The sequence below is a fragment of the Drosophila ficusphila genome, unplaced genomic scaffold, assembly GCF_018152265.1.
Source record: "Drosophila ficusphila isolate 14025-0441.05 unplaced genomic scaffold, ASM1815226v1 contig_286, whole genome shotgun sequence".
NCBI lineage: Eukaryota > Metazoa > Arthropoda > Insecta > Diptera > Drosophilidae > Drosophila > Drosophila ficusphila.
The window spans coordinates 2574952-2808664 of NW_025064189.1; the positions used below are offsets into that span (position 1 = coordinate 2574952).

A 233713-nucleotide genomic window follows, 5' to 3' on the forward strand; every position below is an offset into this window, starting at 1 on the left:
CGATTCGAATCGAGTAGCCGGATGAACGCACTGTGCCACTTTCTGTCGACTCACGAAGACATGAGCATATTTTGTTTGTAATTTATTAGACAAAGCCGTAGCTTTGCCTACCAAATTAATATCGAACACGGCCGAACTGCTGCTGGCCATTCCGAAATACTTGAAGCCCAAATACCCAAAAGCCAAGGCACTCGAACAAACAAACAGTCGGGCTTTATTCGTAAGAAACAATTTGCATATATATGTCTTGTCCTCCAACAATGGATTGGCAAGGTGTGAATTAATTTGCTCTGCACGCCAGAAGTCAACCGTTGAGTAAAAGGAGCCACACACAAGGGACGGATTCCATTGGCAATACAATCCTTCCGTCCGGTTTTCTTTTTCTTTTTTTTTTTTTTTTGGGGGGGCCCTGACTTTTGCGGGTTTGGGGACACTGGGACCCCGTTTCTGCGAAAAGACCGCATTTGGCATCCCTTTTGCCACTCTCTGGCCGACTTATCAATGACAAATCTCCAAAATCGTTTACTCTGCCTTTGCCTGTCAATTTGGCTGGCTGACACTTCCCCGGCTTTAACACTAGAGCGTCTTCTGTCTTCGTCCTCGATCCCCAGATTCCCCAGCTTGGCCCTGACTTCTCAGTTCCCAGTTGGCGGTGTTAACAACCAGACAGGTTTTGTGTACCGCCGCCGCCACACATACCGCACTCTCTTTCTGTGTGATTTCTTGTCTCGACTCCTTATTTTCCCGGTGGGATTTGGGGGCTTCATGAATGAAACGCAAAGGCAAAGCCCTGAGCCCCCCAAAAAAACCAAATAAAACCAAAAAACCCGCCAACGGACAAGCGGAAGTTGCCGAGCGTCTTAGCCTCGATTGAGACAATAATCAAACACTCTCGTCGCAGTTCCCCTGGTGAAAGTGATGATGGCTTTTGGCCAAATGGTGGAGAGTGTCCGTTTTGGACCTCACACAGCCATTAGGTTTCAAATCGCCTTCATTTATTGAGCGGACTTTCGTTGATTGAAGGGGCTTGCCAGCACCCGAATTCAATTCCTCAGGGAGATGACTCTCGACTTGCCTTTGCACTGGGGAAAAACCTAATAATACGTGTCATAGACATGAAAAATTATTTCCTTGTCAAAATTGAACAAAATATTCTTTATAAATAAATCATATGATCTTTATGCCACATTAATGTATAATAGATTGCTTAGTAAGATTATTAAATATATTTTAATTAACAAATAATTTTAAAACTAAACATGATAACAAATATTTTTAAATTTGATTCTTGATATGCACAATGATAATGAAAAGGTTTGGAAAATCCTCCTAAGCTAAAAATAATAAAATTAATTTAATAAATTGTAGAGAATTAAAACCTTATCAATTTTAAATTACGTGAAATTATATCACTAAATTAAAATAAATCGCTTCAAAATATTATATATAAATATTTAAAATAAACATTTTTCTTAGGTTTTTATTTTTAATTTTTAATTAAAAATCCTCTAGCAAAAAGTTTTACCTAAAATTGAACATTCATAACGTTCATAACGATTTTTTGCTATTTCTGTGAGAATTCAAAAGATTTTGGTATTTATTTGGCTTGTGAAAATTCTTTACATAATATATTATTTGAATATAAAATTTTAATAATTTTTTTCTCTGTTTGACCGCAGATCTGAAGCATGAATTTGTCGCCTGCACGCCGCATTTATTGCGGCCCCTCGGTGCCAGCGGTGATTAGATCTACGAGCTCCATTGAGCAAAAGCCAAAAGCCGGGCCAACAGAGCTGGATCTCCAGCTTCAGCTACAGCTACAGTTACGGCCAGAGCTTAGGCCGGAGCAGAAGGATAAATATCGACTGGAGGTGAGCGTTGTCAGTTGGGCCGTCCTACCAATCGAGACACATTTATTTAAGCCCCACGTTGCTCGCATTGCAAACGGTGATTGCCACTTCTGCTGCTGCTGCTGCTTAAATATTTCGCGTTTCGCCACAGACACAAAAGCCAAGTTGAATGGGCAGGGGCAAAAAATAAACAGCGACACAGACACGCTGACAATCGAAATTCGAAATTCTGAATGAAGGCGCAAAGTAAAACAATATCTGATTTGAAGCATCCGGTCGCGATTGTCATTGCCAGCTATGCCATGCCACCGACTTGGCGACACGCGTGGTGGTTGGAGGAGGTGTTCAGGAAGGCAGGAAGGTGGTTCAAGGAGGTGGTGGTGGTGCTGGTGGTGGTGCAGAAGGTGGCTCAGACAGAGACCGAAATGAGGGCCCCAAACTCACTTCCTGCGACTGTCCGTCCGTCCGTTTGTCTGTCCGTTTGTCCGTCCGTTTGTCCGTCCGTTGAACTGTCCTTCCATTCTGGCCATTCTGTTGCCATCCTTTTGGCTCTTAGCTGCTGCTGCTGCTGTTGCTGATGTTTTGCTGTCGCCATTGTCACTGCTGTTGTTGATGGTGATGCTCCAGCTGCCTCGCTTCTTCCGCTCCCGCCCAGAGAGATACAGATACATTTGGCCATAGCACCAGCACCAGGACCAGGACCAGGCCCAGATACAGATACACAGACCAACTGCGGCCCGAGTGTGAGATCAATCGTATTTGATTGCAGAATGCGCGGTAGGTAAGCGTTAACGACGTTTTTGAAGTCTCGCTGGCTCTGCTCTTTGCCTTTTTTTCTCTTCTTTTTTTTTATTTTTTGTCGAACGATTCGATTTTGTTTTGTTTTTGGAGGCAACCAGCCAGCAGGCAGCAGCAACAGCAGCAAGGAGCAGCAGCAACAAAAAATTGCGACACGTTATTTCAATTTAAAATGTTTATAATTCAGTGTGTTGGGGTTTTTTTGTGCTACCTCCTCGCATTCACGAGTGCTGGCGAGCTGTCGCCACTTTTGTCATGCTCGACGGGAAACAAAAGCGCTGGGAAACCGAAAGGCGAACGAATCCAAAACCAACCAAACCAATTCAATCCAATCCAGATTCGGATTCGGATTCAGAACCCCGGCACAATGCCATGCCATTAGCGTATTGTATTTAAAGTTCTCGCAACCTCAACAACTCCAGAGCTTCCCTCCCATCATCATCAACATTCGATGGCTACATTGTTAGCGTTTGCTTATTAAGTGTACGGATGCAGGCCTTTATATAGATTACCACATCATTTTGTTCCTGCGGCGTCTTGCATTTGCAACTGCGAGAGTTGCGGATATCCAGAGATCCAGAGATTCAGAGATGCCAAGATGTGGATGCTCGAGTTTCCGGGGGCAGACGTGCTAATATCCAATAAATGCAAATTAAATGCACTCACGGCGCCTCCGCCTGCGGCGGCACTCCACATACATCAGGATGTCTTCACGGGTTTATCACTTTATAGTTGGCAGTCAACAAAAGGTTCTCGGCTTCCCGGCAACATTGTTTTCCTGGGTGGCCATCGTCACACGCAAAAAAACAATTTAGTTAAGGATTGGATGCACTCACAAAAATAGATGAAAGAATAATTGGAATTATGAACTGCATTTTAAAGTAATAAAAATAAATATTAGTTTGTATTTGCTTAAGCATTCACCATTGTATTAACTGACTTTATTGGAACTTGCGACCTTATGATTTTGTTATAGTAATGATATATCCTTCTTCTAAATAATAAGATTCATTGAACGTTTTTAGTGCAAAAGGACACTTATTATTTAAAGGCAAAGAAAGGGTTTGTATGATTTCATATTAAATAAAATTACTTGAGCAGTTTCCTGAAATATCTTGGATAATTTTAGAAACAGAGTTCCAGATTTTTGTCGCCGTGCCTGGAGCCACACACACAGTGCGGAGTTTGGTCCATTAAACGGCAAATACATTTATGACCGTAATTACACCATAAAATTCAAATTATATCAACAGACCAAAAACCGCACATTGTGTCCAGGCCGTGACTCAATCTGAACCCCGGCAAGCAGCAGCCTTCGCCTTCGCCTTCCTCATTCGGGGGTCTTGGCCTTGCGGTTCGCCGGGGACACGGACTTGGACATGATACTGGCCATAAACAGTCAGCCAGTGAGCCAGTGAGCCAGTGAGCCAACCAGCCCAGCCAGGCATTCAGTGAACCAACCAAACGGCAGCTGTGTGTGTTGACGGCTTTGGAGCCAAGGCCTATTTAGCATAGCATCGGCATGGCCACTCTTACTCACTTGTTTTTTGCAACTTGTAAGGACAATAGTCGGAGGAAGGCTTTGTCGGTACGCCCACTTACCCCCTGCCACGCCCCCCTGCTGGAGAAAGTTGACTCTTGGTCTGACTTCACTTGGCCCGCTCAGGATTATCCAGCAATGCTAAAAACTTTTTAGAAGTCATTAAAACCTTGTAGTGGTAAAATTAATTACTTGTAGTTGCAAACAATGTAGCCACGCCGCAAGCAACATTTCCATTCCGCCTTATTCTTCTTCTTCCTCTGCTTCTTCTTCTTCTACTGCTGGTTTTGTTTGGCCCATTCCCTAGGTTTTTTGGCCTTGTGTTTGCCTGTTAGCCAGTTGAAAAAGAAGGTCCGACCGAAGTCGCCAGACGCCCAAAACATTCCCCGGCCAGACTAAATGCATGATGGTGAAAACATATTCACTTTGAAATTTATTAACTTTGCGTGTTTTGTTGAATTAAGAATCCCGAACGTAAAAGTTTCGAAAAGCGTTAGCTAAAAGCCGCAGAGTGGAGTGGAGTACCACAGTTGTAGACCCACTCAGCAGGCCTCATGCATATTTATGTCGCATTTCCTCTAGAAATGCCTTGCCACGGAAAAGCATTCGTTTTTCTCTGAGCGTTAAGCGACTTAAAGCGCTTCCATTAAAGAGTACACACTTTCATTGAGTGATGATCGCTGAATTACGACCGAACAAGTACTAAATCCATGCCCAAACAAGGAAGCGATATGAAATTCCAATTTCGGACGTTTTATTCAATTGGGTTTGTTACTTTTGGCTTAATGACGTGTTTTCGCTTGTTTTATATAATTACTTTCAAAAATAGATGTTCAGGAAACAGCACTAACTGGCAACTATATAAACTTAATATAAACCTAATAATAAAATTAATGAGTAGTGCTGTTTTTATGTCTTCTGCATGCTTTAATAAATGGATAATTACATATAGTTCTTGTCAAATTCTTACAGAAAATGATAAATTTAATAAACTTGTAGGCATTGGTATTATAAGGTTATTAGCTCACATTTAAAGCGATTTATATCAAAGCAGTTTTCTTAAAAATAATAATTATTATGTGATTAAATTTGGTACAACCAACTAAATCTCTTATCGAAAATCAAAATCCCTTGCAAATTTATGACTGTTAAAATAAAATTCGGTGGCATTTTTCGCAGCGAACTTTTAGCATTGATTCCGCTGACAAGTTACATGTGCCCAACTACTTATTTTTAAATGAATCGTTATAGGTGGGCCCCTCGTCGTTGCCAAGTGCCACTTCCGCGTTCCGTCGGCCCCATTACCGATAAATGTTCATTACTTTCAATTAACGCTTCTTAATTGAACATGACGTATTTATGAGTTGGACATCGACGACCAATCGCAGTAGCGCCGTTCGAATGGCCGGGCGACAATTGCATTGCTCTTAATTGGCGGCCAAACCCGTGGCCATATATAGCCACATATGTATTCGTAACTCATAAGAAGTGGCTCCATGGGGGCGAAATACAACCGCGAGAATTGGGCGATATCGGGGCAGAGATAACTCACTGCTGCATCGTTAATTGTTTATAGGCGACAAACCGAAAAAAGTGCAGACGAAAGTGCAAAACGCCATGAATCATATTTTGCCAATTAAGCATGATCCGATGTAACCCCACCAAGGGCCATATAGTAAGCATAAGCAAAAGCCGATTCCGATATAGAATGAGAATGAGAATCAGAATCAGAAGCGAAGGCAAAACCAAAATCAAAAGAAAAACCAAAAGCCATTGAAGGCATTCTTACACCACGCCGGAAATCCAATGTAGACAGCATTGGCGACTGGGGCGTCGACAACGCCGTGGAAGCAGCGTTTTGTCCATCCGTATCGCTGTCCGTCCGCTTGTCCGTCCGTTTGTCCGCCAGTCCCTCTGTCCGTACGTCCATCTGTCCGACCGGATGGGCTATTGGGACCACCAACAGAACAACAAAATGTGCACACTTTCCGACTGCAGAACGCGAAAATGCGAACGCTGCACTTACATTCGCGTTTGTAAATGCGATCGCCGATCATATTTCAGTGCGCTCGCCCGCAACTTGCGGCCCCTTGTTTTTTTTTTTGTTTTTTGCATTTCATGTGGGGTCCGACCCCCCAGAGTTTGTGTGTGCAAATCACAAAACTTTCGTTTAATTACAATTTGCATTCGATTTGCATATAACAAAGCGCTGTAATAGAACCAAGAAAATTAGCTCGCGCCTTTGAAGGTCGTGATCGTGGAACGACGAGGGCGAAAACAAAGCGACATGTGCTCGTAAAATAGTTTGTGAAACAACAGAACTTCCTTAATTAGTGATTTTGAATTGCAGACATACTTTTACACTGGGGGAAATCAAGTAATTGGCTGACTTAACCTAGCTTAACCATTTTTGTAGTTATTCCCACAAACCAACTCAACTCAATTGGAAAGAGGAACATTCATTAACATAAAAAGCAAACCGTTTATATTATATTTTCTCAAGTATTACATATCATATTTATTAATTTTTCATTATTTGAGCATGTTAAATTCATTAAAAATATTTTTTGCTTTTTTTTATAAGAACCCATTAGTTAAGGAACGATTTTTGAGAAGCCCTTTAATAAAATCATATCAGAAGACGAATTTGGAATATGAAAAAGGATATGATGTTAATAACGAAATTAAAAAAAGAATCCTATATTTCAGGGTGATCCGATTTCCGCCTATTAATAATATTTAAAATAATTTAGGAAAATCTGCTACCCCTATAGGAAAGTGCTCACAGAACAGCTGAAATATTTCCATTATTTTGGCACATCCACATGCCAACCCCCATTTCATCTGCGTCATCGGAATTAATTCACAGCAGCACACAGTACATACATATTTAATAACCGAGAACTGCACTTCTTTCTGAATGAAACCTCAGCGCTGAACTTTCCGCAGTGTCGATGTCAGCAAAGTTAATTGATCAAGCCCCCACGAAAGAACACACATGCAAATGTACATAAACGGCGTAACCCAAAAACGCTGAGAACGGGCTTTAACAGTAAGGCCAATAAAAAATTAAAAAAAAATATTAAAAGACTCCAACTGAATGAGAAACGGAAATTGGCAGCGAGTTATGCGACTTATTAAAAGGTATAAATATAACTGGTAATTAAATTAACTCAATTAAATCATGAACTTATCGGACTTGGCCACCTTTTGATTAAATATATATTAACCGGTTTAAGAGCACATTTTATTAGGCATACATCATCGAAATATTTAACCAAGACCCGTTGATAATTACTTGAATCGCTTCCGACAATTGGATACGCGACCGCGTTTTCTGCACTTTTCAATTAATTAACCCGATAGAATCGCGGCGATGGGGGGAAATTAAATTTATCTGCTTATGCATTCATATTTCCTGCGATATTATTTTATTAAATTTTGGGTAACAGGGCGCCACGGCTTATCGCTGTCAAAGAAAGCCGCTGTTCAACGCCAGACGGCGTTCAAAGTGCAGAAAGTTTCGTTCGGAATTCGGGGATTTGTGGTTCTAACTCAGTTTCAGTTTCAAGTAGACAGCAACTCCAGAAAAGCGCCAGCTGGAAATTAATTGCCGAGCGTATGGACATGACACGGTGGAAGATCACGAGACCGAATAAAATCGAACTATTAATCGGCGATAGCACAGGAGGAGTGACAAACATCTATTAGGCGTTTAATTAAAAGTTTCGCATGAACGCAGGCGGTTGGCTTTGTGGCCATCGATAGCGATTGTATGGATTGTGGGTTTTTGGGGGTTCTGGGTTGGAGCTGGAGCCTGTTGTCCATTGTCCGATGGCCGATGTCCGATACTCGGACAGTGTGTCAAATTCGAGCATTTCAAGTTACCGCTTCAGATAGCGGCGAAGAGCAAACACAAATATTTGCCTACAATTACTTACTGGCCGGATAGATAGATAGTTAGATAGATAGTTAGGCCGTGGTCAGTTGGCCGGATGAGACAATGGTCTCGGTCTCAATCGAAGTTCTGGCTCTCTGTTTCTGTTTCTGTTTCGCCTGTCCATGTGTATGTACTTAATTGGGCTATCAGCCCAATGGCCGTCGGCGGAGGCGCTCCGAATAAATACGGCAATTAAAATGCGATGGACAGATACGACAGCCGATCTAGAATGAAGTGGCTATGGCGACGGCCTGGCGATCGAATCGCCCAACCACCCACCGGTGTAACCCCCTGTCATTGTCTTCCTGGTTGCTACACTAAGAACAAACTTGGCTTTTTAAAGAACTAATATTTTTGTAATTTTTGGAAGCATGTTGAGAGCTAAAAGAAAATGGCAACTTTAATCAAAATGCAGTATTGATTAAATGCCTTTAATATCTAAAATGGTTTGTTTAATAAGTTGGGATCTTCATGGACATTAATATGTATATTTATATAAAATGTTTGACCAACTAACTTTCCATATTTCAAAAAGTTATATTATATTGTTAACTATTAAAAGTTCTCAAGACGAATTCCCTTAAATCGAACTTAACTAGCTCTAAGCTAACTTTATTCTATTAATTCGTATGATTGTTATTCCAAACAAAACTAGATAAGTAAATAAAGAATTTTGCGAATAGATTTTTAATTAAAGTGAACGATGCTAATTCGAAAAAAAACAACCGGTGGACTCAAAAACCTATTAATAATAAATCTTCAATGCAAATCAGAGTTAAGTGCTAATGGATTGATGCAGGCTTCGCCACTCTTCCTTCCTCATAATGTGGACGGAGTCCAGGCTCTCGGGCAGTGAATCAACGCTAATTAGTGTTGAAGGATAGACGGGCGGCTCCTTCGCCCCGCCCCAAAGTTCATCTCCGAAATTGCAACACCTGTCTGCTGGTCGAGCGGTCACCTGGCGGCGATGCGGAAAGTCAGTGACTATGTAATACACTGTGTTTTGGTCAGCCTAACCGCACGGACTACACTCATCCGATTAAACTTTTAAATAGATGTCAAACAAACTACATTCTGCTAACTACAAGGACTTTCGGTGTCATCGTCCGGGTTCGTCGCTTCACGTCGATGTCTTAGGCCTGCCAGCCATCCAGATACGTGTAGGTAAGTATATATATCTATATATATCCTCCTGGCTTGCCAGCGGGTGTGTCCATCGAAAGTCCTTGTGTGTTATCCTGGGCGAGTGTTGGCCATTCCACCACCGGTTTTTGACACTCGGGGTCGTGACGGACAAATGTCCGAAATTTGAAACTTTAAATAGCAGTCTTTCAAGCATGTTCCAAAGGGGGGAAAATCGTTGGGAAAAGCGGTGGAGAGAGTGGTGTTGTGGGTCAGAGGTGTCCACTCCTTTGCTTGTCTTTTCGGGGCAGAAATCCACCAGTTACCTCAGCGGTTGGGCGGAGATCTGATGAGCCGGTGCCCGAAATTAGTTCTGATTTACCACTGTTCCAACAGATTGTCATTCGGTGTGACAAGGATTGGCTCTTCGGGCACAATATGTCGCTGGTTGTGTGCGTATCGTGTAAACATTGCAAAGGACCACACCTGCCGGAACACGTGTACATAATTATACGTGCAGCAAAGTTCATGCAGCCTATTAACTAAGTTTCCAAAGTCGGATTTATAATGTACAAAGGGCGATTATGGCGGAGGAGTGGTTGAAAGTGTATGTAACGCCCAGGCTCTTTAATATTATGGTTAAGTGTAATAAATCAGGTTTATATTAAAACGCTCTCGCCTTTGAAAATTATTTATTGTGTAAATTATGACTTCATCTTGCAGCAAAAACTTATAGAAAAGTGAAATCGTTGTATTTATTTAAAAAGCTACGCGATTTGCACAAATCTTTTTTTCTTTTTTTCATTTAAATAAAAATATCTACTCTAGAATCGACTCAGTAAAATATTCAATGATAAATATTTATGCCTATTTTTATTTTCAAGCTTTAAGAGTCTCTTATTGACTACAAAATAAATACATTTTATATTAATACACTTTGTATACATTTCTGTTTTTTTCTTTGATTTTCAATTGACACAGCCCATTTTTCTAAAAGTCAAAAGCCCGCTGAGCAAGCTGTCGTCCACAATATTCACAACAAATTCATCTTCCCCTGCTGGAATATAAATACATGCGGATAAGTCTGCCCTCTTTAAGTGACAGCTCTTCTTAATAAAAATGAATTATCCAACATCCAATGGCGCGACACAAACAATTTGTTTCGTATTGAAATGAAACAATTAGGTTCTAATTTTAGAGTACGCTCCGAACAAGTCAATTTGGTATTCCAAAATAATTTGGAGCGAGACACATAAGATGTGTGTGCTGGGGAAAAAAATAAATTGATAACTTTAAAGCATGAATTCATCCCTTATGTATAAGAAGCTGCTACGGCACTCGTGAAACTTAAAGCACTACATTTTGTTCCGAGTCATTGAATGGTGTGATTGAACTGTAGAGCCAAATATTGATCAAAACTAAATCAATCAAATATTTGTAGGAATTTATTTAACTAAAACCTCCTTTTTAATCTGGCTTTAATCGCGAAACAAGTAAATTAAAAGTGATATATTAGGCGTTTTTTTCTTTTTCTGTTGATGTACTATAAAACCTCGCCAACTAATAGTGAACCTTGAAAAGTCTTAAATTTTTAAACTTTGTTAGGCATCTGCAAAGTCTTATTTATTTGGTCTTTCTCTATACAATTGTATTAAAGTGTCTGATTTAAACTCTTAAGCTTTAAATTAACTTTTACTACTTTTCTTTCATTTTAAATGTATAAGATTAAAATACAAGTCTAATTTTGAAACTACGTCTTACAAAACCTTCCTGAAATAAATATCGACTGTTACGGATTAGTGTTAGAACGTATTAATAATATTTAAAACAAAAAGTATTTGGCAATATCTATGTGTGTTACTAACTGACTAAATGGTTATTTATGTTAGTTCATTTCGAAATCAATTAAAAACACTCCATGAACAGTGGGGTAAAGCACACATTTAATTTGACGGATTTGCTTCGCTTAACCATACCGAAAATCGGCACTATGGGGCCCATAAATCTGCGACGTAGAGTGACACATATCGCAGATCAATATTAGCGTTGGGCTTTGGACACTTAACCCCCGGTTACGTGCGCACACATTTACATGTGTTTCGAGCGATTTCGAGTGTATACAAATGTCTCTTTCTGTTGCGATTCGGGTCTAATACACTCCCAGGATCCATTAGAAGTGCAAAACACCAATTAAAGTTTTGCACGGATTACGAGCGGAGTGGGAAAAAAAAACAAAAAAAAGTAAACCAGTATCGCATCCGTGGTATTTCTACTCTATTGTGTTTGTATTCGTTGAGGGGAACGGAAAAGCGGGTGCGAGCGAGACAACTGCCGTTCAGCAGCCATCTCGCTCGCACTTGCGCTGCGCAGGCCGCAGATAAATGCGCAGCCATTTTTTAACAGGCGGAGCCTAAATAACGGAAGCACTGGGACTTTATGGTTGGGGGAAATAGTGGGAAATTTCGTTTGGTCTGGGAATTTTGTGCTGATTAGCCAGCTGTGTCAAAGCCAGTGAGTTTTCCTCGGAAAGTCGAAGAGACTGCGCGCTTTTCGAGGCAATTTTCCCGACCCTATGCAGTTGGAAAAGTCGAACTATCGGGTCCGTGTGCAGTGCTTGGATAAAAGCTTCCCAAGTCCCCGAAAAAGCTCGGGAGGGAAAGCTCGAACCGCTTTCGCCGATGCAACTTGCCAAGCTGCACCTACTCGTCCAAAATGGCGGTGCTGTCGGCGGAATGCCGATAAATCAAAGTTCCCCATTTGAGAAATGCCAAGTGCCCACCGCGGCATAACACAGCAAAGGTCAAAATAATAGTAAAGGTATTTATTTTAAAATTAAAATGTTTATTTAATGATAATTTATATATTTTTTACAGCTACATTCAAAATTTAATAGTTACTTGTGTGAAAATAGGGTGTGGCCTAAGTAGATTGAAAATCTCAAGAAATTAATAAATGAAAATCAGTAGCGGAATCCTATATATTGGTACTTCAGCTTTTTAGCTTACATGTCGTATACGTAATATATGTGCAATCAAATGTTACACTGTATTTAAACCATTATGTGTTTGATGCCAATAGTAGAAAAGCGGTCATTAGTTGTTAATGTAATATTAAGTTTTTTTTAAATGTACTTCTACAACTAAAACATTAAAAAATTCGGTTTAATATAATCTAAATATAGGAACAAATCTCTGCTACTATATTAATTATAACAAAGTGTGAATTAGTACAGCTTTATCCAACCAAAATCATTGGAAATAATTTACAATTGACAATAAATAGGTGCTGATGTATAACTATTAAAGTTCTGGCCGCAACTGTACGGGAAGGCGCAGCATCAAGTGGCTGGCGACTGGGGAGCGGCATTTCATCAGAGGGAATTAATCAGAGCAGATGAAGCGACAACCGAAAAATAACGACGCGGCATCTCTGAAAGAGCCCGCCGCGCCTTATCTCCTCAATCTGAATCGCCGCAGCCGGCTTTTTAGTGCGTGTCCACCGATTCTTCGTTCCTCGCATCCAGATGCATCCCATTTGCAGGGAGTATCTGTATATTTGTATCTGTAGCCGAAGGTGTGTGTTTCGAGGGGCTGGCGCTTGGAGGCGACAGCAGCGGAATGTCACCGCGGCAAGTATCCGGGGGTATCCAACCTCAGCGGACCCTCTTCTCACATATTTTATTTTTTTCCTTTTTTTCATTGACCGTTGAATGTCCCAAGGCATCCATCAAATGCGCGCCCGTTCATGTCAAATTATAAAATTCGGAAAAAATTTAAATCTAATTTTGCCGCAGCGTCGCCGGGTGAATATTCAAATAGCTAATGGATTTTACTTTGTCCTGACAAGTACAAGCCCATTTAATCAATAATTAACGTAATCCATCAAGTACAAAGTGTCAAATGCACTCGCGAACGGCGAACGGCGAATGGTGAACGACAAACGAACCCATCAGGCCTAAAAGGATTTCCCTGATTTCGAAAAGCGCATCGCATCGCGTTGACAAAAAATCAAGTTGTCGCAAAGATACACGAAACAAATCCGCGCCCGTCACATCTGCATGTCGGAAAACCAGCAGCAGAGCCATCCGAACCCGAAAAGCAACCCCTAACTTTAACCCCTGCTCGCCGTCTGTCACTGTCGAGATATCAGGGGGGAAAACACTGAAAACACGGCATAAAGCAGGAGTAACAGCGACAGTGGCAGCAGCTTATCTAAGCCGAAAAGTCGACCCTGATCAACCACTTGCCCAGAAACAAAAACGCTGCTCGCCCGCTCGCGTTGTCCTCTACTCCAAATGGGTATCAAACTACAAATGTCCATTTTTCAATTTACCTGGCCCTTACGCACTCGCCCGTCCACTTTACTCCACTCCATTCCACTCCCCCGCCGTAAATTGAATCTGAAGCGGGATAATATATGAACAGGGGCAACGGGAAGTGGACAAACAAACGGGCATACGGACAAAACGGACAGACATACGGACAAACACCCACCGAATCGCCCTATAAATTAGCCCCTGGCAAAGCGACCGTTGACCAGTTGGTTAGCCTGGCGGCCAAAAGACCGTGAAATTTTCCCAATATGCTGCGTTTTATTTGCGTTTCCCTCCACCACAGCGGTCCACTCATCCTCATTTCTCTCGTTTGACATTGCACTGGCTATAGCCATATAAAATGGGACTGAGACCGGCAATGCTCGCATTTAAATGGACAGCCTGTTTGACGTATGAATAAATTATGCCCTGCCCTTCCCCTTCCTTCCTTCCCTTGAAACCCGCACGATCGATTCTTCGGCTAGTTAACATAATTCTAAAGACAAAGGCTACGCTCCACATATTATCCACGGACGAGGGACAGTTGACATCTCTTCGCCTCGAAGGGGAAAATTTATACCCCGCAATTTGTCAATTGTTGCAATTTCTCTTTGTGTGCATGCATCTATTTATTTCGTTTATATTTCGTTTATACTGCGAGGAATAGCCCCTCATAAATAATTGAAATGCTTGTTTTTGTTTGTGAGTGAGCTTGCTGCATTAAGGTGCTGACCATCAGGTAAGAAATGTGGTAATATGAATGGGATTATACCTTCAAATTATATCATCCATGAAGTAACTTGTTGAAGGAACCGTGATCATACCCTGAGAAATTATAAATAATAACCTATACTGTAATAACTTAACTAAATTGATCATTTGTAATATAGGTTACACTTTTAAAAGAATTTATTTCGCATGAGTAAATGGAAATATAAATTAATATACAAGTTTAAGCATATACGAAAAAAAGCCTAATAAATCTTTTGTTATATTTTCACTTTCATAAAAATGTCAAATAAATCTTTTATTATATTTTTACTTCCATAAACCAAACTAATCTTATTAATGTCTTTCCTTTACAGTAATCGGACGCTAATGTTGCCCCTCGAACACCAAAAAATCGCGTCGAAAGGCTGTTAATGGGTTATATACCGACTCCAAATTAGGAACTCCTTAATAACCCACTGACTTCTCCGCTCATGTATGCATTTCCCTGAACCAGTCCGCAGTCCTCAGTAAAAAGGAGTCTAACCGAACCACTCAACCCTCGAGGAAGAGTTATTGTAACCCGATCCCGTGTCGCTGGATGTACATAAGTAAATGAGCTTTAAAATAATTTAGCTATCTCTTAAGCACATGTGTTTGTTTTCCCTTTCCCAGATACCAGTTTTATACGAGTGTGGACTACTTGGATGGAAGGAGGAGGGAGATGTCCGGTGCTGACGTTTATGAAAAGCCATCGCAGCATCAAAGCCAATTAAGATACCGGGGCACATACAAGCGCTAAAGGAATACGCGGCTAATTTCTGCGACAAAGCCGACAAACGATCGAGTCGAATCGAGTCGAGTTGTCTTCTGGGGGCAAGAAGCAAGAAGCGGCACTTTTGTCGCAAACACAGGCCATAAAATTAAGAACTCTGATTGGTAACAAATGTTTTTGTTCATTCGAGTGATAAAAACGCAGCGAACCGAAAAGATATAAAGTTCTCTTTAGTGTCTGGCCAGCGCGGCGATGATAAAATATTTAAATGAGCGCCGAAATGGTAAGGTTCTCTCCTCCTTCCTTCGATCGGATCGTCTTGGATCGAATTGGACATTTAGGAAGGAGATGGGGTTCCGAAAAAACCTTAATGGCCGCGCACGAAACAGTGGGCTTAAACAAGAATCCAAGGCAAAAGTGTGAAACAGGGAACGGCATAACGCCAATAGCATTCGTCGATAACCACTGTGTGTTTTTCGAGTAAGTCGGTCGGCTGTCATGATTAAACAAAAGTCCCAATGCCAGCTAGGATATTAAATTACAACCAAAACGACACACAGAGGTAAGAGGTAGGCAAGGAAGGACCCATTCCGAATCAGGTTCCCTTTGGTTTCTGGCCGACAACCAACAACCAACGACGACAACGATGGCCAAGCCCAAAAAGCAACGAAACGGCCACGACAAAATCATAAAAGGCATAAACAGTTGTAAAGACCCAAAACCACAAAAGGGCGTAGAATCAAAATTGAGCACTAAAACGTTATCGAGGTCGGCTGAGATTAACTAGCCCTTTTGCTGTTGAAAAAAAGGGACATCGAACATCGAACATTCAGATGGGCAGGTAGTTCATACTGAAGTATCGAATGCATCTTAAAGATACTTGTGCGACATTACGATCATTACTCGGTGTAACAGATACGCGGCTGCAGACAGGTCGACCTGTCGTGTAATCCCGTCCCGCCCGGCAATTATAACCATATATAGCCCCCGCTGGCGACGACGACCCACAGCCGAGCTATTGTCCCAAAAAATTGTCATTCACAACTGTCTCGCCGATAAGAAACAATTATCGAAGGAGGCAAAAGGACGAAAGGACTGCGAGGAGAAATCCCATTGAATGGCGCCAGTTTCACAATGAATCTTGACCGAAGGGACAGGTCTCACGTTAAGATTTCGTCATGCCCTTTTTAAAATGTAGGTTACATAAAAATTTTTATGGGTTATGGATAGTGACAACGGCTACTTTTCAGATCGAACAACGTGGGAATGAGATTATAGCAGGGGTATATAATTTTACATGACTAGTTTAAGATCATTCTGGTTTTTAAAAGTCATCTAGGATTAATTTCATTGAGTACTTAGTTTAGGAAAGCGTTCGTGTTTGTATTCTTTCATCTTATTTACCAATATTTAAACTAAAGATTTCTGCTTTTTCTAAGGTTCTCATAATCATAGATCACTTTCTAAGTACCCTTTATATATACACAAAATGCAATAAAACTAGTCAGCTCTGATATTTTGTATCAACATCACATTTTTCCACCCCGATTCTATTTTATGGTGCATCAACACTGTTTTTGGGGAGTGTCCAAGGAGCACTCCTCATAATGGCAGCCCTTCAAGGAACATAATTTACTCCACGTGTCGGGGATTACATATTAACTACGCTACTGTGCTCATTTGGGGGGCGTGTCTCTTCAAACGTCTGCTGCTAATCCCCATCTTCCTGGATCGACATTTATATAGCCATTTAGGGAAGTGTCGACTCACGTTTGTATATATTTCAATCTTTATTGTTGTTGTTTTCGGGGAAGGCAAAAAGTATCGAATGCTAGTCAGAAAAATGACTTTTAAATTATTGATTAACGTAAATCGATGCCAAACATTTTAGGAGAGGAGCTACTATTACAGTTTATTTATCTAGAATGTCTTCCTTATCTTAGAAATTTTATTTCTATTTAACTTTTATATTGTACAAAGCTGATCTTCTAAAAAAATTATGTTATAATTACTATCTTAGATAAAAATAATTCTAATGATATAATATTTAAAGGTAATATGGTAGGGTACATTTTTGTTTAGGGGTTTTTACAAGAGTTGATTTCCAACACAATGTCAAACAAAGCTAAATCACAAAATCTTTGATCTCAGAAAATAAACAGCATATTTGCAAGTATGTATTTTTTTCCTTTCTGATTACAAAGTGTTCAAATGCGAGCCATGTTGCAAGTTCTTTCATATCTGTATTCTGTTTGTACCCGAATTGGACAATACAAATTTGCAAGCCCTTGAGTCGGACTCCCATTTCATATTCAAATTGAAATCGGCGCCGGCGCCACCTGCCAACCCGTCGCTGTAGTTTTGCACGACCGCTGCCATCGTGTAGTTGTTACCCCTCATCCTGCCCCTGAATCCCCCGATTTCCGCCAGAATCCCCTTCAATCTCCCCCACAATCCGCGAATAAAGGCGATCGCCAGCGAAGAAGTTGCGGTGTGGCCGAGAGACTGGAATTGCAAGAACATTGTTCTCGTTAAACAGAATCATGTTGAGGGCCCTTGGAGGTCGATCGTGGGCAGAAAAGAAAAGTACGATCCGATTGCGCATGCGGGCCACACAGGAATCCCCCGACCAGATAATAATAAAGACAAGCTGCAGCGAAAACCAAGAAAGAAACTATTTCATTGAGGATCGGTGCCCGGTTTCTAATGACATCTTTGCAGTCTAGTCAGCCGGCTATCTGGTTATCTCATCCTGCAGATTTTTCGGGGCGACAGTCTTTGGAAACCGCAATGACCCCGATCGCCGCAGGAAAACTGTGTGCCATCGTCTAGCATTCAAAAAGGACAACTTGGAGGAGTCTGAGGCATAAGAGGGCCAAAAGGTACGGAGAAGTGGCTAATGCGAAGGATATCCCGCTGTGAGGTGAGCACACAGCCGCCTTTAATTGAGTTATACATTCGACTGGCCAACTGACCCCTCGGGTTTATGTTTCCCTTACCCTCTTTTCCCTTCCCCCTCCCCTTTCCTTTTTCTTGCCAAAAAGGTTCGCAGCGGCTAAGCGGACAATGTTTTGACATAAATAAATGCTTGAATGACTTTAAGTGATGGCAGTTTACTTTGACTTTCTATACCCAAACTGAAGTTTGGCATGATTTATGGGGCACGATCCAACGACTGCTCAAGACATTACTCTCGCATACGACTATATATATAAACATATATATATACGGGTTGGGGATGGTCCCGATGCTAATTCGTATTCAGGTAGTTGGCAGAAAACAATAAATATATTCGCAGCCGTCCTTTATCGATCGAGCTTGGCTTGGGATATTATGACTCTTAACAATGCACAATAACTGGATCAAATTTATTGTGGGTATTAAGGTAATTGAGCATTGTTCTCTTACAAATTACCTGTCATTTAAATATGCTAACTTTAAGATACATATCACATGAAAGCACAACAAAGTCTTCAAAGTAACTTGAGAACATATTACGAGTTAATAGCTAATAAAGTTAAGTTTGATTAATTTATGTTAAGCCAGTGGTTTCTTTTCCGATTAGCTAGATAATCTTAGTCGCAGGACCCATCTTTATAATTCATTAAAATTATAAATGAAAAAACAATTTGTTTTACACATAAATAAGTTTTAGATGTTGATCTGCTAACATAGAATCTTCTTCAGAAAACACTTAAAGTGAACAGAATTCGGATACTAAGCTACATTTAATTTGATATTAAATTGTTTTTAATTGTTAAATTTTTTTTTTTACAAAGAACATAAACTGGTAACATACATACAAACAAGCTGTTTAGATGATATTATGTTTCAAGCAATAATTAAACACATAAGTATGCTATAAAGAATTTAATACACAAAATGTAGCATACGTTAGGGCTGAGTCTAAATTTCATTGGTCAGTGGTTGCGTATGAGTGATCGTCTGCTACTTAATTTCACAAAATAAATAAATGGAAAAACTATTGAGTATTTAATTGTATCGTAGTAAGCTTAAACTTCTTTTGACTTCTGTGCGCGGATGGCTTTCAAATTAAAACGATCGTGTATAAATAGAAATGATTGCATCTCCCTGTGCAATACATTTTTTGAACCTTTGACTGTTCCTATCCTAAACACAATAGTTAAGGTTTATTTACAGAATGTAAGCAAATTATAAATGCATATTGTTGTGGTATCTTTTCGAATCTTTTTTAGTCAATAAACAAAATGATCATTTGGAACATTTTTATTTTTTTTATTTAAAACAATTCCTTAAATTTCTCCCAAGAAAAAATATTTTTGATTACGGTTTTTAGGGTTTGTCAAGTTGTGTTCATTAAGTCCACATTTTAAAAACATTTTATAATTGCCATCATTCTTGTATAATTTTTCATCAATACCCTTCTTTAAAGCAGCCCAATCGGCCTATAGGTAGTCTTAAAAGTATTTTTCTATGTTTCATATTCTGTTTTAACAAGCTTTACATAAATAAAATCTTTTTCTGAAGGTCTTAGCTAATAGTAATTTTTTTAACTTTCAATTTAACAGTGCTGATCGTTTTTAACAATAAGGGTAAGTTGGTTTTTAATATCGATTAAATAGTATTTGGTTTAACCAAAAATTGCCACCTTGTTTTTAATAAAATAAAACGTTTTTTTTTTGTTGAAATGTAACCTTACAGTGTTTCTTTTAATTTTTTTTTCTTGGGTATCAAATTTTTGGAGCTTGAAAAATGTTTAAATATTTTTATTTTTGTTTTGTCTATTTTTGAAAGTATAATCATATTACAACTGTATTTATGTACATTATGTTAACAATATTATTCAGATTTTTATTAACAAAATTTTTTTTTAAATTATCCAGTCCTTCAAAATCAGCCATTAAATGTTTTCGGTTGTCTGCAAAATAAAAGTGTTAGTAAGAGTTTGGAAACATTTAATACTAAAATGATACACAAACCAAGTCGATATCCCATGTTAGTAAGCACAGCACAGGTCCATACAAACTAAATACATATTGCAATCCTTACAATTCCATATTAAGGTGTATACAAAGAATTAATATAATTCGCGAAGTTATTTGTATGTCCATAGTCAACACATATCCATGTAATATTCTCCTGTTAGCATTTGTAAGTGTTTTGCATCATTCACTGTCCTGAAATAAAAAGAAAACCATTAATAATAAAACTACTCAAAATTATGTACACTTACGAATCTTAAAAGCAAACGAAGAGGAGGAAAGGCAATCCTCGTCGAATTGGAGACGGTTTGTCTGGTTTGACTACCTGTTGGATGTCCACACAGTTGGAAGTTGGAAGAGATGAGGCTGGAGAGACTCATCCATCGGATAAGAATCTTACTCAATGGATTGAAAGTGAATGAATCAATTTCATACCAAAATCAAGTTTATTTTTGTCTTAATGTCACGAATCAAGAATGCATCGGCATTTGGGCTTTCCACATCTGAAATATCAAGAAGATTAACCGTAAGATAAAGAGTTTCCGGTCAAACAAAATAAATGACACAACGAGTTGACTACAGTAAATACTTAAAATAAAGGTCCTGATATTTTTCATATGATTTGGTTGTATAAAGAATTTCTAAACTGTTTGGTTAAAATTGTAAATGACTTTAATGGTTTTTATTACAATAACCCAAAAAATAAATTCTTAAAAAAATATAAACGTGTAAAATTTATTTTTACAGAATAAGAGTATGATTGCAAATAACTATTCTATAAAATAATTTATATTTATCTTCTATAAAATTATAGCAATGATCTAATGGAGTTGTAACTGATTTTCTTAATACAGCAATCCAATTAAACAAAAGATAAATAATTGATAACAAGACCCAACTATTTATAAATTTATTATTTTTTTCCCATATCCGTAGCTTCACTGTACTGAGCGGCAAAGTTTTGAAAACAAAAGAACTCCTAAATGAAGCCCCAATACATTTGGGCTGTTGAACGGGCACACAAACCAAATAAACACGTCGGTTTCCATTCGCTCCCCACACTTCACGGCCGGCTAATTAATGACGTTGGTCAGTCGGCCCGGTTCCCTCGATACCACCGATACCCTCGATACCCCCCGATACCCCCGATACCGCCGATACCTCGATCCCAACCGATCGGAGCGGGGCAATATAGAGTGCAGGCCCTATAGAGTGATGCCATTTTGGTTTTCTTATTCGTTTTGGTTTCGACTTGGGGTTTTGTTTTTGGTTTTTTGGTTTTGGAACCGGGCTGTCTCCTTTATTCTATACTTTGGTGACGGTGTCGTAAGTGAAGTGCCAATAAACACGTGATTTACTTAAGCTGTGATCGAGCGGCAGGGACGTGGGCCCTCTGCTTCTCTGGATCTCTGGGACAGTCAAAATCATGGGGCTTATCGCTGCCATCGGCCATCAAGATGCCGCTCATTAATTTTAAAATTAGGCGGGTTTTCAAGAAGAAGTGCCGGGTCTGCCCTGGGTCTCCTCCAGAAATGATGTCCACCTTTTGGGCTGAAGACCGACTAAACTGGCCATCCTCGGCCATCCCGTTCCCATTTTCCCCTTCCAATCCCCAATCCCCCAGAATCCCCGAGAAAACCCCGATGCATTGCGACCGACCATGAGTGCATAAATTAATTAAGTCGGTCGGAATGGGAACGTGTCGACCTTTTGTCTGGCATTGTGGCGAAGATGGCGGCCGTGGACCCAGTTCCACACACACACAGACACATATAGCACACACATATATATGAAGATACAGAAACCCATAGGATACGTAGGACGTTGTAAATTAAAAGCCGCGGCAGCGGGTCCTTTATATGCAGCTCCGCCGCAGACTGAGTCATTTGCATTTTGCCTGCCGGCCAGCCTGATTATGAAAGATGCTGCGTGGGTGATAAATGGTCGTTGTCAGTCGAGAATCCCTTTCCTCTTCTTCTCCAGCGATTGTTGCACTTTCGAATGCTGGCCAAAAGCAGAAGCCATCCTTTCAACCCCATCGTTAACGCCCAAAAAGCTAACCCCTTGCTGGGAGATTAGCCGCCGTCCTGCCAAAAATTTATTTGCCTGTTCATCCCTCTCAACTGCTGGGTTAACTGACAAGGGCCGTGGCCAAAAGCCAATGCCAAAGGCTACACAAATCTAATAGATCCCGATTGAGATTTAATTATTTCACTTAATTTTCTGCCTGACTTGCTGCCTGCCAGTCTGACTTCTCTCTGAACAAGTTAATGAAGCGAATAAATTTCTTGGCAATTATTTTGCGGATTGTTTTAATTGACCACAAGATGCTCGTTGGCCCTTCGGCGGTTGCCTGCATAGATAAATGAGTGACTAGCCGAAGGAATCAAGAGGATAAGACGTCGAAAGGCCGCAGCAGGAGTTCGCTAATTAACTAATTGGCAAGTCGTTAACTTGTGAGCTGAGGGGATTTCTCCCTTTTGACAGATAGCCTTCACCTGCAATCTATTACCACCTTATAGTCGTGTTTTTTTTTTAAAGGGAACTTTCTCACATAAAAGCCGACTTTGTTTATGATGAGTGATTGTTATGAGTTGTCAGAAAGGCATGCCACACACAGCCGCATGTGTGAAGGTCCTTTGCGAGGGGTTGTTGTTGTGATGGCCATGGCCGTTAAGCAGGAAATCCACCAGGATCTGTTGGAGTACGCCGTCAACATATGCAAATAGACTTGTCTGAAGGTGGCCAAAAGGACTGACAACGTTTTCCACCCTCAAAGGGGATATACTATATTATATAGATACAGATACACCGCTGTCGACACCGCCCCCCGATAACAATCAACCCTGAACCACCGGCGGCTTCGGCGGGAATTTACTTTAATGTTTTGACAGTAAAATAAACATATCCAAGTGCGGCTCTCATCAGACGAGTGTGGGTGGAACCCTGGGTGGTTTTTTGCTGCGCATGCACGGCCACTCGTTCCCACACCTAAACCACCTCAGCCACCCAACCACCGAACCACCGAACCACTCACCATTCACCAGTATCAATGTGCCGGGCTACACACATGTTAATACTCGCAAAGAGGGGGCCAAGCACATAGATGTCAAATATAATTCATCATCCTGGCGAAACATCAAAGCCAGCCCCTGCAAAAACCAAGGCAGCCAGGACCAAGGACCAAGGGCTACTGACTTTGCAACAGGACATCGCAGGGATACCGGCATAAGCAAACACAAAGTCGCCAACAGCATCATTATCAGTTGGCCGATGCCTTTTGCCCGGTCAAGTGAGCCGAGCCAAAATCCTGAGGACCTGAGGTCTGGCAAGGGTGTCCAAATGAATGGAGTACACTGGGATCATTGGACCATAAATATGATTATAAATTATTTGTGATTTAATACAAATTTATTAGGACCATTTTAGGAACCACAAACTTCGAGGTTTTTGAGCAACTAGTATGAAGAATAACATAATATAAAAAAATATTTTACCACAACAAATTAAATCTCCTTTCTCAGTTAAACTATGGCGGTTTTAACTATATCTTCATATTACCTCCAAAAATTATTTAAAATAATTATAATTGGTTTTTGCTACATTTTAAATATCCACAATTAACAAACCTTCTTGATTTATAGTTGATACTAAGATTAAAAATAAAATGATATTAGATATCCTTTTTCAACAATTATTTTCCCATAATTTTAAGCGATTCTAATTATTCTTTTGCTTGCCTTTTTGCCAATAATCCTTTTAGTTTTCTAACTTATTATATGCATTGTTGTTTTGCAAACTTATTTTTGTATGTTCACAGATGATTTCAATTCCCTTTGCACTTGCAAGTTTTTGTAGGTAGTAATCCAGACTTTTTCCAATTGCTCAACTAATTCAAAGCTGGTTTTTAGAATTCGGAGTGCTCAGAGCTTCACCGCAGGGCAAAAAGCGGCACTTAGGTCGAAGGATTCGCACGACGTCCTTTTAAATAATTAATGTCAATTAAGGCCAAATCTAACTTTGGCCATCAGTCCGTCTGAAGAAATGAAGGACTGAAAAGGTATGAACTCGACTCGCCTACCTGTTCTGCCAGAGGAACTGGCTGTCTGTCATAAATATTTTATAACATCAATTACCAAGCACTTAACTTTCATGAATTTAATACGAAAGCCTCAGCTGCTTTTGCTACTGCTACTGATACTTTTGCCAAGGGTAGACACTCATTTATCTTGCGACTCTGTGGAAATGACGAACAATCAACACTTAGCACTCGATGTCACTTTTTCCCTGTCGAAGGGACAAGTTTAAGCCGGTATAAAAAAACACACACACATCTGCACACATATGCTTATAGTATCGATATTGAATCAGGATCGACCACCCCAGCTGCGAAAAAAAAAATACCAGGAGTGCCGTGATTTACTTCCCCTTCGATGCGGAGAAATCCCAAAATAAAATAAAATTAAATACGCATCAGGAGCACAAGTGCTTAAGGCGCGCGGCCAGCTCTTCGGTCTTCGGTCCCTCGTCTGGCTGATAAAAACAATATCAATGGCCCACCGAAAACAACCACCCCAAACCCCCCCCAAAAAAAAAAAAACGAAACCCATCGAAGGACGACCGTCTGGGCCAAGATTGTTGGAATTGGAAGCTTGGCTAAGCCACAGTCACTGTTTTCTGTATCGGATGAAGGCGGCGCGTGCCGGTGACGCACAATTCCCCCATTGATATTCATGGTCGATTTTCGGCCCGATATACTATACTCCCCGATTCCCGTTTCCCGTTTCCCTTTTTCCCAGACTCGAGAAGCGGAAAACAAAACGGTGCACACATAAATAAATAAAATTTATGGCAGCTAGCATCGGTGAGCCGTCCCAATTGGATTTCGGGGCACTTGTAGTGGGGCTTTGCTTTGCCCGATTATTTCTGTTTGATTGTTTGATTAGATCGGAGGGCTGCAATCACGTGAAATGTGGCCGAAAAAACAAGTCCGCTTAGTGGCATATGTGACTAAGTTAGTCCTTTGGTAGTTAGAGGCCTTGCAGTGATTAATTTGATTGGTGCTGATAAAAATATGCTATTGAAAACAGAAGGTTTGTTATAGTCAGGGAGTTAAGGTATTTGACACTTAAAATAAATATTTTCATATTTGTAATCTGTAAATGTTAAAGTATTAAGTATTTTTGTCCATAATGAACTAATGATGCGGCTTGATAGATATTTTAATAACAAATTCAGCAAGGTATGCAACTCATAAATCGGATAAAAATTAAATAAGTTTTAGGCTAAGAAATGCTGGCATCTGGTTAAATTTGCAAAGGTCGGGGGTCAAAATCTGATTAAAACTAAAAAAGTTTTGGGCCTAGAATTGTTGAACTTGGACTGGACTACTATTACATATATTCTGTTCGCCTCATAAAAGTGAGGTTTTTATGTTGGTCTTGGCCGAAGGACTTCAACGAGGAAATTTGTGATAATTAGATTAAAAATCACTGGCCAACAGAATGCATTAGTTGGCGGTTTTTGGCAGTGTAAATTTTCCATAAAAATTGTGTGGCATATTTTTGGGAACTATGTATTAGAAAATCCTAAAAAAATTAGTAATCACCTACTAACACATTCTATTCGCCTGGTAATTTTTATTAAGGTACTCAATTGATCATTCTTGGTGTTACCTCTACTTTACATTTCAAGGGCAAATAAATCGTAAATCATAGATATTTCCCCTAATTGTGCCGCCCGTTTTCTCCCCCATTGCATCCGCTATTAATTTCAATTAAACGAGCAAAGCAAACTCCTGGCTTCTGGCCCTCCCCCCGAAGGACTATTTAACTAATCTGGCAACGAGGACGCACCCCGCGAGGAAGGATTGATTTCAGCAGCCCAGCCTCTGCACCACGAACTCCCACTGCCACCCACATTTATTCGAAAAGGGGGCTCTAAAGTCTCGGTTTATCTAAATGCTGCATTGTACGGCTAAAGTGTCCCCTGAGATTTTCCGAGGCGTTGAAGCGTGCCACCCCGGTTTTGGGCCAACAAAATGCAGTGGTTTCCGGTTCGCCAGCGACCCCAGGCTCACGGGCTTTCCAGTGGGAGTTAATTCGCCAAAGTCAGTAACCTCATCAAAGAACGGCTAACCGTCTGTCTGAGGAGTCGGTCGTAGTACGGCGGGGGTACACTCCATACCCTTCATACACTCCATACTTTTCTGGTTTTCTAAGGGGTGTCGTCTACTCCTCCGCCGTCGCCGCCACATTAAATTCACGCCAAACGAACGACGTGAGGCGCATATGTTTATGAGTCTCGTCGAGATTGAAAGCCAGCAGTGGAGTGGATTCAAAAGGAGAGGTGGTAAGGGGGGTGGTGTAGAATGAAGTGGCATGCCCATGGTTAACCGAAAGCGAAAAACAGGACGCTCCGTGCATAAAAGCCTCATGGTCACCGTTTGCCGATGCTTTCCTGCTACTGCTACTGATGCTGCTGCCTTTTCGCTTAGCCTTGGCTTTTTCTCCTCGCCGCACGCTGCCTGCTAATGGATTTTGTGGCACTGCCAATTGAAGGGTTAGGGAAACGGAAAACGGCAAAGGCGGCAAAGGCGGGAAAGCGGGAAAGTGGGAAAGCGGGGGAAGTCCTCTTTTGGCCGCGCAGCATGCTTTCAATTTACTTCCACTTCCTCCACCGAACGCCTGTGTTATTGTTGTTGCTGTGACTTACGCACCGTGAATGAATGCCGAAGGCGTCGGGAACGGGAAAGAGGGAGGGAAAGGGGAAGGGGCAGGGGCAGGGGGTGGTGCCCGGGGATGCCGTGCGATGCCCAAGGACGATACACAGAACGATATTAATATTTCTTAAGTCAAAACGTTAAAAACACTATTTCCTTTAAGTAATAAAAAAATTTAAAGTATTTTAATAACAGTTAGAAAAATTTAGAATACTTTACGCTTTCCACATTTAATAGTATCTAAAAATATATGTGGGATACCCTAATATTTTAAAATGCCATCTTATGATGGTGTAAAAATATTCGAATGCCATCGAATTAAACTCATACGGCCAGAAATATAAAGAAATATTTATTTTTGTATCTGCTAGTACCTATAATAATATTTTTAACTTGACTCATCAAGTGTTAATTTTACAATAATAATACATTTAAAATGTATTTCTTTCTCACTTCCGAAATTAAATATTTTTCTTTCAGTGCACAGTGCACGCGACTTTCACACTAACGTAATAAAGAGCTCAACGACACTCAAATTGAATACGTCTCATGGTGCGAATGCCGTAATGATTTTCTATGTGGAACTCGATGCAGATAATGGGGCGACCTGGCAGCCCACCCAGCCACCACCCATCCCATCCCAACCCGAATCTGTCCCCCAACCACCCATCCACTCCCCCTTTTGCGAAGGGCAACCCCACGTTGCGTCTGCGGGCTGGGCGTTTTTGTTTTTGTTTGCCTGGTGATAGAAATTAACCCCTCAATTGAGGTTGAATTTAATTTGGCGCAAAATGGCAAGGGGTGTGTTCCATCCGGCGAAAGTGTGTGTGTTTACGAGAGTGTGTGTGTGCGTGTGTGTGTGCTTTCCGGCGGCTGCTCACTTCGCCGCTGAAAGTAATATCGCTGTTAACGCTAAAGGGCCATTGTCAAATTGTCTCTTATTAATTATGATGATGCGTGTGCCGCTTTTTCGAAAGGGGGTGTTGTTTTCGGGGTTTTCGGTGGAATGCAAATTTCTGGATTTGGGTTTGGGAATGGGTGTAGTTTTCTGGGTCTGGCGTCTTTAACGTAATTTATTGCTTACGGCTTATGGGGCACGGTGAAAAGTTAAGGCCAACTGGCAGGGTGTTGCAAGGTCTATATCTCCTGCAACTTTCGAAATCCTTTTGCTTTTTCTGTCGGGGGAATGAGCGAGTGGAGTCCGGAGATAAGGTAGGCTGAGATCCGGAGCTCCAAACTCCGGGTGAATTGATTTGGGACGAAACTATGCACGGCACCCATGCAAAGTTTGCTTAATTTAGCCCAGACAATGGGGCTCCAGTGAACAATGGCGCACAATGCCATCACCGGGGCCACATACACACTCTTGTGGTGACCGAGACCCCGCAATCGGTTTTCGGGCTCCCTTCGAATGCAATTCGACAGCTCAAACTCCCCGGGGGAAGTTCGAGTTAAGCCGGCTAAATATTTCTTATGCACAATTTTAATCAAACTGAGGGAATTCCTTGACTACGAAACTTTAATCGAAGGGTTCTTTAAGATTAAATTAAAATATCCCATTAAGTTAAGAGGTGTTTAATTGTTTTTGAAAAGTAAGCGTCTAACTTGTTATTTAATATAAATATAATTTGTGATTATAACCAATTCAAATCTTTTGTAAAAAATGGGGAAGTTATAATTACTTTTCCATAACAATAACTTCTCTGACTCGATGTCACTATAAGTTGAAGTATTTTGTATAAATAATAACTCTAAGTTGAGTTACACAAAATCTAATATATATTTTTAATAGTGGTATATTTTAAGCTCAACATAATTCTTTTAAAAAGTTCCTAATTGGTCACTCACATTCACGTCTTGTATTTCAAAAGCCCACTTATTATCTTTGATTAAAGTAAACCAGCGGACACCTCAGGTGTGGCGGGATGCCACATCTCCCAGTTGCCGTTCGGCTGACCCCCAAAGTGCCACAATTTATGGAGTCGCAGCAAGTCGCCTAGCGCCCGCTGATCGCGTCTCGCGAATCGCGTTCCATTCACCGGCGATATTTCACTGCTTTATTAAGTTAATTTCATATATCACAACTGCAGGCGCCAGTCGCTTGTAGGGCATTTGAGTGGATACTTCCACTCCATACCGCACAGAGCTCTCCTTTTGACCAGGACAAGCTGTGGCGCGCAGCTTGAGCTCGTTACTTTGATGCATTTGGGGCGCGCGTTTATTTGTGGACGCCACTTCCACAACAGCGGGGCACTCCACTTGCGAAAAAAATAACAAATATTTTTTTACAACAAACTAAAAGTTAAGGAACTTAATATTGATTTAACAAGAGGCAACTTCCCCAAAAAAAATCTATACAATTGTAAGATAAAAGTATTAAAATCACAAGCTCAACTTTGAATTAACATTGTCTTTTAAAATCGGTTTTCATGTATGAAGATTGTTATTTTTAAATAGTAATAGGAAAATAAAAGAACCTAACTATTTTCTTATAAATAAATTAGTCTGAATTTGTTCTTCAAAATTAGCCTAAATATAATTAAAACCTTTTCTTATTGTGCACTTTTTTTCAGGCTTATTCTGGCGCCTGCGACTGCACTAAAACCAGCAACTGCGGCTCGATTAAGATAGCTCACCAAATCTGCGGCATGAGCAATGCCCAAATTGGCAACATCACTCAGTTGATTTGCGACGACCCCTCCCCTTCCTCCCCTCCCCTCCCTTCTCCTCCATCCAGCTCTCTAAAAAGTCGAAATGTTTTTTATGCCGACGACCGCCCATTAGCCACATGCGCGCCTGCGTGACACAAGGGCATCAATCAAAGTTTCACCCGTTCCCATGACATGTGTGTGTGTGTGTGTGTTGCAGTGTGTGGGTGGTGGTTTTTCATGGAGGGGGCGGGGGGCGTTTTTCGCGGTTCCCGGGGTTCGACTCTAGCGCATAGGCGTGTTGTATTGGATTTGTTTGCCTGTGCCGGCTGCGCGCGTAAAAAGACATTTTGACAAATTCAAGTAGCGCCATCTACACTCGACTTTAATAGCTTTTATACTGCTTGTCACGATATTTCATCAGTCAAAGGGGCCGTGGCCCAAGCCACGGCCAACACAAGAATAAATGGATTGACACACATGCCATTCCTCGTGGCAGAAGGGGCAACCCGAAAAAAAAAAAAATACAAACAAAAATGGGAGGAAAACCGTAGAGGAAGCGCGAATTTTATTCGATGTTATTTCCATTTGAAAATGAGTTATTGACACATGTAGCCAACCCCGAAAAAAGGGACAACCCGCAACCGCAGGATCCCCCGATTTTCCCCCGCCCCCTGGAAAACTCACTTCCAACATTGCGTGGGAGCGGCATGGCAAAGAGCGCGCATAAATTTGGTCTGCCAAAAAAAAAAAAAAGAAACGAGGAAAAAGAATAAAGAATCAGGGGGACTCCCCTTTGTTTTCCCCCCGCCATTACACACTTGCGTTCAGATTGCGATTTGCCTGCTTTCTTTTCTCCGATTTGATTTATTTTATTTGCTTTGTGCGGCGCCGCAAGTGCTTCGCCCAATGGTTTATTAATATCGTAGGCGTTGCTAGTAACGTGCCGCTTTCGTCGGGCGGCCAAGTGATTCGCCAGCCAGCCGGATGCGTTATTATATTATGTGTATTATGTTCCCACAACGGAGCCGGTGGAGAGCGGTTAATCAAATATCCCTCATTATGGTCGTTATGGCCCATAACACGGCCCGCTACACAAGTTGCTTTTGCGGGGATAGCTTAGCTAATTTGGGGATTTAGTAGGGGGTAAACTTCTTATCGATGTATTATCGTGGTTTAATAGAGAGACCGCAAAAACGTTGGAGTCTTGGTTTTGTAGAAACTATTGTAGTTATTGAAGACCTAAAAACACGTTGTTGAATTTATAAATGAAGATTTGCTTATTCAAACTTATAGTTGAAATCATCATGTGACCGGAATAAAATTAATATTTAACTTGTAATATTATTTTAGAATTTAATTTTGGTTTAAGCAATAAAATTCTAATAAAAGTTTCTTTTTTGCAAATAAACACATTGTTTTGTGTGAAATTGAATAAGTCCAAGAAACCTAAAATTATTTATGGTTTTCAGAAACTATTTGTTATATTCAACTTATTGCTTTGCAAATTGGTTTTTATAAAAATGAATTTATACAAGATGCTTAAAGTCATTTATGGTTTTCAGAAAAGTCGGGTTTTAAGGACCTACCATACAAATTTTTCTTCCATTATTTAAAATTCAAAGCAGGCAACACACAACCACTTATTATTAAGCTGTTTAAGTTTTACTTAAACTGCTTAGCTTAAAGTACTTAAATGGCCCTGAAAATCTTTAAGTTCACTCAAAGTCTGCTCCTTAAAGAGCGATGTTGCATTGCCTTGCAGACTAAAGTCGGATGGCAGAAATAGTTAGATGACTGATTGATGAAGTTGATGAACGAACGAACGAACAAGTGATGAAGCGGATTGCGTACGTGTGTGCGTGTGTGTGTGTGTGCCACATTAGATATTCATACGCACCGTTGTCGGGACATGCCAGGAGGATATGTAGATGGGAAAGGGAAGGGAGGGGGAGGGGTTGAAGGGAGGTAGGCAGGTTGATGAGACGAATGTCCTGGGGCCGCCCAGGCGCTGTTGCTGTCTGATAAATCACATATTTTCGCTGATCAAATCAATCTAATTGACATCACTCAAAATGATGGCGGAAAAGTTTCCACATTCATTTTCGCATTCGCAAAAAAAAAGAAGGCAAACGGAAAAAAAAACGAATGAAATGCGAATAAATGAGTTCCACCCTCGGGCTCTGTTTTGGTTTAATGGTGGCTCTGTTTTGCTCCTGCGGTGCGTTCCCATCCCCCCGCCCCGCATTTCCCGCTTTCCATTTCCCCATCTCCATTTCCCAGTTGCCTATGCGGTAAAGCAGCGTGATTTATTTTCATTCCGATGGCAACGCCACCCAAATTCGACGCTCCGTCATCCTGACATTCGAATTGAAATGCAAATTCTGACGAATGTGCGCTGGTTTTGCGCACATGCCCCGGACCAAGTGGAGCAGGACATGGTTGTGGGTGGGGAAGGGGGTGGTGTAGAAGGGGGACTACGACGGATTGACTGACGAATGACTCCCGGCAGCCAGCGGCGACAGTAGGCGGTAAATGAGCGAGCTATCCGTGTGTGTTACTTTCAGGGATCGGGAATACCGCACTCCTATATAACATATATACTATACACCATGCATCAATGTACTCCGCGCACACATGTTCCAAACCCATCCACATCCACCTCGACATCCACATAGATATGGATTCGGATTTGACTTGGGAATGGCATATGAGTATACCTTCGCATGTGCGTATCGTTTCACATGCATCCCACGCCATTTGAATTGAATAGCATCTCATTTACTCTCGCATCATTATTTTTTATTCGAGTACCTAAGACGTTCGATAAAGGATTCCGGCTGCCAGGCCGTGTCCAATCGATTACCGGAGGCGGGTTTTACTCAATCGGATGAGTTATCATTCCAAGTGGATTGAAATGCACACTCTTAAGCTGGGAACTCTGCATAATAACTTAAAAGGATTGCCTAAAGCTCCTTAAGTCTTATTAACGATAGAAGAAAAATGCATTTAAATTAAATATACAGAAAATAATGATTATTCTTCATTCCTGACTAAATCTGCGATATAGTTTTGGAGCCATAGCGGAGATTTAATCAGATACCGATAAAAATAATTGTCTTGGTAGGTTTAAGAGTAAAGTATAAACACTATATAAAACAATCTTGAACTAATATTAAAATTAATTTTTTGTTTAAATTCCAAATATTTGTAAAGTTTTTCTTTTGTAAGCAAAATTTAAAATTTCAGTGGAATTAAAGTTATCTCTTTAACAGCAAACTATTTCTTTCCTCATTACTTTAGGACCTAACTTTGCTTACTCCTCTTCTGTTGGCCCCACTTGTTAATGAAACCCAGACTATGTACCAAGGACTACTAGTATGTTACATGCATGGCAAACACTCACCCCGAACCTCCTCCTTCAGTGGATCCGTCCTACGCCTCTAATGAAAGCAGCCGGCTTCGTCGGTTAATTCAACATCTGCAAAATGCAAGGATGTACATATTTTTAAAACAATCTCTGTTACCAGGCGGGCCTACTTAAAGCCGGGCATCATCCGCAGGGGCAGAAAAAGGAGGAGCAGGAACAGAAGGAGCAGGAACAGAAGGAGCAGGAGAAGCATTGGCCAACGTCCATCAGCCAGGACGACGTATGTAGTACGTGGTGTTGGCCAGCATGTAAATGCTGCTTACAGGCCCAGACAATATTAACAATTCCCCGCAACTTGGCCGACACTGTACTCCAAGTTTTCCCTCTTCCTGTGTGTTAGTGTGTGCGGGTGTAATGGTGTGTGTGCTGGTGTGCGGTGTTTGGGTGCGAGCGGACATTATATGCACATAAAGTGCTCTGCTCCTTCAACTGCAAGAGCGTCCTGCGGCCCTCGTCGTCCTTCGTCCTTCGTCCATCGTCCTTCACGACACTCGTGGCAACCATGTTTGTGTTTTTGTCCCCGCCACAGTCGCTGCTCCTTGGCCACGTTAACAACTGTATCCCTTGTGGGCGCTCTCGTTTGATGTAGGCGAGGATGTCCTTCGTGCACTGCACTGCAGGAAATGCCGACAGGCCATGTCCTTCCATCGCCCTAAAAGTATGCTGCAATATTTGTCGGTTTTTTAGCGAGATTCGTGGATAATTATAAGGGTAGAAAACTTATAACCTTGGGGATATAAATGTGTAGCACTTAATATTATTATTAGTATATATTTAACAAAGTATTTAGAATCCTATTTTATTGATTAAACAAAAAACTTGTAATATATATATAACAAATATTAAAATAATCATGAAAGGATAATAAACGAAGTAATGTCTAGTTCTGCTTAAATACTTAAATGTATTTTATATATTTTCATTTTTATTACTACACATTAAAATCTTGAAATAAAACCTTTTCATTTGTTCTTTAGTTTGAAAAGTTTTCTAAAGTAGAATTTTATGCAGATTAGATAAAGAATAAAATCTAAATTCTTTTCTGTTTAAATTTCATGCCCGTAAATTCACAAAAAATCCGCACTGCCTCTCTATATAGTCCATCCACATATGAACAATCGTGTGTACCTAACACTCATGTGGATGTGCCCCCGTGTGTGAGTGTGTATGTTGTTCTTGGACTTCCACTGGCGCTGTCAGTGACGTCGTCGTTTGCCGTTGCCGTTGCCGTTGTCGTTGTCGTTGGCGTTTCGTTGTTGTTGTCAGAGAGTGTCGGTCTCGGCGGTCCAGTCGCTGGCGGAGGCAAAGTTGTTCAAGTGGCAGCTTAATTCGCATAAAATGAAAACACGCTGTCTACATTGTTCCTACAACTTTTGGAGTTTTTTATGGCACTTAAAATGGCTGCTAGACAAAGGCTTAACAAACGGCTACCGCAGGATCTACGGTTCCAGCTCTCTCTCTTTATTACGTCTGTGCCGGCGTATGTGCTCCTTTTCATTTTGGCCAACTTCAAGACAATAATGGCGTATCTAACAGGCTTATTAAAGGTGGTCTAGCCACACAAAAAAACGAAAAGGAAAAAGAAAATGCAATCTCCACTGGTGAGAAAAAAAAACCGGTTGGCAGCCAGAGGGCTGATTCGCTACGCGGATATGGATATGACCTCTTTTAAAAGTGTCGCCTCCACAACAACACAACACAACACTCCTGACCGAAAATCAATAAATGCAAATTCATTTTTATTGTTAACATTTAAATAAAAGGTTGGACTTCATGGGCAGCGTATACAATGTAAAAAGCCGGGGAATGCCACCTCCGATAAACCAACATCAATGAAAGCACTCACATTTTTTTATAAATTCACTGTTCTTCATTCACAGGCGCCAGACTTTTGCGGGCGCAACTCCCCAATTGCCCCTTGCCACCTGCCACACGGACATCAGACATCAGAGTGTTAAACGGGAAGTCCGAAAATAATCGACAACGGAGAATCCAGTTTTTAAAGCAGGAAATTTAAGGAATTTAAGGGCTCATTTTCCGGTTATTCAATCAATGAGAAATTTTACAATCAATAAAAGCTAATATTTAAGGAATAATTTTGAATATAACGAATTTTTATTATACAAATCATTCTCACTTATTTTGTTTGTCAATATAAATTGTAGTTGATTTTACAAATCAAACATAATACTTATAGCTTCATATTTGTTTATTTGAAGCAAGATACGAGTATTTAAAAAAAAAAACATCTTTCATCTTTTGAAAGGTCAAAACTTCACCCCTTTGAGAAACTAGGGATAATAATAAAGACATTATATAAGAATTTTTGTGGAAAACATTTCGTTTACTTCCTGCAATTGGAGGCTGGTATGTTTTAATAGCTCTGGTAGCCGAGGGGCTGCCACAAAAAGCGTGCCAAGCGAATGAACAGCTTAATCGCCAGCACGAACGCTAAACACTCACAGTTGCGGTGGCTCCCGTTAAGAGCGACCCCTAAAAGCCATAAACTAAACCTGTTCCCCCAGCTGATAGATGGTATTTTCATAGCTGGACGGTTTTACTAAGAGCCTCAGCTGGTGACCCAACAATTTCCAAAGTTCAAGTTTTCTGAATGGCAAAGATTCCCTCCTAATAATAGTATGAAAAATGTTTAAAATAAAAATAGAGAAAATTGGTTTTAATTTTTTAATATGAAGTAGAGCTGAAACCAGCGACCTTTGCTAAAGTTTAAAAATTCCGTTTAAAACCTGTAAATAATTAAAGTAATCAAAGTACTTCCACCATGCTCCTCCATATTCAAATTAATAATTGAAAATATTAATCAAAGACATAATGATAGCAATAACCACAAACTGTGCTTTTGCATTGCCCCATTCAAAACAAATTCCACATTTAATGGTGAGAATGGGTTGAAAGCATTAATGAAAAATTAGCAATCTTTCGCAATAATTTACACACTTAACAAGGTTTCCCGGTGGAAAATATGCGTGCAGTGGCGCTCTTCATTAAAATAAAAATTCATTTCGCTAAAAAAGTATTCATATCGCGAGTGGGAGGACGGCAGGCAGACTCTGGGCTCAGTCTACCCCATCAAATAAAACAAATTCTACTTTAGTCGAACGCGAGAAATAGTTAGTTGCATGCTAACAAAGTAGACTCGCTTCTAGACTGGAATATGAATATTCAGGCCTGGCCTTATTTCGGCTTAGAAATGTAGAAACTGACCCAAAACCGAATGAGAAGACTTTGTATACAAACTGCGGAGCGTGTCAAGTTGGCATTTGGGGAAATATATAGGCTCCAATATGTATTTCCCATTTGTGAACAATCAATCGGGGAGGCAACGTATAACGTATCGCAATTCCCACAGCCGAAAGCAAATGCAGGCAACGACCCTTCGTGTAGGTCCAACTTTTTTGCTCCACTGCACCCAAGTGCAATCCGGTTGCATGTGGCCAACTGGCCGTCGCCGATCTGCGGTGTTGCAGTTGCAGTTGCAGTTTAGCGGTTATATTCTGCATAAATGAATATGTAATTTATTTTATTATGGTGCAAATTGCGAATTGAATTGTTTTTAATTATTCCATACAGCCAACCGACTATTTTTTTTCCATAACCCAAACCGCACACCAAAGTCTAGCCAGTCGGTTAGTTACGAGCGTATGAGCACGAACAATTCCTACTTATTCGCGATCGGAAACAAAATACTTTTGGACAAAGACTAAACAAAACTGTTAATTAGCCGGGCTTTTGTTGCAAGTGGTGAGCAGGAAAGAGTCGGGGAATTTGAATAAAATTGTTGCATGCCAACGTTTTTTGTCTTAATTATATTGTTTATGGCGAAAGTAATGCCACGGAGATTCATAATAAACACTTTGATCTATTTTGTCCAATTAAAATTAATGAGCCAAGTTTTGGAGTTTTTAGAATAAGGAATTGGTGGCGGAAATAATAACGTATATTTTATTCACCTCTGCAATTATACTTAGAAAGGTAAACAAGAAATATTCAGAACATAAGCAGAAAATAATTGTAATTATAATGTTGTTTTCTTAATAATTATATTAATATCTTCACTTTGAATGGTAGTTACATGAGTTTACTGTTAATTATTGTGTTGTAAATTCATGGCTTGGAAAATCTACAAAAATAATTAATCATACCAAAAGTGAAAGAAAAAAGAATAATAAATATTGCTTGTTGTTTTCTAATGACCAGTAGACTTTCCCAATTTGAACCAATTAAATTCAAAGCCTTACGAAATTCCCTAGAAAAGATAAATCATAACACTAGGGAATTCGACCTGTGACATGTGCACTTAACACATACTTTAGTTTAATACATTTTACGACCGTCCTCGGAAATTCAAAGTGGCGCAGCAGCAGTATGCAAATTTGGGTTGCGTTTCGTGTGCGCTTCAGAGGATATTACTTCGTTCTCGACTGGTTCCATATACCTTTTGGCCATAACGAGAGCGACCGCTGGCCAAACAGCCGGCTGTGGCCGACTGTGGCTGGCTGTGGCTTTCTTGAACTAATTAAAAATTCCAGCGCCGCAATTGCGAAATTGGCCCCTTATCGGTTGTATCATCGACGCCACGAACGCTTTAACATGATGCGCTGATGAATAGCTGCCTAGGCTAAGGGTGTACCACATTTATTTTATACTATACTCTTCAGACCGGGGGGATGGACTGTTGGGTTGATGGGGAAAATGAAAAGCATATTTATGAATACGATTACTTGGCCCATGATAATTTTTTTTTTTTGTTTCTCTCGCTGTGCAGGTTTATTTTGCAATGTCGATGGTGCTGCCCCGGCAAAAGCGACGGAGGCGTTTTGCGAAACAATTTCTGTTTATGGCCCCAGACACGCGACGAACATACCTAGTTGCGTGGCTTTTCATCATACGAATAAAAAATATAAATAACAAGCGCAGGAGAAAACTCTTAGGCGCTGCGCCAGGTATTTCTTAAACCCATTGCATATCGCATGGCATTTCTTCTGCGCTCGCCAACGGAAAAATAATGAAAACATATGCTAAAGTCCGATGGTCCGGCACCTTTGATACGTTGCCTGAATTTGGATCAAGTTTTAATTACAGTTTGGTGTTTAGTTAGCTTGAGAGCTCTTACTAGAACACTTTTCTATTAAAATTTAAAATCTGAACCATATTTTTTTCTGGGTCAGTATTGCATAGGTTATTTTAAATTTGTCCAATATGTCAAATGTTCAACGTAATCAGGACAACTTTCGTGTTGATTAATTACATTAATTTTATTATTTATTTACCTATTAATATGTCAATTATTAAACTTATGTGATAGCAATTTAAATGTCTCGCCAATAAATTGATAAGCTTAATTATTCTAATGACAGCACTTGAAATACGATAATAAATGGGTTTGTTTGTTTATATAAACAGCTTTAGCGGAACGTAGACATATTTATAGTCACGACTAGTTGGATATAGTTGTATCTTACTGTTTCTATTTATAAGAAATTTGAGGGGATACGTTTTAATCTAATATCTTGAAAACCTTTTATCTTAAGAAGCCTTATTTGTACTGTTACCTTAACAGGGAACTATGAATGTATTTTGGTGCCAAAAATGTGAATACCTTTTTATATGAATTGTAATATAAATTAGTAATTAAATATAACCTACTTCCCATTTTATGTTGTACTAAATCAAAACACAGTTTCTGTTCACTTAGTAAACTATTATTTAATTTAGCATTACACAATTGATGACCGAACAGTACTTACATGAAAGCGCTGTGGGACGTTAGTTCGGTAGTTTCAGTCGCCGTTTCAGTTGGCCAAGTGCAAAGTCCACGCAACCGGAGGTCACTTGTAAAGCTTCAGCGTGCCGGGGTCACGGCGTTATAAAAGACGCCAAGACGTTCTTGTTGACAAGCACGTGACGGTAAACTTTGGCACTCGTGTGTTTGTGTTTGTATTTGTGTTTGTTTACGCCGTGTAGGATTGTTGATCTGTTCGCAGCCTAACTTGGCCCAATCAGCGGGCACGCACTTTTGGTTTATTCACAACTTAGCGTTATTTGCGGCACTACCACCACCCACCGCCACAGCCACCCACTTTCTGCTTTCTGGCGGGGCAACCTGTTTCGACCTTGCGCGCCCACTCTCGCCCATGATGTTCGCATTACCGAGTTCGAGCGCATACTAGTTGTGTTGCATGTTCGCTTTTGGCCAAAAGCACTCGTTGCAAAAGAGAGTGCCAGACAGAGAAGGCACGAGGGAGAGAGCGAGCGCATGCAGAGAGACAGAAAGAGAGAGCGGGGGTTGCGCCGTCAACGAAAGTTGCGCATGTGCAGTGGAAAACGGGTTTTTCTCCTCCGGTGCGAAAGAGATGGGTAGCATTTCGCGGACGGCGGACTGCTCTTTCCAGGTGGGCGGCGGGCGGTGGGCGGTGGTTGCAACTGGAACGTGGAAAACGCTCCGCCTCCTTGAATGCCGCGAAATATGGCCAAAATGCTCGGGCAGCCTTGGTATTTTTAGGTTACGAATTTGCCAGGTTTTAATTAGTACACATGGCCCGGAAAACCAGGCGCTGTCCAAATGGCCAGTGGGTGGTGGTGGGTGGCGACTGTTTATGCCCCTTCATCATACCTTTGATCCAATTTAGAAATACCATGGAGCCAGCCAAATAGCCAATTAACTCACTTCTGATCAAAGGCAGAGCACTTCTCTTTCAAGGACCCCAATAAAGCCGCAAGCGATCCGAAAACTAGACAGCTATCCGTGGATTTTAGTGCACTCAAAAAAATTGGTTACCCATTAGACAATAATATAAATATGTTTGATATAATTTGTAAAACTTTGTTGTGCTTAAATGTGGCATTAAATAAATACAATGATTCAATTAACTACGTTTTATAAATTTACAAAATTTGAAATAAAAGTAAGTAAAAACGTTATTTATTTTAATTAACTAAAAAAATACAATTTTGAAAAATATTTGTCTAAATGAAATAAGAAATGCAACTGAATTGTATAAAGTTTACATATGTATTTAAAAAAAAATGTATATCAAATAAAATACTACCATATAAACTTGGAAAGTACAATCAGACATGGAAATACTAACAGTCTACTTGCAATTAAAAAATCCTCTTGAAATCTTAAAAGCTCTACTTCTCTTACTAATTATATTAGTTGATAAAAGCAGAGTATTGTTTTAATAAATTCTGCCTTCCCGCTGTATTAACTTCCGCATCTTAAGCTATGAATATATTACTTTTTGGTACAAACTGGCTCTTTTTGATTTCCACCGTGTACTCGTACGGCCGTAGATATTCTAGTTGGGCGGAATGGGATTTCGGGCCTGGGATATGGCTGCGCAGAACACGAGATAATCAGGGGAGCCCAGAAAGGGGCCTAGCTGGCTCTTTGTCGAAAATTGCATCCATGTCATGCATGCGCATCCATTCATTACCTAGTGGCTGAGTGGTTGGAAGACAGCGTTTGGCGTTTTGTATCCCAGCAAATATGCCGTGTTCGCATGTTATCCCAAATGTCCCTGGGAGCCCAACAGCCCCCGCAGCCGCCCCCTTTGGCTGCCCTAACCCCCGCTTTTACCCCCTTTTTTCGAGCCCCTGGCCACCCTCGACCGACCAGACAGTGTGTACTTTATTTTGCCGAACGAACAAACATCTTGTCGGACGAGCAAGCAAATGACTTTTCCCGTCCCAACTTTCAGCCGTTGTCCTTTCTGCGTGCCGTGCCTTTTTTGTTACCTCTACTATATCGGTACTAGTTTAGTCTCGGCAGTTTGTGAGGGTAACGCCACAGTACAGAAAGCCTTTCAGGTGATACGATAATGCCAAAATATTGCCACCAGCTTGGATGGCATTACAGGATTCAACAAGGTGAAATGGCCATGGCCCCCATATTAGGAAGTTGAGAATTACATTTTTAATTAAAAACGTTAGAAAAGAATGTGAAGGTGTGTGAGAATAAATTTGAGAGCTACATTCGGAGTTATCGATATGAAAGTGTGGGCTTTATTCTCTACCTTATTTTCATTTAAAATGTATAGTATAGAATTCGTAAAAATATTTATATTTATTATAAATAGTTACAAAACTATTATTTACATTTTCAATACTCTTATCATATCAATTAAATGAAAAAACAAGAAGTCTTATATTTTCCGAAGGAACTTAAAATAATTAATTTTCTTACTCTACAAATAAAAACTTGCAAAATCACAAACTTAGAAAGTTTTATTAAAAAGTTGTTTAAATGTAACTATAAATGCAAATTGCAAATGCAAATATATAATCTGTTATCAATATTTTGATCTAATTAAATTTATATACATTGTTGGATATCCATTTTAAAAGAGCGCTTGAGGATCAAATGTCTTGGGATTTGCGTGGGTCTCTATCATAAAAGCTTAAGTACTATCAATTGAGGAATTTACAAGTATCGCACCAAGTTGTTCTTAGAAAATGCTAACGCATACAATTTTCAGTTTGTAAACAGAAATGATTTATTTATTGTACAAACCAATTTTTACGACTGCTCATCAGTTAAGGCAGTTCAAATACGGTGGCAACAAGTATGTGGCTATTAGCAACCGATTCAGCAAAGTGCATTCCGATTAGAATAATTATTTAAACCGGCATCGAGCAGCTTTTAAGCGAATAGGTTATATTTATTAAAACCTCTTCACAACCGGCAGTATTTGTTAGTCACTTTACGAGGCGCTCGGCCGCAATGGCGAAAATAAATTGTATCCATATGGGAGCCGGGGAGCATCTGTTCGGATGCAAATGCTATCTGCAAGCCGAATGGGCATATTTATGGACATGGTACAAGCCGAACCTATGACTCGCCTATCATCCAATGGCTCCATGATCTCAACGATGGCGAATTTCCGCAACCGCTCATGTCAGCGTCCGAGTTTAAATGCGATCTGTGGCGCAGGTATCCGCCAGATACGTATTCTACATACGAGCAGCACATACTATAAAGCCAACTTGGAGAGTTGGGGGGGGACAGCCATCTTCCATCGCTGGGGGAAACATGAGCCAAATAAAAAGCCCATTTGCACACAAATTTACTTCCAAAATGCCCAAGATGCGCATCATTCAAACCGAGAATCGAGAACCGAGTGTCCGAGTGTCCGTGGAATGGGATGGCCCCGGTGGTAACTGGACACCGGATGCAGATAAATCTTTGGTCTGCCGCCGGCTCTCCGCAGAGCCGCAGGTCTTCTGATTCTGATTCTGGATTTTCTGAAAGCAAGTTGCGTACCCGGTGAGCCCAGAGCCAGCTCCAGGTCTTGGGGTCTCCAGGTGAAGTTAGCCCGGCTCGAAGCTCGATCGGAATCACGAGATAAGCTTGCAACAATCCCTGCTCGCAGCGAGCGGCGACAAACTTAATTGCGCCTATTCCTGCATTAATTGCACACACACGCGCGATTCTGGCGTCTCCCTGCCGCCGGAATGTGTTAATTAAATATTTAAATTATTCGTATTCGTATTCGCATTCGTATTCGGAATTTAATTCGTATTCTTATTCGTACATCGCTGCCCAGTGGATCTTTCATTACTCGAATATCGGTCGCTAGTGAAATTTAAAGACGCAGCACGCACGGCTGTGACTCTTCCCCCGCAATCCTTTCTCGCAGGACATTGAACACTTTTTGGTCTAGACGGTTTGCGGTCATCGGCAAAATAACAACAACCGCAGCAGCATCTGCAACTGCAACTGCATCTGCATAGAGGAGCCATCTGCATCTGATGCCTAGAAACCCGACAATCGCGTTCGATCAGCGTGCATTTTTGTGCAGCCATTCAACATTGCTGTTGCACAGCAAAAAAGCCAGCCTTTGACTTAATATTACTGCTACTGCAATAAGATAAATAATTCTATACTAAAATTGATTAACAAACTCCTTAAGTCGGTATGTGTGTATTTTTATGTTGTCAAAAATATAAATACCCAAAATAAATAATAATAATAAATATTTAAGTTCTTTGAAATCTTAAAAGACTCTATAGCAACTTCATTGATAAAAACATCTCTAATACACTTAAGAGATATAATATTAAAAATGCTAGAAAAAATCTTTTGATTAAACTTGATTTATTCAATATTTGACAAGGGCCCAAGGATAACGAAAAATCTAAGTTAGATTGTTCTGATTGAATTAGTTACATCTCATCTTAATTAAGGATATAAAAGAACATCCAATGAAAAACCCATTTCATCTGCTCTATATTTTTCCATGTGTGGTATTACAAAAAAAAAAAGAAGGAAAATATGACTCCACGCATCCTCTGGGCGAAAGCCACAAAACATTTTCATTTTATTTTTACACAAGCCAAATAGGACCAATCGGGGCATTCGGTGTCCTTGCGGTGGTGCAGCGCAATTGGAATATATATTAATTAAATGTAGTGCCCCACGGCAGCGGGGCTCATTGCCAATTGTCCAGTTTTGCTCGCCAATTTTGTGGATGTTTTGTTGTGTTTTCAATCTTTTTTTTTTGTTTTGGCCAGCAATGGTAAATGCAAAACGACGACAGGCGGCCAATAAACATGCAGGCCATCAATGAACGTTTCGGCGGAGATAAATTTGAAAATAGCAGCGCCGGCGGTGGGAGTTTTCGATGGAGCTACAAATTAGAGCTGCTGGCCCAAAGCGCTATATGGCTATATGGCTCTATATATATTTTATATGGTACTTCCATCAGCGGGCGCATTCAGCCGTTTAAAAAGCCAACCGCATGCAGTGTGTGTGTCAGAGTGTGTGTGTGTTGCATACTGTGGGTTGTGCAACCGCGGAAGTTTCGCCGGAGGACAGAGGCGTACCGTACCGTCCCGTGTAACCGGCGGCGGGGGCAATGGCAATGGCAACTACTACCAACTTGCAACTACCAACTGCAACCGTCGCCGTGGCCGCCCTGCAGCGCCAGCGCTCTAGAATGAGTTATTGGCCTTGTTGGCGATTTTATTGCCACGGCGCAGCCATAAAATATGGTAAATTATAGCGGTTTGTTGTTTTGGCCATTTTGTAGCCGAATAATGTTCTACGTGTGCGTCCTCAAGCCCCAATAGACCTGTTCATGTTTCAGAGAACCCCGGATTCGCTGCCGCTGCACACGCCCACAACACAAATGTGGTCTTGTCAAATGGAAACGCGACAAGTTTCTTTGTTCAACAAAAAGGTCCAAACACGCGCCGCTATAATATATTATATCGATGGCCCGAATGCAGGCCATATTTTATTATTTTAATTTTAAATTAATTGCACTGGCAGCGGGAAAAATGTTTGTTCAAAGAAATTATCCCAACAAAAAAATCGGAGAACGATGAATTAATTTATTGCGTTAGGCAAAACATTTTATTTTGTTTTCCAGTTAAATTGTAAATGGGTAATTCTTTATAAAAACCGATTGCGGTTTCTCAAAATACGATTTCAAAAAACTTAAAATGCAATAAAAATAAAATAAAAATTATATACCTCGAAATTAATGAATTAAAACTAATTAACAACATTTTTATGACCAAGCCATAATTAATATCTACAAGCGTTGCACAATTAAAAGATGCAATTCCGATTATATGAGTATACACCTCCCTCCTCTTCATGGGCTTTTCCACATTCTATTGTTTCTGACTTTTAAATTACATCCACCCCGAAAGCGAAGTGGGCATCAGATGCTGCAATCCTTTTTGCAGCCGTAGTGAAATCCTTTTTGCCACTTTGCACCGAAGAGGCAATTGTGCGGAAAACCCCTAAACATGTTTTGGGTTAATTTAAAATGTGGCCCAGCCCGAATCGCAGAGAACAAAGCGCTAAATTAATGTTGTTATTTTCCACTCGGCGGATAAAATGGCCAAAGCCAGCCTCCGACAAAAGCCAACTGGGCTCATTATGATCTGGACTTTGTTGCTGGCGGCAGTTGGCAGTTTTCAGTTGGCAATTGGCAGTTGCATCCCAGACTGCGTCCACATGCATTTGCGAAAAAGTGCAATTGACTGCAGATGCTGCCATGATTCAAGCGGCTAATTTGAAAATTCTAAAATTTATCTAATTGTCCTTACAGCAACTGGACCCCACGGGAGCTTTAATGGGTTTGAAGGCCTTCAACGAGAATGTGAATTGCATTTGACCAAGCTGCAGTTTTTAAAGATGGCATTTGAGGTAGATGAACTTTAAATTAAAAATATTTTAAAAGGAATTATATACAGCTAACTCTTAATAAGGTATTAAGAAGCTGATTTTGATGATGATTTTTATAATCAATATAAATCAATTACATCCACTAATATTATTTTCGAAATATTACTTTGCAATCTCAATTTACAAACGCTACAATTTTGTATACCGGTCATGTTTTATTTATTTAATATTTTCTTCATTTAGAAAAATAAAATTCAAGCTTAACCAAAAATTTTTCTGCTTTTTGTGACTACGTGTCCCAATTTAGCCCCTAAATATCCGTCCAAAAATGTGTGTACGATTGTTTAAACTCCATGAAATGCGTTAGGCGAGTTCCTCTAATTAGAAACGTGACGCTCGTGGAGTGTATCGATCTGATAAAATAAAGTTGTTGCTCCCCAGTTGGTTACGCACAGGTAGCTGCTTACCCGAATTTTTTCAGAATATTGCGATCATTATGTTGTGTCGCACTTACAAAGGGATCAACTGTCAATCCGAATTACAGTATTTCGAATTGTCCGAGTCCGTGGAATTTCATTGCTGAGCTGTTATGGGTAGGTCGATAATTATAATGCGACACCGACGATTTATTATTCTCATTTATAGATGTGACACACGACACACACTTGAGGCCCGTGATTGAATGCTTATATATCTACATATTTCTTCGAAAAATGCGACCGCTCCCTTGTTCGCCGCGATTAATTAAGTTCATTGGGTCGCGCCGCACTCATTTATTTATGTGAGAGTATTTCTTATTTAGAAGGGATTGTAGTACTTAATCATAAGAAAACAAGAGCAATAATAATATCAAGGCTTTTTTGGTTGGGAGGCTGAAGTATAAAATAAGCAAGCTTAATTATATAAACACCTCGAAAGAGCATGTTTTTATTTGTTGGAATTAGAGCTGTTTACTAAAACCCATTGGTTACATCAATAGATTATTACTAACCTCAATGACAAAAATAGTTTGCCATCATATGAGACTTTGTAAACTTGTCCTTATTTTATATGCCCCCTTTGCAATAAATTTTAGTATATAAAAAAAAATAAACCAGTAGTTCAAACTTGTAATAAATCATCAAGTTCCCTGATTAAGTAGCTTTAATGACCAGAAGTGTAAGTTCCCAAGATAACATTTTTACCCGCTATAAGATAAACAAATAAAAGAATAATGAATGATTTTATTCAACTTTATTTATCGTTAAATTTGCAAATTTACATAAATACTATTTACAATTACAAAATGTATGCCATTAGAAATGTCTTGAACCAGTTGCTGAACGTAAGTGCTTTTTGTGTCCGAAGAAGTATGTGTGAATTAACTAAATTACCGCAGCTAATTGCTCGTACAGTACGTATAGTGTGTGTTTATATGCATATATCACAGATACTTAAATTCCTCTACAAATAAATCAAACGAATAGGGTAACTAATTACATGTTTTACGATTAAGTAACTATTTATGTTTGCACGGATTAATTATTTGGCCGAGTAAGTGTGTCTAATGCATAAGTCGAAGAAGGGTTAGGCAAAGTCTTAGAGTAACTAACTATCTTACGAATGGGATTTTGGGAAGCTAATGCTCCGTTCCATCCAAATTCAGGATATTAGCACTAATACAACGTGAAGTTCCTTAAGGTCTAGTGTGCGGTATCTAAAATTATTAAGTTGTGTGTGTGTGGATTAAGCACTTAAGGTAGGAAATGTTAGTGTTGTTGTGTACGAGCTAAGACAAAAAGTTCGCTTGATTTATAACACGGCTGCTGGCATTATTATATTGGTATGCCACTCTCGGTATGAGACTCTCCGCTCGCAAAGATGAATGAGTTCGTGTGGTGCGGTGTGCTCTGCTGTGGTGCGGAGTGATGTGGTTTGGTGTGCGTTTATTTCGAGTCATTAAACCCGGAGCCCGAGTGACTCAACCCCGGGCAAAAAACATGACAGACACGGCTCCGTTTCTCCGCTCTGCTCTCTGTTCTCCCCAAAGCACCCAACACACACCCACACACACACCCACACACACACACACTGAAAACCCCACCACCATCTGCACCACCACCACCACCAGCGTTAAGTGTGTACCGCCCCACCGAAACGTGTGCGTCTCGAAAATTTCAGCGGTCGAGTGTAAATATGCTAATTAAAGTTATAAAGCGAAATAATTTATGATATGGTAGGAAATAAAGTTTTATTGCCGTACTTAGGCTACATTTATTGCAAAATAATTAGTGTAGTTATCGCTATCTCTATTGTAATCGTAATCGTTATCGTAATCGTAATCGCGGATTTACCGCCAACTTGCACTTGTCCCCTTTTTGCCAATCGAAGTGGTTTTCGCTTGCTATTTGGTATCTGAGTAACTAACTAACTTACTAGTTAACTGGCTAACTAGCTAACTAGTTAACTTGCTAACTGGTTCAAGGTCGACTTACGACCCGGAACGACTATCCGTTAGATAGGTCAAGTTGCTGCCACCCAAGTGACCGTGGTGGTGCCCCTGGTGGTGTCCGTATCCCGATGAGGACTCGTTACTGTACAAAATGTTGACCATGGAAGCCACCGTCACCGGAGCGGAATGCATCAAAGAACTGTGGCTGCTCCCGCTCCCGCTGCTGCTGCTGCTGCCGCTGCTGTTGAGCTTCATAGTGGGCGGTGTTTGGGGCGGCGTATCGGGCTGGATCTCGGGAAACCCCACCCGTTGCGGCGCCGGATGGATGTGTATGGGCGTATGGGGTATCTTGCCGGAGGAGGAGGAACCGCTGGGCAGGTGCATGCCCATGGCCTCGGTGTACGCCGTAGGTATCCGCGAATATGGCGATCCGCCGGCGTAGCTGCTCATCATACTCAGCGGCGAACCGAGCTCCATCGAGTGGAGCACCTGCTGCTGCTGCTGCTGCTGTTGCGACTGCTGCTGCGGATGATTGGGATGCACCTGATGGGGATGCACCGCTGATGGGTGGTGCGACTGGTGGTGGTGCAGAGGCTGATGATCCGCCGTTGGTGGATAGAAGTTCTGGCCGAGGTACGCCGCGGTGGGCGGGGGGCGTCTTGCAGGCGGCTGTGTCGGCCACGCTCCAGATCTTCGGCTTGCTCGCCGGCACTGGGATGCCACAGTCTCTGCTCAGCGGGTTTTTTTGGGCCGCAAAATTATTGTTGTCCGCCTCCTCTTGGCCATAACCCCCACCAGGATGATAGTACGGCTGCTCCAGCTGCTGGTGATGCTGCAACTGCTGCTGCTGTTGCGACTGCTGCTGCTGCTGCTGCGTCTGCTGATGATGCAACTGCGGATGGGGATGCGGGTGCGTATGCGTGTTATGGGATTGCGCATACGAACTGTAGGCCGCGTGCATGGGATGTGGTGCACCGGGAGGCGTGGCATACGGTCCCGCCAGACCACGCATGGCCACCAGATTGTGTTCCCGCTCCCGTTCGAGATCCAACTTCTGGTCACTGTCCACCTCCTTTTCCGATTTGCCCAGCTCGGATTTGATAAGTTGATTGCCGGGATCTGGAGATCAAGATGATGATGATGATGGGGTGGAGGAGAAGTGGCGAGGAAGACCATGTGGAGACACAAAATAAATTTAATTAATTTCAAGTCGGCAGGCAGGAAGCAGACAAGTTCTTAGTAAGGAGAGGACTTGGGAAAACTTGGCACTTCCAGGAGGTGGAACTTGGCAGCTGGCAGCTGACTGTGGCAAAAACCCTTGAAATTGTTGGTGGGCGTTGATGCGTGCAACCCTCGCAGCCAGCGGAGAAAGCTTTCAGCAGCAAAATACTCGAGTTTCCGCCGACCACCGCCCAAGTTTCCCCACCCCACCCCCTTTCCCTCCTTCCAGAGCGCCGTTTCTATGTGTCGCCAACTCGAACAAGGCCACTTTGGAGTCGGAATACACCGAGAAATACGGGGCAGTTAAATCGATGGTCTATGACATATAACAAACTAGCTTCTGAACTTAATTTTAAATATTTTTAAAAATTTTGATTAATCTTAAAATGCTTATTATTTTTCAATCTATTTAAAAGTTAATTTCCAAAGAAAAATTATTTAATTTTTTAGCCAGGAAAAAGAACGATTCACTACATATAGCATTTCTATATATACTTTTTTGATATTTTGAACAGAGTTTTTATTTCAAAATGCTTGGTATTTTTTTGTTATTTCTTACTTTATAAAAACTTTGAAAATTGTCAAAGAATTTTCGACTGATTTTTAATGCTTGCATTCGCTTTATTTTAAATTTTAATTAAGTACTTTAATAATAATGTTTAAATTTCATTGATTGTTATATAAATACCTACATAATTTACCATCAAAACCTAAGACATTTTACACACTTTTTCCCTCAGTGTCTTGGAGAATCGGAGTGCGGGCGCAAGGCCACTTTGCCAACAATGTGCTGTCAACTTCCGGGGAGGATGTCGCCTAAGCAGTCAGACAAATAAACGGACGCCGGACTTTGGACGGCGGGCAGACGAATGTTGCATAACATTCGCTTCGCCACATAAATTGTACTTAAAAGCCCAGTGCCACAAATCTGCCGAGGAGGCGGGTCACTCGCCAAACCGAAAGGCGTACGAATCAATTGGGGCGAAGGCGTTTGGAAAGCAATTGGAAAGCCGGGTCTTAAGAAATTACAAACAGATCGCTGAGGACCACTAATTGGGGTTGGCTACTAGGCAGGGGTTATATTCTTAAGACTCACCAAAAGCTTCCGTGGAGAGTTTGCCACCATCGCCAGAGTCCTTCTCCTTCTCGTCATCCGACATCATACCATCGTCATCGTCCTCGGTTTTATTCTTGGGCTCCCACGTCATCTTGTTCTCCTTTTTCAGCCGGCGACGAGCATTGGCGAACCAGGTGGACACCTGGGTGAGGGTCATCTTGGTGATGATGGCCAGCATGATCTTCTCGCCCTTTGTGGGATACGGATTCTTCTTGTGCTCACTCAGCCAGGCCTTCAATGTGGCTGTGGATTCCCGCGTGGCGTTCTTCCGCCTGGCGGCGAGATCATAGTTGGGTCCGTACCTGTAAATCAATAACCAATAAGACACCAAGAATCAATAAGGTGCCAGTCACTATCATGGCCACTAATGAGTTTGCTTAGGGCAACAACGATTTTCCGGCCTGCTATCAGCTTTTGTTCAAATAAAGCCCACACCACACACCTTAAAGACAATAATCAGTTATTGGTGGCTGATAAGGATCGCTCCCTTCGAACCGGAATGCATTTGCAACTTCCTCTCGTCTCGTCTAGGTCAACAGCAAATGGCGAAAAGAGTGTTCTATTTCAGCCAGAACCGCGCCTCGGGGCTAAAAACTCTAAGCCAGACATACCCTTTTAAGCGATAAATAAAAAGAAACCCGGCAGACGCGACACGACGAGAAAGTTTTTGTCCCATGGCAACATTTTAAGCCCACTTAAGTTTCCCATTTGTGTATTGGTACAGTGGGACTTCCTGAACTATAACTTTTTGCTATATTACTTGAATAGCTGCTTCCAAGGAGCAAGTTTAAATAATTGTTGCGGAATTAATTGTAATTCTAACATTCTTCTTGAAGTTTATATTTACTAATAATTTGATAAGCTGGTATAATATAAATTTTTTTAAGTATTGATTCATATTATATAAAAAAAATTAAAATAAAATGTGTCTGAAATTCTTTTCCAAAAATAAATAATGGGAATAAAAATATGGAAAATGTTTAAAGGTGTTAAAAAATATCACAATTTCCTACTACATAATTTGAACTTTTTCTGTTGGTTTATTTCAGGTATGTAAATTCGTTTAGACAATGTTAATCTATTTCTATTTTAATAAGTTATCTTAAATACTTTCATTATAAGCATTAATATACATATGTTATAAGTTATTCATTTAATTTCATAACTCATCCTACTAAAGTTCTTTAAATCTTGAACTTGGGAAGTTCTACCGTATTTCCCCCACCCTTCAGTCTGCACCTAAGCCAAAGGTCTTAATTCTAGATGCTCACCCGTAGGCCGCCAGCGTGGGGTCGTAGGAGTAGTAACCGGTGGTTGACTGCAGACTCGCCGAGGTCCAGGCACTCATCTCTGTACTCGGGCTGGAGTCCTTGATGCCGTAGGGATTGCTCTGCAATTGGAATTCGAAATTAGGTTCGAAAATCACCGATTAGTTAGGCACTGAGCCACTTGTAAGCCGGAATGGAATGGAATGGAGTGGTAGCCTGTGAATTTGTCAGCCCCCAGGTAATCGGGTAATCGCGGCAGTTACAAGTTACCGCGCCTAACGAGCTGACGGCCAACATGGCGATATCTGCTCAACCTGTCGCCTCGCATTTGCGCGGACTTCCGCTGGCTGAACAAAGCCAATTAGCCAGGCTACCCCAAGGTTCCCCTTGGTATTCCAATCCTTACCAGAGGTGCGTAGAAGGCGGAGTTATCCACTCCAATGCTGGGATACGGGTTCTGGTCATTCGAGGGATACGGTCCGCCGTAGACGCCAACTCCGCCGGAGGGCAGAGCCATCCGGGAATAGCCACCAATGGCCAGTCTGGCCGGATCGTATTGGCAGGAGCAGACTGTTTGGCCGGAAACGGGATCCGTGATGATGGGTCGTCCGTTCTCGCAGCAGGATCCCCGAGTGGGCAAATCCTGGGCGGCAGATGAAAGGGGTCCTCCGGGGACATCTGCACCACCCACCACATCCTCCGCCGGCGAGGTGGAGAGACCCTTGTGACCCGCGTGGTGCGACGACTGGGAAACTGCACCTGGACTCAAAGGACCCGCGGTCAGACCCGTGGCCGTTGAACCGCCCGAGGGACTCAGCGAGGCCTCGTTCGTCCCCGAGAGCGGCGATCCTCCGCCATGGCCACTCTGGCTGTCGGTATTGGCGGTAGTCAGCTGCAAAGATGCCGAGGTGGGTAAAAAAAAGAAGAGAACATTTTAGCAATGCCGAAAAAAAAGGAGAAGGAGAACTCAAACATTTCTGCGGTGAGGGAATCTCACACTGAGACAAATTAGGTGTAGAACTTATCAATATAAATGTATATAATTTCTTACTTATTATTAAACATTTAAATACCAAAAGAAGCTTATAAAAATAGGCAACTTTCTCACGATGAAATATACTCTTTCTGATTAATAAAGTAATGAAAGTTAGTATGAAAGTAACAACTATTGTAGTAATAAAGAAATAATGATATAAAATTTTGAATATTAATAATAATAATAATAATAATATTTGATTATTCTAGTTCGGAATAAAAAATATTATTAAAATAATAAAAATAAATTACCTTTATTTCGTCTTTACATTAATTTGAAGTTAAGATTGAAAATATAAAATTGAAATGTGTTTTTATGCAAGGTTCGTAGGTTACACACTTTTAAAGCTCATAAAAAGGAGGGCAACGGCAAACAACCATTCTCATATGATTTCTCTAAGTGCACGAACAGGTGAAGTTGGCAGGACCCGAATGAGCGGAGTGAAGAGTAGCGAAGAGAGGGATAGAGAGGGTCAGAGGAGGGAAGGAGAGGTAAGCGCAAAGGCATGTCCCTGCCGACCAGGTCGAAATCAACAAAGCAGATTAAGATGATAACTCCAAATGTCAAAATATTTTATTGGCCTGGCGCATTTTGCGATCCGTTCCATCTATTTTCACTTCATTAATTTTCAATTTATCACAGTCAGATTTTAGATACCGCTTCGTCCGAAGCCGAGCGGCCTGCACATCGACGATTGAGGATCGAGGATTGAGGATCGAGGGGTTGAGGATTCAGGGATCTTTGAAGAGGGTTCTGTTCTGCTCGGTTCTGTTTGGTTTTCGAACCCATGGTAGTGGAGTATCAGTGGACCGATCGATCGAGTGGGAATGGGCACGGCCCGGCCAAAAGGGCAATCAAATGATGAGGGACGCAGGTAGGCTCACTCCTCACTCCCCTCCGCACGCGATAAACCCCGACTATATAACCCATATCCTCGCTGGCACGATAACCGCAGCGAATCGGAGACATCTGAGCCGGCGGTTAGAAACCCTCGATTCGATCGGATCGAAAATCCCAAAAAAAAAAAACGAAGAGTGTAAATAGAAGGTCGACCCAGATTCCCGATGCGATGACTTGGCTGTCAAGTTCACTTCACGCGCCTCAAAATCTGGCTTACATCTCGCCACTGACACCGAATCCAATAACAATCCCTTTGCTTATTATTATTTCGAATTGCTACCGTTCCTCGCATTCAGTTGATTTCTCCGCCTATCACGGCTTCTGCACAATCGGGGCCCATATGATTTAAATAATAATGGTAATTCAAGGCTAAACGAGCTGATTCGCCAACACCTCCTGCCTGGCTATCTAATCGACGGGGCAATTTCGCACCGACGCCGAAAAGCACCGGGAAATTATTGCATAATGAAGGTGTTTCATGAATGAAATCTAATGAATTCTGAATGAATGGAGGCAGGAGTAGTCGACGTCGACTGAGGAGGAGCTGTCTCCGCTAATGTACAAAACGCTGGGCGCGCTCGTTTCTTATTATTCTTTATTTTTTATGCGATTCGAACATCAATTTCAGTTTTTGTGGCCGCCCATAAAAAACACATATCGGCGACGTTGACGACAGCAAACTGGGGACTTGGACCTGGTGCTTTCTGGACTTTAGTCCAGACTGGCTGGTCAACTTTTTGGTTGGTAGGAGTTGTGGCTTGGAACAGCGCTTATTATCGGCACGCAAGTCAGTTTATTTTTAATGGTTCCCACTCACCCACTCGGCTGCAGAAATCGCAGGAAGTGCAGCGAAGAGCGCCCAGCCGCGGAGTTTATCGCAAGGTGACTCCAGATAGGATAAGCCACACTCCAAGGAACCAACTCGGGGTTCTGAGTTTGAGTTTGGGTTTGGGTTTGGCCCTCTTGGCTTGGGTTTCTATTCTGCGGAAATGCTGAAACTTGTTGGCAGCTCCTAAATGCCGTCTTAAAGTTCGGAGCTCTTTTATGACTTTTTCGGACAGTTTTGCTGTCGGTGTCAAATTGCGGCAAGTTTAATAAGGATTATTCGCGGAGTTGCCACAAGGAATATTTTATATTCACACTTGTGGCCATCTCCTATCTGTCTTAATCATAAAGAGGAGTTTTTCATGGAAACTTTTGACGGTTTTATCAACGAATATTTGCAAGACGTAAACTAAAGTTCTTAAAGCTTTTACTTCCGTGTGGTTTGAATATAACCATTCAACATTAAAATATAAATAAGCCAGATAATTCAACTACTGTAAGTTGGTTAAGAAATAAAAATAAAGGAGATTTATTGGTAAATAATGATAGCTTTCATAAACTAAATAAGTTTATGTAAATTAGTTACTGGTGTGATTCCTTTTCACTTTAAGACCAAGCTACAAGTTAAATCACGCCTGAAAATGGTGTTCTCTAATTGTAATTAACTATCCGAAGGGCAGGCAACTCAGCCGAGGACTACGAGTCAGATTTTAATGCCCCATGACGAAAGTTCAAAGTGGCAATTCAACCTTGCATCTTTAACTGCAAAGCAAACATGAAATCTGCAAAACAGCTGGACAAGCGAAAGTCTAAACAAGAAATGAAAAAAATGCGAATTCGGGTGAACCGGCATGGACATTGTGTAAATCTCTATCTGCGCCTTTGAAGTGCCCATATCCATAACCATATCTACATCCACATCCATATGCAGATGCAGATGGAGATGCCGATGCAGATATATTTACAGATACGCTGGCAAGCGGAGGGGCTACAGATGGCCACCCGCACCCATTCTGGCCAAGATGTTGGGAGAACTGCTGCCGTCACTTTACGGTTATTAATTTTATGATTTATGCTTAAGCTCACGAGTCCGCCTCCCAAATGCCCATGCTCATTTCACGAACGCACGATACCATACTATATAGTACGGTATAGGTATAGGATAGTATGGTTTGGTATGGTATAGCAGTACCGATATGCCAGGCGAAGACAAAGGAGATCGGCATTGTTGTTGCGATTATTGGTGGTGCTGCCGTTTCGCTGTTTGTTGCTGCTACCGCTGGGATGCGTTTATGGATTTTGTTTTTGCACTCCTAACAACGACTGCGAAACAAAAGCTATCTGGGGGATGGAGTATAGGAGTATGGAGTATAGGAGTATGGAGTATGGGAGTTGTGGCTTCTACGGTTGGGGGGCCTTGACGCCAGCCTCGAACAATAAGCGAAAATATGAGAGGATCCCAGGCAGAAAGGAAGCTGGCAGGCGAACGAGTCCCTACAAAACAAACACATGTTCGCATCAACAGACGCATTCGCATTCGCATTCGGAATCGGAATCGGAGTAGGAATCGCATTCGCAGTCTACTTCTCCGGCGACTGACTCTTGGATTTGGCATATTCTCACATTCATTCAGCAGGATTGCGCTGCCAAACGAGTACGCCATATTCATACAGATACCCACTCCTCCGATGTACACATCGAGAAAAATAGAGCTACACTTTCTAATAGCAACAAAAATAATATGTCAGCTTACGATCCCTCGTTAAGATCAACATCGCAGTTTTTAATAAACATATTTTAAGACTGATTAAACCAACTAAATTTAAGTTCAAATCCAAAGCAGTTGACTTTAACCATGTGATTTTATTTATATTATATTTCATTGAATACAATAGTCTTGCTCCACTTTCCCCCTCAATGAAATATACTGAATTAATTTTACAAATATCCACAGTCTTAAACAACGAGAAGCAAACTATCTCATGCTTAAAAGATAACAAGGTGTATACCTTTCTGAATTAAAGAATGGAAAATATTATGTGGAAAGGCAAAATTACTAAAAAAATCAAAATTATGTCTGCTATTCAATGTAAAAATTACAAAAATCAGATAATTTTCATTTGAATTTTTAGGATGTTTGAAAGAAATTTAAATTTAAAATCGGACTATTTAAGTGGTTGAGGATAGGTCAAATTAAAATGCTTTATATGGACTTCAAGTTTTTAAGGCGATAAACAATAAACAAACGAAATAGAGGGACTCCAATTGATGGCCAATTTACCATATATTTTCTTTCTGTGCATCAGAAACCAAAAGAGAGTAGAAGGACCATCCCGAAGTGCGTTTTTGCTAATGCGAATAATGCGAATAAGTTGCTTTGTTTTTTGTGCAGCGCATCGCTCCGCATCGCGCTTATTGAATTAAGTTCGGGCGCAGCATTTGCGGTAGTGGAACAACTCTTTCCCAACTGCGGTCTCAATGTTTGCATTAAAAATTCATAAATCAATTATGGAATGCACACTGCGAAATATTAGTTTTTTCTCGCATCATTTACGGGCCTGTCCTTTTGCGTCCCAAAGGAGCGCGCGGATGGGGATTGTGGATGGGGAATAGGGATTGGGGAATGGGGATGGGAGGATGGCCAATGGGTACAGGACTCGACAACGTCGCGCCGCTTTTTGTGGCCATAGAATTCGAGTTATTTAGCCATGAAATGCGTGAACAGCTCGCATGGGAAGCTAAGAATTCGCGATGTGCCGCTCGTCTGCTACTGCCAACTGTCAGCCGTTGATTAAATTCATATATTGCATGCGTTGACGTTTTTGCCTCATTTTTGGAATGCCGTCTTGGCGTTGAAATTAAAATTAAATTAATGAATTCGCCCCGGGCGAGGCTGTGTGTGCACTGCATAAATTGTAAGGTTTATAAATTTGGCACCCAAGTCGACAGATATTGTGTATGCACCTATGTATCAGTTTTCTGAGATAGTATCTCACTCGACCAGTCTTTAATTGGGCTTAGTAGCCGGACTAAATGGCTTTTCAAGCTTCAAAGGGGGCAAAAACGTAATGCAAATGAGGTAAAACGATGACAAAATCCTGGTGGCTTTTAATCGATCGGCAAAAGGCTTTGCACATCTGCAGCCATAATTATAGTCGATAATCTGAGCGTTCATTATTTTAATTATTGTAATTTACCAAGTTTGCATATTATAATAAATGGTCCACCGCTCCGGCGGCTTCATTAGCATAAATTTATGCCCGCAGGCATGGCCCAGCAATATATGTATTTGTATATGTAGATACTATATGGTATATATATATATTGGCAACAGGACACGGACCCTGGATAAACGCATAAGTCTAGCATTGACGCATTAGACCACATAGCAGTCGTTGAACAAGGAATTACACAGCCATTGAAAGGGCTTTTGTAGTTGCAAGTGTTTCGGCCCGATTTCCTCATACCCCAAATTAACCCCCTTCGGCCCACAAGCGGCGGCCAACTAATTTGAATTACTGAGCTCGGAATACCGGGTAATTATGACCAGACCTCGGACGATGCACCGCCACTCCCCAAAATCCCCCTGGAATTCCTCGATTGCATCCAAGGCGGCTTTCAATGGCGGTGACGGCTGTCCTAAATTGTGAAACATTTCTTGGCGGCGGCGGGGCGGCCATTATGGGTATGGTATGGATATGGATCCAGGAGCTCCAACCGGTGCCAAAGTGCTTGAATATTCATGCGACGCCCCGGCCTGCCTTTCCCGCCGGCTTAAAATGTAAATTTAAAGTTATTTTCACCCAAACCACATTCACTGCTGCGTCCATTATTAAAGACTTTCCTCGCACATGCCAAAAAATCTGTGGCTGAATTTCTCGACTGACTCACTAAATTTCTGGTTTCCGAAAAATCACTTTCGTGTCCCTGGGTGTGCCAAATATTATTTTAAACTGAGACTAATTCCACAGGCCCTAATAAATTGTGTTCTCGAGTGTATATTGAAATCACTAAGATATGGTGGCATATTGAAATGACAGAGATGTAAATCAAAATATTTTAAATATTTTTGGGTAATAAATAAAATAAAATATAGTATTTATTTTTTTGACGAAAGGTAATAATTTAAATGGTTTCTTTAGTGCCTTAACAAAATACGTATTAGATGTACTGCTTAGAGGAGGCTAAAATAAACTTATCTTCAAAGATTAAACTATTTTAACTTGTCTTTGTTATCACGAAATTTAATGTGCGTTTTGATGAGGTTTTATTTGCCTTAGAATCATTTCCTTAAACATTATGTTAAACTTTGCCAATATTTTGAACAAGCTTCAACTCTTTTGGTTTTATGAAAACATAAAACTTATCAAACTTTTTAGGAAATGTTATATTTAAATAAATGGAGCCCTCTCTAAAAAAGGCATGGTTGCTATTATGGCCATATAGTAGGAATTTAAATTTCTTATTCTGGCTTTGCTTGAATAAAACTGCTTAACTAACAAGCTTACTAACAAATTTCCTAACACCATTAAATTGAGTCAGCAAAAGAATAACATTAAAATGTTATCAAAATTACTATAGATATTTTTACATTATTTTAATGTCCTTAACTTTTTCAACATATTAAATTATGCTCCACTTAAAGTTATCGAAATGTTTAGTCAGGCCAATAAACACCAATCCTCTAGCAAAGCAACTTAAGATAATCAGTTAGGCTAATAAATATCCCGCGAGTGCGACTTAAGCGGATAAGGAACCCACCTGATTTGCCGTCGGGTAGCCAGCGTATCCAAACTGCGCATATGCAGCCATTGTCTCGCTGTCTGAATTGGCTTAAAAAAGCGGCGACACGCGAGTTCACTGTGCCTGGCTTCACTGTGGGGCGTCCGTTGTGTTTTTTGTTATTTTTATTTATTTTTTTTTACTATGTAGGATGCGGATGTGGATGCGAGAGAATAAACGGATGCGGATGCTGGCGGAGCCCTTGCAAAAGGGGTTGGGTGTTCAAGGATGTGGGGTGGTGGTTGAGTGGGTGGCTAAGGGAGGTTCGCGTGGGTGGCTGGGCGGTTGGGTGGCTTTGGCGTGCGTGCTCGACGGCTAAGCACTTTGGGCGCTTTTGTTGTTTGCTGGCTTGTTGGGTGTTGCGCTATTGTTGTTGCTGTTGGCCTTGTTGAAAATTGATAAAACAAATTGTCGATGTCGAGCAGTTCTGTTAATGTCGCCGGAGCCGGAAAATGTTTTGTTTGTTTTGTGTGTGACTTTGCTTATTTTTTTCATCCGTTTTTACTTCATTTTTATTGACTCTGTATGACTCTTTGGCGGCCGGTTTAAAAAATGTTATTGGAACAAAAACAAACAGCCAGCAAACCGAATTGGCTTCAAGTGTTTGCCGCAAACAGATTTACGGTTGAAGTACAAATGTACGCGGCTCTTCAGTCTTTAGTTAAAGAATGTCCAGCACAGGTCTTAAATGTTTGGTTTTGGGGATTAACTGAACATATTTTGTTATGGCTAATAATTACTGAAAGTTTAGTTTTTCGAAGGTTTTTTTTGTTTATAGGTAGTGCACTTTAAATCGAGCTTTTGTTATAGTCAGCTATTGAAATTTTTAGATATGTCAGCTAAATGGTCCATTTTTATATCGAGCGAGTTTTTGATATCATTTTTGTCTTTAATTTTATTGTGTATTTTTGAATTTTGTTTTAACAGCTAAAACTGTTTTTATGAGTTTAAAGGATTTGTTAGGCCACCATTTGATGATTGTTTCTTTTGAAGTGATGGTCCGTTTTATTGTTGTTGTTATTTTTGAGATATTGCACGCACTTTATTATTTTTACAGCGGTTGCATCTGCCGATCCGATCCGCTCCAGTAAAACGGGTTCCGCAACCTGTCAGCGGGATCTCAACGGTGACGGCTGGCAGTGACTGCTACTGCGACTTTCAAAGTGACTGCGACTGTAACTCGTTTTCGGGTTTTCTATTTTCGTTTCGGCCTTTTTTCGAGTTTTTGGGCGACGCGGCGGAGATGCCAAGATGCGAAGATGCGCACCTATTCGCGTTTCGAAACAAACTGTTTTTCGGCCGCTCAGCGAGCAGCGCGTTTGTGTGTGAAAGAGAGCGCAGCAGCGGACAGAGCGGGATGGCTGCAAGCCACGAGAGAGCACGTCAGCAGGCGTTCTGTGGTTGGCCAGGGTTCCAATCAGATGGGGAGCACGGCTCTGCTGCTTACTCTCTTACTCTTGTGTACGTGGTCTGACTGCGAGAGAGATGGAACATCTCTCTGGGGCTGTTATTGCTTTCCTCAGAGAACGCCCACCTCCAAGCACTGGAAAGTGAATCGGCGCTCTCTTTCTGCCTTCCCCTCTCTGTCGTCGTTGGAAGCGATTTCATGGCGGACCACGATCGAAAGGCTTCCCAATTGGATATTGTAGCCGCAGTTGGCTAAGAATTTTCCGATGTTGATAAAAACTACAAAATAAAAATAATTGGGTATATAACTATGGAGTTGGTAAAGATTTGGAATCATAAGAACCTGCAGAAGCGGAAAGATTTGTGATTAATTAAGTAGTTTTGAATTACAACATTTATATAATAACACGCAAATAATAAAAAATCATGCATAAACCTTATATGTTATCTAATGTTGAAACGCTGAAGGAAAAGTATTTGACCCATTTTTAAAAAAATATCCAATTTAAACTTATTTAAAAACAAATTTAAAAAATACTGAATGGTAGAAAAACATATGAAATACTAATATAAAAGTTGTTTTTTATAGATGCTTAAAATCAAGATCAAAGATATAGTAGATATAAATAGGATTCCCCTGATGTATACACTAAATATAACTTGGATATTTGTTAATTTCAGAAGCATTAAAAAAATATTTTTTTAATCATGCCTAATAAAATCATTTAATAGACGGCAAATTGTCTTCTTTTTTCCCACAAATATAAACGTCTTAAGGCCTCTACACGGAAAAATTGTAGCTAATTGGCACTAGCTAATCGTAACAAGACACCGAAATGGGAAAAACAAACAAACATCTCGATCCTATTTGATCCGAGGGTGAGGGCGTGGCCCGGTCCACTCGAGAGTCCTCGACTCGAGTGCGTTCTAATTAATGGCAAGCGAAGCAGCCGGAGAAGGGAATATTTTTGGGGAATTTCTGTAAAATGAGTATTTTGATGTTTTGGGGTGTTAACGCGCTGCCATTTATTATAAATGCGAGCGCATCTCAAAGTCAAAAGAGACGCACATGTGTCCCTTTTTTCAGTACTTTCCAATGTACTCGTATGTAAATGTGTGCGCCAGTGTGTCATTTGCATAGGAAAATGCATCAAGTATTTTTGGGAAAAGTGCCAGGCTGTCCAACTCGTGATCGTTACACTTATTGTAGACTCGATTGCTGGACGCTCTTGGCGGCGCCAGGAAATTCTACACCCACTTCATGAATCCCGGGTGTATCCACCAGATTTGGAAGGATGCACATGAAAGAAGTCAACTGAAAAGTAAGGAATTTATCCTCAAAAATAGAAGGCTTAGGCAGTTTTGGTTTTTCGTCAGATTTATTTACAAAGCGTGCTACCAAGAAAGCATCTATTTGAAAATTAACAAATTTTTAAGAAAATATAGACTACACAACTTTAAAAGTTACCATTTATGTACATTATTTTTACCAGAAACAATATAACTTATTTTTAAACGAATGCAAAAGATAATGTACCTCAAATAACACTTGAACAAAACATGGTTTTAAACAAAAAAATAGTTTCACTTAAAAGTATGAATTTCAAGGTATTCAAATCCAATTCAAGGATGTGCATACTCATACAATTTGTAAGCCAACAACTTTGTTCTGGCCTTCTTTCCATCGATTTATGTGAGTGATTTGTGAAATAATTTTGGATATGTGAACTGTGGCACATGTCGCAGCTCCTTGGTGGCATCCAACATGCCTGTCCCCATAAATGTCCTGATCCCAGGATGCCCATTGTCTGAGCTCTGTTTTCATTTAGTGCAACACAAGCTCGAAACATTCTTCACTCGGTGGACAGGACATGCAGATTATATTGAAAACAATTTAAATGTAGATTTTGGCGTTAAGAGATATTATTCTTCGACGCCAGGTGCGTTGGTTCAGGCACACTCGCACACTCCAATAAATACGAGTGTGTGTACAAATTTAACTGCTAATGTGTGTTTGAAGCTGTGTGTGTGCGTGTGTGTGTGAGTGGGTGGGAGGTGGGTGGTGGGAATACAGCAGAGAGTTGCAGGCACTCCGCCCACCGCCTCCTTCCACTGAAAGGCTTCTTACTTAAGTGTTGTTTCATGTCACCTGGAAAGCATTTGGACATGAAATTGTCGCTTTTCAGTATGTGGCACACACTCACACAGATACCAGGACACACACACATACAGACTTCTACCTCTCGGCGAAAAATCATCTTCCTTGCACACACACACACACACACTGACAAAGAAAGCCAGGATAGTGTGCTTCTGGTGAATATAATAAAATCCTTTTCGCAAAACGATAAACGATAAAGTCACCGGAACAAGCACAAAAGGACTCTCCATGCAAATTGCTTTAAATGAATTTGTTTTCGTTTGTGTTTGTGGGTCTGAGTTCTGAGTTCTCGAGTTTTAGCCCACGACTCCAAGGGGAGCCATGTCCCATGTTTCAACACTAAAGATTCTGTTACAAATTGCCATAATCCTCCCAATCATATTCACCATTTTTAACCAGAATTTTGAACTGAAAATTCTATGAGATAGCAGGTGAATGGGTGGAGCGGCCAACTCCACTCACCAATCAGTGTTTGGCGTTATCAGCCATTCCAGATAGCGAGTGGTGCTATCGCCACCTGGAAATCTTATCGAGCGAGCACTCGAAAATGAAATTGCTGATCAAACAGAACAAAAGCGCACACAACATTCACCAAACATTCATAAATGGAAACATACTTATTTACTCACTTCTCAAAACAAATCAACAAATCGGTGCTCTTTGTGGTTCAAGTGCCGATCGCCCCGAAGTCAAAAGCATCCGATGTGTTAGACCCCGATTTGGAATGGGAATGGGAATGGGTATTGGGTATATACCCTTTCCTCCGAATTCTTTGCGCGTGCGTTCCCTTTTGTCGGCATTTTGACATCGACATCCCATCCGCAGTCACGATTGATTGTCGCAACAATTGACGTGATTTCTAGTCTCCAATTGGTTTTCGAGTCTCTTAGACTCTCGACCGCTCCAGAATTATCGGTGCCAAGCCCGTGAGCACGTGATAAGTCGGAAACCTGGAAGTGCCACTCTATATGCTATATGCTTTGTGGGGCCCACGGCAATTATAAGTAGATGCTTTGTATGGACAGCTGTCCGTCGGTCGGTGGCATGCGTCACGACCGACATTGCCACATGCCGCGTCTTCGGAATAGGGATCTACATGGGTGTTTGGCATGATTAGCACGTCGGAAGTGACTCGGAGTGTCAACGCTCTATTCTAATTGCGATTTAATGAGGTACCGAAGCAGTTAAGCAAAGAAAGTGAATGTCAAATGACCCAAAAAGTAGAGAAAGGTAAGAAAATGTTTAACGAAATAATGAAGGATCGTTTTATACTCGTTTAAAAATCACTTAAGGGTTGGTCTATTAAAATAGATATAAATAATGATATTTTAGTAACTCAATAAATGATTTAACTGAGTTTAACTTGATTAAAAACTTTAACATTTCGGTAAAAATTTATTATAAATAAATAAGACAACAATATATTCTGTTAAAGGCAGTATAAATAAGAAAAAAAGCATATTTAAGCTCATTCTATACAGTATTATTAAAATTAAAAAGATTTTATAAGCGCTTTACATACAAATAAGTTTTTTTTATGGCAATTAGTTGCTTTAAAGAGAATGCAAGGTTTGCCACCAAATTATTATTATGCACACAAGTATTGCAATAAAAAATATTTTTTCTCTGCAGCTAATAACTAACACAAATATAAGGACAACATAAAAATAAATCTATATTACCCAACTTCTGCTCACAGTCTGCTTAATTGACTGCAATCTCGTCTGAGCCCTTGCGCTTCCGCTCGAACATGAAAACTTTTCGGCTTGATGTTGCCAAGTTGATTCCCCAAAGAGGGAGTGGCATACACGGTTTTAAGTACATACCTGTACTTCAGAGAACCGAAATGAGTTCAAGGATATATAAAGTTACCGAAATTGCCGAAAAGTTCAGTGCAACAAAAAAGTATGCTATAAAAGCAGATAATTACAAACTTTGGCAGACAAGTTTATTTTGCAATAGCTTGTCAAGTGCTAATTGCTTACTCTTTTGTTTACTAATTGGAAGGTATTCACAAATATTCTCTAAATAAATGCAAGCTATCACTTTTATACCAATAAAAATCTCTTACGTGGTTTAAGAAATAAAGACAGGAAAATTCCAAGAAGTAAGCATTGTTCCAAGTTAATTTATTTGACAGCTTCTTTGCAGCATTTAACACTTCTATTTGCGCAAATAAACAACTGGATATTCAGTCTTATAAATAGAAACTCCATATAAGTAGATCGGGATGCATGACGGATTGACTATGATAGCACAATTATAAATAATGTCTACTTATCCCTCTCTGAGGAAATGGAAATGGAAACGGAGCCAAGGGAACCGATTTCAGGCCGCCGTCGCCCTGCGCGAAAAAATAAAGTGCGAGATTCATGTTTGCCACCCAAAGTGAACAACATTTGCGAATTTCGAAATTAAATTCCGTGTCATTCCGTGTAAATCATTTGCAAAATTGCCGCGATGTCGCTGCATCTCTAGTGGAGCGGTGCGGCCGTGGCAATTTATCAAAAATAAATCATTTTGACGAGTCGCCGGGCCAAGTTAAGGCCAATTGCAAGTGCGCGACTGCGGATCGCGAATTACGCCCTGGCATTACGTATCCGATGGATGCAAATTTATCTGTGGCTGTGGATGTGGATGGCGGATGGCGGATGGGAGGCAACTTCATGGGTAAGTACACGAGTCGAGTAGATACCTGTCGCCAGAGCTGGCAGGGTCGTAATAAATTGCAGATTAGTTTGCAAATCGCACAGTGCGTCATTGAAATATGCGTACGCGCCATCGTGTGTGTTTGTATTTTTGTCCGTTGACGCACCTTGACAGGCACTTTACGGGCGGCAATTCCCCGGGTTTTTCCCCCCACTCCAATCCCATTTCCCCACACTTTTCCCCATTTAGCAGCGCAGCTCAGTAATTAGTGCATCATCCCGTGTTGCGCATTTGGAAACATCGCCACCGAGGGATGTCAGTTCCATGTTGCGCACTAGAGAGCTCTGTTTCTGTTCACTCCGCAAAGTTTTCATTTCCCCCGGCTAACGAGAATACTTTACCTTATTTCCAACATGTTTATTTTATCCGGCGGGGAGGTCAATGGAATGCAAGTAATCAAAAACTTATCAAATATTCATACATTCAAATATATTTTATTGTGAAGTAAGCGAAAACGATTTTTAAGGGTATATCAAGTTTAAAAACATAGATCGGTATTATATTTAATAAAATATAGTATGTAAACATAAACTAATGTTTTAAAAATAAAAATAAAATACGAAATTTTAATAGTAAAAAAAAAATTCATGCTAATATGAGTTGAACTATTGAATATAATCTAACTAATCAAAAATTCTATATTGTATACTATACCAATTAGATATATCTTTTAATTAAGAACCTTGGAAATGGTTATATCAAAAACATATTCGATGTAGGATCTGCTTTATAAGCCCAGGATTTACATTATAGCTTGTTATTAAATGATTATTTTATGCCGCAAACGACAAGCCAAAATTAATTAAATACATATACTAACCACTCATTTCTGAATCGATTTGTCAATTATGTAGAAAATGTTCCATTTTGCAGCACAAAGGCGATTATGACATTACTTGAAGGTATGTAGGTGCATGTTAGTGTCAGCAATTCATGTAGCCAAACGCCCGTGCCGTCAGTCCGTGGAAAAGTCATTCAAAAGTAAAACAAGATTTGAAAATTAACGCGAATCGATTAAAACAAATTGAAACAATGCCGAACCGGCTGGCAGCATTAGCATCGTAAACTAATTGCAGGCAAGTGTAAATGCTCCCCGGCTGTAAAAAATGGTTTTCCTCTGGTGACAACAGTCGCATGTCGGCGCATTTTAAAAGCAATCATCAATTATGCAGGCCTGAGTTTCAGTTCACTTCAGTTCGGGCCACGAGAAAAGTCTCGGCAGTAATGATGATTAGTCGCCGGCCAGAAGCCATCGACCCACTTAGGCATCCACAGTGTTTTCAACTACGAATATCGAAGATTTTGTAGTTTTTCCCTGTCAATTTTATGAAAAATTATCCTTAAAGAAACTTGTTTTTGAGAGTGAGGCAATTGTCAGCTCGGAGTATTCAGTAATATGATTATAATTATTATTTTTCCTAGCTTTAAGAATATTACTTTGTACTTATCAATATATTAATAAGGTAAATCATTAAGGATAACGATAACTAAAAAAGCGTACTTGTAAGTATAATATTTTTACTCATCCAATTTAATTATCTGACTTATTACTTTACTAATTAATTTAAAAATTTATGTACTTTATATTCGAATTCATTTAAGTGTCAGATCAGCTAAAATAATGCGACCAATCCACCAATCCAATGTCTGCCGCGAAAAGCACTTCGTTCGCTGAATAAAATTATACGGTCGTCCGTAAACTCAATAAATAATTATGTGTTACGTTTACCAGGACTCCGAGCAGGATGCCCGGGATAATCGGTGATTGGGGGAGGGGGAGGGGAAGGGGAAGGGGAAGGGCAGTATTGGGAGTATTTGGGCCTGCAGTTAATGTACCCATTTGGCGGCCAGCCGCAGGGCAGCAGGCAAAAGGCATCCGGCCGGCGGCCACGAGGCGTATGCGCATTTATTAAATGCGCATCGCCTGTGTGTCTCCTTTCTTGGCCAACGGACATCGCAGTTCCAATTTGCAGCACAATGCAAATTGCATTGTAGTCGAGTTATTGTATAATTGGTGCAATGTTGCCGGGAAAACGATGGTGGGGCAGCTAAAGAGACTCCCCCGGACTACGGACTCTCTGGCATTCCGGACTACGGACCATGGACTACGGACTACGGACTACGGACTCAATTCTGTGGACTCCGGCCATGGAATGTCCGTATCCATTGCCGTGCAATGGCGCTTGTGTTCGTGTCAATAAATTAAAATGAGAATTGATTCGCTTACGCCCGATTTAAGCAACAACAGGCTATATTATGGGCCAGATATCCGCAGATACAGATGCAGATGCATTTGCAGATACAGATACAGATACAGATACAGATACAGGATAGCGATTCCGAATCCAATTCGAAGCCTCAGCCGGGACTTTATTTTCATGGCGAAAAAGGGTGCAGCCGGCACACGCATTTCGAAACTATTAACAAACAAATTAAATGTTGGACCCGCACTTTAAAAACCAATTTCAGAACGCATTACAAGAAAATTCCATTAAACAATGCTACGATACGTGTGGAATTGCCCTTCGTTTTTATTTTCCCGAACTGGTCGAACCGACCAGACATTCTGTCTCCAACACACCGGCCGCATTAAGATAAGAGAAATCGTCTAACAAAACGCATAATCTGGACGCTGCTTTAAAAATCGGTAACACAACTTAAATTTATTTCAAACAGCTTGTATATATACAAATCATGGATGAACATAACACACTCGAACAAGATAAGTGAAAAGAATCGAAGCTCTCTCTTCGCGGAGGTTTGTTTTTCTTTTTGCCCTTTTTTCTTATTTTTTTTTTTTTGGATCCAACTTGTCTGCGGGTCGAGGTGGATATCTTTTGGAGAACGGCGACAAACCTGTAGATAGTAAATGTCAGCCGCATAATAAAATTAGCTGTTTTAACGACAGCGAAGTGCCTGAGTCGTGGTTCCTCTAGGTTCTAAAGGTTTCCCCGTTCCAGGTGCCAGATCCCAGATTCGAGGGTTCCATGGGCAACCGGAGACTGTTGAAATATTGGCGGCAAGGAAATCGATTGGTATACCAATCAAACGGCATCGTAAATACTATCGTGGCCATCTGCAACCTTGCATCTTCGCTCAGTTCGGTTCGATTCGGTTTCATAGTGCTTGCCATAAATTTCCACACGTGACATTTCTTTGTCATGTTAATTAGACCGCCGAGTTGATGCTGAAACCCGATAGGGCATCTTAAATACCTGCTCTAGGAATCAGAGAGACACCCATTAAGTGCATACCCCAAAAGGTTATTCCCAAGAAACGCGGACCTCTGATGCATGCGTGGAAAACGCAGACGATGTGGCGACATTTTCCGAGTTCTTTGCCTCGGCAACCATCTCATTAAGATGTGAAAAATTCTGTTTCATTAATAAAATATTTGTTTTCCTGTCCCGCATAATTAACTCGATGCCATGTCGATCTGCCCAGCTTATTTCTTTTAAAATATGTTGGCGGAAAAGCAAGGAAAAACCAATACTCGTCTACAAAATGGTTATGGTCAGCATTAAGATATAAAGGTTCCTTAAACAAATATTTTTAAAGAGGTCTTGAGAATTCAATTATTTAAATTATAATAAATTTAATTAAATTTGCATAAGTGTCAATATAACTTCACTATTTCTTTGAACTTATACGAGTAAATGAAATATATATTAATAATTCAATTAATTTATTAAAACTTTTATTTGCCATATATAGAAGTATTACTTTAAAAATCTGTTGCTATTAAAAGGTTATCTGTTTATTTTTAATTTCAAGGATAAAATAAATATTTCAGAGTTCATTAAAACATGTAATATTGTGAAAAACTCTGTTCACATTGTAGCTGAATGAAACACCTTCAACGAACACTATTTCTCAAATCTCAAGTGTTTATCCCACAAGGTGGCCGCGATCGCGGAGGCATCGAAACACCAGGGCCTAATGTGCCCTAATGGTCATAATTATTTTGGCTTGTCTTATCAATGGCAGTTGTCTAAATATACATTTGTATACTCGAGTGTACCGCACTGATGTCAAGAATAATCGGCTGCCTTGACAAAGGTGTCCATTGGTCCCACATATTGTGGGCGCTTTTAGTTTGTTATTTCTCTCTTTTCGGATTTCTTCGCTTGTAGTTTAATTCTCCGTTTCTTTCTTTAAGTTTCTGGGACACCAGACCGACCCACCGAGGTATAGTCATGATTGATTGCCCACCATACATGTCCATTAAATATGACTCTAAGCCGAGGCGTGCGGATCGTAATAGATGATGATGAAATGTCTTTTGGTTGCTTGTAATCAATTACTCACAAGATCCATTGACAAATCGCATGCATTGTCTCCTAGGAAAGCTTCTAGTGCTCTTAAATGAACTATTAATCGGAAGTTTTTTACAAAAGTCATGTGATAATAAACTATAAGCTATATAAAGTTTTGTAGAATAAATATATTGAATGATCTTGTCTCTGAATTTCAAAATAGGAATTTCTTACGATATAAGGATAATATTTTTATTTTTTGAATGCTTAATAATAATCTTTTATTAATCTCAAAAACTCCTAATATATTTTTCTTACCACCATTAACTTTGTTTTTCAAACAATTACGAAACTGTTGAACATCTTGTTCGAGTTATCTTAATAAGACTTAATAAAATCTACTTAATTAAATCATTTTCTTAGGACTTCATTGAGCCAGCCTTAAATGATATTCCCGTCCAAGACAAGTGGCCATAAAGCAGGGGTGGCTCATTGAGTCGAGTCTATAACTCACACACAATCGCACGGAATCCCGAGGAGGGCATTAGGGAAATTAGCATACGCCATCAAGTATACGCCCTCGTGTGCGCTGTTCCTTTGGCAGCAGCAGCCGGAATAGACAGACTACACACTCATGTCACGATGCAATTTCAGGATATTAATTGTTATAGTTGCGAGATGTGTCTGCTTGAATTGTTCCTGAGGCTTTTGTGCGTTGCAACGAAATTCTAATCCTGTTGAAAACAAACGCATCGCCCTGCCAGCCTCTGTCAAATTCAGAAATTCAGGCACCCGAAGGCCGGAGCCAGCAGAAGCCAGAAGATCCTGAGAGATACTGAGTCTGAGTCCTGGCATCTCGGCTGCACACTGACACAAGGATTTCCGTACATGACAAGCGGCAGCTATAATTTATAGAAGCTGCGTAAGTAAGCTGCGTGGCCGAGGATGCAGTGGGTTTTCCCCCTTTGGAAAGGGTTGGTCCTTCGGCATCCTTGCTCCTTGTGTCTGCTGCTGCTGCTGCTTCTGCTTCTGCTGGATGCTGTGTATTTGTTCTCGTCTTGTTTCACTTAAATGACACTTTGCATTCTTGTAGCATCTTCGAGTGCCAGCCAACCCCCCAAAAAGACCCCTTTCCTTCCAAAAAGATGGGGATATCTATACCAGTAGAATGTCGGGATCTTGAGGAATTTTCCCTTCATTATTCCGGGGGCAAAATTGTGTTCTTTGGTATTTTATAATTGAGTGTGAATATTTGCGATTAATATGAAAATTTGTGAAAATTTAATAAAATATCCTACACGATTTCCGGATCAATAACGTTTGCTGCCGAACGCAACTAATTGCTTAAGCTGACTCAAGTATTTAGGCGGACTTTAGATAAGAGAAAGCGGCTTAAGCTTAGCCATTCGGAAGAGGTTTCTATTGCTTATGCTTAAGACGCACGAACATTGTGTTTGTTTGGCTTAAATATTTGCGAATTAAAGCCAACCGAAAGGGGTTAGCATTGCAAATGCATACAACATATTTGCTCACAGCTACGCTACGGTGATTTATCAAATAAAAGTATTTCATGAGTGCACACTATTTGTTTTTTGGCACAAAGTAATTGCCACATATTTTATTTTATTACTTCTTGCATTGTGCAAATTAGAACAAGCTTGGTTTTTATGTTTATGGCTTGGTTAAACCAAGACAGATATTACAGAGCTTTGTGTTTTTTTACCCTTGGTATACCTTGGGTATTGTAAATCCAGTAAAAAATCCAAAAAATAGCTTTTTCGGAAAATGGTCTGAAGCCAGTACCAGAAAGCCCATTAGTTTTGTTAATGATGTCCGATTTAGGATTGGTATACCTCAAAATGCTTGCGACGTAGTCCCCTAAGAAACTCCATCATTACTTTGGTTTCGATTTTTGGTAGATTTTTATTAATTTTTATAATGTGACCCCAAAGTTAAGGAACTTAAGTTTATATTGATTCTAAAATTCTTGATCTTTTATCTTCCCAAATTTTTAAATCAATATTTATGCTATAAAAATTAAGATTAAATTGAATAATAACAATAATAATAATTCTAAATAGAAATAATAATTTTCTTATATTTTTTTAATTCAGTTCGGCCATGATTTAAGCGCATCTACATACTTATTTCTGAGAACATAATGACTGATAGTTAAACCTTGAACACTCCCATTATATTCGATTGAGCCTAATCAGAGGAAGGAGTTGTCTTAAATCAACTTAACCGTTTACCGTTTTCGACACTTTGAACAATGAAAAAATTAATGTTCCATTCACTTTAGTCATATGAAATGTTACCACGACATTAAAGAAAAAAAAAGCCCCTTGATTCCACTTGACCATGAAGATGACTACCCAAAATGCCAGCAAAGTCAAGATTTCTCATCCAAGACTTAGGCATAAAGAAGGTAACTAATCACAAATACGACTTTTACCTACTACCGCGGCTGTCAATAATAAATTACCATGATTTTCACATGGTGTTGAAGGATTGCCCACACACGATATATATAAAAAAGTATACTTGGAAACGGGTTGGCTAACTGGCTGTCTGTCTGGGGATCTGGAAGGCAAATGCGACAAGTTTCCAAATGGGTAACAATTTTCAAAGTGATTAATTCGCCTGCTGGCTGGCTGCCATCGAGCATTCGGCCATTGGATTGATTTATGGCCGCAAGACGTTAAGTGGATGCAAGATAAGTTAACTGTCGTATATCCTCGCCGCTGGTGACCGATCCAATCCGATCCGATCCAATCCGAACTAAGCCATACCATACACTATACCTTACCGATCCGATCTGAACAATAAGGGGGAATGTCGAGTGGTTGCGACAGGCAGCAACCGGCGCGATCCCATGGTTTATGACCCATAAACGAGATCGCTTCACAAGCGCGGCGCAGCGAAGGATCTCTCGAATATAGTATCTCTTGGATGCGATTAATTTACCCGGCTTACTGATTGGCCCCATGTGTAATGGGTATTTTTTTTTTTTATGCCCCAGCGCGGTCATTTAGCATTGTAAAACAGACCATAAAGATCGAGTGGGGCTAAGTTGACTCTTGGGAACGGAACTAATGTCCCGCTGATGGCACCATAGAATTACTAAAAACCGTTTAAGAAATTTGTTTACCCGTTCGCTCGGCATGTGGCAACCGAAGATCCAGTTGGTAAATACATATATATATATAGTGGAATACCTGTCGGTTGTCCACTTACACGTGTAAACTGTGTCAAACGAAACCAAATTAATCACTTGCACTTTACAAATACGAGCATCGCGGCTAATTCGGCCGCCTCATCGCAACTTGCAACTTGCGGCTGCCTTCGTCGGCTGTCAATTTCAATTGAATTGGCAATTTGTTGCATAATCGAGCCACTGCTAAATGTTAATTTATCAAACGGCGATAGTCGTTACAAATTGTTTTCCCCATAAAAGCCATCCACATCCACATCCACATCCATGGACACAAATGCCGAGGGGTTCAGGTAGAAGTCCGTCCACGAACACAGACGCAAAGATGCCGGCTTTTGGTTTTGGTTTTGTCTCGCATGCGGACAACATTGTCCATGTCTCGGCCATTTGACAATTTCTGCGTCAATTTGGCCAAAACCTACACACCGAAAAATATCAGATTCAGCTGCATCTACACTGCAAGATTTTATATTGTATTTTATTTAAGAACTATATAAATAATAGAAGTTTTAATAAAACTCTCAAAATTTTTTCTTTTTGTATGTCATAAAAGGAATAATAATATTTATTGAAAATGTCCAAGCGATTACTACAAAACCATAAATTGAGGGGAATTTATGCTAATATGTCTAATAGGAAAAAGAGGTAATTAGCAGTATTTCGAATAAAAATCTCTACATGAAAATAATAATAGGTACAAAATATGTATGTATATGTACACAAAAAAAAATAGTTTTCTGTCAGCAAACATAGGTATGTGTATGTCATGCAAAAAGTTAAAGTGACATTGCATTTGTAAATTGCATTGGTAACTGATAAATTCAATCTCTACAAGTATTTGATTTTCTGATGAATTGCAACGAATAAAAATGGAAGCCTACATTTTTATACGATGTCGATGAAAAACCACAAAATAATACTTACTTTTCAAGACCTGAAACTACAAATATTTCCATCCATTCCCAACCCCTTCAATTTAAGAACACATTTACCTTTCATGATTATAAAGAATTTTATTAAACGAGTTAAAATTATTTAGATTATGTGTTCATATAGACGAAGTGTTTAGTGTGAAGTCTGTTAGACAATGAAAAACGTATCACAGTTTACAATCTTATTGCGCTAGTTTAGTATTTAGTATTTAGCCTAAGCTTACATTGCAGTTTGAAGAGAAACATTTGATCTGGTACTCTAGATACGATGCATAACTTGAATGAAACTTGAAGTTACTTAACGCGCTACACGGCTACAGTTAATATTACACAATCCGTCTGGTTCTTGCACGATCCCAAAGATATACTTTTCTATATATAATATATATATATATATATTTCCAGTCCGATTTAGTTGGTGAACTTCTTGAAGAGCGGCTTGAACATGGCCTCATTTCGCTGGAGTTGCGGCGACGAGGAGCTGCTGCTGCTGCTGTTCCCGCTGCTGTAGTCATCCCGCGGGGAGTACTCCCCAATCCTGGCCGAGAAGTTCATGGGGTAGTTCGAGGAGAAGCCAAAGGCATTACTGCTGCGACAGGTAGCGGTCATAGGGGCTTGAGAAGCGGTAGGCAGGAGACTCAAAGCTCCGCTCAGCACCTTCATATTCGGCGGAGTTTGGGGTGGAGTATCTGGTTGGGCTTCGAGAAACCCCATCGCCCGCTGATTCGCTGTGGACTGAGATTGTTGCAGCTGCTGCTGCTGCAGTTGCTGCTGCTGCGGATGTTGCCGCTGCAGTTGGAACTGCAGTGGTCCGCTCGAACTTGCCGTAGTATGGATGGTACCGCCCACTTGCAACTGCTGCTGCTGCTGCTGCTGCTGCGGCTGCTGCTGCTGCGGGTGCATATTGCTGTAGGGGATACTGCTGCTCGTAGTATGCAGCTGCTGGGTCGTAGCCCCTAGAAAACCCCCGTATGCCGTGGTGTGGGGCCTCAGGTAGGGAGCTGCGGCCCCATTGAACAGCTGTTGCTCTCGTCCTGCATCCTGCGGCGGATATTGCTGTTGCGTCTGTTGCTGCTGTTGCTGTTGCTGTTGCTGCTGTTGCAGCGGCATCGATTGGTGACCCATGTAGGCCGGGGGCGGGGTCTTGCAGCCAACTGTGTCGGCCAGACTCCAGATCTTCGGCTTGGTAGCTGGAATCGGCACGCCACAATCCCGGCCTAGCTGGTTTTTTGAATCCCCAAGTTCGCCCTGCAGTTTGGAGCTCTCCCCATGGAAAGGCAACATTCCCTGCTGACCAGCTTGATAGTAAGCGGGATGCTGATGGTGATAAGGATGGTAGCCACCGGGGTGGCCACTCGAGGAGCCACCTCCACCGGGATAACCACCAGCTCCACTAGAGGGATAACCAAAGCCAGCTCGCAGAATGTTCGCCTGACCCAAGCACTTTTGGTCCTCGTCTATGGCATCCTCCTCCTCTTTGGTCTCATCTGGTTGGAAGAAACAGCAGCTGTAAGTTGGGAACCCCAGGATATACCTTTAAAATGATGTACCTTTGGCCAAACTGCCACTCTGGCTGCCCTTGCTCGGCTCCAAGTCCTCTTTATCCTTTTCATCATCGGACACCATGGCATCATCGTCGTCATCCGTTCGGTTCTTCGGCTCCCAGGTCATCTTGTTCTCCTTCTTCAGCCGACGACGGGCATTGGCGAACCAGGTGGACACCTGGGTGAGGGTCATCTTGGTGATGATGGCCAGCATTATCTTCTCGCCCTTGGTGGGATAAGGGTTCTTCTTGTGCTCATTTAGCCAGGCCTTCAGCGTGGCCGTCGATTCCCGCGTGGCGTTCTTGCGTCGGGCCGCCAGATCGTAACTAGCGCCATAACTGGAATTAAATTATAGAATATTTAGAGATAATATTTAACCACACACAATTACAATTAATTAAATAATTAGTTTTAATGATCATGTAAATACCATTAATTATAATTCCAAAGCAAATCATGTTTGTGTTATGCAAATATTTTTCAAACATGTAGTTTTATGTAAGCTGATTTATTTATTATTTAAGTAAAGCTATGTGAAAAATGTAAACAGTTCTTAAAATTAAATTCCTTAGGGTAATGTTGTTAGAAATAAATTCAACTTCTAAAGATTCTAATTAAACCTGAGCAGCAAAAAAATTTTTTACAAAAATAAAATTTGAGAAGAAGTACAGATTCCTTAATTTAGTGCTCCGCTTTGAAGAAATATTCTCTGTCTAATTGCAATCGCGGCAGTAGCGAAACATGGAAATTCATTAAAAATGCGGAAAACTCAAATTGATGTTTTCCTACCACCTGCCCCCCGCTGGCTTCCTCCTGCCTCCTCCTGCTCCATTGAGCTGGGGGTCCACGTCCTGCCAGTGTAATACAACGTCAAAATATTGTAAAACATAGTTGTGAAACAGGGCACGGCCACAAAAAGCAACAACAACAACAACAACAAGATGAGGAGCAAACCCGAACAGCGTCTCCGGCAATAACGAGGACGACAAGTGGGTGCAACCGGGTGATCCAGTTGTATTCCACTCCACTCCACTCCGCCAGTTCTCTCCAGCAGTGCACTTATCGCATTTTTTAACCCACCAGAGGCTGTGGTATAGCCCCTCCCCCTCCCCCCAACGTCCCACCCACTCATCCGTCCTTCGCAATAATGGTCTATGGTGGTCCTCCGATCCATCCACCATTCACTTGCCAGCTAAATTAAGCCCCAAACCAGGCGAACTCCGCTGCACATCCGGCTCATCCGCTTTTCACTTTCGGGTCTTCCCCGAAATCCCTTTTCGTCCTTCGTCCTTCGTCCTTCTTCATTTTTCCGATTGGTTTGGTTCCTTTTTTCCATGGGATTTTTATGGAGCCACAATCAACAGTTTGTGTGCGGTGAATTTTACAACAAGATAAAGAACGAAGCGAAACTCGGGACCGCTGCCCGTCGAATGTAAATTCGACGTCCTTTCTCCTTGTTCCTTCTGCTTTTTTACCCCACTTTTTCGTCCTCTTTTTATTTTGGTTGTAACAGTAGGCGACCCTGATTGCGTGCAGTGTGGAGGATGTTGCCAGTGATTAGCACAAGAGTTTGGAGGAGGACTCGCGATGGTTTTTTTATTCAACCCACTAAATATAGTGCAGGATTTAACCAAAATGTAAACGTTTTTCGGGATGTGTAAGCTTATTTTTGATTGTGATAGTACTAAAAATAAGGTTCTTTTTTATTCAAGGATTATTATTTTTAGAAATAAACTATTTAAATGTTATCCAAATAGGGAAAGCTTCTGGGTGCGTAATTGAAATAAAATTATGATAAAGTTAAAAATAGGTAAAAGCAAAGTTGAAATTATTCTTTAATTTATGATTTATAAATTCAGTAAAAATTATATTTATTTAAATTGAAACCGAACTAAAAATTTACAGTTAAATGATTTACGTTTATTTTTTAATAAGTTCAAGTTTTGTAGTTTTGTCATTTAATGAGGAAACTTTTTAATAGAATTTCAAAGTGAAACTGTTGGAAATATAAACTTAAAAGAACCGTCTGCCTTCCAGATCTCCCACTGTAACTTTTGAATAAGTAATCCAGATTTGTCCAATACCCGTGAGCGGAGTTTGTGGAGTCCATAATTTCAGGCACGTAACCCACAACATCGGACGAATGTCAGTATTTAAAACGGAGCGGCTATATGATTATCGCGTAGTTCGGTAGTTTGGTAGTCGGATCCGACGGATCCGATCCGAGTGATACGCTTTGTGGGCTTTTTGTGCTGTTATGTTTTACAACCTAACAAACATCAATTTGTCCGTAATTGGCACGCATCCTATTTTTGTATTCGCCATATAATTGCAGTACAGCGAATGCATGTAAAACTCGATGTATGTATTTATCTATGTATGTATGTGTGTATGTGTGTATAAATGTACATGTGTCTGCGTTCTTTTGGCATAACTCGTAAACAAAAAAAAAAAAAGTGATTTGGCTGTAAATGCTGCTACTGGCGGGCCATAATCTTGTTAACAAATCACATTCTTGTTCACACAAACACACGGACACGGCTATATGGTCACATACTATAGCCGCATAGCGGTCGACTGAATGGGCCGCTTATTAGTTTTAGACCGGCTTACACACATTTACATTTCGCATTTTAGCTTTTCATACCCAGCAGGCGCACATGCAATTTGGTCGCGGAGCCACCAATTACGGCGGCCATTATCTGCGAGTTGCGATTTGCGCGATTTACAGCGGCGAGCACATTTCGAACAAATAACGCTGGCTGGTTGAGTTCAGCTGAGTTGGCTGTGGCACAAATGACATTGGCTCCCGTGAGCAGACACGTTCATGCCTGTCACTGGGTAATTACGCTGGCTGTCACTCCACCATCCCCACCCAAAGTTTTCCCTCCCAACCACCTCATTTACCTTCTACCTCCCCCTCCCGGAAAAGCCCCCTGCAATTGCCATCTGCCAGACAGACAGACAGATGGCCTAACTGACTGACTGTCAGTCAGTCAGTCTGATTTTCCACCTTTCCGAGTTTTCCCACTCCGTTGCCAATTTGTGACGATGAACAAAACAAAGCGCAACCGTTCCTCTCTTAAATGTTTGTCAACCCGTAAATATGTACACGCCTACACACCGTGAAAAAAAAATATATATTAATTGAATAACAAGTGTTCTTTCTAGAACATTTTGTAAATTTGGCAGAAAGACTTGTTTTTGAATTAAGATCAATTTGCTTTTAAACTAAACATTTGAAAACAGTTCTATGAATAAGAAAACTAAGACATAAATAACAGATTTTAAAATAGCAAAATAACAATAAAAAATTTTAATGGATGTCTACTTATTAGAAATATATTAGAAACCAATACTTCAAGGTCATACAATTTGTTAAAATTTTATGGGTAGGAAAATTTCAAAAGCTAAATATCCCAAATAATTTCTATAAAGTTGAAGATGATATATTTTTTTTTTATGCGTTAAGTTATGAATTCGAAGCAAATAAAGTTTTATAGTGACTATAAAGTAGGCTTTTTCCCAAAGTGTAGCCACATACTGGTCCAAGTACATACGAACACCGGTGGATTGGTAAGTACGTGCGTATGTACCGCCGCTCAATATGGCGGCCAACATGGCGTTCATTTGCGGCTCACACCTCACCGCCCCCCTCCCCGCCCCGCCCCTCCCCCAACCGCCCCATTCAACATGCATCGCTTACAACTCACTCACTCATTCATTCACTTAGCTGCAGCTCGATTTCATGGGCTTTCCGCACGCAAACTTGGCCCAAACGAAAGCGAACCGATCCAATCCAACCCAACCGTCCAACCATCCAAACCATCCAAACCGTCCAACGGGAAGCCGCAGCCGTTGCATGCCACTCAGCCTTTCAGCCCTTTCAGCTCTTCAACTCTTCCCCCGATTCGGATTCGGAATTACATATATTCGGACTGCGGGACTGGGGAGACTCCTCCTGCCTACTCCTGTCTCCTGTCTCCTTTCCCCCTGCTCCCCTCCTCACTTTTCACTCCTGTGTGTGCGTACGCACTTGTGTGTGCACCCACGTGTGTACATACTTAAGGCTTAATGCATGTGCATGCACAACAACAAATTCTGCTGTCTTTTATATGCTCAAAATATTTATTTAATAGGTGCTAATTATACTGCACATTCCATAAAATCACGCACCTACACAGAGAATAAAACTGAAGGAATGTGTTCCCTACCCTTGTTAATTATTAAAAAAAGGTATGCAGCATGTACAAACCTATTTAAAGTCTTTATACTTAAATTAAAAAGTGGGAGGACATTTATGGGTAAAAGCTAGAACTTCGGCGCAAACAAATTTTGAACATAAGTTTCTTGTTTAAAAATATATCATTAATAGAAATATTATTGTTGATCAATAAAGGAATAATAAGTCTTTCAAAGCCATGAATACATACATAAGGTATTTAAACCTCATTTATTATTATTAAAAACTTTGATCCATTACAAATTCTATAAAGATAATAATTGCAATTATTTAAACATTTTTTTTAAGGAGAAGACAGTTAATATATATATATATATATATATATATATATATATATTTTAATTCCTTCTTTTCAGTGCAATAGCACACATGTATTTATATATAAAACCATGTGGATGGTATGCGTTGGGCGCACTGGCGTGCAATTAACTGCCATTATTTTTGCAGCAATCATAAATAAATAATTTCGCGCTCTCATACAGTTTCGAACAATTCAAATTTTATTATCGCCAGTCCCTAGAGCATTTTGACCTCCGTCTGTGGGGGAAAATCGGTGGAAAGCAGGGGAAAACGCAGGAAAATGGAGGAAGAGGGCAGCGCAGCCGCCGCAAGCAATTAAATTCAAATCAATTTCAAGTACTCGCAAATATTTTGTAATTAATTATGGGCGCGCGATTGCATTCGATTCGGCGAGCCATGTATTTAAATTGGGCTAAAAGGCTTTCTATTTATTTTCTATTAGACGCAATTAATTATTGTTTTGGCGGCGGTGTCTTAATTTGTGGCCTAGAGCCACGCGATTGCCATTCAATTCTGTTATTCTTTTTCTACCGGGCCTAATTAAATTAAAATACAAATGCCAGTGGCAGTGAGGATTTTTTTTTGCTTACCCGTAGGCCGACATGGGATCGTAGGAATAATAGCCCGTGGTGGGCTGCAAACCGGCCGAGGTCCAAGCTCCCATTTCCGGACCCGCTCCCGTGTCCTTCAGTCCGTACGGATTGCTCTGAAACGATTAAGAATTCAGCATTGAATTGAGTGATTATAAGAGGAGTATGGCATTTGCCAAACAAAGCGGCGAACAAAGCATTTTCCCACAGTTTTCGAAGTTGACAATTTTGTTAACATGGAATTTATAATTTGGCAACATATTTCGCAGCTGAACAAGCAAATGCCGAATGCCTAGCCATATTTTAAAGACAGATAACACCGATCGATACAGAAAAATACATAATTTAAGGGGCGGCAAAACTTTTCGAGTTCCGAAAAAATCGGTATTATCTAAGTTGGAGCGCCGATTATTGTTATTATATGAAAGCAGCCCGCAAAAGGCTGACACTTTTGAATTTTAATTTGGACCGCGGAGTCCAATGAGTCTGTTTGTGGCGTGCTGCGATTTATGCCCTCGGAAAATGACAGCCGGATTTATGAGCGACAACTATTGGCCAGATCGCCGCTGGTCGAGCGCCCAATCTGGTTGGCCCTGTCGAGCCGGGCTTTTGTGAGCTCTTGATTTATGAAACGGTATTAACATTTTTAATTGCTTAACATCATGTATGCCGTTGTTTATTAATTTTTCACCCCACCCCTTAACGAGAAAACCGCCGCGGCCGAGTGACAAATATATTTATCAAAATGTCGTTCGAACAGGTATTGGATCGCCAATCGAAAAAAAAGCCCTCTTCCCGATTTATTTACCAATCCAAAATGACTTGGAGTGAGATTTTGCTAGATCTCCCTTGAGAACCGAAGTATTAACACCTCGCCGCCGAAAAATGAGCGACGACATCTTATCGAGAGACCTCCGAGATATTTTCTTAATTAAAAGTATGCGCTTCGTGACAACCGATAAAAAAGACACTCGGTCAGGTGCTCGCCTCAAAAAAAAAAAAAAAAAAAAAGGGAAAAAAAAGGGAACGAATGAATTTCCTGTTGTTGTAAATAACAATTTAACATGACACTTTGGTGGCTGCCGCTGCCGTCTCCGCCCCATTTGCTTTTCCTCTGCTCTCCTCTCCTTTCCCGAGGGGTTTTCCTCTTGCCTCACCAGATAGTAGATTTTCTTTGAAGTACTCGCCGAGAGCCGCCCAAGTTGATTAGACGGTGTCTTCGTTCATATTAATTAGATCGTTCAAACTAATGTGCTTATTACAGCCCTCGTAAACATTGGGGGAATATTGTTGACAAAGTCGGACAAGTGTTTTAAGATTTCTCTAAATTAGGAGCAATTTATGAAACTTGTTTGTTAATTTAATCAGAAATTTACATGCCCTAGGAGGAAACATTTTTAAGGCAGTAAGACTATATTTTTTTCACTTTATTGGGGCAGTTTAGTATTTTCAAAAAGTTTATAAATATCTCTGTGGAAATTAATGCACGCCCCTATAAATGTTTTTATCTATTGCAAGCTGACAAAATTATTATATTTTCAAGAGTGTTGACAGATTACAAGACATTCAAGCAACTAGTAATAAAAACGTTTTAAAAGTTGATAACAAAATTAGCGGTTGTAGGCAAAGCAAACTCCATATTAAATAATCATGAAAAAAATATAGATTTGTATTAAAATTGATGATGAGATTTAATGGGATTATGGGAAAAATTCTAATGCAAAATTAGCTTTACAAATTAAGAAGTTCTGGTAAAAAATTGCCAACATATTTTTCGACAGATTGTTGAACAAAAATTGTGTACACAAACCACGTCGATGAAAATATTTATCTGGTGTGCGATGCGGCAACATGATGTCCTTATAAAACACTTGCTCGGTTATTTGGGCACTTCCAGCCAAGCTAAGCTGTTTGGCCTATCCATCTCGGGCAGTTAGTTATTTGCCAAGGCTAAATACTGTCCACATTGTTGTTATACATATTGTTGCCAATTTTATGTGTTTGTTCGAGCTTGTGTTTGTGTTTGTGTTTGCCTTTCATTCAGGCCAGCAGCAAAAGCAAAAGCAGCAGCAGCAGCAGCAGCGTGTGTTTTGCTTTCAGTCATGCTGTGCTCGTGTACATTTCAGCGGTCACTTAGAGACCATATGAGCACAGTGGCGGTCAAAATAATAGTAGCCTTCAAGGAGGCCAACATAAATTGCCAATTAATGGGGTAATGTAAGAGTAGATTGAAAAAATTCCCGAAATAAATGGCTTAGGAAGTTGCTTGGCCAAGAAATGAAAGAAAGCTTTAGGCCATCAAAATGAAATCAAAAAAATTAACAAACTTAGACAGCAATATTAAAAAAAATGTAAAAAAAATAATACCGTTATAATAGATTAAATTAAAATATTTTGAAAATATTTAATTATTTAAATTAAATTTATTTATGCTAAACGGCATATGTTTTTCATAAAATTTTTTTAATATTTTGTGTTTAGAATAATAAAATACTTTTTAGGCACTTTTACTACTACTATTTCTTTGACCTCCAACTGTGTGTATGTGGGGTGCTCACACACACACATCAACATGGGCTTGATTAGCCCACACATACACGAAGAGAGTGGAGTGTAATTGAGGCCATGGGGCAATATGTTTTGTTTCCAATGATTTTGCCTTTCTTTATGCAAAGTATCGAATATCGCAATGGAAGTCTGTTCGCCTGTTGGGCTGTTGGCAGTAGGGAACCCGGCGGAGTAAACGGGCTTATAAATTAGGTAGATGGATAGACGGACGGGGATAGAAAAAGAGCGGCGGGGTGGAGTTCGGTGGGGAGTGGGGATCTGGCAGAAACTAAACCCCCGATACGGAGCCAAATGAGGTTTGACTGAGCTTCAGTCAGCCATAATGATAATTCGATTTAGTCGACTGCATTGACAAGCCATCGTTGTTGTCGTTGTCGTTGTTTCCCCCGGTCTCGTTGTCTTATGTTGTCGTTGTTTTTGTCTCCCTCCTAAGCTGCGGACAAAAGCCACTGACTACACAATTAAAGTCATACGTTGAGATAATCCATTTAGCCCTCTGGCCCATGGCTCTTGGCCCTCCTCCGGTTCTTGGCCAAAACACTTGGAAAAATATATTATAACCTTCTTTGAAATTTCAAATTATAAAAAGGGTGTTAAATATAAGTTCAAACAAAGATAACAATCCATGTTTTTCATGCTTTATAATTGAATTGATCAAAACTCAACAAAAATGTTATATCCTTATTTTGTATTTAATTTGCAATTGATAGTGACATATTTATTTACTATTTAAATTTTTAAGTTTTTATTCAAAATTATTAAGTATTCGACCAAAGCCTAAGAAGTGGTGATTACTTTTTGTTTGCCTAAATTAAAACTATTTTAAAATCTAATTTTTTGTTAACAATATAATTTTCAATTTTAAGGCATTTTAATGATCATGGAGATAAATAAAAACTCATAATAATAAAAATTCTTTAGTTTCCCCCAACTTAAGATTGTTTCAAGTGCACTTACCAGCGGCGAATAGAAGGCGGAGCTGTCCACTCCGATGCTCTGGTAGGGATTTTGGTCCGTCGAGGGGTAGGGCGTACCGTAGACGCCGACGCTGGCCGCCGGCAGGCGGGAGTAGCTGGAGAGGGCGAGGCGGGCGGAGTCGTACTGGCAGGAGCAGACCGTCTGACCCGACACCGGGTCGGTCATTATGGGCCGCCCGTTCTCGCAGCAGGATCCACCACCACCACCACCACCAGCACCGCCGGCCGTGGGCGTCGTGCCCACACCATTGCCGTCCAGGGAGCCACCGGTGGCCAGATCCGCTCCACCTCCCCCTCCTCCACCCGCTGAGGATCCTGCTCCAACCACCGTTGCTGCATTGGAGTTCTGCGAAAGCGCATTGGGACTGAGCGCCCCCGAGGAGGCATCTCCGCCAGCTCCTCCAGGCGGCTGGCTGCCCTGACAATCCGGACCGCCCGCGGGGCTCATCGCCGGGGCGTTTGTCATCACCAGCGCCTCGTTCACATTCACATTCACGTTCACATTCGCGGAAGCGTCCTCCGGCGGCTGGGCACTTGGCGGCAGGAGCTGCAAGAGATTGGATGTGGAGGGGTTCTTTGAGTCGGGCTCTATCGCAAATTGAAACACAAGTTCGGCTTTTTAGCCGCTTATCTTATGAGTATATTAAACTGACTGCACAGGGAAAATTGTAAAAGTTTTGTTTGAGAAAAGTAAAAAAAAGTGGTAAGAATAGATATTTTCTTTATTTTCCTTACCCCAAAAAAGTTATATAAAATTTAGAAATTGAAAAATACGGTTTATGGTATAATTAAAATATAGGAACAAATCTTGGAATGTCAAAGGAATTTTTAAAATAAAAACAGAAATCCTGTGGTTTAAATGATTTGAAGAGCTTTTCTTTGGGATAGGTTAATTAATTTACTGCATAGATATTAAAGAAATTGATAAGCCACAGTGTTGTATAAAGTTTTTAAATCGTAAAAAATTTCATCATTATTATCATTTAACTTGTTGAATGTGCCTACAAATGTTTCTGCCTTCCCAACCCATTATATTATGTTTTAAGATTCAACTAATATGCGACTTAATAAGTGAAATTTAAAATTAATTTGACTCTTAAACTGATATCATATGTTTCCCCCTGTGCAGATACTTCAAAACCCCAAAAGCCACTTCGCTGATAGCCTTAAGTGATATATAAACACACATCGCCACCGGTTTACATAACTAATGCATGTTAATCAAGAGCCCATTTTAATTTTTATTTCAAACACCAAAGGCTGTTGATGATCGAGAAATATTTTCCCTGGGCTGCAGAAGGGTCATTTCGAACACCTTAAAGAGATTTGGGGAGCTGATAAGAGTCCACACTTACTGTGCAGAGGTGGGGCTTCCAAGAAACCTCCAATCACAATGATATTGAAGGAAAATATTTCATTTTGAACCCAAAAAGCTGTCTCTAAACTGACAGTTTTTATCTCCAAACATTTCGCCGGTGAATTAGTTTCTTGGGCTGCTCAGGTGATAAGAAATTTTCGTTGAATGATCAAAAGAGCATATGAGGTAATAAAATTTTTTATTATTTGATATTTGATTTTAGTAGCTATAAAGCTTCCTGAAGTAAAGTATTTTTTCCTGTTAAATAATTAAAGTTAACTAATATCATTTGAACTTAATAACTTTCGATAATAAACAAGAATTATTAAAGGCCACTTTATAGGTTTTATTTTATAGACTATTATAATTCCAATTATAAATGATTTTACTTTTACTGATTAGAATATTTTGGTAGTCTTTATTTTGAATTAGGTATTAAAAAAATGTTTAACAGCAATCAAGACGGTTGCTACTTGAAGCGATCTATTAATCTGACAAGATGTTATTACAAATTGATAACTGATCTTATAATTACAGAAAACTGCCTCCGGCAACAAGCCGCACTACATAGATGTCAACTCGCTGGCGGAGATGCGAGGTGAAAACCTGCCTGGGAATGGATGCCTCCATCTCTTCCATCTCTGGACAGGAAACGCACGTACATGCATAATGGCTAATTTTCTGCAGCATAAACCCGAGTAAGTCATGCTAACTGCCGTACTGGAAACTTCATAAATATTGATGTCCGGCAATGTTGTTTACCCATCCCCAGATATCGTATATACAATCCACCTCCTGGCAAAGCGGGGGCTTCCACTTGGAATCGCTTGGAATCGCCATGGAATCACTGGGTAATTGCGAATTTAATTCGAAAAATCGACAGAAGGCCCATATTACAAGATGCATCGATAACGTGTAAGCGAATATGGTGTTAACACACAATCAATGCCGCCGGCCAGGAAAGCGCAGAAGCTGTACGGGATTCGTAATCCCGCGGCGATTAGGTTCCCTTAATCAATGGTCTTCCGTTGGATTCCAGCTCCTCTTTTTTTTGTTGTTTTTTTTGGCTGCTCACTCTCCTTGGATTTCTCTGCAATGGCGGCCAGATCAATTACCCGGCAAATCGATTTCAAGTGCCGAGAGGGAGCTCCGATGATGGGTGATGTCCTCCATCTTTTCGGTGGAGCTTCGGCTTTTTGCGCCTATGGCATGCGCCAGTCACTTGGCAATTAATATGCAAAATGCGCCAAGCCCGCAGACTGGTTGGGCATTTAAAGATGCCAGAAATCAATGAGGGTGTGGCAGCCGACGCCTATAGGTCCGCCGAGGTCCGAGGACCGATGGAACGGGCTCCAAGCCCGAGATCGATGTGGATATGAAGATGGAGATGGAGTCGATGCAACATGCTGGCGAAGGCTTCTGAAAATTACCGCGGGCAATCTGCGAAACGAGCGGACTGCTGATGCCTCCTCAATTTCTGAAGTCTGAGGAAGAAGAAGTCTGCCTGGCGAAAAATATATATCGTCGAACCCATAATTAAGTTGAGTGCTCCGCCCGATGGACAGCTACAAATTGATCGAATGCCAGCGAAAAGGTCATAATACCTGGGCAACAATTTCAGCCGGCTTACACGGCTTCCGTGGCAGCAGAATTCTCCGGCAAAAATTAAATGCTGTCCCGAAAACGCATAATTATTCCGCGCCATTAACATAATCTGACAATAGAACCGACCCAAAAACTTTGCCCCAAAATCGCTAACCGTGCATATTATTTTTTGTTATAATTATCGGATGCGATCGATGCGAGATCGATTCTCTGGGGATTCTACAGGTGAGTGATCCACTAGAAGGTCGTCTCATAATTAATATAGAGGAAAATTTCTGAGTCATGCTGGAGCGCACAAATAATAGAATTTCGAGGCCAAGACAAGCTGACTATATATAGGGACATCATTGAAAAAAACACACAAAAAAATATAAAAAAAAAAACGAAAAAAAATCATACAACCATTTATCAAAATTTTACAAATGAATGATTCAGGTGTTTTTTGTGCCGCGTGATTTTAATTAGTAAAAAGCAAATACATTTTCGGTTTCGTATGGGAATGCTCGACGATCGAAATGAAGGAGGAGGAGGCTTCGTTCTCGGTTCTCGGTTCTCGATTCTCAGTTCTCCGTTCGCGGTTCTCCGTTCCCAGAGAAACTCTCGCACAATATGAGAATTATGACAACTGATCTGATAGGCGACACCATATAGGGAGCTCTATGCGCCTGCCAGATTCCTCAGCTCCTTGAGCGAATGCATTATTCATGAGGCAAAGAGTAAGGCAGAGGGACTCCTCCATTCCTGCTGCTGCCTTTCCGCTGGAGGAGGAAGCGCCAGTCCAGTGGGCCATGTGAATTGGCCACGTCTTCTGTCTTCTGGAGCTCTGGAGTCGAACTGTTGGCAGTTGGAGGCTGGAAGTTGCAGACGACTGGCAGGCGACAGTGCGCAGATAAGATCTGCTTTTGGCCATGTGTGTTTGCTGCTGCCCAGTGAGCCAGTTCAGTGAGCAGCAGTATTGCAGTATTGCTGTATTGGTACTGCACATCCCAGTCCAGTTTCCAGTTGCTTTGGTAGAAATTTCTGTGAATCGCAAACGCAGCGATCTAATCGCAACTTGTATCTTTGGGTCCGCTGCCAGGCTCCCGGTTCCCGATTCCCGATTCCTGATGCCCGATTCCGATTCCGATACCTCCCCCGACAATCCTTCTCCTTCTGCTCCACCTTCACTCCGATGACCAAGTTGATAGCAGAAGGCTATAAGCGCCACTTGGAGTCGAGAGAAGCAACGCAACTTCACCTTCGCTTCAACCTCCTCCGCTCCTCCATCGCAATGTAAAGTAGATCAGAGAGGAGGGACCAAAGTCATTGGTCCATCGATCGGCTGGTGGGATCGTGGACTATCTGGCATCTTGGCCAGCATCAATGGAGTGTACAGAATGCTCCTCACGTAGCTACCAACGCATTCCCAGGGCCTGCCCTCAGCTGTCACTTTACGGTTATGAATTTTATGATTTACGATCGCCGCAATTGAATTTTATTGACTTTTCAACAGTTTCACCTGAGCGTGCCTCAATCGGCACCTCCCATCGTCTTGGCCTTCTGATTGCCTACGAACGAGCCTGGGCTTTTCGCTTTTTTTTCTGGCTTTTTGTGCTCCCCTCCCCGGTTTTCGTTTTCGACTCCACTTAATTGGACTCGTGTGGTCCGAAATGGGAAAGACTCCCAGAGTTCCGTGGAGGAATCCCCACGCAGTCTTCTTTCAACCGGGGAAGATACTAAGCAATTATTGCCTGGGAAATTAAACTTAAGCCGAGGCAAACTATTGACAGCTTTAATTTACTCTACCAATAATTTCTAGCAGTTCAGTGATCCATCAAAATGTTTACAACATATTAAAGTTACACCTGCAACTTCTTTTGTTGAAAGTCTTTAAGAGTGCCGAAAGGTTTTTGTGCTTTTTTGCAGTTGACAAAAAGTCTTAAATCCTTGGAGTGCTTTTTTCTCAGGCCATTTATCAGCAATCTGATTTATTGTGGTTTTTTGTTTGGCCTTTTACCAATTTACTGTCATAAACATGGAAAAAGTTTGCTTTAAGCAGCTGGTTTTTGCTGCTTAGTGAAAAGTTTAAAAGCGGAAAAATCAAAGACTAAAGCGGTTTTGCCCTATAGTGGGTCTTCAAGATCAAAAGATCAGATAGCTTTGTCTGTGGTCGGTAAAAATACTCTTAATAAACTTGATGGTAAGGATCTCTACTTTTTACTTTTATGATAAAATTATTCATAATGAAATTGTGTGTAAAAAAGAGGTTCTAAGTTTAAATTTTGTTTTACGCTTTAAGTAGAATTTATATTGATTTCTTTAGGTATGAGATATTTTTAAGTAAAGTAAAAATATTGATGGTATTTATGGCGAAAGTGTTACCAAATTTTTTGTACAACTTTTAAGCTTAATCCTCCATCTAAAAAAAATATAAGCTTAATCATCATTACAGAATTACATCAAGGGGATAATTATATAAACTTTTTAAAGACGTATAAAAATTAAAAAATATTTAAGATAGTTGTGAATTCGGCTTCTTTTATCCAAAGTTAATATTAGATAATTATGAAAATTTTTATTTTGATTAAGCCTATCATAATCGCAATCAGCTTAAGGAGCCACTTTAATGAATAATAACACTATACAATTTATCTTCTGGTTTTTAGAACCCATTTCCCCGTTATCAGAAATCACCTGGGACTTAATGACTATAAATATGTATGGGGCTTATTAATTAGAGACCCACCTGCGAGGCCGACGGAAAGCCTCCGTATCCGAATTGTGTGTAGGCAGCCATATCGCTAAGTGACTATTCGACTATATCGCTATAAGACCTAGTCTTAAAGTAACTCTCTCTCTCTCTCTCTCTCTCGCTCTCTCTCGTGGAACAGTCTTCTAAAGGATATATACCAGCTACATCAAATGTGAAGTCAAGTGATGTGCTTATACAGTTAACAGCTCAGTTTTGATTAGGTCTGTTCACAGTCACCGGAAACAACGACAACAGCAACGACATTAGGCCAACCGAAGGTACAATATATCCAAAAGTATCTCAGGGATTGCAGCTGTATTCTGTCACTCTTTATGCTTTTCTTTTATTTATTTTTTTTTTTTTATTTTTTTTTTTTTTGCAACACTCGCAACGAAAAACGCGGCGGCAAGACTCGCAAACGCAAACGAAAAATTCGACGAAATATCGACGGCAAAACGCGCGTTTTTTAGCACACGCTCCTCCAGATGTGCACCTTATAACGTTCGAACACGAACTGGTTGCGAATGCCGTTGCTGTTGCTGCTGTCGCCGTGTTGCTGTTGCTTCTGCTCCCGTTGTTATTGTTGTTGTTGTTGCTGTTATTCCTGCTGTTGTCGGCGCATTCCGCTGCAGTTGCTTGCCAGAGCGAGACAACGATAGAGCGCCCCAAAGAAAGAATGCCGCTCGCCTTGGGGAGCAGCAAAAGCCGGCAGACTGGAAGTCAATGAAATTGGTTAACGCCCACCACCAACAAACTGTTGTTTCGGTGGTGGTGGTCGCATTTTCCTCTCAGTGAGAATTCCATTCCCCGCCAGCAACTCTCGTATTCGCGGCTCACTGGAAGTCTGGCCCGTACCAACCACCAATCGCATGGCTTCATCGCCTTCGGCTGGTCTGGTTTTAATGGACAGGTGCGAGGTCGCCAAACAAAAGAAAGCAAAAATGAAATGGAACTACGAGAGATACGGAGACGCACATCCAGAATTTTCACAACTCTCGCAGCTCTTGTTGTTGTTGTTTTTCCCCCGATTCTCGAATGTGGGCAACGCCCATTTGTTTTGTTTGGCTAGTCATTTGTTTGTTTACCTTTCGAAACTCTGAACCACTGACTTCTCCGTTCTGGAATTGCCCTCGATCGCAGTGATCCAGCCAGCTGGAAATGCCAGCAAAGTGAGGCAAGGTAAGGTGGCTAAGTGGTGACACAAAAGCGTTAATAAGATCACCGAATTCCTTTGCACTCGCAGCGTATTTATCGCCCGTCATTACGTTTATCGCTGAATTGCGCGAAAGTTAACTCCCATTATCGATCCTAACTAATTAATCTCGCCCGATCTGGTTTATAAAAAACATTGCCAGCATTCGCTGCTTAAATATCACGCTACTTCGTTACCAGTTACTCGAAAGATCATCGAGTTTTTAATTTATTTATGGGAGGAATTAATGTCCTTGCTAAAGTAATAGTCATTTATTTAAATTTTGTGTGATTTAAAAATCTTTAAAAAATACGAACTTAGTTGAGAATATCTTCTGAAATACCATAAGTCTATTTTTGACTATAATTTAAGCATGGTTGTACCTAAAATAGCTTATTAAAAATTGTATATTTGTTAAACCATTGCAACATGTTGTTTACCAGAACATTGAAACAAATTATTAAAATTACGTGTTTGATTTCAAAGCAATAGTTTCATATGTTTTACCAATTAATCGAAGTACAGATGCCCCACAACCTTGGAACACCAAATATAATATTTAAGCCAATTTGTTTTCTTTGCCGTAATGACATTTCTAGTTTACATGCCATTTTAATTGCAATTAAAAAGCACTTCACAAGTATGTCAAAATACATGAATAGGTTGACCCTTTTTTTTTTTTTTTTTTTTTAAATAACAAATAAGTTTTATTTACGTCGATCAGCCAACCTAATGGCTATAATACGTAGAGCATAACAAAGAACAGATAACATGAAAACAATAACAGGAGATGTACAGTAACAATTACTGTTTCAGGACTCGGGAAACCATGCGTCCTCTTGTCCAGAGGTCGCCGGGGTGTCTCCGTTTCAGTCTTCTTCGGATAGCTTGATTACGTAGAGACGTTGCTAGGTGGTTTGGGTGCGCTATGAGGCGATCGCTGTAACGACTCGAGTGTCGGTTGATCTGCTCTCTAATGGAGGGAATGTGGAGATCATTTGCTAGGGCGTCGTTTCGAACGTACCAAGGCGCGTTTGCCATCATGCGTAGCGCTCGGTTTTGGGTTCTCTGCACTTTCATGACGTTAGTGTCAGAAGCCATGCCCCATATCTGAATGCAATATGTAATCGAGGGCATCACGATCGATTTATACAGCAACACTTTGTTGCCAAGGCTGAGCTTGCTCGTTGGCTTAAGCAACCAGTTCAACTTCCTGAGTTTACTCCGACATGTAGCTGTTATTTTCTTGGTGTGTTCTTTCCAGGTGAGCCGCTTATCTAGGATCAGTCCCAGATACTGCGCCTGGGGTGACTGTGGGATGGTGACGTCGTGAAGTTCGACTCTGGGTAGGACCTTTTCTCTCAAAGTAAAGTTGCAATGTTGCGACTTCCTGCCATTTATGGCAATATTCCACCTGTTAGCCCACTTGCCATACGAGTCCAGAAATTCCTGGGTGATCCTTGATGCCTCGATTCGGCAGGAAGAGTTCACAAGAAAGGCAGTATCGTCAGCATATGTGGCCAAAAGTGTGCCCGGTTCAACAGAACTTGGCAGGAATAGGTTGACCCAGATTTATTTTTTTACGAACTGCATCTGTCGAAAATAATATGTGCTTCGTTAAAATCTATTTGGCAACGAATCATTAATTTATAAAATATTTTCTTACCTATATAAAGCAAAAGTACTTTTGCTTCAACTTTTTACTATTCTTTAACTATGCTATAAATCTAGTGGGTGAAAAAGCCTGACTGATTACCCAAGCGAATATGAAAGTGCCGCCATCGCCGTTGGTTGCGTAAAGTTTGGAAAAAAGTTTCGCTATTAATACGCACTAACATATTTGGACTTCCGCTTTATGATCCGTTGTTTTTTTACGATTCTCCGGCAGGAGGAAGGACTCGCGGGGAGCCGAACTAATGCGCACAGGGTGCCCAGGACACCAGGACACGCATTCCGGAAATGGTCGCCGGGCGAGGGTCCACTGTGGATGCTGCCGTGAGGTAAACCTCAAATGTTTTTGCGGGTGTCGCGGATGCTCTCGTGTGTGTTGCCAAGCTTGTTTGCTGTGTCTTTTTTTTTGTTTATTTTTATGATAATGTAATAAAAGCAAATTAACCTATAAAACCGAAAAAGTGCGACTTACACGATGGAATTGCGCCATAAGGTCTGGGCGTGTCCTCCTCACCTCGCTCCCCAAAAGATATATATCCATATATAGATATATGTGTTTCGGTGGGCAGGGAAAAAAATGAAAAGAGAAACGATCCACGTGGTGCTGACGGGAGTGTGGGTGTGGTGTGGCTCGAGTGGGTGGTGGGTGAAGTGGGCTGGCAGGGGATGGGTGGTGGCACCACCCACCGCGACCGAGCATCGGCGCAAAATGAGAGCAACGTGTAAGCTCAAAGCAACAAATGACCAAAGCTCTTGCCCCTGCCAAACGTAAATGTGAATTAATTCCAAGGGAAGCCAAGTCATGCCGAGGCCAAAGGCAAAACCCAGCGGCCACTGCACTTGGCCAAAAATGAGCTACAATTAAAATACAGTTGCAAATATCAAAAGAATAATATGATCATTAAACTATAAGGAAACTCAATTTGAGTTAAATAAAATAAAAATTCTTGCTATATTTTGTTAAATAATATTATAATTTGGATATTCCAAAACCTTTTTTTAATTACCATGATATTCATCTTATATACGAGTATTTCAAAATATCAATATTTACTTTTAATAATATCCAATTTAATGTTATTAAGATAAATTCTTGTTCTTGCAATTTTGGCATACCACTTTTCACAACATTTTATTCTATAAGGATTTATTATTTTTAGACATGGTTACTGTTAAAATGTCTTTCTTTTCTAACTCATAAATATATTTATACAACATAGAAATAAACCAGCGATGCATAGGGCACGAGGCACTAAATATTTAAAATATATTCGATTAAAGAGGGATTATAAATAAATACGGATATTATTAATACGCATGCTTAAAGTTCTTATTTTCTATAAAAGGACATATTTTTTTAGAGTGCAGGGGCAGCAGCGTGAAGAACGGAGAGTCCGGTGGAAGTGCCCCTCCGGGTGTTAAGTACAATATTTGCTGTGTTGCGCGTTTTACGAGTGGCGCTTTTGCAATCGCCGTTCTTCAAGGGCCAAAAGCGGGGAGTTCGCCGAGGGTGCGGGGCAGGAGGGTTGCTGAGGGGGGCGGCGGGGGGCGTGGCAGCGCCAGGGCAAATGCAATCAATCAATGGGTCAGCATGATGGTACACACCAGACGAGTGGCACAACCACATGGGGCGTTTCCATTTGCGGCAGCCACACAGTGACCACCCTCTGAGTTCTGAGTCGAGAGTCGAGAATCCTGAGTCTCAAAACTCGGGATCGGGATGCGGATTGCGGATTGAAATCGCAATTGGCAAGTGCCAGTGGCAATGGCAATGGCAAGAAGTGCACTTCGCTTACAAATCAGTCGACGGCACTTAAAACCTATTTTGACAATTGAGCTGTCCGCCTGTCAAGTCGACAGCGCGCACTTTTCACGCCACTCGCTATAGAGTTTATATATACATATACGAATATATGTATATATATCAGGAATATAGCAGATATGGTGGTGGCATTTCCTCCACCGTTTTATGCCCTTTTAATTGCAACATCTGTCACTGCGGTTTATGCATATATCAATTTCAAAATAGCCGGCAAATGGCAATGGCAACGGCAATGATTCGACGAGAACCCAAACCCAAACCCCGTGGAAAATGAAATATATTTTTATTTTTATTATTCGCCGGCGAAAACTGTCACAACACTCCACGGTGACGCCTGTCGAGTTCGGTTCCGTTCGGTTCGGATCATCGAATGATGGGCAGAGGGGTTGCAGGGAATCCAGGGGAATCCTGGGATTCGGGGATCCGGGTCCTGAAAAGAAGGGTCAGGTCAGGATACGGTACGCACACCACACACACACACACACACACACTCTGCGAACCTTTCCCTTTTCGCCGCCGCCGCCGTTTATTGTTGTCATTTTCAGCGGGCCCGACTTTAATGGTTGTCACAAAACATTAAAAATTGTCACATGAATATATCGCTTCGGTACATACGCGTAATTGAGTTCTACTCATTATGCAATATTTGCCTTATAGGAATATAAGTACATACACATGTACCATTCACTTTTAGAGAGCGTCGATTTTCGATTTTGACTTTAACAGCATAAAATTTGGACGGGTGTGATGGTTTAATTAAATAAACAATTTATTTCACTGTGGAGGGAGGTGAAATGCAAATAATGCCAACAAAATGATTACTTAAACACATTTAAAATATAATAGTAATCTTTCCAAAATATAATAGTAACATGTCCAAAAGGCTTCCATTAATTTATAACATTTTTGATCCTAAGCAAAAGACTATAAAAAACTTCATAAATTTTAAGTTATAAACTTTTTTATAGTTGCTAAAAAAAATAGCGTTGCAAGGCCAAAGACATTAAATAGACAACATTTAAAAAAAATGCAGTGATCAAAAAACAATTAAAAAGTTTGATTATTTTTAAGCACTTAGAAAAGCCATAAAAATTACATTAAAATGCAATGCAATTTTTTTCTTTCACTTGTTGTTATTTCGTATTAGGAAAACAAAATCATTTTAGTCTTAGTAAACATATCGATCTTAGATATTTTAACTAATTTTTAACCAAATCTTAATAATTCAGAATTAATCGTTTTAGAACTCCCCCATAGCACATTACCCTTTGCTTTTAATAGGCAAGTTAATAAGTATAAAGAGCTTAGGTTTGATGAACTCCGCACCCCGAAGTGTAAATATTTTGAATGAAAGCATTTAAACACCGTTTCATTGTTCCCGAAATAAGTGTAATTGAAAATCTCTTAAGCGCTCGACAAATACACTCGAAGGTGGACGGAATCAAGGGGAAATTGCAGACGCACAAGGACGCAGGAGGAAGGACTCACTCCGAAGGACGACTCACTGCAGGCGCTAAATGAGTTTGTCAATCAAAATGCAAATGTCACCGGAAAGTGACATAATCCCACTTGGGAGTCGGGCTAAGCCGAGCGAAACGAGCCGAAATCCCGAAATCCCGGCTGGGAGCTAAAGCATTTGACCGCATTTGAGTTGAGCATTTGCAACACCACCGAAAATCGAAGCACTCCCCGTGTGGCATATGAGCAAATTCCCGAGCAAATGCCCCCGTCGGAAATAGCAACATATGACGATTCGAATCTGAAGTTGATGGTAGAGTACAACCGAAAATTATCGAGGGGATGAGGGCCAGCCAAGTGGGGGTGGTGTTAAATTGCAGTAATCGGCTCTCGAGCCAGGCGACAACGTTTATGTTTTATGTGCTCATTTATAATGCGCACTGCTCATTTGGTAATGGTTCAATAATGACTGTCAGACTACTTAAAAGCCTGCCCAGGATTGCGTTGGCCGCCGGATCGTGGAACCTCGGACATCTGCCGGGCATTACGTTTGGTTTGACTTCTCTCATACAAACAAGCCGAATCGAATCGAATTCAATCCAATCCAATCCGACTGAACGACTGATTTCCCGGCCACAATAAATCTCTGGGTCTTGAGCAATTCGCGGTGACAGCTGCCCCGCTCCAAAGGCCTCGTGTAATTTTAGGCGCCACTCTCCAGGGGTCAGGAGGAAAGGAGAAATAAATAAAGTCGAGTCGAGTCGAGTCGCAGGTTAGAAATGAGGGAATCTTGGCTAAGCCGAACACAGAAACAGACTCAATCCGGCCACGACTTCGATTTGACTGGGCCAGATAGACAGCCGGCGTTAGTTGGCACACTCGAAAAATCTCACGGAACAAGAAAACCTCAAAAAAAGGTTAGAGATTAACAGGCAGAAATTGGAAAATCCATTAAAGATTCAATAACAATGTATAAACTTAAAAAGATGATCGGTTTGTGCTTACGAGTTTGTTAAGCCAGTAAATTATTATTAAACGCATCAAATACTTATTTTTACTCCTCTAAAATAAAAGTTTAATTACAGCTACCTTTTTTTATGCTTCTAACTTGATAATATTTACTATATTATCAATTAATAAATTATTGTTCTTTAAGTGGAGCTGCCAGTTGGCAAAAAAGTCATAAAAGCTCACTCGCCCAGTGCCATTCTCATGCCCATTCCCATTTTCAATCCTTGCCCCTTCTGCTGCTACTGCCACAGCCACAGCCATTTCCACTCCCGTTGCCATTCCCCAATTGCCAATTATGCTGCAGCAGCAGCCCATTCGATCTCATGCCACACCATCCTCCTTGAAGCATCCCCCTTCCCCTCCCCGAAAAACAAGACGAACGCTGCAACTTGCAACTTGCAAGTTGCAACTATCGAGGATCGTTCGCCGTCGATCGCTGTCTGCAGCATTCGACACTGACGCCAACCGGTGTACAAAAAAAAAGTGGGGTTTCTCGACGAGAGGTGGGGGGGGGGGGAGAAAAGTATCTGGGTATCCGAGGGATACACCAGCACCACAAGATGGCTGCTGCCAATCCTCGCCCGCACCAATGCCAACTGCCCCTTAAAATGAGGGGGGAAAATCTGCGGATCAGCAAATGCAACTCCCGTCCTGGCCAGACGTTCTCTTCTTGTCGTGCCGAGGTGGCGGAGTCGCTGGGAAAAACTGCCTTCCAGCTGCAGACACTCACTCGCACTTCATACGGCATCGGCATACTATATAATTTAATTTGCGACGCTTATCAGGCGCCACTTTGCGACGCAATCGGTGACAATTGCATAATCCGGCTGCAAATGCCGAACATTGCTCTAATCGCACTGACGAGCCATTTCTCGCTTGCTCCGAGATTGGAATGTTTTTCAGCCGGGCTAGTGGCAAAAGCACTTAGTTAATTGAAGGCCTCGAAAGCAATATTCTGGCCTAATGGGATTTAAATGTCAGTACGAGCAGACATTGACAAACTATCTTCTGTTTCAATAATAGCTCTGAGGTTTTATTTATAGTATAGGAAATAGTACCATATTTTATATTTATTTCTATTAATTCTATAAGCAATAATTTTGAAACGTAAGTAGGTATATTTAAAACGACAAGCACAATTTAATAATTGTCTCATTTAAAGAGATTAATTAAGGATGATCATGTAAAAGATCTAAAATATAAGGATTTAATATCTTTTTATTTCTTTTTTTATTTTATTCGTTTTTTATCTATACTCGTATGTTTTAATAGTATGCAAGTTGTCTAATATCTACAAAATGCTATTAACTTTATATAGAACTTTTCAGAAATCCTTCAAATCTTTGTATTTCCTTATAATATTTTTCTATTAAATCATATTATAGTATAAAATATACCTACTGTTAATTACTAGTGACGAAAAGAGGCTTAACACTCGAAATGATAAATAAGAGCCATTTATTTAAGCACATTTATGAGGCGAGCACACCTCCTCTATCCACAAGATACATTTATCCTCCTGAAAACAAAGCGAAAGAGTGCGGGCATACAAATTAGTGCGCATCTGCGCCATTGAGGATGAGTCCTGGAGTATCCTCGAGGGGAACGGCGTGCAGACTACAACACATCTTGACATTTGCATCTTGAAATGCAAGTGAAAGATACAATCCCAATCTGTGTATCCAGATGCGCCATTGTCACTGTCATCGGCTGTGGCTTCCTTTCGGCTAGAACTCTCCGTGCGGATGATAAATGACGTCGATTCAACAAATTGCCACACATAGAGGACTCAAACCCAGCCAACCAACCATTTTGGCCAATTGAGAAGGAAATCAACTCACTCTGTGCCCCACATACAAGTATTGCTGCAGACTTCCTCCCAAAGTAAACTCCCCAATTTAAGGAGGATGAGGTTTTTCCGCCAGTACCGCCCCCTGAATTTCCATTTGGCAGTGTCTCAGGAATTAATTCGGAGCTGTTTTAAATATTTCTTTTGCATAATAAAAGCAACTCGAAACATATGGCTTCAAGTGGATTTGAATCTTATGCAAATGAACTTCCTTTTGATATACAATTTTACATTTTGAAGAGATTACATAATTGATTATCAATTTCATTTACTTTTCAGTCCATAAAATACAAACATTTTAGAAAGGGCCTTGAATTTCATTTAAAAGTGTTTGGTTTTAAGTTTTACAATCTGGGTTTTATCTATCTGATGAATTTAAAGACGAATCAAACATTGATATGTTAATTTTATTTCTTAATTATTAAAACATTTTAAATTCTTAGTTTTCATAAAGAAAAATCTAAAGAAATAATGAAAGTCAAATGCATTGAGTAACTTTTCTGTTTTTCTGTTTTTTTTTTTTTAAATTGGGTTCATTGGAAAAGCGATTTGAACTCACCTTAATCTTTATAATTCATTACAATTAAAATAAAACCAAAACTATTCAATCTGCATAAGTTATTAAACTATATAGTATGTAATTCTCGTTGATTAAAAACAAATCAATACCAAGTTCAATTAAATTTCAAACAAATCTTGCCCATTTGTCAGTTGCGTACCAACCAGAGTTCAGTCATCCAGCCAAATCAGCGAGCTTTTTTCTGCGAACCAGCAGGGGTGCAACAATCGCAGTGCGCTCAGTGCCCTGGTCGAATGTTTTTGTTTGTTGTGTTTTTTTATTTATCGCGTTTAAAAGTGTTTTAAAGTGAAGTTTTAACTGCAATGGAGCTGCCGAAAGAGTTATCCATTGCGGAGATCCGTAATTACATGTTGGCAAACGACTGCAAGGTGACAAATCACGCGTTGGTGAAGCATTTCAAGAAATTTCTTACGCACCCGCAGTCGCAAAGTGAGTCATTTTTGTGTTTGCCTAGGAGAGGCTTTAACAAACCTGTTGAATTAGAGAAAAGCAACCAAAACTTTGTTGTGAAATCCATGTTTCTATGATTTATTACAGATGAAGCTCGAAAGCGTTTCAAAACCTATGTCACATTGCTCTCCACGATAAAGAACGAGAACAATCAGAAATTCTTAATATTGCGCAAGAAATATGTTAACGAATGTCCAACAGAGGAAGTTGTGGAGCGCGCGGTGGCCGCCGCATCTAGTAATCCGGAACCCTCGAGTCCCGGCGGAGCATCGCTGAACTTTGACTCTCCCATGAGGCAGCCACCGCCCTATAAACCGCCTCCAATGGTCACCTCGCCACCAGGAGTCTCCGTTAGCAAGGAGCACCAGGAGAATTACCAGGATTGCGTGAACGAATTCACAGCTGCCATCGAACGCATAGATCCTGCCCGCTTGGAAAAGCAACCCGCGGATAAGCCAAAAGATCAGGAGCCGAGTAAACAAACCTCCCGATCGAACTCCATCGATGTGACCGACAACAAGGAGAACATACCTCGATTCTCCTTCTCCTCGGAGGCCTCCACAGAGTCCGGCTCCAGCGAGAAGCTGGAGAAGCCCGATCCCAGCACACGAGCCGCCGCCGAGGGCGATGTGGCCGAGAATCCCATCAGCGTGAAGGAGGCCACGCGCAAGTTCAACCGGATGGCATCCGAAGAAGAGGCTAAAATCATATCGCCGCCAGCCAAGAAGAAGCCAGAGAAGGTAAGTGGCTAAAAACCGGTTAAAGGGGGCATCAGCCAACATGCGGGTGAGAATGGAGGTGAGGGTTTGAGTGCGGGTGCGGGTGACTTAAGAGCCATTCCCTCCCAACGCTGCCACAATTTGTTCCATTTCCTGTGTGTCAGTGGGAAGATTCGCTCGAAGACAATTCAAATATGCGACGCTTTTTGCAAGGGCTTAGTTGTGATTAATTACCACAAGCACAGCTAAGAACATGCCCTATAAAAAGTAAACAGAGATAAAAATTCGTCGACGTACAAGAAACCTTGTCCGACTTTATTCTAGATTTCTGTCCAAACAATTACAATAAAATACAAATTTAATTATTAAATAGAAAACTATGGAATTTCAGCTTGTAAAAGAACCTAATTCTTAATAAGGGATATTGTTTCTAAAGAAAACATTTTTTGATAAAAATGAAATACATATGTATATAAATTTCTAATCTATCATACACTTTTATTTCAAGAAATAAATGTCCAAATATTACGTTCCAAAAAGTGGGTTTCTGCACTCATCTTGAAGTGCAGAATAAGATTTTTAAAGAATATTTCCCCTCACTGCATATGACTGAATAACAAGAAAGTCTTCGCTGTTATTCAGTTACAAATCAGGGTCAGATTAGATCTGTGGGCCCTTGAAACCCCGAGCAATTATTGTCAATGCATCAGTGGCTGTCCCAGGCTTTGGGCCACCTCAAGTGGAACTGCTGGCGGAATGGCCGGTCGACTGCATGGCTGGGTCGAGCTAAGCTGGTCGGTCACCCAACTGTCTGTCAGTTCCCAGAGCCATGTCACGAATTGCCACCAGCACAGGCCGAATTGAATAAATCCATTAATTTTATTAGTGGACAATATAAATGTAAGTCTCATAAAACTACATGCGCCTGCATCGTTCCGTTCGCTTTTGCTGTCCGTTTTTCTGTCCCGGCTTTTGTCGCCGCGCTGTTCGAGAGCTGGAGAGCTGGAGAACTGGCGAGCTGATGCCCGACATGTGTACGTACATGTGCGGACACATGTACTCCGATTCCGAATTCGATTCCCTAGCCCGAGCCCGATGTGTTTAGTAACTTTGTTCCATCAACTGGCCATGACGACACTTCTGGCCGGCACTTAGGCCGGGCGTTTGCTCTGCAAGCTGTTTTCCTGTTCGCCTTTATTTTTTTATTTTTTTGATACCCCAAAAGCCTATTATGTGTACGTACACAACGGGGACAAGCTAAGAATGAGTTACGTGAGAAATTTTGCGTCCAATAAATGCATGCATGCCAGACAGGCACTCAGAAAAATGGCCAACGATGTAGATTCTTATAAATTTCAACTTGAAACATTGGGTACCACATTTAGACACTCATTTAATTTAAATATAATATAAACATGAATTTTTATTAATCAATTTGAAATAAATTGAAATTGAACTATATACTTTTGAGAACTAATATTGCAAAGTTCTAGGAGGAAGATTGAAATAGTTTTGACTCCATGAAAGGCTTTTATCTCTTTTATGGTGGTTTATTTATTGGGTTTTTTCCGTAAGGAATGTGGATTATTTAAACCACAACTCTAAAACTTCAAAGCCAACTAATACTTTTTCGAAAGATTAGGCCAACTTTAAAATGTAGCAAAACAAACCTTCAACACTTCAACGAAATCCACTTAAATGTCTGCTCATACATATATAATTTGTAGCGTGTCCATTTCAAGATTCTAATTTAGAAATATCAATCTTGGGAGCATGTGGCGGTGGAATTTGTCAAGCGTTACGGAAAAATCGTTCCTTAGTTAATGTTACAAGCTATATAGTAGTGCAATGGGGCCGAGTTGTCAAACAACTGTCATCCACTTAGGCCTGTCAATCACGCAATTTAGAGTTGAAAACGAATATCCCCAGTGCATAAATCATCCGAATCTGTCTGAGAGACGGATGGTTCCGTCCCATCGTAGCCCATCCCATCGGATCCCATCCCTTTTGGATCATGTTTGGAGGAAGATGCTCCGCAGCAGTGGATGTTCGTCAAACTGAGATTGTCAACGGCACGTCAAATGCTATAAAATCCCACTAAAACATCGGGAAGCGAACTTAAGTGCCTATTTGTACAGACACTCGGACATGGAAAAATCAAACTCGTCCTTATATTGGAATATGTTTCAAAGCATTGCTGCCGCAACTTTGATTTTCTCACGTATTTCATGTTTCCGGATTTACACATCCCACTTTCGAGCAGAAAATTAAAAATACAACATTTATTCCGAAAATGTTGCGTTTAAAAGAACGCATTTTTAAATTAATTTTTATTTTGTATGCAAAAGAAATTCGTTTCTCCCAAAAATGTGAATAGCTAATTTAAATGAATGAACTCCCGTGAATTACTTTGCACAAACTAATTCCTCTTTTCTCACAAGTCATTATTAATTTGTCTGCAACATACATAAGTAAAGTAAAAAGAAGGGCTATCATTCACATGATACTGATCGAGTTGATGGCTCTTATTTAGACCACTGAGGGATAAAGAAAGTATCTGTAAGCGCTTACAGCTTGTTAACAAATTGATTCGCTAACAAGACACACCATATTTTTTCGGATGGCGCCAACCGTCTTCACGCAATTATTAAAATTCAGTTGTAAACAACATTGGGATAGGTTTGATGGATGCATTCTTTTTTTCTAGTCATCATAAAAAGTAACTAATCATCGCAAGCCGAAAAGAAAGTAGCGCATCATATTCCAAGGAATTTGGAGGTGGGATTCTAATTCATGGGATTTTTTCCGCCGTGACCAAAAAAAAAAAATAAAATGGGGAGCAAGTGGAGTAGATCCATCATGACGAACCGTGAAATTTTTGGCGTCGCAACTGTAACTGTGGGACCTGAAGTCTCAGCTAGCTGATCAATTAAATTCGTTTCGATCGTTTTTAATTAGCCCGATGATTTTGCATTTCGTACGCTCACTCAGCACCGTTGTGCGATGGCAAAGGATTGATTAATTTACGCCCCAAACAACAAGCGGACTTAAAATGGGTTTTTTGTTTAAATAACTAATATTGATAGAAGTATTTTTAACTTGAGTTTTCACCCAGTTTTGATTAATGACATTTGGAAGGTTAGAGGGTACAAAAAATGCCAGGTTCACGATTAAAGTTATGGTATTTAAAACTGTTTCTAGTTAAACCTTCAAATTTAAGTTGAGTTATTTTTTGATGTAGCCTTGCTGATTTCAATTGAAATTCCTAGAAATTTAAGCATAGTTTGTTTTGAACTATAGGCATTTCTAATCAAAGAAAAATATTGTGACTTTTTTGTTCACTAAACAAATTAATTCCAAAATCCAAAAATTGTGTATGCCAACTAAAATTAAATTCCCTTCTAAGTTTCAACTGGAAAACTAAAACTAAATAAAAGTTCCGTTGATGTTTCGTGCCTCTAATTTAAACCCCCTGGCATCCAAATACATCCCTTAAAGCAAATCCCTCCTGCAGCATCAAACAGACCGCATATATTCTTATTAAAATAGTAGGCACCTCTCGTGTCCCAGAATGCATATAAAACTGCCATCCGACCCACATCGAAACGGGGGGCGGGGCGGTAACTGGGGGCGTGGCTGGGACGAAAACGAACCCGTGGCGAAACCCTTTGCATAAAACAAGTTGGTGAAACATGTTAACATAGCCAATAAGCAGCAATAGAAATTAGTTAGGCAAAGCTATTCTTATCACGGTCATGCCAGCCACAAAGGACCCAATTAAAAATGTAAGGAAACAAACCAAAAGTTGTTATTGCTGTTAAACAACAACGGACTGTGTCCCGAAGCGGTTAAATTTACAACAGCAACAATTTCTACCCGTTCGGTCGGTCGCTCAGTCGAAGAGCAGCAGTCCACCACTTTCCTACTCCTCCCATTTGACAGAAAAGGCGGATGGAGTTGAAATCCCCGGATCCGGGGAATGGCAAACACGACCATTTTGTGGCATCGGTCCAAAGGTAAGACTCGCCGGGCCAACGTAAACACTGAAGGGACATGGCCCAGACCCCCAGAAACCCCCGAAACCCCACAAACCCCGATCCCTGGGATCCCATATTCCACATCCCGGTGTCCAGGTCCCAGAGCCCATGGCCAGGGCCACATCCTGGCAGAAAAGGACAACGGCCAGCTGTGTGATATAATATCGGGCATAAGGGGACACGAGACATAAGAAAACTGGCCAACAAACAAGCGATTGGGGAGGATGAGTGGGTTGGGCTGGGCGATAGACAAGGGCAACCGGTGCTCAACCCCCAAAGTCCCTGTCCCCAGGACTCCAAGTTGGAGTTCGAGTCAGAGTTCCAGTCCGAGTTGCTCTCGGTTTTGCCATTTCTTTTTTTTTTGTCTCCTCCCTTTTGGTTGCGCCAAAGCCATAAAAAAGCAACATACCATCGGAAAACGGGGGGAAAATGGAGTTGACTGCAGTCAACAAAAATGGACATCATTAGTTTTATTAGTCACTCATTTAATAAAAGTAGATAGAGGAAATTTTGGATGTGCTTGTGAAAAATATATTAATTTTTCTATTATTTCTGAATTGCAAAAACTAATGGATCAACCCCCAAAAAAATCTTTTACTTTTAATTAACCGAAGTTATCTATAATATAATGGCCATAAACTTGCATAGAAAAGAATTCATTCCAATTTTAATGGTTAGCCACCTTTTTTATTCCTTTTTTTCTGGAATTATAAAATTTTCTTGACCTTAGAAACAAATGAAAACTTTTGTATTTCAGTGAAAAACTCATGCTCTATTCTTTTTTTTTATACCAAAACTGTGGTTATTTTCATTTCCAATTAGTGAAAAGAACATCCAATAGATAGATTCCATAAAAACTAGAGGATATCAGAATGAGGGTGGATTTGCAATTATTTTTTTCGAGGTGTAGTGGGCGGTTCAGTTTGGGTTTCTGTTGAATGGGGTTCTGCTTTGGGCTGGGCTCTTTTGTTTAGCATTGACATGGCCACTTTGCCAGGGGCATTGCGTCTCAATGTTTGTCCTGTTTTGTGATGTTCTGCTCCTGTTTCTGTTCCTGTTACGCCTGTCGCCTGGCTCGCTTGCTCAAATGCTCGAATGCTCGACTTTCCCAATCTGAACCCGATTTCCCATAAGGCCATAATGCTCGACTGCTCGGCATTTGCAAATGGCGACTGGTTTCTACCTGGGAAAACGGACCGAGTGCGTTTCGCCACCCGGTCGTAATTGGAAAAACGTGAGCTCTCCAGGAGTCAAGTGGCGTGTAAATATGGAGTGGAATGGAGGAATAGAGGACGAGGTCCTGGCACGCGTTCTGCGCATCCTGCGGCTAAATGCGGCATTCAAATGTCGTCGTATTTATTAGCTATGTAATGTTAGGCCTGGATTATAATAAAGGCCTAGAGTGGGTGATGTTGTTCAGGTGAATTCTTTGTGGCCGGGGATTCCCGGGGATGCGGCGGCAGCTTGTTTGCCTCGCGAACATTACGCGAATGGATAATTAGTTGCCGAAAATGTGTTGCTCCGCTCGTAAATATGAGGCACACATGTCGGCCGCTGTTCTTATTGTCGCGGGCACATGTGTTTGGAAAGCAACCGCCCCTCAGCCCCGCGGAAACCCCATCCCCTCAATCATTAGAGGGCTCATTATCAGCATCCGAGTTTGCGGGTGTTTTTTGTGTCCCCGTTTCCTGGTCTAAAAAACTCGGTAAATCACCGAACCGAAAAAACAAACATTGGAACGCATACAGCAACTTTCTTTTAGCGCGTAGATCCTCGAGAGCAGGAAAGAAGAAAAACCCATCGCACTTTCTGCCTTAAGCACGCGCCTAATAAATAAAAATTATTACCTTCATAATTAGTGAAAGAACATGGCGATGGCGCCGTCGAATGCGTGAGCATAATTACCATCCAGCTTTTACGTCCGTGTCTGCACCCTCGCACAACATACACACATCCCAATTTCATCCCCAACCCCCAGCCCCATGGCATCCCATCTTAACACTCGAAAAAAACACTGAAGGAATTTTGAAAGCAAGTGGAATTATTAATATCTTTTAAAATTATTAAAAGGTTCGATCTTATACATTATCCACCCCTAAAATGGATTTAGAGTTAGTTAAAATTATCTTAGGTGCCAATTTATTTCATTTTTAGATTTTTTTGTGTTAGTTATATTAAAATTTAATATTTAAAAAATAGATATACAAATATTTAAATGAAAAACTGCTCAGCAAAAATAAAATATATATAAAGCTTTGTTATTTCACAGAACGCTTTTCGCTTTTTCAGAAATTTAACTTAAGAGCTGTGTAAATTATTCTATGTTCAATTAAACTAATAATGGTGGTTTGTGATCATCTTTTAGTTTATTATAGTAACCCAGTACCTAACGTAAAACAGTTTTAATAATATCTATTAAAGAGTTAGTGTTAGTTGCATGACTCGAACTGGTTTAATGTTTTAGGTAGTTTTAACTCTCTGGTCCTGTTCGTGCTTGATCTAATTACGAAATACTAGATATTTTTTGAAAGTGCACCCCATATCCATATCCATATGCACATCCATTGGATGCCACACACACACACTCGCACACACACATTGGGATTGTGGGGCAATGTTACCCGTGAGCGAGTGGGTAAATTAGAATCGTATATTCCGGGAGGCGACGACTGTGTTGGCGTTAATGCTCTCAATGGGCTTTCTATGTTTTATTCCCGCTTCGTGCCGATGTTTTTCATTTTGGTTTTTCTATTTTCCTATTTTTTTTTTTTTTTTTTGTTTTTGCTCTTTCCTAACCAATGCGGCGGGGACCGCCCCCGCCAAGTCGTAGACAAAGTGGCAGAAACATGCATAATTAATTTATGCCCCTCCGCGGGCGCTCCTCTTCTTCAACTCCTTTGCAGCAATTAATCGAGGAGAAGGATTCGCCGGAGGTTACACTGGCGCATCCCAAGGCGAAGGAGTGGATCGTCTCGATGGCGAAGGCTAATTACCAGGAGTTGGCCAAGATGGCCAGCGAGCACCCGGAACTGGTTAAGCTGCAGGTAAGCCAAGATTTCCTGATCTCTGATTTCTGATTTCTCTTTGAGCCTCCAGTTTTTCCTTTTTTTTCCACCCACGCTCCTCTAACAAATGCGACAAGTACAAACTATTCATAAGCATTAATTACGACAAATTAAGCAGCAACGCGTTGTTTTTGCCATGTCGAACAACACTTAAAAATGCGAGGAAAATATAATAACGACAACTGAGGGACCGGCTGAAAAGAGGCGGGTGGGGAAAGGGGGGAGGGGCGTGGCACGGACGGGAGGCGGCTGTCGCATAGCGAGCGGAAAAAGCAACAACGCCAGCCGAGGCGACAATTAATTGTGAAATATGTTTTCAGCATTTTTAGCACTTGTAGCGCATGTTAAGAAGTGGGCGTGAGCGCGACTCTCCGGTCGACAAGCATAGGCCGGACGAGTCGGCCATAGATATATAGATATAGTAGACGCAGAGATATATGGTCTGCCATTGGGCAACCACTGACGACGACTAGTGATCTCGTGGAGCAACGGGATGAGGAATGTTTTTGGAGCGACAAACAGACAGACAGACAGACAATACACGCAATTTCCATTTTTTCGCACTGCTGTTTTCCACAAACATTTGCTGCTGTTTAATTGCTAACTCCGGCATACTTGCATAATTTAAAATAGAATTATATTTTACATTAGATACACACGTTACATATAGGTTTGGGATGTTAAAAGGGTTAGAGAGTTAAAAGACAATGGGATTAAGGTATTTTTTGAAATATTGTTTGAATCTATTTTCTTTGAAGATTAATATGCTTGGTCTACTTCCAATTACTGAATGATTTCTGTGTAACTAAAAATCGAGCAACATAAACATTTGTCTGAAGACTAACACAAATTCAATATAATTTTCTTCACAATTAAATTTTATTCAGATTAACAAATGAATTAATAAAATCGTATTTTCGCGTTACTTTTACGATTAAATTCTATATAATACATTTCAATGTCACAAAATTAATGTGATGTATTGAAAAATTAATCTATTTTTTGGTAATTCCTTACTAAAAATATTCTTCTTCAAATTCCTGGCGGCTCCTACGATTTATTTATTCCCTTGAAGCTTCGCCCTAAAAGAGGTGTTTTTCAAAATTATTACCTGAACTTATTTTAGGAATTGTTAATTGTTGGTAATCAAAAATGTTTTGACACAACGTCTGAATGCATTTCCCGTAAGTTATTGCGATGGAGAAACTGTTTATTAAAGGATCATAAATAATAAAAAACAAGAGCTAGATGTTTTTTACTAAATGATTTATAGAGACTTGGGGTGTATTTGTTCTAGACAAAAAATGTGGAGCATATGCTTTTTATTTCCGTGAAGGCTTTAATATTTACATAATATTTCTTGAGCAGTAATAAATAATTAGCATTAAAAAATTATAATTCATGTGCATTATAATTAATAGTATATTTGTTTAATACTTTTACTTAATTCTTTTAAAATCTGCATGTTGAGGATGGGGTATTCCCTAGTCCATCACCCCTAGACGAGTTTTTTACACACTTATTTATGACGTGCGTGTGACCCCACTCAAATTGGGGGAAAAAGCGAGCCCCAATTCTCGAGGGTCGCCGCAAATGAGACATGGAAAAATGGCTCCGCTCGCGACATCTCGAGATTGGGATTGAGTTTTTGGGGGGGATTCGTGCGGGCTTCAGTGTGAGAACTCAATAAGATCCAACAGATTTGCTGGCCGTGTGTGTTTCGCTGGTTTTGTGCCACTGGTGGTGGTGGTGCCTCTCAATTAGAGAGCGTTTTTCGGAGTTTTGTACGGCCCCGGGTATTTATGTGGCATACATACATATATCCAAACACTGATACTGGGGCGTCGGCCCCGTTGCAAGATGATTTATGCCGTCCGCAGTGGAACATGGGCCCCAGGGTCCGGGTCTGCGGCGAAGGCGTGGTATATTATGTTCGCGAGCGGACTAATTGCCGTACAAATGCACTGTTCCCGGAAATAATGAATTCCGCACTCTGCATACGCGTATGTTCATGTTCCTTCGAATGCGCTTTGCAAATCTTGAGGGCCATAAGTGCAATCAATTAATGAGCCAGAGCTACCCGGAGGCCGTTCGTTGGATTTTGGATGATGTTGGATGAGCAACTCCGCCAACTGGCAGCTCATTTGCGGCGCTTCCAATTCCTTGAATCACTGAAATCGCAACGAGACGGAAATAGCCATAAATCAGAACGCGATTGCCACTTAACCTAATGCCTCGAGTTCCTTCGGGGGGATCTGAAAAAATATATGATACAAATGACTTCTGCTCATTTGCAGAATGTGAATGGCCGAAAAAACGGTTGCCCATTATGACATTTTAAATGTTGACACGCTTAGTTGATATTTAAAATAGTAAAAGAAATACTTTCTTATGAAGATTTCATTTACAAATGTTGAACAATGATTTTTCTAATTATTCTGGTAATATATCTCTACTAAATTAATCTCAGATACAGTCGAGTCCCGATAATTCAAAATGGCAAGGGGATCACTTTTTTTTACGAATTAGACGGGAATTCGATTTATCAAGATTTTTTTCAAGGGATTTTTTTTCAAGTTCAGTTTCATAAAAAATGATTTTTGATATACCCTTATATTCTCACCTCTTTCTAAACCTTCATAAATCAATCAACTCTTGAAAATAGGAACTGTTTTATTGATCTTTTTAAAAGAGCTTTAGAATTGTTTTAAAATTTAGAATTGACAGTTTTATTTTTCCGATTAAAAAAGGGTAAAACCATCCTAGCTGTCCAAACATTTGTTCAAAGCCAGCTTAAAAATATTCTAAGTGAAATCTGTCCGCAGCCCGAAAGTTATGCAGATGGATTCAGCTACACTTGTATGCTAACAGGATTATGTACAAAGTCCGGACTGGCATGCCGACCATTTACATATGTACCCGTATGTAAATAAACGGGCGAGAATTGTGGAGAAACTCCATATATAGAAATATTCCCCAGTCATCGGCGGCGGCAGGGTGTAAAAAAAAATATTTTTAATTTGAATAAGTAATTCGTACAACGGGGCAAAATCAAAAAAGAAACAAGTCGAAACAAATGCGAAACAAGGAAAATTCAATTTACCCGCATGTCAAACCGAATTGCCGGCTAGGTCAAACACGTTGATGGATGGATGGATGGAGTCGAGTTGGGCTGGGCCTGGCCGGAATGGATGCCGGAATGGTTGGAGGGAATCATCGGGGTCCCAAAACCCAAAACCCACCAGCAACACCAAGAGCAGACCGGCAACAACAACAACATCACGGCACCAGCAACAACATCGTCGACAAGCTTAAATTGCAAAACGGTGCATGCTCGTCTATTTGGGGCGGTCCCATCGCTCCCCACCAAAAATCGACGGACGGAGCACTGAAAACAATAGACAAAAAGGGGGTAAAGTCCAACCCACCAACAGGAACACCTGGATGGGTGCAATGAAAAAAAAATATATATATGTATACATATAACTGGGTAAAAGTACACACGGGCCCGAAGTTTTTAATTAATACAAAACTTGTAACATTTTATAAGCCGCTACTACATATTAGCAGCGAGCGGCGTTTTGAATATGCGAGTGTGCATACAAACCTACGATTCAGATACATCCACCTATGTGGCTTTTATGCTCGGACAAGGGCATTCCATCAGGCCATCATCAACCCATGCCATCCATTCCCGATCCGATCCGATCCGAAAACATTAGGCACTCTGGATTGGCTGCGGACTTGGGGAATGTGGCTGTGGATGTGGATGGCATGCCCAGGTGGACTATTTAACCGAATTCAAATGTGCATGTCCGTTTACACAGAGTCATGTCCATGACTGTGCATCTAACCCGTGCTCGTGGTGATGGTAGCAATGGTGTTGTGGTGGCAATGCCGACTCCAATGCCGCTGCCATGTTGCCAGTGCTTGATTGCTGATGTCGTATGCCAGAAATTTAATTAAACTTGGGATACAAACAACCTCAAGCGGCCGGACAAGCCCATATTTGAGTGCGAGCCACTCGTCGTTGGCCACGGCTCTCCGTGTTCCGCAATAATGTGTCTGGGTATTAAAATACATACAGCCATTTTGACTATTAATGTTTTAAAGTTTCAGAAGATAGGTTAAAATCGAAAATCCACTTCCGTAAACAAAAGTGTAAAGCATTGTTTTAACAATCTATAGTAATCTAAATTTATTGATTATTTATATTTTATGTTTTGTCTTCCTTTAACTTTTATCAACACATAATTTTGTTGTTTTAAGAATTTAGAAATGTTGTCCAGATTTTTAAAATACATTACTCCCTAATTTATTGAAAACATTTTAATGAGAACGTGAAAAAGAAATATTCCTTATTTTATACAACAGGGAAAATTAAATTAAACCATATCCGTATTTTTTCATTAAACATTTTTAGTGCTTCTACTGCTCACATTTTTATCCACAACTGACATTTTTATCCTCCATCATTAAGGCATCTTTTAATTGAATAATACCTGTGCAAATCGCATAAAGTGCCATTAAATGTCCGAGATCTAAGGAGCATCTTCAAAGTCCGTCTGGAAAGTGTCCTCACATCGTGACCATGAACTTTTCAACAGGTCGTCCGCAGAGGCAATAAAACGTCTGACACCTTTGACAGTCTCTGCGGCAAACTCAAAAACTACACACCAATAATAGTGTCTTTGTATGTCAGCGGCGTTGGTGGCGCCTTGGCCAAGTGGCATGTGATTTTCCCCCTCTGGAAGAAAGAAAGGAGGAGGAACATCAAACCGAATGGCGGCTTGTGTGAAAGATACTTTCCATGGGTGTCATTAAATCGAGGTGACAATTCAATCAACAATCCGAACGGCAAACACCGGCGAAAACGGCTCGGCGGCTGTCAAATGAGTGAAGCCTTTCCAGAAATCAAATCAAATGTGTTTACGACGTCTGCCACGTTGGTGGCTCAATTTTATGTCGCTGCGCAGCTATTAAATTTAATTAGAGCTCTGTGTCGTCGACTGCCGCCGGTGGACGACGACGAGAACGCATAAATGTCATCAAAATATTTCCCTGAACGGCTTCTTTATATTTAGTCATTCTGCAGTTTAGAGTTCATCCAGTCAGTCAGTCGAATGGGAATGGTGGAAATACTGCCAGTTGACATGCGAAAGGATTTCCCTTCTGGGAAAGAGCAGTGGCAGTGGCAGTGGCAGTCGTCGTGTCATCCGGCCATCACTCGGAAGGTGATACCCTCGGACATAAAACCCCATTTAATTGTCGTTGTCGTAAATAGTCTTTGAAGTCGCTCGCTGATTTGGGTCATGAGCTTTTGGCGCTGGATTAGTTCCCTCTGGGCTTGGATTTGATTGCAGTGATTATTTTTTAGTTGTTGGGGAAAGTACTGCAGTTATGCAAGGAAATTGCAGCACATTTAGATCACTGTAACAATTTAAATATATGCTCAAATAATAATAAAACGTACAACTCAGTCGTTAAATAAATCCGATATTACTAATCTCCTAAAAATAAAATGGTTTCATTATTTGAGGATCATAGCTTTTACTACAAAAAACAATTCTATGCGTAGAAATTAATTGAAATGATAATAACATAACTATTATTTAAAAAAACATAGATATTCTTCAAAAAATACCAACCCTTTTAAATCCCTGAAATATTTTGTATATTTTTAAAAGTCTCTTTCTCCGTTTTTACAACTTGTATACGATTATTTTCCACAATACCAATCAATCGTTCTGTGAAATATATTTGACCATGAGATAGGATACCTAAGATATCTTTAGAAAAGTATAAAAACTATCAGTACCTCTAAGCACCTCTGCAAATATTTACCCCAAGGAAAGTCCTTTAACGTCATTCCAAGCCAAGTGGCGATTGCACCCGAACCATTCAGTCGCTGGAATTCGTCTTTATTATTATCTCGCTGGCATTATTGGGTGGCGCTGTTGGCGCCAACATCTTGCACGTTCCAACGGATGTCTCCTGGGCAGAATGTGGCCAAAATCACCTCTACACGGGTCCGAACCGCCGATTGTCTCCACAATTATTGTCATTCACAATTACCGGAGGCTGCGTTCGTAATTTGTGATTGTGAGCCAAACCGAATAGCTCATACCCTTCTCCACAAAACTCTCAGCCAACTGAACCTTAATTGAATGCAGTCAGTGATCTTGCCATTAAAGATATATGGCCAGTTATGACCAATGCCGCATTTATAACTCGAAACCATTGAGAAAACGGTTATGACCATCAAGGAGTTTCGAGCTAAGAGAGACTTTAGCGTGTTTAGCTCCGTGACTGGGGACCTGGAATTCTTTCTTTATTTTTGTGCCATCCGAAATCGGCGACATGTCTCGAAAACGTGAATGCTCCGTTCGTTCGTTGGTTCGGCCCGCCGGTAAAGTGTCAGCAAAAACGAAATTGAGCTTATCTGTAAATGCATCGGCGGGAGTTCGTCCAGACTGAAGACGTCCTCTTCTGCTCGCCGGCGACTTGATGCAATCGTGCAGTCGTCAAATTAGCGACATTCGAAAAACTTCCCAGATAACTACTACGAAAGTCCCCAAAACAAAAACCACAGAATGGCAGAACCAACAAAAAAGGAAACCCAGAAAAACAGAATCTCGAACCTCGAACCTGGACCGTGCGCATTTTTTCTTTTCTGCCACAGAACCCACCAGAGATCTGTCACAGGCCTAAAAAAAAATAAAACAAAAAAAGAAGATCCCAAAAAATAAAAAAAAATAAAAACCACAAAACAAAAGCTCGGTCCACGATCATTGAGTCCGTTCTACGTGATTTATTTGCTGCCTCAATTGAATTGTTTTGGAGTGGACCCAACTTCGAATGGATCCTCGGACTGGCGACTGGGATTCTCCTCAAGAGGAGCACCTACTTTCGCATAGTCAATCAGCAATGCGATTTCTATGACTTGATTGACATTTCATGAGCCAACCAGGGACATCCATTTGCCGCAGTAGCCGCCGTCGCCGAATAAAATAAATAAAAAACAAAAAAAAACCCAAGGAGAACAATGGATGTGACAGACAAAGGATGAGGAGAGCGTCAAAGTCATTGACGATCATCCCGACTGATGATCCGCTGACAATTCCCAAAACGACAAACTCAGGCGCCATGTTAACCACCAAGAAGTCCGGCAGACAATCGCCTCGCCTGGCTGACGAAGATGGATTCCTGTGATTCCCGATTCCCGACTCCCTGATTGACTGGCTTCCGACTGACCATTGTTCCTCTGGCGATCTCAAATGATTACAATCGCTTCAAAAGGAAAAAAAACAGAGAAAAATAAATAAAACGAAGGCGATTGCGAACGCTTTGCATTTTATTAAACACGATCCTTTTGATTATTACGCCCCGTTTTGATGGCCCCGGAGTCGATCTGCGATATCGGTTTGATGGAGGTCATTGCTGCTTTATTTGGACATGCAACTTGTCACGTTTAATGGCATGGACCGGCGGAATAGCGTGTGTGCGATTATCTCTACACTCGGAAAATAAATCAAGGATGCTATCGCCGCAATCATATTATTTACCTTTTACACTTGGGAAATTTTGATTATCTAAAAATGCTTTAAACAAGTGATATGCATTGAGAAAGCACAAGACTACTACTTTTTTTAGGAGACAAGGTTAAATGTCATAAGAAGGATAGATAACAATAATAATTACATTTCAGAGAGAAGTACTCATATAAATGAAAATTGACTGGTTAGTCCATTCAAATCATAATTTGTTAAGAATCTAACCTCGAAACTTTAAATACTTTTAAGAATACTATATGGGAATTTTAGGCATTCAAATAATTTTCAAGTTCAATAAATTTCAAACAATGTTGATTACAATAATTTAAAGTATTATTTTAATAGTTGTATATAATTTACGATATTTGCTTTTGCCATTATTTGCTCTGCTTGCCACTCCTTCAGAGTTAGGATTTAGTACTCCTATTTTTATGAGTGCATCCATATCGTGGAGTGTGTGAGCGCCGGCAAAGCAATCAACGCCGATCCCAGCCAGGCTGGGATACGTATGTATATTGATTAGCTTTCGCCCTGGGAGAATCCGTGTTCCTGTCGCAGGCAGTGCCACCGTTCCATGTACTAGCGCCAGCTACCGATTTCCGATTCCCGACTCCCAAATGGCGATCCTTGGCTCAGATGCTTAACCTGGCCCATTCCCATACCGATTCCCATTCAGAATCCCAATCCAGATGGCTGTCAGCAGCAGAGGGCCCTGCAAATTTGTCAATACATTTTGCCAGCGATGCGCAGAAGGCTCGCCCGGGTCATAAATTGTGCAAATAAATATGAATAATACTGGAGAGCTGGAGTGGCTGCGATCCACAAAAAATCGCTGGAGGCCGCGAAGACCTGGTTACCCCACACATTGTTCCGTGTACACCTCACACACAAAAGGAGGTGTTGCCTGGTTGTTATGAGTTTTTAAATCCAACTAAGCCCATTCGCCAACATTTATTCGAATTTAATCGATTTTTCAAATTGACTCCGCACTCGCCGCATTCGCCGTGTAGTGTAAACCCAGTACAGAAATCGCCGACCGCCCATCGGTCCGCCCATATTGGTTTTGCTTGTTTGTTTATTTTTTTTTTTCTGTGTTACTTCTGGGAGATAAAAAATAAACAATTATTTATTGCCCCTATCCTTTCAACGGGCCGTTTTCGCAGAGGGTCTGCGTTGGGCTACTTGCGGCCAAAAAGTAATTAATTCGCTAGGCTGGAACGCGTCAAATGAATTGAAAGAGTACAAATGATTGGTAATTATTAAGGGATCGTTAAATGAAGTTATATTTCTCACATCGTAATGAGCAGGAACTGTTTAAGAGCCTCTAAAACTAGCCTTTAATTAATTGCAAATTTGTAAAGTAGTAAAGTTTGTTTTAAGTAGGGAAAAAACTTGGTCCAATGTGATTTATTTCAAAAATAAATACCTTCAAAAAATAAGTATCATCTTATTATATGAAATATTTAATTTAATTTATAAGAGTGTTCTTTTACAAAAGTTATCCTTTACCTTTATTTAACTCGTTAGAAATCAATCGATTCAGATGAAGATTTTTAGCTCAACCTGTGTAATAAAATTATATATATTTATAGCTTATCAACTGCTGTGGCTTATTTAAAGAGCTAACGTTTCCTCCTTTCAACGAATCCCTTCCAAACACAATTATACAATAGTTTAAAACAATTGAAGTAGAGCTTATTCCCAAGCTCACTCCAGAGGGTGTTAAACTAAACAGGAACTTGTGCATAATTAATGAGGGAACCCAGGCAGGTGTGCTGGATGCTGGATGCTGGATGCGTAGGACGACAACCGTTCCTGTCAAACATGATGACAAAAGATTACATTTCGCAACTTGTGGCAGTTGCTGCCGACCCAAGATTTCCGATGTTAGAATGGCAGGCAGGCAACATGCTTAAAAATTTACATAAAACTTCTGATAATAGTTTTCCCTGCGCCCTGTGGGATTGCTCTTCCCAAATGGGTTGCTGCTGCTCCTCATCCTTCTCCTGCTCCTCCTTCTGCTCCTCCAGTTCATCCTCTTTGGGTTCGCACGTTACCTAAAATCCTTGGACTGATGCTGCGATAGCGACATCATAAATTACGAAACTAAACTTTGTGCGAACGGGACGAATGCAGATGGAGCTGATGATGAGGACTGGAACTCCGGCCTAAAACTCAAGTTGGAGTTGGAGTCGGTATCAAAAAAAAAAGTAAATAAATAAAAAAAGAAAAAAAAAGGAGACATGCATTGGGTCGCGATCGCGCAGACTGAGAAACCATCTACTCCAAGGAGAGGCCTCTGCAAAAAGGCTGTGGTACATTTTTGGGCTGAGTGCAATTGCTTGTCAAACAGAAAAAGGTTACGCTGCCCAAAAAGCCAAAAAATATAAATAAAATCGAAAAGGCAAAACTCTTTGCGAACTATGCAAAGAACTCGGAGAATCGGACATCAATTAACACAAGAATAAGAAGTACTCTTTGGGGTATTTACACAGATAAAATTTTTTGTGGATTGGAAGTAATTAATGATTAAAGTTTAGAAGCAATAAACCTTTTTAAGTAACAAGGATTCGGACAATGATAAACTTGGAGATATATGGCAATTATGATAATTATTCTAAAGTATTAACTATAAACATACTCAACTAAAAATGTGGAAATTACCAAGTATGCATTTTCAAAGATTTTATTTGCTTTCCTTCAAAAACGAATTTTCTCAAGAATACAAAAATAACAAAACCTCTGTTATGAAGAAATGAAATGGATCGTATTGTGTAAATTATTATTTAACCTTTATGTTTTTTATTTAAACTTTAGACTTAAAATCATCCTCAGCTTTGTTTACCTGTTCTTAAGCTTGAACTAATAAGGACTTTAAAATGGAGTTACAAAAGTTCTCCTCATTCAGTTAATCATTAGCGCTGGCGTTAATCTCGGTTGGTTCATTTAGGCATTCGCCAATTACTCAATGGCCGCTTATCGAGAATTCAATAATTAATTAGCAAAATTAACAAACGATTACGGAGTCGTGGACGGGACCCGCTGCCAGCACGATTCGCAAAAGGAGCAAAGGAGCAGAGGAGTCTCTTGGCTGCGAATAACAAAATTCTGTTAGTCACGCATGCTAATCTTCGTGTTGTCTCAAAAAACTGGCAACCAGAAGTTGGCAGCACAAGTTGCAGCAACCTCAGCAGCAGCAGCAAAAGCAGCAGCAACCTTTAAAAATCGGCAGCGGAAACGACAAGGCCAGAAGAAGAAGAAGAAGAACAAGAAGCATAAAAATAAGAAGAAGAAGAAGAAGCCGTCGACGGTGGTGGCCGCGACTTGGTCATGAGTTTGGTGGTTCGGCGGTTCGTTGGTTCGTCGGTTCGCTGGCTTCAGTGGTTGGTCGGTGGTTTCAGTCCACTCTGGTGGCTCCTGCGTTGCCCCGCTATCGATACCGCATTGTTAAGACCCGAAACAAATGATTATTGTGGGGCCTATTTAAGGGTAATCGTGTCGTCTGGGCAGGATCCCCAAGTCTGCCGCATCTCGTGAGCCTGTGTTGGGTCCTTCGTGGCTGGATCCCCCAATTGCAACTATGCCGCATACTATATGCCTAGAATAATTAAAGACGCTGCCACGTTTTTGGGTTAATTATGCCTGCTTCTAGCCAGCCGCACACACTGAGGGAAAATCAAGATTGCCAAGGGGATTTTATCACTGAAAGGAAGAGTCTTTTGGGGCAGAAGTAAACCATCTGCAATTAACACCTTTAAACGAGGAAATTGGTAATTTAGTAATGAAGTTTGTGCACATGCATCATTTAGCTTTGGTTTTAAAATATCTGAGTTGGGAAATAAGTTAGGTAACAGTTTTACACACTATAAATTAATATTGCTAGTCAATTCTTAATAATATAGTTTTTCAGAAAATCTTAATTTATGCAGTAAAAACTTTTAATTAAAATATGTTTATTGCATTTCAAGAATTAGAGACAGATTGTTATGGTTCTTCACTAAATTTAGAACTGATTTATTATAAAATTAGCAGTGATTCTCCTTGACAGAATTGTTTTTAATTAATAACCTTTTAATCTTTTGGTAAACACACTCTTGATGACAAACGCTTTTTTCCGCTGTGCATTCCATGTTCAGTGGCTCAAATTAAATACGCCATTTAATAAATATGGTGGCCATTATCGGATAAGCTTCTGGATCTTTTACTTAAACATGTCACTTCGCATTAATCTGGACCCCAAGAAGGCCTGTGCCGTGGCGATCTGAGAACAGGTAAAGGCCGTCGGCCAAGAGCCACAAGACGGAATCCAGTCGGTCGGTGGGCCACACGCAGCGTCCCAAGTTGTGTGTTTTGTGATGTGATGTTCGCATGCGCAACGCCAGTGGCTCTTCGCTCCATCAGCCAAATGACCTGACGGACTGGCTCACCTCGAACCGAATACTAAAAACCGAAAACCAAAAACCTGGGATCTCAGATCTGGGGGGAAACCGAGGTCTGGCGGTCTGGGATCTGGGATCTGCTGGGGTCTCTCTGCCACAGAATCGAGATTATCATAAATAATGTGGAGTAACAGTTCCACGCGCTGTGACTGCGGCATCGGCCTAGGATCGCTGGCCATGCCCATTTGTTGCACGTTCCGTGCGCCGAGGTTTTATTTTTTTATTTCTGTATTTTTTTCTTCGATTTCCCAGAAAGGATGAGATGAGGTCACTATGGCCGCGCTCACTCTTAATGACGTCTAATTTGTCATCGTTGAGGAACTAATTTTTTAGCCCGCTGATATAAGCCCAATAGAGCGCTACCTGTCTTGAACACACGAACCTCGAGATTTCTGCGTAAGTTACGAAACCCTCAACTCCACTGTGGGACCCTTTGGGTTTTGGCTTTTGGCTGATGGAGACGCATGTGAGAAGCGGAATTTACATACCCATAGTTCGTGGAATAATAAGTATTTTCATTTAGTCGCTTAAAAGGAAACCCAAAACCAAAAATAAGATAAAGATAAAGCTGTTTTCGCTTAAACAATATTTTCTCTGTAAACTCAGAAAGCCCTTGGTTGAAAATTTAAAATGCGGCGTGAAATCTATCTGGTGTCTGTAATTTGACAATTTATTTTATTATGCAGTCACCGGGCCTAATTTACATTTGGGGTACGAAATAAAAACATTAACATTTTAATGCGCATTTATCTGTTGCAGATTTCTAAGAAGGTTTATGGGATATTAGGCTTTATTGTCTAAAATTGTTATGTCATTTTTAATAGCTTAACTGGAGCAGCTTGTAATAAAAAAATGTATTAGCTCTGAAGAAAATAAATCATTTAAAATAATTTACAAAACCATTTAAAACATTGCTTTCAATGCAAGGAATATTTCAATTTCAAAATGAACTTAATAGATTTTAATTATTAAGTTACTTTTTTACAGAACTTCTCTTACGATTTAAGTCAGATTTTTACCCTTTAGAATGCAGTTTTTCTTAATATATACTTTTAAAATTATGAGATTTGTAACACAACTTTCAATTATAAATGACTCTTGTTGTGTTTCCTGCACCTTACATCTTGCAAAACCCATTTATCCAATGTAATCTTTGGAGCATAAGTGCACCTCCACTTTAGAGCCCTACTATCGCCGTGTTCTCGATAGGGAAAAACAAGATAGACCCCGCCACAAATCGGCTAAATGGCCAAGTAATGGTGGCATCCAAAGGGAGGAGGAGGAGGGGGAGGAGGAGGTGCATGTTCTACCGATTAACATATCCGGCGCTTATACCTGTGTACATTTCTGCCTCTACGGATTGTACATAGCCACAAACATTCAGTTTTGTTTCATTTGTTTTCAATGTTTTTTTTATGTTGTGTTGTTTTGTGTTTTTATGTTGTTTTTGTGGCTGCCTAGCGCCATCTGATTGTCTGGCTGCATGTTCACCGGCCATATTAATAATTTTCGAGGCGTTTTTTGATTTAGGGAGCATTTAAAGCGTGAACGACTGCATCAATAATTTCGCTTGCAATTTTATTGTGCATAAATTTCATTAATTTATAATTTTGGCCGTCCGCTGGCTGCGCGGCTAACATCCGACCCGCTGATCTCGGTTCGCTGTTTGCCGCCTGGTGGTGCCTTTTTTTCTTGCTGCCTCTTCTCTTGCCGCATGGAGCATGTTGCGCCAATGTGTTGCGCGGTCCGTCGACTGGGGCATAAATTATTTTCCGTAGTTTTGGCAGGCGCCCGATGACCGCTGCGTAGATTTCGCGATTTTGCGATTGCGCATGAGGTGAGGGTTATTCATTTGCCTGCGTAGTCGACTACAGCTCCGTACTTCTCCCTCTCCTCCCTCCCTCTTCCTCATCCTCTCCTCAACCCAAACCCCATTCGCATCCCCATCTTCATCTTCGCCCCCATCTCCAGGGCCGCTCTGCTCCTCAGCGGCGCGAATCCCTGACCGCCTGTGCCGAAACATAAGCACTTGAAAAAATTTTCAAATTAAACAATACTAAAGTAGGATCAAAGGAGTACTAATTAGCAAACTATTAAATCGTAGTATTTTAAAAAAAACACAATGTGTTGTTGTTATACCTTCATAAATATTCAAAATGAAATTCTTATTATTTCATCAATTTATTGAATTCTTAATCTTAAAGCTCAATAAAAACAATATCTTCCTATTTTACAAAATCACTAACTTAAAACCTGAAAAAACCTGGAAGGTTTTCATGAAATTAATTACCTTTTTCATTAATTTTACTATTTTCCAATTCCTTGGAATCGAAAAATCATTAATTCTTCTTTCAACAAACCGTGTGGTGATCAAATAGAAATCATCCTATATTCTTTTGGAGATTCAATTGGTTAATTAATTAAGATCAACAAAGTTGTGCAGCTGAGTTAACTGCAAGTTTTTCAAAATATATTAGCTTTGTTATTTTTTAAAATAAAAGAACCCTTCGAGAATATCCTATTTTTCCAAGTGCAAGCCACATTGCCAATGAGGCTGTAGGAGTATCTGCGGTTGTTGCCGGCGTTGTCGAATGCTGGGGAGCTGGAGGCTGCTTCATTGAGGAACTCGCGATTATGCTCGAGCTTATGCTTATGCTGGTTGTTCGAGTATTTGGCCTTTGGATCAGAACGGAGCATCCTGGACTGGGCAACTGGACAACTCTGGGCAACTGGGCCCGGCATGTCGCCTGCAAATGTCTTCGGTTTCTGGCCGCGCAGTTAATTATAAACGCTTGGACATTTTCGCTTGACTTGGCTTCGCTTCGCCTCGCATCGGTTTGTTTTCATTTCCAGATGCAGATTACATTATGATTTATGCAAAATAGTAAATGCGTCTGATGGCAACATGCGCCAGCTGCCAGACACGAAATCTCTGCCCAGCCAGCCAGCCAGCCAACTAACTCCTCATTGGCCATGTTCACTCGAACAGCCATCGCGATCGACTTGCAATCGAATTGGAATAAGTTGCACAGTTGGGAAATAGAAGTCGCCAAGTTGCAGTTTGCAGAATCGAGCCAATAGGCAGAAAGGGATAGCTCCAGCGATTACCCCGGGAATGGGAGTATTTAGCGTCCCGTGATTTTATTCGAGACCATTTGAGGCCAATCGTAAAGCAGCGTCGTCGCTCCAAGTGGCCGCCAATAAATCAGGAAGGAGCGCCATGAAGCGGCGGCCTCGTAAAAGTGCTTAAATTAATCATACCGAATGTGTGTCTCGGGTTTACGATGCCCCAGGATCGACGGGGCGCCCCCGAAAGTCGCAACAGGTTGCCCCCGCTAAGCGCCATCCATCCCGATCATAGGCACCATAAAACTTCAACATTTAACTGCCCCGGATTGCTGGCATTTTGCATAACGAGACGTGCATGTCCGGTTACCAGTATCTGTATCTCCATCTCCATCTGTATCTCCATCTGTATCTGTATCTGCATCTGCATCTTCAAGTTGTATCTGCATCTCTACATCTGCATCTGGATAGCCAAATGGCAGGTCTGTCGTCGCCAAAGGAAAAATGAAATGCCTGAGAAAATGGTCAGCGCTTTATTAAATACTTACTTTTGATTTACTGGGGCTGGGCGATGGAAAATTGCGCTGGAAATTGCATTGTTATTACATGTTTGGGTCAGCGCAAATTAAATTCCATATAGAAAAGCAATCAGGCCGGCGTCGAGTGTATTTATTTTACAAAGATCGCGTACGTGACAAGAGGAGCGCTACAAGATGTTTAACAGCGAAAATGTGGTGCAAGTTTCCTGAAAGTCAAAAGGCGAAAGGGTTCTCTGTCCTGGATAGCTGGGGCTGGGGCTCTCCCGAATGCACTCAGAATCGCTATTAAATTAGTTTAGTGGCATTTAACTTAATCGCCTACAAGGGAGTTAAAATTTTCCAGTATCGAGTGTCTGCCGGTCTCTCTCTCCTCGGGTTTTTTCAGTCGCTCACAAAAATTGGGCGGACGTGATTCGATTTTAAAGAAGCTCCCTGCTCTGATGGCAACAAGTGCTTTCGTCTTAATATCTTTGAATAGGCCACTCGGCGTTGGCCCTTTTGGCCAACAGAGCCTGCATTAAGGCCTAACTGCGCACGTCATCGATCCACCGATCCGTCGGCCAAATTGAGTTGTGTATCAAAAAAAAAAAAAAAGCGACGGGTCCCCGGGGAAATGCAACTGCAACTGCATCGTGATGTCAGCCAAGTTTGCGATTTTGCTCCTGCTCGAGTTATAATACCTACTCCCGATGGCGATATTCGCGTTGCGTATGCGCCTGCTTAGTCCATATTCTTTGCATAAATCTCACCGATGTCCCCGGATGGACGGGGCTTGTAATTAAATTGCGACACGGGGCAGCTAATGGCGCCACAACATAGATTCGCAGGCGAACAAGCAACCGGCATATGCATACAGACATGCACTCGAAAAAAAATAATTTAAATATTTAGATACTTGAATAATAATCAGTATTTGGAAATAATTATTCGCGAAGAATATTCATAAAGATATTAAAAATATTAAACATGAATATAAATACAAGGGTCATAGCAAAGAATTTTCTTGCAGTAACAACTTGTTTTATTATCCTGAATAATATTTGTAAAAAATTTGGTAAAATAGTTTTATGATGGTTAATTAATCAAGCATACAAAAAAGTCTAATTGCTTTTGTTCTCAACATTGTTTCTTAACTTTTAATGTTTAGATACTAGCATTATACCGCAACATAGTGATTAGAATGATCGATTTGCACAGAATATACCTTTTTAGTTAATTAAAATTGTGTTGGGGGTTAAGTGGTTTGGTTTTCTTCAATAAGTTTTTTAGTTAGCTCAAAGTTGATTTAGGCCTCCAATTAATTTCTGAGTGCACCTCCCAAACATCGGCCAGTGGAGATGGTCATGACAAAGCGGCGGGGACACGACCTCAGCGTACAGGGCACGTTTCTCAATGAAATTCCAGACCGCTCTCGTCGAGAGCTTTCCTGTGTGTTCCAGCGTTGTCTGCCCGGTCATCAAATATCGGACTGGGAAGTCCAACTTGGAGTCAAGAGCTGAAAGCTGGTAGCAGGGAGTTGGAGTCGCAGTTGCAGAGCTGCAGAGTCAAAGAGTCGAAGATGGAGCCACAAAAAGCAGTGCGCTACTTGGGCGGCGGCGACACGAAATGAGCGCCAGCAGTAGCCACCGCGGTTAATTAATTCTGCATGAAATTTAAGGTTTTTTTTTTTTTTGCTGCCCGATTGGCTATATAGTATAGTATGGTGCATACGTATATGGCGAGTCATTGTCGCCGATCTGACGATGGTATGGTTGGGCCAGGATGTTGGCCACGTTGCTGCACGTACTGCTGTCTGTGGATCGGTGGATCGGTGGATTCTGCTTCCCAGCTCCCAGCTCCTGTCCTGTTTTGTGTCCCCCAGTGCTTGCTAATCAGCCGCACCTCATCAGTCTGGCAAATCAAGTCATTAAGTTAACCGAGTGCCAAATGGAGCAAATAATGCCGCAGCAGCCAACTCGTAGTTCGGATGCGAGTCGTCGTCTTGGGGGTTCGCAGGCCGCCGCCAGCAAAAAAATCTCTCAATTAGTCAAACAATTAAATCAGCTATCGATCCGAACTTGAACTGATTCCATACGGACATTACGTATTTAATTATGTACTTCGCTTCACAGGCTCTGCTGGTCAGAGAAAAAAATAAGATCGATTGACTTACTCGCAGCACATCTTAATTGTCCATGTTTATAGATCAGAAAAAAAAAAAAAAATATACCTAGAATGATTATTAGATTCTTAAATTCTTTGGCTTTATCTATATAATCTTTACATTTTCTTTAAACCAATTTTAATATTATTTATTAACTGTAATGCAACTTACTACTTTTATTTAATTAAAAACACTATAATATATTAATGCATTTTTCCTTTCTTTATTTTCAGTGTCCAGCAACGGTAAGTTCATGATAATTTTACACCATTTTATTAAATGTTACATACTTAACTTGTGCCAAAAATTTAACCACCATTCGAAATGCAATAATTCCATCTACCAATTTAATGCAAATGATTGCACATGCAAACCGTTTTCACGTTATAAAACAAAACAATTGACACGTTACTTTTTAACCATATTTTGATCGTCAAGGACTATAACTTTGGACAGAAATAAACCTGTTTTAATCGAAATTCATTATCTGCAGAAACTTTTGTTTTTAGCACAAGGGTGTGCTCTCATTGCCACTTAATATAGGGGTACATTTTTGCAATTATCTTTCCTTTTTCGTGTAAATGCAACATGCTTAACCCAAAGAATTTACATGCTAAATATGCATAAGTTTTTAAATATAACAGAAAAATTCAAGAGAAGTATACGAATTAAACTATTTAATTATTGCTGCAGAACATTTGGCAAACAATACTATTATTATTTCATCTAGAATAAAATCTGAACGGGGCGAGTAACAACCAAAACCATCAAGTGAATGAGCTACAACAATGTAGTCGTTTGTGTTAACATTTAGATAGTATTGTACACGCGTGCTTGATATGTTGTTAATAGGCCTTGTGTGTCGGACAATATAAATGCACGAGCTGTTAAATGTCGCCAATGGCGAGGAGGTGAACACAATAAATACATAAAAAAAAATACGGGAAAAAAACAATAATTTAGCTTAACAACTTAATAACAAAACAGCGCTCTGCTGCTGACGATCACCTGTTCGCATCGCCAGGCGACGAGGATCGTCATTTCGCGGACAGGAGCGAACCCTCATCGCCACGACTACTGTGCGAATGGTTGATAAAAAATTAAAAACCAAAAAACAAAAAAACAAAAAGAATAAAAAATAAAAGAAAAGAGAACCTAAGCCCGGTCGCAGTTATGAGTTTCCACCTGTTCGCGAATTTATTGATTGCCACATTGACAAATGAGCCACCCTGCTGTTATAAAACCAATTAAAGGAAGGGTCCAGGTTTGCATGCCTGGCTCAATGGGATATTACGAATAAATTAGGTCTGGTGAGAATTAATTGGACAGTCGAGCCACCGGACACTCGGTGTGATATATAAATCATGGCAGCTATGCGGCAGTAACAGGATTATCCAACTTCGAATTAATTTGGCTTAGCGAACCAAAGTGCGTCCGCAGTGGTCAAAATGCGTCAGAATCCTGATTACACAGAGAGAAATATTTTGAATAGGAAATTTGCGGGTTAATAGATTTATTATTGTTTTAAGGTGTCTTATATAAAAGAATATAACCATACTGCTACTACTTTGATTTCATTTATATCTTATAGCCATTTTTCGGATATTTGGCAAGGGGGTACATCATGAAGAAAATAGATCTAAAAGTCGAAACCAAACTAAGGATCTAAGGATATCTAAGGGAACTATGTCACAAGCTTTTTAAGGTTTGACAATCCAAAATCGGATATCATTAAGAGCTAGAATTAGGCAGGGGTCACATCAGTCAAATTTATTTAAAATATAAAACCACAGCCCTATAATTATCTGCCAGACTATATGTACCTTAAGTGCAAGATTTATTTTTAAATTAAATTTATCTATAAATGTATTCACAATATAACCTTACCTTTTCAAAAGTAAATATTTTATGAAACCGTAGACATATCAATAATTAAAAGGAATGGGATCCTGTGTACTGTGTACCTTATCCACTATGACCCAAGATTAGAGTCGTGTATGGTTTTAAATTGTGGCTTATTTTCGGCGAGTGTACTAATTAGAGACACTCTCGGAAAGGCCAATAAGCAGTCGCCGAGGCAAAGGCAGCAGCAGCAGCGACAATCGGCAGTCGGCAGGAAAGAGCACCTGCCAAAGCGGTCGACGCATCATTAATAATTCCGAGGGAGCGGCTAAGTCAGCCGCACGCATAATAACCACGATTAAAGCAAACAAGGCTCATTGTCGGTTAAATGACAAGTTTTGACAACTTGTGAAACGACAAGTGGTCAGCGATCGGCCCACGGACCACTGACCAGGGACCAAAAAAAAAGTAAAATGGGATCCGGGGATTCGGGTATTCAGGGGAGTGGTCGGTCGAGGGTCTCGCGAGGCAGCGACCCAGTTAAATTAATAATCCGCATAATTGGAGAACTTAACTTGCGAGCGAAAGAGAAAGGACATGGTGACGACAAAAAGAGCGTTATTTGCTTTGCGCTTAATATATCATTTAGATTGTTTGCCTCCGATAAAAACGCTGTGAAGACTTTGGCTGTCATTATAATTCTCTGTTTTATTGTATCGTGCCGGGTGATTATTGTTGTTTGCTTGTAAAGATTGTTGGCTATTCTATTCGGAATGGCGTGGCAATTAGACCTAGTTGTCGATTTGGTCAGCTCGGTATTGATTTGGTCGACCATTACTTTTTTTCCACATATGTATCATGACTGGAGTGGCATAAATAGAAAATAATTGTTTCTATTTCACAATTATGTCCCAAGAGATTGTTGGCTTGTTTCTGATCACTCTGGGAACTCGAACACCTTTTCAAAAAGATAACCTAACAAGATATCATAATTGGAGTCTTAAATAGCAAGGGTGAAATTATTTTATTTGCTGATTAAAATCAGTGAATAGGCCAAACGGTTTTGATATTATTGTTTTTTATAAGGCATTAATTCTATAAATTAACATTTAGGTTGTAGAATTAAAACAAAGAAAAACCGGGATTTGCCACAAGAAGTTTATTTTCTATTCGAAATAGTTGACAAAAAAATGATTAAATTTTCTTCAAAAATGAGTACTAAATTTATAATCTAACAATAATAAATTTGTGTTATGGGGCATTTGCCTTCTATTAAAAGCAAGCCTATAATTGATGCTAAGATCATGATATAAATTTATGTTTCTTTACAACTCAAATGCCACTTAACATACATTTTTAATTGCTATTTCCATTCTAATGCTTTCTTTTTCGGTAATTTACAACCATGTACCAACATTCGCCGATCGGAAACGCAAACAGGGCGTAAGTATGAACATGACCACTGAAATATGTAACTAACTCGGAAAAACAAACACAAATTAAACTCGCATTAATGACTTGGTCGACAGGCTAGAGGAACATGGCTTTGTTAGTCATTATTTTGGAGATTGGTGAGCTCTTGACAGACGAAAGTGGTTCCGAGTGCACCTTTAATGATAAATTAATTTGCGAGTAATCTGCAGAGCAGAGCAGTGTGTGCTGCCCACCGATCGGTGACTCTGATCCAAAAGTGCAATTACGGAAAAGAACGGGGAGTCTTAATTATAACCAGAGCAGCCATGTTAAACATGACAGTTTTCGTGTCCTGGCGATTCATCAAAATGACAGCTTCTGGGTTCTGCAGCGGTCTCGTTTTGCGGGGTCCGTCAAGCGATTCCATACCCATTCCCCATTCCCATTCCCCGTTTCCATAGCCATTCCCGATCCTCGTCTTATCAGCGCAATATCGAATTTCGATCAAAACGCCTCCGGGTGACGGCACGTCGGTAAAACACAGGCGCTCGACTTTTGGCGCTAAACGAACATCCGCACATCGGAAGCACTCTACTTGATCGCAGCTCACAGCCCGCATTCCAGTTGGACCGACCCTCATTATCATACATAGTTGGCACCATTAGGTCCTTGGCAAGGACACTCGAGAGCTGGTCTGACTAGCTGCAGTTACGTTGCAGGACATCGGCGATATCCATCTGCCAGAAAAATGAAATGAAGGGCTGTAATTGCCGTTGAAGCTGCCTGGATGTGTTATTAACTTGTTAAGCGAAAATGGCACAAGTAACATGCACTTGCCGCTCTTATCCAAATCCTGCCACAGGATCCACAGGATCCCCTTTTTTTTCCTTTTTTTTGCCTTAAATTTGTGTCTGCTTTTCTGAGTGGTTTTTGCACCTTATCTTGAGCCCTAATTTATTAATTATTTCGGTTTTTATTTTGCATGTTCAATGGATGATGGATTCAATGGGGAGCTCAGTATGTAAGTATAATTATTACATAAACCTAATCTGAGTTATTAATAAATAGGCATAAATAGTAAACAAAGTTGATTAGTCTGTTAAAAAAAAAAATAATTAGGTTTTAGTTTACCTTATAGTTAAAGTTTTAATAAGATTGATTACTCGAGATATGTTTGTGATGTTGCAAAATTCAAATATTCATGGGATACAGCATGCCTTACCTTTAGAATAATATATTGGATATCCACCACCTTAAGTTGTCTCCTAAAACACTTTGAGCGTTCAATACTTAACTATGGATTGTGTGAAATATTCGCAACATCCTTTTATGATCATGAGGCAATAACGGATCAGCAACACGGTTAAATGTCGCACGACCTAGGTATTGGAATCTCTGCTCCTGGAATTTCTGGGCCCTTGGGTTCTTCAGAGCAATGCGATGCGTTGCCACGTTGGAAGGATTCCACGATGGAGTGAAGTGGAGTGGTGGACCGGAGGATTGCAGATCCGGAGGAGAGGCAAATCGCTCTGTTTGCTTGCGGTGTGCCAATACAATGCCACAGCGGAACGAGACACAAGAATTTATGGCATTTCACTTTCAAAGACACAAAATTCCTGTCCCTTGCCACCATTAATGGAATGGACAATAAATTTAAACGTGCAGACGGACAACGTGCCATATGTAAAAAGGCTCAGACACTGTAGCGGCAACTTCCCCAAATGGCTAAAATCGCTCCACTCCGCTCCGCTTCGAATCTCCTCCGAATCTCCGAGGCTCTGAAGCACTGAAGCTCGAAGGAAACTGCGCGTGAGACGATTTGTAAGCCCGAAACCGAAACCGGTCGCTGCCTTTCAGCATCTGCCAGTTGGCCAGCTAACAAGGCGATAATCCACGGACAATGCCGGCTTCGATGCGAATCTTGGCCCTTTTATAATTAAGCGTATGGAGAGAATGATATAATCCAGTTTGGTTATAAATTCTAACTTCTATTGACTGAGGAAAAGAAGCTTTTCGTCATGGGTGACAAATGAAATAGCTAATTACATAGTTATTATCTTAAAGATTGTATTAAACCAACTACCAGTCATAATTCTTTGAATAGATAGATTCAATATTCGATTTTATGAACTTTTGTATTAACAAAACATTTCTTTAAAAAATCAGAAACGGATAAAACCAATTTATGCAAACAACAAATGAAGTACAATTCCCTTGATTGCTTTATTGTTTTTCCTGGGCTGACTTAACTTCTGCCACCATGTCGTATCTGCTGAGAATTTAATTTCCCTTATCTAATTCGCAAAGAAATGCGCTAATTGAATAGAGACGAGTCGCGGGTATCACTGTAACCAAATTATACCCACATTTCACCGCTCACCTCGCTGTTGCCGCGGATTTAGACCGCTTTTGCCTTCAGGCAGCAGCTCGCAATTCGCAACTTGCAGCTCCCTGAGCTCCGTGATCATTGGTTTGGCCCAAAGACAATGGAGGAGATTAAATGCCAGGCTGGGCAGATTAAGATGCATCGACAGCAATAACTACGTCAGCAGCAGGAGCTGAAGCTGGAGCTGAAGTTGGAGTTGGAGTTGGAGGTTCTTAAACGGGAGACACGAAACAAATTTCCCTTGAAAAGAATTACATACCGATCGCCGGATCGGCCAGACTATGGGAATTGACTGAATCTGAAGCTGAAGCTGAAGCTGGAGGTTAAAGCTGAAACTCTATTTGTTCGGAACCGATCTTGGGCCGCTTTTGTCGCCGCCGTTGTTGTCGTCGTTGGCCAGAAAGTCAGAAAAGTGACCGTCTTCATTGTCAACACATGGGAGATATTCCTACATACATATAGTACGTATATGTACGTGGGCTGCAGTGCGGCGGCAAACAATTCTATAGAAAATCAGACATGCACCGCCGATGAAAATGCACTGGTGGCGATCTGGCCGAGATCTGCCGGCGATCCTCCAGCTCCAGCTCCAGTTCCGTCCAGGCCAGACCATCCAGACCAAGCTTATCGCAGCCGGGCGAATCGTTTTGCCATACTAAATTATTATGTTAACATGAAAATAATTGAGGCAACAGGCATTCGGCGGTGGCTGGCCAATTTATTTATATCGCTAAATCTCGGATACGGCAGCTGAGTCTCGGAGCTGACTCCTCGTCCTCGTCCTTCTCCTCGGGCTTCGTCGAGTTCGGCGGTCCAGAGGCCAATTGATGGCGGAACAAATGGTTCCAGAACTGGGGCATCTGCGACGCGATTGGGACAACGACTGTTAGCCGGACTACTGTTCAGATAGCGTGTTTAAAATTAGTCCCTCAACAAATATCTGTGAATACTTAACTACAGCAGTAGAGAAAAAACAAAATTAGTTACATGATTTTATAATAATAAATTAAATTATTATGTACATATTTAAAACATGTCACAGAATTAGTCAACTCTTGGTGAAAAACAAAATATAAATTGGGAAAAGATTATGATAAACTAGTAAGTTCAAAAAGTCTAAGCAAAAATTTAAAATTATTAAATATAAAACAGCAAACATTGTTAAATGGTAATCTGTGCAATAACATTTATTTAACTAGTAATTAGAAATGTAGATTATACAAACAATTTTATTTTATTCCCTTCTTTTGATTTATTAGAAAAATATTAAAACAGAAAATTAATTTATTTTTTAAAGTATTAAACTTATGAATTATTAATACACTGTTATAAGTTTAAATCAGATTTTTGAGCAATTTTGTTAGGCAGTAAAAAACATTTCAAATACCCTGAATGATAATCATTTTATTCTGATAATAAAAGAGCATACTTTGGTATAGTCGGCTATCTTACGATTTTCAGAGTTATTAAATAATTTATTCTTATTTAACGACCGCCTTCCCGACTTTCACGCTGAGAAGACGTACTAATCCCATACTAATTCTTTTCAGACCGCTTTGCACTGGGCAGCCAAGCACGGCAACGAAGACGTGGTTAAACTAATTGCCGGCACCTATAAGGCCGATGTAAATGCCAGAACGGTAAGCGATTATCTCAGATGCAATGTGTTAACTTGAAGATTTTTAATATACCGCCATTTCCATGTGATCGCCTCCGCCAACTGTTGACGCCTTAGAACGGGGTGAGTGATATGTAAATCTATTGAGGCAATTTTAATAATATATATGAACCGACTTATTGGCTTGTCCCACCCGCGCGTAAATGCGCGTCACATGTCACCGAATCGCGGAACATAATCCTTTCCCGGGGGTTCTTTTTCGACTGAAAGTGAACCAAAAGTGGAGAGCAGGCTGTGACAAATCATGACGAGCACATCCAATTGGGCATCACCAGCCTGTCACCTCCAATTTATTTCAATCCTTTGCCTGGCGCTCATTCAAGTTTACAAAATTTTAAATTGAACGGCGCTTTGTTCCAGCGAAATTAAATTCACTCGAATGTAGTAAAGTGTCACATCCACATTTGAAACAAAGTGAATTGTCAATCACAATCCGCACGATTTGATACGCTTCTTACAAAACATGCCGCAAATGGGAAAACATGGGCTTATATGGGAAATTTAAAATAAATTACAACCCTTTTTTTTACAGATTAGAAGTATAGAAAATTAAAAAATTATTTTCCAAAAACCTTTGATGTAAAGAAAAGTTAAAAACTGCAATAGGCATGGAAAATTAAAAAAAGGATTATATAAAAAATAGTTTTGTTGGTATAGGTTACTACTTTCTTATTTTTATATGTTTTTTAATAATATATATTTGTTTTATTAGGGATACACCCCACTGCACTTGGCTACCCAATTTGGCAGAGATAATATATTTGAACTACTTTGGAATGTCTACAGTAAGTATTGATTATTTATTTATTATGTTTTTATAAATAAAATTATGTTAATCGAATATTTCTTCACTGTATTTTATTGAAGTATATTCGGACAAAAAAGGAATTTAAATAAAGAGTGCCCTTAAAAGATCTTAACATTATTGAAGAACACCTTTAACAAAAATTTGCTATATAAATTAATTAATTTTTCTTCAAATATATTTTTGTACTAAAAGAAAAAGTACAAAAGTTCAAGTTTTTTAACCCTTTTTCTGTTGCAATTTCTAGAGGCCAATCGGGACATCATGGACTGGAGTGGCAACAAGCCGCTGGACTACAGCCGCCAGCGGTCGAGTGTCTCCGCCTCGACGTGCAGCAGTGAGTATCAAAAGTATTTCGCCGGTGCGGAGGTGAACAACAACTACCACCACCTGGAACTCTTAGAGAGTAGACAGATTACCGGCGGGACACTGGGCAGTGCACTAACCCGCGGCAAGAAACGGGCTCAGAATCGGTTTGCCACCGTCAGCGGTGGTTCGAGTGGAGGCGGTGGTGGTGCCGTGGGTCGTTCCCAGTCGATGATGGTGCGCCGTGGTGCGACCAAAAAGCCACCAGGGCAATCGCTGTCGAGTCTGTTCAAGCCCAGCACCGAGGACAGTGATCTGCTGGCCTGCGAAATGGAGGGACATCCGGTTCCCTTTCGCGGTGCCACCACCAAACGCAAAGAGAGCTTTCTCCGCAAAACCTTTCGATCCACCGCGGGTGGCAGCCGACGTCCGTCCACCAAAGATGTTGTTACTAACCCACCAGAGCATGGTTAATTGGTACACTCGCTCCTTGTATAATCTTTCACCTGTACTTACCCTTTCAAAATTGTGCTAATGTATTATATATGGGTAACAAATTAAAAAAAATTATTGGTTGGGGCTTAACTAAAAATACGTTTTATACACTTTTACAGCCAAAACAATTAAATAATCACCTATCAAATATTATATAAACTCCTTGAAAAACAACACTTTACTAATTTATAAGTTTTAAAGCATGGCCTTAGCTTAATATAAGTAAACAGCCTTTTATGTACATAATTATAATCGCATGTTTATTGGAAAAGAAACTTCAATAAAATAATTGCAATATGAAACTAAATTCCGTGAAAAATAATATTCACCATCCTAAGTTCATCAAGAGAATGCGCTTCCGAAAATAATATTATTTACCTCTTTTGCAAACATTTTTGCCCATTATCAACCAACTAAATGAAATGTAGAGTATACGAACTTTAAACTGAGCTGGTAATTAATTTAAAATGGGAACCTCTATCTATTTTCAATTTTGCTGCATGCAGAGATTCAAGCGATGCGATTCAGCGGCGGACTCAACGGAACCTGGAGGCAGGTTGAGATTTAACGATCTTGAGTATTTCGAAACCATTAGTGTTGATTAAAACCCTGTTCAATTTACTTTGCTAATTTAACATTGAGTTGCAGCCTTAGCTTTAAAATGTAACTTTTCATTTTTTTTTAGCCTGTAAATATATGCTTTTTGTTCTCTGGTAGCTAAAAATCTTTATTTTAGTTTTATTTACGCAAGCATTTGAGTTGCAAAGCCCGTTTGCGTTGCTGTTGGTAAGTTTTATTTCTGTTTTTCCAATGTTTTACCTCATCGCCTGCATTACTTTGTACTTGTTTCCAAAAGTCCGCTAACTTAAGGCATTTTTTTAAGTTTATGCACGTTCATATTATATGGCCATTATTGACTATGAATTAATATTAATAAGAATTATCTTTTTTTTTGTCACTTTTACAGAAATAAAGGCTCGCAAAAAGCATGCAAGTAAGTTACAAAAACCTTAAAACCTTTTTTTATAAAACTCTACTTTTAAAATAAGGCACAGAAATTTGTAATGTTTTTTTCTGATATAAATTGAAATTCATTTTTATGAAAACATTTTTATTTAATCTACTATTAAAATCTACCATCAGGGAATCAAAAATTGTTTTCAAATCAAAATTTTCCTAATGATTATAATTCTTAAATAACAACTTATTGATTTACCCTATTAATTTTTTTTTTTTAATATAAAACTAACATACGACTTTTTGGATTTCAGTCGAAAAAGACTTGGGCTTCCTGCGGATTGGTTCGCTGAATGTCCGGGTAAAGAAGACCACCGAGGCGTTCAGCAATTTCTTGGGAGTGGGCAACGGCAGTGGGGTGGCACCGACGGGCTACGGCAGTGGTGGAGCGGCGGGAGCAGCAAGTCGCCCTCACCATCGGTCTCACCGAGCCCCTCATCAGCGTCATCATCACCACGTTGGTACGACACGGAGTCGCCATCCGAATCAGAGGGCAGCGATGAGCACACCCTACGGGACGAACGGCCTGCCGTCGAGGGCGAGTGTTCCCAATAATCGGAACATCTACGATGGAGTCCACAAATCGTGGGGATCGGCGGACAATATAACCCAGAGATCGGAGGAACTAATGCCGCCGCCAAAGACGGTGGATTATATCAGCAAGCGGAATAAGTCCTCGAAGCGGTCATCTTACGCCTCTAATAACACCGATTCGCCACGTGATTCCATCTGCTCCTCGCACTCCAGTTCGAATTTAAATGGTGGATATAGCAGTATGCCCACAACCCCGAATCAGTTGAGGGCTCCCAAGGGGATTGTTCAATCCTTTGCCGTGGATTCCGATTCGGATTCCGCTTGTGGATTTGACTCCAGTTGGTCCGTCAACTGTCGCGGATCTTCGAGCAGCAATCCATCACAATCCTAATTACCTGAATAAATGTGCTAAGCCACATGACTACTACTTATAACATTGATCACATAAAAGTATTTGTTTTCAAACTACTAACTTATATTTAAATTGAAACTTGTTTTTTATAATCCTTAATTTTGTGTTTGTAAAAATTCAATATTGAATGAACTTATTTTTTCAGTTTTGATGTCCTGTTTATTGTGCTCTATCACTGACTTACAACATAACCATTAAAAAATTTAAAGTTGATTAAAAAATAAAGATTATGCATTTATAATAACAGTATTGTTTTTGTGGCTGAAAAAATAAATTTATTTTAAAATAAGATTTTTATAACCTTCACAAATCAATAAGGTGTATTTTAAATTTTCCCGCGCACAATTTGAAATAAAAAACCCGTTAGGGTATTTCTCAAAATTTCGTCGATAGTTGTCAACAAGTATCTGGTAATATAAAAACCATCTCTTCCTCTTCATACGAGCACACGTGCGGCTTAAATTGTTTGTTGATTTTTAAAATTAAACCCAGTTAAACCCACAAAAATGGGAAAGAAGGACAAAAACAAGAAGAAGGGCAAAGGGGCCGATAAAACTGCCATGAAAACGGACAAAAAACAGGCGGCCCGACAAAAGAAAATGCTGGAAAAGCTAGGAGAAGTAATATCAAATATTCGTTATCATAACATTTTTACTAAACCGGCAATACTTTCTATAGGCCAATATAGCGGATATAATCCAACTTTTGGAGGCCAAGGAGGGAAAGATTGAAACCATCAGTGAAGCCGTTTGTCCACCGCCCACACCTCGATCCAATTTCACTTTGGTTGCCCACCCGGAAAAGGAAGAGCTCATCATGTTTGGCGGAGAACTTTACACAGGAGCCAAGACCACAGTTTATAACGATTTATTTTTTTATAACATTAAAACTGGCGAGTGGAGGCAACTGAAATCACCTTCAGGACCCACTCCAAGAAGTGGACACCAAATGGTGGCTGTGGCAAGTAATGGAGGAGAACTCTGGGTACGTAATTATTAAATTAATCTAGAAGCACTAAACACATTATATTATTTATTTTTCAGATGTTTGGAGGAGAGCATGCCAGTCCGTCCCAACTTCAGTTCCATCACTACAAGGACCTGTGGAAGTTTTCCCTGAAATCCCGCAAATGGGAAAAGTTGGTTGCCCCCAATGGACCAAGTCCCAGAAGTGGCCACCGAATGACCGTCTCCAAGAAGCGTCTGTTCATCTTTGGCGGCTTTCACGATAACAATCAATCCTATCATTACTTCAACGATCTGCACATCTTCTCGTTGGAGTCTTATCAATGGCTGAAAGCAGAGATCGGTGGAACTGTTGTACCATCACCTAGATCTGGATGCTGCATAGCAGCTTCTCCCGAGGGTAAAATCTACGTTTGGGGAGGGTATTCAAGGGCATCTATGAAAAAGGAAGCTGATCGTGGAGTAACGCACACGGATATGTTCGTTTTGAGTCAAGACAGTAAGTTAAAAATTCCAGTACCTTATTGATTATTAATTTATTTATTTAAATTTTAGAAAACGCCGGCGATGCTGACAACAAATACAAGTGGGCCCTTGTTAAGCCCGGAGGATACAAACCCAAACCACGTAGCAGTGTTGGTTGCACTGTGGCTGCAAATGGCAAGGCCTATACCTTCGGTGGCGTTATGGACGTTGATGAGGACGACGAAGACGTCCACGGACAATTTGGCGATGATCTTCTCGCATTCGATTTGACCTCTCAAACCTGGAGATTGCAGGAGACCCAAGCGAAAAGCAGCCAACCCGAGAAAAAAGAAACGGACGAGATCAAGGATGTTGAAATGTCCGCCCCAGAAAAACCTGTAACTACGACCACAGATGGCATTTTCACGGTGACCGTTGGAGGACCCAGTACCAGTACTCCTTATGTGTCCCACATACCCAGTCTTTTTCCCAAACCGAAGCCAACGAATGTACCATCTCCGCGCATGAATCCCGGGCTCTGTGTTTGCAAGGGAACACTGTACATCTTTGGTGGAATCTTCGAGGAAGACGCCAAACAGCTGACCTACAACGATTTCTACTCCCTGGACTTGCACAAGCTGGAGTGGAAGGTTATAATCCCCAATAGCTTGAAGGCCCACGAGTGGGAGGATAGCGATAGCAGCAGTTCCGACGAGGAGTGCAGCAGCGCAGACGAGGACAGCTCCAACAGCTCGGACATGGATACGGATTGATAAAATCTAAAGTTATTTCAAATGACTATATATTAAAATTTGGTTAACAATTGTAAACATATACATTAACAAAATGGAATATTTTAGAAGGCAGAGTAAGCTCAATTATCTCACAGTTCGAGAATCTCAGTAACGATACGTTGCGTATCCTTGGGGGTGTATACCCTATGGCCGACAGTTCGGGGATCGCTGTAGATCTCGTGATCATTGCCGCCCGGATCAGTTTTATCTCCGAAAAAGTGGATTTCCTTGAATTTGTAAAACGCTTCGATGTGTCGAAGGCAGTAGGTTTTATCCCAACCTTTCGGAAACACATCGAAACTTATTTGGCCACCAATGGAATAAGTAAGGTCCACGTCAGCAAACTCCTTCTTCAGGTCCTTGATCATTTGCTCCCGCACCTTGTGTTCAATGTCGTAGGCAGCGAACATATTCCGCTCCTCCCGGGTGCACTGCCTTCCAATGGGACACACGTTCATCATGCCATTCCGGAACTCAATAAAGGTTCCCCTCTTGATAGGCACATCCAGTTCGGAGAGGTAGCGCAATACAAAGTTAATGAAGCGCTTCAGGGTGTTTTCTCCTAGATGTTTGATGATGTTCTGCTTTCCCACCTCCTTGCCTTTTTCAATCTGGACCAAGCCGTTCTCCGGGAAGACAAAGTCGAACTCGTTCAGGATCTTCTGGCCATTCAGTTGCTCGAACATCTTTTCCAGATCGGATCCTCCGACGATTCCAATGGTTGCCCTGGGTTTCACCTTCGAGTAGAAGAACTCCTCGAATTCCGGGGTAACCACGGATCGGGGCATCGTCAGAGTCCCGTCCACATCAAAGAGCAGGAGAATTTCGTCACGTTTCAGCGTTGCGGTAGCCATTATACATAAGACTTGTTATTGAAACCCCAGCTATTTATTATCCAGGTATTTATGTCCACGTATTGTTTTGAGATAAAGAACCTTGTAAGCGGCAACGAGTTGGTGAGAAATACCCTAAAGCTTTCGCTGCACCGGCTAAGAACCAGTTCCGAAAACATATTGCACTCATAATTTATGGTTTAAGCTATTAATAGTGATAACAAAGCATTTCAAAAACTTTTAAAGTGGGTTTTTGTAAATTTTAAATCTTGGTGCGTTTCAAATAGTGTTATTAAATAAATAAAGCTTATTCTTCCTTAATTTATGCTTTTAACTTTAAACAGTCTATTTTCGCATGTCAACAAAACTTAAAATTATTACATTATTACATTGTGTAGTGTTATCATGTTAATGAAAATAAATTTATTTGGATTCCTAAGTATTCTAAAAGGGGTTTTTTACTTCCTTTTAATATATTCCAGTTCATCTCTCTTTATCTTGCTGTATTCCTGCAGTGTTTTGTATTTTTCGGTGTTAAGCATTGGGTCCACAATCACGGGATACAGCGTTAGGCCCACTGCGCCGAAGATGCAGGAAACAAAGCCCACGAATCTCCATCCACGTAGAACTGCCATTTAGCTGGTACAATTAATAAATTAATACAATTTCTCGGGTTGTTATTATAAAACACAACACACCTGATTGGTCGTAAGAGGCTAAAAAACGCAGTAGGAATGGTCACACCACACTGGTGTGTTTTTTGGTATGATACAGTAAAGACAAATTCGAGCAGACCGTCGTATTTTAAGTAAACGAATACTACTCCGACATCATTTCCTTCATAGTAATAAACTACTTTATTAGTACAAATGCTTAAGATCAAGTTAACATAAATTGTTGACACAAAAATGTTGCAATTGTTGAACACACTTCCTTTTTCAAATCGCAGATAACTGATTTTCACTGTACAAACCTGTTGGTATTTTTATCAACAATATTTGGTATGTTCAAAATTCTTTTTCTGGTCACACTGGCTATCTTGAGCTGGGCTTGGGTGTGGTGTATTGTTTGAGTAATTGTTTTTAATATCTGCGTTTAAGTAAAATTACTTAGGTCCCAAAAATGGCTAGGAGCCTCGTTTTTGTGGCTCTAGTCGGCGCTTTTTGTTTTACCCTCGCTAACGGTAAGTGGATAGCAGAATGCGCTTTTCTACAATTTCTAGGGCGTTGGCATGACTACCGAATATTTTCTTTAAAACTTTTTATCTTGTTGATTTTAGCCCAACATCACTACGATGAACACAAAACTAGCCATATCATTTGGTGCACCAAGAGCCAGGAGGAGCAGTACAAATGCCAGAATCTCACGGTGGCCATCGAACGCGATCGGGCTTTATTCGATGAAGTGTTCCTGAATCTCACATGCTTTAAGGCCTTCAGTGCGGATGAGTGCATCCATCACATCGATCGCGAAAAGGCCCACATTACGTCGCTAGATGCCGGAGATGTTTTCACGGCGGGGCGTTACAACTCCTTGATTCCCATCATGCAGGAAAAATTGGAAGGAGGTTTTGCGGACTATCAATCGGTGGCCGTTATTAAGAAGGGAAGCCTCCCGGATTTGACCAGCCTCCATGGCCTGAGGAATAAAAAGGTCTGCTTCCCTTGGGTGGGCAGTCTGGCAGGTTGGATAGTGCCCATACACACGGTAAGAATTTCTTTAAAAAGTCATAAATAAATATACATAAAAATTGTTTAATATATATTTTTTTTTTTTTAAATCTAATTACTTACAGCTCCAGAGAGAAGGCGGCATGGAAGTGGTCGATTGCAACAATCAGGTGAAAACAGCGGCCAACTATTTTAACAATTCGTGTGCTGGTTACTCTCTGTCCGACAAATACAATCCCATTGGCGACAACTCCGATAAGTAAGGCATAAAGTCGGCATTATAACATAAACTTTAACTAACCAGTTATATTTTCTACCATCAGACTTTGTACGCTTTGTACTGGAAAAATCCCTGGCGGACGTTGCTCGGCACAAGATCCCTATTTTGGCTACGAAGGCGCCTTCAAGTGTCTGCTAGAAAAGGGAGACGTTGCCTTCTTGCGCCACTCAACAGTAAATGAAATGCTACAGAGCACAGAATTCAGTGAGTATTCAAAGTCAGCTAACAAGAACTCATTACTGATTTATAACGATATATTTTAGAAAACTTATCACCCGACTCTTTTGAGCTACTTTGTCGCGATGGACGTCGTGTTCCTATTAACGATTATCGGCAGTGTAATTGGGGACAAGTTCCCGCTGATGCCATTGTTACCTCTTCAGCGCGCAGCTTCAATGATCGAAAGCAATATCAGCAGTTTTTGAAACGCATTGCGGAATTGTACTCCGATGGAGTCCATGATGATCAGAACAGGCAAGGTGGACAGGGATATAACAACCGCAACAATTTCAACGAACAGGGTCAAAACGGGCCCTACGATCAGTTCAACAACAATCGGTACGAGAACAATGACCCATACAGAAATCAAAATCCATACGAACAGTACCGCAGTGAACGCTTGGACAGCAGTTTTTCTGCAGATGGAAACCCGCAGGACGGCACCAACACTTCCATTCTCTATGAGAAGTTCCGCATATTCGAATCAAAACGATATGGCAAGCCAAATTTGCTGTTCCAGGTTTGTTGTTAATACCTTCTGATCTTAACTGAGAATATTTTAATTAAACTTTGCAATTGCAGGACTCGAGCCGGGCTCTTACTGTCCTTCCTGAAGATGATCAGTCCTTTACTAAGTATTTGGGTCCTGCCATCAACTTTATTTATGGAATTCGAGAGTGTCCTGTCCCAGCGATAACACTTTGTGTGACTTCAGAGAACGAACTCGAGAAGTGTATCAAGATGAGGGTGAGTTAACATGAAATGAAATTAGTAACAAAAGAAATATCCTTCACAAATCTTTTCAGACTGCCCTGAAAGCGCATCTTCTTAAACCCGAGCTCATCTGCAAAAAGATGCATTCCCACATAAACTGCATGCAGTTCATCGAAGCCGGAAAGGCTGACATCTCCGTTTTTGATGCCGGGGATGTTTACACTGGCGGTCTGAACTACGACCTGGTTCCCTTCATGTCGGAGGTGTACAATCTGGGCGAGCCGGAGTATTATGTTGTGGCTGTGGCCAAGGAGGAGGATCCTGACACAGAACTGACCTACCTGAAGGGAAAGAATACCTGTCACACGGGCATTAACACCGCTGCTGGTTGGACTTATCCAATGGCCCATTTCATCGCCAACGGCTGGATTCGCCCGTACGGATGCGATTCGATTCGAGCTGCCGCTGAGTACTTCACCAAGTCTTGTGTTCCCGGAGCAATTAGCAGTGAATACAACACGGGAGTGCCCTACGACAGTATGTGCGATCTGTGCCATGGAACCAGCTACAGATACTGTCGTCGTGATGCTTCGGAGGATTACTACGGTCATACGGGTGCATTCCGCTGTTTGGTGGAAGGCGGCGGTCATGTGGCCTTCATGAAGCACACCACCGTAATGGAGAGCACTGGCGGCAAGCGCAAGGAGTGGTGGGCACGTAATGCTCTCAACGATGACTTTGAACTGCTGTGCACGGATGGCACCCGTGCCGAAATTCAGGACTACAAGCGCTGCAATCTGGGCAAGGTGAAGGCCAATGCGGTCGTCACCCGCGGAGGAGTCAACTACAACGAGACGCAGATCAATGCCTACATTAACCTGCTGACCTACGCCCAACAACTTTATGGACGAAAGGAAGTGGACGCTTTTAGTTTCAGCATGTTTTCCTCGCCGATTGGACACTACGACCTGATCTTCCAGGATGCCACGCGCCAGTTGCAAGTCATTCCGCCAAACAAGCGACGATATGACTCCTATTTGGGCAGTGATTTTATGCGTGCCCGTCGCATCACTGATTGCTATGCCGGTGCCTCCCAGGTGGCATTATCTTTAGGACTACTCCTCGTGTCCTCGTTAGTTGCAATGCTCTAATACTATAGACTCTCTAATAATTCAGAATTGTACAAGAATCTCTAGCACAAAGGGAAACATATCAACGTTTTACATTCCAATTATTTGTAAGTATAAGAGAGAAATTATTTCAGTCCGTAAAAATCACATTACTACAAACCGAATCATATTTAAAGAAGGCTATAATTTTATTTATATAGCTCCTGTGCCTTAATATAGTATTTGTTTGTGTACATACCAACTAAGTCCGTCCAAAAAAAAGTGTACCTAGAATGTGTAAGCTGACTCTTTTTACAAAGCTTATATAAGTATACAAATAAAATAACGAAAAGAATAACCACCAGCTTCTTATGTGAAGTTATTAAGGTTTTATAATCTCCACCCAACTATACCCGCTTAATTTAAACAAAGTGTCAATAGTGACGTCATTATCATGTGCCTAAACTTAAATAGTTGGCAACGCGGCAGTTGCAGTCAAACTTTGGCGCCAAAAGTGGTTCTCTTTCTTTGAGAAAAAACTACATTTTTTATAGGATAAAGTGGGATTTAAATGAAAGAACAATTTCTTTCCCACTTTTTTAAAATCGTTTTGTTCCTTGTAAGCTTGTACAACAGTTAGAATACGTTTGAAAACAATTAAAATTTATACCAAGTGTGACCGTAGATCTGAAATGCAATATTTGGGTGTAGCGCTAATTACACTTGACGGTCACACCCGCCTGCAAATTCCACACATCTGTGAATTTCGTAAATTTCGAAAGCTGCTCCGGAAAACCGGACGGAACCTTTCACCTTGTTTTAGGACCAGTTGCTCCACCTTTAAATCGCAAGATGTCTATTAATCTGCGCACCGTCTACGCATTCGCAAGGGAAATGTACCCGAAAACCTCGAAGGAGACCATTCAATACGGAACAGCTGGCTTTCGCGGCAAGTAAGTTGTCTTAATTAACGATCTTCGGGTTAATCATTATTGTGTTAACACCCACACGTTGCATACGTTGGCCGTGTTTGATTAGCAAATGGTGCTTGTTTGTTTTAAGATAAGTGCGGCGATTGCATGACCTGTATTGTTGGTGGAATTTGGGTTTATTTTTAGATATTGTTCACCTTTTATCAATGGACATGCCCTTCTTCCCCCTATGTATGTACTTACTTATGTAGGGGCGTGCATGTGCATGGGCGCATACATATGTAGACACAGTCGGGGTATGTAGACACAGTCGGGTGTAGACACAGTTGTGCTGCAACTGCAAGTTGCAAAAGTGCACTATTTATTCAAACCTCTGCTTCTGAAGCTTGTAGTTTTTTTAACGGTTTTTTAATACTTAAAAAACTTTCGAATAACTACAATAATGCTTTATTTTTCCTGAATTTCTATTAATTTGGGCATCATTGTATTTTGTGTTTACTAACTAATAAAGATAAGGCGATGAAATAGATAATTACAATGATAACATTTGGATTCGTCACGTCTTTTAAGACTTTTAACCCTCCCAATTAATAACCGATGTATATATGTACACATTTTATAAATCTAAAAAGATTCCGAAATAAGAGTTGTTTCCCGAATTCACCTAAAGTATCCAAAATAATCTTTTTCAATCCTAAGCTATACAGTTTTATCAAATACTGAAAACACGAAACATCTAAAACAATGACTAGCATAATTTAAAGTTCTTTAAAAGCAATGAATATAAATTGTTCACCAAACAGTAATAACCTTTCATTTATTTCAGAGCCGAGTTCCTGGACAGCGTGATGTTCCGCATGGGAGTTCTTGCCACCTTGCGATCCCGGTTTCGTGGAGGTTCCGTTATTGGTGTGATGATAACGGCATCGCACAATCCGGAGCCGGACAACGGAGTAAAGCTCGTCGACCCCAAGGGCGAGATGTTGGAGACCAGCTGGGAGGCGATAGCCACCGATCTGGTCAATGTCAGCGACCAGGAACTGGAGCAGCATGTAGCCAAGATTATCAAGGACAACAACATCGATGTCACGACAAGTTCACAGGTGTTTGTGGGCATGGACAACCGGTACCACAGTCCGAGATTACTTAAAGCGGTGGCCGATGGCGTGATTGCCCTGAAGGGTAATGTCAAGGAGTACGGCATTGTGACCACGCCTATGTTGCACTACTTTGTGGTGGCGGCGAATACGAAGGAAGTTTATGGCAAACCCACCGAGGAGGGGTACTACGAGAAACTTATCAAGGCCTTCGAGCTCCTGCGAAACGGACGCCTGGAGAACGGGAACTATAAAAACAAAATCATTTACGATGGTGCTAATGGAGTGGGTGCCCGCAAAATGCTGCAGTTTATCAAGCGAATGAAGGGTTCCTTGGACGTGACGGTCATTAACCAAGGCATTGGCGAGGGCAAGATCAACGAGGACTGCGGCGCAGACTACGTGAAGGTCCAACAGAGGCCGCCGAAATCCATGCCCATTGTGGAGCCATTTACGAGATGTGTTAGCGTGGATGGAGATGCCGATCGAGTAGTTTACTTCTTTAGCGACGACAAGGGCGAGTTCCACCTGTTGGATGGCGATCGCATAGCCACTTTGGTCGCCGGATACCTCATGGAACTGGTCACTAAAGCCGAAATAAGTTTGAGGCTAGGTTTGGTGCAGACAGCATACGCTAATGGTGCATCCACGGACTATATAGTCAACGAGTTAAAGTTCCCCGTTTCCTGTGTCCCCACGGGTGTGAAGCACCTGCACCACAAGGCTTTAGAGTACGACATCGGCGTGTACTTCGAGGCAAATGGCCATGGCACTATTGTGTTCAGTGACAATGCAAAGGCCACCATTGCCCAGGCTGCCGAAACGAAGGAGAGTGCGAAGACTTTGCTGCTTCTTATCGATCTTATCAACGAAACCGTCGGAGATGCGATTTCGGATATGCTAGTCGTGGAAACTATCCTCAACCACAAGGGCTGGGATGTGCAGGACTGGATCTCATCGTATAATGACCTGCCCAACCGCCAGCTGAAGGTTAAGGTGCAGGATCGCAATGTAATCGAGACAACGGATGCGGAACGAGTGTGTGTGAAGCCGGAGGGTCTCCAAACGGAAATCAACAAGGTGGTGGCCAACTATAAAAGGGGTCGCTCCTTTGTACGTCCATCCGGAACTGAGGATGTAGTGCGAGTTTATGCCGAAGCGGCCACCAAAGAGGTAATTCTTGGCAACCCCGTAAATATAATTATAATAACATCTAATTTCTCCGCAGGACACCGAAAATCTTGCCTACGAAGTGGGACTTTTGGTGCAAAAACTTGCCGGGGGCGTTGGCCCGGAATTGACGAAACCCAATAGTGCCCATCTTTAAATAAAAAACAAACCAACCTCAAACGATCATCGACACAGGTCCTAGCTTGAGCAATAAATCTCTTAACGTTAAGGTGCTCAATAACTTAAAAGTCCTAACTCTCAAACGCATTTATACTGTAACTGTTCATTGTCCTGTATGTTCTAAAGATTGAGATGTTTTTTTACCACTAAATATAAAGTTATATTTATTTGTACTTTGTGGAAGTTATTGTGAGTGTTTATGCATGATTGAAAAGCTTTAAGAATATGCATTCGCTCCGTTAAATTTATTTGTTGAGCTTCTAGTGGTAACTATTGAAATTAAAAATAATAACGCTGATGATAGAGATTAAAGACCTCAATAAATTTTGTATGGCCATTTTCTATAAAATAAATTATTTTCAAATTCATTTCTTGGTTTTTTTTTTTTGGAGGGAAAGTTAATTTTATGAAAATATGTAAAACCGTTATTTTTATTTTTTAATGTTGAGAAGATAAAACTTAAATTTTAAATCATTACGTTATAGTAAACGTAATCGTACGACGTAAATCTTAAGTCTGAGAAAAGCCGATAATTCCATCTCTATTCGATTTTGTAATCGATAATAGTATCGCTTTCAATCCAGCTCTAATTTGATTGCCGTGCTGTCACTTTGGCTGATGCAATTGCAGTTTTTTTCGTTAAAACCAAATTAATTTCCAGTCAACTAGTATATAAAAAGCATAAACAGAATGGACGCGGAAGACGTAAGTTAGAAATACAACTGGGTGAATGTTTTAAAGTTATTAAATGAAGGCTTATAAGTAAGCATATGTGCGTACATGTGCGCCCTTGTGGGTGTGTTTGTATGTGTATTTAAATATTTGTGTACGGGGATAGTGCGAACAATGAGGTTATGTTTTTCCGATCCGGATTTAATTATACCGAGTTTTCAATGAATTTCGCAGGGTTTCGATCCCACTTTGTTAAAAAAGAAGAAGAAGAAGAAGACCACCTTCGACCTGGACGCAGCATTGGGCCTGGAGGACGACAGCAAGAAGGAGGATCCACAGGACGAGGCGTCAGCTGAGGGTGGAGCCGCTGCCGAGGAAGACAATCTCGACTTGGAAAGCTTCGGCAAGAAGAAAAAAAGAAGAAGAAGCCCTTCAACATGGACGAAATTGAGGCGGCAATTCCAAGTTTTGGTGGCGATGATGCTGCCGCCACTGAGGAGCCCGAGGAGGAGGAGATCAATTTGGACATGGACTTCTCGATGGCCAAAAAGAAGAAGAAGAGCAAGAAGAAGGACTTGGACGAGCTGTTTGCTGAGAAACTGGATGACGACAAGAGCGAGGACAAAGAAAATGGTACGGTAATGACTAATGGGTTGGGTCTTTTAATTTTATTGTTTTATTAAAAACAATTTAATTAACTTAAATTTTTCATTCAAAAGCACAGATTTAAAAAAATTAAAGCAAAGTGAACAAATAGCTTATACTGCAAAAGCAAAAAAAGAAAGTGCATTCCAGATAACACGTTTGATAAATTTAACTGTGAAATTAGCTACATTTAACCAGTTTCGATTTCACAACAATACTTATAAATGTGTTAAGACAAAAACATGATTTCCGTGCAACTTTTTATAGAAACTTATATTCACCTAAACGAACCTTTCCTCTTTTCTAATTCTTTTTAATGACTTATATTATTTTAGTCGAGGACAACAGTTCTACCTGGTTTGGATCTGATCGTGATTACACATACGACGAGTTGCTGAAGCGGGTCTTCGAAATTATTCTCGACAAGAATCCGGACATGGCCGCCGGTCGCAAGCCAAAGTTCGTTATGCGTCCGCCACAAGTGCTGCGAGTGGGAACCAAAAAGACCTCCTTTGCCAACTTCATGGACATCGCGAAAACGTTGCATCGCCTGCCCAAGCATCTGCTCGACTTCCTACTGGCCGAGTTGGGTACCAGTGGCTCCATGGACGGCAACCAGCAGCTGATCATCAAGGGCCGTTTCCAGCCAAAACAGATCGAGAACGTGTTGCGTCGCTACATCAAGGAGTACGTCACCTGTCACACCTGCCGCTCCCCGGAAACGATATTGCAAAAGGACACCCGCCTGTTCTTCCTGCAGTGCGAATCCTGTGGATCCCGCTGCTCGGTGGCCAGCATCAAGTCAGGTTTCCAGGCTGTCACCGGCAAGCGTGCCGCCATTCGAGCAAAAACAACCTAAATTCTCTTTATTTAAAATTTGATTTTTTATTACCAGTAAAATTTCAATACAAAAAGTAACCAATACTATTTTTTTGTTTTACTCTGAGTTGATTTGTAGTTCTTGTGCCAGTTGACTAGGTGATCTGCAAAGCCAATTTCAATTTTTCGTGATTTACCGCTGTCAATCATAAAAGAAAAGGAATCTACGCCCATTTTTCCTCTGTAGATATTCGGTCGTCCACACAAAATCAAGCTTTTGCCCCTTGTTATGGGCGAAGGATCGATATTTTCCCTGGAGCTCTTTAAGAGGCGCATCAGTCTTTCGGCCGTGGCTTTATAAGATTCTGTTAAAAGCAGCGAACTGGCTTCGTTGTACAGCGAGGATATCAGTGGTACAATTTTAGGTTTTTTAGAAATGCATGCCTCCATAGATCCGGTGCTATCATCAATTATGTATTTATTGAAGAAATTGTTGTGTGTTCCAATTCCAGTGACAAACCCATAAACAATACAGGTGCGAAAGTATATCGGGTTTTCATTGTTAGTATCACATATTAAAAAAACATTTTCCCTGTCGGGATCTGGAGTTACTTGTTGAAGATGCCATAAAGTTAGGGGTACGTTCTCATGAACCTTTGGACCAGACTTATCGGAATAGAGAGTGTTTTGATTTGGCTGAGCTTTGCGAATGATGAAATTATCCAACTTGTCTTCAAGATCCTCAAAACTGGCGTTCGAAGCCATTTTCCTTAATTAGTTAGCGGCAATTTCAAAATGACCGTATGGTTACAATGCATTTTACATCAGCTCCTGACAAACAGTTGTGCACATGGGCGGGCCCAGATTTATTTCTGGGTTTTAGGGGAATAACTTTAAAATACTATTTTCTTTTCAAATATATTGCTTTGTAATAAAAGCAAATATTATCAGATGATTTGGTTATTTTGATAATTCAAAACATGACAGCTCTCTCAATACGCTATCTTGGCGGTCATATGCTGATTATCGATATAACCCTCATGGGTATGGGATGTTCAGGGGTCGTATCGAGTATATTAGCTAGATGTTCTTTTAAAATGTTCTACAATATTTATAATAACTAAAAACTTTAAGTTTTAAGATTTTAAAAACTTATTTATTTTTATCATAATAATTTAAGTTGATCTATTTTAAAATGAACTTCTAATACAAATTGATTGACAGTTATTAAATTTTTTGTATTCTATTTTTGTATTTCTGTTTGAAATATACATTTTGTATTCATTACAAACATTTGTTATTAATATAACTTTTATTTATTTTATAAAATTATATATTTTTAGATGTACTTTTAATAAATCTTTCATACTCCATAAAATCAATTGTTCTTTCACCCCTTTTGACACCCAACAGAATTATTTCCTACGCCCATGTTTGTAAGTAATAATTATGTTAACTGAAAAAAAAAAAAACGTCATCAGGTCATAAAAAGTGTTTGAAAATATAGAGATAAATGAAAAAATTCAAATATATATATGATTAAGATGTGTATTTCACCACCCCAAGTAATGCACTCGCATAAAAAGTCAGGTTGGCAGTTCTTTCATTCTCTTAGCAAGTGGGCAGCCCTTTGTGTAGCTTGTGAAATTAAGAAAAGGAAGTACACTTTGTGCAAAACTAGCCGAGGAAATCGCATAATCTGGTGATCTTGGAATGTCTGGTGGTCCATCCATAACGCTGAAGAGCCAACCCATCGATGGTAACAATACGGGGAACGCTGCGGCGCAGCAGCAGCAGCAAAGTGCGAATGGCGCAGCATCTTCGGGTGCATCTGGATCCGCTGGCTCCACGGTGCAGGCCCAAAATCCAGGAAACGGCGGAGCAGTAGGCGGCGGAAATGCTCCTGTTGAGGGAACCAGGCAGAATAGCCTGCAGAGGATCCAGCAGCGAAAGCAGAAGGTCTTCAACCTCCCCGCCCCCCAGAAACTGGCCAAACTCTCGATGTACTCCGCCTGCCAGTCGGATGGATGCCGCTGCACGGGATGGAAAACTCCGCAGGAGAACCGCCATCGAGATGTGGAGTCCTCCTATTGCCCGGAGTTTAACGAGGAATGTCGAAATGCCAACTGTAGGCACTCATTGCGTCAGCACATCGCCCATCTGGACAATATTTCTAGCTCCAGCATGGACGAGCTGTTGGGCGCCATCATAGACATGGAGAACCTGTTCATGTCCATGCAGCGCGTCGAAGACGAGGACACCAAGAAGGTATACCTGTATCTCTTCCGTTTGCTTCGCCAGTGTGTACTCACGCGCCAGCAGGCAGTGATCCGTGGTCCCCTGGGAGATCCTCCATTTGAGTCACCGTGCATCACCAAGGCGGTGCTATCGCTGGTCTTTTACAAGTACAACCACCTTAACCCGACTGAACTCCAAACCATGACCGAGGTGGCCAAGACGTTCCTGAACTTTCTGAATCACTACAACTTTGAATCACCATCGACTAGAAGGGGAGATCTCACCCACGAGGATGCCTCGAACTACAAGATCAACTACACGCGTTGGTTGGTCTTTTGCCACGTACCCGCCTTCTGCAACTCCCTGCGCCAATTTGAAACGTCCCTGGTATTTGGACGAACGCTTCTGCGTACTGTGTTCCAGTACATGTCCCAGCAGCTCAAGAAGAAGTGCATCTCGGAGCGAGATCGCTTTCCCGAGGACAAGCGCTCAATCATCACGCAAATGCCCAAGTTTTTGGAGGCCCTTCGCGCCGAATTGCTGAAGGATGACTCCCCATATGGGATCCCAACTACAGGCCACCCAATTCGTTTGTCATTCAGCAGAGAAAGCGACATCAGGAGGTGACGCCCGCTGCTCCAAGTGCTGGCTTGGCAACAATCGGAGCTGGAAAGCGAGCCAGTGTGGGCGAACCGCTGCACAAGAGAATCAAAAAAGAGACCACCACCACCACAGATCGCTGCAGCAGGTTTGTCATCACCATCTTTATAAAATATTTTTACTTATAGTTATTTAACAGCGAAAGCTTGGACGACCTTCCCACGGATGTGGTGATGCGCGCCATGAAATCGGTGTCGGAGTCGAAGACCACCAACAAGGCCGAGATTCTCTTCCCCGTAAATGTTTCCCGCGATGAGAATGTCAAGGCGGAGGAGCAGAAGCGGGCCATCGAGTTCCATGTGGTGGGGAACTCACTGACCAAGCCGGTGGACAAGCAGACGGTTCTGTGGCTGCTGGGCCTGCAGCTTGTATTTGCCTATCAGCTGCCCGAGATGCCCCGCGAGTACATCAGTCAGTTGGTCTTCGATACAAAGCACAAAACTCTTGCGCTCATCAAGGAGAACCAGCCCATCGGTGGCATATGCTTTCGCCCGTTCCCTTCGCAGGGCTTCACCGAAATCGTTTTCTGTGCGGTCACTATGTCGGAACAAGTTAAGGGCTATGGCACCCACTTGATGAATCACCTGAAAGACTACAGTATCCAGAGGGGCATCAAACACCTGCTCACTTTTGCCGATTGCGATGCCATCGGGTATTTCAAGAAGCAGGGTTTTTCCAAGGACATCAAGTTGGCGCGACCCGTTTATGCGGGCTACATCAAGGAGTACGATAGCGCCACCTTGATGCACTGCGAGCTGCATCCGAGTATTGTAAACACGCAATTCATTGCCGGTTAGTTGATTACACATATAGGGAGTATCGTGGACCTATTTTACTCTGGTTTATTCATTCCAGTTATTCGTAATCAGAGCGAGATTCTGAAGGAGCTAATTGCACAACGGCACAATGAGGTGCAAAAAGTAAGACCCGGTTTGAACTGCTTCAAGGAGGGTGTACCCACCATACCCGTGGAGTCGATTCCCGGTCTGCGGGAGATTGGTTGGAAGCCGCAAATGCGTCCAGCCAGGTCTTCGAGACCCCTGGAAGAGTCCTCCGACCCGGATAAGCTGGCCACGTCCTTTGCATCCGTGCTGCAGTCCGTGCGCCAGCACAACACCGCCTGGCCCTTCCAGCGTCCGGTGAATGCGGCCGAAGTTCCGGACTACTACGATCATATCAAGTATCCCATGGACCTGAAAACGATGGGGGAACGCTTGAAGAAGGGATACTACCAAACACGCCGCCTGTTCATGGCGGACATGGCCCGCATATTTTCCAACTGTCGTTTCTATAACTCCCCAGATACCGAGTATTATCGGTGTGCCAACTCCTTGGAGCGTTATTTCCAGACCAAAATGCGTGAATTGGGCCTTTGGGACAAATGATGCAGTGACTCTGAGGAAACTTGCATAAATACGAATATTTAATCTACACTAACGGAGAACGTTATTTCTCTTATTTATTTTAGATTTTTCTGCGGCAAAAGACAAAAGCGGATAATTACTTGTAAACAAAATTGATATATGGATTAAGCTATTTCTGGAAAGTATTAATGAAGCGCCCTGTCTTAATCGTTTAGTCGGGATAAAAAAGCTGACTTAAGGAAAAAATAAAACAGAACTTTCATCTAATTATTGCCAGAAGAATCATTTTTATAGGAAAACATATATTTAACAGACCCTCCAAAAACAAAAACCGAAGTTCGCTTAATGTTTTGTAACCTCTACATTTTGTCTTAACTTTTTATTTCACTTTTGATTTCCTACATTTATTGTTAGCATGCTTTTTAAAGTTGGGATTTCCCTTTGTTTCGGTTTGGTTTAGTAAACATTTAATAATGTCTGTTAGAAAATTAAACTGTTTTTAATATAGGGGCGGGAGTTGAATCGAATTTCCTAGGACATTGTACAAAGGCTCTTGTATACGCTTTTCTTTCTAGATTGCGTCGGGAATTTCGAAGGCTCTCGCGAGTATGCCAATGGTATAATGAAAATGTTAACTTACTGTTGAATTCAATTATCTTTTATTACATGGTATTAAGTTTTAATTTCAATACGTGGTAGTCTTTACAATTTAGCCATTACTTGCGAAACGTGTTTTTCAGTGTTGAACTTGGTAATTTCGTATTTATATACATACATACATATGTAGAGCTAATCAGGGTGAGCATATATGGAGATATACATATTACATACAATTAGATACATAATTAATGATTACATAATATTGAAATGTGTGGTGACTCCTCCCCTTCCGCTTCAGAAAGTGCCTGTTAACTACTGTTCTCCGATAACCAAACCGGACTCTATTCGGCACTTGGCGGCGGTTTGTGCTGAATTCAATACAAATATATATCTGGATACAAGGATAACAAACAAATATCTAAAGGACTTCAGCTGGAAACATATGCATGCACACACGTAATTTTACTCGGTTTCAAGGCCTCGATTTCAACCGGAGCAGCCAGTAATCACACAATCTTAACATTTACATCGAGAAAATCGTATCGTTTCAAATCGTAAGTATACATTTCATTGCAGGCGTGGCGGAAAAACGTGCACTTTTGCAGCCCAACCGAGATCAGAAAATAATAAACTATAGAAAACTTTACTTTGGACTTTTTCTGGCTGACTTTAAAATAATGATCAATTTGCTACTGGTTATTTTTTCACATTTTCATTTGGAGACTCTCTTCACTCTTCAGCTGGGCTGGATTGACTTTTTACAATTGTGCTTTTCCAACAAGCATAGCTGCCGATTTTATTTTCATGTTCATATTTAAAATGCTCTTAAACAATATTTTTAAATGCTAGTAAAACGATTCGAGTGTTGGTCGATGTTTTACGCCCACAAGAAATACAGTATTACAATTTTGTTTTTTTCTTTCATTCAAATAAAAACGTGTTAATTAGCTTTTATTTTAGTTTTGGGAATTCCATGGATTTAATTGTTTTGCTCCATTAATTTCATTATTGTTATCGACTCCTCCGCTTATTCTCCGTGTTTCTGGTAAGTTTTTTGTTGTTTTGTTTTTTGTAGCTTTTCATATACTTATGCTTACTATGTTCTTCACATCTATTACTAAATATATGTATGTATGCGCAGGCGAGCCATTATCTCCTCGTTATCAATACCGTGTTCTCTGCTCAGCGAAAGGCGTTGGAACCAGCCATTTACACAAAACCTAACAGATGGCCGGTTCACGTTCACATTCACAGTCGCTAGTCGCTAGTCGTAAATCGCTCTAATCTTCGCCAAGCACACGGTGGTGGGCGGGCAGCAGAGTGCGCCCCAGGACGTCGTGAGAATTGTAACACTAAGTTTAATTATACAAATATATTATGCCGTTAGATCCATAACTCGAAATTCCTGATAATAAGAGCCTGTGTGTCGTCGATCGTTCGGTCGGTCGGTTGATTGGGTTGCTTCGAATAATTAGCTTTGCAAAGAATAGGATATTTTTACTTTCTTCTTAATTCGTTTCTATCAATTTTGTTGTTGTTTTATTTAAAGTGGTTTTCCACTGGCTGGGCGACATCATTATTGAGCTGAAAAGATAAACACGGTTTGTTAAAACGTTTCAAAATTATAACAGCTGGTTGAATAATACTCACAAACTGCCGCCACCTGTTGCGTCTGCTCTGGCAAGAGGGACGTCGACTTTGTCGTCGTAGTTGTGGCGTTCGGTGCATTTGATTCCGTGGCATTGGCTCCCGATCCCACATTGTTGGCCGCCTTCAGTGCTGCGGCGGTGTTGCCGTTGGTGATGTTTGGCATGCCGTTGCCGCCACGATTGCCGCCGCCGTTGTTGCGATTGTTGCTCCTGTTGCGGAAGTTGCCACCGCCTCCCATGCGATAGTTGTTGCGGTTGTAGCCGGGCGCGCCTCCGTATCCAGAGTTCATGCCGCCGTTGCCCGCTCCGCCCATGTTGCCGTTGTTGTTGTAGTAATGGTTGCGTCCTCGGTAGCTGTTGAAATTAATATTCCCCCTGTTATAAGTCGCTAATACAGATGATTTATTGCTTAACTCACCTTCCACGACGGGTGGAGGAAACTCCAAAGGTCTCCGTGTTTAACTTGCGCTCCTGGCGCCAATCATTCTTCTTGTTCTTGCTGCGATCTTGAGCAGCCTCGCAAGAGATGCTGTCGAAGAACGATTTGGTCTTGTCGTAGCACACAGCAACGTCATCCTCCTCGGGCTCGTGCTCACCAGCGCCGGTCTCATTACCGGAGTCATCCTTCTTGTCGGTCTCTCCGTTCAACTGTGAATATATATTCAAAAGGTAAGTAAGATTTAAGATTTGACTAACCTTATATGGTAATCAATACTGGTTGAATTATACAATTTAATAATAAATAATATTTTTTTATATTTTTTTAATATGTTTAAGTCTAATTTGTGTTAAAAAATAAAAACTGTGTTCCACTTACTGTATGAGCATCTTCAACCTTCTCACCCACCTGCTCATTGGTTGCAGTTGCAGTGGTTGCCGTGGAGTTGGTGGTTGGTTTTGTGGCGGCATCCTCGCCCACCTTGAGCTTGGCCAGCTGGGAACGCAATTCCTCGAACTTGTTGTTGGCTTGTTCGAAATCAAAGTCGCCCTCGAACTTGATCTTGTTACGAGGCTTGTTCTGGTTGGCCGACTGCGGACGATAGCCCTGAAATTATCAAAAACACAATATAGACTTTAAAATAAATTAAACATTAGAAGGTATACCTGATTGGGACGCATGGGGCCTCGAGATCCCATTCCACGGTTACGGATCATAATGTTGTTCGAGTTCTGGCCACCGCGGTGCATGTTCCAAGCTGGATTGTTGCCACCTCCATTTCCGCCGCCTCCGCCACCGCCGCCGTTTCCTCCTCGCTGCTGCTGCTGCTGTTGCATGCCATTACCGCCGCCGCGATTACGCTGATTGTTGTTGTAATTGTTGCTGAAGTTGTTGTCCATCTGACGGCCGGAATCACGGCGATCCCGTTGCTGGTAGTGCTGGTTATAGAAGTCCGTGCCACTGCCGCCGCGCTGTTGCTGCTGCTGCATGTTGTTTTGGCCGGGACCGCCGCCCCGCTGCTGCTGCTGATGGTTCTGGCGCTTATGTCCTGCATCGCGACCGTTTCCACCCTGGCCAGCGTTCTGTTGCTGGTGCAGCTGCTGCTGCTGGGTCAGCTCCGCCGTCGGACTCACAATCAGGCTAATGGGCGTCGTCGAGCGCGATGCTCCGGCCAGCATGTCTAGAACGGAAACTATATACATATAAAGGACGCAACGAGGACGAAAAGGAAAGAATAATGCGTGCAGGCAAGGGTGAGTAGAATTCCAGAAAATCCATGTGATAAGTATAATTTAAATTTAAAAAGCTAATCTGAAAACAATTTATGCTTTTGATTTGTGTATTTTCTTGTACTCCCACTATCGATGGAATTCTTAGTGCTTTTATTTTAGCTAATATTAATGATTATATGCCCGCGTATTAGATAAAAGATGTAATACTTTTTCAGCTTATCTGATTGAAATTTAAGATTTTAATTACTTTAAAGACTTAAAAATGTTGACCTCATTAAAACTGTGCTATCTGATGTTTGAATTTATTTGTATACTTTTTTGAGTAATTTTTATAAAAATAAAACACTAAAAGTGTAGAAATAAAAAATCCAGATTTGGAATTTTTCTTAAAAAAAAAGTTATGCTTAATGAAACCTTTTATGAATGTATGTGAATCTAAAAATAAAAAACTTACTTGGCTGTTTCTGCTGCTGAGGCTTCTGCTGTTGCTGGTTGCCGCCAATGTGCATAAATGGTCCGCTGCCCGGTGCTCCGGATCCAGGAGCGAGCGATCCGCCCGCATTGCCCACCATATTGGCTAGGTTCGGACCTCCAAGGTTGCCAAACGGATTTCCGTTGCCGTAGCCGGGAGCGCCTCCGCCAGGAGCTCCTGCTCCGCCGGCACCACCACCACCTCCTGCACCCGACATCTGCGGCGGTTGCTGCGAAGGCACCTGCTGCTGCTGCGGCGGAGCGTTCATCCCGCTCGGCATGGGAAAGTGCTGCGGCATCTGGGGCGGTCCGTTCTGGAGCTGCGCCTGCATGATCGCCGGGTCATTGTGGTGCGGCAAAGTATGGTTGTTGACGACGCGAATGTCCTTGATGTCCGATCCCCGGAAGAGGATGTAGTCGTAGATCTGCGACTGAGGCGCAATCTGGAACTGGGTGTCCCGATCTTCTGTGCCAAAAGATCGCACTAAGAAAGGAAATTGTGTTATATATTTAAAAAATATTTATCAGCCGTTTAAACTCTAAAATATAAATGTGTAACTTAGAACTAAAACTTGAAAGGTTTTTTTTTAAAACCTTGCTTAAATCTTCATGAAAAATAAGTTTTAAAACTGATAACAATCTTACTATTTGAATCAGGGGAGAATTAAGGGTCAAACGGATTTGAAAATAAATACTTTTATCAGGCGGGAACATTGAAGGTTATATCTTTAAAATTTGTTTTCGAATTTACGTGTTCAAAAATAGGATCTTTCTAGACTCATTACCTTATATAACAAAGAAAATACAAGTTGAAATCGCAATTGCGATAGCCATGTAAACCCAGTAAGGTTAGACCGCATTTCAAATTTAACCTCAACTGGGGGGAACGCATGTTTTGCCGGTATTTGTGCGTTCACCGTTTCTCCTTTTTGCCTTCCAGGGCACTGACACTAGTAACGGGAGCCCGTAGATCCCGTTATCTGGCGCCAAATCGAATTTGTTTTTGCAAATAAACAAATTGCACTGGGGATTTGCAAGTGCGCGCGTATATGTACGTATGTGTGCCATGTAAAATGCAAAAGCAACACTGTACAACAACAGCGAGAGACAAAAACAGGCCAAAGCCAACATGACAAACAAAAAGCATAAGTGAGAGAGCAAGAGGGAGAGAGCAGCAGTTGCACACTCTCAGAGTATGAAATTACTGTAAAACTAACAAAAAGTAACGAAAAAAAAGTGGAGAACACACGAGAGAAACGGAAAGAGTCCATTTTCTTTTCGATGAACCGTTTTTTTACAGGGATTTTTTGGCGCAGATTACGGCACCCTACATATATATTTCGTATATATAGCAATATGTCAATTACGTGGGCGATTTCTAAAGGGGGAGCTGGAGCTACTGAAAAACTTACCACTCGAGAGCGCAATGGTGCACTCCTGCGGATCCACGGTGTACAGGCGGCCCTCATATCGAATGTCTGCCTTGGAAATAAGGCTGATTTTGGAGCCCAACTCCGGCAATCCCCCACTCATCTTGATTAAATATGTTGCTCACTGCGCACTCACTCCGAAATACAAAGTATTATTAAGTGTCTCTGCCAACAAGCACACAAATTTCTCTGGCCAAAAGCAAACAATTGTAGCGAGCACGACGACAACGATTTCTCGACGGTTTTCAGCCCCTGCTCTTCTTTTCTTTTCTTTATGATTTTTTTTTTTTCACACGCAATTGCCTACCAGTTCCAGGGCGAATTTGGGGCCTATCGCCTTCAAGCCGCGTAAGCTTGGTAGACCTGTGTTTTCGCACAAGTGCGATAAACTCTTTATCAATATCTGTGGCGCAGCACACACGGCTTTAAATATTAAAATTGCAATTTTCGATGCACAAATTTCTTCTCCGTCCGTCTGCGAAAACCTACCCGTCGAAAATGAACGATTTGAGCGAGTGGTACGGTGTTGGAAAGTGCGGGTGGAAAGCAGCGGCGGCGGCAGCGAGGTATTAATATTTGCAAACACAGTTTGTTTTCCTACAAGAAATTTGTTGACGCTCCTACATGTTGACGAAAGTTTTATAATCTATTTCAAAACTGTTTGTTTGGATAAATTATATATATTTATTTTCTTTCAAGGGGCAATCTCACCAGCAACCCTAAATGCAACTCTGTAAGAGAGAATGCACCCCTGGTTTTTTCGGCTTCCCTCGGCGCTTCTTTTTTTCCCCGTTCAAAGCAAAACGCCAACTGAAATGCGCTGGCATTTTACGCTTTTTTAACTAGTTTGTTTATGTGAAAAAGTTATAAACTTAAGAAGTTTGTCATGCCACCCAAGCTGGAACCAATAAGTGTGCGCACGGCGCGCCTGAATAACCTGATTCTGGGAAAAGGAGTTGGCGTCTGTGCAAAGCCCGCTGGAAATGCATCCGGACCGCAAGGATCCGCATCTGCTAGAAGGAGTTCGATTCCTGTGAGCACCACCAGTGCCGCCGTGGCGGAGGCCATCTGCCGCGAGGGACTCTTAGACGCCTTCTGCCTGCTGTACAATGAGTGCGACAAGGACACGCTCAAGAAGCGCGATCGCAACATCGCCGAGTTTGTCAACAAATGTGAGTCAACTGCAATGGCCTGCCAGGTTTTCAAAATGGTTAAATCCTTTGGATTTTTTTAATTCATTTTTTATTTGTATAAAGTTAATAAATAAATTAATTAATTTTGCTTAGAAAAGGATAAAGAATTAATTATTTTTTTTTTACTACAAAACCCCTAATATTTGTTACCACACAATTCTTTTTATCCCTATTTACAAATTAAATTTCTTCCTTAGTTCGACCCATTGTGGAAGAGACCCGAAAACTCCGGGTGAACGCGGATGATTTCGTCATCAAGACGCTTATTGGTCAGGGATACTTTGGAAATGTGCATCTGGTGGTCGAGCGGCAAACCAATGACATATACGCCATGAAGAAGATCAAAAAGTCCGTGGTGACCACCTCGCAAGTGAAGGAGGAGCGAGATATAATGTCCACCCGCCACTCCGAGTGGCTGATCAATCTGCAGTATGCTTTTCAGGTACGTTTCTTTAGTAGTCTTATTTGATTTATTGTTTAAACGAGTAATAATCTTCCCAGGACAACGATAACCTATATTTGGTTATGGAATACATGCCTGGCGGGGATCTTCTTAGTTTAATGTCTCGTCATGGACCTTTTGATGAGGACTTGGCCCGCTTTTACCTGGCCGAACTTACAGTGGCCCTGCACACTTTGCACCAAATGGGTTATGTGCATCGGGATATTAAGCCAGAAAATATACTGATCGATCGTTTCGGGCACATTAAACTGGCTGATTTTGGCAATGCCGCCGCCCTGAATCGGGATGGACATGTGCTGAGTTTGTCGCCTGTGGGAACTCCGGATTATATAGCTCCAGAACTACTTCAGACAATATCCACCTACAAGTTGTCCAAGTCGATGCATGATGTGAGTAAAACTGTACGATCGCAGAGCTGGAAAATCCATAGCTTACAGTGAATAACTAATAGTATTTTTGTTTTTTTAGGTCAGCTGCGATTACTGGTCTATGGGCATCATCGGCTATGAACTGATATGCGAGACCACGCCCTTTCACGAGGATAATGTACATGAGACCTACTCAAAGATTCTCTCACACTGCGAAGAGAGTCACCTAAAAGAGCTGATCAGTTTTCCCAGCGACCTGAAGGTATCGATAAACTACAGGAATCTGATTGAATCACTGGTCACAAATCCCTCAAAGCGATTGTCCTACGAACGTATTAAAAAGCACCCCTTCTTCGACGATGTGCCGTGGAGTTCCATTCGCTCCCAGGTGCCTCCGATAATACCAACAATAAAGTCCGACGACGACACCTCGAATTTCGAAGATGGAACGCGCCACAAGACTCGCAGAGAACAGGGAATTGCTAAGAAATCAATCACGACCAACATGAAATCAAATGATTTTAGTGGCAAGGATTTGCCATTTATTGGCTACAGTTTTGTGCATATGGAAAAGTCGTTGATTTCCGCAAGTGCTGATGAAAAATTGCAAGAGAAACTCAAAGATCTACTGCAGAAATTAAAAGCTAGAGAGAATGAGATTTCCATGCTCAAACAAGATCTTTTGCGAGCACAACAATCTCTTAAAAAGACCGATAACAAATCTCAGGTCGTAGCAGATGCCAAAATGGAAATAAAAAAGCTGCAGCAAATTATAAAGGAGAAAACAATGGAGCTGACAACCTGTAAAACGCAAATCAAAACCCTACAGAGTTCGGCCAAAATCGACGAGGAAATGTGGTCCAAAAAGGAAGCTACTATAACAGATCTACTTCGCTTGAATCGGCAAAAATATGAGGAAGCCAAGATCGCTTCGGAGCAACGATATGAGAAGCAATTGGCTGACAAAAAACAAGAGCTGGCATCCACGCTGCAAAAGTTAGATGCCCGAGAGCTCGAATTTAATGCCAAATTCGAAGAGTGCAAACATATTTCCATGAAATTGCAAAACTACAAGGATATGTTGCAGCAGCTGAAGGAGCAAAATCTTAAATCGGAGACCAACCACGAGGAGCAAAAGCGCAAAATAACTGAATCGTATGAGCAAAAGCTGGCAGATCTTCGGAAGAAGGTGCGTGATTCCCAGGACACTCACCGCCGAATGACAATGGAGATTAAGGAAATCCGAACCGAACTAGACGAGTCCATCTGCTCCACTAAGTCAACCCAGGAAGCAAAGATCGCAACGGAGCGAAACATCGAGGAAATATTAAAGCGACTGAACCAGGAGATTGCCTCCAATAATGAGCTTCATGCGGAAAAGGTGAAGCTGGAGACGAAGATCCAGCTAAAGGAAAACGAGTGTCAAGAAGTCAGGGCAGAATGCCAACGACTGGAGAGGGAACTTCAGGTAAGTGAATTTTATGAAAAGAAACTTCTGATTTACTATGCGTACATTTATATGAAAGATTTTTTAAACCAAGCAAGCTGAGCCTAATCAGTTTGCATTAATGTATTTTAAATTGAACTCTACGAGTTAATTAATGGCTATTATTTAAGTGGTAATAACCAGGTAGATAAAGAAAACACTTATTTCAAAACAAAATGTAATTTAAACTTCCATATCTACTTTTACAACTATTTTTAAATATTTGTAAGTAAAAATAAATTATAATTTCTTTACCCAGCTTTCCGAATGTCGCCACGAATTGGCTGAATCCTCGCTAGCTTCACATACTTCTCCTTACGAGACTGCACCTGGATCTTTGACCGAACTGAACGCCGTCGAAGACCAACTGCGTGCCGATTTGTTAGCCGCCAAGGAGGGTGAAACGCATCAGAAGGGACGAGCCGATCAACTCCAGACGCTGGTTACTAAACTCGAGCAAATGCTGGAGCGGTTCAACGAGCAAAGTCTCTCGCCTACGAAATCCCACTCTTCTCGAAAGCAAGACACCGAAACTGTGGGTGACATGCTTGAACGCCAGAACGAAAAACTGGAGGATAAATTGGCGGCAGTGCGGGAACAGATGATTGTGGAGCGCCAAGCGGCGCGTACGGCAAATCTTTCGCTGTGGAAGGTGGAGAAACAGCTTGAGGAAGCTCTGTCCGAAAAGAAACAACTGGCCAGACGGATGGAGCTAACCGAGGACCGCATTAAAAAGGCACAAAGCACAAATGAGGAATCGCAGAGAATGCTGAAGTCTTCGCAGGAGGAGACTCGTCAGCGAGAATCCCGCATCGAAGAGCTGAAACAGGAACTTGCCGCTGCCAAACGGGATGTTCTAAAGGAGCATCGTCAATGGGAAAAGGCCGAGCAGGAGCGCATGAAGTGCAAATCTGAGATAATTGAGCACTTGGCTAATGTGCATAAACTAGAACAGCAGGAGAGCGAATTGCGTCAGAAACTTAAGCAAATCCAAACCCGCTTCGATGGTTTAACTTTGGAGCACAAGAACAACATGCGCGAGCTACAAGAAGAGCGGGAAAGATGCAGAAAGGCCAATGATTCCAGTCTGTCATTGCAAAAGGAACTGAAGCAACTCACTGAGAACTTCCAGAGGTTGAAGTACGCTTGCAGCATCACCGACAGCCAGTTAACCGAGGTGGAAACCATGCTGAAATCCGAACAGGACCGAAATAAATCCCAGAAATCTCAACTGGATACCGTTCATGGAAAGTTGAGAGAACGAAATGATCAATTAACCGAACTGCGAAAGGAACTTTCTGCTGTTGAATCCGAAAAGCGTCTAGCGGAACAACGTGCCCAAGTTCTGGCATCAGAGATCGAGGAACTTCGCTTAAATCTCAAGGAGCAGCAAAAGAAGCTGGTCGCGCAGCAGGATCAGCTGGTGGAGCAGACAAACGTGCTGTTTGCCACCCAAGAGCGAGCGGATCTACTCGACGGTCAAAATGCCAATTACGAAGCCCAAAACGCGGATACCGATCGGGAAATGCTCAGTCTGAAGGAGGAAAATGCCCGAATTCTGAGCGAGCTTTTCCACAAGAAGGAGGAAGTGGGCAATCTGCAGGCGGAGGTGAGGAATCTAGAATCGGTCCAGGCTGATTTGCACGCGGAGATCGATTCTCTTCAGGACACTTTGGCCGAGAAAGAGCAGTTCTACGTGCAGCGCGATATTAAGTCGAATGCCACTCTTGCCCAGCACAAGAAGCTAATTGACTACCTTCAGGTAATATTAAATAATATTCTTGGGATTTATCGAGCTTAACACTTTTTTATTTATTTAATTCTAGCTGAAAGTTGAGGACCTGTCCTCCAAAAAGAAGAAAACCCTGGCTGATAAACTCTTTGGCTCAAGCCACACCAACAAGGAGAACATCTCATCCAACGATGTGGAATCATCTATTCTTTATCGTGCTTTAAAGGAGGAACTAAAGCGGGAGAAAAAGCTTTGTAGCATGCTGAAGGAGCAGGTGGCTCAGTTGAATGGTAGGATTTGTTAAATATTAACTTTTTAATATGCAAAATTTATAATTTATTTAATTCTTATTATCATCCTGTTTTTTTTTTAGGAACTGCAACCCTGCGCTCACCTCGCAAGACAGCAATTTCCAATGAAGCTTCCGACGCTCCTAAACAAAGACCTGTGAGCATCGCCGCCTTGCCACGTTCTCCACAGAAGCAGCAGTTACCTTTAAAGCGAACCACTAGCCAAGTGGAACTAAAGACTAAGGAGAAGACGACCGAAGCAACCAGTGCAGAGCAGTCACATCATCGCTTCGAGTTGGCTCTGCAAGAGTCGAAAATAGATGCACCAAACTGTGTAGTTTGTAGTCAGGTTATTGTGGCCGGTTCACCCTTTTGGCGCTGTAAGGAGTGCAAGGATGCGACGCATCGCAAGTGCAGGGCTAATGTTCAAGCTGATTGCGGAACCAAACCAACTGCACCACCAGCAGATGATCTAAGCAGTATGGCTTCTGTATCGAGCTTAAATTTAAACAGCGTCGATGGTTCATCAGGCAACAGCGAGTACATAGGATCGCTGATCTACAGTTCCGATGGTCCAGACGATCAGGCGGCTAAAAAGGAGATAGAAGTAAATTGCGCCTTCGAGGTGGCTGAGCAGCAAATTCTTCTCTTGGGCTGCAACACCGGATTGTATGCCTATCATCTGGACTCCCAGCGACTGGTGCACATTTCTGGCATAGAGTCCGTGAGCTGCATGTCCATCTGCAAGCGTCTGGCGAAGGCCATTATGGTGGAAACGGTGGGCGAGAAGCTGTACCAGTGCGACTACCGGCAGTTGGAGTCACGTTGCCAGAGCTCAAATCCCTGTCACAAACCGGTGCTGGAAACTTCTGCCATTGAACTGCCCATCGCCAATCGCACGTCCTCCGAGAAATGGAAGCTCGTTTTGATCTCTGACGAGGCGGAGAACGCTTTGGATTCGGTGGCCATTGCTGCGACTTCTACCAGGATTGTCATCTTGAAATACGACCTAAAGATGCACATGTTTAAGCCAGTTCGTGCTCTGGATACTGCCACTCCAGTCACATCTATATTCTTTACGCGTCATTCAGCTATCGTCAGTTCGGATAAGTTTTACGAGATCGATTTGGATAACTATGCAGCTGAGGAGTTTGTGGATCTATCAGACAAATCGATGGAGAGCACAGCCAAGTGTCAACCACTTACGGCAGTAAGGATTTCGCGGCAGGAATACCTGCTCTGCTTTGCCGAATGTGGAGTCTTTGTGGATGAGTTTGGCTGCAGATCCAGGCCCTACGATTTGAATTGGGTCTATGCACCCACCGGTTTTGTTTACCGCGAACCATTCTTATTTATTGCCCACTACCAAAGCGTGCAGATTGTCCGTTTGCATCGGTCTTTCAGCAAGGAACTGGCCAACGGTGACAACGGATCGGAGAACTCCGAATCGCCGGAGCTGCAACGTGTCTACTTGCCACACTATATGTCCACTCTGTTGGCAAACAGTGGAGATGTCAACCTGTATGCCGTGGCCATTGACCAGAGGCCCTGTAATGGAACGCAGAAGATCTATCACTTGGACACGATGCAGGCCTTCAAGCAGAAGTTCAATATATCCATGGAGACCATATCTTCGGTGGCCACTTCTGTGACTCTGGGTTCAACAATGACCGGTGATAGTTTATAATTAAAACACGTATTTCAACGAAGGATATTTTTAAGCAAGAAAAACATAACGTATTACTACAATCTCAGCAGTAATGAAGAGTAAGATAAATAAACCTACATAACATTAAGACTATAAAAATATTTAAACAGTTTTATTTTTTAACCATCTTGGTTTTTTAAAGAAATCTCACTAAGCATTTGGCAAACGAAAATGTAATACAAATTACTGAAAATATACTTTTTGTGCTGTTCACAAATAAAACTTATATAAATTTATAAAAAAATTTATAAAAATATTCAATAAATCATCTTATATTAATTTAAGGTTTTTGTTTAACTCTGGAGTTAAAACGGAAATAAAATAATAAAGCCTTTTAAATAACTAAATATTGATTTGCGTACTTTATGAACATTCGTAAATATTTCTAATAAATTTCTAGTAGTTGGGGTTTATGGGTGGCCAAGCTTTTAGGGGCTGATCCCACGCAGCTTTTCGGCAGCAGCTTTTAATGTCCCGCAAAGCGAAAGCCCCGGAAATGGAATCGTGGTGTTTTGGTGTCTGCTCTCCGCTGGCATTGCTGCGATTGAGGAGGTCGCCGATGGTCGCCGGCCTGCAGTACTAAACCATTGTAAATTGTCATAATTGATTTCAATTTAGTCCGCTTGCCGGGTTGAATGGAAAGAGCTCCGTCGACGATGTTTGAATCGAACCGAAATCTTTGTGCGGGTCGCATGGTCGCGGATTCCACTACCCGTGAAATGGAAGGACGAGATGTGAGCAAGACCAGGATTTGTCGGGCCTGCCTGGTGCTCCTGGGTCCGCAGGATGCCTCCTACAACCTGGACAGCGAACAGGACTTGGCCAGTAAATATTTCGGCTGCACTGGAGGCGATCCGGGCAAGGTGTTCCACCTGCAGGATGGAGAACTGCCACCCCTGCTGGTCCTGAAAAGCATCTGCGAATGCTGCTACCAACTGGTGCAAAAGTTCCACGACTTTCAACGCATGTGCGAAGAGTCGTCGCGCAATTTTGAGAAGCTGCTCTTGGACATCGACTTTAAATGCCTCAAACAGCAGGATGAACTGGCCAATATGCCCGATTTGGATACCCCCTCGGAAAGCAACGAATCGTATAATAAGGAAGCCCCAATGGACATCGTCGAGTCAACTGAGGAGATTGTGAGTTTTATCATGTGCACAAGTGTGCCGCTGCCGTAATCTAATCTATAATCAGATTCGGTGCTTGAGGTGTTGCCTAGCAGCAAAGACAATACTTTCCCATTTGCCGCCATAAACATAAACATTTTGGGGTTTTGTTTGTATTAAACTATTTTTGTTTGTGTCTGAATGTTTGTTGTGATTGTGATAGCATTCGAAAAGGAGGCAGGTCCAATCTACTGGTTATTTATAATTTTTCCACGGCACATACACACATACATATATAAGATTAATAAAAGTTAGGCAGCAGACGAATGTGCCGTTATTTAGGGCTCTTAAATGAAAGGTGTATTTTCATCAAGTTCATGATATCCAGTTATTTCCAGATTTTGTGTTAAGAAGATGCTGAGATTGGACATAAACATGAAAGCTTGTTTATGAGGTGCCTGCAAACATTAAATGATTTAAAATATAAATAAATAATTAAAATTTTGGAAATAGTTTGATAACCTAAAATAGCGTTCTTCTCATTTAAAAAAATCATTAGTTCGCATTCTTTTAAGTTCTAAAGTTTAACAGAAGATCAATGACCTTGATTTTCTTTTCTTCAAAAATGTTTTCTTCTCACTATTAAATAAAACGATAAGAAAAAAAAGAAAAACCTGATAAGAGATAGTTAAAACTTTTGGTAAATAAATACGTAAATCGGCTTACAGGGAAAAATTGCTTTGCAAAGGGATAAAAACTTACTTAATATGCTACCTTTCCTTTATTTCTTTTTTGTAAAGGTCACTTATTATATATCCATTTATTTTCTAGGAGGAGGTATACATCATTGAGGACGAGTCTGCCAAACAGGATTTTGGAAAAGAGAGGAAACCCATATCGTCAATTAGAAACAGGACGGGAGAAAGGAAGCGAAGAGTGAGACACACCCTCCAGTGCAGCATATGCCATCGCGGCTTCTACAAATCGTCGCTGCTGGAGGCCCATATGAGGCAGCATGAGGGTCTAAGACCGTATACCTGCGTCCATTGTGGCAAAAGTTACGCGAGAGCCAATCTTTTAGACTCGCACCTGCGGGAGACGCATCATAATACCTCCGCGAGGGTAACCTTTCCCTGTCCAGAATGCAATAAGGTGTATACAGCTGACAGAAGTCTCAAATATCACCAAAAAAGGGCACACCAAAGGACTGCGGAGCTAGAATCCCCCGATTCCCTGCACATTTGCGAAGAGTGCGGTAAATCCTTTGTGCGAAAGGCCCATCTCATCCGCCACAAGAGGATCCATGATAATGCGGAGGAATGGAAATATCCCTGCCAATTCTGTGACCTGAGATTCTACACCAAGGAAAACATGATGAATCACCTGCAGCGTAAGCACGGAAACAAGAATCTACTGAGATGCAGAAAGTGCGGACGGATATTTAAGAACAGATTATCCCTGTCCACACATCTGAAAAAACACGACTCAGCCGGCGATATTATGTAGTTCAATATTTTGTTTTATTTGTAGTTGTTTCAATAACATCAAGCTAACTCAACTGTTACAATGATTCGAATTACTTGGAATTTGTTACACCAGTAGTTTTGGGAGAATGCCGCATGAATGGAGATACTAAGACGAGTGGTTGGTTCGGTGAGGCTACTCTAAAATTAGCTAACATTCACATAATGGCCGGCGCAGCACAGTCGCTTAAAAATCATCAGTACAAAACGGAAAGCGGCGGTTGCGCTCGATTCAAACTCATGCGTATAAAAACAATTAACTAAAATTTATGCTTAAGCTTAAAGAACGGACAGTTTTAAAATTACATTACCAATACATTCATATATCATTAATTTGTGGGTGGAGGAGGAAAGAAAAATGATAATAAAAACCAGATTATTCGTCTATCGTTCGACAATTACATAAGAAATGCACAGGGTTTTTCTTTTGCCAAGGTAAAATCAGCATTAAACGATGTTGAATTGATACGGTGGAGATTGTTGATGATGATGATGATGATCGGGCAGTAGGATCAGATGATTGGAGTTGCTTGCACTATATGTAAATAAATACGCCGCAATATGAGCATAGGATAGAACACTCTTCAGTCGCCACAAACTCTAGGTGTCCTTGTGTTTCTCATAGAAGGCGTCTAGATATTTTTTGTACTCCTTTTGGTCGTTCCACATCATCGCGGCCTGCGCATTCAGTGGACTCTCGTTGTTCGGCTCGCCCAGCAGGGATTGTATGGACAGCAGAATGGTGCGTACATCGTACAGGGCCGACCACTTGTCCTTTAGGATGTCCAGGCAGATGGCGCCCTGCAGATCAACGTTGGGATGGAAGCAGGACGTCAGGAACTTGACCACGGGTGCCGCGTACGGATACGAATTGGGAAAGTCCAGCGACAGACGGTATGTCTGCCCGGAGTACACAGTATTCCGTGGACCCGCAATGGTGCCAACCCACTTAAAGATGTTCTCGCCGTCCGGAAACGCCGAGATGCCCTTCTCGTTGGCCATCATCAGATTCATCAGTTCCTTGTGCAGTCTGTTTGGAAAGGGAATTCAGGTAAGGAGGTGCTCCACGGGGCAAGCTGGACCATGTGATGTACTCACCTTTTACTCACGGCGTGATTGTCTTTCACGGGCAAAGAGTCATCGCTATGCTTGCTGCCCCCGCCCCCTGCTCCACCGCTCTGTTCGGGGCTGATATTCTGAGCCATGGCTATATAGGATATAGGTTTGGATGCTATATGGGCTATCCGCTATATGGTTTTCGTGGTCTTTATATGCGTGTGCTAATTTTGCGCGCTTCGTGGCGTTTTGAACGTTTTGAATGGGCTCCAATGATTATATGTACTTTATAGTGGAAATTTTGTTTGAACGGATCGGTCGGAATACGCGTCTGTTGCTTTTTCGGATATTTTTTTCACTTTTGTGTGAAAACAAAATGGAAGGAGAACGAGAAGAAACTGTGTTTGGGCGTGCACAGGGTTGTATTTTGCTGAGTTATTTGAGGGAAATCGATGGTTAGCCAACAGGGCACACTGGCAAAATAGTAACGGAAAATAGGTTTAAAAAAGCTACATCAAATTACTAAATAAATAATTATTATTTGGATGAGAATATATAATTTGATATTCTACTGCCACACCCAATATATTAAATTAATTGGACAGGGCTAAAACCAAAAAACCATTTGATACCTACCAACACTGCTAGGTACACATTTCTGTGTACGTGTATTTCGTACCTATTTCGTCTCAAAATCAAAACATTGAGACAATATTTGAAAAATGGATGAAAACAGCTTGATTTATGGTTTAGAGCTTCAAGCTAGAGCCCTAACACCGCAATATGGTGAGAGTAATGATGTGTGCTTTTTCATAGCCACCAATTCCTTGAAACCCACGAATCAAGTGCATTTAATTCAGTACGAGGAGGAACAGGGAACTGTGCAATCAAAGGTAAAAATCTGACTTTGTCAAAGATATTACTAAGAAGTATACATTGCCCAGGTCTTCGAGCATTCCTTGGGTGAAGTTTGGAAACTGAATAGCTGCCCACATAATGCCCGCTTGTTGGCCTCCGTTTACAATGTGCAAAAAGGAGCTCAAGTGCTTACCAAATCGGCTTTATTTACGCTACCGGAGGACTTAAACCCAGATCCCGAGCAACTTAAGTCGGAATACCTGCCCTGGCAACAGGTTGAGGTCCTCGACACCGAAGCCCTCGGAGAACGGGTCAAAACAATCGAATTCCACCCCAGCCAGGAGCAGACTCTCGCCTGCGTGGTGGACAACAAAGTGGCGGTGATGCAGAGGGCTGAAGCTTCCACTCGCGTGGTGGCCGAAGTGCCCTCTAGTGGATCCTCCAGCGGGTCCGCCAAGCACACGCAGCACTTTACCACAGGCAAGTGGTCCCATCACCATCAGGGTCACCAGTTCCTCACCCTCAACGATGGCAATCTGAGTGCATACGATGTGCGGGACACGCAGCATTGTGCCTGGAGCATTAACGATGCCCATGGACAGATGGTTCGCGACCTGGACTGCAATCCTAACAAGCAGTGCCACCTGGTGACCGGTGGAGATGATGGCTATCTGAGGATCTGGGACTGCCGGATGCCCAAGGCTCCGGTTTTCGAGCGCTCGGATCATTCGCATTGGGTGTGGTCCGTGCGCTTCAACACATTCCATGACCAGCTGCTCCTCTCTAGCTCAAGTGACTGCAAAGTTTTGTTGACCTGCGCAGGATCAGTGAGTTCGGAGACTCAAGTGCAGGCTGGACTAGATGACTCCAACTTCAGTGGCGCAGAAACCGAGGAGAGGCACAAACTCTTGCCGGATGGACTGCTGCAGACCTTCGATCAGCACGAAGACTCCGTGTACTGTGCGGAGTGGAGCAATGTGGATCCGTGGATCTTTGCTTCCCTGAGCTACGATGGTCGGGTTATAATCTCAAAGGTGCCCAAGCAGTACAAGTATCAGATTATATTTTAAGCCAATAAATTATTATACATTACACATTTACTATAAAACTAAAGCTAACTAATTGGAATAGAGCTTTCAACCTGTATCTTCGGATGTGCAATCGGAGGAATCGTTAGGATTCGCCGTTTCCACGGAGCAGACCCGTTTGATCAATTCGTTTTCGATCTCCACAGTTCCATTTTCCACAGCCTCCTCCATTTGCACATACTCAATGGTGGCAGCACTCTTCTTCGTGGCTGCCGTTGCTGCTACAGGTTTTCCTGCAGAAGGAGCATTGTGTTCTGATGACTTTTTGGCCTGAGCTTCTGTGTCATCCTCGGCTTCCTCAGCCAAACTGCTCCTTTGAGGCTGGACTTCCGCATAAATGGCGGGGTATTGCAACTGAAGCTTTTGCTTGATGACTCGTATCTTACGAAATATATAGTCCAGATCCTTTTTCATGTCGTTCAGGCATTTTACATGCCTTTTGAAATCCTCGCTGGCACTTTTTAGTCGACTTTGTGATAGAGCATTACAATTCAGCAGCATCTCATTGGTTTTCTCAAATCGTTGCAGCCTATGGAATAGAATATATAAGATTTATATTTTTTCATTGTAAACAAACTAATTTTACTTACATTTGCTTTTGCGCCCTTATCATGGTTTCCACATCGCCCTGGTTCACCATTCCAGCCAAACTTTGAATAAAAGCTTCTGCAGCGGAATTTCCAAAACCAGTAAAGGATTCCAAGTCCGGAGTGGCATCCTGGGACTGATGAACATCTGTTATGCCCAAATGGCTCATGATTGCCTTCAAAAATTAATGTCGATATAGCTCAAAAATATAATTGATTTGTTTACCTACTCCTCAGGGTTTTTTTGTGCAGGCTTAAAGCGAGATTTTTTATAGTAAGATTTTTGACAGTTTATTTTTCGTGATTTTAAAAATTATCTAAAAATGTTACAATTTTAACAACTACCGATTTTGTTTAATATATAGTTTTTTTTCTTTTTCTTTTGTTTCTGTTTGTTTAGACTTGGGTAGAAAAATATTTTGTAACAGCTGTTCTAGGTACTCGTTATAAGCCAGTATTGTAAAAGACCAAAATTTAGACTATTGTGCATTTACTCATTGGGGGTGTTTAATGTTAAATTCTATTATTTAATTTCTGTTAATTTAAAACGTAAACTAAATTAAATTAAAAACAATACCATTAACACGAATGTTAAATGTGTTTTTCCTTAAAAATTTAAGAAATCTTAAGTGCCTAAAAAAATGTACAGTTGAAAATAATTATTTTAAAAAGTCCGGCGTATCGAAAACTGAAAGAAATCGATGTCAAATAGATGTTTTTGTTTTTGTTTTTATCATCGATAATACAGAACTTTCATCTCTACCGGCATTATATAGCGATCATAATTTTTTAACTTATTCTTGTTTGACTCGTTAAATATGAAGCTAGCTCCGACTGTAAAATTGAACAATGGCTATGAAATGCCAATTTTGGGCCTAGGAACCTACAATGTAAGTTTATCTTTATAATCAATTTTCCTTATCAATCAATTAAGAGATTTGTATAGTATGTATGTTCATGGTACATTCTACCTTCAGTTTAGTACAATTGTGAAATTATGTTGTTATCTGTAGCTCAAGAAGTCTCGATGTGAGGCTGCAGTACGCCAAGCCCTTGAATTGGGTTATCGGCATATAGACACCGCTTATTTGTATAGAAATGAAGGTATTATAGGCAAAGTATTGGGCCAATTTATGGGCGACAAAAAACTAAAGAGGGAACAGGTGTTTCTAGTCACAAAGGTAGGTATATCATTTCCCGGAATAAACAGTGGCTAGAATTAATAAACAGATTGAAAATCGATATCCAATTAGCTTTGGGACATTTATCACGAACCCAAGAGGGTAAAATACGCCTGCGAAGTGCAATTAAAGCTATTGGGCGTGGACTACATAGATTTATATCTGATGCACTCGCCTGTGGGTGTGCCTTACATATCAGATGATGATCTGATGCCCCACGAAAACGGAGAACTATGCACAAAGTGAGTTACGGAAAAAATAAATCCAGACACAAACTGATCTTCGGATTCACAGCGATGTGGACTATCTGGATACTTATAGGAGCATGGAGCAACTGGTGGATTTGGGACTGGTTCGCAGCCTGGGATTGTCAAATTTTAATGCCAAACAACTGGAAAGATTGTTAGAAAACTGTCAAATCAAACCTGTAGCTCTTCAAATCGAATGCCATCCGGAATTAGTGCAAATGCCATTGATCGAGCTCTGTAAATTGCACAATATCACCGTAGTTGCCTATTCGCCTCTGGGTCGTCCAAAGAGTTGCCGACCATTACCTGAATACTACCTTGATCCCAAAGTTTTGGCCATGGCAGACAAATATGGCAAGACACCAGCACAAGTCATTATAAGATATTTGGTAAAAAACCCTAGAATATTCCATATAAAAGGTTTTTAATAGATGAAAAAACCTTCCACAGATCCAAATTGGCACTGTTCCTATTCCAAAAGCTGCTCAGGAGATTCACCTTATCGAGAACCTTAATGTCTTTGATTTTCAGTTAACGTCAGATGAATTGGAATTATTCGGGGATTTTAATCTGGGCCGGCGAATCTGGAAGTTTGAAAAAGCAAAGAATCATCAGTACTATCCTTATTAGAAAAAAGGAGTTATAGAACATCAATTTATAATTTTATAAAACTTATGGAATCCTCTGAAGCATATTATTTAAGTTAGTAACGTATATTTTTTACAGTAATTTAAGTTTAATATTTTATTTACCTATTTGAAATCCTGAAAAATTATATTATATTGGTTACAATTATAAGATTACATTTTAAATTCTTTGCTAAGAATATTGCTTTTTTATACTTGATATTTTCGGATCAAAGTTTGTCGTATCTCTCCTTAGCCTTTTGCCTTTGTTCTTGAATATAACTAGGTATGTGGTTTCTATTGGTCTGTTCCCGACCTTCCGAAACTCGCAAAGTGGTCTGGCTAAAATGGACGTGGCTGTCTGGTCGGAAAAATCTGTATATTGATTTCAAAAAACGCATAACAAAGCACATTTCCTCTCCTGTAAATAGATGAAATTAATAACGATTTTATATAATTGCAGTCCAAGGACAACGAAGGCGAGGCTGCTGTAAAGCACGCCATCGATGTGGGTTATCGTCATATAGACACCGCCTACTTTTATCAAAACGAGGCAGAAGTGGGCAAGGCGATTCGGGATAAAATTGAAGAGGGAGTGGTTAAGCGAGAGGATATTTTCCTTGTTACCAAGGTAAATAATGGGAATTCTGTTTAGGAAAACCAATTTATACATTTTTCTTTCAGCTCTGGAATGTTTTCCACGATCCTGAGCTCGTTGAGGGCATTTGCCGCAAACAGTTGAGCAACTTTGGCTTGGACTACATCGACCTGTACCTGATGCACATGCCAGTGGGCTACAAATATGTTGACGAGAACACTCTTTTGCCAAAGAATGAGGATGATGTGCTTCAGCTCAGCGATGTTGACTATCTGGATACGTACAAGGCCATGGAAAAACTGGTGAAACTGGGGCTGGTCCGCAGCATCGGAGTTTCCAACTTCAACAGCGAACAGCTGGCACGAGTTTTGGCCAACTGTGAGATCAAACCCGTCACCAACCAGGTGGAGTGCTCACCAGCTCTCAACCAGAAGGCCTTGACTGCCTTCTGCAAGAAGAACGATGTCACTGTGACGGGTTATACTCCGTTGGGAAAGCCCAAGCCTGATATCCAAAAGCCGGATTTTATCTATTCCCCGGAAGTGGTCGCTATTGCCCAGAAATATGGCAAGACTACACCGCAGGTTGTCTTGCGTTATCTGGTAAGTAAAGACTTTCCGTATCCCATGAACACCATCTAAATTACCTTTATTTCTCAGGTTGCCCTTGGTGTTATCCCTATTCCCAAGTCGTCGAATACTAACCGAATCTCGGAAAACTTCGATATCTTCGATTTTGAGTTGACCACCGAGGAAATGTCCGTTCTCGATGGCTATCACACTGGCGAACGCGTTGTGCCATTAAATTTGATCAAGGGCCAGAACCACAAGTACTATCCGTTTGCAATTGAGTTTTAAACCAGTGCAAAGCGCTTTTCTATAATATGTATAAATACTACAATAAACAATGGATGTGTTACACATGAATTTATGACGATAATTTGAAAGCACGAGTGTACCTAATTCTAATAGTATTTCTCACTAAATAAGGTCATTGCGCCTAGTTGCTCTATTTAATCTTTTTGGTTGCCAATAGTTCATCTTCATAAAATGAAATGGAATGTCCAAGACAAAGGGAGAAAATGGGAGCATCAATCTTTTGGTCGGCACGTTTGACACTCAAACTTTGATGTGGCTTTTTTTATGTCGTTAACTGAGAATTCTAAGCTTTTACGACTAAAAGTAGTATAAGCTGTGATACCTAATATATTATTACTGGAAAACTATATAACCAGCATTTTTCATTCATTTGTATATATTTGTGTAGTTTTGACAATAATTAATGAAAGTTTTCTATGGAGTAGAATTTTTCTAACTTGACTGAGTATTACTAATAATATTTAATGATAGATAATTTAAAATATACATTATTTACAAATATGGCTTAGGTATTTATTTAAGGGTTAATGAGTAACATTTTGCTTATTATCTTTTGAAAAGGTATTAAATGAACTAGAAAAGCATATGTATTTAAAACTAAACATCATCAATATAAATTGGTGACAGAATCTGTTTAGGTTTCCCAGTTCTTTTATTCCTTGATTCAGTATTTTGATAGTAAGCGAAAAATATTATGCGGAAGCTATTAGTTTCGCCAACCGCAGAAATGAAGCATGAAAGTATTATGGCTATTAGTTGATGTACCTATTACGCGCAATATGGCTAATTATTTTGGGATTGTTTGGGTACATTTGGGTTAATCGCTGCTGGCGACCTTTGTAAATAGCACCTCTGTCTCTGGGTTGACGTCACCCCAAATAAACGCTTGCAGATGCCCAGAGTAAAAATAAGATTAACACGCGCTGAATGAAATTAGGGTCGTTTAGTCTTTGAACCCCTTTAAACTGTGTGACGACTAGGAAGCGAGGAAGGGATCGGATCCATGGAAGCTGCTGGGTTTTTTTGCGGACCCTCAACGCAATTAGAGGAGGATCACTGGCATGCGACACCTTGACCCAGGGCAAGAATAATAAAGTAAAGACGTCAGCCTTTCGAAACCACTTTCCATGCCGCCGCTATCCCCAAGTTCGGATTCGGATTCGGGGCTCTCGGCTCCGCTCAGTTCGGCCAAGTCGGGCTCCCCACTCAGCAAATCCCACTCAACCGAACCGAAACTGAGTGAAATCGGTCGGCCGAGAGCGCGAGGTTTAAATAAATTTTCAGTCAAAAAATTGGCAGTTTCGCTCAAAGCGTACCCACGTTCACATCGTCGCCAGTTGCGGAACTCACCAACACGGATATCCCGGCGATCAATTAGAGCCCGGAGTTCAGGCAGATCCCCACTTGCAACGCGTATAGATAAATATTGTTATATAAGATTAACAACTTGTGAAATCATCCAGTGTGCCAGTGCTTAAACCAAAAGTGAGTTGAGCTCAGAATTTCCCCCATAAAAACCTCAAATTAGCGGGAACGGTATTGGGTATATAAAAAAAAAAAGGATGGAGCATTATGGTGCATTATGTAAAAGGCTCGAGAAAAGCTCGTGAGGTGGTGAAAAACTTTCGCTTTCACCCAGTACAGCTCTTTGCTCTTTGCAGCTGTTGCGCATGCGCAGAGACACTTGTAGATTGCTACTGTTTACCTGGGATAACCAGGCCAGACTTTGATTACACGGGAAATATTTGATATAAATATTAAATTTGAATTGTCAAAGAATTATTTTAAAAGTTCGGAAAAGGATAATTTCCTTAAAATTCTATGAATAGTTTGATTTTAAAAGAAGATAAATAAACAAACATTTGATGCAGTTTTAAAAGTGGATCATATTCAAAAATTTGGAAGGATAATGTTAATATATCCGTAATATATATCTTAATATATATCTTTTACTTATCAGATATTTTACTGTAAATTTCTAATTTCAAAATCCAATCACGTTTTAATATTATTTTATTTTAAAATCACATTAAATACCAATAACTTACTAAGTTTATTTGGTAAGTATGGTCAGACTTACAATTGTATTTTTAATCCTTACTGTTTTTTTAAAGTTCCACAAATTTCCCTCAGTGTTATAAGATAGATACCTGCATTTAAGTGGTCGCGTGGGTGTAACCATACAAAAATCATCATTTTCTTAAAGCCTTTTAATTACGCTTTATTGACCCACTGCAAGTGTTTCGCGCCACTCATTTTTTTACGGCCGATAGTTTTGGGTCTTGAGAGTTTTGTAATTCTGTTTGCTGGCTTAATTGCCGAGCCACAGAGGCCTGCAAGGTCTCCTCGGCCGAAGTTGGCCAACACACCGTAAAAGCCAAGTGCTTGAAAAACGTGCTCGTGTGCAATGCAATTTGTGCGTTTCGCATATAAATATTCATGGCAAGTGCCCCATTGTGTAATTGCCACGGACGCAGCCATCGACGTGTCAATTTCCTTTGACTTAAAGCCACGACCTCGACTTTAATTCTGGGTGCCATAAATACCGGAGACTCCCGGCTATTCAGTGGCCAGTTAATAGTGCAACTAATGGAGTTTTAAGGCCCAGCCTTGACCAACGACTAACACAAAAAGCCTTGGCTGGCGAACGTGAAGAGCTTGGTTAATGAATTCCGCTGATTGCAGCGCCATTAGATTCTGACACATGAATATAAAGCACTACTCATCCGGGGAACATTAGCGAGCGAACTCAGTCGTAATTGTGGCAAAATGCAATCTGCATGATAATCCGGAAAGGCAGATGCAAATCGACAAGTCGTAAATACGCCCGATACGCCCGTCTATACGAAAGTCGAAATTGAGTCAAGCGAACCAATATTGCCAATGTGCACGGTCATGGGCTGGAATTGGGCAAGTGCACGGTGAGAAATCGGGGGTCACTTAACGGCTTAAACCTTGGTCTTGAAATTTTGTATGCATTTAGTTTTGCAAGTCATACTTTAAAGTATTAGAGGGCAGCCTCATAAAAACCTTACTCACTTAAAGAATACTATTATTTTTGTATTAATTATAATTTATGAATGGAATTTTAAATCTTTAAAATTATAAAATTTTTAAATTTTATTATTATATAACGATCTATTATAACGATCTATTACAGCAAACTAATGTTAATAGCTTTGGCTTAAAAATATTTGCAAAGTCATTGGGTTAATAAAAGAGCTTGTTATATAATAATAAAACATCAAAACAAGATATAACATATATTATATATATATAATACAAAGAGGTCAAAATACGAAGATAATATTGCAATAGAGGAATGTAAATTTAAGAGATTTAAATGTAAATTATAGTTTGATTTAAATAGGTTGGTGTTTATAATATTAAAATTTATGATTCGGTTAGTTTTCTTCTGAGTGACTATGCAATGCAATTTTGATTTCCGGATGCGGATCCCCATCCCCTTTTTCTGCGTGTAATGGGAGTGGATTGGGTCGAGTGGTGGGATGGGAAAAACCTGTTTTGAGCATTTCTCGGGCCTGCACTCTTTACTCTTACCAAAAAAAGTTGGCGATAGTGCTGCGTGATCGGTAAGACGTACTTTTCGGTTTGGCAGCTTTTATGCTCTGTGATGATGTGATGTAACCAACAAGCTAATTGGCGGAGCGGAAAACGAAGGCGAAAGAAACGATACAAAATTACAAATCGCAAGTTTCGGCGGACAGTCGGCCATCTTCATCGCCTGGCCCATAAATGATCGAGTTACCAAAGCCCCCCATATATACTTTTTAAATTGGATGTATACGTTATTCAAAGCAGGGCAATTCCATACGTTCAATTTTTTTTTATTTTTCTTTACATCAGACCAACTGGCGGACGAGGGATCGATTGCGTTGGAAACTGTGTGAAGGCCATGAAAGTGAACAAACTGGTAATAAACAGTTTGTTGACCAAAAAATTGTTGGACCATCCATCGCCTTGTTTGCCATCCGATCCGCAATTACAGGGCGGCAACTCCGCTTCGCGCATCTTTCTCTCGACCTTCGTCGGGGTTTTTACGACTAGAAATTTAAATGGGCGCCGAAATGACAAAACCTTACAAAAAAAAAAAAAAAAAAAAAAACTATACTAAACCAAAGACATTCGATTCGTATGCAAAGCAGTTTGCCGGCGGATTTTGGGTCACGGTCAATGGACCTCTGTAAGACTATGAAAAAAAGGCGAAAAATAAGTAGCGGAAATGGCAGCATCTTCGTTAGATTAGCTAACCGAATTCAAATCGATGTTGGATGGTGAGCAGAGCTCCAACGAAATTTGCGATTCAAAAATTGTGTGGCCCACGCAAGCCATTGCACTCTGGTCGCTTTTTGAGCCAACACAATCCAGTTGCCCATTTTTTTTTTTCAGTTTTTCAGTCCGGTCCGATGACATTGTGCAGTCAAAAGTCAAGTGGGATTAATTGGTATGCATAGACGTATTATATTTATATCGAGATGGTTGTGGGGTGGTCCAGTAAACTGCGCTGACCCTTGAGAGTTCGATGAATTTTAACATTTCGGGTTGCACAATCATCGCCACCGAACCAAGGGCAACCGGCCAATTAGAGTCGGGCTGGTGTCAGCCATGAAGAAATCTGGCAGCGGCCACTGCCATTTTAGCCCAATATTTTCGCTTACCAGCGGGCCAAAAAAATGTGGTTCGATGTAGTTAATTGATATCGCATTAAGTTGGAATGCGTTCGGGTGGGAGAAACATTTAAGCGGGTTTATAGATTGGTGGTCTGAATGCAAGGGATCTTAAGTTGAGATAGTTGAGACTGGAATCCACTTTTAGATTAAGCTGAACTCATTTGAGTTCAAGTTGAAAACGGTAATTAAGATCGGATTACTATAGATTAAGATGCAGTTTATTTTTATAAAAATATTGCATAGCCTTGGTAATACATTCTTTATTTTATTTTATTTTGTTTTTTTAAGTGGATCTTAATATTTAGATTTTCTGTCACAATACGTTTCCTTTTTTTTTAGCTTTGAATAGATAAAATATGACATCAGTCATTTTTGTATTACAAAAAGGGCTAACCCCTTATTAAAAAATAAAAACCATAGTATAGCTTTTTTTATTTGAAAAACGCAATGATTCAATATCGAATTTAAAGTGGTCTACATCTTCACGGTGTAATTAAAAGGGAAATTCATTAGGCAGGTCGTAAATGTTTTAGTGAAATCGAGTTTTAACTTGGCAGCTGTGGCTTACTAAAAGTGAAAGTGTTAATTGGACAGATAATATTTTTAGGTTTTCATTGCTGCCGATGAATATGTTCTGCTCTTTTAATTTTGAGCGTTGCTTTTGCGTAACACAATTTAAATTTAATTTGTAATTATGAAGCATGGTTCGCTGTGAATTGTGTAATATAATTTCTTAATTAAAACTATTTTTTTAGTGCTTGAAACCGAGGTGCTGCAACAACCAAAACTGAACGGACCGGCGGACAGTACCGGTGGCGACTATGACTATCCGTATGTCTGTGGATTGAGCACGGCGATGAAGCAGGTGGCCAAGGAGGAGCTGCACGAGGACGAGAACATCCGCCGGCAGGCGTTGGCCCAGTTCCGCGAGTGGATCGACAAGCATCCGCACATCCGGAAGTGCCGCACGGACACGGTCTTCCTGCTGCGCTTCCTGCGCACCAAGAAGTTCTCCGTTCCGGCCGCCTGCGAAATGCTCGAGCGTTACCTGACCATCCGCCAGCTGTATCCGCAGTGGTTCAAGCAGCTGGACATCAACGACCCGGCCATCAACGAGATCTTCGAGAACGGATACCTGGTGCCGCTGCCGCAGAGGGACTCCACCGGGCGACAGGTCATCTTCTCCGTGGCCGCAAAATTCGATCCCTACAAGGTAAGAATTAACAAACAATCTGGGCAAGTCACAAATATTTTTTAACAACAATTGAAAAGGAGAAATTGTTATTTAATGGATAGTGATTGTTAGGCTTTATTCCTTGAAAACTATTGTATTTTTTTTTGTGCCACATTCGGTTTATAAATATGTAATGTTGTTTTAATCAAATAATTACTTTATAACACAATATAAAAGAATGTACAATTTTACTTTTGTGTGCCATTACAATCCCTAAAGAATAATAGTACAACTTTTGTTTCGATTTTAAATTATTATGTATTGTATAATTCGGACTTCATGGTTATATTTAATTTCTTCAATATATACATCTAACAAAATACTACTTTCCTTAAATTTTTTATCTGACTAAACCTTCTTACTAATTAACTATCTTTTTTTTCAGTTTACTTCGGTGCAAATGGCGCGTGTCCACAGTCTGATCTGCGAGGCTCTCCTGGATGATGAGGATTCCCAGGTGGCCGGATACGTGTACATCAACGATGAGAGTGGCATGAACATGGGCTTTGTGAGCCTGTGGTCTTTGACCGACCTGCGCAGCATTGTGAAGTGCATCCAGAATTCGACGCCCATGAGACACAAGGAGACGCACTTCGTCAACATTCCCCATTACGCCAATCGGATTATCGAGCTGGGAGTGTCCATGCTGAGCGACAAGCTTAAGAAGCGAATCATCGTGAGTTTAATAACAAAAAAGGGAAAAAACATTGAATGAACTGATCAAAAGATCTGGATATATTCTTGACTAAACAAAGCAAAAGAAGATATGCTGATTTTAAGTGTTCAATTGAATATGTTTAATTTAATTTAATTGCAACCAAATATGTTATCACTGAACATTTGATTCTCTAGAATTTTAGTGCCTACTTCCAGGCTTTTATATTTCTTTTCTTTTAATTTTAATTGGAACATAGAGAATTCCAAGCTACTCTGTAATTTTACATTTTATTGTATTTATTTTCTTTATTTTGAAAATTCATTCAAAATTTAATTATATAAATTAAATTTTGAATATTTAGTTTGTTCTTTAAATTACCCTATTTCTTTTTATTGCAGGTTCACAAAAATGTTGACATCCTGAAGAACAAGATCGATCCCGCTATCCTGCCAAAGGAATACGGTGGAACTGTGCCAATTGCCGACATGATCGCCGAGTTCAAGCAGAAACTCCTGAAGCGTCGGGCGGCGATCCTTGCTCTGGATGACATGCAGATCGAGATCACCAAGGATGCGGCCAATTTTGCGGGAAATGATATTGGCGACATCGATGCCGGAGTCGTGGGCAGTTTTAGGAAACTGGAAGTGGACTAGATTCCTCAGTGCAATAATCCCATCTCCGTAGGCTAAGCTAGGATAGGCCAGGATACCATTGAGACAGTCGACAAGACGCGCGGGCATGCACACTTCGTACCTATTTAAAAAAAGCATCACCACTATTCTGTATAACTAAGGTCTCGCCGGGAATTGGGTCTTAATTTAGTGCCCACTTTCCCGCCAATCCGCAGTACCCCAAAAATGGATGGGGACTGCTGTTGAGCTTCCCAGTTGTATATTCCATCCATGCGTTACGTTATGTTAAATGAATGTCTATTTAAATATATGTATATACTTATTCTTGTGAATTTGAATTCCATGAACGTGTTTTTAATTTCAGTATTCAAAAGTGGGTTTTTCTTGGATTAATCAGGGGTCTTATGATCTATAAAAACCCTCAATTCAATTCGTTGATAACTAAAAGAGATAGTGTTTGCATTACCTTGATAAGAAGGAAATGTGTTTCTTTTCAACCTTTTTTTTACGTTTAATTTGTTAAGAAAAAATTAACTTGCGGTGATTTTATGACTTGGAATTCCCTTGATCATTAGGTTATTACTGTCTCTTTTTAGGCCGTGTTTTTGTTAAAACACATTAAGGTATTGCACATCGAAAGCGGTATGACGCATTGTTGAAAACGACAGGAAACTAATTTGTTATCGCCTCACCCATCTTTACAGTAAACTTTTTCTTTGGCGAACACCTAATAAAAGGTCCGGAAGTAACAGCAAAAATACGCTATCTTTAAAAACAAATATAATATTATATGATTTGTTCCTTCAAAGGTAAAAATTAATTTTTATTTAATTGTTGTGAAAAGGTTGTTAAATGGGGTTTGTTCTGTCGGTTTTTTACTGTTCAAACTCAAGTGACAAAAGAGTGAAGAACCCCGCGAGTGGGTGGTTTTGTACGTGGGTGGTGACGTTGAGAAGACGAACAGTTCGACGGAAAAGCCCCGTTTACAGTAGAACCGACAAGGGGCAAGCTCATGGGTGGAAGAAGGGGAACTATCGTGCCACCGATCTTTGTAATCCCATGGGGCATGTTTGGTTCACTACTTTTTTTTTAGCGCGATAACGGTGACACAAACGTCGACAAGAGAATCTCAGTGCATTCTACAACCGCAAGAAAGAGAACAAAAGTTCTTTGGCTTTAAGTGTGAGCGTTTGTTTGTATCGACGTTCGTACTTACAGATACGGGCAAAATAATAGAACCAAAAGAAGGCAAAACCAAAATGTACTCTAGTGAATCTCAAGGAAAGAATAAAATGAGAAAAACAACATTGCGTATGAGCAATAAGATTTTTTTAAATATGACGTATCCGACTAGTATATTACGTATCCGACTAGCATCCGGCCCGAAAGAATTAAAACGGCTTTAAAACACAAATGTTAGATTGCCAAAAATCACTTTAAACTGCTAATAACATTTTTAACCTTACTTAAAGGGCAGCAAGCTGTTAAAAAATAAGAATAATAATCATATTTTTATATTTGTAATGCAATTTCTTAATGCTATAATTTTACCCTTTGCTGTGGGTGTGAGCGCGCGCGAATGTGTGTCGGCATTATGATTGTACGCTTATTATTATGGCCGCATACGAAGTAATTTCCAAGTTAACTTTTCAGTTGAGCGCTGGAACAGCTGGAGAACGCGACTGTCCAGATCGGCGTCTGATTCTCGTTCTTATTCTCGATCCAAGTCGTTAATTGTCGTGCTAAGTGCTCCGCTTTGTGCTGGGCTGACCCCAAACACTTGTTGACATCTCAACATCGCGGGTTTTGTAATTCTGTGAAATACTCGCGTTAAGATGCTCTAGTTCGTCTTTGTAGTCCACTTGCTGAATCTTCTGGCTTTGTGAGATGGATTTGTGAAGTGCATCTTTGTGTTTAGCGAGCGATCCAAAGATAGTAATCCATACTTGCACATAAATACATTTACAAGACAGCCGCTCTCGCGTATCTAATTCCAACGGTCACGATCATGGTACAATTATACAAGGTAGTCTCGTCGGCTGCCTAATCGTTCGGCTTTTTAGTCAGTGCGTTCGTGCTTGTTGAAGGATGAGCACGTGTGCGGACGAATTTTTTCAGAGTATTAACCCTTGTGCAAAGATGTCGTTCTGCCCTTGGCTGCAAATTTTTTTTGTTTTTTAACATGTCGTTTCAGATAATTTTAGTATAACAAAAAATGTAAAGGAGAAACTATTAATAGCTACTAAGAAACATTAATTTAGATATTAAAAAAAATTACTTTAATATTGACATTTATTTTAAAATTAAGAACCTAAACAAAGAAATAACTATCCAAAAATAAAAACAACGTTTAATTTTTAATTCAAAACAATTAAAAATTAATTTATAAAAACTTCAACTCCTATTACTATAAATGAGCAATTTAAAACCCATGCACCATCTAAGGGCTAAGCAAAAAGCTCTTTTGTCGTTTCACTCGCACTTACTACGCAGACTCCTCTCACTCGCACTTGTGGTGAGTAATGAATAAGGGAGTGCTTTTTGCCGACGAGACTACCTTGTATAATTGTACCATGGTCACGATCATGGTACAATTATACAAGGTAGTCTCGTCGGCTGCCTATTCATTCGGCTTTTTAGTCAGTGCGTTCGTGCTTGTTGAAGGATGAGCACGTGTGCGGACGAATTTTTTCAGAGTATTAACCCTTGGGCAAAGATGTCGTTCTGCCCTTGGCTGCAAACTTTTTTTGTTTTTTAACATGTCGTTTCAGATAATTTTAGTATAACAAAAAATATAAAGGAGAAACTATTAATAGCTACTAAGAAAGATTAATTTAGATATTGCAAAAATTTACTTTAATATTGACATTTATTTTAAAATTAAGAACCTAAACAAAGAAATAACTATCCAAAAATAAAACAACGTTTAATTTTAAATTCAAAACTATTAAAAATTAATTTATTAAAAACTTCAACTCCTATTACTATAAATGAGCAATTTAAGACCCATGCACCATCTAAGGGCTAAGCAAAAAGCTCTTTTGTCGTTTCACTCGCACTTACTACGCAGACTCCTCTCACTCGCACTTGTGGTGAGTAATGAATAAGGGAGTGCTTTTTGCCGACGAGACTACCTTGTATAATTGTACCATGGTCACGATTACTTATTGGGTGAGCTTTGCAGCGCCAAGTTGAAAGTAATCAGCTGTTTTGGAGCTTTCCTATCTCAGAGAGCACTGCACTTTGCAGAGAGCGAGAGAGAGAGAGAGAGGGAGCGGAGAATAATAAAGAGCGGGAGTGGGGCGAGTTTTATCAGCTCGAAGTACGATTCACAGATAAGAAAAAGTCGGCGGCGGGTGTTAAGTCATTTACACAATTTATCGCTTCTTCGCTTTGCGCAATCGAATGGAAAAACGGATTGCATTGCATTCCGGTGTGGAATAGAAACCGGATCACACGGATCACTTGGATCACCAACCATGAATAAACTACGGGCTCTATTACCCGGTCAACACTCGAGCTCCAATGGAGCGTCCCGCCATTCCGTAACTCTGGATCCGGAGATCGGATTCCAAATCACAATCGAGAATCCGAAAAACAGTGATCCAACCAAGGGTTCTACGAACGTACCAGAACTCAACGTCCATCTCATCGCCGCCCGACATCTGCCCTCTCTGTTTGGTTTCAAGATCGTCCAGGGCTATTTGATAAAGGTAAATTAGTGCTAATTAGTCATGAAGTGAGACATAGCTGCGAAAATAGCCTGAGATAAAAGCACTCAACTTGAAGGAAAGGGAAAAAGTTTGTTTTCTTACGATAGTTGAAAATTATTGAAAATTAAAAAAAATGTTAACTAGATGACAAATCTACATTTATTATCCGTTTCTATTTTTCTGATTGAAATGAATGATGATTTTTGTAATTAAGTGTATTATTTATTTTATAAGCATATAGATAGTTATAAAAGTATTTTGAACGCAAAAATCCAGATGCTGCCAAATAAGCAATCATTCAAACACAAAATTGTTTAGTTATTATTCAAACAATTATTTTTGATTATTTATTTAACACCACTCGGTGGGCGGTTTACAGCGAGTTCTTACCTCGACATCAAAGTACATATAATTAATTTATTTATTTAATATTTTGTTTTCAATTTCACGCTTTGCAGGTTAAGCTATTTCCCGGATCGAAACGCTTGGACAGCAGTATTCAAACCAACACGTGGCCAAAGTTCAATGAAAATTTCAAGTTTCCTCTGGTGCCCGATATCAAGTATGTGCTATAATGAAGCGTTGACAGATTTGCCTTATAGTAATTCAAATCGGTAATTGAATAGATCCTCCATGAAGCATGTAAGTCGACGACCTACAAATGGACAGACAAATAGCTCCGATCCGGATTCGGAACAGCTCTTCTCCGGACAATTTGTGGTTTTCACCGTATACGCCCTGTTGGAACTTCCAACCACAGTAAGTTGGTCGTATAAACCCCACAAACGCCAGTTAAATTCTCTTCTTACCAGAATTTCAATCGCTTTAACAAGACATACCGCTCGCTAAAGGATAAAAGTACAAGTTTTGTCCAACGTTTCGTTGATCCAACTGCTAGTTCTCCAAATGAGGCCAAGACTGAAAATGGAGGAAGCTCAAACGATCAGGGGAAAAAAAAGAAAAAATCTGAGAGCACAAGAGATGCGATGCCAGCCTTGACAATAAGTGAATCGAGGAGGAATATAGGTAATTATTTATATTGCATTTAAAGTTTTAAATTTAAACGCAACTCTACAGTTTTTAATTGATTCTTATGGCTTGAATAAGTAGAGATTTTTATGGAACAAGCTTGAAAAATTACATACTGCATACTTTCGGGCAATACTGAATTTGTACTAATTTTCTTTAATTTTCGAAGATTTTTTTAAAACAACCAGTTTAATTGTATTCTAGTTGAACTATTTAAATTATCAACCGTTAAACTAACAACTTTTAAGTGTATATCAACTTGTTTTAAACGTCACTTCATAGCATCTTAAAAAATATAAGACCACTCATCGTTTATCAAAAACTCAATCTGGTAAAATTAATTACCTTTATTAGTCAGTTTGTGTTCCAAATTGTGTTTGAAGATTTGTCATCTTTTTAAAAGTATCTGTATCTGTATCTTTTCCCCCGCAGGTTCAGTCACCTGCTACCTGGAATCGAAGCTCTTCCAACGCAACAGTAGAACGGGGTGTTATTCGACGGAAGAGTTGTGGCTGCCCATAAAAGATATCACCACAACGGTGGCCAAGTCGTCACCCGGCAACAACAACAACAGCAACAACAGTGTGAGTATAAAAAAAAAACATATGTACCTGACCCAGAGTATTGCCAAACAAGTTCACCCGAACCCGGTGTTACAAAACCAGGCGACATGTGGCCCCAAGTGATTTCAAATGTAATGGAGATGTGTGCGCTTTAATTGTTCAAAGTGAAAGCTTCCCGCTCGGGCGGGAAAAACACAACAACACAACCCCACAAAAATTTAAATGAAAGCAAATTTTTTAATTGCAGCGAAAAAAAAAAAAAATTAATGTGCAAGTTGAGTCAATATTATTCCGGAAAAAATTCATTGAAAGCCAACCCTCGCTTAATTTCCCTTACCTAATGCCAATGGAAAAGGGGGTTGCGATATCTTTGGCGTTTATATGTTTGAACTAGTTTTCAGTGTGGGTCATTCTGACATTTATCTTATCACGCCAATGCGATTTCAATTGGTTGACATACCTTATGAGAGCGTAGCTTTTTAAGCCAAAATGGGAAGCATATCGAGCCGGAGGGTAAACAAAATCTTGTTTACGAAATTCAATTAATGATAAAAAATAATGTCCCGTAAGAGATTTTCGATAAAGCGGTAGTGCAGTTCTTTAGTTTAACATTATAGGATTTATTGTTCTTAGCTGTTTCTTTAAACTGTAAAGATTTGAATAATGTAATTAAAATTTTATTTATAAAAATTGCATACATTTTTTTGTAGTTGAAGAACTATGAAAATGTGCCAATTAATTTCTGTGAGAGCTATAAATGTATTTATTTGCTTCATAAAAAGCTACTAATTAAAGTTACTAGCTATTTACTATTTATCTATTTATTCAAAATTACACTAAATTCGTTTTTTGTTTTATTAAATTTTCAAGCAATAAATAGTGAATTTAATTAAGTTCTGTGACTCACGCAATTATTATAAGTTTTTTCTTAATTTAATTTTCTTATTCATTATTTTTTCAGTTCCTTAACTCCGCAAAGGGCGTGGTTGAGCTGGCCCTTGAGGTTCGGGATCTCCTTGAATGCGAAACACCTTTGGAGTCTTCTTTGCCACCTGCAACGCCTTCGAACACGCCCACCTCCCCCATAACGCCCACTTTTCCAACAGTAAACTCAACTCCTTCCACCAACAATTGGCAACGGATGACGGCGGAGGTCAAGCGGAAGATGGGAATCAGTAATGCCGGCAGTTCCGATTCTGGAAGGTATTTGCTTCGAGTGACAACAACCAGGATGCGCTGCTCCAACAAGGTCAAGGATGAACTGGAGGCCACTGCGAACTCCGGAATTTATGTGAAGACCACCGCCTTCGAGCATGGCATCTATATAGATGCATGGAAATCCCCAGTTTTCTTTCCCTCCCTCTCCACCAAATGGGACGATGGATCCGGCGAGGGAACCATCGACATTCCGCTCCAGAGACTCGAGCAGTTGGAGGACATAGTCCTGCGGATCACGTTGGCCACCAAGAAGATGGGCAAGAAACTGGTCCTCGGAACGGTCATTATCGGTGGAGATCAGGCGGGTGACACGGGATCCGAGCAGATGCGCCTGATCCGGGAATCGCCACCTGGCCAACGAGTGGCCGCCTGGCATTGCTACCACTAAATCGAACTCAAAGATATACTCCAAGTTAATGTATATAGCTAAATCCTAAGTTAATTACTACCAAAATTCCTTTGTGCGTCTGCGCACACTCATCATGTATTTGGTTTTCGATCGTTAAAATATTAAATTTCATTGCGAATTGTAAAATGCTTCTTTGGGAAAGTTTGGCTCATTTGAACGTCTATGGCGTGTAACACTTGGTTTACTGCCCGCTCTGTAATGGGAGTAGCCATGCAGAGAAAAAATAGTTTTGGATTTCTTGTAGAAAAAATATTCGGAAATAGAACCTATAAAAAATATAAAATTCTTGTAGTTTATAGGAAGGACATTACTTAAATATTTTTTGTTTTAAATAGTAAAAACTTATAAGACCATCTATGAAGAGTTCCAAAATAAAGTATATTTTTCACTATTATTTCTTTTCAAGATTTTTTTCATTAAAAAATTTCACTTTGTATAAAAAAAATTTTAAGTTAGTATTCAATATTCAATATGAAAATGATACAGATGTTACAGATTGAAAACAAATCTTAAACAATTTCCAAAAACATATGGGTTTTCCACAGAATTTTTTCCCAGTGTATTAGCACCTTCGCCGCATTAACAGTTCGCAGAAATGCTGCCAACATTTGGTGCGTCCGTCTGGGATTTTCGCAGCGATCCGTACGTTTTTCACCCGGTTCCAGTCCACTGTGCTCGGCAACATGTGTGTGGAAAAAGTCAACGGCAAACGCGACGTTTTTTCAGCTCGCCGCGGAGCGTTGGCGTTGCGCTCAGTCTCCTCAGTTCTCGAGAAGACGTCGGTTGGATCGGATCGGAACGGATTGGTCGGATCGGAGATCGGTACGGAACGGATATAGCGGAGGATAGCACAGAATCGGTTGGTTGTTTACGTTGTTGCCAGCGCGCAGTGGAGTTTGCGAGGCGACACATCCGACGTGGTTTATGCTTCTGTGCGTCTCTGGTTCTCCAATGTAAAAATAAAAATTGCTCCAATATGTGTGCGCGAAACGGCATTTGAAACACTTTTTCGAATCAACAACTTCGATCGCGACAAGAAGTGCGAGTCGTCAGGTAATCGTTGTGTAAACTAAAGCTAAACGCTAAACGGTTGACAGTTCAATATTAAAGTCATAAAAGCCAAATGTATATGGGCCTGTTTATCCGTGTTCGCATGCAAAGTGCCTCGGTTTATGGGGTTTTTGTTGTTGTACCCCCAAAAATGCTCCCAAGTCGCTAATCGAAGTGCAGCTGAAGGAGACATGGTGCCAAGTGATAAATGGAATAAAAAATGTTTCATTCATGAAAACATACGCACATAGAACGCAACCAAGAACGCAGATGTATTTCGATCTGCACGCATGCCATTTCACAGCTGCAGTCAAAATAGTAGCAGTGTGCTGCAAAAAATTGATATATTTTTGGATCATCATTATCTAAAAAAGAGAAAATGAATCATTTGAGTGATACCCAACAGATTGTATCAGAATAATAGTGTTCCCATGAAAAATTCTGTTTCCTGATAATTAATTGGGTGGTCGGAATTTGTCTTTTTGGAACATTTTAGTTTTGAAAAAGATATTTTGTGGTTGAAATATTTCGTTGTCGTTCAAATAAATAATTTCAGTGTGATATTTATATAGGAATTTTAAAAGCAAAAGCATATTTTATATTCTGGAAAACCCAAATCAGATTGCGTGTATAGTTCAGTAGAATATTTTTGTGCATTGATGTTTGTATTCTAATCGAAAGATAGTGTTGACATAATTAAATTGCTTTATAATCCGGAATGCAATTATGTTGAAACTTTTATATTATAAGATCAAAAGTGGAAATTATCATTTGGGTTGGCTTATGAATTCTTAATTGCAAAGTGTTAGTTTTTTATATTTTTTTGCTATAAATGATTTTTTATCAAAATGATATCACATTTGGTTGCCCCCATCTGTTGTTGCATATGTGTTTAAAATGCATTTAATTCATCTGTGGAAAATTGGGTGCCCTGGTGGTGCGGTGGGGAAGTGGATCCATGGATGCGTGGATGTGGATGTGGATGCCCGGATGATCGGATGCTGGGTGATCTAGGGATGCCGGGATGTGGGGATGTGGGGTGTTTGGGAGGAGGAATCATCTCGGCGGCGTCTTTGCGATGCCATCGATGCCGATAAATTGTGCATTTGTGGCCCAGTGTGCGTGGATGCGAAGCATGATTTATTTCCAACACTTCCGCTAATACTCATGTGGCTGATGTCGCAGAACGAATTTAATGCGTAGCCGATTACAAAAGGCTGACTAATAAATAAAGCCAGACCGAATCCGTAGACAATACCAAATGCCCAATACTGCCCACGAACTGCCCACTGAGAGTCGGCAGATAAATAGGAAAAACAAAAGCCAACGACAGCCAACCCGAAGGCAGCGATTTCGGTTTTTTTTTAGTAGCCGGTCACGTCATTAAAATTGCATTTGGTTAAACGGGCCCGCGGACATGCAACACACACAGCGACATTTGATTGGCCATACCAGACATTGTGGCTAGCCGGCCGAAAAGCCAAAAAATAAATCAGCCACCCAATGCACTGAGAAAAAATATACATTTCGGTTGCATATTGGAATTATTAACATATTATTAGTATTATAAAAAATAAATCAGCCACCCAATGCACAGAGAAAAACGATGTAAATATTTCAGTTGCATATTCAAATCATTATCATATTATTAGTATCATAATTTACACGACCTTTAGCTTATCTAAATATTATGCATATTGCTCTTAACTTGTTAAAAGTGTTATCTTGTAAACATTTAAATATTTCTCAAAACAAGTATAAATGTTAAACCAAAAAGATAACTGCCTTAGTCATTTCGTTATTTACACACGTAACTTCAATGTTATGACTTTGATATGTATTTTATAAGGTTAATTTTTATTTATATGATTATAATTAAATTAAATATTCAAACCCATTTACATATGTATTTTTTTTATTTAATAAATATTCTAATATTAATCTGTTAAAGTTACCATTAAATCACATTTTAAGATTCAAAGTACATAAATTAATTTCGAGACTTCCCATTAATAAACCATAAAAAGACACCTAATATTTTTGTATATTTGTTCTCCGTGTGGGGAACTCAATTCTCGATAAGCGGCTGGGCAAATCCAAATTTGTACATTTTCATTCATAAAAAATCGCGTCGGTCTACGCAGCAGCAATTTAGTGGCAAATAAAAAAAATGGGAAAAATAGATCGACCACATGCCGAGCAGGCGTGGGCATTGAACGGTGGGTGGTGGGTGGTGTTTGGCGGTTTACGGTGGGTGGGCGATCCACCCAATTTGAGGAATAGGTAAACACAACCAGAAGTACCCTTACTCACCTGTAGGAATTCAATAAACCGGTCACTGGATACTCCGCCATCTGGGAAATACATAGTATGTTATGTTATGATATTTATAAGTCAAGCAATTATGGCTGATTCGACCCCGTCATATTTGATTTTTAATCGCACTTTGTCAAGGTAAAGCTGTACGGGGAGTGGGCGGTGGGGGGCGGGGCCCACTGCTGCTGCGGTTTGTTTACACCGAACGGAGCGGTTCGAGGGAGGCGGTTCGGGGAGGCGGTACGAAATCCGGAGACGGAGGTTGTTGCTGCTGTTTGCTGCTCTGTTTGCTATGCGGACGCATCGCATTCTAAATTAAGAAGCCGCGTCGCTCGAAGTACACACAAATGTACATAAATATTTTGTTTGAACGCTGGGGTGGACATTTTAGTAGTTTTCCAAACGGAGCATGCTATATCAGTAAAAAATTGGTGGTAAAAACCAGAAAAAATATACATTTTTGGGTTATTTGAACAAACAGAACGTGCAAAAATTGAGGAAATAAAAAATCACTTCATAAACCAATACCAAATAAATGTTGTTTGGATAGCAATCAGACAAAAGGAATTAAAAAATCTGTAAGCAAACAAATCAGAGGAAGTCTGTTTTTTCCTTTTTGCAAAATAAAAAAAAGGGGACTTAAAATTTTGATTCAGAGCCAGAAAAACTAAAAAAAGATAAACAATAGCGTTCAATTTAAAAAAAAAACCTAAAGGTTTCTATTGATTTTACTTTCTTTACTAAAACAGAAATTGTTTTTGAAATTCCCACAATATTAATACCACCTTAATTTCACTTTTACTTTCTTCACTTTTGGCTCAGTGCAACTAAAAGTAATTTCTTCATATATATTTATAGAAGTAATGTGCGCCAAAACTCTGGGTTTATCAACTTGGGAATTCAAATGTCTTCAAACATAATTCTGGGAAACTTTTATAAATCATTTATGTTTACCAGTGGTTTTCGTCGCAAAGATTTGGTGGGGAAATGTCCGCCTCAATGTATAAATCATATGTCGTCAGGTGTGTTAAAATAGTTTCTAGTTTCTAGTGTTTTTTGTTTTTTTTTTTGTTTGTTGAATTTTTATTTCCATCAAACCGGCGAAAAGATTCTTCACGCATCGCGAGTTTCTCAATACTTTGTGCTTATAAAATTGAATATATCCGCATGTTTGTTTAGTGGGCGCTGGATTCACATTGTAAATAAATCACATCGAGTGATTGGTACACCCGGGAATTGGGTTTCGTGTTTTGTGTGTTGTTTGCCTTATTGTTGCACCGAGAATTTAGCGCGGAATATAAATGGCCAATTGTGGGAAACCTGGTCAGGATGGCCGTATCGAATTTGGTCATTTTGGAATAACCAGAATTGCGAATGTGGGAGAGAGGATCGATCGTCTGATGCATTCAACTTGCAGCTGGCTTTGGTTCATCTGACCTTATATGATTGTCGGTTGGGGGATATATACTTGGGTGTCTGGGCATCCGACTATCTGGATGTGATGGCCAAGATCCAGTGTTGACGCAAGTACAAAGTACCAGTACTTGTGTTCCTTCTGGGTCTACTTAAAATTCCGCAGTGCAGTTCGAGACGAAAAAAAGAATAAGTACAGACCTTTCATACAAAACCCACTTATGCAGAAGCATAGCATCAAAAGCACTCGCCATCCCGATGAAAAAAAAACCTCATAGTTTATCTTTATGTTTCCAATTTTCATTCTCCCAGATCTCTTCTGTTTGTAATTACATGTACGGGTATGTAGCTAATTAATTTCACTTTTTTTTTTTTTTTTTTTTTTTGCCCACGCTTTTGATCGCTTTGGGCTAAGGTCTCAGACAAGTTCAAATATTTGCTTTGTAGTTGGCAAAAGGCGGCCGCCGAGATAGGGAGATCGGGAGAACGAATTCAACAGATTCAACAGATCCACTAGATCCACCAGATTCACTAGAGCCACTATATCCACTATATTCCACTATATTCACCATCGGCATTGGCATCGTTTAATTGTGCAGTGCGTGGGGGGCACTCTTTATGTTTTTGGATGATTTTAGTTTGACGCAAATGAGTCGCTTAGTCAGGGTAAATTAGCCACTCAAAAGCATAAAACAAGTACAGGTTCAAGTACGTCTGCTGGTGGGTGTATTATATAATTTAATTAGGCCATCCAACAGTGAAGAGGAATCTTTATGGTTGCTATGTTGGGTAATCCTCTCGAGAAAGCATATTTGTTGTAACTGGATAACTTTAAGTTGTTGCAAGAAATTATTAAAGCTTAAATTTGATTTATTACGATGAAGCTACTTTCAAAATTAGAACTATGCTTTTATTGTTTTTTTTTTTTAATATTAAGAATAAAATAACATACTTAAAGTGTTTTGAAATCCAATTAAAATAATTTATGAAACAAACTTTTTATAAAAATATTATATTTGTTAGTAAACATCAAAATAATAGACCTATTATTGAACTTAACGCAATGCAATCTTCAATGAACGTAATCACACACATTGAATTCCCAATAAATTCAAGGTTAAAACCAAGACGGCATTACTTGTGTTTTTAAATCTGGAACACCCAAATACATTTATCAGTCCGATCATTCCGCTTACCGCACATTTTATTTCTATTTACAGTGCGTTTGTCAGGGTCTTTGGATTTGGATTTGGATACGCGGATTCGTTACGCCGGTATTACCGATCCGATCGGTTTTCAAAACGACATCGATATTATAGGCAATTGAGCATGAAAGTGGTGTGCTGGATACTCGAATTCCTGACAGTGGTACAACTGCTGCTGGTCGAAACTCAGGTGAGTGTACATGGACTTTAATTTTAGTGCCCACCCACTTGTTGAATCCGTTGAAATTACGTCAACCCGAAGCAATTCGATTGGGAACCGCGAACTATTTACGAATGCAAGGTCAATTGCCTCGGCCAAATTAGTCGCACTCTCGTTTATTTCTTTTATTTTGTTTTTTTTTTCTTTTTGTATTTCCATTGTTGAGGGGGTTATCCGGAGGTAAGCACGAAATCGGCTGCGGAACGATATATAGTTCTCCTTGAGCTTGAGGTGCAGAGCGGTTCGTATTTCCGCATGATTTGATGGGAATGTTTCGGTTTTCCATTTTCGGTTTTTGGTTTTTCCGATTTGCCCATGACCTACGTCTGATTTCAATTGAGGCATCGAAAAGTGGCTGATTTATTGGCACCTCATTATGCAAAGCTTGTGCGCCAATGCGCTCTAAATCATCGATTGTGTTAGTTTGCTTAATGCGTCTAATTTAAGCTGTAAACCCGGTCGTTTAAATAATTCAGCGACACGATTAATTTACTAATAGGCTGAAAAACAGATCTCTTGATTATCCAGATTGGCTGGATTGTTAATAGCTTCCTGTTTTGGCCAAAACATCTTTACAAGAATTCAAATGATTGGGTGAAAGAATTTGGTAGCAGCATAAGTGAACTACTTTGTTGTTCGAGTTCGGGTTGAAAAAACACCGCCAAGATTTTAGAGCGAGTCATTGAACTAATAAAACTTTTTGGGAGATGTCGTTAATTTTGGATTTCTTCTTAAGGTCAAATAGGCTTTAAAAACAGGTACCTTGGTAACAGGTACTAAAATGGGATCTTTAATTTGTTGTATAAATTGAATGTTTCCCATTAAAAATCTAAGTTTAGATAATAACTTAAAAAACATTTAAAAAAAATAAAAAATATGTGTAAAATATTGGCAAAAGTCTAAGATTAAATACATTTGTCTTTTCTTTTACAAAAAATATGATATTATTTTCATGTTGTATTATTTATTAAACCAATGTGTAAGATGCGAATTAAGAATATTAGAGATCCTCAACTCTTATTTATTTCTCCATCTTATTTTCTGAAATTTTCAACCCGCAAGTTATTAAATATCTGGACAGTACAGTTTGCTTTTTTAATTTGTTTTATTTATTTGTTATGCTAGAATAAAAGTTATGAATTCTATTAAGAACTTATCAGCTAATGCTGCGTTCGCCTCAAAATGGCTCATGATCGCGCTCTAGGAAAACACATTTTATCTTTGTGAAACTTGGCCCATTTCCACGATTGACTCAGCTTCTTCGAATGGCAGTGCAGAGCAGAGATGCAGTAATGTGGCAGAAAATGTCCAGTTTTATGGGCTGTTTGCAGCTGTAGGGCGTTGGTGAAGAGGTTATATGGCTATATGGCAATCGGTCGGTCCTCGACAGACGTCGAAGCCTATTTTAGACTGCGACTGGAACTGAGATGCAGGGATCCCGGCGGATCGGCGAAAAGCGTGAGTTATTTATAGTGCGGCGTCGCGTCGCCTGGCGTCGCATTTGGAACTGGAGCTGGGTATCCCATGGTATACCATCGTACTTTCCTTTGGGGATCAACAATGCGATCGCAGACGCAGACACGAAACTGTCGAGTGCAATGACACTTCAAATAAAAAGCGGCGACATGTCTGATTTATGGTGGTTGCTCGACTGAGGCAGGAAAAACAGGGAAGCTGGCGGTTCTCTTTTTAGGACCAAAGTCATAGGGCTCGGATCGCATTTCACACTCTCGACCCCTTGAATATAATATAAGGTGAAATCCAAAACCCAATCTCATATCTTTTATCCATTATTTTCGCTTTTCAGAGTGGTCATGTGCACGAGGCGAAGAGGGAAATCTGGGAAGCAGTGGGTCACCATCGACCCACCCACCATCACTACCACGAATCCCATTGGGTGGATGGGAGGAGGGTGCACCGCCTGCGGATGCCGCACCACCACCGATGGAGTGGGCGACGGAGGTCGCTCAACCACCAGCAGCCCTTCAGCCGGTGGTCGCCGTGGTCCTCCTGCGACGAGGAGTGCGTCAAAAGACGAGAGCGCTTCTGCAAGGTGAAGCGCAAGTGCGGACACACCAAGCACGTCGAGCAGAGCAAATGTAGGCAGTGAGTACATCTATATCTATGTATAAAATTTATTTATTTTGTTAACAAATAAGGTCTTCTATAAAATTTAAATAACATGTGCTGCCTGGTTTGCCCTTCGACTAAAACAAATAACTCAATGATCAAGCTGTAGAACTTTTAATCAAGAACATAAAAAAGATCATACAAAATTGAAAATTTGATGGTCTTGTAAATATACTTATTTTTCCCACAACCATAAAAGTTGAATTATTCGTTGTTTTATTTTATTAACTGGAAAATCCAAAAATTAAGTTCTTCGCATTGAAATATTTTCTCTGATATGATTCTTAATAGGTCCATAAACAGTTTGACCCTGTTTTTTATGGAATCATTTTTATTAATGTTTTGGCTTAGTAAAAAAAATGTTCCAAACAAAAACCTATTTATTATTTTGTATTTTGGTGAATATAAACAGAATTTATTTGTGCATTTAGTTTTGTTTTTCTTACATTTTTTAGGTAATGCTTTTTTGAGCGCACCAGACAAGAAAGTTCAAATTGTTTATGTATATTGACTTATTTTTAAATCAATTTAGCGCAAAGTGTAGCTAAAAAGTACATATGCATTTACGAGAATGACTATTTTTAGCATTAGTTCGCACAAACATTAAGAAATTTGTTTTCCCATATTTTTTTAAGTTTGTTTATTTAAAACGAGTTCTAATTTGGGAAACGTCTCCCATTTCACTGATTATCATTTTTCGAACACAACAAAAATTTATATTTAAATTTTAGATAGATCTGAAAACTTGGTATTTGTAAAAAAAAAAAAAAATTTTTTTTTTTCACAGTTGTCATCCTGCACCTCCTACGAAATGGAGGCAGCCGTTGATTTTTGAAGAGACCCATATCCACGAGAGAATCCCGCCACAACCGCAATATCAACCCCCACCTCAACCACAATATCAACCTCCACCTCAACCTCAGCCACAACCTCAACCACAACCACCTCCACCACCCCCTCCTTCGATAATCATAAATGCAGCGGCTGCGGCGTCAAGTGGTCCGACCCTGGATTACCGGATTTCTGGTTATACATCCCCAGCAATTCCTACACCATCTTATCCCCCATCTTATCCACCAACTCATCCATCAACTCATCCACCTATTTATGCACCCACATACCCTCCAAGTCCTCCTCCAGCTCCACCAACTCATCCTCCAACTTATCCTCCAACTCATCCACCAACTTATCCATCAACACATCCCCCTTATCTCCCTCCATCTCATCCACCTACTCCCCCTCCAACTCACCCAACTCCACCACCAAAATCCGAAGAGATGGTTCGTCATCTGCCGGGATATCATGGTAAAGATACATACAGCGATGAGGATATAGAAGATGAACCTGAGGTTGAATCTTATCCTGAACCTGATGAAGACTTTATAAGTTCCGATGAACAGGGAGACTTTTTTGTACTGAAGCATCATCGCCATAGAAGACGTCAAAATCGTAAAAAGCCTCATTATAGAAAACCCATAAAAGAGGACTCTGGTGAAGATGACTTCGTGGACTTTGGTGAAAGAAAGTCACTGAGGCCCAAAAATCTAGGGGAAGAGAGCAGTGTCGAGGGAGACGTGTTCCAATACGAGGATTTCGATCTGGAGCCTGATACTAACTATGCAGATTCCGAAGAATCAGACAACGAATTCCGAAATATCAGCTGGGTGCAACCTCCCAAGGATGGATTGGTTCTCAGGAGAAGAAGGGTCTACTCCAAATGGAGTCGATGGTCAAAATGCTCGCCAAAGTGTACCACAAGGAGATATAAGTAAGTTAACAGAATTTTTATTAATTATTTCCTTTTTTAATTTTTTTTTCTGGGAAATTTTAATTAATGATAAATCCATTTTTAATGATTCCTGCAAAAATAGATCAAAGAAATTGTATTGTTCTTAAAAAAAGGCGAAATGCATTCTCAACATCTGATTTTGTATCCATTAAAATTCATCAAGTATTTTTTTACATTTACGAGGCTAATAAAATCTGCTCTTCCCCCCAGAAAATGCCGGCTCAACGATCAGTGTGGGCGGGAGGTTCTCCGGGAGATCGCATATTGCTACACGGAGGGCAGTTTTTGCCAGCAGTGGCTGCAGACGCAGTTTCAGAAGACTCCCGCCTTCGAGACGAGACCCGTGTCCAATTCCCCGGCCAATGCCATGCGGAGGATGCAGTCCGAGCAGCCGGAGGTGTCCATGAATGACCTTAACTACATTATGACGGGAACGGGCTATCGCGGAAAGGAGTACACTCCGTTGAAACTGCAGTGTGGTATTGTTCGCAGTGGAACTGGTCGAAGGAGCATGTCCAACATGCTGAAGATCATCGGAGGACGGGCGGCGAGGAAGGGCGAATGGCCGTGGCAGGTGGCCATCCTGAATCGATTCAAGGAAGCATTTTGTGGAGGTACTCTCATTGCTCCACGATGGATTCTAACCGCCGCCCATTGTGTGCGGAAGGTGCTCTACGTTCGGATAGGTAAAAATATTGAAATATCCAATCATTGAAACAAAAGTATTATAATTCTTATTGCCATTTCTGTTCTCAGGTGAACACAACCTTAACTATGAGGATGGTACGGAGATTCAGCTGAGGGTAATGAAGAGCTTTACGCATCCCAATTTTGATAAGCGTACGGTGGATAGCGATGTGGCATTGCTCAGGTGGGTAATAATCTATAGAGATAATACTTCAATAAACCATTACAAAAATTCTTAAAAAATAACAGCATAATGCTGATTTTATATCAAATGGCTGGCAGAAGAACTGTATTCCTAAAACGTTTTTTGCTTTAAGGATAAGAAATTTGTTTTACATATATAAATGGTACCAAAGAATTCCAAATATTTATCTCAACCTCTAAAAATTTGTTCTTATAGGTTACCCAAAGCTATTAATGCCACCACTTATATTGGATACTCCTGCCTGCCACAGCCTTTCCAGGCGCTACCCAAAAATGTAGATTGCACGATAATTGGATGGGGAAAGCGGCGCAACCGAGATGCTGCTGGAACCAATGTGCTCCACAAGGCCACTGTACCTATAATACCAATGAATAACTGTCGGAGTGTTTACTATGACTACACTATTACTAAGGTATTAATTCATGGATATAATAATATTCTATGAACAATCTATAATTGATTTTTATTTTCCAGAACATGTTTTGCGCTGGTCATAAAAAAGGTCACATCGACACTTGTGCCGGGGATTCGGGAGGTCCTCTCTTATGTCGCGATACCACCAAACCCAATCACCCGTGGACCATCTTCGGCATCACCTCATTTGGGGACGGATGTGGCCAGCGGAATAAGTTCGGCATCTACGCCAAGGTGCCCAATTACGTGGACTGGGTGTGGTCGGTGGTTAACTGCAATGGCAACTGCAAGATGCAGTAGCATCTCGGTGGGTACTTAAGTTGTCGGGGACTTGGGTCCGTCAAGTTGTAGAGGCTGTGAAAAACAAATTTACACTTTAAGTGTCCGATCCGTGGGAGAAATCTTCGCTCGATCACCATGTCACAATTCATTATGTGCTCATTATACGATCCTAAAGCTAGATAACTAGAATCTAAGGATCCCCTATGGTCATTTCGAACAAAGTCGATTTTAATTGTAGACAAGCAAATATTTATGTAATTAAATTTCTAAAAAAAAGCACCTACTAATAGAAAGTCGTATTTTTGATGGGGAGGCATTTGTGTTTTCCTAAATATGTTAAAATAATCTTCTAATGTAAATAACTAAATTTATGTTACTCGTTAAATTTTATATTTAATAAATAATTGAATTCTCCTGTAAGTTAATTAAATAAAACTCTGAGATTAAAAAACCAACAAATCTGGAGAAAAAAACCTCAAAAACTAGTAATTCAAATTAATGTGCTAACTTTTGACTTTATTTTAATCTCTAACTCTAAATAAAAGGTTACAAGCCTATCAACTGTAAATAAAAATAGTTCGAACTTTCTGCATATCAGACTAAGTGCAACCTATAATATACGCCTTAAACCGATCTAATCCCATTAAAATGTAAAAAACGATTTTAAACATAAGGAACAGATTCTTTCCTTATAAGCGTACCAAAGATTCACAGATATGTACATTACTTATTAGTTTATTATATTGGTGTTAAATGCTGCACAGTTTTGCTTCCACAATAAAACTATTTAACGTGATCCCTATACACTTTCGTTTTTTACTACTACGAGTACACAATGGATTATAAAAACAAACGATCACAATAGAGAGGTGAGTGCGTGGGCACACATGCGAATAATGTATCTGTATAAAAACATTTTTGTATAAAGAGCTACAAGAGTGGTTTGGACAAAGAGGCCCCAACAGCAGATCGACGGGCATCCCAGCTGCCTATTGATCGGTCAGGATATAGTGGAGGGCTACAGAAGCTAGAAGAACCAGCAGGGCCACCGCGATTCCCACCATGTAGAGGCTTCGCGATAGTTCTGGTTTTGGCATCGAACTGGGTAAAATCCGGGAGTCATCTGTGCAATCGTTGGCTGCATTTCCCTTTGTGAAGTTTGAGTCATCCGGCAGTCCTTCCGCCTCCAGAGATATGGTTTCTGGGTCCAGTTCCACGTCCAGGATCTGCTTGGCCTGAGCTACCACCACGGTGGGAGCTTCGCCACGGAATAAGTATTCGGAGAACTGGACCACTGCACCGACCGAAGAGCTGTGTCCCTCTGAAGGCAAGCTGAAGAACACCCTTCTCGGGGGCTCACTGATGTACAAGGCTTCGTTGGTCACATAGGGATCCGTGAGGCCGTCGCAGTAGACTTGAATACGTGTGATCAGGGAACGCAGCACGTCGTCCCGCAGGAAACGCTTCACATCTGCTATACTGTTTCGAGGACTACAGAATATCTTTGTGGCTATGATGCCGCTCATGCGCAGAGTTCCATTGAATTCGCGAACCTTGATGTCCGTCGGTTTGCTCAGCTGGCACTTCATCGGGAGTAGGATGCTCGCCCGGATGGGATCGCCACTTCCGATCGCTTTATCCGAGGCGAGGTGGGGCAGGGAGTCCGAGGTGTTGCTTGCTGTCGAGGCCGTTCCACCACTCGCAGATGTGGGCTTCAGCTTATCCACTTTTGTCTTTTTCTTCTTAATATAAGCCTGCAGATCGATGGTGTCCTCCACCACCTCGTTCTGCAGGAACACCTCACTGACTATAAGGTTTTTGCGCACTGATACTATAATATTTTGGAACTGATCTTCGATGTTAACGCGACGCGATGCATCCAGAATGGGCAGCACGTCATCCAAGTCGTAGGTGCACTCTAGCTGAATCCATTCAAAGGGCTTGTCCACAAACCTGTATTCCATGTTTGAGAAAGTTCCTCCGCTGTCAAAAGAAGGGTATAGGTTTACATATTTGTGAAATAAAACACCTTAAGTACAATCAAACTACCATATTAACATTAACAATCCTAAAGGTTTACTAACACATAAAATGCATTCCGAGAAAAAAGGAACGTAAGGGCAAGGAAAGCAAAGGAAGTGATTATTGAACATCAAACAGATAAAGTTATGAAAGTAGTTCCAACATGTTAGTTACCATATGATGCATTTTATGTTTGCCGTAAAGTACGTTTTTTTGCAATGTCTAGTTTTAAATTGTAAGCGATTCGTTTGGTGAAAGAAAGAATACACAGTGAGACCCGTATCTGTGATCAGGGGTTACGATTTCGATACTCACTTTCCATAGCTGTAGTTCTTGCAGAGCACTTTCTTGTCGGCCAGCGAGTACGAGAGGAACACGAAGTCAGTCTGAGCAACATCGGTGGTGTAGACGCCAAAGGAGCTGCTGCTCTTTAATAGTAAACTAAAGGCAGGAAAAACAATACAAATTGTTTTTTAAACTACATACATATAAATATTTAAAGAACTTACTCGTAGATGTCTGAGAACAGCTTTTTGGCATTCTTAAATTCGGAGCTCTGCTCATTGACCACATCGGATCTTACTGATGATACAAAAATACCTGCAAATATATAAATATTAAAAGAAAGTGAAAATTTCAGTCAAAAGCAAAAAACAGAAAGTAATATAAAATGCCACACTTGTTTTTAAAGGAATTGCAGGCATAAATTAACAAAAACTTTAAATGAAACCTAATTAACATGCAACTGGGTTGGAATGTTAATTTAAGTAAGGTTAAAACATTCAATTGCTTGTTCTGCTTATTCTCTTAAATTTGACTAAGTCACTGTTTCGTAGGAAACCAGAATTATTTCTAACAGATGGCGTCTTAATTTACACAATTTTGCATTTGTTTGGTTCAAATAATTTAAAATATGTATAATACATTTAAAGATTTACTTATTAATTTCAGTACTTGGAAAATGTCTGCAGCTATAAAACATACAAGAAGCTCCAAGAGCTTTCTTGTGTGTAAGCGATAAATTCTTTGCATTTTGTTTCTGAGACACACCCTACATCCTGCTAAGTAGATCTTCTAATAAATAATATTTGCTATCATTCTACTAGATTAAGGTTGGGCATATTAAACTCCGGGGGCCGCACGCAAACCCACCAATGACGTCAAAGGATCCGGGACACATTTTGCTGGCGCTCAGCCACTGGGAAGCCAACGCCTGTGAGTTAATGTCCGAGATTGTGAGTCGCACATCTGAGAGATCCTCCAGATCTGCATCCTCCTCGTTGTTCCTGGCCAGGTGGACCACGACGCTCTTGGTGAGATCCGCTTGCTGGCAACCCAAATCGGATGCACAGGGGGAAATGCAGATTTAGTTGAGCGGGGGAACCAAACAAATCTACGTGGCGAATAGGACTTACATGGCCCACAATTATTCCGTACGAGAACTGGTTCTCCTGTGCGCATTTCTCCAGGTACAGCTCATCGGTTTTGCTCAAAAGCACTGTGCGCATCTTAGATTAGAGTTTTCGTTATATTTAATGTTAACTAAATTCGGTCCAAAATGACCAATTTATCAATGTATGGGCTGGTGTGGCCGTATTTCTGGGCGGCTAAATTTAGGGGAAAGTCAGCAACGTTTCGATAGCGGAGGTAAGCTTATCGATGTTTAACGGTGTTCTTTTTTTTACAAATTGTCCGTCTCTAGGAAAACCGGTAAATTTAAAACAGTCCCATAAATTTCGTATGTTATTTAAAACTTTACTACAATTTAAAGAAAAACTGCGATTGTATTAATTTTTATGGGGAGGAATTTCTTATTTGCATCAGGTCATTATAGGTTCAACTTTGTTGTTATTAGTTAACAACCAAGATTGTAAATCCGACAATAAAACTTGAGACCGCAAAACTTATTTTTGCCAACAAAAACAAAGAATCTTTAATTCTGGTTTCATTTGACTTTTTTACATTTGTTTATATTATATGATAGTTAATGTGGTTATGCGGTTGTTTATGTTTTCTACGTAACACTTCATAAAATTATTGTTATTGTTGTTGTTAAACCTAATCTCAGGTTTCGTTTTCTAACATTTCGATTAAAAGCGTAAGTGTTTATTTTCCTAAATCTTTATTTACTTTATTGAAGCTATTAAAACTTAATTTACCTCTGCAGCTGTAAACCGATGAAAGTATGTAGGCCCCTCTTTGTAACTCCTTCAATTAGGGCCCAACTCCAACTCAATTTCCAACTCAATCTTAATTTACATCTCGGAATCCCGCAGCAGTGCATCTGCTGCCGTGGAGCGATTACGCACGAAATGTGGTCGAAGATCGGACCCCATAAGTACGGATCGGTGCCACCCAAATGGTCAAGTGATCGCCGGACTATGGAGCGAACGGACGCGATCGGTAATCGAATTAGGTAAACAAACACTCAATAAGGCGGGCGTTCGTTGATAATGTGTGCATAAGCAAATCGGAGACGGGACTCTGGATGGAGATGGATGGATGGTCGGGGATCTCTCGAGGAGCGGATTGCGATTGCGGCGGCGATGACGGGCGAAAAGTAAATGAAATTTCATTTAGGTGGTCGCCAACGGCCAACGGCTGCGGACCATCTGCTTGTGTGAATGCTTGATTGTTGAAGTGCCACTCGATGGGGCGAGGGCGCACGCTACTCGCAGGGCCTACACTCTGGAAAAATCTAATTAATAATGTTCAAAAAATTTACAGATTTCTTGAATCTAATTTTTTAAAAATTGTATGCTAACCAATTTCTAATTACCTACTGGAAATGTGGGAAACGTTTTTGGATGGTTTGTTTTTGATTATAAAAAACGTCGTCCATTTATTTTTAGATGGTTTGTTTTTGATTATGAAAAATTGTATAATATAGGGGAGACCGGGGGGTTTTGAGACGGGTTTTGTTTTTTGACAAAAAATATAATAGAAAAGCCATTTTTCTACCCGTACAAATTTTTTAATCATAGTTCAGTGTAATTTCACTCAGACAAGAGTATAATTAGTTGAAATTTTAGTTCGACCTTCAAGTTTTGCCAGCCTGCTCAAAAGTTGTTTTTTATGGATTTTCGCAATGTTCGGGGGGTTGTGAGACACAAATTTATAAGAATGAAAATGGCTTAATTTTATCAAAATTTTTTATTTTAATCTTTAATAATTATATATATACAATTATAATATATATATTATATGATCTACCAACGGACCGTAGCCGCTTTTTCTCGATAGCAACCTCTTTTATAGCAGCCACAAAAACATTGACATCAATCGCAGATTTGGCAGTCTGACTATACTTATGACGCACCATGATGACTAAAGAAAGAAAAAACGATCATCAAAAACACTGAATCCATCAAAAATATCAAAATTATCATTAAACGTTTTACTTGTGTACAGAAACACTATATCAGGCTATAAATTACAATTTTATGTTCCTAGATGACGCGGTAATAGAATGTCTCATAACCCCCCGAGAACGTTGTCTCACGACCCCCCAATAGCTATATTTTAAATATGGCTTCTGCTTTACGGACGCATTAAATGTTTATGCAAAATTTGTTCCGTGTTTCAAAAGGCTACTCACCAAGGAATGTTTCGGATGTATGCACTCTCGCAAATAGCTTGTAAAACAAAGCGAAAAGACAGCAAAAACGAATGGTCTACAAAACTTTCGATCACAAAATTGGAGTTGCCATTTGGGAAGACATAAAGAATCGGCATGAGCGGAATATTTGTGATGTGGAAATGAAGATTGGAAACAAGCAAGAAGTTTCACAGTCAGCTGGTAGATGTCGCGCTTTTTAGTTCAGGGCTGTAAGCGCGTCTCACGACCCCCCGTGTCTCACGACCCCCCGGTCTCCCCTATATTTATTTATTTAGTATTAATTTTTTTGGTGTTAGACTTTTTCTGTAATTAATCTCTGTTGTTAAATTTCAGTCATGTATAATCTTATTGAAAAAGTTTAGTGTTTTTGCTGCTTTTATTTTCTTTATGGCAATGAATTTAATGATTTTTCCAACGTGCAGCGATCAGTATCCAGATATTATTTACTTAGTAAATTATTCCTGTTCGATTGTTTGCGTTTGCTCTGGATCTCTGGCATGAGGGCACTCGAACGTCATCGTCAGCAGCGTTCATTCATGATTTGCCTTTCACAAATCGGAGAAACAGATATTATATGTACGAGTCTCTGGCGCATTGTGCACTTTGCATTCGAACAGACAAATAAATACAAAGGCAGCCTCTGATCAGCTTAGTGAGACATCTCATTATCGCCAGGTGAGTTTTTTTTTTTTGCCAGGCATAACGTTTCACATCCAGATTTCCGGACTGGGGAATCAATTCAGGTAATTGCTTTTTAACTCGGCTTTCAGCTTTCAGCTTCTCGATCCTGCAGCGCCGGGAGCCACTCAATTCGTGGGCTTTGATGCAATTTGGCTTCTGTGCAGGCCACTCTGCCATTTGGACCCTGTTCTGTGTGGCTCGCCGATCACGCCATGTGTAGTTTAGTTGCAGTTTCGATTCACATCGGATTGCCTTGCCCAGGCAGCGCATCAATCATCCATCACGCACGAGAGACAACGACCTAACCTGGCAGAACAAACCTGAATGGCAAACGCTCCGGCCACGCATGCGATTGCATCCAATGTTCTGATTCAAGTTCGCTCGGTCTGGTTGCGGATTTCGATGCTTGGATGCAATTTGGCCTCCTCGCTGAACTTTACTTTCAGTTTGTCGTAAGATTCAGTAATACCATAGAGCATCCAATTCAATTGAAAAACTAATAAATAATTGGATAGCTCATTCCTTTTTGGTTCTTCAAAACTATACTAGTTCAAACTAAATGCATAATTTTTAAGAAGCAGTAATTCACTAATGAATTAATGTAAATGTTTGAGTAAGAAACAATAAAATAAATTTATCTAAAACTAGTACAAATTTAAACTTGTGTAAATTAAAAAAAAAGTATAATGTTACATCATAAAATTAAATATAAAAAATTACAATTTTAAAGGAATGCTAGGTGAGTTCAGATAGAATTCTATTATTGTAGTCTTCTTTAATTAAAAATATTAAGAAAAGAATAATTCTTTTTCAATATAAATAAATTGGGAGATTATAAATTCGACGAACTGACATTCCATTTAAAGTTTTTTTTTTAATAAAATAAGTGCATTTTTGAGAACTTTTTGTTAGTATGCAGATTCCAAAAATTTAATTTCTTTTTTAAGGAAGGAAATCGTTATCAGAAAATGGAATTTGAAAGTGCCTACTTATCGGGGCCATGGTCTAGAACTAATGAACCAAAAAATTAGATTCATCAATCAGCACAAAATGTAAGAAATTAAATGATCTCAAATGTTACAATTTAAACTGCAAAGCAAATTCCATTAATTACAATGGTGCATTAGGAGTTAAATGCACCCATAGCTTGACTTCTAACGCCCGTTGTTCAAAGTTGATTTGTTGTAATGAAAAATCGAGGGTTCCCCAACTCTTGCACTTTTTCTTTTAGCTCTTCTTCTTGTTGTTGCTTCTTCCCCAACTCTCTCCCTCTCTTTCACACCTCCTCTTCTTCTTGCCAGTGTTTATACAACGAGTTTATAATTGTTTGATTTGTGTGCGCGCAGCGTGTCAATATAGTTGTCCCGCTCTCGCATGCAAGAGCGAGAGAGAGCGAGCTTCCTCAATGGCCGCCATTATGAACGTGCGATACTCGAAAACCGGTTGCCATTTTCAAAATCACTCAACCGCCGAGTGAAACGGTTCGAGTGGAGTGGATTGACCCGGCAGCCAGGTGAAATTCAAGCGCTCATTGTGCTGAGAGCAGCTTTCGCGTGAACAACGTTTCAACGGAGCGCAGTGTTCGGAAGAAATTCTGAAAAAGTAACCAAAAAAAAAAAACACCAGGAACGTTTTCTAACTGTTTCTGCCGGGATTGGCTTTCGTGTGTGTATTTGTGTGAGTGAGCAGCACGCTATGAATCCAATTGACCGCATTGCGTTTCCATTTCCGTTTCCGCTTGAGCTCGCGTTCTCTATAATCGATACTTCTGCCTTGGATGTACGACATCTGTGACTGTGATTGTGACTGTTTTGTGCTCCACTTGCTGGAAAAATAATACCCACTAAAAAAAAAATAAAATAACAATAAATAAGGAGAAATTGATTAGAGCGATTCTTAGACATGTTGATTGAGCCGACTTTAAACCGTGACCTTGGCTCGCTAACTGTCGCTAATTCTGGCCTCTCGGCCGCGCACTGGAAAATGGAGCCCCATCCCCAACGCATCACATCGCTGGCCCCGCACGCTTCCAGTGGTAAGTGGTCGTAATTAGCCGACGGCAAAGCTTGGCTTGAATGTCACCAAATATGTTGGGCAACCGAAAGAAAGTATACAGAAAAAGAGGTCAAAGGTGTAATATTTCATGTCTAACACAATCTCGACAGCCATCAAGTTCGAACCTTCCGCTTTAAGTTTTGGTTTAATCCTTCAAAATTAGGGTAAACTCTATTAAAACATGAAAAAGAATTTCTGTGTTGGAAATTTAATAATTTGTGTTAAACGACATAAAATTTTTAAGCCATTACCAAAATCTATATCTTTTTATAATCTGTTTTGAAAAACTAAAAGGGAAATCAAGTTATAATCAAAAAAAAAAACTAAATTGAATAAAGCTATTTTTTTTTAACAATGTAACTAATTTTATTTAATTGATTGAGTATGGTGAAATTTTAATGAATAATAGAAAAAAATTGTAAAGAATTTATCAGACATTGTACAAGAAAATATACTATGAAAAGTCCTCCGATTTGTACTTACACATGTATATAATTTACAGATGTTTATAATTATAACCTTTAAGCCGTGAAGCAATATTCTGTAACTGATTTTTGTTGCAAATATAAATGTCAAAAATTTATAACGAGTGTGAAAATTAACAGCTCAAACCCGATCAGCAATGTTTTTAATATGTTGAAAAATGGTTTGGATATTTAGGAACATGCTTTTTAAATTTCCTTTATTAAGGATAAAGTTATATTTCTGCCAATTGCATTTAGTCATTGTTAAACAATATGGCTTGTTCTCGAAGTGACACATCTGAAGAGCAATCGATATTTATTCTGCGGGTTTAAATACATAATTAAATTAAACAAAAACCGTTACGCATGTCGTAATAACAAGTGCGTGGCTCAACTGGCAATCCCATTTCCTTGCTTTTCACCTTTCAAGCCCATAGACGAAAGCAAACAAAACTGGTTCTCATTTGATGAGCGGCACAATTGATTATGAGCCACATATATATACATATATATATATAAGTATATTCAGTTAGGGAGGACTGGGAGGTGAGCGTATTTTTTAAAAAATATTTACTTGACAAACAACAAAAGTGAAACGCGCATTTAAAACGCTAATTGACAATTTGAGCGACGAGTTGCCCAAGCCGAATGATATATGTAGGTTTTTTAAGCGAAAGCAAATACAATATTCTGTCGAATTAACGTAATACACAGTCGTTTTTTAGCCAGTTGAGTACATATTTTAATTTTCGCCTTTTGTACTGATGCCCCGTCGTTTCAATTAGCTTGATAAATCTGCCGGTTTGCGTGTCGCCACCATTTTGTCGAATCGAAACGATTGTGATCGGTTCAGATCGTATTGGATCGTGTCATTGGTGTTTGTTAGGGGAATAGAGAGGAATAATACGGCTCGTAAAACCCATCAGTCATTTCGGTTCAGTCAACACAATTAACGGTTAATTTATCATAATTAACCATTGTGGCCGATACAGCTAAAGCCACAATATAATGACAATGGCCAATTATCATTCAATTCGTTTCGTTTCGTTTCAATTGCAGTTGCGGCGGCATCCGTGGCAGCAGCGGCAGCAGCAGCAGCAGCAGCGGCAGCGGCGGCGGGAGCGGGATCCGGCGGCGGTGGAGCGGGAGCGGGAGCGGGAACGGGAGCGGTATCCACATCGCCCACATCTGTGCAAATAGCATCCGGCTTTGGCGGCGGCGGCGCCTCTGGCATTCCAACGGGAGCCGCGGGAGCCACGGGGAGCACCCTCAACAGTCTGATGTCGCAGCATCGCCTCCTGGAATTCTCGCGGTTTGGAGGACTGCGTGGCTACGACATCGCCCAACACATGCTCACCCAGCAGGGAGCTGTCTCTAAGTTGCTAGGTGAGTTAGGAACCCCAAATACGACTCTATATACAAACAGAAAGATGAAAAGATATGGAAGAGAGAGGGGAGGGTTTCGTTTCGTTCCGCCATCAGATAACTAATAGGCACTTTGTTCTCGATTTGTTTGCTAATTTTTATGATAAACATGTTATTATCCTGGCGAGCCTACCCTCCTTACTCACTCGTGTCCCTCACTGGTGTGCGCAGCCGTGTAATTTGGCCACTTAAAATTGCATAAACTCCTGGCTGGCTGGCGGTGGCCAAAACGCGGCTGGCTCATTAATCAAAATGCGGCTTATTCATGGGCTGGCTTGTATTAGTGGTGGTTGGTGCGTGCTATCCTTGCACTGGAAAAAAATATTACCAAATCATTATACAAATGTAAGATGAATTTAAAAAGTTGTTTAACGTGTAAATACATTTTCATAAGTGATTTTTTATAGCAGGTTAACATAGCTACAATGCACTTTTAAATAATGATAATATAAAACACTTTTTTATAGTCTTTAAATGCTTTTAATTAATTCTTTTGAACCAGTTTATTCTCGTTTAGAATTAAAAAAATAAACAAACGGTTATAAAATTAAAAGCTTGAACAAATTAGGAAATGTTTTGACTATAAGAAGTTATATAGGTTTGCAATCTTTTTTAAATGATTTAATTTCATTTGTTTTAATTCCTGAAAATATCTAAAAATTCATTTATGTATTAAAATAGTACTTACCATATGCAATAGTTGAAAAGACAATTTCTTTTAAGGAATTATGATAATTTCTATCAAACATAGTTGCTTTTTTCTCAGTGCATGTACCCAGTGAGGCATTGCTTCCCTTACTCATTTTTTTCGCAACACTTCATGTTGATGAGGCCACCAGATAAAGATATTAAAGACAAGGGATAATCCAGGCTGCCAGCCCACAGAACAGATGGATTGCCAAAATCGCGATCGCACAGTCATAAATCGATTGTCTCATAATTTTCCCCCGCTTTTGCACTGATTTTTGCAGGCTCGCTGCGACCACCGGGCTTAATTGGTGGCTCAAAGCCGAAGGTGGCCACGCCGACAGTCGTATCCAAGATCGAGCAGTACAAGCGCGAGAATCCGACGATCTTCGCCTGGGAGATACGCGAACGCCTCATCTCCGAAGGTGAGTGACTGATGCTCCAGATAATTGCAGCTAATCCGTGGGGAGGGAAATCCGGAGTGGGGGGAGGGGAAATCGCAGCCAGATTGATTGGCGGTGCGCCTTTTTAGCTTTAATCTCGTACTGCGAATCTGGTTGGTAATTGCGTAATCCCGCCTTGCAGGTGTCTGCACGAATGCCACCGCTCCGTCGGTGAGCAGCATCAATCGCATCCTGCGCAACCGCGCCGCCGAGCGGGTGGCCACCGAGTTTGCCCGCACCGCCGCCTACGGGCTCTACCCGCCCCCTCCTCATCCTTATGGCAGCTTCACCTGGCATCCGGCCGGGAATGTCCCTGGTGGCCAGGGGGTTCCTCCGCCGCCGCCTCCATCCGCCCTGTGGTCCGTGGCCGCTCCCACGCTCGCCAATCTGCCGCCCAGTGCCGCCAGTGCGGTTCCACCTGCCAATTGTGGTTCATTAAGCTCGGCGCACTTGATGGGCGGTGGTGCAGCTGGTGGTGGATCCACCAATCGGGCGATCTCTCCAGGTTCTGGCAGCCATGACACCTTGGAATCTGCGGATGAGAACAGGCACATCGATTCCGACTATCTGGATGACGACGATGAGCCAAAGTTCAGGCGGAACAGGACCACCTTCAGTCCGGAGCAGCTGGAGGAGCTGGAGAAGGAGTTCGACAAGAGCCACTATCCGTGTGTCAGCACCAGGGAGAGGCTCTCCAGTCGCACCAGTTTGAGCGAGGCGAGAGTGCAGGTGAGTTGGGTGGACAATTATCTTTAAACAGTATTATAGAAAGGGGTTCTATAACATCCTTAAGATTTAATTTTAGCCATTTCCATTAGTATTTAAAAAATAATACCACGAGAATGTTTTGCAAAGCTGTTAACAAATTGTTAAGCTAAATAGATAAATATCTAAAAAGAAAAGTAGAGGGTTTTGAAGATTATTTTGCTTTGAAAACAGTGGTTTATTTTGTATAATAATGAAAATAATAAAATGTTGTAACCTATAAAATATAAATTTTAAAAAAACATTTTCAAGCTAAATATATTAATTTATCATAATTAACACATTTATCCTTACCAAAAAATTAGAATCCAGAAAGAGTGCTTGATTTTGAAACATTTTAAGGTTTTCACCACTTATTGATAATTTGTATTAATGTGACAGTGGATTCTTCTGTTTATTCGACACTTTAAAGGTTTACATATTTCTTTCGATAGTAAAAACATTTTTTTTAATGTTATTTTACTAAAACAAATGTTTTATAACATTTTGGAATGCCACTGTATTGTAATACATTTTCTTATAAATTCTTTTTCGTTATTTTCCCTCAGGTTTGGTTTTCGAATCGGCGGGCGAAATGGCGTCGCCACCAGCGCATGAATCTCCTGAAGCGCCAGCGCTCGAGTCCCGCCAATCCCCTGCACTCCCAGCAGTCCAATGATGCACCGGCCAGTTCGCCCACGCCCAGTAACCACAGTAGTGCCTCCACCTCCGCTCCAGTGGCTGCGGTGCCGCCTCCACAGCAACCGCTGCCCCTCTGCGGGGATCACTCGCCACAGGCTCCGCCGCCTTCGGTGATGCTGCATCCACTGCACGGACCCCCCGGTGGCCACCATCACCACCATCCCCTGCACCTGCCCACTCACCCGGCGGCCCTGCAACTCCTGAGTCACTACCACCAGCAGCAACAGCAGCAGCAGCAGCAACAACAGCAGCAGCAGCAACATCAGCAGCAGCAACTTTCTCCCACAGGATGCAATCCTGCGGCAAGTCATCTTTCAATGGGTGGAGAAAGGAGTGCCTTCAGGAGTCTGGTGAGCTCTCCATCGGCGGCTGCCTTTCTGGGATTGGCTCGACAATATGCAGTGGCTGCTTCGTTAACGGTGGCCGAGGAGCAGCGTTCCAGGTTGCATTACTCCTCCTCCTCCGGCGGCGGCGGTGGATTAACCTCATCGAGTGGCGAGGGAACAGGACTTGCGGGCGGCTCAACCGTGACAACGGTGGACAACTCGTCATCCGACTCGGATGAGGAGATCAACGTGCACGACGATTCCGATGGTGAAATCGAGTCGCCGGCAAAGTTGGCCCGACTGTCATCCTCCGATGCGCCGGGCAGCTTGCAGTTCCTAAAGCATGACCACCGCTAAGGCGGCGGATCTCTAATTGAAAACTTGAGTTGTGCGCGCCTCTGTGATTGACAGCCACTAACAACAACAACAACTAGTAGTAGTAATAACAACTACTACTGATGAAATTGCAACTGCAGCGGCAACTACAACCAGGTGGAGATTGGTCTGGACTGAAACACGAGAAGCTGACTACATCGTGGGCAAACAAATCGAAAAACCAAAGTTAAAATGCTGCTCACCTACTTGGCTGCGGTTCGGGGTCGTTGAAAAAAAAAAGAAAAACTATAATAACAACAACTAAAAACAACAACAAACTATAGCAGCAACAGCAGCAGCAGCCTAAGATTAGCTGAAATTGTAACTAATACTATATGTACGAACACGCTTGTCCCATTTTTTTTTAATGCACCTACCTATTGTACGAGTATACCCCCAAGTTATGCATAATTACTATATAGTACTTGTTCATTCGCCGGCTGCCGACTTACCTCATCACCATTTAAGGCTATAGCATATGCAATATAAATATAAATATAAATCTAAATGATATAGTTTTATCCTAGCCATTAAGCCAATTTATTTATGAAGAGTCTTTTGGTTGCATTTGAACTGATATTTCGTAGGCTAAGTGTTTTTGGCTCAAATCGAAAGGCAACCAACCTCCCAGTGAGTGAGAAACCAATAAAAAAGTGCAAGAAATAATCCTAAATTGTTTGACTTTTACGAAGAAATAAAGAAGGAAATTGTTTCTGCTGCTTTGATTTGACAACAAATACAATTTATACGTTCGATTTCACGCATAATTATCCATTCGAATATAGAAGAAACACAGAGAGACGCACACACAAAACACATAAATAAGCATTTAACACTCGAAAGCTTCTTAAAACGTTATTAAATATTAATACAATCAATATTCATTGTGTGAGCGAACGCAGGCAAATCGAAAACGAAATCAAAGACCAAAATACGCGCATAGAAATCGCTTAAATTTCGAACGTAATGGCCAATATGTCCAAATCTGGTAGATAACATCGACATTTTAATTATAACCAAATGAAGCCGCGTCGCTCGCACACACACAAAACAGTGGGGACAAACTATAAGAGATGGTATGAGAGAAGATGGTATAGTATTGGATTGTATTTGGGAAGGGGTACTATACTACTCCGCTGACCGATTAAAAATGCCGAGCCAACTAAGCACATAAATCAATGTAAATTATGGTGTTAACAAAAGGCGAGCTTGCAGGCTTGGATTCGGATCGGAATCGAATCGGATCGGATCGGATCGTTGACTTTTTTAGGTTGGAAACCGGGTGGATGGAAGTGCGATGTGGATGTGGATGTGCGTCTTTATTTCTTCGGCCTGGTCGAGATTTAAATGAGTCTCTTCGGTGCCTTCGCATCTGATAAGCCGAGCGTGGAGCTCTTTCGTGTCGATACTTACAGCTCCAATCGGGATTTGGTTTGGGATTCGACTTGGGTTTGGGTTTGGGTGTTTGGGGATCGGGATCCCAGCATCGGGCATCGGGTGACGGTGTCCACAAATTCAATTTGCTTGGCTCTTTATGAGCAAATGGCTGGCCCCCAACCCCTCAACATCGTCGACTTATTCTAATTTAGTGCGGAGCTGCTCGTGAGCATTCCTTTAATAAATTTAAATCACCTTCTATTGAAAATATTTTCACCTCGCGCCCATAAATTATACATTATACGATATTTATACAGTCGGTGGGTCAGCCAAAAAAAAAAAAAAAAAACATCTTTTTTTTTGGGTGTTTGTTCAACCGGAGTTCACGCTTATTCACTGGATTCGTTTAGTGTAGTAAAATTTGATTTCAAGCCCTGGGGATTCCATCAATGTTTTTCACTTCTTTTTTGTTTAAAGGGTTTTAGAGGAGGATGCATCCATCGGTTTGATGGACCAGGGCAAAGTGGCGCTCTCATGAGCGCCATATAATCGCAGTCAAACATTTTTACGATCCAGCATCTCCAGCTCGTTTCCATCCAGCATCCACCATCCTCGGCGAGCTGATCAGTTGGCCACTTGATGAGTCCCTCATCCTGCAGATTGTCCTGCAACTTTGTTGCCAAATGTTTGTGGCCCGCTGTTGGCTATGAGCAGTTTTTATTGTTTGGGTTGGCGGAAATCGATGAACTTTACCAAGGATCCAACGCCAGCTTTAAGTCACACAGAAAAATCATAGCAATTATAGTTGAATTATTAAATATCTAATTATAAAATATAATGAAGAAGAATTATTTTTAATTAATAATTAATTACCAGAAAAAATATATAATATATACATCATATAATTTATTTACGTTTATATAATTCAATGTTCTTGAAGAGATCTTTAATAACTTTTTTATTTATTTACACTTACATTATTTATTTATTTTACATTTATTTACATTTAAAAGTGTTAAATTTTTACATGATACATTATACATTTATTTTGATGAATTTACCGTTTATTTTTCTGTGTATCTGTATCTTCAAGACTTCTCAGGCAAGGAGTCGGTGATAAATCGGTTGGCGAGCCGGCGCAACATCGCCATCGCATACTTCTAAATGGACCATAAACGTGCGAAGTCGCAACACCAGCAATAACTAAAGTTAGTTACGTTTACTAATATGACAACAATGTTGTCCGAGGCCCTTCCCCCTTTTTTTTGTGAGTCGGCCGATGCAAATGCGAGTTAACCAGAGCCAGACGCTGGCGAATTTATTCCCCGATTGTGAATGGGAATGGGTGTCGTTATGCCGCCATTACGTTTACGGCTTACAAAAACAAATACGTCAAATACAAGGGTCGCCTGGGCAGCAAAGTCCCCTCCCCGGCAATCAAACACGCAAAAGCAATTAAGTCGCACGGGCCCACGGGTTAAAGGATCTGCAATTACATATCCTAATGGTTCCATATAGTCACGAACCTAAGCCAAATACTAGAGGAGCTCTGTGAAGGATTGGTAAAGTCACTTGAAGTTGTTTTTTTATGATAAAGTAAAAGAGAAAACATTCGTATACAAAGAGGTGTAAATTAATCTATATTTTACAAATGTATAATTTAACATGATGACGATTTAATTGAAACAAATGTATTCAATGAGGTAATGAGTGACAAAGATATGGCGAATGACTTAGAAATTGGTTAGTGATAAGTGGTTTTAAATTTTTTAGGGTTTTCAATCTTTGAATATGACCTAAAATGCATTTTTATTTTATTATATAAATGAATGCAAATATTAAAATTAAAAGGCTATTTTTGCAATTGCGTTTGCAGATATATAGAAACGAATTTGGTATTATATTAAGATTTTAATCTATTTCTCATCCGTAGATTTATATCTGGTAACATCAAACAAATCATTTGTTTAATAAATATTATATAAAGTGGCTTTGCTCTCCAAACTCCTTGCTCAACAAATTGCCTCTAAGTTTTTTATGCATAAGTATCCGAAGGTATGCCTGTGAAACTCGTTGGGATATTGAAATGCGTGAGAGTGTCGCCATCCAGTCGACTGATTTATGCCCGAACTTAAATGGCCACAATGGCGATTCGGATGACCCGACCCAGGCAATCCCCCTCCCCCTCCCCCTTTCCCCCTTCCAACAAACCCCTTCTCCAATCTCCCACCAATTCCAAAGGGTTCGACGTTAATGAGCCGAGCGATTAAAAAATGTGCATTTGTGTTTGTCCGCTCCTTAAATGAGCTCGAGCTTTTAACGCGCAGCCCTAGGTATTCGAATCCGGAGATATATTTTAGAAGGGGAAGGGAAAGGTGGGGATTTGGGGATTCGGAGGCGGGAACGGAGTGATTTTGTCTCGTTGTCATCTCATTTGGAATTGGGCGATAAGACAAATTTGTTTTCTTTGTTTATAACTTTATGCAGATACAGGTTTCGGTTTCGGTTGCGTTGCTTCCAACGATCAACTCTGACTTTTTTCCAATCCTCAGTTTAAATATTCGGATAGAGCATTCGAACTTCGTTGGCATTCCCATAAAGTAAGGTATATTTAATCTTTGTCGCCTCGTCGCAAGTCCCAGTCTCAGAGTCGTCCAAGTCGCAACAACAAAAGTGGAATTCTGAACATTGATTTAAATTTTGAATTCAAATGTCTCCCCGTCTTCAGCGTGGTTTTATTTCATTTTGGCTTCGGACGGCAGCTGCCGGTGACATCTTCATTAACGAGGAGTGTGATCAAAAGAGTAATGAGGTGTTGATAGTGGCCGAAAGCGAAGGGGCTTTATGCATTCCCCGGGTGGATTAATTAGGAACAATGCCGTCGGTGTTTTGAAGAAGTCTGTTCTAGTATGTGCCCACTTGGTAATTGTGACCCTCTTGTGTTCTCCGATCAATTCCAGTTGTTAGTTGTTAGTTGTTAGCATTCTTTTTTTTTTTGTATAGATCTTTTTGAAATCTTTTCTTTTTTTTTGGATTCCGATTCCGTTTGTGATCGTCGAAGTCTGGCTCTGATTCCGATTCTTGTTCGTGCTCGAACCCGTATTGAACGCAGCTGGGGCCTTTGTTATGGCTCAGTAATTTGCATATGATAAATCTGCTTCCATATTTTGTTAAATTGCTGTGCGGGTTTTCTCTCATTGGCCTGGCCAAAACCGAAACCATTGGCGCGTGGTAAATTGGTTGTATTGTAAAGCATCTAATTAGTGGCCGGCTACCGAATTATGACCAATTATAACTATTGATTGATTGTGGGCTATAATCAGTGGCTTCAGCTCTGCAACTCCCGTTGCTGCGGAATTCGGTTCCAAAACAGTTGCGCGTTTCGCATTGTTGTGAAAGTTTGTCGGTCAAGCCAGAAAGTTTAAGAACAAAGTAGTCAAAAGGTTAAGATCCCCTTAACCAGAGAGTTCTTTGGGGTTAGAGTAAAATTGATTGACAGGAAAAATATAGAATAAACAACAAAAAAATTTAATTAAATTACTACTTGATTTTTTATGAAAACTAAGACTTTAAAAATTTTTAACTCGTTAAGTACAATATCCTATACAATTATTAAAACAAAAATGGGGAAAATTCCACAAAATTCATACATGTATTTAAAATACGGGTTATATTTTTTTAATATTTTATTTATTTATAGTTAATAACTATTGTCTTTAGAAAGGTTGCTATTGTGGCTCAAATTGAAGGAATTAAGTAACAAAAGGCACTTACTGAAATATTTAAGTATTTTTATAAGACACTTTTATCAGTTATGTTCTTAAGTACAAGTTCTAAATATTCTATTTTTCTTTGTTTTGAGTGGTGAGTGCGGTATTCCCCATAAAAAAAGCACACTTCTTCGGTAACTGCCCAGCTAAACAATGTCTAATTAGAGGCGGTAATCGCCCCGGGTCGAACCACTTAGTCCGCGCATAAATCTCGGCAATCTAATGGGACCGGACTCCAAAAAAAAAAAGAGGGGATGCCACAATTAACCGAGACTTATGACGCTGCACCTGATTAAGATTCAGTCCTGGCCATCAAACGAGCTCTAAACTACGCCTATTGTTCGGCGAAGAGATGCTTCGATGCCGCTGCCGCGATGCCGACTACTACAAAAATGTTAAACGGCTTCTCGGCCAAGATTTATTGCCTGTCCCAAAATCACAGAAGACCCGTTGCTGCCGACCGAGAAATCGGAATCGGATCGAGTTGCCCCAACCGATACAATCCAATATATATGGTATAGTGGAACTATTTGAATGCGGATCGGTGGATCGCATTCCGGCGAATCACGCATAAACGAAGTCACCAAATGTCGTACGCATTAACCCCGGCATTAACGTATTAATGCGCCTACATCGCCCACTAATTGAGCCAGCGACACCGACCCGGCTGATAAGTTGGCTCTTGGCTCCGATCTTGGGAATATCCACTTAAACGCGCAGATGCCACTCCGCCACTATGGATGCTGTAGATGCTGCCAGTGCCCCATAATGCAAACAATATGTCTCTATAGGATTTCAGTGGCTTCATTGATTCTTATCACCCTATAAAATACATTTCGTTTGATTATTTGTATTTCTCTCGCTTTTTATAAGCCTTCTTTAGCAGTGCACGGAGAGAAAAATAGGTAAACGTAGAATAAGAACTTGTATATATATTTAATAATATTTTAATCCATTTATTAGGAAATTAATGTTGAGAGTTTCATTTTAAAATATTAATTTATTATTATTATTATTATAACAATTTATTATAACCTTTAAAAAAGAAATTGAATAATTCTTTAGCTTACTTAATTTGTATTGTTATGTTGGTTTTTTTATTCACATTTAAAGTATCTGTGGGGCCAAGAAAAATAATGCTTGATAAATGCCTAAGTTAAAAACATATATATAAAATATTTTTAAATTCCTAACATTTATTTGAATGTAAAATTTTAAGACATTTTATAAATCTGTTGAATTTTATTAAAAAATTTAAAAAACGGTATATCTCTAGAATGATTAATTGCTGAATTGATAGTATATATTATTTAATATTTTTATACATCTTTACCTCTAAACCTTAGATCTTTTTTTCAGTGCTTTTTCTTGATTGTTGTCGTTGTGGTTGTCGTTGTCGTGCCGCTTGTGTTGTTGTCACCATTGTGGCTCATCGCTGGCTTTTGTGCGCCAACATTTTATTTTCATTCAACATAGATGGCTGCTTTTTATTTGAAGTCGATTTCGGATCGGATCAGGGGATCGAGGAGATCGGAGTTTGGGGATTGAAGATCGGGGATTGGGGATTGGATCGGTTGGGATCGGGTCGGGTTCGAGTTCGAGTTTGATCGCCAGTGCCGGTCTCCATGCCCATAGAGCGATTCAGGGTGTAATTTATGTCTTTATTTAGTAAAGATTTCGTTTCCTAATTTATTGTGATATCTCTTTGGGCAACGGCAGCAGAAGCCCCAGTTCTCCATCCTCCGACGACGAGTGTTGTTTTTGTTTTGTCCGCTTGTCGACACCTTGGCCAACTCTTCAGTTCTTCAGTCTCTTCTTCTTGCTCTCATTTGGGCCCGGCTTAGAGATTGTGGCCATGCGATGATGTTGTTTGTGCTCACCTCTTTGACCGCTCGTTCGTTCCCGTGATTCCCTTGACAGTTGGACTCGCAGTTGGCCATCATCACCTGTGGCTACTCCTTCTGTCAAGCCCTTTCTGTATTCCCCCTCCTCCTTGGAAGTCAATCCCAATGGCCCAAGGTTCCCATTAGGAGCGTGAAGTGATCCCAATTTATCTGCTATCTACTGATAATGCTCACCGAACAAAGTGAATTAAATTGAATTTGAAAATAGCCGCAAATGAGACGAACAAGCGACTGGAAAGGCCGAAACAATTTGAAGTTCTTTATTTCCCCATTCGAACTGTTAACCCTATTGTGCCCACTGTTGACCAGCTTGTTAAAACACAGAGCCTATTATTTTCAGAAATTGATTCTACTTTTGTTTCAACTATCTAAATTGTTTGGGAATGGGTTTCTAAGAAAATATGTATACACAAATTACGTTTAAATATGCGTTATAAATTGAAATTTATATATATGCGGATATTTTGTTTGTTAAAATTTATTTGGGCCCACTAAGAAAGATATTTATTTTTTTCTTAAAGTTTACAATACTTGAATTCAAAAATTTGGTCCATCAACTTGTTATGATTATCTTAGAATTAAATGTAATTTTCTTATTTTCTTCTTAGCAATAAAAATATTGAAGATCAATTAATTTTAATTCACGTTTATACGTATTAAATATATTTTCGATACTACATATTTTTACATTGTTTTAAATAATGCCTCTTAACGGGTTAGTTGACCCCAAGATTTGCAAATGAAATTGCCGGTCTGAGAACTTGTGTTTTCCTTTCGGAAACGGTGTGAAGTCCTTATTTATGTCCTCGTAATTTATAGAATTTTTATTACCCCCTGCACCAGCAATTCGTGACGTCAGCGTTGAGTTAACCTGAATGGGATTGGCCGCGGGCCAATCGAAGACATCTTCATTAGGAAATGCTGCGCGTCCGGATTGAAATTCGCTGTGGAGCCGGGAATCGGTGGAATCGGGCGACAAGTGCTTTTCCTTGTACCGAATGTCTGCTGGGCTAATTGGATTACGCTTGGCCAATGGCCATGGCCAAGACCGCGAGTCTGTCAATTAAACCCGCGAACGAAATGCTTACATAAATTCCGAAATTGCTTGCGGTGCGCATCGATTTAAATGGAAGCGCGACGGCGGCGGCTGCGAATCGGGCAATTTATATGCAAATTTATTTCTGCTGCGTGCCCACTGTTCCTACCTTCTGTTCCCTTGGATGCCGCTCCGAGATTCTTGGGGCTCTTATGGTGAGGTGGCCAGGTGATAACGATAGCGCCTCGTAACTATATGACGGCGATTATGATTGCACCTAAGCGATGGCAGATTTGGAGGCGGAGGTGGCCGCTGAGATCGCAGAGCTAAAGACTCGAGGCTCTAAAGACTGAAGAGCGGAGACTGCGAGTCTGAAGACCGAAGACTGAACACCGAAGACCGGAGCAATTTGCATACAAATGTTGAATGCTCGTGGTCGCCTGCGCTTCGAGATTCCGGCCAGATTTCGTTGAATTGGCGATCGCTGATGCACTTGAGAAAAATGAAAAACTTGGATACAAAATAAATAATATTACTCAAAGCGCAAATATTTTTAAGTTAAGTAATTGCATATAACACATTAAGAGTAATTAAAAAAAGTGAGCATGGATCAACGTAAAAACAAACTGTTTGTCTTGATCTATTGCGATCTCTGAGATTAGATACCTAAAGTTGATATAAATTACATGCAACAAAGAAAATAATACATTTTTTATCTACACCAGAAAGGCAAAGTCTTTATTAAAATGTGTCAATGTTAACAATGTAAACAATGTAAAAATGTGTCAAATGTAAACATCTTACTAAGATGAGAGAACTCATCAACTCAAAGAACTCATTATAGGAGCTTGAATTTTCAATTTATCTTTTGCAAGCACTTCTTACAGAAACACGTTTTCACGTAATTTTTTTATTCATCTAAAAAAGGGTTTATATTTTCTAGCTTTGATTTTTTCTCAGTGTTCATTCGCAATTAGATGGCTAATTTATGCGATCAGCCTTGGCAGAGTCACATATATACATATGTATATACATACATATGTAGAGCAAAGTTAACGGTGTGGAGTGCGATCTTCCGGCGACAGCTGCAACTCTCTCTGGGATCTGGGATCTTGGATCTTGGATCTGTGATGTCGCCTGTTGGTTCTTGGCTTACTTTACGAGTGGAGTCCAGATGCGACTGGAGTCTGATTCAGATCCAATTCGAATGGTCTGCGACCCATCCCGATGATTTATCGCGGTGACGGTGCGTTTTATGTTTTATTTGCACGGGTGACAATGCGCGACACGGATAACGTGACATTTGCATGGGTCGCCACTTGCGACATTAAAGGGCATTCTGCTGTCAGCCACGACTGTCGTTTTTCCTGACACCTGGGATGATACTTTTCCGACTACACCACTCCCCTCCCATTCATTCATTCAACCATTGAACGTCTCTATTAGCGGCTCTATCAAAGCGAAGGCGCCAATACTGATTATGTACAGGTAATTGCGAAATTCAGTCGGAACCCGCCTCTCATCTCATCTTTCCCCCTTTCGTCTCCACTAATTGCTGGCAATTAATTTACTCGCGGCTATTTTACACATTTGGGTTATGTGCTAATTTCTACACAATGTGCATGACGGATGGCGATAAACATGATGCAATGACATAATAAAGCCGACGACAACAAAACAATGTAGATGCACCAAGGAGACCTGTGCGTTCCGACTGTGGAATATGCAAATACCGTCGAGCGATAAAGATCATGGCAGGCAAACGAGCAGCAGCAGCAGCAGCAGCAACATCAGCGGTGCAGCAGCAACATCAACGTAGCAGCAGCAATATCGCAGGTTGCTAGTTGCCGCTGTCATGTTGACAATTGGTTGGTCGCTTTGTTTTGCGACTGTTGTCATCATTGTTGCCACAATTAACACACAATGTTGGGCAGTGAACCGCGCTGTCTGTTCCTTTCCTTTCCTTTGGAGCGCAGGTGGTCCTTTTGCAGGACCCCTCAGCCACTTATGCAAAACGAATTCAATTAACACCTCAGCACAAAACATTCGTTCAACCGATCTGGCCACGAATGCTGAGCACGGTAGCCTTCCACACGCAGGACTCGTAACCTTTCTTTCGTCACCCTCGTCGCAGGAGATATTCCTCATGTGAAGGGGAGAGAGAGTGTGCACTGGAAAAAATCTAGTTAAACATAAGCAGAACGTTAGGAACTCTTTGAATACCAAGAATATTTCAAGCTATGAATCAAAAACAAAGTGTGTGCATCGCAGGTAAACTTAAAGATGTTTGTCATATAATATTTTGCATTTAAAATTTAATCAATTCAATGAGAAAAGATTTAGTATACTAAATTAATTTCATGAATTAATTACAAATGAAAACCTTAACTCATTGAAATAATAATTTATTGTTCAAACTTGCAAATTTTTATAACGTCGTCAAAGCATATATAATTTTAACAATAAAATGTTTGACTTTACTGCAATTTTTTAAAAGCAAAGGTGAATAAACAATATTTATTCCAACTGTTAATTCGTAAATCAACAAATTTTCAATTTTTGAGCATATTATTATTAGTTATGTTTGTAATATATTAGTTTAGTTGAAGAGTTTTTAAGCGATTTAAAACTATCTTCTCTATTTGAGAAACAAAAGCAAATAGAATATGTTTAACATGCATTCATTTTGAAATAAAATTATAAGTTGTATACTACATACATATAAGCATCGATTTCTTGAAGTGTACAGGAATAGGCAACCCTTCACAGCGGGTGATCGCTGCTCAGAGTTCTGTGGTAATCGCCACTCCAGAGCAACTTCCGTGGCCACCAATCGCAATTGCCTGGGGGAATGCTGACCACCAGCAGAAGCACCACTACTGGCACCACCACCGCGAATCGAGAACCACCGCGAAGTGGTTCGGCGGTTGCGATCCTACGACAGGTGATACGCGAAAGGAAATGCCCGCCCCGCTCCCCGGCGATCGCCTAGTTATTTATGTGACAAAATTTTGCAAATAATTGGATTGACTGATCAAAGCGATAGTTGGCAGGGGAACGGCGAACGGAATTGGAATTTAATTCAATTAAATGCGTACTGCGCTGCAATTCCTCAAGTGACCTGGCAGTTGTCGCTGCCACAGTTTTATCTGCGGTTCAACTCCACTGAACCAGTTAGCAAGTAGAAGGAAGAGGCAGCTGACCCAGCTGACCCCAAAGTATTGTCCACTGATATGTCTGATGTCTTCATGCGACTGATATACGATCGAATTCAAGTCCAATGATGAGGGGACCGCTTATTAAATATGTTATTTGTGGGCCAGCAAACGGCGGCTCGCTTGTTTTTGTTTTCGGTTTTCGGTTTTCGGTTTTTCTTTTTTCTTATTTTGTTTAGGACAAAAGCTTTCCCATAATTTGGGAATTATTAGGGCTTTGGCCAGCGAAGCACCCATCGGAATGGCTGGCTATCCTAATTGGATTAGGCGGAATCGAAATCAAAGTCAAAATCGAACTCCAAAATCTCCGCTGCGATATGCGAATCATGTTTGTCATTTGCCCTTGATTTTACCTGGAAGCATTCCCCCAAAAAATATTGTGAAATTGTTCAGTTGAGCGGATCAGCCGTGTCGCAATCTATGACATCCGCGTAATGCTGATATCCATGGGAAAATAAAGGCATACTATATACTATATGTGAGGGGTATACTTGATATTTTTCTGGGCCGTTTGAGAACGCAAACCCAAGATGGCATCACAAAATAAAGCAACCTGTGTGAGTCACCTATTAAAGTTTTTGTTGGGACAATTCTTAACGCTAATGATCGTGGATTGTGTTGGAGTCAGTCAACCCATTCTTGAGACCAGTTGAGTGTGTCCCTCTGGAAGAGTAACCCACAATTTAAGGCCACGACTTCTCCTCTCCGCACTTAATTTGTATTATTTGCTCTTGCCCAAAAAATGAAATGGTACAATGACCTCCACTCCCAAACCGAAAAAATAATTCGAATTGAGGGGGCAAAACCTCTGCATTTTTTATGCACCCCATGTAGTTTTGATTTTGAGAATGCAAATTATTGAATTCGAAATGCAAATTATTGTTACGTTTAAATTGTGGCCACTTCCCTAGAATTACCACTAATCGAATTCGAATAGAGCCAACCGAAAAGGTTTTGTCTTGTGGTCGGATATGTGACTTGTGGTTGCTCCCGGGGACTCCATTTCTTACCTAAGTGCCACATTGGACATTGCCTCAATTATACGCTTGGTTTCGAATGGAAATGGAAATGGAAATGGGCATGGTCTCAAGGATGAGGAAAGAGTTGGGACTCCGGAACTCGGTCAGATGTTTGGTTTACCCTTTCGGTCATGGGTTACACCTCCTCGAAGTCTCTCCTCTTCGTTTTCGAGGAGTCATTACTAATGCAAAGCAGTCATTAAAATAACAAATATTACTTACAGATGGACTCAAAATAGTGGGAAAACCAGGCCACTTCAGTTATTAAAGCCAATTTAATAAATATGGGAATATAATTATGAACACATACAAAGGGTAGAAACTTATAAAATGTGTTGAGACAGGAATTTGTAATGAACTAGTTTGATTTTAATTTAACTTCAATTTATTTATTACTAAGAAAGATTTGATTATATAATGTCCTTAGTTATTTATTATAAAATTTATTAATAACGAAGTATGTACAGTAGATACTTTTGCCAAGCTTTTTTTATTAGCAACAAAACATCCTGATTTCAATCAAATTATAATATCGAAGTCAATTAATTTTGCAACATATACTTATTTACAATTAAGATAATTTTTTCAGAAATGGATTTAAGAACTGAGGAGGTAATCTACCTAAACTAAACTTAATTTATCAAACTTTGTTTATATACGAAACCAATTTATTTCAATTACCATTTCCACAACTCTGGCAAATGACAAACTTAAGTACTGGTTATTTGTCTTAGTGGCTCGCCACAAAGTATTATCGTTTGAATATAATTATTTTCGTGGCCATTTTCCCGCACTCGAGTCCAACCCTTTGGCTTTTGGTCCGAACTTTATGGACGCTAAGGCAGCACAATAAATAAAGATAGCCAAACCAAGGTGAGCTGTCCGTCTGTCCGACTTTCAGTCGGTCCTGCTGTCTGGCGCATGATTATAATGGCTACATGGCTACTGCAGTGGCTCTTTGGCTCCTTGGCTCCTTGGCTGGCCAACTCCGGATGGTTATGGCCGTAAGCAGCGTTGGTAAGTGCGCTGATCGCCGTCGCGAGTGCTTCCTGTGCTCATGGGTGGAAGGAAGGGGGGTTTTTTTTTCTTCCCAACAGGAGGGACAACTACTGACATGGCCGACTCTGGAACTCAACTCGCGCTTTTGAGTGCTATTCGTCTACGAAGGCGTTGTGCGGCGGTTAGTGGTTGCCTGGCGCTCGAATTTGGACCAGATAATGACCATATTTACCATTTGCATTCGCTTCTATATACCATACATATATACTATATATATATATATATATATAATACAGGGAGTACATGTGCGTGTGTGTGACTGGGTAATTACGAGCAATTTTCACTCCTTTCCATGAGCCACAGGCTGACTGACTGACTTGTCCAACGCCAGATGGCTCCGGTACTGCCACGCCCCCTTTGGAACGCCAAGGCACCCCGCACTTTTTACCGCCTTGAGTGGCCGCATTACACAACCTCCATTGTTTCCGTTTTCCGCACAATTATTACTTATACAAAATGTATAAATTAATAAAAAGAAAAGGCCATTGCAGTTGCCTTTGCCGTTGGGTTTGCCGTTGCCGTTTTGCCATTGCCGTTGCCGTGACCGCTTTTACGGCCACTTAACAAATAAATAAATGGGCCGCAAATTGCCAGGCAAAAAAAAAGGAAAAAAAACTTAAAACTGAGCAGGACGTAATGTCTAACCACACTGCAGGACTGAAACTGGCGGACCAGCCCAACCGTTTGGGCCAAGATTAATAGCTGTAATTGTTATTCATTGAGCGCCGTGCACTGCCATTGTCTCAACACTTGGAACTCAGCTAAAAAAAAGGCTAAAAGGTCCCAAAACAGCTGCCTTCGATCGGAGTGTTTTGGCTTTTCACTAACATCTTAAACCACAAGATCCGGGGTCGTGAAATTGACCATATTTTTGCTCGACCTTATCCTCCTTCCTTTTCCGATCATCTCCGTTTTGCGATCCCAAATTAATATGTTCCGCTTGGGATCGAAAATGTTTATTTAATTTGCCGTAATTTCCATAATCTTCCACACATAAATGAAGACGTCAGTGACACATCTGCAAATTAATTGATGGTTAATATTATATAATATGAAATACTATATAAATAATTATATAGTATACAATTTTAATATTACTATAGAATTATTTAGTAGCTAAAATACTATAAAAGATGAGCCACCTTTTTATCCAGCATAAATAAAAGTTGCTTAATCTTTTAATAAATCTAAAATGTTTGATATGTTTGATCTAAAATGCGGTGATATATAAATTTTATAAAAAAATTTAGTAAAAAGTTCAACTATGGATTTAAGGAAAGAATTTTTGCATGTTATAAATAAATAAAAATTACCATATTTTTCTAGTCTTTTATGTCTTTAATAATCAATAAACGCATTCCACCTACGCATTTACAAGCTGCGTTTTGTTTTCAGTTCTCTCGGTTTGCCTTTATGAAAGAACTGAAAATTACATCAAAAAACCTGTAGTTCCAGCTAATACCCGCTTAAGAAAAAGCTCTGGCCAGAAAGTCCTTCACGACTTGGGCTTCCGGCCGAACCGAACCGATGGGGCATGAAGATGTTGCAGAAACGAATTGCGGATTCAAACGGGGCGACAAATGTGACAATAGCTGTGAAAAGGGGGGGCAAATGGAGGAAGGCAGACAAAAACGCCGAGAACTTGGGGCGGATTTACCGGTGGCCAGGTGACTATGGTGGCTAGGTGGTGCTGGAGGTGGCTCAGGCGGATCGGTGGTGGTGCGGAGGTGGTACGGAGGTGACCGACGGTGGTGCGGAATCGCGGCCGTGTCCATGTAGAAGCCGCTGGCAAAGCCCGAGCGCAGAGCCAGCGAACAATGTGCAAGTGAAGCCCCATAAATATTGTTTAATCGATGTTTGCTCTACGTTTTATTGCATTTATGGCGTTTTTAATGAGCGCGCCGGGTCGCCGAAGACCCGAACAGCCGAACACTCAGAGACTCGGACCCGGATGGCCAGCGTGCAACATTTTAATTTTATGCCTCGTCCGGCGGACGAATGAGGCGACATGTAAGCCGCCAGCAACAGCAACAGCAACAGCAGCAGCAGCAGAAATTGCAACTGCAACTGATGCGGCAACAGCAACAGAAATGGCAAACAGCAACATCGACCGCTGGCGGAGGCATTAAAAAATCGGACAACAGTCGAATGGTTAAGAACGGCTTACAACATTTTTGTCAGTGACTTGGTGACTTTGAACCACAGCTCCAAATAGGATGGGGTATTACGTCTGGGGGGGCTGAAGAAAAAATACCAATTAAAAAGTAAGACATTAGCTAGATTTTGTACTGAATATACCAAAATATTTGGCATATTTGGTATACTGCAAAAATCATTAAATAGAACACATGATTTCGGGTTCAATTTAATATATTTGAAGTGTGAACACTTTTTGAAAAAATTATTTAAGTCTTAAAAAATATAAAAAGGATATTTTTGAATGCTTTATCATGCAAATAGTTTAAGGTTCTTGTTGTACACAACCACACTTGATTTAAAACTTTAAACATTTTGAAAGACTGAACTTTGTTTAGAAAACAACTTCTCTTCAAAGTTTTAAGTTCGTTTACCTTTTTCGTTCATACAATTTTCTTTGATTCAAGCTGGTTTCTAATTTTACCAATGATTTTTTTTAAATATTTTTTAATATAGAAACTTTTTCTAACTATCGAGGGGTATAGAAATTTTGGCCAGTGCCCCGCCACCGCTGACATTCATCAGCAGTTAATTTTGCGCGCCTCGGCAACAAAGTAAGTGGGAGAGCCAGGAGTTCGGCCAAGATTGAAGTAGGAATGGCATTGGAGCTGGGATTTCGCTGGCAATTGGCTCGTAAAAAGCGGATTTCGACGGACTACGCGTATTGTTTGCATTTGGATGGCGATGGCATAGTGCGTTATCGCTTTAACGGTGATTTAGCGATCCTCAAGCGATCGCCTCGGCGTGCCATTAAAGTTTCTCATCAAGTTTTATCGGCCATTAAAGCGAAATCCGAATTTAATTAACCAGGCCAAAATGTGAGCTTGAATTGGCCAGCGGCGATTACTCGCGGGACTCCTATTTAGTTTGTTGCTGATTATGGCCCATAAAATGGCTGGCTTGGCCAACAGGATCCATCGCATCCACTGCATCCATCCATCGAAGATCCCATTGCGCAGGCGTGCCAAATTGGTTAACAAGCGGCGAGCCCAGACTTAAAGCCAATCTCAATCTCCTGAAAACTTCGACGACCGGACGACCTGGCAGGGTGTTGAGTGGCAGATTACATGCATTAGGCTGCCCAGCCTGTCTGGCCAACCCCTCTCCGCCCCCTTGGCATCCCCATCGTCTCCATTTATCGCGCCATGACAAATTTACGGCTTGTAATTGCAGTCAGCTCGAAAATTAAAGCGGCGAAAAATCCACAACTTCATAAACACAAAAGCTGCAGACGCAGTTCCAGGCTACCATTCCCCAATCCCCAATCCCCATTCCCTGATCCCTGATCCCAAGATCGAGTGATCCAGATCCAATTCCCGCTTCGATTCCCCATCGACGGACAATTGGCGGCAGTGCGCTCCATCCGCCCGCTGATCTTTCGCCTGAAATGGCGCTACCCTGCAATTTGCGTCTTCGGTTTCCTGCAAGCTCTCGAACCCTGACACGAACACTGCCCTGCATTATTCAATTTGGGCTCTACACTGAAAGAAACCATAACATTTTTAATTCTGACAACTTCCTGTACAAGTATGCGCGTTAGTATAACGAAACATACTTACCTAATATAAATATCAAATAATTTTAAGCACAGTTTTCAAGTCTTTAAAAATTATTGTAATATTTTTATATTAGTTCAGTTTGGTAAATATACTTTACTAGTATTGTTATCATGTTGTTTTAATTTAAAATATAATTTCAAATATATTTAAAACTTACAATTAAAATATATTATATTAAATGGTATTAAATGATACTGTATATTTTATACAAAATTGGAACAGATTTGAAGTGTTTCATTGTCATGCAAATGCGAATTTTATTTATTAATTAACGTTCATCTATTTATTATGAGTTGTATTCCTTTTACAAAATGTTTAATAAAATATATTTTAAGTTGCACATGAATCTTTATATTTTTTGTGAAGAATGAATAATCCTATATTACTCTGACTTATTCCAATTTTTTTTCGCCAGTGCTTTTCAGTTTTGGACGATGCTCACCCGCCGCCTTTCACTGCAACACCGATTGCGAGCTCAAATAGCCGGTATTGACTACCGGTGATTGGCGATTTTAATGGCGGCACCAGTACAGTGGCCCCCACCAGCCACTCCGCCCGCATAGTGTCACATAATTTATTTGTAAATTAGCCTGGCCAGCTGGCCACTGCAGGCCACGTCAAAACACCCCCACTGGATGGATGTGGATGTGGATATGGATGTGGATGAATGAGTGGCTAGATGGTTAGATGGATGGATGGCTGGCTGGCTGGCTGCCCGGCCAGTAGCCACTTAGCACCCACTCAACCCCCGGATATCTACGTATATATGTATGTATATATAGCAGGAGGGTTTTGGGTGAGTAAGGAGCGGATTCGGGTGCCGCCCATTAGCGTGAGTCCGTCGGCCATGTTCATGTTGCTGTTGCAATGTCCACTGGAATTTCTGCTGCCAATAACGAACGAAACGGGGGCTGAAAGTATTCGAGAATTATGTTGGCCAGGCCGGAGGCCACCCCCATAAGTTGCGGTCATTAATGGGTAATGTTCAATCTGCCTACTCTCCTGAACCATAAATTACTTATCTGCCAATTAGAATACGTATAACTGCTGATTATAACAGGAAAATAACATTTGTTTATATACTAAGGCAAGCAACTTAATTTAGTTAGGTTAATATTTTATAGTAACTGTCGGTAAAGCTATATAATTACAATCGACTTGTTACTTAATTTATTATATGGCTAAAAAATAGGAACAATTATTGTATTTCTATTGGTAAAAAAGTGTTGAAAATATTTTTACTTACTTTGCGTATGCAGTTTAATACTGTTTAATATAATTTATCATTCTTAACTTTAGTGGAAGGTTGTATTTGTAAGGCATCTAATGAATTTAATGGATTTAAAATAAAAGGTGCACTAAATGTTAAAGGTGTAACTAAAATAGATAGGTGTTTGATGAACTCGTAGGTAGATTGTCATAATTTCGACAGTCACAATCCTTCACACTCACTTTTCCCGAGAAGAAGGAGTGCAGAAAGGTCGCTCCAGGATGCTTCCTCACCAACTCAAAACTCGAATCTCCAGCTGTCCATCCGCAAGTGGCGGGGTAAAAAATGAAGCCAACGTGATCGACAAAAACGCAAATAAATTATGAATTGCCGGCCTTCTGCGAGAATGGAAATGGAATGGGAATGGGGTCTTGGGTATTCAGCATTCGGTATTCGGTATTCAGTATTCGGTGTCCGATGCGGCGCTATCTCCACGGTCTGATTGATGGTTCCGCGCCTACGCCGCACAACGGGGAATTAAATGGTATTATTAAAAGGTAACAAGCTAAACGCCTTTTAAAATTTTCGGTGAGTGGTCGCTGTAATGGCCAGGAGCTGCGAACCCAGCAGAGAGGGTTCCGAACCAAGAACCGAGAACGTGTTATTTATGCATTAGCGTCGGAGCAAAAGGGGTCATCGAGATG

At 40.6% G+C, this 233713-nt stretch overlaps 23 protein-coding genes and 3 long non-coding RNA genes across 38 annotated transcripts; 15 read left to right on the top strand and 11 right to left on the bottom strand.

Moving 5' to 3' along the window:
- The first annotated feature begins 11780 nt into the window (after positions 1-11780).
- Positions 11781-16557, top strand: LOC108089327. 2 transcript variants are annotated; one of them, XR_001771272.2, is made up of 3 exons: positions 11781-12067; positions 14648-14881; positions 14946-16557. It is a non-coding gene; the product is annotated as an uncharacterized LOC108089327 (long non-coding RNA). The 2 variants fall into 2 exon arrangements; XR_001771273.2 differs by having other exon boundaries at positions 11781-12061.
- Positions 16558-19778: 3221 nt separating this feature from the next.
- Positions 19779-38977, bottom strand: LOC122319886. Its single transcript, XR_006245366.1, has 6 exons — positions 38577-38977; positions 32919-33471; positions 32785-32859; positions 20261-20512; positions 20007-20204; positions 19779-19945 (listed from the first exon to the last, which is right to left on the bottom strand). It is a non-coding gene; the product is annotated as an uncharacterized LOC122319886 (long non-coding RNA).
- A 7261-nt stretch (positions 38978-46238) lies between these two features.
- On the bottom strand, positions 46239-59821 carry LOC108089558 (homeobox protein caupolican). The gene is given in 6 exon segments (XM_017187902.2): positions 46239-48056; positions 48058-48521; positions 49720-50042; positions 51012-51130; positions 51415-51900; positions 58531-59821. Coding segments are annotated over 6 exon segments (2058 nt in total). The 5' UTR covers positions 58582-59821; the 3' UTR covers positions 46239-47441.
- Positions 59822-73291: 13470 nt separating this feature from the next.
- On the bottom strand, positions 73292-89657 carry LOC108089559 (homeobox protein araucan). Its single transcript, XM_017187903.2, has 5 exons — positions 89140-89657; positions 83433-83999; positions 79908-80023; positions 74781-75112; positions 73292-74717 (listed from the first exon to the last, which is right to left on the bottom strand). The coding sequence occupies exons 1-5, from the start codon at positions 89188-89190 to the stop codon at positions 73642-73644; spliced, it is 2142 nt and encodes a 713-aa protein (XP_017043392.1). The 5' UTR covers positions 89191-89657; the 3' UTR covers positions 73292-73641.
- A 9272-nt stretch (positions 89658-98929) lies between these two features.
- On the top strand, positions 98930-135864 carry LOC108089443 (ankyrin repeat domain-containing protein SOWAHC). 3 transcript variants are annotated; one of them, XM_017187680.2, is made up of 11 exons: positions 98930-99157; positions 99266-99918; positions 106838-106978; positions 124973-124985; positions 131823-131827; positions 131931-132020; positions 132116-132121; positions 132771-132843; positions 133111-133200; positions 134632-134658; positions 134936-135864. In XM_017187680.2, exons 1-11 carry the CDS (start codon positions 99031-99033, stop codon positions 135604-135606), a joined length of 1896 nt encoding a protein of 631 aa, XP_017043169.1. In that variant the 5' UTR covers positions 98930-99030; the 3' UTR covers positions 135607-135864. The 3 variants fall into 3 exon arrangements, with proteins under 3 accessions (XP_017043169.1, XP_017043171.1, XP_017043172.1); XM_017187683.2 differs by lacking the exons at positions 98930-99157; positions 99266-99918; positions 106838-106978; positions 124973-124985; positions 131823-131827 and adding exons at positions 128893-129015; positions 134171-134216; XM_017187682.2 differs by lacking the exons at positions 131823-131827; positions 131931-132020; positions 132116-132121; ... (2 more) ...; positions 134632-134658; positions 134936-135864 and adding an exon at positions 128022-128075 and having other exon boundaries at positions 98931-99157; positions 124973-124984.
- Positions 135865-136031: 167 nt separating this feature from the next.
- Positions 136032-137929, top strand: LOC108089444 (kelch domain-containing protein 4). The gene is made up of 4 exons (XM_017187684.2): positions 136032-136247; positions 136306-136611; positions 136671-137091; positions 137148-137929. The coding sequence occupies exons 1-4, from the start codon at positions 136134-136136 to the stop codon at positions 137828-137830; spliced, it is 1524 nt and encodes a 507-aa protein (XP_017043173.1). The 5' UTR covers positions 136032-136133; the 3' UTR covers positions 137831-137929.
- LOC108089445 (phosphomannomutase) lies at positions 137843-138889 on the bottom strand. The gene has a single exon (XM_017187685.2). It carries the CDS (start codon positions 138703-138705, stop codon positions 137941-137943), a length of 765 nt encoding a protein of 254 aa, XP_017043174.1. The 5' UTR covers positions 138706-138889; the 3' UTR covers positions 137843-137940.
- A 116-nt stretch (positions 138890-139005) lies between these two features.
- LOC108089446 lies at positions 139006-139406 on the bottom strand. The gene is made up of 2 exons (XM_017187686.1): positions 139383-139406; positions 139006-139323 (listed from the first exon to the last, which is right to left on the bottom strand). The coding sequence occupies exon 2, from the start codon at positions 139317-139319 to the stop codon at positions 139143-139145; it is 177 nt and encodes a 58-aa protein (XP_017043175.1). The 5' UTR covers positions 139320-139323; positions 139383-139406; the 3' UTR covers positions 139006-139142.
- A 304-nt stretch (positions 139407-139710) lies between these two features.
- LOC108089588 (melanotransferrin) lies at positions 139711-143034 on the top strand. Its single transcript, XM_017187946.1, has 7 exons — positions 139711-139867; positions 139964-140391; positions 140480-140613; positions 140678-140838; positions 140898-141373; positions 141436-141600; positions 141660-143034. The coding sequence occupies exons 1-7, from the start codon at positions 139807-139809 to the stop codon at positions 142716-142718; spliced, it is 2484 nt and encodes an 827-aa protein (XP_017043435.1). The 5' UTR covers positions 139711-139806; the 3' UTR covers positions 142719-143034.
- A 368-nt stretch (positions 143035-143402) lies between these two features.
- LOC108089598 (phosphoacetylglucosamine mutase) lies at positions 143403-146423 on the top strand. The gene is made up of 3 exons (XM_017187956.2): positions 143403-143629; positions 144435-145878; positions 145934-146423. The coding sequence occupies exons 1-3, from the start codon at positions 143529-143531 to the stop codon at positions 146030-146032; spliced, it is 1644 nt and encodes a 547-aa protein (XP_017043445.1). The 5' UTR covers positions 143403-143528; the 3' UTR covers positions 146033-146423.
- A 206-nt stretch (positions 146424-146629) lies between these two features.
- LOC108089596 (eukaryotic translation initiation factor 2 subunit 2) lies at positions 146630-148290 on the top strand. The gene is given in 4 exon segments (XM_017187954.2): positions 146630-146760; positions 146962-147136; positions 147139-147360; positions 147708-148290. Coding segments are annotated over 4 exon segments (936 nt in total). The 5' UTR covers positions 146630-146745; the 3' UTR covers positions 148232-148290.
- LOC108089597 lies at positions 148233-149195 on the bottom strand. The gene has a single exon (XM_017187955.2). The coding sequence runs from the start codon at positions 148954-148956 to the stop codon at positions 148297-148299; it is 660 nt and encodes a 219-aa protein (XP_017043444.2). The 5' UTR covers positions 148957-149195; the 3' UTR covers positions 148233-148296.
- A 603-nt stretch (positions 149196-149798) lies between these two features.
- Positions 149799-152720, top strand: LOC108089435 (histone acetyltransferase KAT2A). Its single transcript, XM_017187665.2, is given in 4 exon segments — positions 149799-150979; positions 150982-151177; positions 151229-151881; positions 151945-152720. Coding segments are annotated over 4 exon segments (2454 nt in total). The 5' UTR covers positions 149799-149904; the 3' UTR covers positions 152475-152720.
- A 369-nt stretch (positions 152721-153089) lies between these two features.
- Positions 153090-158784, bottom strand: LOC108089436 (protein LSM14 homolog B). 4 transcript variants are annotated; one of them, XM_017187670.2, is made up of 7 exons: positions 158257-158784; positions 156828-157328; positions 155807-156321; positions 155550-155747; positions 155121-155350; positions 154704-155056; positions 153090-154637 (listed from the first exon to the last, which is right to left on the bottom strand). In XM_017187670.2, the coding sequence occupies exons 1-7, from the start codon at positions 158375-158377 to the stop codon at positions 154630-154632; spliced, it is 1926 nt and encodes a 641-aa protein (XP_017043159.1). In that variant the 5' UTR covers positions 158378-158784; the 3' UTR covers positions 153090-154629. The 4 variants fall into 4 exon arrangements, with proteins under 4 accessions (XP_017043159.1, XP_017043158.1, XP_017043157.1 ...); XM_017187669.2 differs by having other exon boundaries at positions 155807-156333; XM_017187668.2 differs by having other exon boundaries at positions 155520-155747; positions 158257-158783.
- A 260-nt stretch (positions 158785-159044) lies between these two features.
- On the top strand, positions 159045-165724 carry LOC108089434 (citron rho-interacting kinase). 2 transcript variants are annotated; one of them, XM_017187663.2, is made up of 7 exons: positions 159045-159446; positions 159665-159909; positions 159969-160331; positions 160399-161766; positions 162044-163546; positions 163611-163806; positions 163890-165724. In XM_017187663.2, exons 1-7 carry the CDS (start codon positions 159161-159163, stop codon positions 165491-165493), a joined length of 5565 nt encoding a protein of 1854 aa, XP_017043152.1. In that variant the 5' UTR covers positions 159045-159160; the 3' UTR covers positions 165494-165724. The 2 variants fall into 2 exon arrangements, with proteins under 2 accessions (XP_017043152.1, XP_017043153.1); XM_017187664.2 differs by having other exon boundaries at positions 159046-159446; positions 159969-160319; positions 163890-165722.
- A 170-nt stretch (positions 165725-165894) lies between these two features.
- Positions 165895-168718, top strand: LOC108089585 (zinc finger protein 93). The gene is made up of 2 exons (XM_017187942.2): positions 165895-166653; positions 167452-168718. Exons 1-2 carry the CDS (start codon positions 166150-166152, stop codon positions 168124-168126), a joined length of 1179 nt encoding a protein of 392 aa, XP_017043431.1. The 5' UTR covers positions 165895-166149; the 3' UTR covers positions 168127-168718.
- Positions 168119-169616, bottom strand: LOC108089586 (ubiquitin-conjugating enzyme E2 C). The gene is made up of 2 exons (XM_017187943.2): positions 169242-169616; positions 168119-169173 (listed from the first exon to the last, which is right to left on the bottom strand). The coding sequence occupies exons 1-2, from the start codon at positions 169346-169348 to the stop codon at positions 168744-168746; spliced, it is 537 nt and encodes a 178-aa protein (XP_017043432.1). The 5' UTR covers positions 169349-169616; the 3' UTR covers positions 168119-168743.
- Positions 169617-169873: 257 nt separating this feature from the next.
- On the top strand, positions 169874-171179 carry LOC108089637 (EARP-interacting protein homolog). The gene is made up of 2 exons (XM_017188003.1): positions 169874-170092; positions 170144-171179. The coding sequence occupies exons 1-2, from the start codon at positions 169922-169924 to the stop codon at positions 171125-171127; spliced, it is 1155 nt and encodes a 384-aa protein (XP_017043492.1). The 5' UTR covers positions 169874-169921; the 3' UTR covers positions 171128-171179.
- Positions 171104-172133, bottom strand: LOC108089639 (kxDL motif-containing protein CG10681). Of its 2 annotated transcripts, none has more exons than XM_017188004.2 (3): positions 171963-172133; positions 171736-171908; positions 171104-171674 (listed from the first exon to the last, which is right to left on the bottom strand). In XM_017188004.2, the coding sequence occupies exons 2-3, from the start codon at positions 171900-171902 to the stop codon at positions 171194-171196; spliced, it is 648 nt and encodes a 215-aa protein (XP_017043493.1). In that variant the 5' UTR covers positions 171903-171908; positions 171963-172133; the 3' UTR covers positions 171104-171193. The 2 variants fall into 2 exon arrangements, with proteins under 2 accessions (XP_017043493.1, XP_017043494.1); XM_017188005.2 differs by having other exon boundaries at positions 171959-172133.
- A 350-nt stretch (positions 172134-172483) lies between these two features.
- LOC108089611 (1,5-anhydro-D-fructose reductase) lies at positions 172484-175311 on the top strand. 2 transcript variants are annotated; one of them, XM_017187974.2, is made up of 5 exons: positions 172484-172622; positions 172746-172913; positions 172986-173155; positions 173208-173550; positions 173612-173807. In XM_017187974.2, exons 1-5 carry the CDS (start codon positions 172551-172553, stop codon positions 173789-173791), a joined length of 933 nt encoding a protein of 310 aa, XP_017043463.1. In that variant the 5' UTR covers positions 172484-172550; the 3' UTR covers positions 173792-173807. The 2 variants fall into 2 exon arrangements, with proteins under 2 accessions (XP_017043463.1, XP_017043461.1); XM_017187972.2 differs by lacking the exons at positions 172746-172913; positions 172986-173155; positions 173208-173550; positions 173612-173807 and adding exons at positions 174251-174418; positions 174472-174987; positions 175045-175311.
- On the bottom strand, positions 173891-175202 carry LOC108089612. The gene is made up of 2 exons (XR_001771288.1): positions 175090-175202; positions 173891-174208 (listed from the first exon to the last, which is right to left on the bottom strand). It is a non-coding gene; the product is annotated as an uncharacterized LOC108089612 (long non-coding RNA).
- Positions 175312-176573: 1262 nt separating the features above from the next.
- Positions 176574-182816, top strand: LOC108089607 (clavesin-1). The gene is made up of 4 exons (XM_017187968.1): positions 176574-176748; positions 180710-181167; positions 181574-181864; positions 182245-182816. Coding segments are annotated over exons 1-4 (1005 nt in total). The 5' UTR covers positions 176574-176747; the 3' UTR covers positions 182500-182816.
- A 1306-nt stretch (positions 182817-184122) lies between these two features.
- On the top strand, positions 184123-189536 carry LOC108089582. Of its 4 annotated transcripts, none has more exons than XM_043207776.1 (7): positions 184123-184413; positions 185663-186191; positions 186650-186753; positions 186818-186950; positions 187004-187217; positions 187653-187804; positions 188745-189536. In XM_043207776.1, exons 2-7 carry the CDS (start codon positions 185958-185960, stop codon positions 189387-189389), a joined length of 1482 nt encoding a protein of 493 aa, XP_043063711.1. In that variant the 5' UTR covers positions 184123-184413; positions 185663-185957; the 3' UTR covers positions 189390-189536. The 4 variants fall into 4 exon arrangements, with proteins under 4 accessions (XP_043063711.1, XP_017043427.2, XP_043063710.1 ...); XM_017187938.2 differs by having other exon boundaries at positions 185814-186191; XM_043207775.1 differs by lacking the exon at positions 184123-184413 and having other exon boundaries at positions 185081-186191.
- Positions 189537-190186: 650 nt separating this feature from the next.
- On the top strand, positions 190187-201925 carry LOC108089546. The gene is made up of 8 exons (XM_017187883.1): positions 190187-190463; positions 195410-195584; positions 197422-197720; positions 198532-199512; positions 199744-200219; positions 200290-200404; positions 200621-200837; positions 200900-201925. The coding sequence occupies exons 2-8, from the start codon at positions 195519-195521 to the stop codon at positions 201137-201139; spliced, it is 2394 nt and encodes a 797-aa protein (XP_017043372.1). The 5' UTR covers positions 190187-190463; positions 195410-195518; the 3' UTR covers positions 201140-201925.
- Positions 201841-204739, bottom strand: LOC108089548 (protein odr-4 homolog). The gene is made up of 5 exons (XM_017187884.1): positions 204559-204739; positions 204296-204470; positions 203653-203743; positions 203459-203584; positions 201841-203104 (listed from the first exon to the last, which is right to left on the bottom strand). Exons 1-5 carry the CDS (start codon positions 204649-204651, stop codon positions 202111-202113), a joined length of 1479 nt encoding a protein of 492 aa, XP_017043373.1. The 5' UTR covers positions 204652-204739; the 3' UTR covers positions 201841-202110.
- Positions 204740-208985: 4246 nt separating this feature from the next.
- Positions 208986-215337, top strand: LOC108089621 (homeobox protein Hmx). Its single transcript, XM_017187983.2, has 5 exons — positions 208986-209478; positions 211022-211348; positions 212359-212499; positions 212660-213246; positions 213831-215337. Exons 1-5 carry the CDS (start codon positions 209346-209348, stop codon positions 214644-214646), a joined length of 2004 nt encoding a protein of 667 aa, XP_017043472.1. The 5' UTR covers positions 208986-209345; the 3' UTR covers positions 214647-215337.
- Positions 215338-233713: the final 18376 nt, after the last annotated feature.

What these genes read in the sequence shown, in the direction of transcription:
- LOC108089559 (XM_017187903.2), bottom strand. Translation starts at nt 89,190, where the DNA reads ATGGCTGCCTACACACAATTCGGATACGGAGGCTTTCCGTCGGCCTCG. An exon ending in CCGCCTTCTATTCGCCGCTG is followed by an intron (nt 80,024 to 83,432) that starts GTAAGTGCACTT and finishes TAATCGTTTCAG; the next exon opens with AGCAATCCGTACGGACTGAA. An exon ending in GATCCCATGTCGGCCTACGG is followed by an intron (nt 75,113 to 79,907) that starts GTAAGCAAAAAA and finishes ATTTAATTCCAG; the next exon opens with TTATGGCGCTAGTTACGATC.
- LOC108089443 (XM_017187680.2), top strand. Translation starts at nt 99,031, where the DNA reads ATGGAGCTGCCGAAAGAGTTATCCATTGCGGAGATCCGTAATTACATG. An exon ending in ACTACTTTGGAATGTCTACA is followed by an intron (nt 132,844 to 133,110) that starts GTAAGTATTGAT and finishes TGCAATTTCTAG; the next exon opens with AGGCCAATCGGGACATCATG. An exon ending in CTCCGCCTCGACGTGCAGCA is followed by an intron (nt 133,201 to 134,631) that starts GTGAGTATCAAA and finishes TCACTTTTACAG; the next exon opens with AAATAAAGGCTCGCAAAAAG.
- LOC108089444 (XM_017187684.2), top strand. Translation starts at nt 136,134, where the DNA reads ATGGGAAAGAAGGACAAAAACAAGAAGAAGGGCAAAGGGGCCGATAAA. An exon ending in TGCTGGAAAAGCTAGGAGAA is followed by an intron (nt 136,248 to 136,305) that starts GTAATATCAAAT and finishes TACTTTCTATAG; the next exon opens with GCCAATATAGCGGATATAAT. An exon ending in GTTCGTTTTGAGTCAAGACA is followed by an intron (nt 137,092 to 137,147) that starts GTAAGTTAAAAA and finishes TTTAAATTTTAG; the next exon opens with AAAACGCCGGCGATGCTGAC.
- LOC108089445 (XM_017187685.2), bottom strand. Translation starts at nt 138,705, where the DNA reads ATGGCTACCGCAACGCTGAAACGTGACGAAATTCTCCTGCTCTTTGAT.
- LOC108089446 (XM_017187686.1), bottom strand. Translation starts at nt 139,319, where the DNA reads ATGGCAGTTCTACGTGGATGGAGATTCGTGGGCTTTGTTTCCTGCATC.
- LOC108089588 (XM_017187946.1), top strand. Translation starts at nt 139,807, where the DNA reads ATGGCTAGGAGCCTCGTTTTTGTGGCTCTAGTCGGCGCTTTTTGTTTT. An exon ending in GGATAGTGCCCATACACACG is followed by an intron (nt 140,392 to 140,479) that starts GTAAGAATTTCT and finishes AATTACTTACAG; the next exon opens with CTCCAGAGAGAAGGCGGCAT. An exon ending in AGAAGTGTATCAAGATGAGG is followed by an intron (nt 141,601 to 141,659) that starts GTGAGTTAACAT and finishes AAATCTTTTCAG; the next exon opens with ACTGCCCTGAAAGCGCATCT.
- LOC108089598 (XM_017187956.2), top strand. Translation starts at nt 143,529, where the DNA reads ATGTCTATTAATCTGCGCACCGTCTACGCATTCGCAAGGGAAATGTAC. An exon ending in ACAGCTGGCTTTCGCGGCAA is followed by an intron (nt 143,630 to 144,434) that starts GTAAGTTGTCTT and finishes CATTTATTTCAG; the next exon opens with AGCCGAGTTCCTGGACAGCG. An exon ending in CCGAAGCGGCCACCAAAGAG is followed by an intron (nt 145,879 to 145,933) that starts GTAATTCTTGGC and finishes ATTTCTCCGCAG; the next exon opens with GACACCGAAAATCTTGCCTA.
- LOC108089597 (XM_017187955.2), bottom strand. Translation starts at nt 148,956, where the DNA reads ATGGCTTCGAACGCCAGTTTTGAGGATCTTGAAGACAAGTTGGATAAT.
- LOC108089436 (XM_017187666.2), bottom strand. Translation starts at nt 158,377, where the DNA reads ATGAGTGGGGGATTGCCGGAGTTGGGCTCCAAAATCAGCCTTATTTCC. An exon ending in GCCCCATGCGTCCCAATCAG is followed by an intron (nt 155,748 to 155,806) that starts GTATACCTTCTA and finishes TGATAATTTCAG; the next exon opens with GGCTATCGTCCGCAGTCGGC. An exon ending in TCCTCCACCCGTCGTGGAAG is followed by an intron (nt 155,057 to 155,120) that starts GTGAGTTAAGCA and finishes TAATTTCAACAG; the next exon opens with CTACCGAGGACGCAACCATT.
- LOC108089434 (XM_017187663.2), top strand. Translation starts at nt 159,161, where the DNA reads ATGCCACCCAAGCTGGAACCAATAAGTGTGCGCACGGCGCGCCTGAAT. An exon ending in ATCTGCAGTATGCTTTTCAG is followed by an intron (nt 159,910 to 159,968) that starts GTACGTTTCTTT and finishes TAATCTTCCCAG; the next exon opens with GACAACGATAACCTATATTT. An exon ending in AGCTAATTGACTACCTTCAG is followed by an intron (nt 163,547 to 163,610) that starts GTAATATTAAAT and finishes ATTTAATTCTAG; the next exon opens with CTGAAAGTTGAGGACCTGTC.
- LOC108089585 (XM_017187942.2), top strand. Translation starts at nt 166,150, where the DNA reads ATGGAAAGAGCTCCGTCGACGATGTTTGAATCGAACCGAAATCTTTGT. An exon ending in TCGAGTCAACTGAGGAGATT is followed by an intron (nt 166,654 to 167,451) that starts GTGAGTTTTATC and finishes TTTATTTTCTAG; the next exon opens with GAGGAGGTATACATCATTGA.
- LOC108089586 (XM_017187943.2), bottom strand. Translation starts at nt 169,348, where the DNA reads ATGGCTCAGAATATCAGCCCCGAACAGAGCGGTGGAGCAGGGGGCGGG. An exon ending in AATCACGCCGTGAGTAAAAG is followed by an intron (nt 169,174 to 169,241) that starts GTGAGTACATCA and finishes CTTTCCAAACAG; the next exon opens with ACTGCACAAGGAACTGATGA.
- LOC108089637 (XM_017188003.1), top strand. Translation starts at nt 169,922, where the DNA reads ATGGATGAAAACAGCTTGATTTATGGTTTAGAGCTTCAAGCTAGAGCC. An exon ending in AGGGAACTGTGCAATCAAAG is followed by an intron (nt 170,093 to 170,143) that starts GTAAAAATCTGA and finishes TACATTGCCCAG; the next exon opens with GTCTTCGAGCATTCCTTGGG.
- LOC108089639 (XM_017188004.2), bottom strand. Translation starts at nt 171,902, where the DNA reads ATGAGCCATTTGGGCATAACAGATGTTCATCAGTCCCAGGATGCCACT. An exon ending in ATAAGGGCGCAAAAGCAAAT is followed by an intron (nt 171,675 to 171,735) that starts GTAAGTAAAATT and finishes TCTATTCCATAG; the next exon opens with GCTGCAACGATTTGAGAAAA.
- LOC108089611 (XM_017187972.2), top strand. Translation starts at nt 172,551, where the DNA reads ATGAAGCTAGCTCCGACTGTAAAATTGAACAATGGCTATGAAATGCCA. An exon ending in TGGGCCTAGGAACCTACAAT is followed by an intron (nt 172,623 to 174,250) that starts GTAAGTTTATCT and finishes ATATAATTGCAG; the next exon opens with TCCAAGGACAACGAAGGCGA. An exon ending in AGGTTGTCTTGCGTTATCTG is followed by an intron (nt 174,988 to 175,044) that starts GTAAGTAAAGAC and finishes TTTATTTCTCAG; the next exon opens with GTTGCCCTTGGTGTTATCCC.
- LOC108089607 (XM_017187968.1), top strand. An exon ending in CAAAATTCGATCCCTACAAG is followed by an intron (nt 181,168 to 181,573) that starts GTAAGAATTAAC and finishes CTTTTTTTTCAG; the next exon opens with TTTACTTCGGTGCAAATGGC. An exon ending in AGCTTAAGAAGCGAATCATC is followed by an intron (nt 181,865 to 182,244) that starts GTGAGTTTAATA and finishes TTTTTATTGCAG; the next exon opens with GTTCACAAAAATGTTGACAT.
- LOC108089582 (XM_043207776.1), top strand. Translation starts at nt 185,958, where the DNA reads ATGAATAAACTACGGGCTCTATTACCCGGTCAACACTCGAGCTCCAAT. An exon ending in TCCAGGGCTATTTGATAAAG is followed by an intron (nt 186,192 to 186,649) that starts GTAAATTAGTGC and finishes CACGCTTTGCAG; the next exon opens with GTTAAGCTATTTCCCGGATC. An exon ending in ACAACAACAGCAACAACAGT is followed by an intron (nt 187,805 to 188,744) that starts GTGAGTATAAAA and finishes TTATTTTTTCAG; the next exon opens with TTCCTTAACTCCGCAAAGGG.
- LOC108089546 (XM_017187883.1), top strand. Translation starts at nt 195,519, where the DNA reads ATGAAAGTGGTGTGCTGGATACTCGAATTCCTGACAGTGGTACAACTG. An exon ending in TGCTGCTGGTCGAAACTCAG is followed by an intron (nt 195,585 to 197,421) that starts GTGAGTGTACAT and finishes TTCGCTTTTCAG; the next exon opens with AGTGGTCATGTGCACGAGGC. An exon ending in TGTACCACAAGGAGATATAA is followed by an intron (nt 199,513 to 199,743) that starts GTAAGTTAACAG and finishes TCTTCCCCCCAG; the next exon opens with AAAATGCCGGCTCAACGATC.
- LOC108089548 (XM_017187884.1), bottom strand. Translation starts at nt 204,651, where the DNA reads ATGCGCACAGTGCTTTTGAGCAAAACCGATGAGCTGTACCTGGAGAAA. An exon ending in CTGTTCTCAGACATCTACGA is followed by an intron (nt 203,585 to 203,652) that starts GTAAGTTCTTTA and finishes TCCTGCCTTTAG; the next exon opens with TTTACTATTAAAGAGCAGCA. An exon ending in AAGAACTACAGCTATGGAAA is followed by an intron (nt 203,105 to 203,458) that starts GTGAGTATCGAA and finishes TTCTTTTGACAG; the next exon opens with CGGAGGAACTTTCTCAAACA.
- LOC108089621 (XM_017187983.2), top strand. Translation starts at nt 209,346, where the DNA reads ATGTTGATTGAGCCGACTTTAAACCGTGACCTTGGCTCGCTAACTGTC. An exon ending in CGAACGCCTCATCTCCGAAG is followed by an intron (nt 212,500 to 212,659) that starts GTGAGTGACTGA and finishes CCCGCCTTGCAG; the next exon opens with GTGTCTGCACGAATGCCACC. An exon ending in TGAGCGAGGCGAGAGTGCAG is followed by an intron (nt 213,247 to 213,830) that starts GTGAGTTGGGTG and finishes ATTTTCCCTCAG; the next exon opens with GTTTGGTTTTCGAATCGGCG.